Below are 288358 nucleotides of genomic sequence, written 5' to 3'. Positions count from 1 at the left end.
CCTTTGGAGGAAGCTCGACTTGAGCAAACCCTAAATGATAGAAGATAAATCAACACCTGGTTTCTTCCCTTTGTGGTCTTCTGGGAAATAAAGCAGGTTCTTTTAGAGGATGAGAGACCTTGAAAAGAAGAGGTCATGATCAGAAAGCATAAGAGCAGAATTACAACACTTGGTAGCTAACTTGCTGTCAACAGGGAAAGAATATTATCTTGTTGAGGGAATCTTTCTTTGATATAATCAATTTCTTCAGTCAGAAAGACTGAAGTATTAATTCATTTTGTTTTTCAGCACCATTTATTGCAAATAATAGCCTTTAGCTGAAAATCATCCTTTTTACCTTATGTCCTATTTGTAGTTTCATGATCTTTAAGGAAAATATAAAAGTTTTCTATTCAGTAACAACATGATTTTATATTCTTTGCTGTCTAAAAAGAAAATGTCTCCACTTTTATGCATAGCATATTGGTTTCTTAAATATTGAACAATTAATGTTGAAAATAAAGTATTATTTCATTTTGAAGTTTTACAATATACCCACATCTTGTAAACGGACTTGAGATTAGTCAATGTTTATATTTATTATTCTTGAAACTGCAATCTCTGTAAATAGTGCATTAAGGAAAATACCAGAGTTAAAAGGCAGCCATAATTTTTGCTTTAGAAATTGCCTTTTATAAGTGTATTATATTCAAATATATAATCGTGAAAGCATTAGTCACACACCATTATTTTTATTGCAGTTTTATTATAAGTAAATATAGCCCCATGGAAAATTTTCAATCATATTGACTGCAGCATTACTACAGATGAATAACTTTGATGTATATTTATCTCTAGCAACTAATTCAGTCTTTGGAAATACTGGTAGGCCTAAATGATTTCTTGTGGGCTCTAGTTGTTTTGTGAAGCTTCCCCTTCCCCTAGGCAGGCGTGAAGTTATTCAGTTGAAAATGTAAAACCTTTTATGAGACATTGGACATTGTCCTAATCTGAAGAGCTGAGCATATCCTTAAAAAAAATATTTCACCCCACACAATTTTTTACAAAAATTAATCATTGAATACTATTCAATTATGTCCTGCTAATTATATCTTTTGTTAACATCCTCCTCTAAGAAAAGAACAAAGATTCCAAAATCACATTAGAACATGGGCACCATCATCAAGAGCTGGCAGGTAACTGTGGTTCCTCTCGCTCAGCATTGGAATTTGCCGACCCAGAACCTTCCAACATGGAAATATGGCTTGTCCTCCTTTGTTGGCCAGCACCTTAATCCTCTCTATTGTTTAGAGCATACTTTGCTCTCTCATGCCTTGGAGACATGAAGACAAGATGTTCCCTGACCTCTCCACTTGGTGAATTCCCCCTCATGTTCAAGAGGCAGATCAGAGGCTAATCCCTCTGTTGAACTTTGCCTTAATCCCCCAAGTGGAGTAAACCAGGAACCCAACACTTTATCATGCTCCCTGTCATGGCTCCTATAAGACTCTATAACTTCTACTGCAAGGTCCTTGAGAGCAGCTACAAAGATTTATTATTCTCCGTATTCATGGTACCTGCACATAGTAGATTCTAAAAAATTTTTGTCAAATGAGTGAACGAATGAAATAATTGTTCATTTTACAGTTGTCACAACCCTGTGAGGTAAGCAATATAGTTATCTTCATTTTACAGAAACTAAGGTTAATAGACACTAAACGATTTGTTAAGGTTTATATGTCTGTTGACTGGCAGACAAAACTAAGATTGAAGCTTTAGTCAAATAATTTTTCTAGCACACTTAGTGTTGGTGATTATTAGTATTGAGTGTTGTCTGTTGTTTTGCTTTTGTTCTTTGATTTTTTTCCCTTGATTTGATTTTAAAGGTGGTTATTTGAAAAGACATATGGTCCACCACAGTATTGTCTAACAGATATATGATGCAAGTTACAGATGTGAACTAAATATATCATTTAAAATCTATTAGTCTCATTAAAAAGGTAAAAATAAACAGATGAAATTAATTTTAATAATATTTTATTTAGCCCATATCTCCAAAATATCATTTCAACATAAAATAAAAATAAGAATTATTAATAAGATGTTTCATTCTTTCATATTAAGTATTTAAAATCTTGGGAGTATTTCACACTTAACGGCATGTCTCGGTTCAGACTAGTCACATTTCTAATGTTCAACAGCCACATACGGCTGATGGCTACCATTTTGGGTAGCACAAATTATAACATCTTTTCATAAGTCACTCTGTGATTTGATGTTTGATATGGTCTTGTGGGGAGCAAATATTAGTGAATCAGTTCCAAGTGGTGAGAAAGGGGATATCATCATGGATAGCTAGTGAAAGTCAGTGAGCCACTGGTGTGAGTTACAGTGTCTTTACTTCCATCATTTTGATTAGAAATACTTCTAGGGATTATTGATTTCCTTAGTGGATCTATTGAAAGCACTCCTCCTTGCCTCTGTAATCCAAAGTATTATTCTTATCTTTTACATTTCTTAATGCAAAACTAAAGAACGCTGTTCTTTTTGGAGACAGAATATGTGGGCATTAGAGACAGGCCAAAGATTGAGTGTAGGCCCCTGTTACACACTAGCCTCATCATCAGAGGCAAGTTACTGAAGTAACTGAAGTTACTGCAATAAGTCTGATTTTAATAATCTGTGTACATACATTACACCATACCTATTTAGCATAATTATGAGGATTATAGGCAATACTAAATGGAAAGTTCTGAGTATGATGCCTGCATGTGGTTGATACATGGTGGCTATTACTTGCATTACTGTTAATAATAATAATTAGGTCTAGATAAAGTTCTCATAATTACCTCCGACTACAACTTACAGTTACTGACTTTCCAAATGATGAATGAATAAAGCATTTTAATGTTGAATGCAAGGCCATAAACTGAGAATATAAGTCAAGTTGTTGTAACTTTTAAGATATCAAAGCTCATTCTTTACGTGTTATCTTGGATAAGTCACATTCTGTTTTCTCAGATATAAAGTGTGAAACGTGTTTTGTTACAATAATAGAAGTGCTGTGACCACTTAATATAATAATTATTTATGAAAAAGTTTTATAACAAGTGCACTCTGCTTACTATTCTGAAAAGAAATTTATAGATAGAAGATACACATAATTTAAAAAAAACCAACACAAGTATAATAACCAGCATTAAGTGTAATAAATGAACTAAAAAGAAAAGTAACTTATAATTAAATGATTGTGTGTTTAATATATAATGTCCTGCTTGATTATAATAGAAGATATAGTGAAATAATCTGATGGTTATAATGAATAGTTTTGAATTTAAAAGAAGTAATATGAGAAGCCATTTGGTAGAAGGGTTACAGAAAAATGAAGGAGTAGAGGTAAAGGGTGGAATTAGAATAAAACCAAGGTTGAGATGAGTAATAACAGGTAGACATATAAGTATGTGATAAAAGGCAGAAAAAAAAAACCTTAATTAAACTAAAAATTAGATGCCAAGACAAATTGTCAACTCTTAATGTGGAGAAAATGAGAAAGTTGGATTTCTTGCAAATGAGCTGGGCTGTATTCATGTATGGTGTCACAATAATTAATTCTCTGTGTTGTAACACAGGACAGGAAACCAAAAACCTATCTCCTTTCTTGAAATTCCACCACACAGCAATGCATGCAGTCAGTCTCATATTTTAATTTACATTAGATATCATTTCCTTCCATGGGTAACAGAAAATGAGGATGGATTAGAAAAAGAAGCTTTACTACAAAAAGCTATAGAGAAATTGTATAATCAATGTATGAGAACGGTATTGCAAAATGTAGGTAACCAAAAATAAATAAATAAATAAATAAATAAATAAATAAATAAATAAATAAATAAATAAATGCTTTAAACATAGATGGTCACATTTAACATTTTAAAATAAGGCTAAATAAGACTAAATACTAGTCTTTTCACAGTTTATATGGTAGTTTCATTGCTGGAAAAATCAGTATGTATTAAAACCATGTAAAAACTACTTTCTTTTTGTGTGTAAAAATGAAATTAAGGTCTAGTCTCAGAGAAGCTTAAATAATAGCACAGCAGGAGATTTGGAAATCATACAGAATGCAGGGCAGTTTTTCACTGTGCATGCCTGTCCCATGGCTTTCAGGATAGTCTCTAAATTCTAACAAAAGCTCCCAATCATTGCAGTAAACAAAAACATGCTCCCTCATTTTTTTTCCCCAAGTGCATCCTTCTAGGAGGTGTAAGATCTCAGTTGAGAATCATTGGCTTAGAGAGAAAGCATCTTCTTGCATTTGAGACTTCCACACACAGGCACTAATCTAGCAGCATGACTTGAGATTGAGATACCTAGAATGGAACTGAGTATGCATTTGCAACTTGCTTCTTCAACTGCATGGTACCTACCGTGGCATGCTGGTTCTGATAGCCCCTAGACACTTCAGATGCTTGCTGGACACTGCTTGTGAATGGGCTTGAAAGAACCTCTTTCCAAGCAGTAGGTGCAGGCAAAGCTTCACACTGCTGGTCAAAAAAAACACCACTGAATAAATGAGTATACAATGCAAATCTGCTATTCCGTTTGAATAACTACAGATGTGGTTTTCCTTTTCACTGAGCTCTTGTATAAAGTGAGACTACAGTTTTTGTTCATCTTTTGAGAATTTCAATGAGATTTTAAAACTTCTATTATCTATTCTTAGCTCCAAAACTCCCATCAGAATCAATCTGTCATTTGCTAACAATCAGCAGCTCAAATTAACAAATTCTCAGTCTCGGGTAGGATTTTAATTCATCTATAAAAATCATATTTCAATTGTCGAAGCAAAGCAATTTCTCCTCTGGAAAATTCACTTAAGGCAAGCTTGTCAGACTGTGTCTATTTTGAGTAACATTGCAAGGTTTCTGAAAGGTACAATTGAGTTATATAATAACATACAAGATGAATTTAGATTTTTACATGTAAAATACTTCCACATCCCTACTGCTTATGGCCCTTTTGGATAAGCATTTCCATGTTCCCTATCACCCATCGGATGAAATCCAGGAAACCTATCTGGCCATCAAAGTTCCTAAGCAACCTGACTGCCGCTTCAGCATGCCCCCTCCCAAGCTGTCAGATAAACCTCACCTCAGTCCGTCTTCTGGCTGTCTGTATTTCCCTCCTCACAGTCAAAAGTCAGGTCAGACCCAGGACCTTCTTCTGTACCTGCAATTGAACCCCTTCTTGGTCATGTAATCACTTCACTTTCAGAGTCAATTTTCTCGTAAGTACTAAACAGGGGGCATTAAATGAGGTAATGTACATAGAATGCTTAGCAAAGACCCTGGCACACAGCAGGTCCTCCAGAACTCTGCATTCCTCTCTCCTTCTTGTTAAAGTCTTTGTCTCAGAATCTATAAAGACACTGTCTTTGAGACGAGCCCAAATTCCACCTCTGTGAAAAGTTCCCTTGAGATCTCAGCTGGAAGTACTCATTCATTTACAGATGAATAAAGTGGATACAGAGATTAAGTAGCTAGCTCAGGTCTTCATAATTGGTTGGCAGTAGGGCGTAGATTCCAGCCTAGGTCATCTGATTCTACAGTGTGTGTTTTCGTTTTTGTTTTTTTAACATGACATAGATTTTTAAAATAGCTTTATTGAGATATAATTTATGTGCCATACAATTCACCCATTTACTATCTGCCCAGAGTTGTGCAACAATCACCACATTCCATTTGAGAACATTCTCATTACTCCAGAAAGAAACCTCCTACCCAGTAGCAGTCACTTCGCATTTCCCCCTCAGTCCTACCCTCTAGTCCCCAGCCACATTAACCTACTTTCCATCTCTATAGATTTGCCTGTTTTGGACATTGCATATAAATGGAATCATATAATATGTGGTCTTCTGTGCCCAGTTCTCTCTTATCATAATGCTTTCAAGGTTCATCCACCTAGTGGCAGGTATCAGTACTTCATTTCTTTTCATTGTGGAATAACATTCCATTGTATGGATATACTTTAGTTTATTCAGCTTATGGACATTTGGATTCTTCCCACTTGTTGGTTATTACGACTAATGTTATTATAAATATTCATCTACATGTTTTGGTGTGAACATGTTTTTATTATTCTTGGGGACATACTTAGAATTGCTGGGTCATGTGCTAACTCTGTGTTAAACTTTTTGAGGAACTGCCAAACCATTTTTCAAAGGGGCTGTACCAGTTTAAAATCACACCAACAGTGTATGAGGGTTCCAATTTCTCCACATCCTCACCAAAATTTATTATTGTCTGTCTTTTGTTATACTCATCCTAGTGCATATGAAATAGTATCTCATTGTGGTTTTGATTTGCATTTCCCTAATGACAAATGATATTGAACATATTTTTAGATGCCTATTGGCCATTTTAATATGTTGTTTGAAGAAATGTCTGTTAAATCATTAAAAATTGTTTTTAAGCCCAGTTTTAAATTGAGTAATTTGTCTTTGCAAAGTGTTGAGGTGTTTTTTTTTAATATATTCTTGTAGACAAGCCTTTATCAGATATGTGATTTGTGAATATTTTCTCCCATTCTGTGGGGCTCTCTTTTCACTTTCTTGATGATGTTCCTTGAAGTACAAATTTTTAAAATTTTGATGAATTCCAACTTATCTATTTTTTCTTTTGTTACCTATATTTGTTCTGTTGCACATGTCTAAGAAAGCTTTGTCTAACTTAACCCAAGTTCATGAAAATTTATTCCTATGTTTTTTTCTAAAAATCTTATGGTGCTAGCACTTACATTTAGACTGGTGATCACTTGGAATTAATTTTTGAGTATGGTCTAAGGAAGGAGTCTGACTCCAGTCTTCTGCGTGTGGGTATCCAGTTGTTCCAGCATCACTTGTTGAGAAAACTATTTTTTCTCTCACTGAATTGACAGCCTTGTTGAAAAGAGCCTGTGTACTAAATTTCAGTACTGTGCTGTATCTGTCATTTCTCCCATCCAAGTACTAACCAGGCCTGACCTGGCTTAGCGAATATCTGTCATTTCTACTCTCTGTCCATCAGATCCCTTCATTCTCACAAACTACATTTTCATCCTCAGTCATACCATGCTCTTTCACACATCCATGCTTCCCTACATCCTTCCAGTCTGTCTTGAATATAGTTTCCCATTTTGTCTGCCTGCCAAACTCCTGCTACCCTTCAGACCAGTTCAAATGGAATCTACTTTGTCTAGTTTTTGTGGCTTTACCTCCATGCACGTTCTTTGTTGTTGGTTTTTTTTTTTTTTTGATGTTTTACTTTTCATACTGAATCACTATCTAGTTATTGATAATAAACTCTGCTTTTTTAAAAACTGTAATTCTCATTCTCCAAGTACCTGGCACAGAATCCAACACACAGTAGACACTGCAGATATAAATCTGTTGAAATGAATTAATGAAAATGGCCTTGGCTAGGAATTTTACAGCCTATAAGCAATCCAGGAAGATCCTAAAGAAGTCAAGTATTCAATAAATATAAAAGTTAATAAAATGAAAACTGCAACCCACAGTGAAAACATCATTTTCTTACGCCTCTGATAAATTTCCTGCAGACTTATCATTGCTCTATCACTGTTAAAAACAGAAAAGGCCAGTGAAAATTTTACAGGTTGATAAAATGTTTTGTGAGCTAATGCACTTTTTAAATGTATTTTATAGACTGCATTACTGAGAATATTTTAAAATCAATTTTGTTAATGTCTATCTCTTGCTTAGTTTTTATAGCATATTTTTAAAAGATTAAGAATGTTTAAGTTGCCAATCCACAGCTATTTTCCATGCATATGCTTTTAGCCCTTATTTTTTTCTTAAATTTGATTTATAAAGTTGTTTATGGAACCAACATTATACAGAACCATCTGAAACTGAGGTCTGTGGAATGCTGCAGCAAATAACAATAAATAACAATAAAATGAGAGGAAGACACTTTTCCAAGGCCAATTCTAACGTAAAACAAAACAAAACAAAAAACTAAATAGAACATTTTATTTCTTCTTGTAAAGTTTTTCTTTAATTGATATTTTTCAAAGTAGGGAATACTATATTATCCACTGATTTATACTATAGAAACATACAATACAAAAATATATAAGGTAAAAGTTAATTATCTCTCTTCTCATTCCTCCTGCCACTGCAAGCAACCAATTTTGATAGGTAAGTTTTTATTCATAATAGTCTCTTTTCTCTTTAAACATTTACATACCCATAAACATGTCTCAGGTGTCTATTGCTGTGTAACAAATTACCCTAAAAGAGACGAGGGGGCAGATTATTGGTAGCCATCTTTGCAGTCTACCCCAACATTCATACCTAGAGATTGGCTGCTTTTTTGGTTGTGGTTTGGTCTAGATGAAATGGAAGCAAATTAACATGTTGCCATAAAACCCTTCTTAATAATATATTAGAGACATATTCAAGATCATAAAAATCTAACTCCAGATATCTTCCTCTAATTTCTTTATGCATATTTCCCACATGTATATGTGTGGTTTTAGTGAATTTTTCTCTTCTCTTTTTTTTTTATTGAATTTTAATAATCCTTTTCTCCCTACCTCCCATTACTATATGTATTGGGCCTCACCTACATAAGATAACCCATGCTGAGAACTGATGTGTTTCTTTCAAGGCTTTTTAAGTTAATGATTTGTGTCATTGTCTGTTTAACAAAAATGAGCTAAAACTGTACATCTGTTTTGCACCTTTTCCCCCTTATTCAAAAAGTTGTCATTGAAACTCCAACCAAGTCAACTGGTATAGAACCTCCATACTGTTCACCATAGTGGCTGCACCAATTTACATTCCCACTAACAGTATAGGAGGGTTCCCTTTTCTCTACACCCTTTCCAGCATTTATTATTTGTAGATTTTTTTTAATGATGGCCATTCTGACCAGTGTGAGGTGGTGATATCTCACTGCAGTTTTGACTTGCATTTCTCTGATAATTAGTGATGCTGAGCATCTTTTCATGTGCCTTTTGTCCATCTGTATGTCTTCTTTAGGGGAATGTCTGTTCAGGTTTTCTTCCCATTTTTTGATTGGGTTGTTTGGTTTTTTGTTATCGAGTTTTATGAGCTGTTTGCAAATATTTCCTCCTAGTCCATAGGTTGTCTTTTTGTTTTGTATATGGTTTCCCTTGCTGTGCAAAAGCTTATAAATTTAATTAGGTCCCATTTGTTTACTTTTGCCTTTATATCTATTGCCTTAGAAGACTGACCTAAGAAAACATTGCTACAATTTATGTCCGAGAATGTTTTGCCTATATTCTCTTCTAGGAGTTTCATGATGTCCTGTCATATTTAAGTCTTTAAGCCATTTTGAGTTTAATTTTGTGTATGCTGTGAGGGAGTGTTCCAGCTTTGTTGATTTGCATTCTGCTGTCAAGATTTCCTAATACCACTTGCTGAAGAGACTACCTTTTCTCCATTATATATTCTTGCCTTAATTTTTTTTAATTAAACTTTTAATTTTGAGATAATTATAGACTTGAATGCAGTTGTAAGAAATAATATAGAGAGATCTCAAGTCCCCTTTATTCCATTTCCCCCAATGGTAACATCTTGCAAAACATGGTACAGTATCACAACCAGGATAAAGTCAAAAAATATTTCCATTTCCACAAGGATCACGCATGTTCTTTCTATAGCCATATCCATTTCATCCCACTACCACCCCTCCTTAACCCCTGGCAACCACTAATTTTTTCCTCTTTTACATAATTTTTTCATTTCAATAATGTTATGTTAATGGAGTCGTACAGTAGATAACCTTTTCACTGACTCTTTTAACTCAGCATCATCCTCTGGGGATTTATCCAGGCCATTTATCTATTAATATTTTATTTCCTTTAGTTGTACTTTATAGTGTAGGTTTACTACAGTTTGCTTAATCATTCACCCATTGAAGGTCCTCTGGGTTGTTTCCAGTGTGGATCTATTATGAATAAAGCTGCCATAAATATTCATATACAGGTTTTTATGTGAACATAGTTTTTGTTTCTCTGGATAAATACCTTGGAGGATAATTGCTGAGTTGTACAGTAGTCCCATGTTTCGATTTTTCTAAAGAAACTGCCGATCTATTTTTGAGATTAGCATACCATTTTATTGATTGCTGCTCTTACATTTATTTCCTTTTTTCTGCTTGCTTTGGGTTTATTTTGTTCCATTTTTTTCTAGATTCTGAGATTACTGCTTTGAGACTTTGCCTCTTTTCTCATACACCTTTAATGCTAAAAATTTCTCTATCAGCTCTAGCTGACTTATAAATTTTGATATGGTATATTTCCATTTTCATTCAGTTCATTCATTCTTTGATCCATGGATTATTTAGAAGCATGTCGTTTGGTTTCCAAATGTTTGGAGATTTTTCTGTTAACTGTCTGCTATTGAATCCTAGTTTGATTTCACTGTTGTCAGAAAACACATTCTGTATTATTTCAATTTTTAATATTTTGTTGAAGTTTGTTTTATGGTGCAGAATATGATCTATTTGGTATATGTCCCATGAGCACTTGAAAAGAATGTGTTTTCTACTGTTGTTGGGTAAAATGTTCTATAAATATCTGTTATATTATTAGTTGATGGCTTATTTTATATCCCTAAATATAAAGTAAGTTATTGGGTTATTCTATATCTTTGATAATTTTCTGTCCAGTTGCTCTTTTAATTTTTAAGAAAGAGGTGTTTAAGTCTCCAGCTCTAATTGTGGATTTATTTCTCCTTTCAGTTTTATCAGTTTGGTACAAGTATTTTGAAGCTTATTTGTTGGTACATACTCACTTAGAATTATTATTATCTTATGAATTGCCTTTTCATATACATATAACATCCCTCTATGTCTCTGGTAGTTTTCTTTGCACTATATCTTACTTTATTTGACATTAATGTAGCTACTCCTGCTTTCTTTTGATTATTGTTTATATGGTATATCTTTTTCATTCTTTTTTCAACCTGTCTATATCATTATATTTGAAATGAGTTTCTGTCACTTCAGTCTGCAGATATTGATCTTTTAACTGATATACTTAGGTCATTTACATTTAATGTAATTACTGATGTGTTAGGCCTTAATTCTGCCATTTTATTTTTTATTTTCTGTTTGTTCTGTTTTTCATTTCTGTTTTCTTTTTCCTACCTTCTTGTGTGTTACTTGAACATTTTTTAGAATTCCATTTTTATTCATCTACAGTGTTTTTGAGTGTATCTTTTTGAATAGATTTAGTGGTTGCTCTAGGGATGTATCATCTATATATAACTTGTTACAGTTTGCTGGTGTTATTTTGCCAGTTAAAATAAAGCATAGAACACTTATCTCCTAGTGCATCCCTTTACTCTCCTCCATTTATAATTGTCTTAAATATTTTCCCAGTATACATTCAGAACCACATCAGATAGTGATATAAGTTTTGCTTCAACCATCAACATACTTTAGGAGTCTCAAGAGGAGTTGTTACCCATATTTTTGCTTACCGTATTCTTCCTTCCTTCTTTTGTTTCCATTCTATTTAGAGAATTTCTTTAGCTGTTATTTTAGAATAGGTCTGCTGGAAACAAATTTTCTTTTTCTTCATCTGAGAATATCTTGATTTCTCTTCATTTCTGAGGGATGCTTTTGCTAGATTTAGGATTCAGAGTTGACAGTTATTTTCTTGCTACACTTGAAAAATGTGGTTCCATTTCCTTCAGGACTCCATGATTTCTGATGAGAAATGTGTGATCATTCAAATTGCTTTTCCCCTATAAGAAGTCATTTCTTGCTTTGTAATTGTTTTCAAGATTTCTGTTTTGTCTTTCATGTTTAGACTTTTCTTTTTGTTTGTTAGTTTTCAGTCTTGGTGTGTTATTTCTTTGATCGTATCCTATGTGAGATTCACTAAGCTTGAGTCTGTAGATTTTTTTCCCCCAAATCTGGGGATTTTTCAGCCTTTATTTTTTTGAGTATTTTTCAACTCTCCTTCTGGAGATCTGTAGATTTGTGTATAGAGAGCTCTTCATAGTTAAGAGGGACCAGATGCACCTTCTTTATTGGCTGTCTAATCTATTAAGAAAGAATGTAAGATAGTGTTTTTTTAAATATTAGATATTATGACTCCAATTTGTATTGCAATACTCCAGTATTATTTCTATAAGATTCCAAATAAATGGATAACACTGGAAGAAAAATCACAAACTTATTTTTGTTTCTCAAACTTGTAGGCTTGTTTGTTTTATTTTACACAGTGCCATATAATTTCTTTTACCCAATAAACTAGTGATTTTGGTTTCACATTGGCACATTCTTAGTGTAATGTTTGCCTATGGATTTTATGATGTACTGGAAATTCTAATTATAGTAAATAAAATTACTAATTTTTTTAGAGAGGATACCAAAGCATTTGTAGGAAATTAAGAAAATAATGTCAAAAAACAAGAGCTGCTAATATGCCTTTCTCTATTTCCCTCTTAGACATCCAAATACATGACTGACAGAAAGCCTCAGGAAAATAATTTCATTGGTCATCATTATCATTTAGATTGAGAGAATACTAGAGCAGGAAAAAAGTTTACAGATAATTAGTCCAACCCTTTCACTCTATAAGTGAGGAAACTGAAATCTTGACAGGGTGACTTGCTCAGAGTTATCATCATGAGTGAGTGGTTAGTGGTAGAGCCAGGCAAGAAGCCGGTTTCCCTGCCTCTTGCATCCTAGTCAAGCACTCCTGCTCAGTTTCTCCTCCCTACTTTTAGAGCACGTACTTACATACTGGGCTTAGTGCAGATTCCGCCAGACTTCTACTTACAGTCAGAGTGAATCAGTGCATGCCACAAGAGATGATCCTGCAGGAAAGAGGGTGTGCACGTGGAGATTCAGAATTAAGCTTTGGGATGAAGTTATTTATTCAGGATCCATTAGTAAAGCCCACTCACCCAGTAGAAGGCCAACAGAAGTTAAAGAAAGATCTATTGATCCTTGGCCTCCTTGATTATCCTCACTGCACCTTGCCCACTGGAGACTTTTTCTGCAGATCCTCAGAGTCCTCAGATGACCTCCAAGGAGACTGTGTACTTACAAACAGGATGCAGATTATTACCAATTGGCTGACAAAATTTTTCTGAGAATCAAATGATTGATGGAGTCATCTGTTGTCCAGTGACGCCTAAAGAGAGCCTGAAGTGAAGCTGACCATACAGGTGGTGTCCTTGGTAATCCAAGACCCATGGAATGGCCTTAACTATTTGCCAACTGCTTTGTAGGTCACTGAAAACAATGCAAAATGTAAAATTGAAACAAGGAATTTCAAAGCACCAATGAGGCTGCAGCTGCCTCCTGGTTTAAAGAGTATAGAGAATGATCAAAATGGTGGTTCTTCATCTGACACTCGTAAAGATAGTCCTTCTTTATCTTTTTTAATTTTCTTTCCAAGGAAACCCATCACTTTCTATGCCTGCTGAAGTCAAGAGCTCTCTTAGCTCATCTCTGAGTGGGACATCTCTTCCCACCTCCCCTGTGTTTCTTCAGAACATCGGCCTCACCACTGCTGAATTGTGTGCCAGTGGAGCAGCTTTCCAGGATGCCTGGGCCTTATAAGGATCGAGCAGAATGTCATAGCAGAAATGCATTCCCCGGGGAGGCGAAGGGCTGTCTATGGAGAGTGAACAATCAGGTGAAATCTCGAAAGCGTGGAGTCTGAAGTGAATCAGTCCAGTTCTGACAAGTAAGAGAGGAGATGGAAAAGGCATAAGAGCTGGAGTGGATCAGTCTCAGCCTGCTAGCTGTCTTCTTTATGCCTTCTGTTCTGGAGAATGAGAGGAGCTTACTCTGAGAATTTTCTAAGTTTAAATTAAAAGCTGCAGTTGTTTATTCATGTAAATTATTTCTAATCAGATGAATGATATAATAAATGTCTATGTCCCAACATTTTGAACAGTTCATATATTTCGAGTCAGAGGTATTTCCATGAAATAGCTGAAGTCACAGATGTTGTAGTGTAGCAAATTAAAGAGCTTCTCCTTTTAAAAACCTCCCCAAACACTAAAAATTTGCCAGGCAATTTTGGTATTCAGAGCAGCTGGAGTTGGGGAGGCCTGGCTAGGAAGAAATGTCAGATTTCTGGAAGTTGTAAAGAAGATGAACCATGTTCTTCCTTCAGCATAACAGAATATCCTGCTGATATGCGAGTCAGGGCTGGGAGATACCACCTCCTGCACAGTCCCATGCTGTGCACAGGCTGCAGAGTCTCTCTGCTGGAGGACTGAGGTGTTCTGTGTGGATCTAGAAAACAATGAGGTCCGAGCAGTTTGTAACTCCATTCACCCACACTGTTTGTGAGGACAGTTGAAAATAGAAAGTTGAATTATTTTATCGAAAGGGTCTAGTTCTTTCTTAGTGCAGACAGAGAGTTTTATCCATCTTGCACAGAGATCTTCTTTTGTAGAGCAAGGCTCTCCTCCAACACAGAGGGGCAGGAGGTCAAGCGTTCTGGGTGGTGCTGCAGATGGTGAGGTCAATGACCAGTCCCCCTTTGTTGTCAGAAACGAGTGAGTTTTCTTCCGGTAGGAGGTAAAGCCCGATGTGTAAGTTTACAACCTTGGCCTTTTGGTTGGAAATGCATTTAGCCTCCTAACTCTAATTCTCCGGGGTGTTATTCAGTTCAAGCAAGATGTCCTTATTCTTCATTATTAGCCTCTTTGCTCATAAAGCACCTTTTGAAGAAGAGGGTGTATAGTTTCTGCTCTTCTCCATCTGCTCCCTGCTTCTACTTCCACTTATACAGCCGTTAACATCATCCATGACACCAATAAAATGGAGATGGTAGATTATCTTAGATGATTTTTCAGTAAATCACCTGACAACTGCCTAACGTAATCATACATCACAAGCATATTCCTACAATGGAAAGGCACACACAGCTATTGATTTTTATTAAGCTTGCATTAAGCACTTAGCAGAAGACAGCAATAAATTAGTAATCACCTCAGAGTTTTCCAAGTTCAACTGAAGTGACACATTAGGGGAATTCCAAGACCCTATATCAAATATACACTACATCATGAAGGACACAGAGCAGGGATGAGAGAAGAAAGAGAACACTGAATGAGAAAAATGAGAGCAATTACACTGTAAGAATATGCTGGAAAAAACATGGCTCTAAATGTTGATATCTGTATATAGCATAAAAGGAAGCTGAAATTCTAGAGTGTCTTCCTTTCTCAGTAAGGTATTTGTACTTCCAGTTAAGACTGGTGAATATAAGTGACTAAATCTTTTTCCCAGAAGGATGTTAGTATGTCCTGACCTGCCAGGTTCTGAAAAGAATTAGACTGTTGTTTAGTCAGGCGGGCACTATGCTAACTTCAACTGCCCATAATGAAGCCCTGAACACAGTTCCCAGGATGGAGAGAAATACAGCTTCATGTGCCAGGGCTTTTTTCTGCCAGCAGAAAGGAAAAGGCAGTTGAGCAAGTTATTCGTTCCATCCTCTGCCCTGTAGAATCTATAATTCACAGTACAATTTGTCACCCAGCAAGAACATGATGGAATGAAAAGGTGAAAATCTGCAACCTCTTACCTCTTGTTTTGTAATTTAAAGGTCCCTTTATTTATTCCTTCACTCATAGAATTGTGGTTAAAAGCCACGCTGTTAGAATTTGTAATGTGGCTCCATCGTATACCAGCTGGGTGACCTTGAATAAGTTACTTGATATCTCAGTTTCTTTGTCTGTAAAATATGGACAATTATAATACCTGCCTCTTAGGATGGTTGTAAGGATGAAATGAGCTAACAGTTGTAAAGTGCTTGGAACAATGCCTGATACTTATTAAGAAATACATAAATAATACCAAATGAATAAGTAAAGTGTTTTTGAGGACCTCTTATTTGCCAGACACAGGTCTAAGTACTGGGGATACAATGGTGAATAAAACAAAGCTCTAACCTCATAGAACTTTCTAGTGGGAAAAATAGGTGATAAAAACAAGACAATATATGAGTTAGGGTGATGGCTATTATGGAAACATCAAGCAAAAGAGAGACAGGGAGTGTGGGACTGGTTGTTACTGGTAGAGGATGGTCAGAGAAAGTCTCCTGGATAAGCTGACATTTGAACAGAGATTTGAAGGAAAGGAGAGAGCTATCCAGAAATTGGAGAAGAGGAAACATTCCAAGCGGAGGGAACAACACTGGAAAAGTTCTGGAGGTGAGAGTAAGATTGGCCTGTGAGACAAAGAGCAAAAACAGCCACAGAGGAGTGAGTGAGGTAGGGGATGAGGAGAGAGATAAAATAGACTGGGATCACATAAGCCATGGTCAGATTATCTAGCTCCAGGAAATGGGCTTAATTCCTAAATTTAAAGAGAGCATAATAATCAACTTCGTTCCAAGGGTATGTGTTATCACCTTTGTTTCACTAGATTTTAGCTGCTTTAAAATAAAGGAGTAGGTGGAAGTAACCCAAGTGTCCATCATAGATGAACAGAAAAACAAAATGTACTGGTATATACATTCAGCCTTAAAAACGATGGAAATTGTGGCACATGCTACAACATGGATGAACCTTGAGAACATTAAGTGAAATAAGCCAGACACAAAAAGACAAATACTGAATGATTTCACTCATATGAGGTAGTCATATTCATAGAAATGAATAGTCAAATTCATTGAATCTGAGTAGTTAAATTCATAGGAACAGAAAATAGAATGTGGTGGTTTCCAGGGGCTGGTGGGGAGTGGGCAAAGGGGGAATTGTTTAAAATGGATATGGTGTTTTGAAGATGAAAACTTTCTGGAGATTGGCTGCACAGTGATAACAGTACTGGACTGTATGCTTAGAAATGGTTAAGATGATAAATTTTATGTTACTTATAATCCATCACAATTAAAAATTTTAAATAAAAATAAAAAATAATAATGCAGTTAACACAGATTTACCTCCATACCACTAACATCCGGGAACTAGGTACCAGGCAATGCATACAGAATCTCTGCTCTCCAAGTGTGTACCTGGGAGACAACAGAAAGGGACATGTAGTGAGAATTCCCATTGTTAAGGTTGGATTTCGTTTCACTTTGGGAATAGTAAATATAAATTAATGGGTTACAGTACATTATAGAGATTACTCTTAAACCCTGATTCTGTGAGAATGGGGTAAGATTAAGGGGCATTTACATTATTGTCACTTTGACAATTTCCTAATAGTAGATTTTCTCCTGTGACTTTGCTGTGCAAGAACTTCCACCTGCCATCAGGCAATTGAGGTGACATTCCAGGCTCCAGGCCCAAGCTCTCCTAAGTAGCAACTGGCTGTGAGTTGAGCCCTAATGGGGAAAATAACAAGGCTCATTTAACTTCAGACATAAAGATGCTAAAGACCCTCCAGGGGTACGTGTTGTCTGTATGCTTTTAACAGTACCTGCCACGACAAAAAGCATCATCTCCATCTAAAATGGCACTTCTAAATCTCATTTTTCACAGTTATGATTAAGTTGCTTCTGCCCATTATTGCTCAGAAAAATGCTCTCACAATAGGAAGAAAGGACAAAATAAAAACAAAGCAAAGGTGCAAGAAACCTAGGCTTGTATTCCATTTCTGTTAGGGTCCTATTTTCACAGTTGCATTTAGCCACTGACTGCAGGATGGAACTCTTGGATTTTCCTGTCATGGGGACATAAAGAACATGAACGTGTCCTAGATAGGAAAGGAGTGCAGTAACAGGCCTTCCCAGCTGACTTGAAGGAGGCCTGCACAGTGGAAATACCCTACTATGCATCTGAGTTAGCAAAACACGGATTCAAAGATTGAGTGCTTTTAGCCTCTGTAACCAGAGGTAAGAAGTTTTTTCATGTGCATATGGTTGGAAAATGATTTAAATTGGCTAAAACTACAGTGGGAACCTATATTCTGAATATAATCACTTGATCCTCAATATTCACAGATTCGACATTAGTGAATTCACTTACTCCTCACAATTTATTTGTAACCCCGAAGTCAATACCCAGGCGCTTTCTCAATCATTCATAGGCATGTACTGAGCAGTGGTATGTGTCCCCAGCTGAGGTTGAGTAAGTCCATTTTCTACTTCCTGTTTCAGCTCATAGTGTAAGTAAAGGTTGTTCTCTGTATTTAGTGTCAGATTTTTCACATTTTTGTGTTTTAATCTCTGATTTTGCTGCTTAGAGTGGCCCCCAGGTATAGTGCTGAAGAGTTGTCTAGTGTTCCTAAGTATAAGAATGCTGCATCATGCCTTACAGAGAAAATAGGTGTGTCAGATCAAGACGTTCCGGCATGAGCTGTAGTGCTGTTGGCCATGAGTTTGAGTTATTAATCTTCAATGTAGCCTAAATATAGTCTATTATCTTTGAACAGAAAAACACACCAAAAAAGATTATATATGGATTGATTGACAGACATATTGTGACCAGAGACTCGCAGGAACCTAACCCTGTATTTCCCTTTGGAGCAATGGCTCCGTGTGCACCGAGTCAATGTTCAGAGCTACTTGAGAGGACATATCTACCAGAAATAATGAGAACTGACTATATTTTGAAAACTCTTCCTGGATTTATACTGCCTAATTAGAAAAGTATGCATAATATCTAAAACAATAGTGGTTTTAAGCAAAATACTTTTCTTAATACTTCTCAATGTGTGTACGTATGTATTAAATCACAGCCACAGAAAGTCTTTGTTAGCCTTAAATCACATTTGTAATCTGTTCATGTATGTATTGGTAAACAAAGCAATATAGAGTTGTAGGGAGGAATGTGGATTTTGTCATTAGATCAATTTGGGTTCTCCCCACTACCAGTTCTGTGATCTTCATGCCACATACCAGATGGGAAAGTGATCCAACCTGCCTGAAGCTCAGTTGTCTCATTGGTATAAAAGGAGATAATAGTAATTCTCATTTTGTAGGACTTTTAGGAGCCTTAAACAAGGTGCACAAATATTAATAAGCACACTCCCCTGCATATAGCAGTGCTCAATATATGTTAGCTATTATTATTATTTTCTGAGTCAGATAACATGTAAGATTTGGAAGAAAATTTGTCTCTGAATCCTTCCATATAGAGTTTGTGATCAGGATATTTGAGGTAGTAAGAGGAGGCACAACCACAATGAGATAGAAATTAGAAGTTATTTTGAATCTTTGTCTGCTGTTTTCAGCCGAGCTGAGGTGAGCTATGCCCACATCTTTGTGTTTATCATTCATTCAAAAACTGTTTGTAATGCACATAAAACTATGGGACTGGAAGGCTGTCACATCACTTAATAATACTTATATTAATTTTCTAAATCCACTGAGTTAGATTCAGGTTATTCTGCTAGCAAAAGCATTATAAGGAGGGTCCTATTTAGATAAGTGCCAGATTGTGGAATTATAGAGCCCTCTGCAGTTCTCAGAGCAGAGATCATGTCTTCCCTGCCCTGTGCGTCTCTCTTGGAGTTCTCAGGGTGTGTTCTGAGCAGTATGACCACAATGAACATTTGCCTTTTTCTTCAGGCAGACCCTTGGTGTGCATGAGCACCTGTGTATGTGGAAGTGTGGGAAGTATTGGTGAGAAAGTGGGGTCATCTTCTGCACACTCACAGTCCACTCTCCTCCCCGCAGAGCTGGGAGCCCTTCTGGCAACATGGATGGTCCCATGAAGCATGGAGGGAAATAAGGTCCCTGAGGCGGTGGGTCGTAGCCTACTTTCTGCCCCACCCCACCCAACGGATATGATAACCCACTGATCAGTAACAGTGAAGGAGGTAGGATTGTGTGCAGTGTGTGTGTGTGTGTGTGTGTGTGTGTGTGTGTGTGTGTGTGTGTGTGATGGGGGTTGTCAGAATTCCTTTGAGGCAAAAGTAGCTTGAAAAAGCCCCAGAAGTGATTCCAGCACCCCCCTCCCCCACCTCTCGGGAGGATGCGATATTTCCTTCTAACAGTTCTGTGTGATGAGAGGGAAACACATACCTTGTCATTTCACAAAATGTTCAGTTCTAGCTCAGTGCCCACATTCAGTGTTTTCTTAGCCCTGGATCTTACTTTATTGTTTAGAGTGACTTGTTCTTAGTCATGCCTTTAGGTAGCTGGAGGGACATATCTGAGATTCTCTCTCTGGATCACTACCTAGTCCAAGTCACCACCCCTGTATTCTAAACCTCAGAAATACTCATTCCTGTGTAAGAACATTGTACCATGCTGCTTCGGGCTCTTGATTTCTTCCATTAGTCAGCCAGTCAGCTTCTCTCTCTCTCTCTCTCTCTCTCTCTCTTTTTCTCTCTCTCTCTCTCAATTGAATAACAGAGAGCATTTTACTTTGATCATCCTTTTTTGCAGGAAAACACATCTTCTTTGGACTTCTGCCTTAAAAAAGAAGAATTTAAAAGAAAATAATACAGTTGAGAAAAGAGTTATGTCAGCCATGTCCAGTTCCTTTTTTGTCCTCTTTGAATCTGCTGCTTATCAAGATGTCTTTTGTAGTGCTTTTGTATAGTTTCTTCATCTGTGTTCCAGGAGCTATTGAGACATTTCCCCCTCTATCCAGGAATAATGTATCTCATTATTATCTGTTTCATCTATGAAAAATCAGCGGTTATCAGTCTCTCCTGCGTTCTACTGCTCATCAGTAGCACCAACTATTACACTAATTAAAGATGAAAGTTTGCCTATGACTCAAGAGATCTGAAGAGAAACATGTAATAGAATGTTCTTATTAATCACACTCACAGTAATAGAAGAATCCAAGGGAGAGAGGTTTTAACCAGAATTTACATAGAATATTGAACCACTGAGCTGATATGATTTTCTTATCCATATAGCAAATGGAAATTAATGGGTGCTTTGTTTCCCCTTATGAAATGTTCATGAATTCTGGAAGTGTAGAGGAGGAAATAACAGGCTGCATCCTATAATTTGATACCCAATTGGATCACAGCTATGTTGAGGAACAGTGACCTCCAGCAAGATGACTATTACACAATGATAGTGCTCTATATTGGTGTCATGTTGGGGCGCACACCTGAAATCATGTCTAGGGTCAGCCTCTTATTAATGACAAAATTTATCACAAAATGTTTGTTTCTGGCATATTGCATTTCTTTTCAAAAAAATGCCATGAGGAATTTGAAAATCGAATCTCTTGGGGAGTGATGGAAATATTAGCTGTCTTGATTGTGGTAGTGGTTTCATTGGTGTATACACCTATCAAAATTAATCAAATTGTACATTTGAAATATGTATAGTTTACAGGAATCATATCACAATAAAGTTGTTTAAAAAAATCCTATGAAATCTATAAGCTAATGAAAGAGGAATCGTCTTAAATATGTAGTATAAAAATTATTTCTAATGTGAATGTCTATGATAAAAAAGGAATTTTCAGAATAGTTTATTCTCTTGCCTACTTGTCAGGCATTTCCTTGGCTTTTGACCAAGGTATCCTTAATTAGTTTAGAAAACCCATAACTCTCACACAATTATTCCTGTCTAAACCAAACAAAATTTGCCATTATTACAAAAGAATTAAGACTAAGTGGTTTTTATTTTGTCTTTTTGTTTTGTTTTGTTTTGTTTTTAATGGAGGTCCTGGGGATTGAACTCAGAACCTCTTGCATGCTAAGCACTCACTCTACCACCAAGCTATACCCACCTTTGCCCTAAGTGGTTTTTTTTTTTTTTTTTGGAACTATCACAATACACAGTGAAGCAAACCACCAAATCCTTATTTAAGAGAATTCAATTGTATTGATTTTAAGTTATTTTATTTAGTAGGTAGCTATTGGTTTTTAAGAACTGAAATTTTCATGGTATGCCCCCTCCCTAATATTTAGAAACAGCTTGTTTCTAAAGCAAACTACAAAAGATCATTTGTTTCAAATATTATTTTCTACACTTTTCTGGTGTCATTGCTGTCTTGGTAGCAGTGATTATAAACACCTTCTGTGTGCCAAATGTTGTAGGAGGAGATGAGCAATTCAATTATAAGAATACTATCCACCTTCTAGCTACATATAATTTACTATTCTTATAATTCTCTAATTAATATTGTTTCAGTTTGTGAAAAGATGGATTTCTTTCTTGTACTGTCAGGCCTGTTACAGGTTTTGATTGCATGACCAAAATGTTCTGTCATTTGGCTGTTCCAGTCTAGTATTTTTATTCACAACTCAAAGGAGACATGTAACTACTCACCAATTTTTGGATGTCACAATAGTGGAAAAGATAATAGATATAAAAGATGTTGGAATTGTGATTCACAAATATCCTGATGTGTTGGAACAATGCACTAGGAACCAATAAAACGAAATTTAATAGTGATAAATATAAGCACATAAGAGCCATCAGTGGACCTTGATTGCTGTAAAAGATGATCAAATATTGGACTTTGTATATGCTAAGTTTCTCCAAGACATTGACATCAAGGTGAAATTAAACTTTCAAGGATTTTATGGAAGAAAATGCCTACATGAAAAAATGGGGAGGAGGCTGGGAAAGGCTGAGGTCAAGTGCCATTCAACTATGATGCAAATCTGACTCCTAGTGAAGGAGGAAAAAGAAGAGAGGTTGAGTGAAAGTGTCTATGACCTTTCTAAAGTGGAATGAAAGTTCATCAAAGCCATTATGGTGTCCTTTAGCCAAAGTTGGCCTTCTGGAAGAGTTCTGTGGTCCTCAGGAACAGGCTGCCTTAGCAAGACTGCTGCAATCAGTCATTGGCTAGGAGCAGCCCATGGGAAGCCTGGCCTTAGCACAACAGAAGCAGTGAATTTAAGGTGTAATAACTTGGGCCCAAGGTCAGTTAAGCTCCCTGTAGTTGGAAGTCTGCAAGGCACATTCTCAAGGCATTCTCCAGGCAAGTGCCTATGTAGTTTGGTTTTTCAAAATTCCATCAAGCTTTTGCTTAGAAAATATAACATTTTTTAAATAAGTAATTGAAAACCAAACAAATCTGAGATCCAAAAAATGTAATCCTGTTTTAGGATCTCTAGTTCCCGAACAGTTACTGCTCATGGAAAAGATTTTCAAGAAAAAAATTAAATTCTGTTCTTTGATGTGTATGTTATGTGTATGTTTGTGTGTGTGTATTGTGTATGTGTACACACTCATGTAATTATAGAATAATGTCTCATATTCCTTGTAGTTCAAGTATCCCCAGCCATTATTCTCTTTTTGATGCTTTAACTGTCAGCTTTGGCCAGAGAGAACTCTTTTAAGATTGGTTCTGGGTCATTTTGACATACCATGTTAATTTTTTTTTTCATTTGTGGATTTTTTTAAAAATCAACTTTACTGAAGTATTGTTTGCATATACTGAAAAGCACCCATTTTAGTGTACGGCTTGATGAGCTTTACCCTGTATATGTCCCGTGTAACCACCATCACAATCAAGAATAACTATCCAAAAAGTTGCCTTGTGCCACTTTGCAGACGTTGTCCCCCACAACTGCAGCCCCAGGTGATCAGTGATCTGCTTTCTTCCACTGTAAATTACACCTTCTTCCACTTTCATTACACCTATTCTAGAACTTTATATAAGTTAAATCACATTGAATGTTCTCTTCTGTTGATTCTGGCTTTCTCACATTAGGTTCTGAAGATCAGTTGTGTTTTTTTCCATCAGTTTGTTCCTTTTCATTTCTTGAGACTTTCCTTCCATATATATACTACAACTTGTGTATCCACTCACCTGTCAGTGGACTTTTGAGTTCCCAGCTTGGGCCTATTATGAATAAATCTGCTCTGAACAGTCACTTAAATGTCTTTGCAAAGATACATGTTTTCATTTCTCTTGGGTAAATAGCAAGGAGTGAGTGCTGAGTTACATGTTAAGTGTAGAAGAAAACTATCAGAGCACTTTCTAGAGTGCTTGTGCTCTTTGACATCCTCCCAGCAATGTATGAGAGTTTCACCTGCTGCATACCTTAACGCTTGTGTGCAGTGGTATCTCACTGTGATTTTAATTTGTATTTTCCTGATACTGATGATATTGAACATCTTCTAATGTGCTAAGTGATTATTTGCATATCTTCTTTTGTGAAGTGCTTGTTCAAATCTTTCATTCATTTTAAATTGGATTCTTGTCTTTTTAAATTACTGAGTTGAGTAGTTCTTTATAGCTGGATATAAATCTTCAGATATATGTACTTTGAATATTTGTCTACTCGGTGGCTTTTTTTTTAAACACTGTCTTTCAGAGAAGAATTTAATTTTGATGGTGAAATTCAGTTAATCAGTTTTCATATAGTTCATGATTTTGTATCCTAAGAATCCTTTCCCTATCCTAAAAATCTTGATTTTATCATCAAGGTTAATTTTTTCCCCAAATGGATATCCAGTTGTTTCAGGGTGAATATTAGTACTAATTGTTACAAGAGGACAGACCTGAGGCTGACTGCAAGATTGGTAGGAAACATCCTTCCTTCTCCTCAGAGGAGAGTTGGTCATAATCAGACCTTTGAGTCTACTTTCTGGTACTTAGCCTGTAACTACTACTCAACTCCTCCTCAGTAACAGGCAATAAAGGGGAGAACCATGTATTGCCCAGTCAGCCGTATGATTTGGTCTACATTTTATGTTTGTTACTAATTCCCAGACTTCTCTCAAATCCCATTATTTGGCCTCATCCTTCATTTTCCAGAAAACTACATCTCTATTAGCATCCTATCCTCATCACCATAACCCTCCAAATATTGAAGGATCTGAGCTCAACCCTACTTGCAGGCTAACAAGTTAGTCTTCTCTAGTTTCAAGGATGTCGACAGAAGACAAGACTCCTGAGTCAGGCTAAGAACTTTATTACTGATGGCAGGAGCAGAAGCCAGGGTGTCAGTCTTTGTACTACCTTCCCCAGCCACAGGGGCTATCTGCGTATGCAGTGCAGTGTGGTAGAGGATAGGAAGCCTGAGTTTGGGGAACCTGAATCTTTTAGAATGGGAAGTAAGTATGTCTGCCCTCTGCTCCTGAGGGAGACACTACCTCTGTCTACCAAGGCTGTTTGCTCTACAAACATCTGTGACTACACAGTCAAGAATAAATGTCCCTGAAGTCAGTGCCTCTGGCCCCTGGGTGTTCTTTCCTGGCCTCATGGAATTTCTGCCTGTGCATGCCAGGCTAGTGTTCAGCAGCAGACTCAGAGACCCCGTGCCGGCTTCCGCAGCTTTTTCCTAAATAGCTCCCTTCTCTCTGATTCTCTGTTCTGTCAATTCCAGTCATTTTTTCTCTCCTGAATTCTTATTTCTGTCCTCCCCATTTAGCATGACCCTTGTGCTTTGCTGGAGATCCCCCTCCCTGCCCTGCACTTCGGAAAGTCCTTCCAGACAGAAAGCTGGGGTGAGTGTAGGGCTCTCCTTGTCTGTTTCCCTTCTCTCAGGGAACACAGTCATATGCTATTTCCGTTATAACGTCTGGAACAGTGATTTGTCAATTTTGTCCAGTTTTTTTTGTTTACAATAAGGTTACAAATCCAATACCAATTTCCTCAGCATGATAGAAGCAGATGTCCTCTTCTTTTTGTTTATTTTTCAACAGTTTCTGGGACAATCATCAAAAATAATTAGGCTTTAAGTTGCATATACATAAAGCTAAATTAATTGCATACATAAATTGGGACAGAATAACAGAACACTTACTCTGTACTTTTCTGAAGCAGAGATTGTGGTCTAAGGGTGCCTTTCAGGGAGGCTAACAGGGTCAGGCTGTCTGCACTGAGGCCAGTCAAGTGAATGCAGAGTCATGAGGGAGGCATTAGAAGGGCCTTGGTAGCTGCACACTCCACCTTGTTGGAAAAGGCGATTCATCTAAACCTTTGGGTAAATGTCAGATTGATTTCTCTGATGCTCCCATGTACTTCATAGTAAATGCTTTAGGCCTGAATAGAAGTGTCTCTTTCTTCCACATTAAGTCAAAACTTTGAACCTCATAGTGATTACAAAGATTGGTGGCTTCCTCCTTCTAGTTATAGGACTGGACCCGTATCCTGGGACTAGACACAGTGGTTTACAACTGTAAAGCAAGGGGTTCAGGCTAAGGTTTGATCAGGGGAGAAGCGGTTTCCAACATACCTTCACTTGTTTTGACAACTCAGGACTGAATTAGTAGAATAGGAAAAATTGAGGGGAGAGTGTGTTACTCATTTTACCAAATCATTTCCAAAAATGAACCAAACACCAGCACAGTGACAGTGCCCAGGCTCATTTCTCATCTTTTCTCATCTTCCATATTTCATCTGTCTTCCTATTTTATTTCCAGCCTGATAGTTGTCCATTATTTCAACTCTTTCATTTTATAATTTTAGAAAACCAATTAAGAACATTATAAATATTATAAATACATTGATGAAGAATGGATTAAAGCTGCTTTTCAAATCTTTCTCATTTATTCAGAAGAAGACTGAATTTTTCAAGCCACACTAATAATCCATCTTACTGGTACATATTTAACAAAGCATTATTTTGTCCTTTTAGTGTTTAATATAAAAAAGTTAGTAACTATATTTGAAGTCATTTCTTTTTTGAACCACGAGATATTATAATTGGTGATTAGGGCACAATAACACTACTAAGGGCAAATCCAGAAACTGTTTCTCAACTTCTAACCTAAGATACCCTCCTCACCTCTGCATTAATAACTTTCCTAAAACATGAAGTTGTGCCAAACGTGTCGGTCACAGCTTGAAGACTTATTATAGACCCCTGTGGCCTAATGGATAGCGTTAAAACATTTGAGGGAATACAAGGCCCATTACAATCTGGACCTAGTTTTAACCTCAACTCCGTTTTCTGGTATTGTCTCACTTTGGGATTCTATCACTCTGAAAGTGTGCATGGGCCATCTCACCTGTCCACAGAGCCCTCTCTGAACAACGCTTGACTGTTCGGGACAGGATTACTTGCCCACCCTTCTCACCTCTTCCTCCCGCTGCCCAGGTGACGTACACCAGTAAACATGTCACTGGCAAGTCCTGTGCTTCACCCATTAAGGAACACATAAAAGTCAGGCTAAGATAATTCTCCAGCCTTGATGCCTCAATCCTTTATGCTGTTGGCCAAGAGTAAGTCCCACCTCTTTCCAAGAGCTTCCACATTAAATATACTGGCAGATCCTCTGGTGTCATTACATATATAACTTGAAAGTCCCCAAATCTCCACCAGACCAAGGCAGAGAGAGGGAATTCTTACTTATTTTACGTTCTTGAGCAGTGATGCCCAGTACAACTTTCTGTGATGATGGAAACTCATCCATGCTATCCAGTATGATAGTCAGTAGCCACATATGGCTATTGAGTATTTGACATGTCGTTGGTGTGGTGGAGGGAGTGAAAATTTTAAGTTGTATTTTAATTAATTTAAATAGTTGCCTGCAGCTAGTGGCTACTATAATGGATAGTGTGGTTCTAAAATCCTCGTAGGCCTGGTAACCGACACATAGGACTGTTATTCCAGAAAATAGGCTTTTAATAATATAAGAAAAGAATTTTTTAAAATGGATAACTGGTCATAAAAATTAAGGCCATACTAAGGTTGTATGATTGCAAGAATAATTTTCTTTCTCTGTTCTTCAGGATTTAATTATATACAATCGATCCTACATAATTTTGCACTGATTTTCACATTGCTTTTAAAATTTCTACAACTTTCCCTCTGTATGCAAGTTCTGTCACTCTAGAATAATAATCCCAACTTTCTATTCTGTTAATTAGTTCCTTCCACCTTTATGAGTGTGCTGCCTATAGAAAACATGTATTAAATGCTGCTGATAATTCAGTCTGGAAGTTAAAGCACAAATGTGGATGCCAAATATACCTTGGTTAAGTTATTCAACCTGTCCAACCTTCGATTTCCTTTCTGTAAAATGATGAGGATAAGAATAGCATGTAACCCAAGGAGATAATTCATGTAAAGCAGTGTCTGCTACAGAATAAATATTTAAATGTTAGCTGATATTATTATGCTGATAATGATTATCTCATCAAATATTATTATTATTTTATTAATAGTCTCATTTGTGTAGATCTTTACAGTTGACAGAGCACTTTCAGAACATAATCTCATTTGACTGTCTACCCAAGAGGCAGGTAGATATTCAAAGCAGGTAGATAGACCCACTTTATAAAAGAAAACAGGTTTAGAGACTTCAGGCAACTTGGCCAAGTGCCAAAAGGCAGAGCCGTCTACAGATTCCAAAGCTTATGCACAACATATTAAACCATGCTGCCTTCGTTATTGGTAATCACCTACCTGCTTTTTTTAGAGATGCTAATTAATTCATTTCTTCATCTCCAAATGCTTAATCCAATCTAGATTTTAGCAAATCTTCCTGCTTCCCAGAAATATGTTCTCCCCAGGGTTGCCTTTCTTTCCAGCCATATACTGCTATTGTGTTTTAAATTTGTTTCTCATGTATTAGGCAAGCAAATATTTCATAATATGTAGCAGTGCCTTGCATAAGCATAGGCAAATCAATTTTTTACAAAAAAACTCTTATCCATATCCAAGAGCAAACACTTAGGGTTTACCTCTGAAAAGCCAGACCACCATCTGAAGCTGGAACTCAACAAATGTGTCTTTGTTTCAGCTGATCTCAACATCAGTTATAAAAGCTCTTAGGCATCTGCCAAGAGCCTTTGCCATTTTGTACCTTACAAGTAAGAGACAAAGGGCTTTGGAATAATTAAACAAAGCCTAATTTCTACATTTTGTTTACTCGACTCTATTATTGTGTTTTTCATGCCAGCAAAATTTAAATGGAAGTCAGTGAAAAGGTGGCCCATGTGAAACTTACAGAATTAGATGCCCAATCCATACTCAGAAGTGTTCCTGCCAGTGCATATCAGGTGATTTTAAGGCTTGATTTGTCTTCTTAATTAGGCAGAATATAATAATATGGTTAAATAAATGAAAAACTCAATGACTGCATTCATTCCCCAACAGCAGACCAAACATGATAGGCTGAATGAGCGTGGCATCCTTCACATCCAAAGGCAACATGAGTCCTTCACTCTGTATAGTAACTTCCTGTCCACACTTCCAGCCTGCTTGCCTGTGGTCACTGGGATGAACACTAAGCAAAGAATATGCTCTGTCAAACACAACCATTTTAGAGGAAAAACAACAGGGTGGGGAAGCAAAGTATAGCACAGGATGCTTAGGGGCCCTGTGAACATTTTAATTTTCTGACTAATAAATGTAAATTAGACTATTGATCTATAGGGATGTCCATAGGATCGTGAGCAACTCAATTTCTCTGTCTTTTTCTCCTGCAAAACAAAGAGTTGAAAAAAGAATTCTCACAACAGAATCAAGTTCATACTGTGCTCGGTGACTTTATGTCAGAACTGGCCCGTCCTGAAAAACTGTCTAGTGGAACAGTATGCAAAGGCCCCTTACAGCAATAACAGTCTAGGTTATTACAGTTGGAAGATTTTTTCAGAAGTCATTTTACAGTTGGCTGGATTCTTTACAGAAAATCATATGAGTATTGAGATTTTTCTTTAGTGTCCTGCCAAGAAGTCCCTCTCACACAGTTGGTAGATGGTGCTCTAAAAGGCCGTTGGCAGTCCCGCTGAGTGGTTCCGACAGCCCAATTCATTATAGGGATGTTGGTGATGGGTAACAAGTAAATACTGACCCCAAATTGACAACATAGGGTCTCTGCTGCCTTCTGATTCCCTGAGCTGTCCTGGGCACCTTTACCAAAACTCTCCCTGTTTCATCATTTGTAAAGCCTAGCTAAGAGTCATTTATAACTAATTCCATCACATCCATAATAACCTTCCTAGATGTGTTGAGGTTTTTTAGGAAATATTTCCAACTTCTATGTCAAAGAATGTGGGGTGTGCTCGGCCTATATATCAATCCTGTATGTCCTCTGCAGGCTTATCTTGCTAAAGAGACACCGTTCTTGCGACATTGATTTAAAGTAATATTTCGACTTGCAAAACAAAACCTTGAGTCTCATTTAAAAATAAGTTGCACAAACCTTGATCAGTCAAGATTTTGGTAAACGCAGTAAATATTGAAAGGCAAAACTGGTGACACTTGACCTGCTTATTTTGAAGAATTTATAGATGTGGTGTTTGTTTGGCCAATTGTGAATATTGTTTGCTGACTTTCCTTATCCAGGGCAAGCAATAACAATGTTAAAAATTTATCTCAATTGTTTTCCAATTCTTAAAATAGAGTCATTTAGTTTAACATAAAATGAAGTAGAATTTTCTTAATGATCATTAATGAAGTTTTTGATAATTAATGAAGTTTTCTAGTTATATTTTTATTATAACCCAGACCCCGATATTTTCTCATCACTGGGAGGGATTAAAATCTATTTTTCTGTGACACATACACAAACACACACACAAACTTAAAAAGTAACCTGCTGAGTGCTTAAAAGAATTCAAAGGATATGTCATTTGAAACTGATACATCATGGAAAAGAAATATGTAAGTAGGGACTAGTTTCTGACACCATACCTGAAAATATTCTGTATATACTCGTTTAGAGGTAGAAAAGGGACACAGATTGCCCATGATGCACTTAGAGCTGTTTTCTTCCTGGTCCAGCGTGCAAAATGAAAAGAACTCTTGTATCTTGGTGACAGATAGGATTTCCTGGCCACCAGCATAATTTTCACCAGAGCTAAAGCTATATGATTTAATCTGGATTATTCTCTAAAGGGGCTGGAACAGAAACTCCCTCTCTTCTTGGGCCAGAAATAACAACGCTTTCCTCATATTTGAGCATAGCATTCTTGGCACAAGCAAAGTGTGTGCCTCGATTTATATTTTCAGTAATGCTGATAGATTTACATTGATCCACCTTGACCTCTTGTCTCTGTTTTGTGACAGATGATATAAATTTGTGAGGAGGTTGGATATGCAAGTGCCATCTGTCACTGTAAAATAGAACAAGGCTCATGCTGCAAAAAGGGATAAAACCAGTGCCCTTGGAATCCTCAACTTTTTCTAACCAACTAAGTCAAGTGGACAGGGCACTGGATAGTAAAATGCAAGTTCTTTTGAAATACAGGGTCGGTGGTAAAACAAACCCTGCAGTGACTGGTCCCTGTCAGTCACTCTGGAGGTAATACTGGACAGAGCAATGGCACAACCGAGGCCAGGGCATGCTTTTCGGTTCCAATTTTGGAAATGAATTTGAACTCAGCAATTCTAGCTTTTATAAATTTATCAAACAGAGATTGTATCTTCTCTTTCTTTTGTATTTGTTAATAGTTTATAAAGTGCTATTCATCGAGTAAACACTTCAGACATGCTTTTTATTGATTCTTCCGAGCGTTTTACGTTTTCTGGCCTCCAGCGTTTTCCCCTCTAGCTAGGGTTCGTAGGCTCCGCTCACGGTATGAAATACTGCTGCTGTAAGTGGCCGCCATACCCTTATTTATCCCGTGCAAAGACAGGGGAGATCGCTCTTGTGTCTGTTTCTTCAGCTAATCTTTTTAAATAAAACTAGGAAATAAGTCAAATATTTAATAATGTGACTTAAAACATTCTTCTGAATTCTTCCAGACTTCTGAAGATATTGAAGTCAAAATTATAGGACATTCCTGCTTCCTAACCATGAATGTCAGTTTATTTTATACTTGAACAATATAAGAGAAGATAAAATGAAATTAATATAGGAAATGGATTTTAATTACAATTGACATGATTATTAGACTCTATGGCCATGTAGCATAAATTTAATGGAGATAAATTTTTAATTTTTATTTATAACTCTGTAAGTAATTAAATGTCAGCATATGATTTGAATATCAGAGAATGATTAATTTCTCAGAGGAGTGAATGAAGTGTTTTTTTTGTTGTTGTTCTCTGTAGTTTATGATGAGTAGAAGGTTTGCATACCCATTTTATTACAGTATAACAAGAACATAAAGAGCTAAAGATGGTAGATGATGGAGAGGATGTGGTGAGAAGCAATTTGTGTCCACCCTGTCTCAGCTCACCTCCGGCCTCCTTTCACCAGAAGGCTCCTCAGCCTTCCTCCGTCAGAGTTCCTTCTACTATAGCTCTCTGGGGGGAGGGGTGCTTTCCCCCCAGAACTGTTTAATCAGTGGGATCATTTTTCCTTATATGCCAGTTTATGCACCTCACGTAGCAGGGATTATTTTAGCGGAATATCTGCCCTCTGAAGGACTGCTGTACAAGCAAAAATGTAGAGTCAGCAAGGTACTGGGAGTTGGGGACACCCTCGTCACCAGCAGCAAGACCAACACAGTGCCAACATCTGCCGTAAGGCTATCAGTACGAGGATTGATCTCCGAGGCTGTGGCAGATCTCAGCCTGCCAATGCGCGTAATGTTGGTACAGCTGCCAGGCTGCAGGGCAGAGAACCAAGGAGGTTATTTCAGGTCCTTGTGTTTCAGCAAGTCAAATGATAGGGTGTGTTTACAAAGGGGAATTGACAATGCAGGGCAGCATGTTACTGATTTCCAGACTCCTGTAAAATTTGAGAGGAAACAGACATCACAGTGAGGTTCTAGAAAAGATGTGGCTAGCTGAGGTCTGAAGAAAGGGTGGATTTTAAATAAACCAACTCAGGAGGGAAGCAGGAATCTCACCAGTAGGATTCAAGCTTTTGAATCTTCTTAAGCACCTTCTCCCATTGCAGGGCTCAGCCTGTGCCCCATCTCTGAAGGCTTCAAGCAACAAGCACATGGGCTAAGAGCTCCCCACAACCTACAGAGTTCCTCCTGAAGGACCCAGCCCTGTGGTTACACTTGCCCCGTAACTCTACAACCCACTCCGATATTATGCCCCTACTGGCAAGTTAGGGCAGACCACCAACAGTGGCCTTTTCTGGGCCATTGCTCTCGATCTCTGCCCATTTACTCTAAACTCAGCTATTGTTGCTCAATTTTCCTTTAGCTCTGAGAACCTTAGCCTTGATATTTATTTCCAGTTCCTACTGTTCTGAACCCAGTAGATATCCTTTGAAGCTTCTTGGACCCTGGCTTCTACCTCCTGTTGGCTCGGCTCACTTCTTGATTGTGGCATCTCTCTTGGTCAGGGGTGAGACACTCCATGTCACGGTCCCATTTAGTAAAGGCAAACGCACCATTTAGTAAACGCTGACCCCTCAGACTCCTCACACTTGTGCTTTTCCCTTTTCCAGCCCAGGACACACTCATGAGCTTAGAGAACAAGGACCACTTGAACACAGTGTGCAGGAGAGGGCAATGTTCCCTCCGCTGCCAGCTCCTCAAGACAGGTGACTATGTCTTTTCACCTCGAATCTCCAGCAGCTAGAACACAGCCCAGCGTAACATGGGCACTGACTAGATGTTTCTCTTAATTGTAACCCCATGATAACACAGAACCGTTGTAATCAGTTTCAGCTAAGGTTCCTGTTGTAGAAATCAAAACATTATGTGTCAAGTCCCTCCACTCCTCTCCCCAATTCCAGAGCAAGATACTGGAAGGCCTATGCAGGATTTGCAAAGGGGGTAGTAAAAATCCCATCCTGTTCTTAGCCCATCACCCACTTCAGAATTTTTAAAAGGTTGAAAAATTTTTTAAATTTTATTTTAATTGGAGGTACTAGGGATTGAACCTAGGACCTCATGCATGCTAAGCATGCACTCTACCACTGAGCTATACCCACACCCCCAAAGTGTTGAAATTGAAGAGTAAGGAAGGCAGCTCTTATTAGTAGAGTGGTCAATGTGCTGTGCTTCCTTCTCATTTCAGGTCAGTAGGGGGGGTCCTAGGACCCCAGTGCATGAAGGGACCAAAAAAGCTGACTTATATTCCCTGGAGTTCGGAGGGCCCAGAAATGGTGCCTAATTCCTTTCTGGGAAAGATGAAGGCAAAAGGCTGTGCCTTGAATGGCTTGCCACAATTATAGAACAAAAAGAGGGAGACACTGGAGGGAACTACTCTCCCACCAATGGCAGAGGGTGCTGGTCCCTTAGTCCTGAGCTGGATGTGGGCCTTATAGAAAAAGCTACCATGAGAACTGCCTGTAGGAACAACTGATCGTGACAGATGGGATGGGCCACCAAATGCCCAGGGCTGCAAAGAAATCTGGCAATGTGATCTCATGAGAAAAGACTCAGCCTTGGGAGCCTGCCATGTCCAGAGTGCACCACCTAGCCCAGCATCCAAGACCTTTTCTCTTCCTGACCTCAGGCCCCTTTCCCACTCAGTGCAACCTCTGAGAATGCCAGGGGTATCTAACAAGAGCTGGGGTGGTGGGGAGAGGGGTGACAGTAAGGCTGAAGAGCAAGGCTGGGAAACAGGAAAGCTTTCATCTTGGATAAAATTTGAAGCTTTTTATAATTACAGTGGACTGGATATTCCAATGGCTAAAATGAGATCATTCTTAAGAGCAAAGGTGACTAGATTACTTTTAATCAGCTATGTGAGCTGAAGAACCATGGCACTTCAGATTTCATCCAAAGAATGAGGAAGAAATGGTTAATACAGAGGTTTTGAAGCAAGGAAATTATTGAAAATTCAGTCTTATTACTCGATTTGACTTAAAACACATTTACCAAAAATTAGGCTTTTAAAATTATCTCCAGTTCCCCCTTCTAGTTCACTCTTATCTCTGTTCTTGACCAGAGCAAAACTCTGTTCATTATTTTTTTTTACCATTCCAGGTAAATACTCTTTTCCTTGATGGTTACCAGTATCCTCTGGCTTCTGCAATTTTTTCTGAGAATTTTGCTCTTGAATTCACAGCTCAGTGCAACTGTACCAAATAATTACTTTGCCTTTTTTTCTTCCAGTTTTATTGAGCTAAAATTGACATACAGCACTATGTAAGTTTAAGGTGTACAGCATGATGATTTAATTTACATACATCATGAAATGGTTATCACAATAAGGTTAGTGAACATCCATCTCATATGGATACAAAATCAAAGAAAAAGAAAAAAATTTTCCTTGTAATGAGAACTCCTAGGACCTACTCTCCTACCAATTTTAATATATAACATACAACAGTGTTAATTATATTTATCATGTTGCACATTACATCGCTAGTACTTATTTATCTTATAACTGGAAGTTTGTGCCTTTTGACCGCCTTCATTCAGTTCCTCCTCCCCCACCCATCGCCTCTGATAACTAGCAATCTGATCTCTTTTTCTATGATTTTGTTTGTTTTAAAGTATAGTTGACCTACAACACTATGTTCCTGGTGCAAAATACGGTGATTTGATCTTTCTATACATTACAAAATAGTCACCACGATAAGTCTAGTTACCATCTGTCACCATACAACAATATTACATTATTTTATTGACTATATTCCCCATACTGTACATTTCATACCCATGACTCATTTATTTCATTTGTATCTCTTAATCTTCCTTATCTATTTCTCTCATTCCCTCTGGCAACCACTCGTTTGTTCTCTGTATCTATGACTCTGTTTCTGTTTTGTTATGTTGGTTCATCTGTCTTGTTTTTCAGATTTCACATATAAGTGAAATCATACAGTTTTTCTCTCTCTGTCCAACTTATTTCAGTTAGCATAATACCCTCTAGGTCCATCTATGTTATCAAAATGGCAAGATTTTATTCTTTTTGGGGGGGTGCTGAGTAATATCCATTATATATACATACCACATCTTTATCTATTCAATATCTTTATCTATTCATCTGTCAGTGGGCACTTAGGTTGCTTCCATATCTTGGCTATTATAAGTAACACTGCAATGAACATAGGGGTGCATATATTTTTTAGAATTAATGTTTTCATTTTCTTTGTATAAATACTCAGGAGTGGAATTGCTGGATCGTATGGTAGTTCTGTTTTAAATTTTTTGCAGAATCTCCGTACTGTTTTCCGTAGTAGCTGTACCAATTAATATTCCCTACAACAGTACTCGAGGGTTCCCTTTTCTCCACATTCTCACCAACATTTGTTACTCGTTGCTTTTTTGTTAAGAACCATTCTGACAGGTTCTGACAGGTGAGGTGATATCTTGTGGTTTTGATTTGATCTGCATAGTATATTATCCTTTTAATGTATTGTTGGATTTGGTTTGCTAATATTTTGTTGAAGATTTTTTGCATCTATGTTCATCAGTGATATTGGCCTGATAAACATAGATGCAAAGATCCTCAACAAAATATTAGAAAATTACTGAGAAAGTAATTTTTTCATGTGGTGTCTTTGGTTTTGGTATCAAGGTGATGCTGGCCTTGTAGAATGAGTTTGGAAGCATTCCTTCATCTGCAATTTTTTTGGAACAATTTGAGAAGGATGGGTGTTAAACTCTTCTTTAAATGTTTGGTAGGATTCACCTGTGAAGCTGTCAGGTCCTGGACTTTTGTTGGTTGGAAGTTTTTTAAATTCAGTTTCATTACTAGTAATTGATTTGTTCATAATTTCTATTTCTTCCTGATTCAGTCTTGAGAGATTGTACATTTCTAGGAATTTGTCCATTTCTTCTAGGCTGTCCATTTTATTGGCATATGATTGTGCTTAGTAATCTCTTATGATTCTTTACAGTTCTGTGATGCTGGTTGTAACTTCCCCTTTTTCATTTTCAGTTTTATTTATTTGGGCCCTCTCTTTTTTTCTCTTAATAAGTCTGGCTAAAGGTTTATCAATTTTGCCTATCTTTTCAAAGAACCAGCTCTTAATTTAATTGATATTTTTCTATTAACTTTTCATTCTCAATTTCATTGATTTCTACTCTAACCTTTATTATTTCTTCTACTAACTTTGGGTTTTGTTTGATCTTCTTTTTCTAGTTCCTTTAGGTGTAAGGTTATGTTTTTCTTCTCTAATACTTCCCTGATTTGCTACTCTATGGATGTATCCAAGACTTTCCTGTTTTATATATTCCTTTTTCCCAACATAAAGCTCCAGGATATCCAGGCATATTAGACACTTGGGTGCCAGAGAAACTGGAACGATCCTAAAGCCAGAAATGATTTGGGATGAGTCTCTTCCTCTTCTCTGGCATCATTTTGATTCTATGTGTAGGTCACCTGCCCTCTGCTACAGTTCACAATCTTAGATCTGCCCATGGAGTCATGGGCAGATTTAGCTAACTTCCTCTTCCCTCAGCCCTGAGGAGTCTTTGTGGGTAGAGGTAGCTGTAGTAGCGATTAAGGAGAGGGTAGGATATGGGTGCCACAGAGGATGAAAGGATTAAAGAAGTTGAGGACTGCATCCGGTAGAAAACAGTGTAATTGAATAACCGTCAGGATAGCGCTAATATTTTGTGTTTTGAGTTCTTATTTTACAATTCAGATTAGGATGTTAGAATCTATTTTTGTGCTAAGTCAGTATTGTACCATTGTACTTGCACATTTATTTACTTTTGTGCTACTTACTGGTAGATTTTTAAAGTTGTTTGCAACTTATTAATATTAATTTTTTTTATTCAAAAGCATTTGCTTTCTCGGTCTGTTGGACTCAGCATACTCTTAAGGAGCATTAAAGTATTGATTGGTCAGTGTTTAACAAGCCATGCTAAGTGGTTTTATGTGATTTAATTTAACATTCTGCCTCCCTGATTCTTCGCTTGGCTGACAACACTACAGTGCTTTAACCATTGGTTTAGAAAACTGAAGAGTATTTCCCTTCAATCATCACAAAGTGGTAAACAGTAAGGACTAAAGCTGGAGGAAGAGCCATCTAGTTGTGATTATTGGTTGTCAGATTCAAGGTGTTTTTGTGTGAAGTCAGTCTCACTGTTTCTTTCATCTTAACATGATCTGTGATTGGACTGCATCACGAAAGGCTATGTTCTTAAGACCTTCATCATCTCTGCTTTAGAGCTGGGCTCACCAGCTAAGTTGCTCTCCCAGGGCTAATTTATCTTGCAGGTGACGCATTGAATAGAACCACACAGTCAAAGTTTGAATTCTAGCCTCTGTGCTGTCTTGGCCCATCAGGTCATATTAATCATCTAAGGATGTGCCCTTGAACAAGCTGCTTGCTGCGTGCATTTAGCTGTCCAAACTGCATCCCTCTCCACCCCCATTCGAAGAAGTCTTCTGGTAGGAAAAAAAAAAAACTCATAAAAGACAAAGAGATCAAGTGAGTTGGACAGGGCGTTGACCAGATAGAGAGTATGCAGTTTTGTTTTTCAAATAAAACACTAACTGCATGTCATTTCCACTGGTCTTTGCCAGATTCCTCTCCATGTAAGGTACTATTCCATGGGAACTCAACCTCAAAGGAAGCATTCGCTATGCGTGTGGCATTTCTGTGGGACAACCAAAGGGAAATGGTGGGAGAAATATTATGTGTCTTCTGAATGAATCTAAACGTATTTTGAAAGTTTGATTTCCTGTGTGTGTGTGTGTGTGTGTGTGTGTGTGTGTGTGTGTTTCACCCTTATTATGGAAGTTCCAACTAGATCTCACCCACCAGCTTAACCCAGACCCCTGGATTCTAAACACACAGAATACTGTCTTTGGTTTAATGCTCCAGAGCCACAGAGGGAGTGATAAATGGAAGAAGTTTGGAAAGATCCACAGGAATAATAAAAAGAGTAAGGGGAAGTGATTTATGGAGCAGATTAATGGAACAAACCATGTGTAGTGTGATTAAGTGACAGTGAATAGAAGACACAAGGCTAGAAGTATCTGAAGTGCATAAATGCCAGTGTGATGAATTACAGTGCTCATACAGAGAGAGTATTACCTAGAAGCTAGGAATCATGGAATAAGATTAAAGGCAGATAAGTTTAGGTTTTCACCAATTATAATAGTAATATTAATAGTATTAGGAAAATGCAGATATTATATCAATAAACTGTTATCAATGTAATAACATTTCTCTAAAATCTGAAGTCTAAACTAGCCTAAATTCTAAAACTGAGGTCTAGGCGGCAGCCAGTTTATGAAGAGTCTCACTGTTGTCCCTCTCACATTATGAGTTTTAGGTCCTTTAATCCACGTTTGTTTGACATCTGTGTGCTAGATGTTGCAGTGTAACACTGGACAGAAACAGAGCTGTGGCCTCATGGGCTCATGGTCTACTGAAGGGACCAACGGTAAACAACTAGCCACACAGATGAACTTAAAATTATAGCTGGTGTCAATGCAAAGTATGAAAAGATGAATGGCATTACAAGAGTTAACTTGCCCAGTCTGAGGAGGCAGGAAAAGTGACTTCAGCTGAGGCCTGAGTAGGACCTGCCTGTGGGGAGAGAGTGGGTGAAAGAAGTTGTTGGGAGGGGGCAGGAGCAGCCCTGCGAAAGCCTTGGGAGCACGGGCCCAACTTTTATATCAAGGTGAGTTTAACTTGAGACATGATTTTCTGAGAAGAAATAAAAAATAAATGCAGGGTAAATGACTGCAGTTACCCAAGAGAACCCAGAACTCCAGATAATTCCACCAAGGACATTCTGTTCCACCTGCCCGTAAGGTCTGACATGCGACACTTATGATCCTGCAGCACAGCCTGGTCTGTGGTCTGTGTGTTTGCTCTGGGAGCTGGGAAGGTCTGCTGGCCTACAGGGCTTGAGGTGAAACTGCCATCCTCTGTGGCCGTCGACAAGTCAGATCTCTCTCAGAAAGGGTAAGCCCTAGAAGGTAACAGCTGTGAGAAATTATTGGATGGTACTTTGAACTTTGTTGTACCATTCTGTAAAACCATATCAAGAAATAAATTACTTTATATTCCACAGAAATAGTGCTGAAAATATTTGAGAGAATTTTTAGGGGAGATCCTTAATATCATATAACTGAGAATCTGGGTCAGGGTAAAGATTGAAAGAGGATAAGAGCTTCAGGTGGGCGTTGGAAGGTAAGATTTACTAAGAGTGAGAAAGGAGAAAGGGCGGAGGTTGGAATGCATTTGGTGCATCTAGGGTGATGGGCTCACCATGCGGCCGCAGTGGAGATGCAGGCTGCTCCTGGGAGCCAAGCCTGGTCGTCTGAGCCAGAGTGGAGAGGGGTTGGGATGCCATGCCAACCCATGCATGCTTGTTTCCTGAGTTTTAAATGTAGCCGTCCTCTTCCCTGCGGACACCACCAGCTAACCTGCTCCCTGAGTTACGAGTATGATAGCCAAGAAAGCTCAGACATCCCCAGGGACTTACACCCAGACACTACTTTGCTTCACTAGATAAACTATAACCAACACTGGCATTGTTCCAGGTCTGTAAAAGTAGTCATTCAGCCCCTGAAAAGTTACCATTCACTACCAGAATTGTATTGGCTATTGGGAATGGTTTTAATAACAGTACTTTGTTCATTTGTTTTTTAGATATGTTGTTACTGATTTACACATTCAGTCAATTTCTATTTCTCTCTGCTGCATAAAAAACTGCTCCCAGTTCAACCCCTGGGTGTAGGACAAGGAAAAAACTAAAAAGAACTACATCATAACCACAGAAGGTAATCATATACCTTTCTGCTCTAAGTGTAGGTTTTTCAGTTCTGATATAGATTATCCAAGAATATTGTAGAGCCATCCCTAAAAGTATCACAAATAGTATATATTCTCACCCTCTGCAAGTAGTGTGTTTGTGGCTGTGTGTGCGTGTGTGTGTGTGTGTGTCGGGGGCAGGGGCAGGAGTGTAGCATATGGGGTCCAATGGGAGAGATTTAAATGCTCTGTTAAGATTTCATTTAGTCCCACAAAGCTAACATTTTTCTGTTGTCATGCAAAACTATTGGAATTGTTAGGTATGATAGCAGTCTTAATACTGACAATTCTGGATAGATAAATTAGTTTTCACCTTTCAGAGAAAGTCCATTATTTTTCACTCAGTATCCTTAGCTTCACTTACATACCTCTTACCGGTTTTCTCCCCAAATGTCCCTTCATATAAGAAAAAGAGACATAAAGTAAAATTGAATTTTTTACTAGAGCATGGCTTTTCTTTGCTACTTTATATTTTTAAAGCACACAAATGCCATTTAATACCCATTCTCAGGGTAATCATGTGAGAAAAAATATACACTAGTTATTGATGAAAAATGAGATACTTAGAGCTTTTGCTTTATTTTGTTCCAAACCTTCAGAAACAACTAGAAAAAGTTTTTATTAACAATAAAAAATGGCAATGAGAAATGCATAAATTACATCAGCAAATTATTATCTAAGAATGAGTTGGACACCTTAAGAATCTCATAAGGTGTCACTCTTTCTCATATGCTGAATACCGTGTAGCATCTCACTGGCCAACCCCACAGGACATAGTGCACTGTTTCCCAAAGCTGACCCTCTCCTTCCCCACAGGGGCCACCTGTCCCAGACCTTGTCTCCTTGACCTCTCAGCTACTTTTGATATTGTTACCTGGAGGGCCCTTGATCTCCCTGCTTCCCTGACTTGTATACCTGGGAACTTCTTTTCCTCTCTGACTGCTTCTCCATGGGCTCATTGCCTCTTCTGTCTGCCCCCTAAGTGTGGGGACTCTCCATGGTCTCTACCTTCTCTTTAAGTCTGCTCTCAGGGAGGCATCTCACCCACTCTCCAAGCTTCATCACTCCATAAAGATCCATATCTGTATCTAAACCTGCGTCTACCTCCCTTTCAAATTCTAACCCCCCATTCTAGATTCTGTCCTTGATGCTGCCCTGGCTGTAAGTCTCACTGGCACCTTTAACTTGCCCCCTTTCCATCTCCTCCTCCTTCCCCACTTCCGGAATGTGTAAGTCTCCACCACAAACTCCATGAGGACAAACCTTGTGGTTGTTGTCATGTTTATTTAAACTCAGGTATCCTCAGCACTTAAAACAATGCCTGGCACATAGTTGATGTTTGGTAAATAGTGAATAACTGAATGAATGGATGAATATCACCCGATTTCTACCCACTACAAACCAGCCTAACTCTCCTCTACATCCTGTTAGGCACCTGTGCATAAAGCTAGGGTGACTACATTATTTACCACCTAAACCAGCATATTTTTAGAGTGGAAGGGGCCACTATTAATAATTATGCTGGGATGACAGGCATAAATTTGGAATGTCTTAGGAAAAACCTGATTGCTATCTTACTGTAATCACTGGCATTTTAAAACTTTTCCTCCTCATATATTCATTCCTCTGCATGTCAGCCACCAAGACACACAACTTCCTTTGCACTATCCACTCATCTGGTCTTCCCCTTGGCACCTTCACTCCCATTGGCCTGTTTTCAGGCCTCACCACATCCAGTCTGGTTATTACTAATAGACTCTTAGTAGCCTATTACTACTAATAGGTCTCACTGACCCCTAACCTGTCTCCCCAGTATCTGTCTTTGCCCATTCTGTTCCCACTACACATTGCCAGAGTAATATTCCTAAGGAACAGCTCCCAATAATAGAATTTCCTTACCCAGAAGACTTCCTTTGGTTCTCCGTTAGCTCTGAAGTAAGTACAGACTTCTGGTTTTCAAAGTCCTGAACTTTGAACTAATCTGCATTTGTAGGCCTGTATACTCAAGACCCGAGCCTTTCAAAGGCATCACCTGGAGCGTATTAGAAATGAAGAATTTTGGACCCTACCATTAGACCTATAAAATCAGAATCTACATTTTAGCAAGATTCCTGATCTGTATACACATTAAAGTTTGAGAAGCACTGTTCTGCATTTTAACCTTACTGGGAGGAATCACAGTTCCAAAATCACACCCCAAAATTTTCACTTCCATGCTTAGTTTGTACTGGTCCCTTTTGTAGGCTACCTGTCCCCACCTTCTCTACTCAGTGAAATTGTATTAATCTTCTAAAGGTAAACCCCAACCACTGTATACTCCATAAAACTTTTCCTGAAACAACTATTATCTTTGCATTCTCTGAACACCGTAGTATTTAACTTCTACTATCTTATTACTATTTTACTTATAGTAATTTATAGTTACTCAGGTACTAATTTTATATACACACTCATTTCCTCACTATATTATAAGCTCTATGTGGAAAGCAACCATTTCTTTTTTGTGTGTGTGGTAAAACATTCATAACATAAAATTTGCAATTTTAACTATTTTCAGGTGTACAGTTCTGTGGCATTTAAGTACATTCACATTGTTGTGCAGCCACCACCACCATCTGTTTCTAGAACATTTTTTATTGTCCCAAACGGAAACTCATGCCTATTAAACATTAACGTCTCATTCCCCTCTCCCCCAGAACTCTGGCAATCACCATTCTACTTTCTATTTCTGAATTTAACTAAGTACCTCTTACAAGTGGGATCATACAATATTTGTCCCTTTATGTCTGGCTTATTTTACTCACATAATTTTGCCAAGGTTTATCTGTGTTGTAGCATGTGCCAGGATTTCTTTTATAGTAAAGGTCGGATGATACTGCATTGTATGTGTTGACCACGTTTTGTTTACTGATCCATTGGATGATGGACACTTGAGTTACTTCCACTTTGATTACTGTACACAGTGCTGCCATGAACATGGGTGTATGGACGTCAGTTGAGTCTCTGCTTTCAGTTCTTTCACCTGGAAGTGAAATTGCTATGGTAATTCTTTTCTTAATTTTAGTTTTTTGAGGAATTTTTATACTCTTTTACATAGCAGCCATATCATTGCATATTCCTACCAGCACTGTGCAAGAATTCCAGTTTCTCCATATCCTTGCCAACAAGTTATTTTCTTGTTTTTGTTTTTAATAATAGCCATTCTAAGGAGATAATATGAAATTGTTGGTTTAATGTGCATTTTCCTAATGATTAGTGGGTTGAGCATCTTTTCATGTGTTTATTGACCATTTGTGTATGTTTTTTGAAGAAATGTTTATTTAAGTCCTTTGCCCTTTTCTTAATTGAGTTGTTTAATTTTTTGCTGTTGAGTTGTAAGAGTTCTTTACATATTGTGGATATTAACCCCTTATCAGGTATGATTTGCAGATGTTTTTCCCATTCCATAGATTGCCTCTTCATGCTATTAGTAGCATCCTTTGATACAGGAACTATTTTTATATCCCTAATACAGTGTCTGCAAAGGGTGTCTGATCAAAATATTTTTGATTTAATTTAATTCATAAATGATGATTAATTAATGATTATTCACTGTGGCTAAATTTATTATAAAATCTAACTAAATATAAATTAACTTTGCTTTAAAATTACTTAGAATAAATCCAATGAGATTGACAAACTTCAAATATAATTATGAAGATTTTCAGGCTTGAACTCTACTAGAGAGTAAAAGGAAGCTTCACAACATGTACTGAAAATTCCCCATCATTGTCCTTAGGTTTAGAATTTTGATGCTTCCACAGGGAGGCTTTGAAAATTAATTGTTATTGTATGATGAGAAAAAGATGAGAAATTATTTTCGGGACAGTCAGATGAAAGTTTAAATTCCTGTATTTGGCTAGGGGCTATCCCATGATCAAACACAGATGGGAAATAGAAAGTAACTCTGAAAGAATGAATTTTCAGGAAAGTAAGGATGTTCATAAAAATTCAGAATGTACCGTGAAGCATGACTCCTGTTGGTCCTGCCTCATCAGATGTGTCGTCGTTCTGGCAGGAGTGAGCGAGACAAGCTGGTGAATGTTTGTAGGTAAGAAAGGGTGGTAAGTTCTTCATTATTTCCCAGCTGCATTTCTTGGCTAATTTAGAAGCCAAGGACGCTACTAACAATAACTCTATTAACAATTCCGAGTCTTTTACCTTCTCACACTCTGGCCTTTCTGCTTTGTGATTTATATTAGTTCAAGAACTTTCTACCACAAGTTATTTAGAGTCACTTTTGGCTGTGTGCTGCTGTTATCGGGTGCCCTCTGTGGAACAGCTTAATGGAAATTCTGATTGTTCCGGTTGGTTTGAATTTGAGAGGCTTACATAAAACTCCTTTGAGTGATTAGCATAGCATCTCAACAAAGGGTTACTTGATTTTTTACAATAAAAGGTCAGGGAAGAGAAAGTCATTTAGAAGGCATTAGTGATTGCCTTCCTGGAGTCACTTTTATTCTGAATTATGAAACAACTTCAAAGGCATAAGTCAGGCACTTAGTGTTCCTGGTGCAAAACATTAAGACCAAGTAACTATAACATAAATGTAAATTAACATAAATGAGAACTAATAATGGTCCATTCATGCACATCTGTAGGTGTCTTTAAAGGGTATGTGTGCGCAGTTAACAAGGGTTGTACTTAGCCTTTCACTGTAACTATTTACTAAATCCCTGACTTTATGATAAACGATACATTTGGAAGGAACTTTTCCTGCCCTTTCAGATACATAAAGGTTACATAATTTCCCCTAACTGCTTACATTTAGCGCTTTAGCTGCCCCCTGGCCCCACCATTGTTGACTTGTCCACTAACCTGCATTTGGAAGTGATTTATCTGATTGTTTATATTGAAAGAGATGAACAGGAATAGCGGGTTAGAGCAGGGAATCTGTGGACCTTCTTTATTCTGACTGGTTATATATCTTAAGTCTCAAATGTGGCAGGTATTTCTGAGACAAGATCTATTGTTGTAAGTCTCTTTCTGACCCACTTCATTGGAATTGAAGCAGAAGTAAACTTTATTGACTACTTTTCCCAGTTTCACTTCTGGAATAAACGCAATATAGTATCATATAAAAAGCTGAAATTGCAAAGGAGGAGTTCACGTGTTGGGTATCAGACATGTACCTGAAATGATAAAGTTTTAGAAGAGGGATCTCAGAGGGGATCTGTCCTGTTTCTCTCACTTTACAAATGAGAAGTGGTGAGTTTAAGTGACTGACCTATCATTACATCGCTCCTAATGGCTGCGCCAGGATGAGACGCGGGGCCTAGGCAGCATCTCAGTTCAGTGTCCTTCTCGCTATTGCATATGGCCTTCCTGCAGTTAATCCTTTTGATAAGCACTATATCTGTCAGTTCTTGCATTTTTAATTAGAGCAAACCATGTGTAGTGATGGATCTGTATGTGTTCCTTTATTAAACATTGAAATTTGGGGGGTGGGTAGAGCTCAGTGGTAAAGCACATGTCTAGCATGCGCGAGGTCCTGGGTTCAATCCCCAGTACCTCCATTCAAATACATGTATATTGAAGTTTTCCTTATCTTAACTTTCCTATTGAAAGAAGAATGCTAAAAACAGCAAATATTTTGGAAAAGATAACACAATGCTCTCTAGTGTGATATCCTCAACGACATCTGTCTGGAATACGAATACATAACAGTTGCTCACCCTCAGGAGGGTATACTTTCTTAACAGTTTTTTGGAGAGAATGTAGTGTTTTACAGATGTTTCATTAAAATATATATGGAAAGAAAAAAAAAACAGAGCTGACCTTTATTATAATATGATTTCAGACGTCAGTGAAGGTGAAGATAGACAAGACTCAGCTTTTCAAAATTTGTCTTTGCTCAGATGGTAGAAGCGTTGACGTTAAAGAAGGCAGGAACTGATAATGAAATTCTTTCTCCTACTGAGGAAGAGACACCATATGAGTTCTGTTAGCACATTTTATACTAGTTCATTTAGACCTGGAGTGAATTGATCCTAAACTTTGTGACACATTTTTAAATGAAATTAATTATTTCTTAATATTCATAATAATTTCTTAATGTTCTGTAATAATTTTGTTGTGCATGCAACTGCTACATGAAAACCCAGGAAATCTATTAAATTATAACTGAGCACTAAAATAAATCCTAGGACATTAAAAAAATGGTAGTAGCAGATTTTCACTGTATATTAATTTCTTGTTGCTAAAATGAATTATAGTGTGAAAAAATTGTTTCTTACTGCCCAAATCCAGCTAAGAATGAGAAAGTAGGAAACTCAGCAGAACTGGCCCACAAATACCAAAATTAATTTCCTCTTCTAGGAGGGGTAAAAATTTTTTATAATCAATTATTTTTAAAAAGCTGATTGTAATTGACAGTTATATGTGCCAGGCCCTATTCTAAATGCTTTATAAATATGACCTTATTAAATCTTCACAACATCCTATGAGGTAGAGAACATTATGATCCCCATTTTACAAATGAGAAAGCAGCAACACACAGAAGCTATAACTTGTTCTAACAAGTGACTGAGCAAGACTGGAAAAGATAAAGACCATTATCTTCAATCCATGTCATGAACAATATGATTATGCACTTTATCCTGTAACTTATATCCATTTCTAGTAATCTGAGTTGTCATGACAATTTATCTTTTGAATATAAAATCAGAAGTATCAGGAGTAATTAAAAGCTTATGAAATAGCAATATTTCTTAAATTACTGAAGAAATATTTACTATGTTTATATTTTATATATTATGTATATCATGTGTATATTATTTTATATTGTATCAATCTTATATTACTATTATAAAATATTATTTTTTATTACCAAACATATAGGAAAATATTTACCAAGCCCAATGATTCTCTAGTTCATTAATAAGTGGTTCCCAAAATAAGGGAGCTTTTTCTTCCCACTGCCTTCAAAAGGAACTTTGCCTAAAACATAAATTATGCATGTCTATGTGTATGAACATAGACACACATTCTTTAAACAAAGAGAAAGTGCGCTTTCAGATACTTCTTTGTTTACAAGCCTAAACCAAGTGGCAGTTGATTTGAAGACAAATATGTACCCAGTAAAGACGGTCCTCGAGCTGATTTTTTTGGCCTTAAACAGCTAGACTTGTTTCCAGACGATTAAATTTGTTCAGGGCAGATAAGTAAGTATCCATTAGAAAAGTTTCTTGATTTACATACAAGCCTTTTTGAGGTGGACACTATATATGTTTTATTTGGTAGCTAACATCAAGTGCACTGAAATGGAACAAAGGCAGCTACTTTTCAGGGCATTTGAAAAGTCTGCTCAAGAGGTAGTCAGGATTTCATCTGTGTCAGCACAAAAAAACCACAGAGACACCTGCTAAATGTCTCAATGCTTTGAGAAGCTGAGAATCACAAGTAGGAGAAGGACTTCTAAATTGGTGTCTGGATTGCCTGCAGAAGCTAAACAGAAATAAGAGTATCATCCTATTTCTCAGATTGCCAGATAAAATACAAACATAGATATTGCATGGGACATACTTTACTAAAAATTATTTGTTATTTAGCTGAAATTCAGATTTAACTGGACACCTTGCACTTCTATTTGCTAAATCTGGCAGCCTTACTCACTTCCTGGCCTGTACCTGGTGGTCCCAAGGTCTTGGTCAGAGTCCAGCAGGGAATGTTTGTGGTGATGGGAGGGGACAGATTCTAACAAGGAATACTGGGAGGGCTCCCAGAAGGCTCTCTAGTTGGAGGCTGGAAACTCCTGCCTATTGAAGCCCCTGGAAGACACTCCGAATGTTGGGCTGGCTCTTCACGACGCCTCTCCTGGCTTTGGTTTGGACTGCCTTCATGTTCAGCCACCACCTTACCTCTGCCCAGGACATAAGATCTTTCTCACCCTCAGAGCTCTCCTAGTCCCCACTCTTGTTTAAGACCCTTCATGGCACAGGGTCTTTTGTAGTTAACATTGCTTTCTCCAGAGCCAAGCACATAGGCCAGGACATAGTAGAGGGCCAATAAATGTTATTGAACCTGAGGCTTTCAAAGGTTTTTGTTGTTGTTTTCCTGCTAATAATAGTAAGGAGGAAACAGGGATAAAATTGTTCCCTCCTAAACTCTCATCATTTCTCTTTATTTTCAAAGCCTACAGGGAAAGACAGTTGTACCATGTGCTCAGGCTGGGGTCTGGTATACACGATGTACTCAGCAAGTTTTTGTTGAGCAACTGAATGAATGCTAATTATAATACTGGAATACAAAGCGGGTGGGCATAAGATTTATCTTCACTTTTTTAAAATGCCACTTAATTGAGAAAGCTTTTCTATGTTATAGGAGCTAGGCTAGATTGGGGGATGGGGACTGGTTAGATGTTACTTGGCTCAGGACCCACTGAGGGGAAGAGTTGGTGGAGGGGTGCTTTGAGGAAGTGGGGAAAGGGATTACTCAGAGGGTTTACTCCCCTAAGATAAGAAGTGTTTGAAGTTAAGAGAGACATGGGGACATAAGCAGGACCAAACAGCAGTGATGGAAGGAGGAAGGGGAAGGAAATCACAAGCCCTGTTATCAGAAAGGGGAGGAGAGTTCTTACAGCTACTGGGCCCATTGGGCACTTTTCCCAAATGATCATATATCTGAAAATGACAGGCCTATATTATATACATTAGTTAGAAACTACCCACAGTGTGAGGGATGACCAAATTCTGAAATTCACAGAACACAACAAAGCTTCTTAAATGTAGTCCAGGTTGAAATACTTATCACATTCCACTAAAATGTTTAATATTGACTGGAAAAAAAAATACTGTGAGTTAGTTACAATTGAGTTTTTCTTCAAATTATCCCTAATTGGTTTCCACTGTAAAATGAGACGAACATGGTAGATAAATGGCTGGCTGCCATTTTTCTTTGGGATACTTCTCCCAATGAGATGAAAGCAGAAACAGAACAGGTCACAGTAAACTTAACAATACAACACTCAAGATTCAAGCAAATGGATATTAAGCCATAAAGAACGGTTTTTAATATTTGAAGCCAGTTTTTTGTTGTTTCTACTAGTTTAAAAAAAATTTATCCTCCCTTTTTTTTTTTTTTCCTTAAGGGTTATTCACCATTGGGGAGTAATAATTGTAACTTTTTTTTTTTTTTTAGCTATTGCAGTTAACCAGATCACAGCTATCTTACACTGAATTTAATTGAAGCCAGCTTGTATGTGGCATTGATTAACTGTTAGAGGCAGAGAACTGTCTTCAGGTTTCAAAATTCAGCTTGAAGTTGTTACCCATATATATGCTTTATTAGAAATAAATTAAAAGAAGATCCAGAAACAGCTGTAAACCTTCTTTTTTATGTCTAACAATAAAGAAAAATGATAAAAGATCAAGTCATTTGGACTGTGGTATAGTGTATCTCTGACCTGATGAAAATTCTACATTTCCCTTTTTCTTGATATATTTCTCTGCATAGTGACAAAAAGGGTGATGAAGTTTCATGCTGCTCATGCTGTCATTAATCATTTAGCTATATATTTATTTTAATGGATTTTTAAAGCAAACTTGGACTACTAGATACTTATACAGTATTTTTTTACAGGACATGGATAACTCCTGTCATAACCTCTAGAGATCCCTTTTAACAAATAAATGTTTAGCTTGAATCCAAAAGGTTCACTTTCATAATTGTTCATCTTTGAAACCATAGCAATAAGCTCCTTTCACTAAATGTTGGTATAGTACCCAGCCTATCAAATGAAATCAGTGTTTAATGCTTATGAAGGGCATGGAACTGTGCAAATGTGCTGTTTTATAAGGCATTAATCCAGAGAGCCAATAACAGGTACAATGAAGTTTATCTTGACAGGTAAATCAATTCATTGCTAAGTGAAATAGCCAGACAATACTATCCTTGTTGTGGAACTGCAGGTGTTTAAAAAGCTAAGTGAACTGAGGAAAAACCTAACAGTGTCTTGTGGCAAGAATGAATGGTGGTGGAGGAAGAGAAGCTTGGTTAGCTGGTTAGGCAGGTGCTTAGGAAATTTAAAGGAGAAAATAGAAATCTAAAATCAAAAGCAGATGCCTGGGTAGGTTTTTATGGCCCCTTATTGAAATAACAAGAGAGCTAAGGCTAGGAACAGAAACGTTAAAATAGTTATTTCTAAGAAATCTTATTTTGGAAGAATGAAATACATATTTTGGAGATAACCCTGCTCTCACAAGAAGTCATTGTGTCCAGATTAATTATGTGGAAATCCTGTAAACCTAAGAACAAACATATTTATCAGCTTCAGAAGGATTTATTAAATCCTTCCCGTATCTGTGCCAGTTCTATCCTTTATCCTGTCTTTAAGATAACTATGATATAACCTTAGGAATAGTAGCCAAGGGGTGTATACATATAAATTGTATGTTCATTTGCTTACTGAACGAGTTTAAGCTGTTCTGTATCTATGATGCTGCACATGGGAGAAAGCCATAGAGCCCTATGATAGAAGTCTCCAACTAATAGTATTAAGAAAACACTTGCTTTAAATAAAACAATCGATGAGTGGATTTAATGGTATGCCATTAACATCTTAATGAAGATGTTATTTAAAAACATGAAAGTGGCAAAAATAAAATAAAGTGACTAAAAAGAAATTAGAAAAATAGCAGAAAGAATTCATGAGCAGGGGTAATTTATGTCTCAAGTGAGAATTATTATGTTTAATAATTATACCAAGAAAAGTACAGTGAGTAGAAAGAAGATAGAGCAAAATGTTTTCCTGGTCAGACACCTGACCTACCTGCAGTGAATTTATAGTTCATAAGTGAGGCTTCCAGAGAACATAATTTATTCTTAAAGGTATTGAAAGCCAAAGGATTGCATTTCGTATTTAGCTCTCCCATGATTCATCTACAAAACTCCTTTGATGAAATATATGGTATTTCATCTGCTAGAAAACTTTGTGTTTACTTTTGGCTGCCACCACCTAACGGGCAAGCTGGGCAGACGCTCCATCCTTACTACCCTGCCTTAGCTTCCCTGGTGGACCCCGTCTCAGCCCCAAATGCTGTCGTCCAGCATACAGAGCTGTTCTAATGCAGTTTAACCCTGTCACGGTGGAGTGAAATGCCGGACAGCAGAAGTGTAGTTGTACATTGCTTAGTGCCGCTTGTCCGAGTTAAAGGCCCTGAGCAATCCTTTCCAGCGCTCTCACTTCCCAGTTCCTGTTACTCTCTAGATTTCTCTGTTAGACTCCTTTGAGCCTGTGGACTTTTGTTCCTTGCAGTTCCCCTTCTCACTCCGGAGAACCAGGGTCCTTTCCTGCTTGCGGCTCAGTTGAGCCTGTAGCGGTATGTTTTGTGATCACCTCATTCTCTCATGGAAGGTGACCACCTGGTTCTTGCTCTAAAGTTTTCCCTCCTGCAATTGCCTCTCTCTAGAATAAATTCCAGTAGCTTCTCTTCCTGCCTCCACCCACCCCCCCAATTTGGTGAGTTGTATTGGAGCTCCTTTCTGTTCCTTCTAGTTTCATGTAACTTTGGTCCTTCTGCTCTTATCCACACTCTCTCGTTTTTTTCTTTTTCTTTTTCTTAACCATTATTCCATTCTCCTTTAAAACCACACACACTTAACCCACCAGAAAGTTGTATTTTACCCTTAGACTTTATTTTTTGTTTTTTCAATACTGTATTCCCCTTCAGAGTCACATGTTTATCTTGCATGTTAACTTCACAGAACACTTTTGAATATTAAAGATAACCCAATTCATTTCTATTCTATATTAATGATACTGATGACTCTGCATTTAACTTTCAACACAGAAATCTTTAGACTCCAATCCTAGTTTGGGTAGAAGGAGGGAGATAAATTATGACAGAATTGGTTTTCTCAAGTGTAAAATGCAGATTTGGGGGTGTTAAAACAACCTGAGTTATTAATCAGTAATTAATTTTCAAAACTAGTTAATAACATCCACCCATAATTTATTAGTATTATTAAGATTCCTGTCACTCTTGATTCTTTTATCAATTGTGACTTAGTGCCTATGTGTTTGTGTGCATACTTACCAATTTCGGTCTTTTTAATGGATTAATGCTAAATATTTCAACATTGGTGTGAATAGCACATGTGCACACCCAGCTTCCCTACCCTACGTTATAGCCCCAATTTCCACTTCATATGCATTCAATAAATAAATATTGAGCGCTTACAGTGTATTGGGTGCTGTATTCTGCACTAGGGATACAGATATTAAAAACCCACTTCCTACCCTCAAGGGGATCACAGTCCACTGGGGCATGAAACTATCCCTCCATGGAGCTTAGGTATGTCCGTAAAGAGGAAGAGCCAATGCGTCCAAGCAGAGGAACAAGTTCAAAGGCTCTGAGGCCAGGGAGTGTGGTGCATTCAAGAAGCTGCCAGTTTCTCTGTTTTCTCCGTGAAGCATCAGGCACGTACTTACGTGAGGGTGAGAGGGAAGCAAGTGTCCATGGCTTATGTGGGGTACCTAGAAGAGGCAAATTCATGGAGACAAAAAGGAGAATAGAGGTTACCAGGGGCTGGGGGCAGGAGGCAAAAGAGGGTTATTCTTTGAGAGTGCAGCATTTTTACTGGGGATGAAGAAAAAGTGTTAGATAGATAGTTGTGATGCTTATACAACATTGTGAATGTATTTAATGCCACTGAATTTTATATGAGTTAAATAATAAACACTTATATTATGTAGATTTTACCACAGTAAAATGAAAAAAAATGTTCTAAGTGAGCGTGGGCCTGGAGATGAGTGGTGAAGTTTTGAGACAGCCACCTTGAGAACAGGAACAAAACCCAGTGAAGACAAGGTAAAAATTTTGCTGGTGACTCACTCCATCAGCATCACATGCCCCATTGGGAAGTTCTGGGATTTCGTTGACAGCCCGTGGTAGGCTGGATGTAAGAGTGGATATAGGGGTCTTGCCAGACAGCTGTGGGATAACTAGGAACTGAAATAACTGTGTGTTTGTGTAATGAGAAAGCAGTTGAAAGCTGGCTCATGGCACTTCACCCAGGGCTTAGAAGGAACTGAAGCCAAGGAGAGGGACTGATTAAGTAAAGAAAAGCAAAAGTAAAGATTATGAGACCAGATGAGGAATGCTGGGAGGACACAACATGGTGATAGAAGCTGAGATAAATGTTCAAGAATTTGGAAGCACAACAGTATGGATAGTTACTCAGTCCAGGGTGTGTTCATGGGGTGGGTGAAGTGAAGTTGGAAACAGAAGTCCCTGCAGTTGTAAGTCGAAGGAACTAAGCTCTCCAGAAGAGACAGGATAGCATCAGGTATCATTTAGAATTTCCAGTGATGGAATGAACTTCCTTGGCAAATGATGTATTGTTTATCCATTCATCATTTGTGTCATCCTACTTTGTACAAGGCATTGTTCTAAGTGCTGGGAAACAGAGTTCAAAAAAAAAGACAATTCTCTGCTCTCCTGGAACTTCCAATCTAGGGGAGGGGTAAGTTGGGCAATAAACAAAAACAAACAAACACAAAATATCATGTTGGGGAGGATGTAGCTCAGTGATAGAGTGCGTGCTTAGCAAGCATGAGGTCCTAAGTTCAATCCCCAATACCGCCATTAAAATAAACAAACAAATAAATAAATAAACAAACCTAATTACCCCCCAAAAAAGAAAAAAATCACATGGGCATGTGTTATAATGGTCCCCAAAAGTCTATGTGAAAAATATAGAAAGAATTATAATACTTGTAAAGTCAGTGAGATATTATGATATGACATTAAGCCTGAAGATTCCAGGCAGTCAGTAATCTATATCAGGAAAATACTAAACATACCCCAAAATACTGATCTGTAATACAGAACTTACAGTTAACACTATATTTTGCTTCCACAAATGCATGGAGCCTGACAATATTTTAATTAAAAGACAAAACCCAAAAAGCCATGAAAACTGTTAGTGTTAAAAGCTTGGCAGATTCAGAGCCTGGCAGTGGGGCACTAAGACACACCCAACGGGACAGGCACAGATCAGTGACTGAGCTCAGGACCCACCATGGAAAGTCAGCTTCTCCAGAACTTCAGCAACATTTTTTATGAGGAAATAAATAATACGAGATTTCATATCGGAATCTCCAACAAGAAGACCCTGAAATGTAGCCTGAAGCCTGAAGGGAGCACAGAAGGATGGTCGCTGTATCACATCTCTCTTGGGGAGGGAACATGCAGGAAAAGGAGTCCCAGTGAGCTCTTCAGACTTCTGTCGTGCAGTGAGGGGCAGTGGATGGGTCACAGCAAGGAAGGCAGTTTCCTCCAGCAAATCTGAAAAACATGAAATGATGGACTATGACTGTAGCTCCTGGCAATGGATTGCTGGCTTGGGACAGTTAGAAATTGGACTTTTTTCTAAAGCAAAGGCTTTTGACAACAAAATACTCAACAAGTCGACAGCAGAATGTCCTCCATTCTTAGGCATAAGGGGTGATGGCACATGGGAGGGGGAATAAAAGAGATAAGAGAATTCAGTATGTTGGCTACATATGTATAGGTAGATGGGTGGCAGGTTCTGCTTATTGCTTGTGGTTGAGGGTGACAGTGGTGATGGGGCTTAATCATACGACATTAAGAGAAGGAGAAAGAAAAAAATTTTTTTTTCCATTTGCCAAAGTTGATCACTGTAGTATTTGTAATTTCAGAAATTTGCAATGAAATGTCCAAAATTATGAAAGTTTTAAAATAAATTATGGTATGTCTATCCAACAGAATTTTATATATTCATTAAAAACTATATTTGAAAAGATAACTTAATAAATTGAAACAAAGCTCACAACCTAATGCTAAGTGAGAAAAATTTCAGAATGTGGTATAGAAGTTATTCTAAATTTTTTAAATATGCAAAAAAAAACTAAAAAGGAAAAACTTCAAAGGTCATCAGCTCCTCGTAATATTACAGGTAATTTTAATGTTTCTATTTATACTTCTCTATGTTTAAAAATCTATAGTCAACAATATATATTACTTCTATATTTAAAATCAGTAAACTTTAAACAGAGAGTGATTGTTAATCATGTCACAAGCACAATTAAAATTTACACTTATACTGAGGAGCAGACTTTAGTAATAACCAGCCATCCAAAACTCTAATGGAACATTCACTTAGTAAATGGTCCTTTATGTGCTGTTTACTGAAAAAAACACAAGGGATTCAGAAATAAAAGTACTAGTCCTGCTGGAGAAACTCAGGACTAGTGGGGAGACTGAGAGGAAAGCAGACTAGTGCCCACAGTGCTCTGTGAGAAGTGCTCCTCCGGAGATGGGCCCAAGGCGCTGTAAGAACACAGGATAGGAAGAACAATCCAGCCATAGGGATTTGTGGAAGACTTCCAGGAGGAGGTGACATCTGAATTGAATCTTGAAGGATGAATCAAGAAAAAAAATCAAGAGGAAACATGTTCCAGCTAGAAGGAATGTATAAAGATGTAGAATTGAGTAAGAGCAGTAGCTTTCTGTGTGACTCTCATGACACTGAAATCAGGGGAGGAAAGAAGAAAACCTGAACTAAGCCAGTTACTATGGGGATGGAGAGTCAGAGAAAGCTTGGAGCAATATAAGAAGTTTTGGAGTAAGGCGGTCTTCTAGATTCTCTCTTGGACACTAGATTGTGGCGGGGGTGAGTTGGTAGCATCACTTGGCTAATACAGAAAACAGAAATGGAAGAGCAGGTTTAGAGGGAAAATTTGAGAAATAGCCATTAGTAAAGGAAGTGATATAGGGCATCAGAGAAAAATTATTCATTTATTCTGCATGTTTTTACTGAACACAATTGTCAGGGACTGTCTAGGTACTGAGGTCGCAATGGCGAATCAAACAGACCAGGCCTCCATCTCACATTGCTGGCGGTTTGCCTTGGAGACAGGCCACAAACAAACAAACCAGAAAATGTCTGGAAGTGATAAGTGCTATGAAGAAAATTAAGCTGCATGCCACGAGAGGGAGTAATGGGTTATTTAGATTGGGTGTGAGCAAAGGCGCCTTAGAGGGGCTCAGGAAAGGTTTGGGTTGGGAGAGCAATGTGGCAGTGATAATGATTGGACAGCAACATGCTAACTCTGGTTGAATCTTTTTTTTGTGATTATACCATTTATTCACATGAAGATCCCAGAGGTAGACAGTGCTGAGGGGCCAAAACTTAACCCAGAGTCAAACTCAATTCTGCCTCCAGCCTCAATCTCACAAACCGTGTACCTTCTGTCTCTATCATGGTGGGCCGTGGGAGGTCAGGGCTGAAACCATGGGAAGGAATATAATCACCCAGAGACACTGAAGCCTAAGGAGAGAGTGGGGGTGGGGCTGAGAGCTGAAATCCAGGGAATGCCGACATGGATCTGGTGGAAGGGGAGCTCTGAAGTCAAACACCTCAGGCACCTGGGGCACAGTGTGAGAAGGAGGCCCAGCGGGGCGTGTAGCCCGACATTCACAAGACAAAGCAGTGTCAAGAGGAAGGGGTGGTCAACAGCGTCCTATCATCCACATGCCCCAGAAGGAACAAGAACAACTGGAAACATCCAACAGATGTAGCACCCAGGCAGTTATTGGTGACCATGCCAAGACTGGTTTCAGTGAGTTAGTGAGGGAGCCCAGATTGCAGTGTTGATAAGGGAATAGGTCTTTCTAAGAGAGACAGGGTGGAGGCTGTGTGCTTTGTTATGGTTGTTGTTGTTTTGGTTTGCGTTTGATTTAAAGAAGTGTGAGACTTGAAGGTTGAGCCCATGGAGAGGGAAGGGTTGAGGGTGTAGGAGACAGAGGAAATAACTGATGTAGCAGAGTCCTTGTAGGGACTAGAAAGGATGATAAGCAGAGCACAGGTTGAGGACTAGCTCTTGGGTCGGAAGAGAGATACGTCTCTCATGTGTTGGGAGGGAAGGGAGTAAGAAGGAAGGTAGTGGGGATAAGGAGTTGCCTGATTTCTCTTCTGTGAAGTAGGTGGTATTATCATCTGCTCAAGTGAAGAGGGAAGGGTTATCTTTAAAGGGTCCTACTTAAGGTTCACCGTTGAAACAGGGCTCCTGGAAAATGGGAGTGGATGCTAAGGACTGTATAAAAGACCCCAAGTAGCCCGGCTGAGTTTAGAACCCGTGCCTATGCAGCGGCTGCATGTGCACAGCTGTGATTTCCTCCAGCAGGGCCAGCAGCTGGGCGGGCAGGGAGCTGAGCTGTGCTGTGTGGCACCTGTTCGGGGCAGATCTCTCCACTCTTTCATCTGGCTTCTCTTGGACAGTCCTGAATTCATGGACTCTTCAACAGCCAGAGCTAAACAAATTTGCAAAGCCAGAATTTATCTTCAAATTAGTTATTTAAAGAAAACCCCTAATCCATGACATCTGAATATAAACTATGTATTAAAATAGAAAGTAGTAGGGGCCCAGGATCTTTAGAGCTAAATGATGGGTGAAATAGCTGTAATGTTTCTTGTCCTATTCTGCTCCTGTGCGTATAATGTTACAACTACTGCCTCTGTTTGATTCAGTTAGAGATCCTTTTTCTGAAGTTAAATACACAACTTCCCTGGGAATGTGATTGTGAAACATTTTGTCGTTATACTGTACAGCAGTCACTTTAAGATAACACAAATCTTGCTCCTTGTAGAGCATTTCCTTACCACTACAAGCATACAAAACAGAGGATGTAATCAAAAGGGTATTTGGCATGGGTCCAGAAAGCAATCTGGATTAGTCTATAACTGGATGCCATAGTTTCAAGTCCATTTCTGATCCATGATTTATTGCTTAATAACTGACAATTTCAAAGGTTTACCAGGATGGCCAAAAAAAGCTCAAACATTACTTTCTAACTCATTGTGAAGTGTGCTTCACTAGCAAACATTTTTGAATATTTAAAATAACAAGATAATAAAGATGATTTTTTTAATCATCATTTCTCCCCTTATCTTCTACCAACAATATAAACTAGTGGAGGGAATGTTTATTAAAAGTGTAGAATTGTAGCACACATAGTTCAGGTGACTATTAGTTTCCACTTTTTAAGCCAATAGCAATTTATGTAATAGAGAGGATTGAATAATTTTCTTTAATTTTCAACTTTCACGTGGAGCACCTGAAATTAAAAAAAAAAAAAATGAGCTAAATTTGGTTCTTATTTGACAGCCTGGTACAGAGACAATCTAAAAAGAAAATAGGTCCAAGCAATTTTACAGTTTAAATAATTCAGAAATTCTCTTTTGAAATATTTCAGTTTCTCTAGCCAAACTTGACATTAATCACATCTCACATGGTTGAATTACATCAAATGTTGTCATAATCTAAGGTCCTAAAAGCACTGTAGAAGCAAAATCTTGAGAACAGCAGGACACCCTGAGGCCTGAGCTAGTCTCCTCTTCATCTTCTGAGTGAGGCTTTGGAGCCCAGGGAAATGACTTGGACACCACCTCCTCAGGTATTCCTTAAAGATCCAGTACATTTCCTCCCTCTCCCCTGCAGGAATCAGAGTTAATTTCTAATGATAAGCCTACTACATGTTATTGGCTAAAATACCTTAAAATTATTTTATTTTCACATCTCATTTCCTGATAATACCTACTTTAAAACTGCATACAGATTTTAATGTTTCCCCAGAGTATGTAAATCTATTTTATGTAGGTTCCTCAGGGTCTGACCTTAATATTTACAAGTTATTTTTCTCCTACTCAATGGCTATGCAATGGATAAATCATTTTAATTTGATTATAGATTGCAGCCGGATAATTGTTTCATTGATGAAACCCGAAAAGACTGACATATAGTACAAGAGCACCAGTATCTAACTGCAAAAGAACGTCAGCCAAGCTGAGGAGCCCATTTCAAGTGGCTTAAATTCGGAAAAAGTATGATAAGTTATTTCGGCAGAGTTTTAAATTTTTGTTATGGTGTGATGGTGGCGGTTTCTCAGAGTGAAGAAAGGAAAGTATCAAGAAATGGGAGGAATATAGTACAGCCGCTGGTCTCTGAGTGAAAATGAAAAGGTGGGTGGAAACTCTTAATTGGGGGCCATCGGAACCCGGCTGTCGGGTTCAGGCGAGGGAGGACGAGAGAGCTCCTGGGGGAAGGAGTGGGGCGCTAGACCGTCCCGGAGAGAGGCGGGAGGGAGGGAGGGAGGGAGGGGAGCGGAGGAGCGCGGAGCGGAGAGGAGGGAGGGGAGGGAAAGAGGGAAAGGAGTAGAGGAGTTGACGGAGCGCAGAGGTTGCCCTTGCACCGCGCGCGCAGTGGCAACGCATCCCGGCGCCAGCGCGGGACAGCAGCGGACCCATGTCGCGTCCGCAGCGGGTCCCCTGGGAGTCCGGCGACTGGCGTCTCGATTCGCCGGGAGTCTGAGTGGCGGACCACTCGGGGGTGGCGGTGGCCAGCCCGCTGGTCTTTATGAGGACGGATCTAAAATGACTGGCAAACGGAAACCTTTCCAAACGCCGCTCAGGAGGTCAATCAGTGAACAGTTGCGGGACTCCACGGCCAGAGCGTGGGATCGGCTGTGGAAAAACGTCCGGGAGAGACGGCTGGCAGGTCGGTGCCCACGAGACTTGGGACCGCGGGGGCGGGAGGAGGCGAGGGCCGCGTCGCCCACCCGGGCCCACCGCCCCGCCGCCGCCGCCGCTTTGGGCTCCCAGCACAGGTTTCCTTAGGCGCCAGAGGTTGGGCGGAGGAGGCTGCTCGCACCACCCTTGCTGGGCCGGGCTGGAGCGCCCGCGCTCCCCGCGCTCCCGCTTTCCCTGCGCGGGGACCTGGTGGGTGTGGGCTCCGCCCGGCGCGCTGACAGCCCAGCGGGGCGGGGAGAGGCGCGGGGCTTACCTGGCCCGCTCGTCCTTTGCGTGGCCACTACCCCTGGGTTGGCCCCTGCTCCGCCGCCATCCACCCCACCCTAGCCCAATGAATGAATGAGTGCCCAGCTCAAGTGGCCCTCCAGAAGGGCGGCCCCTCTCGCAACTTTGCCTTTCCCACGCAGGACACGTCCGCTGCCTGTGTGGGATGGAGAGTCAAGGCGAGGCAAGGGAGCATATCTAAAGCTGTGGGAGACCAAATGGGGTAGGGGTGCGAGTGGGGAAGGGTTTGGGGAGAGACAGGTGGACAGCTGTTGGGGCACGTAGATAATTGCCCACAGTGGCATCAGGCCTTCCTCACTTTGGGGTTGCAAAAGAGGGGCCTCCCTTTTGGAATCAATTGCCCATGAATCAGAGGAATAGACAAGGTGATTATTCGGAGCCATGAGGTCCTTAAGAATCGTTGCTTAGATCAAAAGGACAGCTTCCTGGCTGTGGTCTTATGTGCCGGCTCCGTGGAACTACTTCCTGGTAGGGCCACAGAGGCAGTAAGCGGTCTGAGCCTTCTCATAGCCCACGCTCGGAGCATTAGGTCTGATTGGTCAACCCGCCATACCTGCCGCAGTAAGGGAAGGTGGCCCTACTCCACAACACTGTTCCCAGGCAGTGTAGGATTTACTGCTTTCCCCAAGTGTTAGCTGCTGGAAGATGTTTGTGGAATGGGAGGATGTGTGGATGGAAGGGCCCTTGAGCTGACCATGAGTCGAGTCTCTGGATCTTCTTGCCTCCTGTCTCTCCAGCAGTATCTCCTGAGTTGGCCAGTGACCACAGGGGTGGAAGAGAGGTCTAGAGAAGAAGGTATGAAGCCTGGACAGAGGGCAGGGATGCCAAGGGTGAGATGGAAGATTTAACCTTCTTTGGGCTCCTCCCCTTTTTCCTTATTGAGACTGTAGATGTGCTTTGCCAGGTGTTCTGTCCTTACACCCATGCAGTCACATGTCTTCATCAGGCTGGGAGCATTCTGGAGTAGAAGCCCAGGCTCTGTATCTCCTTGAGCTAGGTCCTTATCAACCTAACCAGTCAAATCAGAGGTAGGGATTACAGATGATTCCAACACTTGATATTGTCAGCATAAAATGTTAATCCTGTATTTTCTCTCCAATACAGTGGCCCCTTTTAGTAAGCACCCAAGAAATAAACAAACTTTTTAGTCAGGACCCAGAAATAAGTTGCGGTAACCTAGTAGTTTTGACTGTTGATTTTTAAAGACCTGTATGTGCATTGCAGACTTCAATAACAATTAATAACTTTCCTTGTTATCATGCTGAATGGTATAATCTACATGATGGATGGTGTTAGAGAAATTTTTGTGGTCTAGTAAACTTTTGTTGCTTCATAGCTTCAGAAAGCTTACTGCAAATGTCTCTTTCATAGCTTCTGTTATTTAAGTTTGTTAAGTTTGTTAAATCAATGGATCCTCAGGAAACAAGAAGTCTTTCCAGGAGGGCTGCCAAGGCTGTACTGGGTTTTTATAGAAGCTGAGGCCAAAGATGACTGCCGCCCTGTCTTTTTCAAAAGGAGATCTGGGAAGGAGGAGAGTGTTAATGTAAAGACCTAAAACCGTTAAGATTTTCCGGGGAAGTCATGTATTCATATGAATTTTAGACATTGCAGTTTAGTTAGGGCAGTGGAGAGAAAAAGTTTTGATTCTGGGAAATAAACCATGGGTAGAGATTTTAAGATCATAAATATATAGAAATTAAAGCTAAAAGTGGCTGTAAAGTGGTAAGTATGAGTTCTCCCAGGGTAGTGTAATTATTTTTTAAAATAGCGGTATGAGGTTTTTAAAATGTTTAATCAGAATATTAATATCTGCTTACCCATAATCTGCTTACCACTCTGCTAACAGTGGATGCCAGCAGGTTATTCAACTGGGACCAAACAATCCTCTGTGAAGCAGACTTCAACCTCTGCTTCTCTAAGCAAGCTGGGATGCTTGCCACAAAACCAAGCCAACTCCATGAGGGAGCTTTTAGATGCAAATTGATTTTCTTGGGTTTTCTTGTGAAGGCAGCTAAAATATGGAACTTTGGCCATATGACACTGAAATACTTAAGTTATTAATATTGGCATCAATTCCAGGTGAAAGTGTTCTTCATTTGTAAAAGTCTTCTTTATATGGTTAATTCACAACATCAGAATAACCAACTATATGAATGTACCCCTAGAGAGAATCTGCCCCCCAAGAGATGATACGGGGCTATTGCCTTTTTCTTTTTCAGCCTTTTTCTATCAGAGAAAAGCCTTGTGCTGGGACTGCTTTAATTTCCCTAAAATTTTCTTCTTATTACACTTAGTCAATAGAACAGTGTTCAGAGTGCTTTATAACAAACTTGTGTTTATTGTCGAGAGCACTCTGAAGGTATTTGATGCTGCTTTCTGCTTTTCAACATCTTGAGGCAGGAAAATTCTTATTCTAAGTCACTCTTACTTCTTTTCATAGAAGTCTGTCTTGTCAATTTAACAGAAAGACAAGAAGAAGTAGAACTATTTAGCCCCAGTGAAGCCTATGGATTTCTGTGCTGTGGGACAATATTTAGGAAGGACGGGATTGTGTATAACTGGAAAAAAGCATTCCTTAACACACATCATGGTGACACAAATAATGAAACCAATAGAAGGATAACGTGTGAATGATGTTCAAATAGGTTCATTACAAAATTATAAAAGGGAGTTATTGGTAAAGAAGAACTGATACTGGGAACTCTTCTTGGGCTTTCCAATTTTGTAGTAGCTACCAAATTTTCATGGGGATTATGGAGTTTTTGGTAACATGCACTTCTTAATTACCTAAGACCCTAATCCTCATGAAGGTCAACAAGACTTTTTCTCACCTGTCATCTCAATATCGATTATTGTAATAATGGTGGTAATTGTTGTTTATTCCCAAGATGACAAAGTTAGTTAGTGTTCAAAGAAGTATTCTAATTCGGGTTGTCAGAAGTCAAAGGTCCTCTGTGCCCATTTTGTGTTCTACCACACTGCCTGCTCCATGGGCCTTATGGAGACACATGGACCTCAAATCCTTTTTCTAAGGCACTCTGTCATTTGCAATTAGTTTTTAAAAGAATAGCAAGATTAATTGGAAAAATTGCTCTTTGCTCCTTCCTCCTGGAGTGACAAGGATAACCCTATGCACCAAAAATATTTTGTCTCCCAGTCCTCCTGTTGGGCTGGGTAGTGTATGGGCCCATAGAGAGCTGAAACAAACAAACAGCCATACGTCCACCTTGTTGGGGCTCCTGTGTGGTGTGCCCTGCCCATCCATCACTATAGGAAGCCAAGGGCTGCAGGAGTGAGATGCTGTCATGAAGTCTAAATGCAGGTTTCTTCAGGGTGAGTGACAGGTTCTTTTGCCCTCTCTAGTTCCCTCATCAGCCACTGCTGCTGACAATTCTTAACTTTTATAGCATCGGTAAATTCTCTAGGCAGAAGCATACCCCTTAGATTTTGGTGTTTGTGAGCAGCTTGAGCTACTTCTCAAATGTTAAGATCTGAGAATTGAAATGAGTTTTCTAAAGCTATCTGCTCTTTTATTTTAAAACCTTACTCTATTTTAATGGAAATGTAATCCATATGTTTGATTCCTTTATACTCACATAACAATATTTAGGTGGCCTGTGAACTAATTGAAGTCCAAGTCTTTTGATCTCTTTCATGGTATCATTTTAAATCATTTCTTTTAGACACAGGAAGTTACATTGCTGCCAAGAGTAAACTAACCTAAAACACTGAAAAGTTCAAGTTTTGTTAGAAATGCTAATTCCACCAAATTTTCAGTGAGTTCTTGTCATGTTAAAACAGGCTTATTCATCCTGAGAGTCAACAGTAGCATCCTGTGATGCGATGTAAACACAAGATTGGGACTTTAATGCAGAGTGGGATCCAGAATAGAACATGGGCCATAAAAAAGTTCCTTATTAAAATCTAAATGTGTTCCACGATGGCAGAAAGTACAGGATGAAAATAACTGATCCTTTTCATGTATTGTATATCAGTGTCCTTCCTTTTTATTATCACTTTACTGTACAGAACAGGCCATATTACTCTATCGGGTTTTTTTTTCTTTTTAAACATCTCTTGAAAAGGGAGTACATTTAGATGTGATTTATATTAACAATAACAAAAAAGAAATCTAAATCAAGTATACAGAAAATCAGAGAAAGAGAACACATCACTTGTATCAGTCTTCTTCTCAACCTTAGCTATACATGGGGTCACCTGGAGCCTTTCAGAAATAGGAGTGCCCTTGCTGGCTCCCAGAGACTCTGATTCAGTTCATATGGGGCTTGGGGACCAGTATTTCTAAAGCTCCACAGATGATTCCAGTGTACAATCCAGGTTCAGAATCGCTGACTTACATTAACTACCATATGATAACTCACAGAAGTCTGTGTCTAGTACAAGATCATTGTCTAAGCCCCTAAGAAAAGTTTTGCTTAAGTAAGTTGGAATGAGCTTGTCATTTTACAGAGACAAAAAAAAAAAAAAAAAAGGCCAATGTGCTTGGAGCATCATGAAAAAAGGTGGCACAAATAGGTGGGAGGAGATTGTGTCAGAGGTGTCTTTAGAGTCAGGTTATAAGGTCAGGTTGGGCCTTGTCTCCAGGGCAAGAAGTTTGGATTTGGTTCTACATGTGATAAGAAGCAAAGGATTTTAAGCAGAGATGGGACAGGACCTGAATAGGTTACTACCGGAGTGGTCTAGATGAGAGAGAAATAGTAACACGGACTAGGGTGACAGTGATGGAAATGGAGAGAAAGGGACAGATTTAGAATACATCTTGGAAATAGAGACAACAATGCTGACTTTTTGTTGGAGATGAAGGAGAGGGATCAGGGACTCCTAGGTTTGTAGAGCTGTGGGCTGAGATGGGACATGTGTCATATTTGCATATTGCAGTTCCAAAAGGAACTTTTGTGTGTGTGTGTGTGTGTGTGTGTGTGAAAGAGGGATGAAGAATGAGTTCTCCTCCAAATTAGGCCAAAGATGCCTATTAGACATCCATAGTAAAAGTCAAAGAGTTGAATATACAAGTAAAGTTTTGCAGAAAAAATCAAAGCAAGAGACAGAAATCTGAAAGTTATTGGCACATGAAGACTATAGAGTAAAGCCTTGGGACTGGATGGGGTTACTTAGGAAGAGGATACAGATAAGAGGAGGGGCCAAAGACCAAGTCTTAGGACGTCCTTTATTTAGAGCACAGTATTTGGACATGAACTGTGTATATGTATATGTGTGCTAAATTTCTGGGGAATAAGAAAAATAGCAGCACCATTCCCAAATTCTGCATTCGTGTTCTTGTAGCAGAATAATGGTAGTGATATATCAAATAATCTTTTGTGAAAGATTTATTTGGTCCCAGAACTGTTATTGAATAAAAATACATCTCACTAATAAAATATACCTTTAAAATTGAGAAATCATTTTGCAAAGTAAAAGTAAATTTTAGATAGCATTTGAAGGAAAGACTTCTCAAGGTTGTCTTCCATACATAAAAAATTAAAATATAGTTAATTAAATAAAAATGGTCTTAGCAGGAATACATCGATGGTTACTATAACTCGTTGGCCCTACATATAATGAGCTAAGAACGTTCTATTGGAAAGGTGACTTCTCTAGTGTCATGGTATCTGGGAATAGTCTAATCAAAGTTCAGTTTATAGGAAAGGTTCTGTACTATATTGAATTTTCTAATTTTGCATCTATTTTTTGATCTTTAATAATTGTGGTTTGTTCATAATAAAGTTGACTGAAGGGAAATTTCTCAGAGAAAAATAGACAACGATGTCTTGAATTTTTGTGTTTGTAAGGAGGGTAACTTAAACATGGCTTAACCCTTCTGCAATATGCTGCCTAACCCGTAGGAATAACAGTTTCCTTCTGGAATTGGACCAAAGAAAGGACCTTGTTCATTATTTGTGGGTGGTTGCTCTGAATAGGAAACAGGAACCCTGCCTGTTAGCTGGAATTCCTTAAGAAGACCATTTGATACAATTTTTGTCAGTCACCAACCCGATCGTTTAGACATGTGGCACTTCTAATGAAATTAGTATTCTTTTTGCTTTTAAAATCTTATGTTGAACAAAACAACTGATAAAGAAAAATTTGCTTAGAAACACTGTAGTTTTCTGGGGGTTTATCCAACAGTATATTTCTGTTCTGCCCTTTTGCAAGTTTAGGGATATTGCAAAATGAGAACAAACATGGTTTGAAAAGTGTCGCAATGTTCTGGAGCTTTTTTTCAGAATCCTTGAATGTTTAGTCCTAAAACAGTTGAAGGACAAACATTTTTGTCATGTTTGTAGTTAGTCAATAAGTATTTATTGAGCCATGAAATAGCATCCTTGTCAAAGCATGCTGGGACTGTAGTGCAGGATATTAATTCAGGACTGTGGTTTTATCCTGGCAAAGCACACAAATTTTATTATGCTGTTCAAATCACTTAACTCTTCTATTTAACCAGAAATTGAGCAGGCTTCCAGAAAGAGCTAAAAGACAGTATAGAATGCACCATGACTACACAAATTGTATTTGCAGATCTGCTGTGTCGAGCCATCTGATGTTCTTGGGCAGACTATTTCCTTAGTAACATTTTTATCTAAAAATAAAATTTTCAGAATCTTATGATTCTTTTATTTTGTGTAGTAGGGCGTATTTTAATATATATTTCATCATGGCATATGGTGTTTGTTAGATAGTTCTTCTTTCTCCTTCCTATATAGGAAATTAAATGAACCCCAGAGATAATTGTTGTATAACATCATGAAAATGAATACATTTGCTAATAATGACATTAAACTGTAACGTCTTATCCTATGCTTTTTAATCCTCTCTATATCTAGTTAAAGGGGAAACATATCCAGGTTTCTTGAAAGTGTTTTCCATTGAAACTTATATTTATTCTATTTACTGTTAGAATGATGTCCTGAAAGTACAAATACTTGAATATCTGGAAGGTGTAACAGTATAAGCTAAACTAATCTACCACTACATGAGAATGTCTGGGTTGTCACAGTGACATTGCAAAGATGGCAAGGTAGTGCTTCCCTTCTTTGCCTGACTTTGAGTTGCATTCATTGTAGAACTCTTGAAAAAGTGATGGATTGCTCCTTTCCTGGCCATGAGAAGTTTTCCTCATGATCTTGGAAAGAAATTACATCTTTATTTTAGTCCCAAGAAAAAACTTCATAAGCAGTAGACGTAAAAGAGGAGCAATTGTCAGAATAAAAATAAGTTTAAAAAAAAGATTTTACTTATTTTAACTATTGTGTTATAGGCTGTTTTATTCTTTTTGGAAAGAAAGAAGAGAGGCTTTGTGGTAGTTCTTAAATCTAAATCAAAGCAGTAATGACAGATGAAGAAATGTATGTTTAACCCCTTAGAGAAGCACTATGGTGGTGGAAAAGGGATTGAAGTTATTTGAAATATCATTATCTGGAGAAAAATCACAGCTGTGTAATGGTAGTTAACATCTGTGAAATCAGCATCAGTTCAGCCATAATGTTGATATAAATATTTGCCACAGCTATGGCTACAGCGCTGGGAGCATAGATCTCCCAGTGCCTTAAATGCATGTTGTTTTACTTTTGATGCATCCAGAGTAGTGGAGGGCAGGGTCAGTGGTATTTTTGCATGATGGAAGATTACCGGCATGCATCATAATCTAGTGGTTAGGAGCAGCTACTGGAGCCAAGACTACATGGGTTTACATCATGTCTCCACCACTTACACAGTGGGTCCTTGGGCAAAAAAATTAATTTTGATGTTCTTAAATTTCCCCATCTTTAAGAAGGAGGATAAGCATAGTACTTACCTCATAAGGTTGTCGTAAGGATTAAGTGAGTTAATGTTTTCAAAGCATTTAGCACACTGTCTGACCTCTAGTTAACACTGTTTAAGAGTTTATTTAAAATGCACACACATACGTATATTTATTCTCTGTGGAGAATAGAGCAGCACAGACGTATTTTCCGATAAAGGAGATGCTTTTAGCTTCAGCCTTAAACCACCCACCAACTTCACACTTGGATTCATCTGCCTTGTTCCCATATCTTACGGACCCATTCTAGGTCCCGTGTTCAGGGATTTCCTAGTGCTAAGGCATTAGCCTCACTCTCTTTGCTTTGAATAGAATATAAAAAATCAAATACTACATATGTTGTTAGCATGGTTGGCAGCATCTTGTGCAGATCCATTAGTGTTATAACATGGATCATTCATTATACTAACACTTTATTTTTCTAAATGATCATCAATTATGGTTTGTTCATCAGAATTACTATTAGCTTTAGAACTATCCAACCAAGAATTCATTCCCATGCCCTTGTCTACATGGAATTTGATGAAGACCTAATTAAAATGAGAGAAGTTGGACTAGATGATCTCTAAGGCCCTATTTAAATTTAAGATCAATGAGTCTATAAAACTGTACTGTGTATCTAAAGGAAACTTAATGCCCTAAGTCTTGTAGTTTCTTTTCTGTCTGGAGTTCTTGGGATGTTTTGATAGACGAGGAAAGGGCAGAAGCTCAGAAGGTACCCCAGGATGCCTGCCTGACATTCCCCATGCTGCTTTGGTTACCTAGCCTCCATCAGCAGCAGCAACTTAATAACTGGTACATTCTGTTATTGGAACTACATCTGCCAGAAGTGGAGAAGGAACAAGTTGGACATTCTAGGAGTCCAAGGCCTGCAAACACCAGTAGAATCTCAACAGTCCCTGCACCACACTCAGGCAGGGCTCCATGCTGAGAGGGGTCCTGCACTTGGCTTAATGCTCTATTGTTCCTGTCTTGAAATTATTCTTAATTGTTGAATGGAAGGCCCACGTTTTTATTTTATACTGGGCCTGGCAAATGATGTAGCTGATCCTGCATTCAAGGAAAGCCAGTCTCTTGTATAATCATGCCTTGATTTCTGAATTCACTCTCATTGATGACTTCGTGTTACTTAAGTAAGATAAAAGCGACTTGTGAAATCACAGGATGTTAGATCTGGAAGGAGCCTGAAAGCCTTCCCTGGAGCAGCTACAATCTGCTGCTCTGTGCCCCTCGCTCTTGGGCAAGGTGATTGCCCAAGAGGAAAGTGTGTTTGTTTTCTGTTGTTGTTTATTGATTCTGGCATCATCATTATGAAATAAGGCAGTGACATTACTTCTAGTGTTTACAGAGTTATATATTTTATGTATTACATGTATTGAATCAAATAATTTAATTAGTGTTTTTAAGGTATCGTGGTGCTTAGGTATAATAGGAGATTGGGACAGATTACACACCTTGGCATGCTAGATTTTCAAGATCCAAGGCTTGTTTTTGAAAACTTCTTAATTAATCTGTTTCTGAATTAAAAATTCATTTACAATATCCATATTAGATTCATTCATTAAACCACTGCTATTAAAATTATTTAGACTATTTCCTGTGCAGATTTCACCTAGGGCTGCTTACTAAGAAAAGGAAATTAGGAAAGGAAACAATGAAGCCTCTCATTTATCACCAGGGGTTTCCAGCACATATCTGTGAGCATTTTATTTTGTCATTATGTCCATCTGTCTCTGTGGAGGACACTGAACCTGACTGAATCTAGTCCCATATTGTTGCATAGGTTAAATACTCCTTTGCTGTCAGAAGCTAGACATAGAACTCCCCATTTAATGATGTCCAAAAAAAAAAGACGTTTTCCTTTGTTTGAAAGTTAGGTTCATTATTTAATACAAAGTATCTGGGAAACTGAATGAAAAGAAGAGTGCGTGCATTTTCATTTTCTCTTAAGCTACTACAAACAAGAATGTGTTTGCGTAGTTCTGAATAGTAAAAAGTAGGCAGATTCAGCTATCCTGAACCAGACCCTATTGTATGCCAGGCATTGTGCTAAGGACTTCATGTGTTTTCTCATTTGATGCCAGGCCTCAGGGCCAGGACTGCCGGGGTCACTGTTAGCACACACACCAGCTTGCTGTGATTTAGAAAAAGGCTTCCACTCTGGGCTCGTGAATTAGAAAACAATTAGAAAACAGTGCCTCCTCCGAGAAAATGCAGCCTCAGGAATATGTGGCTTGGTGAGTGTACCCTGGGCTGGATTTCCACCTCCATGGACCCCCTTGGCTGCTGGCTCTGCAGGGCACAGCCTACACAATCGCACAGGGTGGCCCTGGGTATGGCTACTGTCCCCACTTTATGCATGAGGACACCAAAGCTTGGCGAGGTTAAGGAACTTGTTTCAGGCACATAACTGCTACTTGTGGTAATATAGATTTGTGAAAGTGGCAGAATTCACATGACCTGTAAGATTTTGAGATCCTGATGACACCAGGACCCACACCCATGTCACAGTCTAGCACTTAGGAAGCAGTAACTGTTCCAGGGTGTCATAGTGACAATATGAGCCATTTCACAGCCCCGCCCCAATGTTGCCTCAAGGTCACTCCAGGGTATAATAGATGGGAGTTGACCATGGCATTCTGGCATTCCAGGGTCCCTGTGATGATGATGATGACTAATGATGATCCTGAATATCTGTGTAACACTTTCCAGTTAAGTGTTTTTCCACTGAGATTTGTAACAGTGGCTTAAAACCAATAGGTTCTCACAAAAGTCCTTTAAGATAGGCAGGGTGGGTTCTCTGATCTCCACTACATTAATGAGACAAATGAGGATAAGAAAAATGATGTGACTATCCACCCACAGCCAGTGAGGGCCACAAGGGCATTTGAACCCAGGCTCCTACCCCAGGGCTCGCCCCTCTACTTTCCTGCTGCCCAGTGTGAGCTCTTCTCTATAAGGTCAATCAGTTGCTCAATGGCTCCCAAACCTGACTGAGCATCAGAACCACCGGAAAAGCTTTTTAAAATACTTAAACTGCCAAAAGTTTGACAGTTCCTAATGATATTAAACATATGTCAACTTTATGACACTTTCAAGTTTTAACTTAAGTTTTACCCAAGAAGTGAAAATGTATTTACATGAAATGACTTGAACAAGAATATTTATAGCAGAGTTCCTCACGATAGCTCAAGACGGTACAAACCTTATAGCCGTCAAGAAATAAATGATAAACACAAAGTTGCATGCACAATTATATATACATATACAATGAATACAACTCAACAACAAATTGCTGATACATGGAACAGCAGAGGTGAATATGTATATGATCATGTTGCATAACAGAATCAGAACATGAAAGAATACATACTGTATGACCCCATTTCTGTAAAGTTTTTAGAAAAGGCAAAACTAATTTATAGTAACAGATATCTTAAGAGGAGTTGCTTAAAGGGGGTTGGGAAGTGTACAAGAGAGCAAGAATAGATTTTCTGATAGAACTTAAAAAAATAAATAAATAAAATAAAATCAGTAAAATAAAATAAAATAAAATACTTCTCCCCAAATCCAAGGGACTAAAATCATCCCTAGGGGGCAGTGTATGTGATTGTGTATGTATGTGAGTGTGTATGGTGAGGGGGAGGTCTACAGTGTGCGTTTTTTAACAAGACTCCTTGGTGGTTTTTGTTATTGTTGTTTGTTTACAGCCTGCTTTGCACTGTCCTCTCACCAGTGACTGGAATTGGCTCTAAATTCTCAGGGTTATTTCAGACTCCACACCTTAAGCCACATAATGTCTTCCAGTCCTAATCCTATCTCTCTTCTGCCTTTCTAGATCCTACCCATTTTCCAGGATTGGCTCAATTCCTTCCCTCCTGGCTACGCCCTCCCCCTTCCATATCTGAGTACCCTTGGTGGGTGAGAGGACGGGAGGACAGGGAGGGTCTGCTGTGGGTCAGGCCCCTGATTCAGTGCTTCTCCCCATGTCACCCTGTGACCCATCACAGCAACATGCTGAGGTCATGATTATCATCCCCATTTTAAAGGTGGGGTAAGTGAAGAAACTTGGCGGAGGCCAGCACAGCTCGTAAAGTGCAGAGTCTCATTCACCTTTAAGTTCCTGCCTTTCTGTTCACCCTGCTGAGTGTTTCAGTCTTGTTCTTGTCTCACCAGCAAGAGTTCTTTTGTGCTATAATAGAGGAACTTTGTCTTACACTAAAGAACATCTTTTACCTCCTACTGTATAATCCACTTGGTAAAATAACCTAGTTGTTGAAGAAATAAAAGGATGAAAGCCTTTTCTTACTTCTTTTGTGAATCATTTCCTAGCCAGCTTCAAAAAGATGAACTATATTGCTAGAGATATGATATTTATTTATTCAAACTCCTTAATATTATGAGGAAATTTCAGACAAAATTCTCTTTCTTTTAGCTCAGAAAAAAACATGAAATATTAGAGAACATGGAAGCCCTCTAGCTTGTCTTGTTCAAGTGATTCATTGTATAAGAGCTGCTTGAACCTCAGAGAGATTCAGTTAACCTGCTGTTCCAGGTCATGTATCTCACTTGTCATAAATTTGAGGTTAGATTCTAACTCCAAGTCACACCAAGTGACTTTTGCGATTGCAGGTGAATTCGTACATGACCACCCGTCATAAGCAAAATGCCCATTTCTGAAATTAGTCTAAAGTACAAACTTCTTGAGGGAAACGAAGGTGCCTTAATTACCTTCAAGAGCAAAGCCTTTCCCATGAGATATGTTTGATAAGTGTTTGTTGGCAGCCTAACTGACTACCTCAGTAGCTGAAGGACATTAAAGGGATTTGATCGCTCCCTCCTAAGTGCTGAGTTCACCTCTGATGGCCTCAAAACCTGCCTGTCCTACTTTGATACCACCCCTCTGTGTTAGGCACACCTGTCAGCTTTGCAGGTTTGAGCAAAATAACCTTTCCCTGTCCGCAAGCCTCCTTCCCTGGTATAATTGAGAATCTTCATTTTACAGCTAAAGGAAACCAACACTGCTATTGTTATCACATGTTAAGTTGGGGAAAATGAAAAAAGCATAGTTGAAATTTAAATATTAATTTTTCATCTACTTAAGATGGAAATTTTCCCTTTGGCCATTTAAAAAAAATCATAGCACTGGGGAAAATGGATTTAGGGAAAAAAATCCCCCAAATCATAGGACTTTTTCTTTTTTTTCTACAGAGACTCCAAGTTCTTATTCACTTAACTTATTCATCAAATATTTATTAAGTACCTACTATGCCAAATACTGTCCCAGCTATTGGAGATTCATTCAGTGGTGAGAAAAACAGACAAAATCAGTGCCGTCATTGAGCTTCCATTTGAATGGGGGAGACATTATAATGAACAAATGCATAATATATAAGTGTTATAGATAGCACATAAGGAAGAAAAAGAAACAACATGAAGGAGCTGGAGAATGAAAGGGAGTCTATTTTGGATCCAGTGGTGGAGAAGTTCTCTCTGGGGAGGAGGAATTGGAGCCGAGACTTGGGGGAGAGAGCGATCAGGCAGAAGGACTAGGATGTGGACAAGTCCTGAAGCAGGAGCACGTGGATGTTTTTGAGGAAAGTCAGGGAGGGTGTGGGGCTTGGGATCCAGTGATTGAGGAGAAGAGTGGTAAGCAAGGGATCGGATCAACAGATAGCCAGGGCCTCTGCAGCCTTCTGGCCTGAGGAGTCCTGATATGATCTTGGGTATGATTTGCTGTGAACAGTTACCTTGTTTACTATGTAAAAGTTGGAAAGAAAAGACAGTGGAGGCCAACAGTAGAGGCAGAAAGACTTTTTAGAGGCCTCCCTGGAGTATCAGATTTAGTTCACATCTCAGTTATAAAACAAAAACTTAGTTGCTAGTCACATAAGGGCCCATTGTTTAATTAAAAGGAGGGAGAGAATAACCTCTGGTTCTCAGATTTTTTACACAAATAGAGAGGAATTAGCTAGATTCATTGAAAACATTTATTTATTGAATATCATATTCCAGATACTCTGCTAAGCTATGCACTCAGAATAAAAAGATGAACAAGACACTGAGTTTTACCCTCAGGGACTTAGGGACAAGTGCAGTGGTAGAAGAATCCACAGATGTAGAAGGAGATCAGAGGATGGAGTGATGGGCTTGGCCTGGCTTGGCAGAGAAGATGATCCCTGAGTGGGGCCTTAAAGGAGAGAGAATCACCCTGGGGCGGTGGCGGGGGGGAGCAAGCACGTGCAGAGAAACAGAGAAATGAAGCATCATGGGCCGTTACGAGATGATATTGCTAGGACTTGAGTCAGGCGGGAGAGCCAGCGAAGGAAAGACGGAAGAGGTGGGCAGAGGCCAGATGACAAGCTTGTGGGTCTCATCCACGACTTCCGGTGCTATATCAGGTAGCCTCTAAATTCTTTTCTAATTCTAGGGCTTTACTATTATATGAAGCCATTTTTTCCTTTCTCCGTCAGCGTTTGGCATAAGCATCACAAGCCCTTGTTTATTTTTATATCCATCTTTTCTAATGACCTTGCTCTACAACTTTAAAGAATAGCTGTCATGCCTCTGTTCTTGCATGGGTGTTGCCAAGAGCCTTAAGGCTTCTGCGGCTTTTAAAGACAATTTCTGTTAAAACAGCAGAACCTACAGGAGCTCCTGTGAATTCCTAGTTTCCAGCCTTACTCCTTGGGGCTACTTCACTTTAAGTCTTGGTATGGTTGCTTAGATTTGCAAATTTAAAGTGAGTGTCTGATGTACATGTTTATATTACAGAGACTTGGTAGTCTATAATTTCCACAATAAAACTGTGAGTTCCTGATCTATTTTTTCATAGGACTTTGGGCAAAGGTTACTTAAAATGGGGCCTCTTGAAAAGAGATCTGAAATCAATCTCGTCATCTGTATTACTCATTCATTGATGACCTATGTTATACAAAATTGGGGTACCGGGTACTGGGGACACAAAAATGAATAAGATAAAATCTTTTCTTTCAAGGAACTTCCAATTATAAGTGATTTCTTATAATTCTTATAAGAAGTCGTATAATTCTCTGACTTTGGTATATGTGTAGAAGAATGATTTTAGGTCAATGATTGAAAAGGCTTTATAAAACTTCATGAAAAACAGTTGAGTCTTTTGATTATGCGTAAGTTCCTATCTCATGGAAAGCTGGATTTATTTATCTAACATACTGACTAGAGACAAAGAGGGAAAAGCCAGAAGAAAAGTACTAATTCATGATGCACAACTTGAGAATCTCCATTGAACAGCTGCATTAGAACACTCACCCTTTTTGTTCACATAGAGTTGCTCTCTGGAATCTTCAGATATCCGTGGTTGCCCGAGGGCTCCTCAAATGTCACCAGGGCAACAACAAAGTAACACACATGAAGCAGCCCCTCTGTGGCATTCTTTATGAAAAGCATTGAATTAAATTATTGCATAACAAATCATCCACATATGAAAGGCAGTGAACTTTTGGAGAACCCAACTAAAACAATGCTGAATTTGATTCCTACCTCCACTGATAACTTACTGGAACCCTTTGAAATCTTGTTGTGACCCAAGTTGCCTGTTTAGGATGTGGGAGATAGCAGTACTGTACTTATGACCTCAAGGGAATTGTGAGCTAAATTTAGGGAGATCGTTGAGGTGGCTAGAACTCCCATCTATCACTTAACCCCGTTCCTCACACCCTGTCCTGGTCACCCTTTCAAAATGCTTAAGAAATTTCCCACTCTGGCTGGAACCACGGCCCCACACCATGGAGTTCCGAGCAAAGCAGACAACAGCTACTTGATTGAGCCCTTACCATGTGCCAGGAACTGTAGGTATTAGCAACATCCTCATTTTATAATGAAGACACTCAAACTCCCAAATGCATGTGATTCTTGGCCTGGGTTCACAAAACTAAGGAATACTCTGAAACAAAGATAAGAACCAGGTGGTCTATCTCGGAAGCCCTGAGACTTCTATACATATTGGTTTAGAGGGAACTGCACATCACATCACATCCTCTGTCACCACTATACCTGGCTTCTGCTTAATCTTGAAGCCATAGATAGAATTCTGTATAGTAGGAAAAACAACTTCTACAGACTAAGCTAAGTATATAATTAAAGAAAGCCTATGGAGAGATAATATATGAAAAATAAACAGCATGTGATGCTTTAAGCGTGATTAAATGAAACTAAGACATTTTGAAAAATATACTGAAGTATTTACATCAAATGATATTGTCATTAGGGGCCTACCCCCTTATCCCAACAGTGCTTGAAGCTCTTCTCGGGATCTGCTACTTATGAACCACACAAGACAATGAGTCTCACCCCTTTTTTCAGTCTGATTTCAATTTTCAGTCCCCATAGAATACCAATCACTCTGTTTTTCACCAGATTTGACCATGAAAGACTTAATGATTTTTAGGGAGAAAGTCCATTTTCAAAGGGCAAAAAATTGGCACCACTAATCTGTATTTAAAAGGACAAATTTCCCCCCTTATTTATTTATTTATTTATTTATAATTATAATTATTTATTTATTTACTTATAATTATAAAACTAATATGTTGATGATAAAGATAACATGTTAACTATACAAAGCACCCAAAGATAATCACTACATTTTTCTAAAGTAACTCAAAAGAGCACTTTGAAAATATTTCAGTCAGGTCAGCCAGCATTTTTTAAAATAAATGTGGTCTCACAGGAGAATTCCTTTCATGGAGAGAGAAGATGCATGGCTATTATAGGTATTTTTAAACAATAACATTGCTTTGTAATCAATATTTTATGTGGTGTTCTAAGATGGAAGCACTGTTTGTAGATAAATACATGCTTGTTTCTTAGATTCATCATTTTGCTCAAGGAAAATTATAATAGCTGCAAGTTTTTGAGTGCTAACAATGTACCAGGCACACAAGTTATTGTATTTAATACTTAACACAGGCCTAGCAAGTCAGTATTACACTCATGTTTCATGTGCTACAACTACAGCTCGTAGAGGTTTAGGAATTAAGCAGAGTCTCGTGGTTGGTGCCTGTGCTCAGCCGTGAAGCATTCGTGGTGGAACAGAAGCACAGCTATTTCTGCTTAGATGGAGAATAAACATACAAATTAAATTATTAGCATCACCACTTGAGTATTAACAGACTGCTAGAACTGAGGTGAGATACATTCTTAAATTACTAAATAAGATAACCTATGAGAAAGCATTTAGACAAAGTCGTTTAATTAACTCTCAAGTTTTAGTGCAGAAGAATCACCAGAGGTGCTTTCTCAGTAAAGATAACCTGCGATCCACTGGCTAGAAAGTCTGGTTAAACAGATGAACATCCAGGAACCTGCACTTTTAAGATGCTTTCCAGAGAATTCTGAAGCTCTTTCTCTGTAGGACACACTTCAAAAACACCATTTTATCACAGACTGGATGCCGTAAATATGGTTTCCTTTTTTTTCTCTTAAAGCCTGAATTCAGGAAGAAAACCAAAGACAATAGTTTTAACAAGAGCTCAGTTCATAGGGTACTGTATCTGGTTTATATTACTTGACTGAAATACATCAAAATGAAATTTCATTTCAAATTTAGCCCATTACCTTGATGGCCTCTGTAAAACTTGAGTGTACAAAAGTGATGTTGGAGTGGATGAAGAGAGTTCCTGCACAAGTTCTGATCTGATAAGTTGCTTAAGACTATTCCAGCATAAGGAGCAGCTAAAGCCATGCCAGGTGGGGGTGCGGGGGTTTCCTGTTTATTCTTCTTTCCTACTAAAATGATTTTATACATCCTGTGATTTTTACTGTTGTTCTGAGAGGAAGCTCTTATATTTAACTCCATTGAAATGTAGCTCTTCTATTTTTGGAGTAGGGGAAGATGGGGATAATAAATCTTCTTTGCACTTTTCACAAGTTAATGAATTATGTATTCTTCCAGCTTTACTTCTCTGCAGTCAACAACAGAGACACTGTTAGACTTCAGAGGACTGATGATGAATTTCTAAGGATCATGAGTTATATGTCAGACAATTGAGGAGGCCTTGTATGCAAGTGTTTTGGCTCTTTCCCCCCCTTTTTTTCCTGTCCTCCTGATGTGTAATGTTTGGATAGCTCGATCCAGTTCCTAATGGGATGGGCAAGGGCAAGGGATTAAAATTAAAATTCTTTTAAGTACCTCGCATAAAAAGGTTTTGTGAAGAAAGGATTCAACATCCTGGGTTATATCAAGATTTTATACTAATTTTGAATTTTCTTTATTCATTTTCTTTCCTCTAGTGTAGCATAATCAGGAGGTGTCTGTGGGCAGAGCTGTTTGTTGGTTGATGACAGCAGGCAGAGTGTCTGGGGAAGGCTCTCATCCTAGTCTCTTCTAGAGAAGCTACTGAGGCCTGACATGGGTTGGATGCCTTTTTAGGATTGGATGCAGGCTCAAGAGAAGAGTTAAGTTGAGCCTTCATGCTTCAGCATCTGTAGAAAGTACTGCTGGTTGCCCTAAAAGCACAGTTGTGCCCATGGTGTTTTCAGAGAGAATGACAGGTAGCCTATGATACTCAAGCAAACTCATGACGAATCTCTTTGTTGTGTAGTTTCAGAATCCTTTCAGTTTGCTTATTAAAAAAAGAAGAAAAATGTATGACATATATTTTTATATACAGGGAAGAGAAAAATTAGTAGTAGTGAAACAGACCCATCCAGAACCAGTAGAAATGACATTTATTGCAGAGCCTGGAAAAGCCATGCTCCTTTTCAGAAGGGAAGGTTTTAGGGATAAACTTGACATGGATATAGATGATCAATATATGTTGATCAATCTGCAAGTATTGATTACTACCTTCAGCGTACTCAGAAGACACATATAACCTTTAACTTTTTTGAATGATGGAAATGGAGTTAGTTTGGTTTTTGTTGTTGTTGTTGTTGTTTGTTTGTTTGTTTTTTTGGAGCTTAGAAGAAAAGAGGCAATTTTATTGCTTTGCTGGGCAAAGGGACTCACAGCAGGCTGGTGCCTTCAAAACTGTGAACCGACCTTGGGGATGGGGTGGGGTGGTTATATAGCCATAGCTCAAACAATAAAGCATTGATAACAGTCAACAGAATCATTTTCTCATCAGAAGACAGAATGGCATCATGATGCCTCCAGGCGACCAGTTAGCAGTTAGATTTCTTTTTTTTTTTTTTTAACATTTTTTTTTATTGAGTTATAGTCATTTTACAGTGTTGTGTCAAATTCCAGTGTACAGCACAACTTTTCAGTTATATGTGAACATACATATAATCATTGTCACACTTTTTTTGCTGTGAGCTACCACAATATCTTGTATATATTTCCCTGTGCTGTACGGTATAATCTTGTTCATCTATTCCACATTTTGAAATCCCAGTCTGTCCCTTCCCACCCCCAACCCCCTTGGCAACCACAAGTGTGTATTCTATGTCTATTAGTCTGTTTCTGTTTTGTATTTATGTTCTTTTTTTTTTTTAGATTCCACATACGAGCGATCTCATATGGTATTTTTCTTTCTCTTTCTGGCTTACTTCACTTAGAATGACATTCTCCAGGAACACCCATGTTGCTGCAAATGGCGTTATGTTGTTGGTTGTTATGGCTGAATAGTATTCCATTGTATAAATATACCACCTCTTCTTTATCCAGTCATCTGTCGATGGACATTTAGGATGTTTCCATGTCTTGGCTATTGTAAATAGTGCTGCTATGAACATTGGGGTGCAGGTGTCTTTTTGAAGTAGGGTTCCTTCTGGTAGTTTGTTTTTTAATTTAAGTAATCCAAATATCTTAATCCTTTGAAAAACGCAAATTTGAAAAAAATCACATATAATATCTCTTCATTAACACTGAGGGAAAGATAGAAAGCAGTGAAGTCAGCGAAGCTACGGAGGTTATGAAATACTAGACACCCCTCCCTGAAGAATTCACGTGAGTGTTTTCCAAACATTTCTATGAACAAGTTGGCAAAGATTTTTTTTTTTTAATAGAAAAAGCAGACTTGATGAATACCTTGACTTTGAAGCTTGAACTCGAGTTCTCTATTTGACATCAACTTTTGGGTTTGTGCTTGAAATAGCTGAGTCATAAAGACACACATTGACAAAATGTATTTAGAACTTTTAATTCCAGATAAAATAAATCCAGCATCTAAGTTAGGTATCAGCCTTCACCCTTGGCATAAGGAGCTTTTGTTATGCAGGAATGCCCCAGCTGGGGAAATGCCAGTTAATAGATTCAGACAGATGGATTTTGATGAGAGTCTGCACTGTTCACACCCCTTTAGCAAATGTTTTTGAATATTCTCAAGTAACACCCTTAACTTGAAAACAAATATGGATTTGCTTACTTTATAGTCAATAGTAATTATTATCATTAATAGCGTATAAAATTATCTGTTCTGTCTTTGCATATTAAAGTGTTCAATTCATGTATCATATCTCTAGACCTTTGGCTGCCTTGTACATACAGAGAAAACACACTCAGAATTTAAAACAGACTTTGACAGAAAATTATTTCAGCTGTTGTGAAATATTGCACTTTTTCAAAAAAAATTCCCTCCCTGCTCAAAGTCCAAGTGATCATCAGCTGTGGAAATAGCCTTATGAAACTCCCGAGAGGAATGCGAGCAGACTCGTTGTTACTTTTTTCTCAGTGAGGACTGTGAAATCAGACCAAAAGGCAACACCATTCAGACAGAAATCAGACTGGTCCAAGGAGCAAGAGATGGGGGTGTTTCTTACTGGGACCACTTTGTGGAGTCCAGTGGCCTCTTCATGAGCGTGAGGTACATCTCTGGCCATATTTTTTGCCAAAGCCCATTCTTCCCTGGCATTAACTTAATTGAAGGCCAGAGAATCAAGCTGAAAGTATAGGAAAATGGGAAAGAAGGAGATCGGAGATAGTGCTTTGAGGAATAAGTGTATGTGTTAATATACTGAGTGCTCTTTCGGAGGGCAAGACACTTTGCCGAGTGTTGTGGGCACAGCTGGGGAACGATCTCCTAAAACTTGCCATCTGGGGATAGACTGACTTTGTACAACAAATAGCACATTGAATTATTGAATTACAGTTGTGGAAAGTGCCGTGTGGGAGAAGACAGGGTGCTGTGGGATGCAGCAAGGGGACTGACAGAGGCTGGAGGGGTGGAGAATGTTTCCTTGAAGAACGGTATTTGAGCCAAGTTCTAGAATGTAGTATAAATTCCTTAGCAGAAAGGTTTAAAGAAAGCATTTAAGCAATGGGAACAGCATAGGTGAAGGCTCAGAATCAGGAGAGCACTTGGGTCAGAACAGCGACAGGCAGGCACTGTGTGGTTGGAGTCTGAGAGTCAGTGGAGGACAAGGCTGGTGGGCTTCGTTAACACAGCATTACACATCCCTGAGTAACCCTCTTTACGTTTTAATCCATGTATGCACCATCGTGGTTGAGGTTGGTGCTACCGATTTTCTGGCTGAATGAAAAAATATTGGGACTTCAAATTTATTCTGTTAACAGTTCTTACCTGTCTCTATCTACATCTCTGTTTCTTAAAAAAAAAAAAAAGGTATCTTTTTTTGTGTATGTGTCTCATGAGAACGTATTACTGCTTGTTCATAATGGCGTGGCAAGTTTAACTTAATATCTACAGTAGCCGTTTATATCTTTCAAAACTGGAATATTAGTTCAAATTAGTACAAATGTGAACTATCTAACATTACCATGGCATGTATTGATTTAGGTTTTAAATATGGCAGTCTCTTCTTTCTAACTTCTGGAAGGCCTGGTTTAGAAAGAGGAAAATATATCAACTCTTGTGTATTAAAATAGAAGGCTTTCCAGATCCTATTTCTGAATAGCTGAATAGCTGTATCTGCAGCTTTTGCGTCACATCTGCATGTGCAACAGCTGTTAGGTCATTCCTAAAACTCTAGCATTTGTTCATATTTTAGGATGCTCTACATTTTTATGAGCAGATGTAAGTGTTCAAGTTTTATTTGAAGAAAACACGCCTTTCCAAGTTGCAAAATATAATTTCTGGTTCACTTATTAGGAAATGAAAATATGAGATACATTTTCTAATGTACTGCTGGTGATTTAAGTTCTCAGCCAACTATGCAGAGAACAGCATAAACCACAAATGTTGGGCTTCTTCCACCTATCGGACAAGATTTTACTGATTGCATTATTTTGAAGATTTGCGTTACTAAAGACTTGAGGCTGTTTATTTGTACATTGTGTATGTTATGAAGAAATAAAAACCATTCTTGTTATTATCATCATCAAATTTGAAAAGGTATACTAGTGAAGATATTAGGTACAATGGTGAGTAGTGGTAATGGAACTAGTAAATGCAGTCTATTTTGAAATGAGATAGAATACTTGTTAGGCAGTTGCACACATGCTCATCACAACGCTGTGTGAATTGATAGGATCTGCTGAACATCTACTTTAATGAGAACATTCTTTTGCTCACAGGTCATAGCAGAATAAAAAAGAGAAGAGGAGGGGAGAGAAAGAGAATATAGTCTCTTCTTTGTAAATAAAAAAAAGTTTAACCTGATGCATAAAATATGTATCTTTGATGATACTTGAAAAAAATCACAAAGATTACAAATTAATGCTCTACTAACTGAGTTTATAAATACTGAAAGAATAAAGACGAAAGCAAATTCTGATCAGCAAGGATCCTTTGTAGGAGGCCTCTGAAAGAGAAGATTTTGGCTTGGCTGGAGAGGAAACTATGTAGCATGGTCTGGTGCTCGTGATGAAGTGCAGAGAGGTGGGGAGCCCAGTTCCATGTCTGTTGCTACCATGTCCCAGTGCGGCTGTAGGCAAGATACTTCACCATTTAAACTCTGTCTTATCATCTGTAAAATAGGGCTGATAATCACTTTAAGACAATATATGTGAGGAACGGTGATAGGGCAGAATAAGTGCTTGAAGTGTCAGCTTTTATGATTTACTATCATTATTCATGAATACAAATAGTAGAAAGCAGGGTTGTTAGGTGCAGACAATGCTGTATACAAAAGCACAGAGGAACAAGCCTGCCTAGAAATAATTCAGTCAGTTTTAAACAATAGAAATATTATTTCTAGCAAATTAAATATTATTTTAAACAAACAATATTTAATGACTTCCATAACTTTTAAATGTCCTTAAAAATCTAGAAATTATTCTCTGCATCCAGAATTAAAAATGCTACTAGTCCGTGGCTGGCCTTTAACAACATGTTTCTAGTGGAAGAGTGATTATGGTTCACTCCCCTAAACAATGGAGGGTATGACAACTTTGACTGAAAATTTGCTAGTACAGTTTTCCATTTAGAACAGGATACACAGAAAGTCAATCTTTTGATCATTTAAAAAAAAACTGTGGGTAGAAATGTGATCTGAGAAACATACATAAGATACGTAGTATAAGTATACTTTGGGAATTTCCAGGTTCTGAAAACATCGTCTGAGGAGAGCTGGGAGGAGGACCTGACACATTCGGGGCGTATTCAGAAGGTCACTGTCTCCTGCTAGTTTGCTAATCCCTGCACACACTACACCTAGAAAGCCGCAGTGCCCCCGATACCGGCGCAGGCGGGACCCTGGAGTCCTAGAGTGTGGCATCTGCTGGGGAAAAGGAGCCCTAGGGTAAGCGCGCCTGGCCTACGCCACTCAACAGAGCTGACTGTTTTCTCAGGTGAAGTCAGTGCCTCTACTCTTTGTGGAAAGACTGAAATAAATAAAATATGGGGGAAAAAATCACAATCTGGATATTCAACAACTGCTCTTTAATTCTAGAAGTAACCAAAAGCTGTCATCACCTTGTTTTGTTTTAAACATCTATTAGTAGGCTCCATGATTTGTGCTCTCTTAGTACAAGCTCATTTAATACTTGCAGTAGTAGGCACCACTGCTGCCCAGTTTTACAGAGGAGGAAACTGAGGTGGAGTCAGGTGAAATGGCTTGTCTAAGGTCAGGCGCTCAGCCAGCAGCCGGGAAGAGCTTTCAGCTTGGACCGTCCGGTTCCTCCAAAGGTGTGTCCTCACCCCTCAGGCTAGGGGCTCGTCTATATTGGAAGTGTAACGAGGAGCATACAAGTATGCATCTCATCTCTGCTGTGGTTTTGTACAAATACTAAGTTTTTGCCTAGACTAATAAACAGTGAGCTATGGAATTGAAGGAGATTTTAGAGATCATCTACGATTCCAACTCTTTATTTCACTAGTTCTTACTAAAAGACCAGAGAAGTTGAGTGACTGACTTACCATCACAGAGACCTAGGAAGCAGAGATGTGGTAGGTACCCAGGTCCCTGATTCAGTGCTCTTTCCACTGTGCTGCCTTTCTCTCTTCACAGGAGATAATTTAATTGTTGTTAAAATCACATTCTTTTTTTAAAATTTTTAATTGAGATATAATTCATGTAAAATTCACCCTGGTAGAGTATATATACTTCAGTGGTTTTTACTGTATTCACAAAATTGTGCAGCCACCATCACTATCCAATTCTGGAACATTTTCATTACCCCAAAATGCCCATTTGCAGCCACACTTATTTCTCCCTTCTCCTAGCCCTTGGCAACAGCTAAGCTACTTTCTGTCTCTATGAATTTGCCTGTTCTAGATATTTCGTATGAATGGAATCATATAATAGATGCCTTTGTGTCTGGCTTCTTTTACTTAACATAATGTTTTCAAGGTTCATCCATGTTGTAGCATTAGTGCTTTTTTCCTTTGTATGACTGACTGTTTATCTGTTCATCAGCTGATGGACATTTGTGTTGTCTCCACTTTTCAGCTATTATAAATAATGCTTCTGTGAACATTCATGTACATATATTTGTGTGAACATATGTTTTCAATTTTCTTGGACATATATCTATGAGAAGAATTGCTAGGTGATGTGGTTACACTATGTCTAACTTTTTGAGTAACTGTCAAACTGTTTTCCAAAGTGGCTGCATCATTTTACATTCTCACCAGCAATGGGTTCAAATTTCTCTACATCCTAGTCAACACCTTTTGGTCTCTTTTATTATAGCCATTCTAGTGGATATGAAATGGTGTTTTACTGTGGTTTTGATTTGCATATCCTTAATGACTGATGATGTTGAGAATATTTTCATATGCATTTGTATATAGTCTTTGGATAAATGTATATTCAAATCCTCTGCCCAGTTTTAAATTGAGGTTTTTTTCATTGTTGAGTTGTAAGATTTCTTTATATTTCTGGATAGTAGACTCTTACCAGATACATGATTTGCAAATATTTTCTCCCATTCTTTGGGTTATTTTTTCACTTTCTCAAGGGTGTCCTTTAAAGCACATATACTTATGTTTTTCTGTAACATTTAATAGTTTTAATTCTTACCTTTAGGTCTTTGATCCACTTTGAGTTAATTTGTGTATATGATGTGATGTAAGAGTCCAACTTAATTCTTTCATATATGATTGTTCCAGCATCATTTGTTGAAAAGACTGTTCTTTCCCCATTGAATTGTCATGCCATCTTGTTGACACCTTCATTCTTATATTAAAATAAATATCTATTCTCTGTAAGTCAGGATAAGGCAATTGTTAGTTTGTTTTGTTGCTTTTAAAACTGATTGGACCTTAATAATATCTCTGCAATTCTGTTGTTTCATCCATAACATGAGTGATAATACTTTTTGTAGCACCATTTAAAATATATAATACTTTCCTCAAGGTGGAGGCCTCAATCATATGACCTCTCAATGTATTGCCCAGTTTTAAAGATCTAATTTTGATTTTGACATTGAAAGTCCTATGAGTATCATTGGCCTGGGTTCAAATCTTGGCTCCATTACTTACTAGTTGTGTGACCTTGGGCAAGTTAATTCTTCATTTGGGAATTGGGTTATTGTGAGGATTGAATAAGATAATGTATAAAAATGTTTAGCAAAATTACTGGTACTTATTTATTCATTTAATTATCCACCAATCCATCCATTTATTCACTCAGGAAAAACTTATCATGTACCTACAGTGTATTAAAATAAGTGAATTAAATAGAAAAGCCCCTGCTCTCATGGAACTTACTTTGTACTGGAGAACACAAATAATACACTAATAGATCAATACATAATAGTGTCAAGTAGAGATACATGTATAAAAAGGAAAATCGAACAAATTTTAGAGAATAAAGAGTGAGTGTGGAGTTCTTGTAGACAGAGCGGTCAGGAAGACTTCTCAAGGAAAATGACATTTGAGAAGCAATCTAGATGAAAGGAGGAATGAGCCTCTGATTAGAGGGCAGAGAGAATGTGGGGGATTGAGAGTAGGGGCAACAGTGGCATCAGGGCTGTGGCAGCTGTTAGTAGGTGAGAGGGTGGTGACTTGAACCAGGGTGATATGACACGTTCTCATTGGAGTGCATTTGAAAGGCAGACCATCAAGTGTTTGCTGATGGATTGGTTGTAGGATGACTCCTCAGGATTTGGTTCAAGAATCTGGGTGAATAAACATGCCACTTAACGTGATGGAAAAGCCTGGGAGGAACATGTGCAGTTAGATGGGTATAGAGTTCTGCTTGGACATATTAGAGGTCTAGGTAGAAACAGCATGCCACTAAGGTAGCATCTGGAGTTCAGATGGCAGAGTAGGGCTAGAGACGTAATTTTGGGAATCATCAGGATGTATTTAGTGTTTAAAGTCAGGATGACATTGGGTCACCTAGTAAATGATTATGTAGAGAGAAAGGAGGGCAAGGAGTGAGCCCTGAGGCTCAGAGGTCAGCAAGGGAAGAACCCCATGATAAATGACGTGACAGAACCAGGAGAGCATGATATCTCAGAAGCCAAGGGAGGAAAAGATTTCAGGAAAGGGGATGTAATCAAAAGTGTCAAAAACTTTTGAACGGTTGGGAAAGATAAGGGCCGAGAAATTATCATTGAACTGGCAAGATGGAGGTCATTGGTGACCTCGAGAATTGAGGTTGCACTGCGGTGGTGGGTACCAAAGCCTGAAGGAGTAGGTTGTTCTGGACAGAGAGGGAGGTGAAGTGAAGGCAGTACATAAGTCCCTTGTAGGTGCTGTAGGTGCTGTAGGATGTGCTCAGTAACATCACTGATGCCTGTAATTTGAGAGCCAGTCCAGAGGCATCACAGTAGATTGGAAGGAGCATTCGCTTTGGAGTCAGACACACTTGAGTTCAGCTCCCAGCAGTATCACCTACTTGCTGTGTGACCATAGGCCAGTGACTACCTGAGTCTCTGGACCTTAATTTTCCCTTGTCTAAAATAGAGATTATAACACCAGTCATATAACTGTGCCGTGAAGACTGGAGATAATGAAAAAGCCACCCTGGGGCAGCTCTGGCACACAACGGTCACACTGTAAAGTGTCAACTTTATATGACTAGTTTTACTATTTTAAAATTTCACCAACTAAAACCAAGATTGCTGGCATTCTATATTGCTTATTGTAGAAAAGTCCAATGCTTTGAAACCAGATGACTTGGAAGACTTCACAAAAGAGGACTCACTTCTGTTTTGATGGATTATTGGAAGCTTTCTTGGCAAAGAAAGTCAAAAGGCATATTTCTGATGGGGGATCCACATACGAGAGATAGCATGTATGTCAGGAGGATGCCTGTAGTAAAGACAAAGTTGGAGATAAGAGCTGAAGGTAGAGGGTGATGATCCTTATAAACCATGCGAAAAGAAATGTAATCTTTATACAATCTTTAAAAGATTAATTATACATCATGATGATTATTTCCATTTTATAACCAGAGCTCAATGCCTCCATGAACCTGAGTTTTAAAACGGCTGCTCTAACTGACATGAAGAACCATATGGTAAATAGGATTCAGGATACCACAAAAGACCCTGGCAGTCACTTTAAAGATAAATTTACAACCATCTAGGCTCATCAGCCATTGCTCCCAAAATGCTGGTGCTTGGCTGGCAGTCTAATGAAACTTTCATGATTCCATGGGAAAAGTGCTATATGGGACTTCTAAATGTTTCCCTTTACTATGAGGTTTTGACCTTTCTTCTTTTTGATGCTTAAAGTGCCATTTTTTAAATGAAATGATAGTGGTGGTGTTGAATGCCTTGACCTAGCAAAATTAGAAAGTAGATGACTTCAGTTTTACTCCTAAAGTTTCTTGTGAAATTTTTCCTTTGAGATTGAATCTCAAAGTCTGGGGTTATCCATCTTAAAGTACACTATTCCTGAAATCTGTACACATTGTTTCACTTAATTGTGAAGGTAGCACAAAGAGTCTCTAAATGTCATTGCTGTCAGTAGATAATCACTGAGCCACTCGGGAGTCTTCAAGGGTGTTCTTTTCATGCCACCGGCAGCCATTCCAAAGTCCTGAAGGAAGTTTCTATATACATAGAAAATATAAAGTCTGGTATATGCAAATAAATACCAGTTGTTGACTCCCAACCTCTATTGAATGAGGTTGACCAGATGCTTAGATCATACTAACTATTCTTGCAAGATCTTGGTTCAGTGGTTGATGAATTGGATGAAATGGAGAAGTGAAGTTTTACCAGAAGCTTTCATGTGCTTAATCAGGTTTCTGTAGATTTTGTTTCACATTTGCATTACTAAGACAGGCATCCAAGGGGAACTATGTTCTAGCTTGATAAAATATTTTAGAAAGTATTTTATGCTGTTTCTTCCCAAGGATGTTATAGATGATACATATCATTCAGATTTTACATAAGCCTTTATAATTTCAGTGTAAAGGTGGGCACCCCTAAACTTAAAAAAAAATGTTATTTGTGTGTCATGTGTTTTAGCTTTGTGTCATTCTGTAAGCTAAATGTACTTAATGGTTACATGCATTCTAAACAGACTGTGCTACCAGGTGCAGTGATTGTAAAAAGACAACTTCTCATCTTAACTTGATTACTAGGTATTAGATAGATGGCAATGAAGCACCAGTGCAAGCTAGCATTAGAGACGGACACCAGCTTTGGCACTGTGACAGACCTGGGTTTGAATTCAGCTACCTGACAGCTGAAAATTTTGCTTGGCGTTCTGTGGAGTATCACGGAGAGCCAATAAATTAGTGAAAGGCAGGAGTTTGGACAAGTAGGTTGTGAAATGCTCTTCAGAATAGGTGACTCCCAAGATGAATTTTTAAGAATAAGTAGAAATTCACCAAAGGAGGGGAGGATGCTCTGGCAAGGGTCAGCAGCATGCAAAGACATTTAGGCATGAAGCCATAGCAAGTTGGAAGCAAAAGGTCTAGATTACTGACCCCAAATCAGTTTGTCTGAAGGACATACAGATGGAAATATTCAGTGGGGTTGTTGGCTTCTGCTTGCTGGATTCATATGAACTTTAATTAACAAAGTAAGCATTTATTTATGTTACATAGTAATGAAATTTCCCATTGAGGTAGCAGATTCTTCGTTCTAAATGCCCTGTTAATCTAAAAAAACAGATATCTAGGGCAATGAACTTATAATAATTTTTAAAAATCTGCCCAATAATAGCACTTTAAATTATACTTTTTACTAGGTGCTTGTACAATTCTTACTTATTCATGTTCCCAAATAATCTACAGTGTTTTGAAAATATTCAACAGCAGACAGCTATTTTACTAGGCAATTAAAAGGACGTTATGGGTTGGATTCAGAACTTCAGTTTTAACAAGGATCCAAATATCTTGGAACTCACTACTATTGGCTAAGGAAGACTGAGAATGTTATTTTCCTAAGAAAAGATTTCTAGTGGAAGTCTAATAAATCTGCTTCCACAAATGCATCACTCCTCACAGAATCTTTGTTGTTTATTATTGCAAATTTTGTTGTTCCTGTGATCTGAACATGAGATGTTCCAAAATAAAATCTAAAAAGCATGGTATAAACAATGTCTCTTACTTACCTATTAAGTCTCTACATCCAGTTACAGGTACTTACATATTTATCCAGCAGAGTTTTTGTTTGTTTTGATTTGTAAGAGAAAGCTACACATGTCTACTCAAATACATTAACACTGCTGTCTAAACTGACTCATCTGGAAGGAACAAGTTTACATAGCAAGAAGTATAACATATGCACATGCCAGAACATTGAAATGAACAGAGTTCTTATTTTCTTACTGTTTTAATAATGCCAGCTCTTGACCTTTACCTGCACCCAGAGTCAAACACAGATATGCCAAAGTGTAAAATCATGGAAAACAAGAGGATAGGGTGGGCTGGAGGGAAGGGACCAAAAAGGAGAGAAGGAATAGGAAAGGCCTTAGAACTTTCTCAGGATAGGACTTTAAGGAAAAATGCCCCTGACAAGGGAATTCCAACTTGAAAGACTATCTTCCCCAGCTAGGTGGCATCTAGAACCTATGATTGCCATCCGGAGAAAAGGAAAAAGGGAAAAAGGAATGTAGCATTTTCTCCTTAGGGCAAAATGAGTCATTTCTCTTTAATAAATGCATGGACTTAAGTTATGGAACCTCAGATTTTATAGCCAAAGCAAAGGAAACCATAAGATAAACAGTAAAAATGTTTTGTTGATTAGATGTTATTGTAGCTTTTATGTATTTTTGTAAAGCAAAACATATTTCTTGAGCTGCTTCAAGCACAACTTTCTAAAGAAAAATAATAACCATTTGTTCTGATAGGAACTGCATATTCAACAGTGGACACATCATGTAGCATTATTCTTTTTTCTCATGGTAATGGCATTAAGTGTTTTTCAATTATCGTAAAAAAAATCACAGCATCTTCCTTCATTTTGCATAGAGCGTAATAAAGTGATCCACATGGAACAAAAGCATAGTATAAACAATGTCTCTTACCTATTAAGTTACTTTCCGCCTATGTTGAGACTGTGGCTTGGCCTCATTTCCCCTTGTGGCTGCCTACTCTCTCTGAGCCTATCAGTCTCTTGAACCTCTGACCCTTTCTAATTTCTTATTTGTGTTCCCAGAGCCTAACAGAAGTGCTCTAATTTTTTTTTCACTTAATAAAGAGGTGAATAATTTTAGGCTAGAAGTGCTGAAACATGTAACTAATATTACAATTTAAATTTACAGTTTATAAAACACTTTATCTGATTTAATATTCAAAATCATGGTGTAAGGTAGATATTTCCTATCTTTTACAGATAAGGAAACAAGAGCTCAGAGAGGTTAAGTTGGCTTCCCAGGAGCACAGCTAATGTAGTCATTTAGTTGAGATTTGAACCGTGACCTTTGCTAAATTCCATATGCTTTCTGCTACATCCTGCTGCCTCTAGAAGTAGTATATGCAATGAGTAGAAGCTGAAAGATTATATCAACTATATTGAATTTTATTCAGAGTGAAATAAGAAAGCATTCTATTTTTGAGAAGTTCAGAATATTAATAACATTTTACAAATGCTCACATTCATTTGGTTTATTATTCTTTATAAATATGAAAGAAGAAGAACCAGCAATGCAACTTTAATATCACAAGAGAGTTGGAAGTATTTTATTAACCTGGCCTCCTTGGTTGTCTGCAGTGATGTAATTACTGCTATTTATCAGTCCGTGCAGATGTACTGAATTACAGCCTAGAGATGTATAACTCACTTACAGAGGAGAGGGCTGGAGGGTGCAAAGCATTCTATTGTAATCCTAGGAAGATACTTTTTAAAATAGATTTCCCTTTTGCAATCCCATAATGGTTTCCTTCATGTAATCTTCTCTTTAACTGATTTAAACCTGAAAGAACCACCGGCATCAGGGAGGGTGTCAGCAACATGGGCTCCCAAGAACTGAGTGACAGCTGCCTGCTGCCACCTAGACTTGCAGTTGAAAAGAGCAGAAATGGCTCCACGAGGTGTGTTCCTGTATTCCTAAATGTCCACAGACTAGGAAGTCAAAGGCCTTTACAAGTCTATATTATTTCTCCATGGACATCCCCTTCCTTCCCCCAGTACAGTATAATGTCAGTGGACCCAACGTGAAGGTTCTAAAAAATGAATCTGAGCTAGATCGTTGATAATATTTGTCAATTGCTAGAAGTGTGATGCTGTATGGAAGGAAAATACAAAAATTAGGAGTAGGCTGGGCAGGCTTAAGAGCATGTTTTGTCACCATCCTCCCCCACCCCTCTTGGAGGGACAGCTTTTACTCAAAAGAGACTTTTCTTGTCTCCTCCATTCCCACTTCAGAATTTTGATACCTCCTTATGGCTATCCGTTCTGCTGTTATTGCACACTATGAAAAAATTGCAAATTTAAAGGGAACTGTAACAAATGTCCTGAGTAGGAATAGGAAATTCTAAACCCAGGACAGTTGTTTCAGATTAATATAGCTACCTGCCAGTACTTTTTAGTTCAGTGTTTTTGAATGAAATGATGGTTGAACATGACTCTTCTCTACAGATCTCTCCTCTGTGCCCCGTCTGCCTCACTGTGTCTGCACTTTGTGAATGCAGGCATTGCACCAGCTTCTCTCCCTGCCTTCCTTCTGTTTGGTCAGACATCTCCCTGCAGACAGCTGACCCACAGCTCCAGTTCTCACGATTGCCTCTATCCTGATTCCTCCAACTTCCCTTCCTCTAGCTCTGCAGCTTCCTCTAGGCCCCTGATCCACCTGAACCCACAGCTCTCTCATCTCACTTCTAACTCATTAAGAGTTCAGAGAAGGAAGGAGTGTGTGACTCCAGGTGTCGTGGTGGAAGTGGGGCCCGAACTCAGTGTAATCCAAACTGCCTGGAGAGAACTTTTATATTAAGAAAATGTGTTGAATTCTTGGAATTTAGCACTATGCCTATTACACAACCAGTGGTTCCCATTAAATCTAAATTGCTGTCTAAGATCAGTAGTAAATCTGCAGAAAGCAGTACTCGTTAGAGAATCACACAGTTAAGTACTTGGTAAAAGAGCCTGGTGAAGTGACCAACGTCAGATCCTTGGTGGTCTTGCTGACCTCAGAGCACCAAGGAGGCTCACAACACACTGGGCAACCATTAGGCACCATATGGAAGGAAATTGGTAATCCTACAAGACAAATCATGTTTTTACAGGATATTTGATTGAAAATTTGAAAAAAAATAAGTGAACAGATAAGTGATAGGGTCCAAGTTTAATTCCTTTAAGAAATGCAGATATGCGTATTGGCAGATGATTTTCCAACTTTTTTTTTTTTAAGTACTTTAAACTCTGTTTTTGCATCCATTCCAGGCATGTCCTCTCCTGCTCTATTTTCTCCATGCTCTGTCTTTGTTTCACTTATATATTCAGGAACATTTTTAGTTAGAATAATCAAAGGAAGACATAAACAACAGTTAATTGGGAAATGGACTAATTCTAGAGCCACAGTGACGATCATTGTAGGAGGAGATGGCTGTGATTTAATTGTTCCGCCTCCAGAGACTATCAGTAGAGTGGGTTTTGCCAGATCTCCTGAAGCAATTGCTACTATAAAGCTCCATGTGGAGCAGGACTGTTGTCCCCACAAATACAGTCCCTTTGTGTTGAAAGCCAGGAAATCCAATGTCGGAGTGAAACAGTGGAATTCTGCCCAGAAACTTCTGTAGAGAATGATCCCCTTGATAAAACTGACTAATAAAGAAGCACCACACTTGCTCTTTTACCAGTAATTGTTTTAAATCTTTGACTATAAGAGAAAAATGTGTGATAGCTTGTGACCCAGAAGGCTTACATTTTTATGTGTGCTTTCCAAAGGGAGAGATAATAAAATCTGGTGTAAACACAGAAGGATTAACACAAAATCTGAAACCCTGATGCCTGTCTCAGGCTTTAGTAGATACAGGATCTTCTACTAAGATACAGGTGGAGAGAATGTACACCAACCTTTAAAGGGTATCCGATGCCCTCCCCAAATTGCTGGTGGGTAACAAGGCCTGCCTGCATGTTTCCATAGAATCCTGTGCTTTAATATATCGTGATACTTAGCAGAGGGTACCGTAATTGTTGCTTGTTGTCTCCCCTGTGTAGGTGAGGTCTGTATCTTCTTTCTTTTTGTCTGGTGCTTAGCATCATGCATGGCACGTATAGGTACTCACTAACAGTAAATAAATAGTTGTTGAATTAATGAATATTTATAACATTTATAATCAACATGCATTTATAATCAACATGCATATGTTTTACTGATGAGGACATTTGCTACTGATTTGCTGTCTACTCCATGAGGTGAATTTTAAGTTCCTGGTGAAAAAGTTATATGTTTACTCTGTGTAAGGTGTTCTGCTAATCACTGTGGAGGACACAGAGAGTAAAAGATGGAAAACTCCACCTACTCCTAGTTTTATCTCCAAGCTTATGTGAAATACTCCTCTTTATCTCAACTTGAATCATCATCTGTCAATTTTTTGAGGCTTAGGGACTAAGAGACGTTAGTTATTCATTAATTGTCTGGTAAAGGAATGGATAAATGAACCTCCCTGGTGCTTGTGGTCAGTTTGACATCAAAAGCTTGGGGCTATCAGCTATCAGTGTATTGATGAAATATGTTAAGCACTCATGAGCTTTTTTTTGGTCAGCTGATTGTGGTCAGCATTCTTAATAAGTAACTGCAGTATAAGCTCCTTGAAAACAAGTATTAACTATATCAGTCTTGTTCATCATTGTATTCTCAGTCTCAGACACATGGTAGATGATCAGTAAATATTTGCTGAATTAATGAAGTTTTAAATGTTTTCTTTTAAGTCTTTGTAGAGGAAATTTGAAAAGTTAACAAATAGCTGTAATAGAAAACACAGAGTCAAAGAGAAATAAAACAAAATGTTTTGGGAGGGCTCACTTGTGGTCAAAATCATGTCCTGTTGTGGGTGTGCAATAGTTTTATAAATAAGTTTATTCATTTTAATAATATTTTGGGTAGATCTTGAAGAGACAGGTAGAATTTCAACAGGTGTAGATGTCCAGGAGAGCATTGACTTCTTTTTTTTCCTCTTTTTTAAACTCTTACTTCAAAGGTATAAAATTCCTTGATTCAGAGAAGTCGAGTTTAAAAATTATACAGACTTCTTATCTTTATGTCTTCAGGGAAAATCTGTTATTTTTAAGGTGATTTTTTTTAATCACATGGATGTTGATAAATGTATTTTTAAGATTTAAAAGGGAGGAGTTTCAGAATTTAATTATATGAAATTAATGTTAAGTACTAAAACACATTCCTTTACGTCTTTAAACTATTTTGGTACCAAAAAAAAGTTTAGCTCTTTTTTTAGAACTAAAGGCCATTTACATCAATAAGATCTCTAAGAAAAATTTATTTTTAGTGATAAATCATATTAAAATATGACATCTAAAATATTCACCTAACCGTGTAAGACATCTGTGGCTCTGCAGCAAGATCAAAACCCTCAAAATTAAGGGCCCTCAGCTTGTGCCTGTGTCTGCAGTTAGCAGATTTCACAACCTGGGAAAGTCCATGAACTCATCTTCCTTGTTGATGCAAAGAAGGGGTTATGTGACAATGGTGCCTCTCAAGCTTTAATGTGCCCCTGACCACCTGCAAATCACGTAAAAATGTAGATTCTGATTTAGTACATCTTAGGCAGGGCCTGAGATTCTGCATGTCCAACAAGATCCCAGGTGATTCCCAGGCTGCTGGGTTTTGACCCCACTTTGAATATCAAAGGATTAGAAATCTTTTGCAGCTTCCTGCTGCCACGGGATCGTAGGTAAGGTTTCCAGCATGAAAATTTTGTTATCAGACATAACCTGAATGGTGGTTTACCTACAAAAGCTTCTGTCAGTCCTTCTTACTGAACGTACCCATTGCTCTTCATTCCTTTACCACCTTGACTCATAGGAGTAATTTTCCCTGGATGTCTTTGGCATGTAATATACTCTTCTCCCTGTATTTCTCCCTGACAAGCGCCAGGTCATAGTGGTACTTAAATACCAGTGCTTGATAAAATATGCCTTGTGTGACTTTAGGGCCTTTGGGAATCTGGCCAGCAGTTAGTATATCATCTGTCAATCAGAAATTCTGTTAATAATTTCTTGAGCTCTATCATGCGTAATGACACAGTATAGACTGTATAGTGCAAGGCATGTGTTATGCTGCTTTATTTTGCCAGTGAGGACGTGGAGGCTGTAGGAGGTATAAGTGAAGCCTAGGACCATCTAACCAGTAAGAGTAGTCAAGATTTGGATCTGAGCCTTGCTGGCTCCTGAGCTTTGCTCTTTCTACTACACCACACTGCCTCTCTGAGGGAGGCACAGGACTGGATCAGGAGGAAGGTTCAAAGATGTGCATGGCATATTGTGGGCTTCGAGAAGTTTTTAATATAAGAGCAATAAGAGATAATACAGTGTATCTCAGAATGAAGTACTCAGTGACTCTTACAGAAATAAGTTTCATGGTCGTGCAGAGGCGAGAGGAGGCCATGTGTACAAGAATGGCCCAGAAAGGCCTCCCAGAGAAGGAGGCCAATGAGTTAGGTCTTGAAAAATGCATAGGAATTGAAGGAGCAAGGAAGAGAGCATCACAGGCAGCGGGGACAGAGGTGGAATCTCGTTCCTTCCAAACATGAAAAATTTCAAGGCTTCTTCAGGTAGCAAGAAGGGAGTCCATTATGACAGGCCTTTAATACCAGACTGTAGAATTTAGATTTCATCCTTTTGTCAGTGGGGGACTTCTTGATGTTTATAAATAATGTATCAGAACTATACTTTAGAAGATTATTCTGGCAACTATGTATGTGAAAAACTGGAGCTAGAAGAGTCAGGAGGCAGGAAGATAGATGGTTAGTTTTTTTCATCTGTAAAGTTAGGGAAAAACAGTAACCACCTCACAGGGTTGTTTTGAGAATTAGATGAGATATGGTATGTAAAGCACTTAGAATGGTGCCTGGCACCTAGTGTTAAAAAGTGTGAGCTATCATATCAACTAGGTGTGAAGGCGAATGAGCCCAAATTCTGCATCTGGTTACACTTAGCAAACATTAAATTCAGGTCTTACTGACTCTAGACAGAGAGAGCCTTTTAGTGCAGTGTCAGGCATTGGAAGGTCGACACTGTTAGGTAGCGTGGCTGGTGTCATTATTTTCCTTTTCCACTCTTCCTCCAGGGAGGTGTGCATTTGTGTCATCTTTTCTCTAACCTTACTGTTGTTGGGGCAGCATGATGACTTTCCTTTGGCTTAATGTTGCCCTGTGGCTTGTGTCAATTTTTCCTCCCCCATTTCTACCCCAGTTACTGGACAAGAAGTCTTCCTGAGCAAAAAATGAAAGGAGAAAATAATTCGAGAACAATTTAAAAATAAATGGGTGAGTCTAAAAAACAAAGAAAACTCAGGGTGGAAATTCCCTGCAGAAGAACTTGATTGGGAGTGACATTTGGTATGTACCAGTAGCTTTGAGTTTTTCATAGGTTAGTCCTGACTATAAACTGAGACTCCACATACTAAGGTAAAAGGTATATTGACACGTTGAATTAGAACAGAGTCCAATCTGAAAGAGAGGAGAGAGAAGAGAAGACACGGTGTTGGGCGAGGAGGGATAAAGCACCAGTCAAGGCACGAGGTCCCCATGCTCCGTCCTCACTGGGTAGTCAGATCCCCTTCTGCATGTCACTTCATTTTCTCACGTGCAGAGTGAAAAATGCCATCTGTGCTATTGGCCTTTCATCTAACATTCCGTTCTACCAAAATATATTATCTACTCCCATGTGCCAGGCACTGGGCTAAATGCTATGATACAATACTGAGCAGAAATACATGTGATTCCTGCCTTCATATAATGTGCAGACTAGGGACATAGACAGATAGTAATCACATAATCTCCTCCTCCCGCAGATATCACAGTGCACCTCTGACAGAAGCTACAAGGGAGAAGTTCAGGGTGCTACATTGGCAGACAGGAGAAGTATCCCTGAGGGGAGGAGTGCTGAGCAGTAGTTGTTATGCCACTCTAGGGGCAGTTGGTGTTACAGCCCAGGAAGAGGGAACTGCATCTTCAAAGGCCTTGGAAAGAAGGCCAGTGTCCTGGGAACACAGAGCAAGAAGGAAGATGTAATTATTAAGGCTGTGAGAGCAAATAGGGGAAAATCTAAGCCCGGCCTAGCAGACCCTTTCAAAGGATTGCTTTAAAGGGTTGTTTCCATCATTGAGTGAAACCAAGAGCCTAAATTTATAATTTTTAAATCTTTAAAAAGTATAAAATTCTGAACAAGTGTAAGATGACTTAAATATCACCTGGAGTATTCTCTCTCTGATTTATACTAAGAGAATTGCACCAATTATCATCATATAGCTTAAAATGAGCATTTATTCCACTTGAAGAATCAAAGAACAAAGTTTGGCCATATTACTGGGTCTTAAAATGCTCTCCAAAGAAAAGTCTAGACATCCTCCTGTTTCGTACATATAATGATGGTGATTTCATACAATCATAAACTCTTACTTTGGACCTTTCTCGCTGACCTATGGTATTTCCGGTATGGCTGACCACGTTGAAATTAAGGACAAGGTTCCATATCTTTGTATCATCTTCAGTGTCCTTCATCAATGTTTTACAGTTTTCAGAGTACAGGTAACCTCCTTGTTTAAGTTTATTTCTAGGTATTTTGTTGTTTTTGATGCAATGGAAATGTTTATGCCAGTTATAAAATTCTGGTTTTTGAAGTGAAAAAAAAAAGTGAATGGAGGGCCACAAATGGCAAAATACCCTTCTTTTTTATGGATGAGTTGTACTCCATTACCTATATATGCTTCATCTTCTTTATCCATTCATCTATTGATGTGCACTTAGTATCTTTCCATGTCTTGGCAGTTATAAATAATGTTGCTATTAATAGCGAGGTGTATGTTTCTTTTTGAATTAATTCTTATTTTGTGGTTGGCTTTAGTCCTTTGATAACCATGCAAGTTTAAAAAGCTAAAGTTCTAAACATTCTTAGAAACAATGAGCAGTACATATATGTAAATTTTAAAAATGTGTGCAGTATATTATTGTGTATATGTATTTACATGCAATATATTGTCTATGTGTAGTCAAATTGTAACCATTCTACCTAATAAATCTGAAAAAAGGAGAAAAAAAAAGAAAAAAATTAAGGACAAGGACCTCCCAGCTGCCAAAGGCAACTATTCTGTCTTTGTGCCTTGAACTTGCCTCAAATTTCTCACTCATATTTTGGGTCAGAAGCTGTATGATGAGAGCAGGGGAGGAAGGCACTAATCTCACAGCACTTCATATCCATAATCTAATTTAACACTCACAAGAGCCTTATGAGGCCTAACATCAATTTTATAGATAAGAAAACTAAGATGCAGAAAAGTAAGCTAATTTTTGTTTGTCCAAGCCCATGTAGTTAATAACAGAGCCTGACTTTGAATATAAGTCGACTTGACTCCAAAAGCCATGGTTCTAAGTGTTCTAGAACTATACTTTAGAGCTACTTAAAAAATGTTTTGATAGTTGTAGCATTTTTTGAATTGCTGACAAAATTCAAAGACCTATGCTCTAAAAACTGGAAAACATGCACAAAATTTGGCAAACATCTCGAGTTGTGGTGGTTCATAGATCATAAGTAAATATATTCATGCTATTATATTCGTTGGTTACAGCACATTGCTTCATTAGGACAGAGATCTTTGTCTGTCTTAGTCACTGATGCATTCCCAGCATGAAGAACATTGCTTGGCACAGAGTGGGAGTTCAAAAACTAGTTGTTGAATAAAATTGATTCCAAATGCTTGGGCCCATTCATCTAATTACTTAGAGCAGGATGATAAAAGTACAGTTTGGAGGGGTTGCCTCTGTGCACATTTCAAGAGAACCACAGAATGACTTGCCAGCCCTGACCACAGAACCCCAAGGGACCTTCTGAGTCCAGATCTGAGAAATTATGGGCCAAGTTTGTTTTGTTTTGTTTTGCTTTTTTAATTTAAAATCACTTTCTCTTCCTCTATTCTCCAAAAAAAGATAATGTCTTTAACAGTTTCTTTTTAAATCAGAATTTTGAGTACATTAGTAAAAATAGCACTTCTGAGTAAATTTGCAGGAAGTATTTGGTGTATAGACTGCTTTATCTGAGTGCTTCCTAATGTCGCCACTATATTATTTAAATGAATTTTACTTGTTGTTGAGAGGTGAGAACTATAATGTGCTTACATGTATTTCTAAAGCTGAAGTAAATATCAGCTCTTAGAAAATAATTATAAGGATGTTTTATGTTATCAATCCCAAGTTTTAAAACTAAGAATACCTGAAAAGATAGTTTTCTATATCTAGAGATTGAGTCTGTGCAGTTGATAGTTCTTAACACTCCTTTTGAATCTTTCCCAAAAGGGAAAGGGCAACATTCAAGAAGTGTGATACAAAATTCTTTTTCAACTAATTTATTTTTCCTTGGTTTAAATGAACTGATAATCATGTATACTTGGTCCACTTATATGTATACGAGATATGAAATATGTATACATATAAACCCACGTCAATGAGCAAGGGGAGACCTTAAGAGATAGCGGTAGAGCTGGGATGTTATTTGGTACTTTGCAGCAGGAGACAAGTATGATGGAAGTGGTATCCTGAGAAGCCAAATGTTCTGTGGTGTTCAGGGCAGACATGGTGGAGGCAGGAGTAGACAGGGACACAAGTTGGACTGTCAGAATCATTTAGGCAAGAGGGCTGGTCCCTGCCTGTTGGAGGCAGTAACACAAGAAGGAATGGATGTGAGAGGCATTTTGAAAAGAGAATCAAAACCTTTTTTTGTTCTCTCTCTTTTCCCTTTCTCTTATTTTGATCACTGGGGTTTTGTCTAATGCTGTGTGAGGCACTAAGGAAGTTCAAAGTGTAGACCATATCTTTTCTGTGCAGATTTTTCTTGTCTCTGTCTTCCATCTGCAAGACACAGAGGCAGGTGGAAATAAGCTGAATCTGAGGCTTCTTCTCCATACCTCCTGACCTGAATCACTGGTTAGACTGGATCCCCTCATTATAAAAGCAATATCTTTAGTCATACAATGCAATATTTGGAAAATGAAAATTTAAAAGACATCACCCATAATTCTGTTATCCTAAAAATGGTCATAATTATCTTTTTGGTGTGTTTTCTTCTAATCTTTTTTTTTTTTTACTGTGCATTAAAAATTTTAATTGAAATCATAGTATATACCACACCATTTTGTGCCCTACATTTTTGATTTGCAACAATACACTGGTTGATAAACTGAATGTCATGGGACTAGATTCTCTAAGGTAATCCATATTGAGAAACAAGCCAAGGCCAAGGACAGCCCTTAAGACCCCCTCAGTCAGGGAATGAAAGAGTGTATTTTAAGTTCATCAAAGATTGAGAGTAGCTTTTGATAATGTTCTGTTCTTCTGTGCAGCAAACACATTTTTGGTGCTTAGTTAAGTATTTTCCTGTGATTGATTGGTGTTGAGTCATCTTGGTGGGGCAACATAAGGAGAAGGTAACCACGCCTAGCTATCTCTGTTGTACTGGGTCTGTTTAAACAGGTCTGTGTCACAAGACACAGTGTGATTATGATGTACTCTCAGAGGTTGGCCAGAGGCCACCATGTGCTTTGATAAACATCAAGCTCTGGAAAAATAATAATATGAGAAGTTTCAGACAGCCTCTGTGTATTTGTACACACACATATAGTCTCTAACAGAAAACAACTTCCCTAGAAAAGCTGTACGAAACAGCCATAACAGCCAAGCAATACCCTTTTCTTCTCTTAGTTCAAAGGAGCGTAAGGAACCTTCAAGGGAAGCTACTATTGGTATAGGTTTAGAAACCCGCTTTGCCTTTAAAAGTAGAATTATACCAATTTTGAAAGATGATTAGACAAAGGATAGTATGTTTCCCAAAGCCAAAGTACAATTTGATGGCTAGATTCAGGACTTTGAACACATGCTGTCACCGTAAACCTTCTCCAGCAGACCCCTCTTCCTTCTGCCCAAGCCTGTAACTCCTGAATTCAGTTTTCCCCTTAATTCTTTACCATTATCTGCCATAGTCCTTCTTCTAAAAGGACTATTGCCTCCAGGAAATAGCCACAGCTGTGAGGTATCTCCTGACCTTAGAGTTTTGGTGGGTTTAAAGAGGGAAGAGTCAAGAGGAGCATTGAGGGAAAGGTGAGCCCTTCCAACTTGAACCTTAGAATCCAGGAGGTCTCTATGACATGGCAATTTGAATACTAATTCTCAGTAATTGAAGAAGAGGGTCTAGCATAGGGAATTATTCACTGGGTGGGGGCAGTGTCTTACTCATCTTTGTACCTTTGGTGTCTGGCACTGTGTCTGGCATGAAATATACATGAGAAATATTTGACTAAGAAAGGGTGAAAGAAAGAAGCTGTAATATGAATTAATTAGTGGCTTTGTCTGTATTCATGACAAACAAGATAAAAATTATATTTTAATTATGAAGCACCTTTAGTTAAATCATTCTTCCCAGCTCAAAAGAGGAATTTCCTCTTTTTGCCCAGCCGTAAGCCCTGAGGTTTGTCTTCCCAGTCACCTACAAATTCCATTGATACCAATATCTAGGGCTCTAGAGAGCTATGTTGCTACCTTCTCAAATTCTTAGTGCTTCTCACTGTATGGAATGTGTTCTAACGCCATTCCTTCTTCCTGCATCACTTTCCATTCTTTAAAGTATGGACTGATGGTTTTATATTAGGAATAAGGAGGGAAAACATTCTAACATATTCTTAGTGTACTGAGCTAAACTTATTCAATAAGGTATATGTGGTGTAAATATATAAGAAGTGCAATTACATTATTAATTCCACACCCTTATTCTGCTTCAATTTGTGGCTGTGGTTATTTCCAAACTTTACTCAATACCCAACTGATGCCAGATGGGAAGCAATTATATATGGAGACTGGATCCAGGGCTACATGTTAGCATACAGTTTGTGTGTGTGTGTGTGTGTGTGTGTGTGTGTGTTTGTGGTAAAGGAAGGTACAGCATTTATTGCAAGGTACCAACCAAGGAGAATGGGCTGCTCATGCTCAAATGACCTGAACTCCTTAATGGCTTTCAGGGAAGAATTTTTAAAGGCAACAGTAGAAGTGAGGGCTGCATGGTGCCTGATCAGCTCATGGACCTTCTTCTGATTGGTTGGTGGTGAGATAATAGAGTGATATTTCCAGAATCTCAATCATCAACCTTCTGGTTCCAGCATACCATCTTAATAATGGTGTGCTTTTCGTTGAGCAATCTCAAACATTTACAAAACAGGTAATGTGGAGAATTTACCAAAGGATGTATCATAGGATTTCTTTACTGAGCAAGCTTCCCTTTCATATTCAAATTATAATTTGAATGAACATAAAGAAAATATATTCATGGTTGTTCAAGATGGAGAAGGAAGTTATAGAATCTAACCCAATGCAGTTGAGTATATCTCTAAACAAAGACATTCCACCTAAGGGACTGAAAGATCTGTTCTAATTATCTAAGCAATTCTTTAAAAAAAAAAAAAAAGAAACACTCAAAATTAGCAATTACATTTGTTTTCAATCAGGGCAAAAATATATAAGTTCTAGAAATACCAAACAATAAATAAATTACAATCTCCAGGAAAATTTTTGAAGAAATTATTAAAAGATATTTTTGAGCATGAGGAAACAGAGACGGTTTTGATAACCCAGATGAAGTATGGGTCCACGATGGACAACTGGTCCAATGCTGTTCCACTTTTTAATTGAAGGCACAGCAGGTGTGCTTAATAGAATTTGAGGCTGGTTCAAAGCTAAGAAAGATAGATAATTTTTTATGCCCTTCAGCCTCTCTCTGTGGAGAAAGTATTGCTCATTCCTTCCAGGCTCCCTAATTTTCACAAGGGACCTTAAACTGTCCTCTGTTTGTTGCTCAAAGCATATACTGCTGCCCCTAACCAACAAAGAGAAATGTGCATTTAAGGCTGTTTGGGAAGAAAAAACCTTTGAATTATCTGCCACTCAGTTCTTATCCAACCCAAGTTGTTTAGCAACAACATTATTTATAATGAGTGCCTAAAAAAAATATGCATTCACTCCTCTAGACATTCTAAATTTTATCCTTGGAAAAATTCAGATCATCATTTATTCAATTTTTTTCCTCCATCATTTATTCAGCCTGTCACTATAGATTTCCTACTCTGTGTCAGGCCTTGTGGTGGGTACATACAATGTGCATGAAATAACCATGGTCCAGATACAACAGTCTACTGGGGGAGAAAAAGGCAACACATAGATCAAAGAGCAAATAAATATTAATTACAAATATAGAAAGTGCTATGGAGCCAACACATGAGATGCTGTTTCCGCTTAGGTGAAGTGAACAGGATGGCCCGCCTGAGACTGTTCAGCTAGCCGATACTTGAAAGCTGAGAAGGAGCCAGCGGTGGGAAGGGCTCTGTGAAGAGCATTCCAGGCTGAGGAGTAGCACGAGTGGAAAGAAGGCTCTAGGGCAGCCAAGTCTCCGAGTGGAGAAAGCTAGTGAGGAGATGGACAAGGTGGGACGCTAAGGAATAGATCATGCAGGACCTCCTGGGCCAAAGAAGAAGTCCAGATTTTTTTCCAGGTGCAATGGAAAACTTTTGAAGTATTTTAAACAAGGAAACGATGCAGTTTAATACACAGTTTAAAAGATCACGGAGAATAGCACACTCAAACCACGTTTTCTAGGGGCCCTCATAAAATTCCTTTTCTTAAAGAGAGCTTTGTTATCATACTATTACTGACATTGAGGTTTCAGTGAAGAAACCGTGGACTGAGGTTTGTTACCATATCCAATATTATTAAGGTTGCTGATTCTTTGTGAGGACTCAGGAAAATTTTTCCTGGGGGTTAGGGGGTCTCAGTACCAGGTGATCTGTGTTTATCTTGAGTCATTGTTTTGTTTTTATCTTACAGATGTGTTAAGTCTTGTAATTGATCTTGTCTCCCTTTTGCTTTGTCTGTTAGGAATCATAAGCCACATTTTCAGCATCTCCTGCAGAAGTACAGGGTTGTGTGGCTTGTATTTCTGTGAACTTGGCTTTCTTATATTTCCACCCTTACTTTACCTTTTGCCAAATACACTTACCTGTTTATTTTATACTTTCACAGTATAGGTATTTTTGTTAGCTACTTCAAAGAACAGGGCAGAATTAAGTAGGAGAAAGAAAGGAGGAGAAAAACCAGGAATTGAAAATATGTCAATAATTCCAGTAAATGTAAAGATCTGTTCTTAAGTTTGAAAGGTCATTTGTTAAGTACAGGATAGAGAACGCTCATTTAACAGCAGATTTTATGAAGATACAGAAGCACCACTTAGAGTGACTGTAACACAGTCTACTGATAGAGTTAGCCTCCCACGCAGTACTTAACATTGCTGTAATGGTGAGTTGCTTTTCCTGTCTTCTCTGGCAGACTGTCCCCTGAGGCAAGGACCACATTGTATTCACCATTGTATCTTTCATACGTACTGCCATGCTGTGCAGGCATTCAGTTAATTCAAATTAATACAATGTTGAATTAATGATTGAATAACTATAGATTTAAAAAATAAAACCTCTCATAATCTCAGGACGGATCAGCAAGAATGCAATCCCCTGAATGCAGGAGGTACCCACATATTGTACCCTATACTGCCATGCTTGGCCATGTTTAAGTCTCTAAATTTAGGACAGGAACCATATTTTTAAAGAGATATTGATAAACTGGAGCAGATCCAAAAGACAGCATTCAGCTTGCTGAGTAGTTAGAAGTCATGTAGTTTGTTGAAAAGGAACGTTTAACCTACAAAAGAATGTCCTTATAAGGGACAGGTTGGCTTTCTAAACGCACCTAAAGAATAAGCATATGGAAGAAGGAATACATTTGTCCTAATTCCAAATGACAGAATTAGAGCCAGTGAATAGAAATTATAAGGAAAAACTTTTTTAAACAGCTTTTGGTCCTCGGTGAGTTAATATGCTTCATATATATAGGTAGAGCTTTGGTTAAATGATCTGACAGTGACTTGTATAGCAGTTGAGTAGTTGGATTAGAAGTTGTTTAATCTCCTTTCCAAATCCAAGATATAAAAACTTTATACCCATAGTAGTTGCAGTGAACAAATGGATTCCATATTGACATGTAACAAGCTAATATGTTAATGTGCCACATAACCACTATTTACAGGTATTAACATGACTGTTAATAGTAAAGGTTTTTGCATGAGTCATGAAAATGTTTCTGAAGGCAATAGGTTTTGACAGGGTGAAAGAGTAGGAAATCACACAATTCCAGATCTTTGAAACAACTTACAAAAGTGAACGAATTTTGGTTTGGCTAGAATGCATGGGTGCAGGCAATGAGCCCAGGACAAGTCAGACCAGATTGCTGGCCATATTAACTGGAGCTGATGGTTGGGTCCCCAGGGGATAGAATGAGGGCAGAGAACATGCTCTCAGAAGCCTGAAGAGGTGAAGTTTACTAAAGAGTGTAGGGAGGGCTGAGAGACAAAATTAAGGAAATCTATTACCACCTACAAGTCTTTTGCTGTAGGATCTGGACTCCAAGTAGGAGACGTGGCCTAGAGATGGGGACACTGAATCAGAAGAGAATCCATGCTGAAACCTTTCATGGAGGGTCCCGGTCATGGCTGAGAATGTTAATATCTCTGACTTGGCTGCTGTGGTCCTTGGGCATGTGGTGTGTGCATATTGGGAAGGCTTACTGACAAAGAATTGGGCATATACATCGAAAATCAACTGGTGGAAATCCTCAAAATGAGCTTCAAAGCCCACAGGGAGGCTTTGACATTAACCCACGACCTTTGGATTCAAGTAATTTCTAAAGCAGCCCTCCAGATCAGATTTGCCTTTTTTCCACCTACTACTTGTATCTCAAACATTTTCCTACTTGGCAGAACTGCCTTGGCTCCCTCTGAACCGGCTGCTGAGGAGGCTGGAATGTGGGTGAAGGAGTGGAAGGAGCAGCAGACAGATGAAAGCACAGTGAGCCATTCTGGCTCCGGTAGAAGCGCTTCTTGCTTTCTGCCACGAGTACACAAAATTCCACTGAGCGCTAATCTGGGATCATCTATCAAAAGACTTGAAATTTTTAAATACCAAAAGTTTTGTTTGGAGGTCAAATTTCAGAGTTTTGACTGTATTTGGAGTGTTTGTATTGGGAAGAAATGCCATGGAAAAGGCCAGCCGATATACAGTTAGCCTTGAGAATGAGCAGAAAGCGGAGGACACGCAGCCTATCCTCCAAAAGAGGCAATCAGGCTGCCTCTTCGCTTTAGGACAGGGGTAGGGATGGGTGGGGCTCCAGTTCACAGTCTTGGGTTATTCTTAAGGGGTCCATGGTTAATTAAAGGCTCTGGGCTGTGTATCTTGGACACCTTGAACTCAACGACCACAAGAATCTAGCCATCCTATACCTATATTTCCATTTAGACATCTCAGTATCACATACAGTTAAATCAATTAAGATGATTTTCTGTGTCTTCTCCCTAAAATTTTCTCCCTTATCCAATTTCTCTAGCACCCGTTTAGTGCCCTCATATATAATAGTGGAAAGAGTTAAAATATCATCAGTTTGGAGGTAAACAGAGGCTCTATATTTGGTCATTATTTCACCTCTGGGAGTCTTGATTTCCTTTTCCACAAAATAGGATGGCACGTGGGGTTGCCATGGAGATTAATTAAAGTTACGTGACAATGTAAATAGCATGAGGCTTAGCCTACAGTGGGTTACAGCACTGTTAGCTACTCTCCCTTTTCCATTCCCCTGTTTATTGTTCTTGTTGGTTCCTAATATTCATCTGTTTGTCCCATCCCTGAAATAGCCTGAGTGAAGATTGCTGCTGCTGATCAAATTAGGAAAGAGAAAAAGTAGGTGAAAAGTTAAAACTCGTACCATCCATCTTCCTCATTTTTGAAATAATTGGAAAGGAAGAAATCCAGCATCAGTCCTGGGTTTTCCGCAGTCTCTCTTTCTCTGATTCCTTCGGCCTCACTCACCAGTGAAGAGGAAGAATTCTCTGCACGAGATGCATGGAGGACATTATCAGCCCAGGGAAGATTACCAAGAGTTTCTCGGTTTTACATTTACAACAAGCAGAACAGAACTGCCCCGCCGCCCCCAGTGGTAATTCTTCTAACACTGGGAACAAGTGATGAAAAAAAATTCATTAAAAGGGCTCAGGTTTCACAGCAACACAGTAGTATAAAGCAAGGCATCAATGACGCTAATGAGAAAATAATGTTACCTGTCTGCTTTAAACCTGCTTATTTTGGACCCCAAGTGACAAAAACATGGTAACTGTTTCATGGATTTATAGATACAAGTTGAACCATAAAATAAAAATTGGACATGACCAAGGAAAGACAGAGATGTTGGTACATGATCCTTCATAGTTCCCTTTATTAAAAAGCAGACTGATTTTTAGAAAAATCAGGCTTCATTCTAAGTTGTCTTTCTTAATCAGGGAACACAAATTCTTTTCCTCCCTAATTTACATTGAATTCTTGTTGTTCATTGATTATCTCCTATGAAATACTATGTTTCACATTGTTTTATCTATTTATATATGTCAAAGAATACAAATTTCTGATCTTGATGTTTTCACAACAAAATGTCTCAAGACTTTCAACATGTTCATGTGTTCATTATTGTGCAAAAAGGAGGCATTGTGAATTTTTTTCTAATAGTAACCTGGCCATAATATACTGCAGTGCTTCTCAGGAAGAATCATTCCATTTATTTTTAAAATGCAGCCAAGTCAGTGTTGAACTACAAGGTTAGCATAGAAAATGGCCAGTCTTTGTTATTCACAGCTGGAAAGCAACTGTGTATCATTCCTTGCCTTTTCCTTCCCTTTGCTTGGCTTCCCAGAATGTATCCAAAATTCCCAAGTTCCATGTTCTACTCTTCTCTCTCTACTCTTCTATACTCTCCCATTGAAAAAGTGGTAACTGCCAGGTGTTTCCTGCGGGGACATCCCTAACTTCGGACTATCAAACCGGAAGTATGTGCACCAGGTGGCTGACATTAGCATCTCCGTCAGATGGCAGCCAGTGCTGAATCTGAGTTTGCGGAGCAGACCTCGCTGGTAGCCAGTGCTGCCATGGACTGCTAGCCCTGTCTGCCATTAATGCCCATGCTTCTGGCATACCGGAGTCGCTAGGTCTTAGAGCCCTTTCACCCTCCACAAAAGATGCCCTGGAATAGAAAAACTCTGATCAAATCCTAAATAAGAATGGAAGAGGAACAACGTGACCCTATGAGAGCTTCCTTTCCTCTTCAGCATGAGTGCTGACTTGAAAACCTGACTGACCCTTACTTACTCTTCCATAGTTGTCGGAAGAGACTCACAAATGCCACGAGAGAGAGTGTATTCCAATGTAGGCCCCAGGGACCTTTATTAATGTGTTCAATTACCTCGTAAGGAATTTACACGACATGAGCTGCATCTCATAATTGCAAAAATTCCCACAGGGAAAGATGTTAGGGCTAACCGCCCTCAGCCGCAGCAACAAGATTCGAGGTCCTAACTTAAGTCCTGTTGAACTTGCAGTTGCGAGTTTTTCATTAGTAGGACTCTAAATCCTAGGCCAGGCTATGTTTCAGTCTGAGTCTGCCAAATATAAGAACAGCTTGGCCTGATGCCTCTTTTTCAAAGAACTTTATTCCTTCAGCCCCCAGGCTCAGAATTTGATAACATGTTTTCCTATGGACTCTTTTCTCTTCACATCAAGCAACATTAAAAAGGGAAAATAGGGGGAAAATGCTAATTACCCCCATATGTATACTCAGATATGGCCAAGTGGAATTCTCTGTTTCCTTAAATATCCTCTGGTTCCTGATCGCTGCGCATGTGGGTACAGACCCTCCTGCAAAGCCCTCCCCAGCCTCTGCCAGTCAGAATCCCACCCATTTTTTAAAAACCCACCAAAATGTCTCTTTTTCTGTGTGGGCTGCTCTTGCTCTCCCAGTCAAAAACAATACAGCTTCCTCTGATACTGCCCTTGTGACTTCCTTGAGGCACCTTTCACATAAGGCTTGTTATTCACTTTTGCATAACTTCCCTATTGATCCTAAGCAGCTTGGCAACAGCTGCTATGCATGAATCTGCATCTTTACAATGAGTCCTGGCAGTGTCTTAAGAGTGATAGGGACTTTGTAGGTATTTTGCCTCTGGGTGATTAAAAGTTGGGGAAGTCGAAAATTTAAAGGAGAATAGACACTTAACAAATGCACGTCTGCCCTGCCTCTGCCAGTCTCATCTGTAAGGGCTCTCAACCTCCCATGCAGAGTCAGGGGCCTCGAGTGTATTTACTAAGGGCGTTAAAGCATTCGAAGTTTACTTTTCACTGGAAAAGCTTTATTTGTTCATTTCTTTGTAATGAAAGTTGGTAACTTATAGTCAGCTATTTATGCTGATTTGAAGTAGCTCTTGGCTTCAGATAGTTATCACAGCCATCTTTTACCTGGCTGCAGCTGCCTTGGAGGAAGCAAATGTGCTTTCTCCAACGTTTACAGCCAGAAAGATTTCCTGTGCCCAGGGCTTATTTTTCTGCTGCTGCGTTTCTCTTCCCTCTCTCTTTTCCTTTGAACTCTTTTAGTGAGTGCTGCTTCTTGGTGCTTTGTCGGCCCGGAGGCAGGGCAACGCTGGCTTCTGCTTCCCGCTGGAACTGCCTCTCTTCGGGGCTTGGGGCCGGCTGTGCACAGTCCCATGTCCTGTCTTCCTCTGATTGGCTCCAGGAGGTCACGTGAGGGACCGGGGGTGGAATTCTGAGTTGTGGCTTTTGGCACTCCTTTTTCTTTTTAAAAATCGCTGGGTCTGTTGAGCTCTGCTGGGCTGGGTGTCTCGCTCTGTGACTGAGACTGGAGGCAGACGGAAACAGCCACAGGGCAGACTGAGGTGGCAAAAGAAAATCTGCCGGGATGTTCAGTCAGGGACCCAGGACCCCAGCTTCAGGCTGCTACTATCTAAATGCCATGACACCTGAGGGCCAGGAGATGTATTTGCGATTTGATCAGACTACGAGACGCTCTCCTTACAGGATGAGCCGGATTCTAGCACGCCATCAGCTAGTGACTAAAATTCAACAAGGTGAGTCGCTGGTAGTGGAAGGCTGTTGCTAATTCTGATTTCTGTTGGCTCTCTTTCATGCTAACCCAGTTGTTAAAAGTATTGTTTCCACTTTGATGTATGGATTTCTTTGCCACATTGCACGTAACTTTCAGAAATAACTTCAGGCTGCAGTTTTAAGCAAACAGTGACAGCACTTAGCTGCCACATAACTCAACATTAAGTCCACAAAAATCTTCATGGTGGGATGGTGAATCATAAATTTCCAAAACTTACGTCTGTCTACAGAACAAATGAGACAGGTTTCCTCAGTGTGTATTTTAGGAGCTTTTTCTGCAGGTTCCTCACACTCTGTCACATTTAAAGCTTGGACATTTGTTTATTTAATTAGGTGGGGAGGGTGGAGACTAACTTCCACCCTGCCCAGATTCTTTTGAACACTCTCAAGTGACAGGGAAAAGTTAAAATTCTGTTCTTAAGGCCCTTGGGCTGACAACCAGAATCGCATTCTCTGCCTGTTTGTATGTTTATGTCAATAGTTGCCACTGATGTGAAATATGAAATTGTTTTTCTGGTAAAGGATAACAAATCTTGTGACAGAAGCACCAGCTTTGTAAGGGAGGAGGATATTGATTGCAAGTTGCTAGATGTTCCTTTTTATTCTTGGGGCGAGGAAACCATCACTAAACCTCATCATTATTCAAGAAAAGTTTAAAACATGCTCCTTAGGATAGATCTGTAAGAACTAGAAAGATGAACAGTCCTAAGAAATCACTAACTGATGCCCATTTAAGAGACATACACACATACCTACGTGTACACAATAAATTTAGGGAGTTTATAACCACCCCCTCCCAGACTAACTAAATAACTAAATTATCATATTGGTGATACATAAGCTGACCAGGATTTTTCTAGAGCCATTATAAAAATACAATTTCCACTTAAATAAGTTTAAGATTATATTGAATTTTGGAGGGGAAGTTGGAGTTTGTAATCGTGAAAATTTTATTGTACTGTTTCCAAAATGAACAATATGTATTCTAGTGAGCGGCATTTGATGAGATTGTTTCCTTGGAAATTAGGATTTGTTTTTAAAGGTTCAGGAACTGGTTATGTGTGAAGGATACTGGTCCTACATACCGGTCTGATTTCAGGAAGGATATTATGTCATTCCATAAACTCTGTGTGCAGGTCTTGATTGAATAGAAACAAAAGTAATTATTTCCCTGTGCCTTGATTTAAAAATACTTCAGGCTTAGAATAAAAATCGGCTCCATTTTTGTTTTAGAGATTTCTGACAATGGTGTTTTACTGGATGCCATCATCATTATGGACAGAGGGGCTTGATAAATGTTTGATGATGATGTATAATCTGCGCTCTGTAAATGTTCCTCAGCACGCATATAAAGTGTATTATGTTAGAAATATTGCGTATAAATACTATGAAATATCTTTGTAAATCTTCTTTAATGAATTTATAGTAGTTGATTTCATTAAAAATTATGTTCTTTTTTGGAACGAAGGTTATTTTTCCATTGAAGACTTGAAGTTATGAACACATGCATGACCGCTGAAAATGAACTCTGTGTCTATGTTTCATTCTGCTTAATTAGAAAATTTGAGCATTCTCTCTTTTTATATTGGGCAACAGAATATTTGAAGCCAGTGAATGCCTAAAACTTAAGTGACAATTAGGATCACAGGGGAGCATGAAAGAATTCCCATAGTCCAGTGATTAGGAACTCAGTATTTGTTAACATCAGACAATTGTATTATAAGACATTGAGAAGGCAGAAGCAAAATGATTTTACTGGGTTTACTGTACGAGTAGATCAGTTTACTGTAAAAGTGGAAAAGATTGATTGAGCATTTACAATGTATCTTGCACTGCTCTGAGCTTTATATATATTTCAATTTATTTTGCCCTCAAAAAATAAATTCTTGTAGGTAAGTACTATTATAATACCCATTTTAAAGGTGAGGAAACAGAAGTACGTAGAGTTCATGTAACTTCTCTGAGGTGACGTAGTGGGAGCTGGTATTTGACTAGAGCTCTGGAGACGATGCTCAGTAGTGCTCTCAACTGTTTTTCACATGAGCATTAACCTGCTGAACCTGTGGCTGCCTTTTGGATTGTATAATGTGCCAAGGACATTTCAGTCTTTTCTACTTAGGATACAGCAATGAACCATATTACAGAATCAGAATCAGTCACTCACTGTGAGATTTCTGGTTAGGTTCTTGGTTGTCTAGTGGAAGCAAAATGCTATGTGTCTTACCTTCTTTGAACAGTTAGTACCCAGTACTGCACGATGGCAGGTTATTTTACTAATGCCCTATAATCATTCAATTAAAGCTTATCAAGTGCATATTAAATTAATAACACCATTATTTTTTGTAGTTCACATATGGGTATCTTGAAATGACAGCCACATCAGTAAAATTGTTTGCATTACTCTGCTATAGATCTTTCAGGGAAGACTTAGTGTTATATTAATATAATTTGGGGGCATCATTATTATTTAAAATCTTTCATGGCTGTTGGGAACAGTGCAAACAAGAGTCAGTTGCTCCCCACTGACCTCATTACAGTGAGATAATCATTGAATGACATGGACATGATTAAACAGCAGATCCACTCATGGGCAGGAAAAACAAGGAGGAGAAATAAAGGAATCTTTGATGATGCATAGGATCAGAATTAGTTGCTCAAACCCTGGATGAATCTAAACTTGCTCATCTTAGGGTACACTCCAAAATATACATGCCTTCTTTTTAGTTCTGGAGTTGAAGTCGGGTTAAAAAGAAAAGCGATCTTTAAAACAGAGTATTGTTTTGCAGAGTGAAAGTTTATCACATAAGTCATACTGCCTGTAATCCTTACCCCACAATCTTGCTGAATCAATGGGGAAATTGTTATAGGGAGAGAGAATGGAAATAATAACGGTCCTTATTTCCCTCATAGGCGGACACTTGGAATGGACAAGAGGGAGGATGCTGAGGAGGTGGAGGAAGAGCATGTCAGGCCATGGGAGGGGAGAATTGGGGTCTTGTGTCATTATTAGATGGCTGTAGTTTATTGGCTACATGTGCACTATGTTTAATGTCTTTATACACACACATATGCTGTTTGGAAAATCTAAATCTAAGCAGATACATAAATGTGATTGCTTGCTTTGTGAAAGAGTTCATCATGCTATTAAACTTTTTTTTTAAATTATTTTAAATGCTTTAAACAGCATGATATGGACCAGATTGCAATAAAGTCCACTGAACTATAGGGGGAAAAAAGGGAGACAGGGACGCAGGCTCTATTTAGACACTCTCTCATCCTTCTACTGTGGCAAGTTTCGGAACTTCACTGGGCATTCATTTGTTGATGGGAAAATGAGATGGTCGGGCAATGATTGCTCACTCTGGTTCTTAAGGTCTCTCTGTAGTTAAGTCAATATCTCCTTGAACAAGAGTGAAAAGCAGGGAAATTTAAACCTAAAGTAACAGAAGCTGAAAAAGAAACAGAGGAGCTATCTAATGTGGAATAAATCAGTTGCTTATACTTTTTTCTACATCTTGTCAAGGGAATGGTAAAGTGGAAATCAGTTAAGTTCTACTTCTGATGCTAACTAATTGTGTGACCTGGGGTAAGTCACAGCTTCTCTGGGCATCCTTTTATTCTTCCATAAAATGAAAAGTTTGGATTAAGTAAATGTGAAGTTTCCATTATTCAAATTCTAGTATTCTGTGATCACACGTATTACTTTAAGAGAGAGATGATTCTTATTTACATTTTCCTTAACATATCATTCAACATCTAACGAGACATGCTTCTTTGATACCTGTTTAATGCTCTCATTATCAATTTAATAGGAACGTTAGGATGTCCAGTCTTGTGCACTATTTAAATGTCAGTATGACCTATAATTATAAAGTAACTTATAAAAACCTGTCTTTCTCAGGAGTCCTGGACTGTAAAATGGAGCTATCGCGACACCTGGGCTATTGTGAGGACCGTAGGGGTCAGAGAGTGTCCACGTAGGTGTATCCACATTCTCACAAAAGACCGTTTTTCTTGATAGAAAATGCCGAATGCAGAAAATTTCACTGCTAAGGGGATTAATGAAAGTTAGACTTGCGCTTTCATTGACTTTTTATCTGAGACTATTTTTCAATATAGTTGAACTCAAGTAGACTGGAATAAACTCCCTTTTTTTTTTTTTTTAATGCCCCCAGGGAATGAAAATGGGCGTGAGTGATGTATTCTCTCTCATTCCTCCATCAAGTCAAATGGCATCTTGGGGATTTGCCCAGCCTAAGAAGTGGCATCAGTCATCTCTGGTGGTGGAGATCCCCACCAACTGGGCAGCATCAGCTGAAATTAAACAATCATTTGTTCTTTTGGAATTACCCTTTCTCTATACTTAGCATTCTCCTACTCGACTACTTTCAGAAATGGAGGGGAATACACTGGCAGAAAGACAGATGGAACACAGAACATTGAGTGGGAATGCATCAGTCATGGATTGCTCAAGTTTCTTTAATAAAAAGTGACAACTGTCAGAAATTCACATTTCATGAATCAGAGCCCCTTTCTATTCAGTGCTCGTCACTGAAGGGCCTGTACACAAAGGATACTGTTTAACCAGAAGTTACAGGAAAATCTGTTAAGGGAATTAAGTCAACTAACTTTGAATAACATTTTTGAAATTATCACATAGTAAAAATATGAGCAGTCAAGAAATAAGTACTAGAAGGAAATAAGCAAAGAACAATGTTTGTCCACATATAAAACTTGAGAGTTTAACTTTTAACCAAATTTTGACTTTCGTAGCTGCACTTCACTGATTTTATTACCTCTGATTTTATAAACGCACATCCCAGATGCAGAAAATTGCCAAATTTGGATTCTGTGGCATTAGGTTAAATTAATATAGATTCTTTTTTTTCATATCTTTCCCCAACTATAATCAGTGCTGTAATTCTTAGTATATTCTAGACACTGGTCAACTCTTATAAAACAAGATTTTTCATTTCCTTAGCAGCCTAATCATGGCAGATTTGGAAGCATGAGTTAGGGGAAAAAAAGTCACTGCTAGTGGTCTGAGCAATATCAGTTGGTGGCCTGAGCAAATTTAAAAAGAGAGAAAATGACAAGTGGGTTTTAGTAAACTTCTTATATAAAGAGAAATAAGTGGGTGGAAATTTAATGAAAACAGGTCATTACTGGGGATGTGCTCTGTCTTGGCATTTCATTAGTTGTGAGAACGCAGTGCTCAGACTAGGGAAGAAGATACAAGAAGATAACCATGCATTACACACCAGATATTTGAATGAAATAAGGATCATGTAAAAGTCATTTTCTGTCTCCTCAGGGGTAATCTGAATATAATTTTAGTGTGGGTAAAGACATTATATATTAATTTACATTTTACTTCACTATCTAAAGACTTTGAGAGAGTTTAGAGAAGATACAACTGAGTTTAAAAAGATAAATCTGGTGAGAAGAAAACTGTAGGTCAGTTAATAAGATGAAACTAGGGGGAGATGTTATATAAAAATTTACAACATAAGGCCCTGATTAATTATTAAAAGTGGGCTGCAGATATAGCTTGAGCCTTCCTAATCTAAGCAAAGAGGAAAACGTAATCAGGGAAGATTTGCCGTGCCCATAAGGTGAAAATACACCAGCACATGGTATGTTTCCCTGTAACTTGCTCTTTGAGAGAATTTTCCCTGGTACTTGTTATAGGAAGAATTTTCTCCTAAGGACTTGATATACAAGAGCAGTTTCTCATACAGATACCATGAAGAGACTACAAGCCATAGTGGATGGTGTTTTAAGCATTCCTACAGTGAATTCAACAGCAAATCTCTTATAGCATCCTACAGTGGAAGCAGGGGCATAACAACAAATAATAATTTGGTAAGAATATTTGGGAATGGGGCTGGTAAGTCAAAACAAGAGGTTTCAGTATGTAATCCTCTGATCCTCTGGCTTAATATAGAAATAGCATGGAGACTATTTCAAGACAATTTCTCCTAGTCTGCTTCTCAGAACTCTAGTTACATAGATGGATGGATGGGTGGATGGATGGATAGATAGATATGCAAGAGGAAAATGTTTCTGTGGTTAATTATGTTTGGGAAATACTGCATCCTCTTTCCCTTCTTGGAAATTCACGCTTATGAAAGGCTCAGTGAAATCAGGCAGAAAGTAATTTAACTTTGTTTAACTGGCATATTTCATCATGAAATCATTTTTAACAGTGTACAAGGAAGTGACATCTTGCAAAACCAATATTCCCTGGGGAACACAGTTTGGAAAGTCTGATTTAGAAAGTGCAGGGCTTGTGGTTCATTCAGATAATTCTCTTTGAACATATTTCTTGCATGAAGTAGGCAGTAGATAGCTTGAGATTGTATTTTATAGAGTGACATTCCAAGTATTCCGCTTTCAAACAAGGCCAGCTTTATATACTTTAAAAATCAACTGGAGAAAGGCAGGATGGACATCTTTTATGTGAATTAACAGCTAAAGGAAAATTCTAACTTGATTAAGTAGCCCCTGTGCATTTGTCAGTCAGAAAACTGAAGGAGCAGGTGTATGGACTGAGTTAATCATTATAATAAGACAAAAACAACCAATCTTCAAAAAACTCTGCAAGATAGGTACTGCTGGGCTGGAAGAAAGAAATGCTTGCTTTTTAGCTCTAGATCTGACCTACAGTAAAGCTGAATTCCTAGGTGAGTTCCAGAGGGGTCTGATATTACAGCAGCTAATTCGTGATATTCCATTACTGCTGGAAAGTGGAGTCACCGTCCCATAAGAAAAAAAATTCTTCAGGAGTCTCAAAATCTCCCTCACTATAGGTGACATGGGAAGTGGACTCCCGGAAGCTGGGGCACTGATAGGTGACTCAGTCAATTTCTGACTTTAAGTGCCAAACGTGTCCTTGGTTACATAAAGTCTCTCTCAGTATGACAGAATAAAGTGAAAATTTTCACTAATAAAATCTATTTGGTTTAGTTGTATAAGCAACTTACCAAATTTCACAGGAAGACTACAAATATTTTTAAGGTATTTTTCTCATAACACAAACACAAGTTCGTGTTTGTGTTATGAATGATGCTTTTTGAGAGAAAGCCACAGAGTATCAAAAAGCTACAACAGAATGCATGGAGAATTAGCCACACTGTGCCGCCCAAATCCCCACATTGTAAAGTCACACAGGACCAGAGCAATCACTGTTGCGTAGTGCAGTCTCCGGCAGGGCAGACATGCAGATTACTATGAAAATGTATACACTATTGTTTGAAAAGACACAAATTCTCTTTTTCTGAGAAGCTTAGGATCAAAAGGAATTTAAATGGAGTGGTTGGAAAATAACATAAAATTACAGAATGTACTAATGCTGTTACAAAAAGGAAATCAATAGAAAGGAGTCCAAAATGTCTGGCTGGACTGTCAAATGACTTCCCTCACAAGGCATAGGAATCCTGACAATTTTAAAGGTCTGACAGAGGCAGAGCTGACTAAAATGCCAATGATTTGCAGTGCCTTGTTTCTCTAACATTCTGATAAAACACTAGGGTGAAACAGTGTGGAGGGGAGCGTGGAGATTGTGAGGGAGCTCGACAGTCACCAAGTAACTAATTTACATGTCAGTATTTTGAGCTGAAGGAGGCATCTCCTCCTGCATTCCATCTCTCTTCTTCCTGGTAATTTTGAAAATCATACATATGGATGACAAAAACCTTGGATTAATCTTCAATCTCTATAAGTGAACAATAACATTTCACATACATTTTTTGTTCACCAAATGACACACTGGAAAAATATGATAGTCATAAAATCATATTTTCCTCTGAAGGTTTTACTACCCCCAAATTAGTTTTACTACTTAAACTTACTGTAAGAACTAAGAAATGTTCACAAGTCCAATGATAACGGTAGTCCAACTATTCTCATCTAAAGAAGACTTGAGTTCTTAGTAGAGGAATTCAAATCTCTCCTAAATGCTTTTAAGGACATATTTCCCGCTAAATGCATTACTCAAAACAGAGAATGAAAAACCTTTGCAAGTGTTGTGTGTAACAGTTTCTTATTAATCAAAATGCCTTTGCTTCTACATCCATCTCTTTGGGTAGGAGGTTCTGCTGACACCCTTTCCCTGCACTTTCCTGTCCTCACCATTAGTATTCCATTCTGTCTGCTGTGCTTTTAGGAGGAAGGTCTAAGGCAGATAAAGCTGCTTAAATATTTTTATTACTGGCTTCCTAGAAAAGGGGTGGGGGCAGAACTTGGCCAGAAAGAAGAGAAACCAGTCTTACAGGATATCTTGAAGAAGACTGCAAAAGAATTTCAGTGACTGAGTTTATCATCTGTGGCTCCCAACATTAAGTGTGATGTAATTCCACATTTGAATTTTTATATGTTATCACTGGCCAGGGCTGCCAATCCATTGGAATTGCTTAGAACAGTTCATGAAATGGTAGCACAAAGCATAGAGAGATGAGCTTTTGTTTCTTGCCTTCTTCTATGGTGATCTTCCGGGAGTTATTCTGTTGATAGGATGATGAAACCCGTGTTCTTAGGGGCAAATAATTGAAACACACTGATTGAATGTTAAGAAACACTCTTCTCTTGGTCATGGAGTCAAGAATGTCCTAGAGACACTGTCCATCCAACCCAAATTTCAAACTTTCTACATTTATAGTTTGGGACAATTGGAAATCTTTGGAGTCATGCAGATTGAATTTGAACTCCAGCTCTGTATCTCCTTAGCAGAGTGACCCTGGCCGAGTTATTTAACATTTCTAAGCTTCAGTTTCTCTGCAGCCAAAATGGAGCTAATAATGGCCACTATTTGAGAGTTACTGCAATAAATGAGAGAATACAATTAAATACAGAACACAGTGCCTGGCACATACTAAATGCTCAATATAAGAAAATATATTTATATTAAACATATATCTATGTACATATAGCCCTTCGAGGTACTAAATCAGCAAGTGAAGAGTAAATTATGTACTACATACCAAGTTTACTAAGGCAGGCATACCTATTGCCACATTTTTCATGTCCTCAAAAAGTGCTGTAAAATTTGAAACAGGAGGTGGTTTTCTGTTGTTTTCCTTTTTTGTTTCTTGTTTTCTATCTTAAGCTGCAATGAAAACCACTGTTGTTCCCAGCTGTGGCTTCCTATGTGTAGCAGGTACTCTCTCAGTTGCCCTGAACTGACCTGAAGCGGTGGGTTTAGGCCACGTTTCAACTCATAAAGATAAACAGCAGAGTCTGTTGATCTCCACCTTCCGCCAATAAAAGAGACAGGAAGTGTTCCTGCCCTGGGAGTGACTTGGAGGTAAACTCCAGAGCTGAGAGAGGGCAGCCGTGCTGGAGGAAAGGGGGCTGTGCTCTCATCAGGCTGGAGTGAAAGGCCAGGGAAGGCAAAGGGGGAGGTGGGGCAGGCCCTAGACAAGCCTCATTAACCAGTAATGGATGGTTGTATCTGTATGTCTGATGGTTTTATCCATAAAATCTGAGTTCCCTTCTCAACATGGTGTGATTTCCCGAGCTGATAAGTCAACTTTGAGATTTTTCTTAATTTTGTAGACACTTTCTAAAATTATCATGGTCTTTGCATAGAGGAGTTCATAGAAAAGAAATGCTGTGAAATGTAAATCAACCTTCTAATGCCCAGTTGGCAGTTTAAAAACTAAGCACTCTGTTTCTCAAACTAATTCAAACAAATGACTTAAGAAGCTTTCATTGCCCATTTCCTCTAAGGATTTCATCCCTTTTAATTGAGGAATATTGTTCATAGTTGCTGAATTCCTCAGCTATGAAAGACTGCATCTGAATATGATCAGTAACATTTGTTGAAATTTGTTCTTAGAGTTGGACTAAATGGACTAAATAAACATGGATTCTTTTGCTTCCTTTATTTATGGAATATATGTAGTCTTAGGGCCTCCTCCATTTTGGTCCCCTCCCCCCCCCAAAAAAAAGAATAGAAACAGTAGTCCAGTCTTTATATATCATAACTTAAGTGCTAATCTTAAACTTTGTGAAAGCCTTGCTTTATAGGACAAAATATTTGATGTCTGCATATGGCATCCTGGAAACCCTAAAAAGCTATTATAATAGTAGTTCCTTCATTGGTAGAATGCGTGACAGTCTGTGGAGCAATTCCATATGCATTGTCTTTTTGAATACATGTGTAAGATAGCACTAATCACCTTGGATTAGGGAGCTTTGTTCCCTTGAATCTGCCTTTCAGCGCCATGACAAATGCAAGTTTTCCTACTTCGAAATGTTTGCAGTCTCATTCTCCTAGGTCGTTTCTTCAGAAGCGGTTTGCACTTGGTCTTGTGGTGTGGAAAAGCACATTTCCCTGCGTGGCCTCTGGAGACAGGAAGAGACTCGCTTGATCGAATAAGGAAGCCTGGCAGTGAGCAATATGGTTGTCAAACATTAACTACCCAGGAGAATAGAGATTTCAGAGTCCAACTTTTTCCTTTCCCCCTTCCATGTAGAGTAAAATAGCTCCGGCTTTACAATTCACTTTCTGCCGGAGCCATTCTGTTTCTGTTTCACGTGACGTTTGTCCTGTCCCTTTGTCCCCCTCTCCCATCTTCGGTAACTGTAGCAGAAAAGGCCCTGGACACTACACCTTCTACTCTGTGACGCCTGTTACTTGGTCCCGTAAGGCAGGAACAACGTAGAATTGAGACAGATTCTTTTCAGCTCATTAACTGTCAGTCACGCTTCCTCCTGGCCGCTGGAGTCTGTGCAGCCCTGTCCCGAGGCGCAGGCAGGCCCTGCCACCCAAGCCAGGACAGAATTTTCCACCGGATCACCCAAGTGAAAAGGAAAGTGAAAGCTGGGGTTTGTCATGGAAAGGCAACATAGCTAACATTTCTGTGCATTTAGATCAAATAGCTAGGCCTGAGGATCGACGATTTGACTTTTTATAAATTTCACGCCACAAATTTTAGCACTTGAAACATTTACAAAAATTTTAAAACACTGACGGTATACTTCTACCTGCGCTTACTGAGGGCTCGCTGTTATGTCCCGGGGACTGCTTACAGGACGGCATATAGTGCCGTTTTGTTTCATTTTCATGAAGACCCGAGAGTTAAGTTTACTAATCTGGAAAATATACATAGTGAGGCCTAATACTCAAGGCCTTACAATATTCATTTTTCAGGTGAGTAAACAAAGACACAGAGAGTTAAGTAACTTTCCCAAGGAACCCCAGCAAACAGGTGGCAGAGCTGGGCTTCGAACTCAAGTCTGTGTGATTTGGAAGCCCACGTGTTTCACCACTGACAACCCCATCACCCTCATAACTGTGTAAGCTTGTCTGCCTGGAACCAAAACATGTTTGTTTTCTTCATGCCTTTGGACATGATTGGTCCTCTCCCCTCCTCAACCATCCTTCACGTTGTTGGAGGACTTCATTCTGCCTCCAAAACAAGCAGCAACTCCTCTTCATCATCCTCTGTACTAACTACCCTCCCACTGCCCTCTTGAGGGCTGGCTGCTCTTCATAGAGGATGCTCTGTCCAAAGTCAACATCAAGGCAGCAGCATTTGACCTTGGGCACCAATCTTGCCAGGTTAGGTAGGAACAAACATAACAGAGGGAAAAGTCAATTCCTCCACCCCCAACCTCCTTTCCCTACTTCCGACCCTGCAAAATGCCTCCGTTCTTCCTAGAAAGTGCTGGGGGGAGGAGGGGAATGTCCACATGCCCCCAGGTTTTCCCAGGACTCATCGGGCCCCGGAGCTCAGCGGCTCACGTGGTCTCCATGGCAGGCCTTTGCAGGTGAGAATCCAGGTGGGAATTAGGTCGGACCTGTGGTGTGCTCTGGACCCTGCATCTCCAACTCATCAGTTCTGTAGTGGAAGGAAAGCATGTATTAAACCATGGTCTCTGTTTCTGGAGAGAAGCTCTGGGTGATTTTTCTTTCCCGATTTTGCAATTTTGACCTCAGTCATGGCTGAGGCCTACAGACCAGAATAGTCATAGTTGTGCTCTGCACTTGTAGCTGGAGAACAGTAGCCTGTCAGAAGAAAATATCAATGTTCTGCCAACTTCTGCTGTTTGTGAAATTTTGCCAGAAGCCAAAACAGGATCAAAAATAATAAACAGACCTCCTCCCTTGCTGCATGACTGCTATTTACATAAAGAGATTGATGAACTGACTGCCTGTGTGAGTGCTCAGGGAAGGGAGTTTTTAAGGGGAGAAAAAGTTAATTATTTGATGCTTGGTTGCATGTGATTTGACATTTTCTCAAATAATTGGGTTTTTAAAGAGCCAGCCATAGTATAGATAAACTACTTCTTCAATACAAGCACCTGAAATCGTGGATAAAACAACTGGGCACATGAATTACATGCAGCTGTAAAACTTCTGCAGGGAAAATGAATCTTGGAAACAAAGAAACAATGTGAGTCTTGAGTAGAATAGATGTTTCCACTGGAAAGAGAAACCTGACCTGTAGGGTGATTTCAGGGTACTGGAAGGCAGGAGTCCTGGCTCTGGGACACCTTAGTCCTAACCTGGTGACCATGGATGTTTTTCTTTAACCCCTCAGTGCTTCAGTTTCTTTATCTATCGAACGGGAATAATACCAGCTCCTGCTATTAATGATATTATTATGAGAAAAAAGAACTGATGTGGAATCAAGTGAAATGCAGGGTGTCATCCTCAGTTCTGACATGGCTCAGTGAGGTCAGGGCGCCTGTTAGGGAATCTCTGGGCCTGAACACAGGAGCCGTACAACGCCAGCCCCGGCTCCTCCAAGTCCCCAGTTGGACACAAAACATCACACTTACTCCTCTTCTTTGAATAAATTAATAATTATGTCACCTCTGGAGGATATGGGAATAATATGCCCCTCTTTGGTCTTGTTTTTAATTGTTTTTAATTGGTTCCCAAATCGACAAAGTATAGTAACTCTTAGCTTTAGTTTATATTTTCTTTTTATATATTTGATACACTCTGAGGGAATCTATGTAATTAATTAGGGTCGTTTTAAACTCCAGAGTTCCCTCTTATTTTTCTGCCATTCTAAGGTGTCAAGAATTTTACTTTGTATTTTTTTACTCAGCTAATGAATATTGTTTCACCCGTAAGAATACTTTCCCATAATCAGGAGCAGAATACAACTTTTTCAAGTGAAAGATATTGTGTGATAGACTCTGGGACTTTAACAAGTCAAAGTGATGGATCATATACTTTCCAAGGTAAGAATGGCCGCTGTAAATTGGGCTTCCTACCAAGGCCGATAGGTAGCGGGACCGGTCCTCCTTTAAGCGAGTGTGACTGTTGCACTGGAGGCCCGCAAGCACTTACTGTGGTCGCGGCGGACACCTGAGTCTGAGAGGCCTGCAGGAACCTGATGTCACCCGCCCAGATTATCTGATGGAGGAAGGTTATCCCCGCTGCTTCCCTGGGTCCTTACCTGGCACAGCCTGGCCTGCAAAGTCTCAGGAAAGTGAGGTGAAAGTGCACACACTTTGTAAACATGTCCCTTTAAGATGCTGCTGTTTTGTTCAACAGTTTTGATATCAGTTTTTGTTTGTTTTTTCCTCGATGTTGGAGTATACTGATGATGGTAGATTACGGGAGGAAGGGCAATTACTAAGCCGAGACTGGTGTGAAAAATCTTTGCAAACTGTTGAACACTCTATATATGTAGGTATTATTTGGAAAGGCTGGATGTCTTGAGTGCAGTAGCATTTGAGGGGGAACTTTATGAATAAAGTGGAAAGAGTTTGTTTGATGGAGAAGAATCTAAGCACATGATGGCTTCTCAAAGTCTTTACTCCAGTAAAAACCGACCCCTAAGAATGTATGGTCTTCTTTCTTCCTTATGAGGATGAGACTAGCCTCTCTCCACCCGACACAGGTTCATGATGCTCTGAATTTCTCTGCAGCCTTTGGCTTAGCAGAACACACTACTTATTTATAGCTGGCTCTGCTCAATGATCAGTCATTTAAATAAATTATAATGTTTTGTGATTGATGTTCCTAATTTGACATGGGAGTTAGGAAGTCTTCAGATCCTTGATTTATCAGAGGAAGACTCAGACATCTTTACTTTGACTCTGGGACGCTGTGCACTTTCTGAGACTTGTAGTTTGCAGATGCAAATATGCATTGAATGAAAGCATGGGTTTCCGTGTGCTCTGGACCTGGGTTCAAATCCTAGTTCCAGCACAAATTGGCTGTGTGATCTTGAGCAAGTTCTATGACCTTTGAAAGCTTGTTTCCTCATCTAAAGTGGGGATGAAAATAATAATGTCCACAGCCTGGAATTGTTGTGGAATGAAGTACTGTCACACACGCAAAGTGCCTAGCATGGAGCCAAACATTTACTCAGGGCTCAATGTACATTCATCTAAGAAGGAAACAGAAAGGACACTGAAACACAGCAAAGTGGTCCGTCATGCTGTGGATTAACTCCTTGTGGAGAAGATAAAAAATACCCAAGTTTGGATAATTACATAAAGTGGAGGCTAAGAAAGGGTAAGAATGGTAGTGGATCTGAAATTAGAATGTCTCAAGTTTCCTCAGAGGTGAAAACATATGACTAGGGCAGCTTGGAAACTATGCAATTTTAAACAAGGATTTTCCTAATAAAATGAAATTTGCCTCTGAAAGCAGATAGCTGTCAAACTCTGGGTATCATAGAAAGTATTTTTAGTCCTTAAACTAATGAAACCAACTCCCATAAGTCCAGAGTATGAACTTCAACGCTGGCATGAAGTTGATGGAAACATATCTGACTCTTAATCTTTCAAGTCTAACTTCCCCAAATGAAGCACCGAATCATTAAACATAATCTGCCTCAGCAGGGCAGTCAGTTGAGAACTAATCACACATCCTCCACACTACTCTCATAGACATGAGATAAGCCCAGAGGAAGCCCGTTATCCCCCCTTCACCCCACCCTTGAGTACACAGCCTGCTCTAAAGCCTAGAAGAAAAGAGAGAGCACAGGTAGCAGGAAAAGAGATCTTCAAAGCCTAGGATCCCCTTGGCTTCTTTTCAAAGACAGCCTGTTAAGTCTAGTGTTTTTACTAAGTTTTGCTAAACTCAAAACGTTGAATCTCAAGTTTGTTGTAACCCACTCAGCTGGCTAACAGAAAATGAAGTCCATTTATTCGTTGTCTTTCCATGTTTGATGCATAGAGAGACATAGTCATTCATTCTCTTGCTCACTCACAAAGTCACTTCTTCAGTACGTACTCTGCGCCAGTGCTGTAAGGTCTTGGGGTATAAACACACATCGAAACACAGTTCAGTGGGGACTTCAAACGCATGCTGCAGAGAGTTGACAGTGTGGTGACGACACCCGTGCAGGGAGAGTGGAGGCAGGATGGCAGGGGTCTGGTTCTGGCTTTAGCTATTAGTTTTTTGCTGTTTTGGTGTTTCGGTGTTTTATTGCTTCAGCTTCCATCCCTTCAGCAGAAAGCATCCATGCCTGGTATTACTTAGGGCTGATTCTTACTAACTGTCTGGGGAATCACAGAGTTAAGTCTTCGTTCATTTTTGCCCCATCAGTTTGCCGTGTGTCTTCCTTAGATTCTCCATTAACTCGTGTCCCATCATCCAAGAACGTGGAACTCCCCATGTCTGGTGAAGAGTGCATCGCTGCTCTTCTATGTTCTGGAGAAGGCAGGGCCCATCATTCACAGAGAGCTTCCCTCTGCACTAACACTGCTGTGCTGGCCTTAGTGCTCCCCCTGGAAGGACTAGGACGGTGGTGAATTTCTCATGAAATCAACTTTAGAAATAGCAATAACTAACACAGATATTTAAGAGAGGCTACATTTTAGAAGTGAATAATACCATTCTTCTGCTTCAGTTATACTAGTGGAGAACCTAACCTAGTCAATATTTCAATGAATAATTGTTCAAAGTCGATTGTAAGATCTTGGCTGGTATTGAGTATGATCCAGAATTATGTAAAACATGATCACTGCCCTCAAGGAGATTACAATTAAGTGAGATAAGACATATAAACTATCATCAGTATCAACAATTCAGGAGAGTGCATGGTTCGGTGACTAACAGGTTATCAAAACACAGGCATTCATAAGAAGAGTGCGTTGTCAGCAGGACAGTAAGGTAAGGAAGAAAGGTTATTGGGCCTGAGCTATGGAAAGTGGTGATGCTTCCACTGGGCAAAGTTCAGAACAACCTATTCTAGTCAGGGCAACAGAAAGAATGAAAAGTATGATTTAGGTAATTAAGAATGTAGTCCAAATTTGGTGAAACTTGTGGTTATAGGAAGTGAGATGATAAGGTTGAAAAAGAAGTTTGAGGCCAGACTGCAGGAATTTGAAATTTCTTTGATAGGTAATGGGGAGCTACTGAGGGTCTTTGAGAAGTAATAGGATGAAAACAGTAGTTTAGAAAGATAAAGAGGTGAACATGGGCTTGAAGTAGTCAGACTGAAGGTAAAGCGAGAGTAACAAGCTTTGAGCATGTGTTTTGTCCAGGCCCTGTCTAAACATGATAAATGATTGTCTCTTTCAGTCCTTATAATAGTAGATACCATTGGTATTCCCATTTTAAAGGCTAAGAAATTGAGGCCCAGAAAGGTTAAAGTTACTTGTTCAAGTGAAACCCAAATAACTAGCAGGACTTGAACCCAGGGCTATCTGACTCCAAGTCTGTCTTCTTCCACAGCTCAAGCCTTCCCCTTATAGTTGTAGTTTCTGCTGCTATAATGACTATGCAAAAAAAAAAAAAAAAAAAAAAAAAAAAAAAAACTCAGGGGATGAGAATTTTAACTGTGGCAATAAAGAAATGATAAACATAGAATGGCAAAATATTTATATGCTTTGAAAACTTTAATGTTTCCAATTACTAATTTATCTCCTCATACCTTTTCCCTACTCACTGTGGTAAGAATTCATTAATTTGAATTTCTTACTGTACCCTCTACTAGAGATTTTCATTCTACTTAGAGACACTCATCTGGTGATTTGTGTTATCAGTAATTCTCACTCGGTAAATTCTGGGTCACCTTACTGCAGGTTTCCCTGGATTGTAATTAAATTACCTGATGGAACTATACACATTTTCCTTCTGCTTTGGGCATGATCCCTTTAAAAATTTATTGGTAAGGAATAAATAAAATTAAATACTAATATTAAATGAATTTAATACGTGTTAAGGAGATTTAAATTTTAAGCCCCTAGACATTACAAATTGGCTCAAATGATTTCATATTTCAAAGTCTTTTCTAAAAGTATTATGTACCTAAATACAAATATAATTTAGCACCTGATTTTAGAAATGTGAATAAACCAAACCACTAGTTACATTGAGCCAACTGGCTGAAATAGTTTGAAACCAGAAGATTTGTAGAGAAATACAATAAACACATGTCCCTATAGGACACGTGTCCTTGTTGTTTTATACCAGATTCTTAAGCAGCTAGTCATTATTTTATCAAAAAAGAGAATTTCAAATGTGAACTGTTCCAGAAGTAATTTAAAGATGTTTAAATATTTTATGAAGTATGAAATCGCACATATTTGCCTCAGGCAGGCGCCCCACTGGTACTGAATAAAAAATACTCATAAACTTTTTTATGAGGGCTATTAACATAAACTTTTACTTCTTTTCCTGAATTGTAGTTCATATTCTGAATCTAGCCGCAGGTTAAATTCCAATTAAATGAGATGCCTAAAGGGCCTCCAGAGGACAGAGTTTGTGTGTGCTTTCCCGGATAATGTGCAAATGATACTGAATTTTCCACTGTGCTCCAAAGCACCTTGCACACATTCTGCTATTTTCTCAACATACTCTAGTCTCTTGACTCCTGTTTAGAAAACAGTTTTTCACCATCTCCCTCAAGTCCAGTCTACTTTTATATTTCTTTATCAAGATGGCTATCTCTAGACATCAAAATGGGCAAAAGGTCATGGTGAGTCAGACAAAGTCTATCTTCTTGGCAGGTCATGGTCACATTTATTCCTATGATCTCCCTCAAGAAGCAAAAAACAGAGGTCACTGCCCACAGTCGAAGTCACTGCCCACAGTCAAGGTCACTGCCCACAGTCTTGGTCAGTGCCAGCCTGCTCTAAGGCAGGCTGCTCCTGACCCAGTAACCAGTTCTTAAAGGTTCATGGCTTCCCAAGGGAGAGTCCTTCTTTTACGGACCACATTTAATGCTCTTGTCTGATACTTACACATAAATCTAATTGTCCCTTTCCTGCCGATCTAGCTGCTCTGTACATGGGAGGGGATGAGAGAAATCATAAGCTCTGCAACTCCTGAGTATCACGACAGACTTCTAGATAGCACTGGCGATGAGTGTGACCTTCAACTCCTCACTTTGCCCAAGGCAGACCCATTCTCTGACTGTTTCTAATGCAGCCTCCCTTTGGCTGGGCTAATTCTACAAAACCCAATTTCCCCAGGGAATACATTCGGTGAGCAGTGGTGACTGAACTCCTGGAGGTATGTTCAGTTACTGCTGCTGTGTAACAAACCACCCCAAACTTAGTGGCATTAAACACCATTATCATGCTCATGGGTTCTGCAGGTCAGGGATTCAGAAAAGATACAGTAGAAATGGCTTGTGTCTGCTCCATGATAACTATGACTTTAGCTGGAAAAAACTTGAAGGCTGGGGATGGGTCAATGACTGCGCCCTGGAATCATCCAAAATCTCATTCACTCCTGGGACTGGCAGTTCGTGCTGCCTGCCACATGGGGCCTCAGCAGTAGCTGCAGCTGGAACACCCACCTGTGTCCTCTCTGCTTGGGCTTCCTCCCAGCATGGAGGCTGCCTTCCAAGGATGGGCCAGGCGATACCCCTGGAGGTTGTAGAGGGTCTCTTTTGCTCTATTCTATTGGCCAACATAGTCATAAAGTTCTGCCCAGGTTCAAGGGAAGGCAACATTGGCCCCTTCCTCAGTGGGAGAAGGGCCAAATAATTCACAGATGTAACTCCAGTAAGATGTGTTTGACACATTTGATAATCCCGGGTTTCTGCCATTCTTGCCGGCACGTGGCTGGCCTTTGATTCATTCCTCTGAATTGTGCAGCTGGAACCCTCGTGCAGTGTGGTTTTGCCACCAGGTGTGCAGAGGGTGCCTCCATGATATTCCTGTGTGCATTGCGCTCATTCTTTGGTTGTGATTGTACCAGTAGTTACAGGCATTGTTCTGAACATACATTAACTTGTTTAAGTCCCATAACCCTGTGCAAAGGAGAATATGCTTCCACGCCTACTCCTTGCCCAGGATTAGAACAAAATCCAGAGTCTCCAAGGTTTAAGGCTGGAGAAGAATCTCCAAATGAAGTCAGATGGTTCTCAGTTTTATCCCAAACCCAGTTTTCCAGAGATAAGAACTCCAAGTTCTCTCATTTTACTCACAGCTACTTTTTAAAATTGCTACCCTGAATCCTTAGGGATAGAAGTTAAGTATCTGGGTGCTGTTTTATTAAAAAAGTAAAGAAGATGGGCTTTTTAAAAAATATATATATAAAACAATGGTTCTCAAGCCAGGGCAGTTTCACCCTCCAGGGACAACTGGAAATCTCTGGAGATATTTTTGATTATCACAACTGGTGGGGCAGGCAGGTGGATGCTAGCAGCTTCCAATAGATAGAAGCCGGGGATGCTGCTAAACATTCTGCAATGCACGGGATAGCCTCTCACACGTAGAATTAGCTGCCCAAAATGTCTATACTGCCACTTCTGGGAGGCCCTGGTTTACAGAGAGTTTTTATAATCCCCCTTCTAACAATGAGGAAACTGGGCCCAGAGGAGCTAAGGACTTGCTCAAGATTCCACAACTAGTAAGTGATGGAGCCAGAATTCAGACACTCATCTTGAGATCCTCAAATTCATGTTGTTACTTCTTGGTGCCTCTGCTGGCCTGGCACCTGCCTAGAGAGAGAGAACTTGGAGGGGGAAGTGGTTGTACTCCATTTTCTCATGTCTCGGGCAGCGTGAGGTGCACCACACCTCCTGCCATAATGAGCACAAATTGCCGTGAGGGGCATCGTGCCCCCTGTCCCTTTGCCCTTTGGGAGGTGGGTGCAGTGTTCCATGGGGTGAGGACTATGGGTTAAGGCGTGGGTGGGAACTGGGCTCTAGAGAGAGACTTATAAATAACAACTGAAAAACTGGAGCACAGCATGCCTCTGTGTGTGTGTAAGTGTCTGAGTGTGTGTGTGTGAGTGTGTGTGTGGTCTGGGTGTGTTGTGGGAGGGCAATAAGATCTTATCTTACTATGACAAGCAAACAGCTAAATTACTTGTAATTTTGGAGATAATTGTTTTCTCATCCTGCTAACATGCCGAACAGGAAATTAATCTAAACCTTAGAAAGTTTGGATCATCTGCAGATTGTCAGAAAAGAAACACTCATTACTCCCGCACACCACCCCCTCAAGAGCCCCCATCACATCTAAGAGGCAAGCTGGAAACTGCAGCTATGGCCCAGTGCCACCAGCATCCTGCTCCTGCCCTGTGCTCACTGGTGACCAGAGAGAAAACAGCACAGGGTGTCTGGCAAAGGCAGGCCCCAGGCAGACGGGACACCTGATTAATGCCACCCAATGTAGAGTGGCTGGGAGCTACCCTCTCTGGTGGTCCCATTCATCACTTGGCGTTCCATGTCAGAGCAGGAGCTGGCTTCACCCTGCCTTGGACAAATGAGTCTTCAGGTAAGAAGTGATGGTTAAAATGTCAGCAAATGGGATCCATCAGTGGTGAGAGACTCAGCCATCTCTGCTCAGTCTCTGGCTTCCCAGCTTGAGGCAGTCTCCTCAATTCAAAAGAGAGGATGAATTCAACCCATATTACTCCCTTAGATGTAGCTTCTCGCTCGCCTATCTTGTCACTGCTCATGGGCCCACGTTCACCAGGGAAAGCCTTTGAGGGGCGAGCAGCAGAACAAAGGACAAGCGGCCTGCCTTCCGAACTCAGGAGGCCCAGCCCGCACATACAGTGTTCTAACTGTTCTGGGAAGAATGAAGCATTCATAAAGCCATTCCATTTTCAAGAAAAAAATTGCCTGTGACATTTTAATCCCCTTTTGTGCTGGAGCATTTTTAGAGTTTTCTCCTGCCAATCATCTCAAATGGTTCGTATCTTTCCCTTTTAGCTGAATTGAGTATTATGAGCCATGCCTCACAGTAAAAAATAATGCCACTGTTATTAAATGAAAGTCTCATTCTTTGGGTTATTCTGGGCTATGGGTCAGCATACAAATGCTGACTTCTGAGAGTCCAAAGACGTTATTGGGTTGAGGCTTATGTTGGGAGAACAAAAATGAGCTAGGAGATGAAACTGACCATCTGTGAACTCCAATTTGGTTTGTGTTTCTGGGGAATATTTTCTGTAAATGATATGACTGGATGCCACAGCATTTTTCCTACCAGGGGGTCTGGCTTATTTCTCAGATCTCTGCTTCTGGAATTTTTGTAGATATTCTGTGTCTAAATCAGAGTTTCTCAGACTCAGCACTATTGGCATTTTGGGGCCAGAAGAGTCTTTTTGTGGGGCTATCCTGTGCACTGTAGGATGTTAAGAGGCATCTGTGGTTTCTACCTTCTAGATACCAGAAGAGTCCTCCCCCCAAAGTTGAGAAACAAAACTTGAAATGTCTGAAGAGTCTTCTAGTGTTCCTAGGTGAGCAAAGTCACCATCGATTGAGAACCAGGGATCTAAACAAAGAAATACTTAGGTACAAGTGGATCTATCCCTGTATTCATTCCCTTTACAAAAAAGTACCTCTTGAGTGCTGTGGGCCAGAATTTTCTTTGGAGACTGTAAATTGAAAGATGGCAAGATCATAATTATTGCCCTACAGGGATTTGCAGAGCAGACAAATGTGAATTTCAATAATTATATCATGGACATACCCTAATAAAAAATATACAGGATTCTGCTTGGGAGTTCAGAGGAGGAAGTCTTAACTTGCTTTGAGGTACCAGATTTCCTGGAAATTCCTGATTCTCCATTCAGGAAGTATCTATATTTTCAAGGAAAAAAAATCTTGTTTACCAAGATACTGTGCTATGGAGAGTCTCAAAACCAAATGCATGAACTATTTTATAAATGTATTGGTAAGGTAAATTTAGGTTATCAACTGTAGATAGAAATATGCCCTAATATCTGGATATGTACCGACATGCAAAATTCACACATGAGAGCATGTGAATGATTCCGCTGGCTGTTGGCGGTTCGGGGGGCTAAGTGAGCCCTGGGCCTCGACGGTGTCCAGGCTTGCTCTTAGGAAGGGGTCTGCCGTGCTTTGAAGTCAGTTTTCACCCTTTGTTCAGTAGTAACAGACCAAAGTGGACGTTTGTGCTGCTCTGGGCCTCGGATTTGATGAAGTCCCTATAAAACATGGAGGGCAGCAAAGTGGAACCAAAGTAAATGAATCCCAGCAACTGGAGGCATCGACAGTGGTCGCCCACGTGAGCTGCAGCAAGGAGGGCAGTTCCTAGCACCACAGCTGGAAATCTGCCCTTTCTCTTTCCTTGCAAACAAGTGCGAAAGATGCTATTAAAAGGGGTGGTTTTGAGTTTAGGCAAATTTATATTCAAAACCTGGTGTATATTTTAACTAGGTAAGAAGTAGTGTGACTTAATCCTTAAGAATTAAATGAGTTGGGAGGTTACCTAAGATAAACTCGAGGCTCCACCAGGACTAGTGGTTTGACCTCGGACAATTTATCTGACTCCACTGTGCCTCAGGCTCTTTGTAGAAACTGGAGTAACAGCAACCATCTCAGAGGATTGTGATAAGAACCACAGATGTTCAAAAGATGCCTGATGTCAAGCGCTTGGCAAATAGGGTGGTGGCAGTCTTGTAACTAACACCTTACTTGCCGTGTACGTCGCCCTGGTGTGCCTGTGTGTCTTTACAACTGCTATTTTAAAGATAGAAAGAAACAAAACCAGGAAGCTATTACTGGTCTGCGGAGCAGCTGTGTTACTTAAAACCAAAGAACAAAAATAGTTGACTTCGCTCCCAAGGCTGAGGAGCCACTGGAGGTTCTTCAGCAGAGTAAGACTAGTATTGAAGAGGCTGGGCGACATCTATCCTTGATTAAAGAAGTGGGGATCAGGAAGGCCGTCGGAGCTTCAGAAGGGCCCACATAGGTAGAGACAGGTCAACCCTTTCAGTTTGTTTTCTGTCGGAATATAAGTAATGATTTTTAAACAGAAGTGGTATCACTTTTGGAGGATTTCTTGGACCTGATTCAACCGTATACAGAGAAGCTCTTGCCCTTGACCCCCAAGACTTAATTAAAATGTGCCCACTTTCCACACTCTCTCTGCCTGACAGCTGTGCAGATGTGAGTGAGGATAGTAACGTAAGGACAAAGGGGATCTCCTCCACCAGGGCTGGGATGACATCAGATCATAGGGACATGGCGACTGACACCAAGGCGAGTGTGAAGTTTGAGAAGGGAGACACTGATGAGAGGCTTGTTTTGATGAGGTCTTTTCCTTTTCTGTGAGTATTCTTGCCTGGATATCCTCCAGATCAATAGGTTTCTCTATTAATTTTTCATTTCTACCAAAATCTCAGGAAGAAGATATTGTCCATCCCTATGAGAATGAGGACAATATCAGTTTTACCAGTTTCTTCCTCAAAAGATAGTTTCTCTTATCCATTCCCTCATTTATTCATTCAGGGCTTATTTGGCACCTGTTATAAACTGGGCCAGACAAGGGCACTGCCCTCCAGGACCTTCCACTGTGGCTGGGGTGAGGAGGGCGGGCTGTCCACAGGTAGTTATAAACAGGGCAAAAGTACAACGTAGGTGCAAGTGCAGGGTGCAGTGGGAGCCACGGAGTCTACGCTGCGTACTCAGGGAAGGCTTCCAAGACAAGGAGTTGCTCCAGCTGACGTACGAAGGAGACACCCAAGCGGAGGAGGAAAGAAAGAAGTTTATAGGAGGAAAGTCTCACGTGCCGTAGCCCTGCAGGGTGAGAAAGCCCAGCTCACTCTTGGAATAGCAGATTAAAGAGAAGCCTTGTTTTCTTTGTGGAAGCGGAAGGGGAGGTCACTGTGGCTCTATAATGACCGTGTACATGTAACTCCCAGTCACTGGAGCCCTTCTCTAAATCAGTCTGGCTGTGAAAGTGCACACGCCTCTATTTGTTCCTTGTGTAGAGAAACTGCACATAAAATTAAGTTGAAAATCTCTTATTGAAAACTGCAAGAATAGTTCTCAGAATACTCTGCTACTCTGCACTTAGAAATGGTCTGAGATGCTTTATAATCTATCTCTGTGCCTTTTAGGTAGAGAGTGTAAACAATGCATACTAAAAAGACTGTCCTTTACTGCCTTCCTCCATGCTCCTTTTTTTCCCCTTCTCAATCTCTAGGATGGAAGACTGCATGGTCCCCTGCGATAATGTGTTCCTGTACTATTGGTCTGCATGCAGTCATTAAACTGTTTCTAAGTTTAATTGAAATCTAATTGAAACTTTCTCTCTTTGGTTTTTCCTCAGTTGAAAACACAGAACAACCACTCTTTAGCACATCTATGTTTAAGGAAGACGGTTATGAAAGCATTTACTCCAGTGACAGAATACGAGTGGGCTATTTCTTGCTTTAACTATGCCAGATAAAGGATGAACCCAATTCTCCTTGGTAATGAGGACCATTGATGCTCGAGCCAGAGGAAGATGCTTTGAGTAAATTTTGTAGCTGCAAGGAGATTTGGAGATGAGGGACCGTCACTCACCAGCTTAGCCCAAGAAGCTAATAAAGGGGGGCTGTCCGTTTCAAATGACTCAGAGCCTTATCACATGCATATAAAATAAAATGACTAAATGGAGCAGCTGGAAGATTATAGTGAGTTTTAATTATCTTTTAATAGCCAAAGGGCTCTTGCCAGCACATGCTGATAATCTGTCAGCTGTTATATGCCATACCATCTCCATTTATGAGTCTCAGCTGTTACAAATTGGAAAATATATTTACATTTATAATCTTTTCTTGTTAAATGCAAACTCCCGGAGATGTTCAAGCTGAAATTTGGCCTCACTGCTTTGTTTCTGTAGCCTTCCTGTGTGGAACTAAAAAGACTGGCAAAATCTGATAACAATAACCAACCTCTTTCTTAGTAATAATTTATGACTCTCATGATGGTATAATCATTGCAATCCATAAAAAAGTAAGAGTAAAATCATTTGGGGGGTTCATAGTTTATATTTCTATAAATTGCCTACAAATTATTTTTTAATAATAATCTATGCTTTATCAAATCAGTCTTTCCCCTCCTCCGCCCCTTCTTAGATTCAACCATCTCCAGTGTTATTTGAGCTCCGAGGCTCTGAGGTGGCTGCTCTGGTGTCAGTCGCATTCACTCTCCAGCCTCAGTGCTTCGTGTGATGCTCAGCATTCAGTCCATGGCAGAGTGAGTGAGAAAAAGCTTTTGAAGTTACTGACCTTTGCTTACTTACTAAAGTTCTTTGCCTTGATTTCATTGGCTCTTTATTTCCCTGCATCAGTTGTTACTGATGTCTTTGCTAGCAAGTCTTATTCCTCCCCGGCTCTGTGTTCCCCAAGATTTCATTCCCATTCATGGCTTTTATTACCAGTTTCGAAGAGATGATTCCCAAATCTACATCTGCAGCTCAGACTTTACACTCTTTTCCAGATCCATGTTTCAGACTGCTTTAATGAACGTCTCTAATTGTATAATCATTGTCACTTCTACTCAATAAGTTTAATAACTGACTATATTAATTTTCTGTCTGGAACCTAATTTGGTTAGAGCTTCATCTGTTCTTCCCATCTTCTTGACAAGAAACTTAGAGTCATTTAAAAAATTTCTCTGACCTTCAGCTCCATAGTCAGTCTCTTCAAAATATCTTTGGAATTGGCGTAAGGATTGAGTACTTTATTTTCACTGCAAACATTGTGGCTCAAAAGCAGAAACTTCTGTATTTACATTCAACTTAAAAATTTTAACATATAAACAAATTATACCTTATTGAAATCTATCGGTCCTGCTCACCCCAGACAGGTGGGTTAGCTGCAATAGTCATCATTTTGTTTCTGCCATCACATTTGTTAATCTGCCTGTCATGTTTAAGCTTGATTAGGAAGGCTTTTTGCAGTCATTTTGAACTAATTCTGGTCTGATAAATGCTAAAGCAGTAACAGTTCAAAGTTGAAAAGTGGTTCAAAGTTCCAGGAAGAAGTACGACTAACCATGGAAACAAAAGTAAAAGTTTTCAAAAAATTGAAGATGAGAGAATGTGTTACCTCTGGACTTAAAATGAACAGGTTGATAGTTTTTAAATGATTTAAGTGCTAACGGGTTTGAAGGAATGTAAGTAAACTGTGTTAATAAGTGACGATGTGGTGCACACACAACTGGTGATAATCTGCAAGGCTGACAAAACGGAAACACGACTGTATGTAGCCTCTGAGCGCCCACCAGCAGGCGCGTCCCCAGGACGGTGAGCAAGCAGAGGCGCAGCTGATGAAACACACGTCGTCCAACCAGGACGGTTTTGTCAGGTCCCCCGCCTGCTCAGACCCGCACATCAGAGTGGCTACCGCTCAGGGCTGGCCACGGGCCCGAGACACAGTCAGACCTCGGCACTCCATGAAATCAAGTTTGAAAATTAATTTTGAAAATGAATCCTTTTGCTGTTGTTAAGTGTGTGCTCAGCTGCGTCAGCGTTTCCGTAGGCCTAGTTAACTAACACAGTTGGAAAGTGATCAGGTGCAGTCAATCAAACTTACATGTCTGTATTCATATTTTTATTTATATTTAATATAAAAATCGACCTGAATGCATGTACTCTTTCTTTGGTGATTATGAAGGGTCTTACGTGACCTGCAGACCATCATTATGAATGTCACTTAGGGGGAGCATAAGCAGAAGGCCTACTAATTGGCGCTTCCTCAGCAACCCAGGATGGGTGGAACCGAGAACCTGGTCCCTTCCCTCCATCATTACAAGTAAGTGCTTATTGATGCAGCATGAAGCCTCCCCTCCCTCCCCTGGAAGAATATGGTAGAGAGGACGGACAAACACGGAGATCTTTTTGTCTGGGACTCTTGCTTGCTGGTGATGAGGAAGCATCTTTGGGATCTCTCTGGCTCCGTCTGATTTTTTCTGTCTCTAGCGACTTCAGAAGGTGTGGCCTATATGACAAGAAGAGAGAATTTGTCTCCATGAAATAAACTGTCAGCAAGGCTCTCTATAACGTGGACACCTTCCCTCCCATTCACTCCTCATATAGACTTGGGGGAAGGAATTTGGCTTCAGTCGTGAGCAGTTCTCCTTAGAGATAGGGACTCTTGATCAGTCTTCATCCTTAGGATAATGATAGTGAAAGTCCCGCTCACCATCCTGTTCGTGAGGACATATCTATCTATCCCTTATCGCAAGCCGAGAACAGAGTTTTAATACTTTCGTCTTTTTGGATATGAATCAATTTATACATCTGTATGATGTTTTCAGCTTTGTTGTATTCACAGCACACTTTCAAACAATCGAACCTAGTGACACCAGAGAAGGGATCTAAGATGACTATAATACAGCACAGTGATATCTTATAGTGCCAAAAAGTTACCCGCAGCGTCCATCCACTTCTCCTTTAGTGCTGTCGGAACCTATTGTCCTGACATCACCTTCTCCTAGCCACTTCACTTGGGTGTCCAGCGTGTCTACAACTTACCCTCTTTGCAGCTGGCTTGGTCTTGTGCTGTGCCTCTGACCTCAGCCTGCTTTGTGGCCCACTACCTTCTCAGCCCAATGTTCCACTCACTAGGACCAACCAGCCCACTTTGCCTAGGACCCAGGGGTTTCCTGGGACATTGGATTTTTAGTGCTAAAATGGAGACAGTCCCAGGCAAACAGGGCCGGCTGGTCACCCTGTGTGCAACATTCATCGTACCATAGTACCTAAGTTTGATTATTACACTAATACATTTTACAAATTGATCACCAGTTGGCAGCACACCTGGAGTTCCCTTGGGGACTATGGCAGATCTGTTGAAAATGACCCTTTAAGTTTTGTTCATTGCTCAGCAAACTTGTTTCCACTGGAGAGAGGACTTTATTTCTATTCCCTTCAGTCTAGTTGAAATCCAAACATCATCTTTAGATTGTTACTGTTTTGAAAGTTTCATTCCAGATTTTGATGATATGCTTACAAAACAGAGACACACTTGACATAAATCAGTAGAACTTACCTGCTCTGTTGGTGGGATCGTAGGTGAAGCCTATGTATGATCTAGGTGATCTGAGAAGGCCACCTAGACCTCATCTCTGGACGGACAGCCTCACCCTGCACAAGAGCATCTCCCGTGCCCACCAGCACTACAATTACGTCCAAAAGTCGTTCTCAAGGTCACAATAAGTTCTGTGGCCCGTGTTGTGGGCATAGCACTTACTTAGAGCTGAACCTGAGTTCTGTCTGTTTATTGGAATAATTCTGTTTTTCCTGGACGAAACATTCTAACACAGCTGGAAAGTGACCAGCCAAGTTTATGCTTAAAATGTTTTTAAAAATGATTTTTGTGCAAAGATCTAGCCTTAATTGTGGGAAGCTGAAAAGAGGGGTAAGAATAGTGAGCATAAAACCATGACTAAAAGAGGAATATAGCACCTATATTTCTACAGGGTCTCAGACGTCTGTTAGGAGGCACAGGTTGTCCACAGTCATCTTCTTAAGCCCACAAAAGCCATGCTTTCTGCATGTGGAGTTGTCCTGCGCAAAGCGCAAACACAGTGCTCTCAGGGTATAAAGTTAGGACTTTTTTTCATTCTTGGAGATACCATATGACATTGTGACCTAAGTGTCATGGAAAAATTGTTTTATGGTAACCTTTTTATGTGTCTCTAAAGTTACCTGAAAATGTGAAAGAGACGGGCCAGATCACCTATTCACGGAGTGGAGTGGGCTCAGGTGGGTGCGCACGGACGTTCTTCTCTAACCCGCCAGTCTCCCTGGTGCTCTCCTGCAAAGGAAACACATTTCTGTCCTTTATAATCCTAATCGTATCGCATCCTGGCAGGACTATAAACTCCTGTGATTGTATGAATCCAATTGAGTTGGAAAATTACTTTCAGATGAAAATATTGCAAAATTATTTGATGTGGGAAAAGTTATAAAGATGTCTAAGCAAATGTTCTCTTTCTGGATGAGATCTTCCATTGTTTGATTTCCAACAATTCACCTGTAATTCAGGTGAGACACATACACACCTGCTGGGTCAAGACTGTTTGTGGTGACCAAATTGGTTCCTCTGGCAGCTTCAACAGTGTGTTAGAAACATTGAACGTTGGGATTTACAAAGTGCGAACTATTCAAAGCTGAAACTGGCTGTTTAGTACACGTAAAAATATGTGGAAGGGGGAGATCTAAATACAGCCTGTAGAGTGAAAAACTTCTTAGTCACTCAGTGTGGTTGAAACAAATGACAGGGGACTGTGCTGCAGCTATTTCAGTGTTCCAAGTGGAATTCTCAGGACTCCTCTGTTGCTGCTGCCTAGGCCATCCCAGCCAGCCTCACCCAAGTTCTCATCGCCTCCTGGTCAAAAATAGGCTGTGCCCGGGGGTGCGGCAACCCAGAAGGGCGTAAAGGCAGGGAATTCCAAATAAAGGGCAGCTCCTAAGACATAAAATCTACTCAAAGTCTTGGATAAATCATACATTTAACCAGAATAAATTGAATTAGAAGATGATGGTGTTCTCTTTTTTAGGTACGGGAGGGTGGTGTATCATATGGGAGATATTGAATATAGTAGTGATCTGAATATCTTACTTAATATGTGATTATTTCTTTATCTGTAGCCGTTCAGGATGAATAAAACCTCCTGTTTAGATTTTTAGGCTTTATCAGAAATCTGCAGAGGTAGGGTTTTACTAGTTTGTCTATCTTGAGAAAGAAGGGAATTAACTTTTGGAGTTGAGTCCAGGCTTAGATGTTATTTAAAGTAGCTGCATTACTTGACAAGCTAAATAGGATACCAAATCTGAAGCTTGCAGAAATAGGCTTTCAAAATTCCCATCTACATTAGAAATGTATTTCATTAAAGCTTACCATCGAGGCGGGAGGTAATCCAACAAATAGATATGCCTTTGCTTGCTGCCGACAGCTGGTTAGGCCTTTTGGCAAAAAGAGAAACTTTCGGAAGTGTAAACACATGTGTCCACTTACTAAGAGTCTACCAGCCTGTTACGTGTTGCTGACATAGTTATGTCTCGTGCACTTCCTCTTTGAAAATACAAAAATAAATGACACTGAAACCAAAAGGTCTGCAAATAGTGACTATTCAGTCTTTGTACTGAAGGCACAGGGTTTTCGGTTTTCTTTGACGACCACAGCTGGGCTGGATGAATCATCCTAGGCTGGCATACTGTGTTCATAGACCTTCCATTTTAATGAAGTGATTCATTTAGAAAGAGAGGCAATGCAGTGAGGACAAGGCCCAGAGACTCCAGAGGCCTGAGAGGCCTCAGAGTCACACAGTCTTGTGTGATCACACTGGCAGCCCTGATAGTGGAGCCGGGGAAACCTGGTCAGCCTGCCATCCTGCAGCGGGTCCCACATCAATGTCTGGACACTAGATGTTTACCCATACTTCACCTCCTTTATTCTCAGATCAGTCCTGTGAGGTCATTATCATGATATTTTACAATTAAGCATAGGAGGCTCAGAGACGTTATGTAACTTGTAACCAAAGCATCTTAGATTCCAGACTTTGCATCTTGCGTTCCCTGAGCCCATCCTGTTCTCTCTCCTTCCTCTATGATGTCTTCTTTTTTCTTTCCTGTTCTGTCTCCATTTTACCCTTTCTTTTATTCACTCATGTATTCAAGCATATTGAGCTTCTGCCATGCCAGGCCCTGTGCCAGGATTCAGCAATGAACAAGGCAGACAAGAGCCTCATCCTCATGTAGCTGACAGTCTACTGAGCAAGAACAGAAGTATGTCCAAATAGAGGCTAAGGAGCCCCAGGGGGTGGGACCAGGGGGTGGGACCAGGGTGTGGGACCAGGGAGGCGGCACATATAGAAGGGGTACTGGCTTCCTGGGGAGGATGGCTGGTACATTCATTGGCCAACTAGGGATTTTAAAAAGATTTCAACAGGATGGAACAAGAGACAGGTTAAAATTAAACAGGGATAAATGTAAAGCTTTTATTTAGGTTAATCGTAAAGTGAATACAAAATTGGGAAGACAGGACTTCATAGGGTTTCAGGTAAGGTTTGAAACCCCAGCAATATGAAGCAGTGGTTTAAAAAGGATGCAGTCTTAGGCTGTCTCTGTACCAGCATGGATTCTAAAACAAATGTGTTGTTAATTCCATGTCATATCTTAACTCTCTACTGAACTTTTCTGTCTTAAGGGCAACACTGATTACAAGACAGTGCATAGCAAACTTTCAGTGTGGTATATATAAACTAGTGGGAGGTAACTGGTATCCCAGAGTAGCTGGTTTTCCTTAACAACGCCTAGGAATGTCTGCTGCTCACAATGTTTAGGATACAATTTTCTAGAAATTTTTTTTTAAATTTCATTCTAACTCAGGAAATACAACTGACTTACGCAATGTTACTATAAAATAACAATAAAATAACAGGTAATTAGTATATGATGGCATTGGGAAGAAACAGAGGAGGGAAACAGTACAAGAAGAAGAGAGAACACTGGTGTCAGAATGGAATGTATGAGTCTGAATAGCAGCTCTGCTTATGTTCATTGTGATATAGACAGTTTGCTGCACATCTTTGAGCCTTCATTTCCTGATCTGTAAATTGATGCTACCAATACCTGCATCACAAGTTTGTTGAAGCAACTAGAAATAAAGTTGGGAAACTGCCTGGCATATTGTAGGCAGCTAAGGAGACCTGAGAAGAGAAATAATTGAAAGGAAATTCCAGGGAGTGTGGATCAAGGAAGGAATCTTGAAGAAATGTTTTTTGAGATTCATCCTTAAGAAATCATGGGCATGGACTGACTTTGTTTTAAGAAACCCATTATAGGCAGAAAAAAAATGACAAAATGAAAATGTAAGGTCAAGAATTTGTATGGAATGATATTGTGTATTCTCTTTGGTCAAGCAGGCTGTCATTTGATAATGTGTTTTGCTGAGATTGAAATTCATCGACAGCTGTCTGTGGCTAGCGGTAATCTCTGGGTGTGTGTTGATTTCCCTGCCCCTGAATCCTCTCAACATTTGGGGAATGGTGTCATATTGTTATTAACTTGTTTTTCTCATTTTAATTTATAAAACTAGCAATCATTTTAATGCCGTGTAGAATGTGAAATCTTTTTCAGGGGAATTTGCATGAAACACATTTCCTATGAATAGCTTCCTGTGAAATGAAGCATTCATTTCTCCTCCTTTATCAGAAATATCTAGCAAGGGGACAAGGAGTTTTGTTTTCTGTTTTCTTCTTTATCAGAAACTACTTCCCCATTTATTAGTGAGGAGGAGCTAATTTAAATTTATTTTAAAGAGAACTGGATAATATGTTCAACTTGTCACCCTAAAATTTAAGACTAAGAACTGCCAAGCTTGTTCAATAAATACAACTAATAGTTTAAATATTGTATAATTCAGGTGTTTGGAGTTAATAAGGGAGTAGGTATTGGTGAGAAAGAAATGAAGTGATTGGAAAGATGGAGGAAGGGAAGGAAGAAGAGAAAACAAAATATGGGGCAAAGATGAGGCAGAAACAGAGAGGAATGCAAAAAAGAAGAAGAAGAAACAAGAGAGACAGAAAAAATAAGGAAGAGAAAGAAAGGAATGGGTGGGGTTAGTGTGGAAATGGAGGTCATTCTACTTCCTGCCAAAGGCCCTGCTTCACCACCTGCCATTCAAATCTTGACCCCATCAGGAGGTCTGAAGGCCAGTCAGAGGGTTTTGCTGTGTGAAGATGGGTACACAAATCTCTAACATTCTCACATGCCCAGGGTCATCACAGATGGCAGTTTCAGTATCACCTAAAAATTCCTTTGCCATTAAAAACCTATTGTTACATTCCCTTCTTTCTTTTTTATCTTCCTCTTCTTCCTGACGATAGCTCTGACTCTTTCAAAACTGAAGTAGAAATCTAAGTTTAAAATGTTACATGTCCCTTTACTCAAAATTATTTTTTTTAGCCTGGTTGGGTCCTGAAGTGCTGTGATATAAGGACCCCCCCCCCCCAGGAGATCATGTCAATCGCCTGAATGAAAAGTCCTTTGCGTCAGTGGGTCCTCAACTTTGTCGGCACATTAGAATCACTCGGAGAGCTATTAACACGTAGGGTGTCTGGGCCCACCAGTTGGGGTGATCAGATGTGGGGTTGACTATCATTTTTTAAGTACTTCAGGTATGTGATAATGCAGCCAGTGTTGAGAAACATACCTCTGGGGAGATGGCAACAAAGTGTGTGGATCACGGCTCCAGTGCTTACTGGTAAGGGATTATATAGCATGTATATATGTGTATGTATATACATATATATACTGAGATCATGTGGTTTTGCAACTTGCTTTTATATACATGATAGAATGTTTGGATCCCTTGAAAAAAATATTATAAAAAGACTAGCTCCAAAAAATGAGAGCGATGCTGGTCATGTGGAGTAATTGTCTTGGAAATGATGTTGGAGAAGCTTCATGTTGAATTTGTACTCGCGGATCCACCGTCTGAGCACAGGCCTCATGTCGCCCCAGCGCCTGCTCACTCAAGCGCCAACTCCTCACTTGGAACTTCTTTCCGTTCTAATTCTCTGCCTCCTGCCATCTCAGCTTCAGCCAAACTCAGCCACCATGCACCTTCTCTTCTGGGACTTTTTCCAGCCATTTCTTTAAATTGAACCAATCTATAACTCCACTTAATCTCACCCACCTCATGCCATCATTGTCTGTTGAATTGTTATCTATCCTTCGAGGTCCTTCTTCCATGAAGCAATCTTAATCCTCTTATCAGTAGATACAGTCTTTCTTGTCTTTGAAATCCCACTGCATGTTCTGTTCTCTTTCTCTCTCTCTCTCTTTATCTGTATTTGTTTTATGGTTATGAGTATTTTTGTCTTATTTGTCTAATAATGAGTGAAGTTTGAGAATACATCTCTTTGGATCCTCTGTTGTGCCTGCCTAGCCCAGTATTCTGCATAGAAAGTGCTCAACATATAGATATTCAATAGAATTTAATAAAAACCAAAAAAGGTATGGATTGAGGTATAAAACTGGTAGAGATATGAAACTGAAATTTAGACAGGTGTGTTTGTTAAAATAAATCAGCAGTTTTCAGAGATGCTTCCCTGCTCCTGGACATATAGACTTAGACAAAGACACAGACATAAGATGCTCATGACCACTAATACATTCCAGCCAGTGTTGACTAGAGATCCGTATGTGTATTTCTGGGTGCATACAAAGAGAATGAACAGGTCATGTTTTATCCAACCCTAATTTAATGACTGTGGCCTATCTGTCTTTTGTGAAATAAGATGGTCACGTATTCATTTTAGGTCACTTCCCTTTGATTCACTTTGACACTCGTGTCTTAAATTGTAACCCTGGGATTTATTATCTTTTGTTCCAGAAGAAAGACAAAGCACTTATGTCTATGAATACAGTACGGTTGCCCTTCTACCAACACACACACACATGAAAGGAATTATCATTTTTAAGAACTTGCCAAGCTGGAGTTTATTCTTTGTGATGTTCCTCTGGATGGCAGGCCTACCCCTCCTTCTTCCTGAACCTTCCAAATATCCCCACTTGTACAGTGAGTACAATGGAATTGTCCTTAGGCTGTCTCTCTTTTCTGCTGCAGGCAGTAACCACGAGTGTGCATTTAAAAGTAGAATCTGGCCTCTTGAGTTTAACAGTTAATTTAATCTACTCTTTAAATAACTTTAAAAAAAAAGAACGAAAGAAAAGAAATCCATTTCAGAAACAAAAATGTATCTGTGCAGCTTTCTTTTCCTGTGGAAGACAAAGAACCTTCCCAATAGGAGGACAGAATGACAGTTCCACTTATCTTGGCTGCTCGGAAATTACATCACTGACATATTTTCTGTTGAAGAAGAAACCTTATCTTAGTGGCTAAATTTTGGAATCAATCATCTGAATTTCAGTCCTGCCCCCTCTCACAAGCAGGGAGCATTATGCAATTTGTATGTTTCAATTAGGTTGCGATAAAAAATGAGTAGCTCAAGGGCATTAGTTTATTACTGGTGTCCAGCCCTGTTTTCCTTTGCTAAATGACATTCTGAAAGCCTCCTTTCTGAGTATAATCACCTTACGGTGCCCACGGAGTGTGGCCCCAAATGATTCAATTACAGCTGGAAGTCATTCTCTTCCCGGAACATAAGACACTAGACGCACATCTGCAGTCTTTTGCATTCAAGAGCTATTTTTTCTTTCATGAATGTTCCTGCAAGAATGTAAATGCAGATGAGGATAATGTTTTGTCTGACTTCTCACTGTTCTCTCTTTTCTGTCTGATCTGCTTTTATGAAGTGAAATGTTATGTCTTAGGATAAATCATCATCAGTTTACCAGCAAGTGAGTTTATAAATGAGTTGATTCAAATGAGGAACATTTCCTCATAGAACCAACGGTAAAGGAGTCTAAGTTTCCCACTAACCCCTAATAACCTATTTAACTCATAGTGAAACTCATTATGCAGTATTAACATTTCCCTGTCACTTTGGGAAAAGGAGCTGATATTTCAAATAACTTGAAATGTCTGGAACTACCTCTGACATACAGCAATTTCCTCCTCCCTGCTTGTGATAAGAAGATTCTTTTTCCCTCTTATCCCAGACAGCCATATGTGGTGTACTTGAGTGTAGGGATGTATGTATCAGTTACCTACTGCTGTGTAAGAGACCACTGCAAACTTAATAACTGAAAACAATAATTATTTATTGGTTTACAGTTCTGTATGTTGGGAGTTTGCGCTTGGCTGGTAGGTTCTCGGTTCAGCCATGTGTCAAAAGTCAGCTTGATGGAGTCGTAGCCAACATGGCCTTCCTCACATGCCTGGTGGTTGGTTTTGGTTGTCAGCTGGGCTTCTCTCTCCACGTGGCCTCTCATCCTCAAGAAGGCTAGCCTAGGCTTCTCGTCTCAGAGTTCCAAGAGGGTGAGCGTGGAAGCTGAAAGACCTCTTCGACTCCAGGCTCATAAGTTGCAGAGCTCTGTTTGCTGATCAAAGCAACTCATGAGGCCAAGCCCAGATTCAAGGTCTCTTCTTGATAAGAAGAGCAGCAAGTTCAAATTGCAAAGGGATACACGGGGATGGAGGAATTGCTGCAGCCATTTTTGTAGAGTACGAGGGTGTCGGAGTGGGGAGGTGAGAAGGTGAGGAGCAGCGAAAGTGGGTGAGACTCCCGCTTTACTGCTTCCTCGTAATGTGATCTTGGAGAAATTATTCACCTGCTCAAGTTCAAGTTTCTTCATCTCTTGAGAGTAATGCCTCCTTATCACAATGGTTGTGAGAATTAGGGTTAATGCTTATAATCCAGCTAGCAAAGTGCTGGTCACAGACAAGCTGTTAGTAAGTGATTATTTAGTATTTTCTGTCTTCCCCCCTCACCTCTCAAAGGCAAGCAACATGGCCAACTTAGGCATCTCTGCCCGGATGCTCCTCAGGTAGCTGAAAATTGGCTCATCTGCAGAGAGCTCACTAACTCTCCTCCCTCACCTCCCCATACCTACATGCATGTCTCACAGTATCCCTTGTTCCAGATAAAGGGATCCATCCAGATAACTGCCCCAGGTAGGGGCTGGAAGCCATGCCCTCCAGACCCCACATCTGCTTCTGGTTCCTGCCTTCCCCCCTTAAGCAGATGTCTGTCAGACACCTGCAATGTACCAGGCTTCATGCCAGTCCTGGGTTTGACAGATAAGTGAGGCCAATGTGGTTCCTGCCCCCAGGGAATTTGTAATCCAGTGATTATATGAAAATCTCCAAGTTCCATGAAAGAAACAAGATATTGTGTGGAAAAAGAGGGACACTGGGGAGCCTGATTCTGCCCAGCCTCCCTCTCCATTGTACCCCAGCTGAGTCCAAGCTGCCATTATCACCAGCAGCCCAGCAGCAAGGGAGCTCTTCCCCTGTATGGTTTGTTCGTCCTCCACAGTGTTGCTGGAAATATCTTTTTGGAAGAAAACTTTATCTCTAATTCCCTGCTTGAAAATCCCTATGGCCCACAGGATTAAAATCCAAACTCAAGATGGCATAAAGGGCCCTTCCCTCTATGCCTGAATCTAGCCATTTCCCTCCCCGGGGATCCTTCACCCTCACAGACTACATTCCTCACAGCTTCTTGAAGTGCTTATACTCTCGCATGGGTCTGTGACTTCACTTCAGGGAAGGTCTTTACTCTGAACTGCATCTCTTTGACGCTTACCTCTCCCCCAACCACACACACCAAGTTTCTATTTACTTTTGTCCCTTAGCTTTAGAACATAGTAAGTGTTCAGTCAATGTTTGTTGTGTGAATGTTTGTGAGGATGGTCAGAGGTAGGGGGTAGTGTGATTCAAGTAAGGGTTAGTTGCATATGGTTAGTGTCTGAGGAAGAGTACCATGAGGAAGAAGGATAGACACTTGGCACTGTAGGGTGGGGTCTAGGGGTGGGGTGAGGGGCATCATCCCATCTCATCTGTGTTGGCAAAACAGCAGTAGAGAGGAAACAGGGATTCTTGTACCCAGTCAGTCAGAAAGGAGTGTTACAATGGAGAGGTGTTCTCTGAGGCTGGATCCATGCCTCCAGAAACCAGCAGTTAGGAGGATATTGGTGTGATTTCTGTCGTGCAGGGAGCAGTAATATATAGCTTCTAATTGAGAGAGATTAATAGGTCTTGCAAGCTCCAAAAACAGGAAAACAAGCAGACACACCAGTTAAACCTCCAAATATGTCAGACCTAATGCATAATAAAGAAAAGGTGTTTTTAAAATAGTTTTAGCCATAAAACTATTAATAATTTCATGCTATTTAACTTTTTCCCCATGCTTACATATATTTAGACTGAAATCATATAGAAAATGTCTGAGGCAAAACCCAAATTGCTTTATCACAAACCAAAGCTTTTGTTTTAGTTTAACATGAGTACAAAGTTTAGTCTGCAGTTTTGTTCTACTGTAGAATAATTCTGAAAGTCCAGGCTATTTCTCAGCTAGATTTTAAACCCTCAATAGGTTCATTTTACTCATTCTATTGATTTTGTCTTTGTCAGCCTCTATTAGTGCTAAGAAATATCTTAGAGTCTATTTACCATGAATGAATGAATGTTTTGACATTTAACTAATTGCAGAAATCAATGGTCCTAAAATAGGTTGTAGAATAATTTCATACCTGTAAGCTCATAGAATACTCACAACTTCATAAATATGACAGGACACAGTTTCATTATTTGTAATATGATGTTGATAATAGCAGCCAACAAGGCATCCAAATTGGAAAGGAAGAAGTAAAAGTATCTTGTGTTCACAGATGACATGATCTTATATGTATAAAACCCTAAAGACACCACAAAAAAAAACTGTTAGAAATTTGATAAGTGAATTCAGCAAAGTAAGAGGATACAAAGGCAATACACAAAACTCACTTGCATTTTTATGCACTAATAATGAACAGTCCAAACAGGACATTAAGAAAATAATTCCATTTACAATAGCCTCAAAGGAATAAAATGCTTAGGAGTAAATTTAACCAAAGAAGCAAAAGACTTTATGCACTGAAAACTACAAAATATTGCTGGAAGAAATTAAGGAAAATACAAACAAGTGAAAAGACATCCCATGTTCATGGATTACAAGATGTAATATTGTTAAAATGTTCATACTAACCAAGGCCATTTACAGATTCTGTGCAATACCATCAAAATCCCAATGGCATTCTTTTCAGAAATAGAAAAACCATCCTAAAATTCACATGGAATGTCAAAGCACTCCAGATAGCCAAAACACTCTCTAGAAAGGAACAAATCTGGTGACCTTACACGTCCTGATTTCAAAACATAATACAAAGCTACAGTAATCAAACAGTATGGTGCTGGTGTAAGAGACATAGACCAGTGGAACAGAATAGAGAACCCAGAAATAAACTTTTATGTATGTAGTCACAAATGGTATTCAATGAGAGTGCCAAGACTACATAATGGGGAAAAGATAGTCTCTTCAAAAAATGGTGCTGGGAAAACTGTATATCTACATACAGAAGAATGAGTTTGGACCCTTACCTTACACCATATACAGAAATTAATTCAAAATGAATTAAAGACCTAAGAATAATACCTGAAACTGTAAAACTCCTAGAAGAAAACATAGGGGAAAGCTTCATGACATTGGCATTAGCAATGATTTCTTGGATACAACACCAAAAGTGCAGGCAGCAAAGACAAAAATAGAAAAATGGGACTACCTCAAACATTAAAACTTCTGCACAGCAAAGAGGCAAGAGAGTGAAAAAGCAACCTATGGAATGGGAGAAAGTGTTTTCAAACTATATATCTGATAAGGGATTAATATCCAAAATATACAAAGAACTCCTACTACTCAAAAACAAATAACCCACTCAGTTAAAAAAAAATGGTAAAGGACTTGAATAGCCATTTCTCCAAAGATCTGCAAATGGCCAATCAGCATGTGAAAAAATGCTCAACATTACAATCTTCGGGAAAATGTGTATTAAAACCACAATGAGGTAGTATAACTTTGAATCCATTAAGATGACCATTATCAAAAAAATAAAAAATAACAAGTGTTGGTGAGGATTTAGAGAAACTGGAACCCTTGTGCACTGTTGATGGGAATATAAAAATAGTGCGGCTGCCATGGAAGATAGTATGATGCTTCCTCAAAAAATTAAAAATATAATTACCATTTGATCCAGCAATCCCACTTCTTGGTATATAGGCAAAAGAACTGAAAAGGAATCTCCACAAGATATTTGCACAGACAAGTTCATTGCAGCATTATTTACAGTAACCAACAGGTGGAAGCAACAACCTAAATTTCTATCATAGATGATAAGTTACAGAAAATGTGACATATACACACAATGGAATATTATTCAGCCTTGAAAAAGAAGGAAATCCTGTAATATGGTACAACATAGAGGAACCCTGAGGACATTATACCAAGTGAAATGAGCCAATCATAAAAAAAACAAATACTGTATGCTTCCACTTATGTGAGGTACCTAGAGTCAAACTTATAGAAACAGAAAGTAGAATGGTGATTGCCAGGGCCTAGGGGAGGGAGAAATGGGGAGTTGTTTAATAAGTAAAGGGTTTCAGTTCTGCAAGGTGAAAATCTATACACAACAATGTTCATATAAGTAACACTAAAATACTGTACATTTTAAAATGGTTAAGACAGTGAATTTTATGTTATGTGTTTTTTTACAACATTAAAAAAAAAATCATCCTACCTCACCAGCCTTTCACAGGCTTAAAGAGATAATTAATGTATGTAAAGCAATTAGAATAGCACTTGACTCGTAATAGGGACTTATGTGTTAGTTATTATTATTGCCACAGATTAATCAACTCAAGCCCAAGGATGACAAGTGACTTTCTTAGTGTCCCACAACTACTAAATGACACAACTGGACCTTCAGGTCAGGTTTTCTGAGAACCCCAGAGGTCATGGATTTTCCACTATTTTTTTGCTTCCTAAAACTGAACTTTTCCCTTAATGGCAAAAATTTAGGTCCTGGGATTCCAAACCAAAATTTCAAAGTCACTAGTCTGTTCCTTAATAAATAAACAAATCAAAAAAGGTAGATTTTTTAAGGGCATGCTGTTCTTCCAATGCAAAATTTTTTATCACTTAGTTTACCTTGGGGGGCAGTGTATTCCTTCCCCCCAAATCTTTCATCTCATTTGACCATATCTTCATTCTAATCTCTTGGAAAGCCAATCCTAGTCCATTACAGTGCCTCAGGACAAATGAGTCTTTAGTCTTTAGCTAAATCTTTAGTCTAACCATCTGGCTTTGCCTTTGAAACTAGCCAGTGGTTGGACCGAAAAAGGAAAATTCCAAGGAAGTGGGGATTGCGTCTGTTGCATGTACTGTTGAATTCCTAGGGCTTTATGTGGTGCTGTTTTTGTATATAAATGAATAAAAGAAAGGTGAGTGCTGTTTTAAACAGGAACTCAGAGTATCCAAGCTGGAAGTAATCCAAGGTCACCCACAACTACTCAGGAGAAGAACTAGTTTCAAAACATTTTTCTACTTTCTACTGCTATGTTCATAAATAATAGTGATCAGTTACTCTGTATGTAAGATACATTCCTGAAAGACATACTTTGGTCTCTTTTTGTGAAAATGCTGTCAATGCTACTGAGGCAGTTCTCTGAATTTGGCAGAGTCTGATCTTTATTATCAGACAGGATGTTTCATTTTATTTTGGGCCGCAAAAGACTAGTTTTCAACCCACTTAGTTTGTTTTAAAGGCAAAAACTGTTTTGGAGAAGAGACAGTGTCTTCCAGAGTGTCAGGAGAGACAGTAGCAGGCTTTTCCTTAGAAAATTTTGACAAGGGTGGTCAAGTGGGCCTTGCAGGGGTAGAGAGGATAAGGAGAGATTGGAAGTTTTTGATGAAGCATTACACTGATGAGTGCTGTGACCCAGGAACATTTATCTAGCACCATGATACAGGATTACCTGAAGAAGCAAGATGCTGGAAACAGGAAAATCAGAGGAGAGTCAGTTGCAATAGTTCAGGTGGGAAGTGAGGCTACTCCAAAACTTGTCAGTGGTGGAAACAGAAAGGAGGCATATGACATTAGGAAATGAGACTTGTTTACCTTTTAGAAGGGAAGAACCAAGTCTTCAGTTTCCAGCACTGACAGGTACTCAACATACAGATGTTTCATGAATTAATGGATTCATTGAAAGTGAGGGCCAAGGGAAAACAAGGATTACAGGATGCCTTCAAATAATTTTCTCTCTTTTCTTTTTTTTCAATCTAGTTAGCTATGAATGGCAGTTCTGTTAAGAATCCTGAGTATGTCAAGAGAACAAATCTCGTTCCTGGGAAAGATAATGAGTTCAGTTTGGGTCCCGGTGAATCTGATAGTCAGGTAGTAGTTGGAAATCTGGGACTTGGAAAAAGGACAAAGGTGGAGTTTCAGGAGAGGTCCAGAGTGCAGAGAGGACATCATCACCCAGTGAAGAAAGTTGAATTCCTTGGTATGGATGAGATTGGAAAGCCTGGTGTGGGAGGAAAAGAGAAGCGGTTATACGTACAGGAGAAGCACGTGCATGAGAAGAGGGAGAAGAAAGAAAACTAAGCAGGAAAATAGAAAGGTGATTTAATTAGAGTATATCCAAGGGAAGAAAGACTTTCAGTTAGAAGATAGTGGTCAAAAAAATTAAATTTTGAATAGGAGGCTGAAATGTTCACGAGAAGTGAATAAATTTGTGCTGACCTTGGAAGATGACCATGAATTAGTTCCTAAAAATTAATGCGTTGGTAAGAACAGTGAAGAAATCTGCTGGGAAGCTACTGTGAGCCCGAGAGTTAACACAGCTCCGGCCTCGCTGGCCTCGAGGATTGAGGCCCAGTTGCTCGTTGATGGGGACGCGCTCTATCTGCTCAGAATCAAGCACTGAAGCCACTGAGAGGTTTCCTGAGAGGAATCGCGTTAACAGGGATTCCCTTCTGTGCTCTCCTGACTGGCTTGCTTGTCATGCTTGGCATTCCGCGGGCGTCGTGCTAAGGAAATAAGGGGGCTCCCAAGGAAGACTGTTGCAGAGAGCTTCTGCCTTAGTACTCAGAAATTGGGAAATCTCTGCATATGTACAAGGGCTTAATGGGATTAACTGGGATGAAATACTGAGATCTGCTCCTCAGCAAAGGAGATTTTACTCAAAATCTCTGACACTCAAACAGCCATGCGCCTTCCACGCCAGCCCTTCCCTACTCTTCACGGAAATGCCAACACCATGTGTGAGGGGTGTCCTGCTGGGTATTCAGGTAGAGGAGAATGAAAATCAAATTCCCATTAAGAGCTTTGGGTTATGAGTTTCAGGCCAGCCGTTAAGTTTTGTCTTCTGAGGAAGGTGATGCGATTCGTTCTCAACAATCAGAAACACTCAGTGATAGAATGATTCGGTTTTTCAGAAGTCAAAAGGCATTGTGTGCCCTCCAGAATGCCACAGGGAAAAGATAAAGCATAGATTTTTTGAAATTCAGTAAGTTTTCATCATTTTAAAGTTATAAAATGACTGGAAGCTAGACAGATATATAGATATATGTATGTGTGTGTTTGTGCAAATACATTGGTTTGGGTTGGTTTTTGTTTTGTTTGCCCCACTTGGGCCATTTCTGTACTTTTTCATTCAAACTGAGATTGGCCTCTTGTGACTTTACAAGCTGAACATCCACATGTCCAAACACAGAGCTTCGCCTTCAGGGTATGTATACACTACTGCGGTGGTCCTCATACTTGAATGTGCGTTAGAGTCACCTGGAGGCCTGGTTAAACCACAGATGGTTCCCCCACTCCCAGAGTTTCCGGGTCAGTAAGTCCAGGCTGAGACCTAAGAATCTGCATTGATAGCAAGTTCTCACATTAGAGATTCCCAAATCTTCTTGGTTTGTGGTTCTCTCAAAGTCGCAGTAATGTTTTTGCTGTGCTCATAGGTTGGACTGCCAGACTTAGGCAATCCTATTCCTAGGTGGAAAGAAATACCTCACAGTTCCGTTTATTAAGTATTTAGATTCAAACAACTTAAAAAACACTTATGTCCTAACAACTTAGTAGATATTTTAAAATACCCTTAAATTGAAAGAAAATAATTTTTAAATTTCGTTATTAACCACAATTACTTAATAATGGGATGTGTGCACTGGTAGACACGGCAGTTTCTCAAACTTAGAATGAGATTGGATGTCACCACCACATTTTCTATTCCACACTGATTTTCAGCAAGGAACTTGCTTTTTATCATAGCAGCTGTCAAAGACCCAGCTTCACAAAGCTATGGCATCGTGAAAGAGAACGCTGTTGAGAAGAGCTCATGTCACAGTTGTCAGCTACCTTGAACCAGTAGTTTGCTCAGTGTCTGACAGATGCCCAGTGTTGCTGTGAGTCCCTTGAAATTTTAAAATATTTCAGGGTGTCCTTGTGAGTTTACTGCTGTACCCCAGGGCAGCTCTGGGCACATTTTGGGAAGTGGGTCTCAAGTGTTGCCCATGCTGCTGATTTGAGGATTCTGCTTTGGGAACTGTTGTGCTGATGACTCAGAGAGATCACAAGGCAGGTGCTTTCTGAGCTTTTTCTCACTTTCTTTGACAATCCTTACTATCCTTAAAAATTTGGGAAGCAAGCAATGCAGAAAAATACGTACATGTTTACCATTAATGATTTTTTTTTAATTTTTGTAGCAGAAGAATTGGATAGGGAAGGAATCAGAGAATGAATAAAGGTACCACAAACAGAGTTGTAGGTTGTGAGGTGAAAAGCACTTAAAATTGTGTGCAATTGTTTTTATGGTACATTTACAAAGCAATTATTTTGTCATGCCATTTTCAGTCATAATTAATTAAACTGGGCAATCCCAGTGAGCTAGGTAAGGATTACTGTCTTCGCGTTACACACAGGAACTGATAAATCAGATTAAGTGACTTGCTTTAGGCCAAAGAGAGCTTAATTTCTTGGAGACAGAAGGCTAGTATCACAGTATTTTAGTTTTCCTTAAAAAACAAGTTATAAGAAACTGGCCTTATTATTTCACTTCCAATTCCCTCAAGCTTCATAGTTAATTTTCTCCAAGATCTTGTAAGGTGGGTGAATAGCAAGCAGTCCCATTTGACTGATGAGAGCCCCGCAGCCAGTGGTGAAAGTGCCAAGAGCCTGAGTTTCTGGAGCATTTGGGGGAACCAGTGAACGGAAGAGGGAAGATAGTTGTGAAGCCGGAGCTGTAGAGAGAGGAAGGCTGGCGGGTACCTTTGAAAATAACTGAGGCTGGTTCCTGTATCCTCAACAGCATCTTCTCGGAAAAAAACAAAACTCAAAGCCCCTTGAAGACAAAAGGACAGAAAAAATCATTTTAAACCAAAAAAAGCAGGTAACAATCAAAGTGCTCCATCTTGAGGGTAGACGTTCAGCTTCTGCTTGATGGAATTACTACTTCAGCAGGGGCCCAAGCCAAGAGGTTAAGGGGGATCTATTCAGAGACAAACAGCTCAGCAAATACTTCTATGCAGACATAATTTAAAGAAACCTGTGTGTATAACTGTGGTCCTACATGTCTTTGGCTCATCTGCAATGCCTTAAACAATGCCTTGCAGGTTAAGCAGTGCTTGATATACATTGCTGAGGTTTCCAGAGTATGACTGCAAGATTCTGGAGGAAAAGAGAGGAGACCACTGGTTATAAACTGAGTGATTGCCTTTTTATCTGTCCTGGAATCTATGAGATTTGATATATGAACCAGCAATCTAGATGATTGAACAGAGTATACTCACTAAGGTGACACTGAATCATTAGGTTGTTAAACTCCTCGAAGTTTCAGATAAAACTCAATCATCTCAAAAAGAGAAATGCCACTGTTCTGGAGTCACAAGGAGCGACCTGCAGTTGGAATCGCAGCTTGGCTACTTCTCGCCGTGCGACCAAGGCCATTCTCTAAACTTTCAGTTTCCCACCTCGTGGGTCTGTATAGAGCTCAAAAATGAGTTAATAAATGTGAGAGCAGACTGTAAGTTTTTAACTAGATACCTTCAACTCAAGGTGATGCTCAGAGCCCAGAACACCACTTCTCCTCTCCCAGAATCTGCTCCTCCTCCAGTCCCTTACTCATCATGCAAGGCTTCCAAAACGCGTATGCCGACAGGGCAGCGACGCTGGCCTGGGTAAGTCAGCACGTGTACGTCCTGGGAGTCCTCTGACTGTACCGCTGAGGGGCACGCGCCTAGTTTAGACAGAGCCACTCAGCCACCACTGTGTGCCAGGCCCCTAGCCTTGTCTCTGCAGTGCCTTGTGCAACGTGTCACACACAGGAGATGCACAGCACAAGGCTAGAGCCTGCTGACCTGCCTGATGGGACCTCGCCCCCTTCCCCAGGGCCTTATGCATGAGTGGTTGCTGAGCCAGCAGCTCCAGCGTCCAGCCAGCCCACTCACTACTGCTCGCAGCCTACGGCCCCTCACCGCGTCTCACCCTTGAGATGAATTCTAAGTTCTCATTGTCCTTTACCATTCGGGTGTTCAACTAAAGAATTTCATGGGTCTCAAGACTTCCAGTTTTAAAATCAGAATGATAGATCACCCTGTACATGGCCATCATAAATTTTATCTCCTTTGAAACTAATGTTCCAATCTCTACAGTAGGAATTCAGAATTATTTTCTCTCTTCTATGTATGCCCACAGCATTCTGTTTACACCTCTGTCTTAGTTTTTCTCAGGTATTAGAATTCTCTCCCAAGTGTTTGTTTCCTTCTTCAGATTTTTAGCATCCTACAGTTGTGGTCCTTGTCTCCTCCACAGTGTCTAGCTGGTATTTTGCATATTGGAGTTAAAATTAAGAGTTCTTGGCTTGAACTGAAGAAAGAAATCATTAAAAACTGACCTTGGGCGTCATAATGGACTAAATAAACAACGTTTTAGAAGAGACAATGTGATTCTCAGATGAATCAACATGAGGATAACAGGAAATAGGCTGAGATTTCAGCAAAAGGGAATACCACGTATCCAAAAGCAGCCTTTGGCCGGAAGGATGATGGGGGGAAAAAGTGGGTATAGCTTGCGAAAGATCATGAAATCTCTCTCAGAATCATTCAGCACTGTCCCACCATCCAAGTATCTCGGTTTAAGATGAAGATTTTCAGGATTAAGCGCTGGGCATAGTGCTGGAGGCAGGGTCCAGGCAGGCACCTTCCGAAACCCCGTGGACTAGGATGAGTAGTTACTGTATTTCTAAGAGAAGTGACACCCCTATCTTTCTTTTTCACGAAGGTAAGATGCGCTGGCTTATTCCTGTCCAGGTCGTGCTTGCTGAGGTTTAGAAGTCAGGACTGTGAACAACGTTGTAGTTAATACAACGCTAACTAGCAGCAGATGATGATATTACATTATAGTTGAATATTTTTCCCACCAAGGATTTATTTGGGAACGTGAAGACTCCCTGAATTGCCATTTGCCATGGTCTTCACTGAAGAACCATTGCTCCGAAGTCCTTCCTCCACCATGGGGACTGACCATCTGCTCACAGTAATTGCAGATTTCACCTCCATGATTCATAGTCTCCCTGTGTTCTTTTGCACATCTTTGAAATGCCCCAGGCAACTGCTCTTCCCTCCAACGGGCAGGGCAGCCGGAGCAACCACAACAGCTGTGGGATTCACCAAGCCTTGTCTCTGCTCTGTTTCTGGCAGCCGGTGACAACCGCCAGGCTGCTCTCCAGAAAAGCCTGCAGATTGTAAAGCCATTAGGGCTTAACTCCTCGGGGACAACAAAGAGCGCTGCCTTTGAATGTGAGCTCTGTGTGGGATCAGAGAGGCCTCTGGCACCTGGGCCTGTCCGCGGGGCCAGGGCGATCTGCAGGGAAAGTTACAAGCTGCCGAGGTAGTATTTTCACAGGTTTTTCCGAACAAAGGCTTCTTTCTTCAAACCCTGTACAACTCTTTTCTGATTGCTAATTAACCAAACCTAGTGAAAAACAGGCCATTTCTGTAAATAGAAGTTGTGTGTGTGTGTGTGCTCATGTGTGTGTGGTGTGGTTGACGTGCATTGTGAAGGGTTTTTGTTTGTGTCTTTTGACGTGTGACGTGAAGCCCAGTTTTGAGTTTGAGGAGAGAGTGAATGGAGGCATCTCGGCTCGCCCAGTCACTGGCCGCACGGGCTCAGCCCTGCTGCCGGCTTCTCCTACTGCACGTGCTTCGTGTTTCGCTTGAAGTCACCCTCTCACCCCTGAAACCGAGGCTCTCTTTCACTCTGTGTCTCCCAGAGTTCTCACCATTGCTCATCTGTCTTGCCCTGTTTGCTGCGTAGGAAGCCCCTGCCTGGCCCAGCTGTCTTCAATTATGACTTTGTTTACTTCCCCAGACGCTTTCCTGCTTTCCCACCCAGGAACCTCCCCTCTGCCTCTCGCATGCCTTGCCTCTGTGATGTGCACTTGAAGATCTGGAAGCCCCCTTTCCCCTGAGGCCCCTACAGGACACTGGCGGTTGTTCTAACTACTGCTTTGCCACTCGGTGCCTGCTGTCACCTTGTCAAAGCCGACCAGAGCCTGGTGGCCTTCTGGAACGGTGGCCAGAGCCTTCCAAACCCTACCTCTTTTAACTTAGTGTTTCCAGTTATGAATGAGGAGTTTCGTAAGCTTCATAATTCAGGATCCTGGAGTTTTGAAAGAGGGTTACATTTTGTTTATTTTATCCACAATTAAGGTGCTTATTGTGAGGTTATCTATCAACTCGATCTTTGCAATCAATTTGATATTTGATCAGTAAATGTGTCCATTTTGGCCTTTTTTGGTTATGAGACTGGTGGGGGAAAGAAGCTCTTCACAGGCCTCTAGTGGACATGTAGTGGAACTGCAGAAGTCATGTATTCAAATGTATAAAACTTGTGTGACCTACAGGCATGAGGCAATCCCCAAAACATGTTCTTCGTCGGATGTTTAATTTCATAGTGTAATAGTGTGTTTGAAGGTGTGGAAAATAAGAACAATGGTGAAATCAAACTCTTGGTTGATTTAACCACAGGGAATTATCAAGTTGTCCATTGTTGCCTGCTGTCAACTGGAACGAGTTTCTTTGTCCATTTAGTCTCTCTTTTATAAAAGCAGCTGAATTTTAGCGTCAAATAATAACTGTAAATTAACTATACTCTTAGTCCCTTTTTAAGCAATAATTTATATCAAGAATTTGAAATCTCTGGTATTTTAGTAGTTTCATTGTTTAGGTGTTTCATTTCAAGAGAGTTGGAAATATATGTCTCTATAAAGACCTGGGAAGTAATGTTGTCCAGAGGCAACCACAGCCTTCTCCAAAGACCAAAATCCCCCAGGGTTCTCTCCAGCCTTCAGTGATTTTCCGTGGGTGCTCCGCATTCGCTTCACGCCGGGCGGCCTCGCTCTGACGTTCCCTTCACCTGAGATAACTCTTCCCTTCTACCACGTCCCCACCTGGCGAAATTCTTCATATCCTTACAAACCCAAGTCAAATCTATCTTCTATTTATAACTCCCCTCCCCACCCACACCTAACAGAATTAAAAAAAAAAAAACTCCTCTGTGGTGTTCAGTTTTATTACCTGAGGTGTGTTCCATCACACATTCAATTTGTTATCTTAAGTTAACTTGTAAAGGATCCATTTCTGCTCCTGGGCAGTTAATAGTGTATTTTGCAGGTTTCTCATCATCACTTTAGCTGTAGTCCCAGCACAGCTTGTGGCACTTAGTAAAGATTCTTGAATCGTTAGCTGTTCCTTGTGGTGCTTGTCCTGGGTAAAACTGGGGGTTTGGGAAGTATGCCGCATTTTGTCCTTTGTATCTCTGTTTGCAGCCTGCACCTGACCTCCCTTCTTGCTGCCTCTCCACAGTCATCTCCAAAGTAAAGCGATTTTAAGGCCCTGAATAATGTAAACCTTATCTTGAATTTAAATGAAATGCTTTGCCCTACATCAAGCAACTAAGCTGGTGAGAGAGTTGACTTGGGGAATGGAATCACCAGCTCCTAATATACAGTCATGACTGTCTCGTCTCCCTAAGAATTAGGCTAGCTTCATTGCATCCCAAAGGGGCTTCCATTCTGCCTTCTGGATTAAACTTGCAAAATATTTTTAAGATACTGACATGGAATGTAGTTCTGGAACAAATTAGCCCTATGTTTAAGTCTGTATAGAGTTGAAACCCCTAGGATCATATTCTGAGCTATGTATGAGGACAATGAGATTATGAGTCCATCACTGCAAGACAGACCTTGAACTAGGGCAGAAAGGGCTGGGGATGAAACTTTAAAGAGGATGACTTTACGGGTAGCTATCTGCTGAGGGGCAACTTGGGACTTCACATCAGAGGCTTGAGCAAAGCTTACAGGTTGTGGGTGACATTGACTAAAAGCAAGTGGTCACCAAGGCATTTTGTGGGACTATTAAAGTGAAATGGAGTTTTCTTTGCTGAAAAAGCCAACTTTGTTTTTGTTTAATATTCTTTGGGTCTGGGTTTCTTAATCTAGTGACCTCTTATCTCTTTAAAACTTAAATTATAAGAAAAAATATATATATACATGCCATGTATTTAAGTGGGGAGAGCTTTGGAAAGATTCTTGAAAGCCTAAAAATGGTTAGGAATTACTATTTTTAATTGGCTGAAAGGTAGTATGTTTTATAGTATGAGTCACATTAAACGATTTTTTCTCTAAACATTGCCTGAATTGGACTGAATATTACATTTACACATATTGCCCGATTGTTTACTAAATTCTTTTAATTGGATGATGGAATTAAATTTGAAAACTACTGTCCAGATATCCTAACACTTTTGGCAACAGCCTAGCAGTGGCCTTTTACTAAAGACTTTCTGTACTTTTATGAGGCAAAAGTGAAGGAATTGGAGTGATTAGTTAGGTTGAAAGAACAATTTATTTTTAAAAGAACGAAAGAACACAAGTAAAATTTATCTCTAAGAGTAAGTTGTTTGGAACTTGGACAGGTGATGGGGAGCAAGTGTTTCTTTAGTTATGTCGTTTTCTAAATTTGTAATCAAACATTACCATTAGTCATAGAAAGATAAAAGGAAGAAATAAGACTAAACTGCAGATCTAAATATTTGCAAATATAAATTATCTTGACAAAATGAGTCCAGAAGGAAGACACATACTGATATGAAGGGATTTTATTTTAATTAAGGAAGAGATTTAAGAGAAGAACACAAGGCAGTATCTTATAAAACAGTAAAAATAAATCAAAGATACTTACGCTTGAGGAAATGAAAATGCTAGGTGTTTAATATCTCTAAATTCATAATACAATGATACTTCACTTATCCAAAATTCAGTTATGTGACAGCATCAATAATATGGGAAAGGCCCATAAGCAAAGCAACAAAAAAAAAAACCACTGTCCTTGAAGAACCAAGGTTAAGTCTGTGTATCAGCCCCGCAGTGCACTGTCTGCACTGTCCTCAGATAACTCTTTTAACATCTTTCTCCAGACTCTCAGAACTGCCAATAAAAGCCGGGTAATCTGGGACAAGTTGGATGACTTTCACCAAAGTTTTTCTAGTTGCCTATCAGATCTTAACTAAATTAACCTGTGGTCTGTTTTCCAAAATGAAATTCTGTAATAATCCCAAAATAGAAAATTGATTCCTAACCCTTCTTTCTCTTTAAAAGTCATTGTATTTACCAATCATTTATCAGTGCTTTACACAGACCAGTGATCAACATAAAATTAATTCAATCTTAAGAGTCAACCTGGGAACAAATAAGAATTATAGAAGTTAGACTTGGGCCCCATTTCTTCAGGTTACTGATGCCTTCTCTCTGTGACATTATTCATTACCAAAGAGGAATCTTGGAACATTTTGCTGGTTGCTAAAATCTCAAATGGCTGAGAATTTTTAAGGCTTTACCATATATATGATATATAGCTGGCACATTTATCTTATTCCCTCTTCATCCCTACCATAGAGAACTAGGAAGAAAAAGAAAGTGAAACCCAATAGAAATGGACATTAAATATGCTCTGGGGAAAGGCAGCAGAAAGTACTTCTGGAAATGTTCTATATCTGCTAATTATATAATAGCCTCATTTATAAATGCTTGTAAGTTTTTTAAATTAAGCATAATTTGTCATTTATGTAATTTATAATAGGAATTAATTCAAGTGAACCTAATGAATGCCTTCTAGCATCAAACACATTTGAGATGATGCAAGAAAATAAAAAATGAATAAATCTGCTCTCAAGGAGTTCACAGTTTGGTGGGAGGACATCCCACATGCAGATAAGAGTGATGAGTGCTCACAGAAATGCTGTTTCTGTTGGAATCAGAACATGGGTAGCTTTCAGTCATCTGTTTTCTAGAGATATTGTATATTAAATACATTAATTTTTATAAGAGATCATCTTCACCCTTGTGACTAATACTCATTTTCTAGAACCAACTAATACTCACAGTCTGGAACTTAAAATAATAAAAAAAATTACAGATTTTTTTCCCCCTGAATATCAGATGGATATGTTTCATGACCCTGAGAAAACTCATTCTTTTATTATTTTAAAAAGTTTGCTATCCATTAAATTAACTTCGTCATCCAGTTTTCATGTGTGTTCGTCAATATGTGGCTCATTCATTCATTTGGTTTACATCTGAGAGCCTATGTACTAGGCACTGCTTTAGCTACTGAAGATGTGTCAGTGTACAAAACAGAAGAAAATCCCTGGCCCAGAAAGCTTTTATTCAGAGGAGAGGTGGACTTGAGGCCAAGAAAATGAGCAAACGTCATGGAGGAAATTGAAGATGCTCTGGAGGAAAAAAATTAAAGCAGGGATCAGGTCTGATTGTGACTTTTTGCTAAGGTGCTGTAGGAACGTATTTTAAAATGGTCCCTCTGCCCATCGGTATTTCAACCTGGAACCTTGCAGCTGTTCATTTTCATCCTAGCCTCTTACCCGCTTCCCTACTCTGCAGTCACCCCCATGAACCATGATGTACCCATGGTGATTATCTCCCTCACTCCGTGGAAAGTTATTTTGAAGTTTCTTTTAATTATTTTTATATCCAGCCCCTCATTGTACATAGTACTCTGTATACAATAAGTCTGATAAATATATGTATGTTATATTTTCAAAATTAAGAAAGGAATCTACTCTCTGTATTTCCAATACTCTTATTTTTAGAGTCATTCAAGCTCTATGTTTACCTTAAGGTTTTCTCTTTAAAGAACTCATCTCACAGGTATTCTCAGTTTTCTCACTGCCGTATTGTTCAGCACAACCAAGCTTAGAATGATGTGCCCTACTATGTATTTATCACCAAGTGTCCTTCTCTGTCTTTTTAATATCAAAATCTCAAAGCTGAGATTGGTCAGATATATGGTCAGATAGAAGAAATTGCTGTCTGCTCTTCACAGGCAACTGAATGAAAGATAAGTAGATATGTTACCATAATGCCAACTTGAGTTTATATAGTACCCCTGCTGTGATAAGGCGTTGGCAGCATTTCTTATAGTGTTTAACTTAGCAGCGAGGATAAGCAGGTTGCTGTGAGTCAGACAAGCAGAGTGAAACAGGCATCACAGTGTAGGAATAGCACGAGTTTTGGAATTACATGTTTTGGAGAGAGAACTAGATTTGAATAGAGTTGGTGATTTCTGTGTAACCTTTGACATCACTTAAATCTGAGCTTGTTTCCTCATCTGTAAAATGAGGATACAATGAAGTTGTGTGTGTATAATATAGCCTGCTCCAAGATTTGCCTTTAAGTAGTCACCCGGGAAATGTTAGTATCCTTTGTCTTTCTTTTTAGACATAATCACTTCTTTGATTTACCTGCCTTGCTAGCCTGAGAGCTTCCAAATGGAAAGAACTGTGTCTTGTTGATCTTTGGCCCCAGTATAGTTCCTGGGCTAGTAATTTTTCAATAAAGCTGCATTTAAAAAATTAATGTTAAGCTTAATTTTGAGATTTTTTAATTGAAATACAGGTGATTTACAATATTGTGCTAGTTTCAGGTGTACAGCAAAGTGTTTTATTTATACATATATGTGTATATATATTCTTTTTCAGATTCTTTCCCATTATAGGTTATTACAAGATATTGAATATAGTTCCCTGTGCTGTACAGTAAATCCTTGTTGTTTATCTGTTTTTTTATCTGTAGTAGTGTTTATCTGTTAATCCTGTTCTCCTCATTTATCCCTCCCCCATTCCCCTTTTGGTAACCATAAGATTGTTTTCTATGTCTGTGAGTCTGTTTCTGTTTTGTAAATGAGTTCATTTGTAATATCTTTTTGATTCCACATATAAGTGATATCATATGATATTTATCTTTCTCTGTCTGACTTACCTCACTTAGTTGCTGCAAATGTCATTGTTTTATTCTTGTTTACAGCTAAGTAGTATTCCATTGTGTATATATACCACATCTTCTTTATCCGCTCATCTTCAGTGGACATTTAGATTGCTTCTATGTCTTGGCTATTGTAAAAAGTGCTGCTATGAACACTGGGGTGCATGTATCTTTTCAAGTTAGAGCTTCCTCCAGATATATGCCCAGGAGTGGGATTGCTGGATCATATGGAAAGTCTATTTTTAGTTTTTAAAGGAACCTCCACACTATTCTCCATAGTGGCTGCACCAATTTATATTCCACCAACAGTGTAGGAGGGTTCCCTTTTCTCCACACCCTCTCCAGCATTTATTATTTGTAAACATTTTAATGTTGGCCATTCTGACTAGTGTGAGGTGATACCTCATTGTGGTTTTGATTTTGAGCATCTTTTCATGTGCCTGTTGGCCATCTGGATGTATTCTTTGGAGAAATGTCTGTTTAGGTCTTCCGTCCATTTTTTTTTATTGGGTTATTTGTTTTTTGTTTGTTTGTTTTATTGAGTTGTATAAGCTGATTGTATATTTTGGAAATTAAACCCTTATTGATAACATCATTTGCAAATATTTTCTCCCAATTTGTATGCTGTCTTTTCATTTTGTTTATGGTTTCCTTTGCTGTGCAAAAGCTTATAAATTTGTGAAAACATTTTTAATGAAAGTGTTTCTTATTTTGGGCTCAGCAGCATTCTTCCCAGCAGGGGCTGCACTGCCCTCTCTCTCACTCTCTCTCTCTCTGAGGTTTCCTCTTGAATCTGCTTGTTTTGGAAGAGCCATTCAATGACCATGCAGTCACCCAGCACAATGGCAAGTGGAGAAACCCTGAGGGACAGGTTTCTCTGTGACTTGGATGGCTCTGTGGCCCACCACCCCTCACAAGTATCACCATACTCTCTCAGCAGCCACACTAGCTTCCTGGCCAGAGAATAAGTGGTCTTGCCCCCACCCCACCCCCATAGCCCAGTCTGACAAGTGGCACATGTGGCAGGAGCAGGCTGGCTGGAGAGGGCATGTGAGGGGGCCATGTCGATAGGAAGGAGGAGGCTCTGAAGTCCTGAGAGTGGGGAGTCTCCAGTTGGCCCTCCCCTCCCCTGATGCTCTGTCAGTACTTTGCACATGTCACCAAAAACAGTGAGCTGGGGAGATGGGGTTTTGTCTTTTCAAACCTCACATCCTGTGGGCAATGATGGATAGAATATAGTCAAATACAACCAACCATGTCCTTCATCCCAAGAAGCTGTCTCGTTCCATCTCTGTTTTTAGATTAGCCTGCATTAATAAAGACTTTAGGAAAATGATACTCTACATGCCTTTGAAGATCCCTAGAAAGTGAGATTTCTCCATTTCGTGTAGCCTTCCATTCCTATAGTTTTCCAGTTGTATCTAACCCATGAAGTAGCCGCATCTCCAAGTGATGAAACTCACCTCAAATACGATGATTATTATGTCCAAGTATAATGGCTCCCAACTCTGACTTTTCCATGGTCAGAACAGAGTGTCACCAGGTTTGGTATATTTAAAAAAAAAAAATCCTGATATAGTACAAAGTGAATGGTCAGAAGTTAACTAGAGGTTACTGTGTAGAGAGTTGGCTGAGGATTGAAATAGGAGATGAACCTTTACTGGTTTGGTTTGGTTTCGTAGAAGTTAAGCTGATATTAACCTTCTGGCATGAAGATGGGCTAGGAAGGACAAAGGCCATCCTTCCAGCTTGAGCACTTGAGCACAAATATGCTGGCTGATGAAGCACGCGGTCTTTGAAGGAAGCGTCCTTAAGTGACAGCAGGATTCCACCAATCAGAGACTAGCTGGCTCAGCTCTAGGTGCCCAGGTTTTCCCCCATACCATGCTAGTCCTGCGTTCTCTGATGCACTCACTTCTGAGTTGAGTGAAGCATTTTCTTATTCTCTAAATAAACAATCTTTTGTGTGTCTTAGGAGAAAAACTATAGTTAGAATATAATGCTTCCAAAGGATTGAAACAAGGTTTAGTTTCCCTGGAAACCATCCTCTTTCCTGATTGCTGTACACATTTTTTCATAGATCAGTAGCACCTGAATCTCGTAACAGTGAAAGCCACCTTAAAACTCACAATATGTGTGGTATTTTAAAACGTATCCTATTTTTAAAAAAAAATCAGTATACAGCACTGAGAATGTTTGGTCTTAGCTACCATTAGAAGCGAAGGGAAGATGTGTGTGTGTGTGTGTGTGTGTGTGTGTGTGTGTGTGTGTGTGTAAGATGATAGAAAAGAAAATCTGGGGATTTATTAAAAGCTAAGGGTTTTAATAAGTTCTGAAGTCACTGAAGGTCAGAGCTGGCTGAGGCAGCTATCACTCAGTGCTGGCGCTCCCGTGTTGGGATTATTGGGAGCATTAGAGTAGAGTAGCTAATCTTTTGTGGCCAGTACCGCTTGCCTGTGTTGATAAGTATGATTAACAACTTTAAAAGCCAAATACATTAGCAAATGCCTTATAGCTGCCAGGAATGCTCATGGCCACCCACGCGTCACAGCAAAATGAGAAACCAGTTCGGGATCTTAGGATGCCTGAGCCTTTTAGATAAGTATGCCTGTAAGTTTGGTTTTGAAGTTGGTTTCGATTAAATCGTGTCAAACTCTTGTTAGAAAGCAGTCAGATATGAGCAAAAAAGTGAGGAATGTGTTTTTGGTTTGCAAGGTTGTGAAATGATGATGGTCATGATAATCTCAGAATTACTTTAGGTCTGCTTTTGTTCTGAAATTTCTAAGTGAACTTTAAAAGAGATCAGATTTTTTTAGAAAGTTCATTGCATTAAAATGCATATGCATCAAAAAAAAATTGCATAGTCCAATTTTGATAATAACCCTGAATAAAAGTCAAAACTCTAGGCTATATCCAAATTGAGCGAGGCAACGGCAGGTGACATAATCTTCAAAACAGCGGAAGAAATCCAGTTTAGAAAGGGCTCAGCCAGACCAGCCATGGGACCAGGGGCTTTGTTCCTCCAAAATGCAGCTTCATTGTTGTTGCCATTAGCATCATAATTAAAGAGGGCCTTTGTGCTAAGGGTTATACACAGGAGTCCAGGATTTCTCTGCCCAGAATTAAAGATAACACCATTGAAAATGTAAACCAGTATAATAAGGTCAAGGGTTCGTAATGGGTAGGAGTGAAAGGAAAAGATAAGCACAGACTTAGGGTAGACAGTCTTGAAGCCTACTGGTGTCAGTTTCCAAGAGGCAAATCCCTTCTTGCAGAATTGTCTTCAATTGGCATGAAATTGGCATCTGCCCCCCTGTTGACTTTCTCCAGTCTCAGCTTCTGAATGCCAGAACTTCACATACCTTCCCTAGTATGAGAGTGCCAAAGAAGGTTCCATTCCTTGGCAACAGAAACCACAAGCCAGCTCTGGAGAGCCTCAGACTTGCAGGAAAGATGTTGATGTAATGGAGATTCCTTTGTTTTTTTTTGTTGTTGTTGTTGTTGTTTTCTCTCTGTTGCTTGTATCCTTCTGAGCCCGCAGTCGTGAACAGTTATTTTTGCACCACATGATTTTTTCTCCATTTTCAATATGACTTCCCAATGCACGGTCGACTTTCTGCTGACAAGATTTGTTCCCCCTACTTCTCTCTTTTTTTCCTAGATAATGTAAACCAGAAGCTTATAACTTTTGGAAGTTTATAAGTATTGGAATAGAAATCCTATGTGTACAGTGGAGCATCACCTAGATGAGGCAGTGTTGACATTTTTAAACTGTACCTGATGTGGAATTAAGTTCTTATCGTTTGAATTCCATGTTCAGCTGTCATTGCTCCTCGGGTTTTCAGAGCCCTCCTGCTGCAGATGTGCTGGCAGGCTTTTCTTATGTAATCTTTTTAGATAAAGAAAGTTTAAAACATTGGGGTCAGTAATCCAAGTAGCAGAGCCAATTACCCTGATTTGCTTCAAAATAAGAATGTATCAGAGATGGGGGTGGTAGATTGCCTTCATGTGAAAACATAATGGCTTCACGAAACTTCCCATTTTCAACAATACTAACATCAAAGTGAAAATTTATAATTTTATAATGAAAAGTAGCATTTTTTCCCCAGAAAAAGAAAAGGGATTAAATACATGAATTACCTGACATTATATGATAGAAGTTATGTGATAATTTTACCTGTTTAGGAATATTAAATGCAAGAAAAGGGGTCTGTGGAGAGTTTGTTTTTAAAGCACAACATAAACTTGGGTTTGTTTGGTTTTCAACATTACCTGGAAGGTCTGCTACTGAAATTGTGTTGGAGGCACATATAGCATCCTGAGAACCTGAGAACCACAAGTTGCAACTTGAAAATGGGTTCTGTGACCTCAGAGACTCTGGGAAGTCACAGAGCCCTCGTTGCGCACATCTGCTCCTGCCTGGCCTGTCTGCAGGACCCCTGCAGACTCCTACAGGTGGCTGCTTGCTTATGCTCCGCGTGCACGTGCACCGAAGCAACTCAGTAGCCGACACTGAAAGTATGACATTTCCATCGCCACAAGTCAGAGAAACTCAACGGTAGAAGGTGGTATTTATTTTCTGCTTAAAATGGGGTTTAAAAAAAAAAAAAAGGCAGGCATACTTCAGATAGCTGTGTGCATGCTAGAGGGGTAGTCTGGCACCTGCAGCCAGTCAAGGAATTGAATTCTGCTTGATTAATCTTTTCTTTTCTGAGTTTGTGTCGTTACCCTTTCATCCACCTGTTCTACCATACTCCCCAGGGTGTAAAACTATTGGAGAGGAACGTTAGGGACAGATCTGGCAAGGGACCCACCCAGAAAAGCACAGGCATGCTTCTGACTGCATTCTTTGGTCTGGCTGGCCTCCCTGGTACCATACTTTTGACCAAATAATCCCCTAGATTCCATTGGGTTAAGCTAGTAGCTTTCTTGTTTGTTCATTTGAAGATCTCCAAGACTTACTGTTAAGTGAGCAAAATAAGCTTTTGAATGATGCATATAATATGATTCTATTTCTGTGAAAATAATTATCTAATGGATGTACAATATGCATGTATATGTACATATGTGTAGAAACGTGTAATTTTACACATACAAATATATGCACATATATATTATATATCTACACGTAAAAAGTTATAAATTATATTATATATTATATATATGAAGATATAAAATTTGGGAAATAGATGCTAAACTGTTAATAGTGATTACCTCTAGGGAGGGAAGTAGAATTAGGAGTTGGAGATAAAAACAGACTTCTGTTTGAATTTTTACAATGTGTGTTATTTGGTGTAATTAAAATATTTTAAAGAAAAATACTTAAAGGTTATTTTTATTATTTTTTAAAATGTGTTAGTCTTTGATTTCACTTTATGAAGATAACAAAAATGTATTTAAAGTGAATGAACCTACACTACAGGATGAGAACTGTATTTTCATATTTTTAATTATACTCATAGCATAAAGAAAACAATGTGTAGTAGATTTCTGGTGTGTTTTTTCTATTTTTTTTTTTTTGGCCAAGAAACTGGTGAATTACTTAGAATCGAATATCTATACCAGATATGAGCAAAAGAAACATCTTTGTCGTGGGCTCTTTGGTCAAGCAAACTTTCAACTTTTGCTGATCTTCTTAAATGTCCTGTGGGTTCCATGCCTCATGCTGTCTTAATTAGTGAACAAACGTGGTCAAATTGGTCCTGCACAACTCTTAGTTTCTTTTTGCCGGGTAATGGTAGCCAAAGAAGAACTCTCGAGGCAAAAGAAGGTCAACCACTCACCCTAAAACCTCGCAATCAAGTCATACTGATAACCCACTGTAGGACCAAATTCTGTCATATACGTAGACATTTATTAACAATCAACACACCCACACCGACACACACACACACATACACATTAATGGGATCATGTAACTTGTGTACAAGCTTCAAGAAGTCCCAGGTCTTCACTTTCCTTAATATATGCTTCAACCACAGCCTTACATAAAAGATTCAAAAGAGGCTTGAGGCAAACATCCAGATCCCAAAAACAGATTCTTTCATCCTTATAGCCTGTATCAGGTAAGCAGAACCTTCTAAAAATCATGGCTGTCAAAGTGAACTAAAATTATCAAGCTGGTTGTATACAACTCTTAGCTTCTTTTTGGTAAATAACGGTGGCCAAAGAAGCAAGTTTTGAGTCAAAAGAGGATGGACTACCACCCTCCCCCAAAACCACAACCAAACCATGCTGATCACGTGTCTAGGACAACTTAGGGACTTAGCCTAGGGCATTATCACCAGAGGTGCAGGTAGAGGTCTTAGCTGGATCTTTACATTGGAATACTTTGAGCCAATCCATATTTCTTATACACCTTAATTCCACCAAGCATGCTAGTCAACAGTAATAATTTTCACCAATTGAAACCCATTCTTGACACAGGCTGCTAACTGTAGATTGTTGATGGAGTGATGGTACTAGCAGGGTTTGTAACAGCCGATTCTGGAGTACAGGATACCTCTTTAGAAAGCCAGCTAGACTGCCTCAGACCTTGCATGCTTCATCAGATGCTAGTAGCACCTGGGTTATAGCTTAACCTAAATAACACACATGTAACATCAGCCATATATGCTCAAGTGTTTTAAAGTAAATTGCAGATGAGTACTGCAATTAGCTTTTCTTGCAGAGAATTCTGTTTCTTGAATGGCAATTAATCAGATTCAACCCTTTAAGTGTAGTCATAATCAGCTATATTTTTAGATTCTCGCTATGGAATGATAGATAACACGCACTGAACGTGCCATGCTCTGTCCCCAGCATTTTACGTGTATCAACCCACTTAATCTTCACAACGCCCCTAAAAGGTGTACTATCGTTACCCAATTAACACGGGGGAATCTCAAGCAATGTGTCCACGCTCACACAGCTTCGTACCTGGCAGAGTCAAGATTAGAACCCTGGCATCTGGGACATGAAGTGTAGTTTTTTCATTGCATGAAAAAAAGAACATGCTGTAATCCATGAAACCGTACTGCCCTCACCAGATGCGAAGTCCTCCTCTTCATTTGCTCTCACACAGATTCTGCGCACAAGGCAAATTGTCTGTATGTTAAGTTGGAGAGGCTCTTCCCTTGATGTGCTGCATTCCTCTGTAGAGTTCCCATTTCCTCGGTGTGTCTTCCTCTCTGCAGAGCTGAGGAGAAATGTTTAATAGTTGGGCCTGGCTCTGTGCAAAAAAGAAAACAAAATCCCCAAGGAGCCAAATCCGTTGCCTCTGAGATCCTTCCTGCGTTGCCCTTTCAAACAAAGCACGGCTGACACAGACCCCCAGGGTGTGCTGTTGAAGCTTCCCACCCCTTCTGTGAGGCTGGACTTCACTTCTTGTATATGGTCATTAAAGATGTCCTACCATTGAACAGGAGGGGATTGATGACTGAAATATCCGTCCCTAGCTTAAGGGTTACAAGACCGAGGACCAGCACATCAGTCCAATTATTATTGCTGTGCTAGGTGTATGAACTTGCGCTGCACTTGGACCTGAGCGTGGATATTGCTTGTGATGCTTAACTGACTTCTTGTGCCTGGAGTTTGATAAAATGGGACGCTTCAAGTGTCGTGCCATTTGCTTTGCCATCTGGTATAATCCTCAAAAACATTTTTGTCCCACACGTGGATGGTCTTCCTTTTCAAGTACTGATTTTCCCAGGCACATGGGTGTCAGGCCTTTTGACCATGAACATGGGCAGGGCTAGATTAGGCAGATTTCTGGCATCTTCAGCTTGATGATTGTGGGCAAAGCCGACACATACAGTTGGGTAGGTTATACACTGCACAAATCTAGGTTGACCTGGTTCTGGGGAAGACAGGTGCCAATCTGAGAGTAAAATCCAAACCCTGAGGTCCCCACCCAGTGCTCATTCCACTCCCCAATATTTTCCTTCCTTTGCCATAAATTCACTCCCTGCCTTCAACTTCTCTTCTGCACATACTCCTTAACCACGGGCTATCTGGTGCCTATCACCAATATTCTATGTCAGCTTTCTTATAGCTGCATATGTATTTTAAATGGTTGCATATAGTATTTCGTTATATGAATGTACCTTAATTTATTTGTAAGTTCCCTATTGGTGGGTATTAAGGTAGTTTGCAATCTTTGTCAATTACAAATATGCCGAAATGAAAACTTGTATATGTTTGTATATCTGTCTGCAAATATCTCCAGGAAAAATTCCTCAAGGTAGGGCTTTCTTTGACTCATCTCCTTTGACTCACTTATCTCTGCAGCTGCCTCTAGCACCTTTCCTCTTATTACCCTCATCCTCCAAGGTCGAGTCTTTATGGCCTTTTGCTGAAATTTTTACAGTAGACCCTTAAGTGGATCAACTGCCTACTCTCACCTTTATAATCTATCCTAAACATCTCACTGCTTAGATTATATTACCCTTATGCTCAAAAAATCTCCAAAGGTTCATGATTGCTGATGGAACGTAGTATTAACTCCCCACACTCTTCCCAGCACTCAAGACCGTTCTGCAGTATGGCTCCTCCTTGTCTTTGGCGTCTCCTACCCGTGATTCCCCTGCATGCCCCCTAGGCTCCAGCAGAACCAGATGGTTCACTATTTCCGGAGCTTGCCTTGCTCTGTCTCTTTCTGTGCCTTAGCGCTCATTCTTCACTGTGGGTGTGTCCTTCTTTTCCAAGTGTCCTCACTCATCTCTGCCTGTGCAAATCCGTCCGGAACCTTAATGCTACCACCCTAGTCATGTTTTCTGGATTCTCCCACCCCCATCCCCCAGACTAGATGTGACCTTTTCCCCTTGAGCCCCAGCTGTGCTCTTCCTCTCCCCGGCTGTTCTCATATCCTGTTTTAGATTGTAATCCTTTGTGCCATTGTAAACCTGCTGCTGGAAGCATGTGTCCTCTGAGGTGCCTGGTACAATGCCTTGCACATTATAGGAGTAAAGAAGTATTCATTAGAAAGGTCTTCACAGTTGGTAAATTTCCTTTCCCCAAATTGGTATGATCCTTCAGCTTGTGGGAAAGAGATCTTACACCCAAAGCCATTATCAAAGTGGATTAACTTTCCAGTGTATTCAGTCAAGAGCACAGAAACGCACTGGCAGTGAGGACGCAGGCAGGGTGGGAGCACAGCCCGTCTCATCTGCCTTTCCTTACCCCCGGCCAGGTCCACAGCTGCCCTTGACACAGCCCACAGGGAGTAGGGTCCCTCTGGATTTGGAAAGCTTACTTCTTGACAGCCACAGCAAACAAGGACTTGCATCCCCTTTCAGGAAGAATTCACCCTAACAATCCATGTACTTTTATTAAAGGGATGTTTACAAACATCCTGGTTCTTGACTCAGGATCCTTGTTGGCGGCTCTGGATGACACTCTCACGGGAGGAAGTGCTGAGGGGAGGTGGTGAGGGGCGAGTGTAGGAAGCTGGGTCAGATCTGGGGTCTGAGAACAAAGCCTGTCTCTTTCCAGTGACCCAGAAAGCCTCTCACTGCATGTCTGAGGGCACTGGAAGGACACACAGGTTGTCTCAGCCTGGAAGTTTCTGATTTTCCAACTCCAAGCCTGGGCTTCTCACAGTTACTACAGTCCCTCCTTCAGAGTGAGTAGCTCTTCTGAGGCTCCGCATCTCACTCATTCACTTACTCAACAGACACCAACTGTATACATTCCTGCTCTTAAGGGGCCCACAGACTAATGACAGATGACAGTTCCAGGATTCTTTTGTGAAACGTGGAAGGAGAACAAAGATTTTAGACTTACTACTCAACCCTACTCTGACGCATGCTTGCCACGTATTTCCTCACTGTCGAGTTCAATGTTCATAATCTGAGTTCCTGTGATCCTCAGCGTGCCCTCCAGACCCTGCGCATTATTCCCAGGATCTTCTCATCTTAGCTTTTCTTATCACAGGCAGTGGTATTTTGTTTGGTACCATCCTTTGCCAGATTAAATATTTATACTTACTTCATATTCTCTCTGTTGTTGAAAAGAACAATACAAAAGTTGTATAATAATGATGAAGTATTTTATCATCTTCATTTAATTTTGCAATCACCTGTCAGGCCCCCAGAGCTTACTCTGTGCCGTTCGTGTTCAAGGACGCTGTCTGAGAAACAAAGCTGAGACTTGAATCCAGGTCTTCTGACTCTGGATGCGCGTGCAGTCTTTGCCTTATTTTAGTAACACAGGCACTATTGGCTATCAACGTGCAGCCCTTCTGCCTAAGGTTTGATTATTGTTGACTGTGCAGAACATGTAAGCCTAAAAATGCACCCTGTGTTGAACTGATTTACAGAGCAGACAGGTGTCACAGGTTCACCTCTGCTTGGGAGAGCAGGCTTCTCTCATGTAGAACCTGAACTGCATCTCATGCCTTCTCTTGATTCACAAGCTCATGGGTAGTAGAAATGCCAGCAGATCCCGTCGCTTGGGGGTGTAATGTCATCTGAATGTGAGTGATGACCTCTATTTTAGGATAGAAAGCTACAGGTACACCCATTTTATAACATCCTCTTCTGGCATTTTTTCCTTTTCCATTTTCTCCTTGAAATCAGTTTTCACAATGCTTAACGGGTCAAAAATTATTCCATCATGGGTGCACATTTGCTTGAGTGTGTGTGTTTCAGTCATGGGCATCTTCTTTTGGGTCTCATTAGGCATGGGAAAACCTAAGCCTGGTTAAAACGCTTCCTCCTGTGCTGTGAAGTTTCAGGCGAACTTAACATGGGACTTGTTACATAACCCACACGCTTGGCACTGGCACAGGGGGACCCTCGGTGAGGATCACCCCTCTTGGTGTGTGCCAGACGACTGGTAGCTTTTTCCTCCAGTATGTGTCAGCTGCAGAGCCAGATTTAAAGGAGAGGATTTATAGGAAATCCAGCTGTGAGTTCTCATTTTTTTCTCTTAGAGCTGGAGGCGGGGCCAAAACTAACCTCAGACCAGGCACACCATTGATCAGGCTAGAATGATGTGGAACAGTCTCACAGACAGCAGCTAAGCACAGGGGAAATATTAGCTGGCAGAGATAACGAAAAGGAAACACTCAGTGACAGATGCACCATCTGTCAGTTTCGGAAGAGCAATTTTCAAGAAAGCAGAAAATGAAACGAAGAAGAGAGTGATTTTGTTTCAAAGGTACAGCACAGCCTAAGGACATTTTAAAACAAAGTAAGTTTGTGTTCCATAGAAGAGGTCCTGGCGGTGGGTAAGACAACAGTTACTTCCTATTTGTACTGGGAGTTTTGTTATTTATACATAAAGTTTTTTTTGTGGTGTATTTGACATTTAGAAGGACATTCTTTTAACAGGAACTTGATTTAAAATTGAAAGCAGTACCTCTCATTTTGATTATTCACTTTAGAAATATTTGAAAGCTACAGTAAGATTTATTTTACTTTTAGTTAACCTCAGAGAACTGTTTTTTTTTTTTTTTTTATGTCAGACTATAGATGTTAATACCAGGCTGTCTTTCTTTCTTTCTTTCTTTTGAACTATGGGCAAAATTACTTGTATCCTTCCTCAAAGGCAATTTAGTGAGAAAGTGCCCATCTCTCAGATTTAAAAGGCTGGCAGAAAATGCTGTCAATTGGATGTTTCATTCCCTGGGATCAGTTGCATAAATAGCCATCAACATGACCTAGACTTCTATGTGCCTTTCTGAATAATGTTATTGTGTTAATATAGTTTTTAAAGGAAGCTGCTTCTGGATCTTCTTTATAAGCTACAGTGTAAAACAATCCTGCCCTGTATGTTTAATACATTTTTCAACTGTACTAATTTTAAAACAAAGTGGGACTTGTGCTGTTTGTTGTTATATGTTACATCTAAGAGGTCTGCGCTTCATGTCACATCATATGCTTTATTAGGCTGGGATTTGTCTAATTCCAAAGAGATAGAAAGCAGTGATTTGGCAGGAGAAGCTTGTGTGAGCAATAGCTGAAAGTTTTGAGGGGGGTCACAAAAGCCCCTGAATTAGAAAAAGGTGATTCTCTTACAATTTATACGGGCAAAAAAGGATTTATTTTGCATCGGCGTTAGCAGGCTGTCCAATCCAAACCAGAAGTGGAAGCCCTGGCTGTAAACTCGCAAAAGCAGAAACCACTCAGTGTTATGGCCCAATATGGATGTCAGAACTTTGTAGCATGTGTGGGAAAATGGCTGCAGTCCAACGTCTGGAATCATTTATCTTCTAGTGGAGTCCAGAAGACAACTGCTTTATGCCTTTTACAGAAATCCTTGCTGATTGATTTCATTTACATAGAGCAAGCCCAGTGACTGATGGTGGGGCGGCTACAAGTGGGGAGAAATATTGATCTATTTCTGCTTTTCCTGACATCCTGGTCTCATTAGTGTTCCTGGCACCTTTGAATGAGATTGTGCCTTGACCAGTAACCATATGGTTTCTACAGGGCCCTTTCCACATGTTTCATAATAAATGCCACACTGATGTCTTTTCTTACTGGGAGAGTCAGAAACTGAAAGTTGAACATTTAATCTTACTGTCTTTTTGGAAGCTTAGCCTCTTTGCTGTAGCCTAGATTTGAAGATTGAGAGGAAGAAAGTTAACAGGAGCGAGAGCTCTCTGTAGACTCACTGCAACTTACACAGTCATTTAGAGATGTGTGTGAGATAGTTTTTCTGAAATTCTGGAACATACTCTTCGTGGTATATAGTCTCGGATCTGTATCTGAATGTACCCCTAGAGGGTATCAGATACGCCAGCGAGTATATTCTGCGTGAACTAAACTCACGTGTGCTGATATATGCTGACATGTGACAGGGTAGCCTCAGGACCTGTTTTTTCTAATGTGTGAAAGAATATTTGCCAATTTCCAACAGGACCGGTGTCAGACCTGATGAAGACATTTAGAATTTATTGAAAGGACCAAGGTAACAATCAGAAGTCTTGGATTTCAGCCACTACCCTTGTGCTGCCTAACTTGGTCACCTTGAGGAAGATAGCTAACCTTTTAATAAATCTGTTTCACTGCTTAAAGATACTGTGAATAATCCTAGTCATCTCTGACTCCCAGAGACATTTCAAATGTCAGCAAGATATTTATAATGTGTCTTGTGCTTTTGGTTTTTTATTATATATGCCATTTAGGAAGTTGCCTCTGTTGCCTTAGACTGAAAAAGCAGAAAAACTTTGGGTCACTAAAAACAAAATTCTGTAATTTCATACAGTAGTACTTTTGTTTGCAGTAGCTTACTCTTGAAGGTACTTGCAGCAATCTTTTCTTCTTTATGTGGAATCTCCCTTTGATTTTTCTCATCACAATTCCTGGCATTGTGAAATACCAGGTATTTCTTCAAACAAGTTAAAGTTGTAGAAGTTGGGTTAAAATTAGTGCAATACTTTTTTGATCCACTATTCTTAAATATATATATAATTTTTTAAATTCCTTATGTAAGGAAATGGATGATAGTGTAAAATAAATTACCCGATATTTTCTAACATTTTATATATACATATATAACATATTTAAATAAATACATGCTCATCTTCATATAAGAGATATACATGTGAATACACACATACATATAGAGAGAGAGGGAGAGAGGAGAGAATCTTTCCAAAATATTCCAATAAAAGCAATAGTATATAAAATACGGAAAGTGAAAGATAGGAGCCGTTAGTGGGTTTTCATTAAACCGGTTTCATTTTAAGTGATAAACGTGATAGCAGCTTAGAATAGTGCAAATGACATAGTCAGAGGTCAGACCTGCCAATCCCAGCTGTTAATATCACCACGCGCTAAACAAAACCATCCTCGTGGGCGCCGTTCACTGAGGTGTTGAAGCACAGCTGCCCTGTACGCCACCCACTCAACTGTGTGACCCTGACCAAGTCACTTAAGCCCTCTGACTTCTGCAATATGAGAATGAGAATGTACACACCATCACCTAAGGTGGTTGTCGGGGTCAAATGACATATTATACATGAAAATGCTGTGACTTTAAAGTCACTTGGTTGCTTCCTGGAATATACCTTTCCTCCCTTTCTTAACAAATCCTGCTCATCATTCAGAGGCTTCTCTTGACCCTCTTCTGATCTCTTCCCTCTTTTGAACCCCTAGAGCCCTTCATGGGAAGAACTAACCAGTTTCCACCAAACTTCCTCTACTACTTTCTATCATTCTCTTCATCCTCCAAGGCTGCCTCAACATTACCAACCTTGCAGCCTTCCCTAATACGCTCCCTCCTTCATCCATGGCTCCCAGAGTATAAACTTCTCCTGAAGTTCTTATCTTCTTCTACTTTATTCTTTTTTTACACACAGCTCTCCTTTTGTAGGCTCCTCAGAGACAGGGAAGGCACCAAGTTTCTTTGATTTTTCTGGTGCTTTCCATAGTTTTTCATAACGGGCTGGTATTCAAGGGGTGTCTGTGGATGAATGAACATCAGTCTTTCCCCGTCTTTCTGAAAATGTTACCTAGTTTGTGATACACTATCATCACACACCTTTTGGGACATTATCTGGGTACCCATTTGTGTGTCTGGAATAATTTGACCATCATAGTGTAATAGCATATAGATTGTTTTAGGCTGGAAAATCCTTACATGTAATCACCAGTAGACAAATCATTCACCTACTAGTACTATTTGAGTCCTACTAATCACACATAGCTAACTAAAAATTAGAAATATCAATTAGCTGTCTCTATTTGGAGAGAGCCTTGATACCTGTGGCTAGATAAGTTTTTTTAAATGTATATACAACCATCTTTTTGAAAAGCAGCTTGACTGCATTTATCAAGACCCTCTCATCCAGTAAATCCCCCTTCTAGGAAATTATCCTAAGGAAGTGGTTTAAAAAAAAAAGTAGACAAAAGCTTTCTGAACAAAGATGATTAACATGATGTTATTCATAAATAATACTAAAAATGGAAAATAAGTTGACACTAGCATTATTTTAATAATCAGAATGAAGCTATAATAATCCAAAGTTTGCCTGATCAATTATATGTAATAGTACTGACCTCAGTGCCGCCTTTTCTAGCTGTTTTGCATAGAACCAAGGATATACTTGAAGCAATCAAGTTTAGCAGCTTCTTACCAGGCTGCTAATTTTACTACTCCTTCTTCTTTAAATTTAGAAAATGTCAAAAATACAGTAATCTTTGAGGGCAAAGTTTTAAACTCTCTGAGGGAACAATAAACTTAGCATCAGGAGAGGCCTAAAAGGCCTGTCTTACCCATTTTTATTAAAAACTAGACTGTCACTGAGAGAAATGGAAATTCTAACTAGTTTAACTTTTCTCTTGAACTAAGGTTAAAAACAGTTAAAAAGGGAAAACTTGAGTCTACGTGTTAAATGACTATGAAGAAAACTATGTAAATTGTGGAACCTTTTCCTAATCCCTCATCTAATCTCCTTTTACACGGAATAACTGGCAGACATCTCAGCATAATAGTTTTCTGCAAGTTATATCAGGATGAACCACGGGAAAACTGGAAATGAGCTCCTATCAAGTGAGCTGAGTCAGAAGCGTCGCTCTCTGTTCTGCAACCCCGCTGATAAATTGGTCGGGGGCCTCGCTGCTGAGATCTGCTGTCCTGCACCTACCTCTTTGCTCAGGAGGGAAGGTTTTCTTTTTGCAGTTCTTGGGATAATCCTTGAAATGCATCCCCACTAACAGCGCCCCTCCCTGAAGCTCTCGGCAGAGAGGCCGAGCAGAGGACTGCTGAGGGGCAGAGCACTTCCTCAGGGGGCCTGTCAGTAAAGGGCGGATGAGCTTGTGCCTTCTTTAAAGATGTTTCTAAATGATCCTGTTCCGTGGGCTGCCCAATAAGTAATGCAAGTCCCTGCTTCAAGGAGTTCACTGTGTAAATGGTGAAGGAATGCCAGCTTCAAAAATGAATACAAACGCAATAATACACAGACAGATCCCCACATGGGTTGCAACCAAGCCCAGGAGTAAAGTCAGTGTGTCACTTTGGGGGTGGAGGGAACAGGGGAAGTGGGGTCCTGGGGGTTTATCCTACAGGAAATCTAAGTCTTCATAATCAGGAAAGCTTCTTGAAATAGTCTCCTTCTTAGTCAAGTAGTGAAAGGGTGAGGAGAAAGGCCTTCGTGGGGCCAGCAGGTGGTTAATGCCTTGCCAGTGGCTTCCATGCACAGGAGTGAAGGTGGTGGGTTTGTAGCCTGAGCTGCGCCAAGCTGGTTGTCTGAGCCAGAAGTGAGTGAGAGGGCGAGGTGCTGGAATCCTCTGGCCCAGTGAGCCCTTGCAGGATTCCAAGGAAGGGCGTGAGTGCAGCCAGCAGACCAGAGGGGAAGGAGGTCAAGGCGGGCGTGCTCTTCCCCCAAACCTCTATGGAGGGGCCTCCCAGAGACCACAGACCGTTTACTCCGCAGTCTGCAAAGAGCCAGAAGACACCGTCTGAATTTGTTGCCCATGGGTCTAGAATTTAAACTCACTCTACTGCCTCAGCCAAAATTATGCTCTAAAAGCTTCTTGGAATTATTGATTCTCTACATTCCGCAAGAGAACAGTGATTTAGAACAATCTCCTGAGAACTAGCGTTCTTTCCACACATGCTTATTATCCTGAACGCTGGACCGTTTGTACTGGGGCTGGCCAGTGAGCCACTGTGTCCTCTGTGGGACAGGCCAGGGGAGCAGAAACCCAGCAAGCAGATGAGATATGCTTTCTTGAATTTACCATAAATTACTCCATGAAAAGAACGCTTATGTAACACAGAGAGAGGCATTCTGACTGGTGTTCCTTGGGCCTTGAAAGTACTTGAATAAAACTACAAAATGATTAAACAACAATAGGGGCGCTCAGTTTAAATGAGAGCAGTTTATTTTCAGCTGAGGATCAAACTCCAAATTAAATGATCTCTCTGTGCCAAGCATTACAGCAGAGGGAAAAAAGATATCCATAGCTTTAGAGTTTACTGTTAGAGGTTCTACTTCATGCTGGTTTAAGCTATAATTTTATTTTTCTTTTCAGTCCCCCTGACATTCACTGATTTGGTGTTGGTATATTACTTCTATAAAGGATCTAAATGCTTATCTTACTACCATTCCCTTGTCTCAAAATCCACAGCTAGTGGCATTGTGTATTTCATTTCAGCAAACCTTTACTGATCATCTACTATGTGTGAGGAACTATGAAAAGAAGACAGGCCTATAATGCCTGCTCGAGGACGTTATCGTCCCATCTTGGAGGCAGATACAGACATAATTCAAGGGATAAAGACTTTTATACTAATTAGAGGCACAGGGCAGTACACTATGGAGCACATGTTTAAATCTCATTGGACGAATGGGAAAGCTTCACAGACAGTATGACACTTGAGCATGGCCTGGAAACACCAATAGATGTTAGTTGAGGGCAAAGTAGGAAACAGACACTCAGACACAAAAGGATGTATGCCAAAAAACACAAAGTCTATAAAGTGCCATATGTGTTCAAGAATAAATGCGTTATGCCCAGCGTGAAGAGACTTTAGGTTGTATGGGGAGATAGCTGCGTGGAGAAAAGAAGCTGAAAAGCGAGAGGAAAATTGGAGAGGAAGCAGTGACACCATGCAAAGGTCCACTGCGATAATCCATCCATCCACATCCACACATTCTTCCACTCAGTCATCAGATGTTAACTGGGTACCCATTGTGCATTAGGCCCAATTTTAGGCTATGGCAATACATCAGTAAGCAAAACAGGAAAACAAAGTTTCCTGCCCTCGTGGAGCTTCCAGTCTAGTGGGGAAGACAGACAACGAGCAACATAAATAAACGATGTTTATTTTAGTGACAGTTGATGAAAAAGAATAAAACAGGACAAGGAGGTATAAATGTGAGCAAGAGGGATTAAATTTTGTGGAAAAGTGACTTGAGTGAAGATGTGAAGGAAGAAGAGTGAAAGAGAGTGTCTGTGGATTCTGAGGCAAAAACACGTCAAATGGAGGAAACAGTAAAGGCAGAGGGTCTGGTGCTCAAGAGTCAGCTGTCTAGTTGAGCCAGTGTTGGGCAGAAGGGGGAGGGAAGAGGGGAGCTGTTTCAACAGAAGCATCCCTCTGGGACTGGTGGGTTTGGTTAATAAGAAAGTAATCAAAGACAACTGGGGAGTAGGGTTTACACTAAATGACTCAGGTCCATGTACTTGGCGTTAAGACAGCTGTGCAGGAATGTCCCGATGACCTCATCAAAGGAAGAAATGAAATCAGCCAAGAGTGAGTAAATTGCATGTGATGAGGGCTGGGAATTGGTAATCAGTGGCAAAGTTTTAGACTAGCTGCTGAGAGGAATAGGGAAGGAACCTTCCTGGGTGTGAATGAGGAGCAGTGCTTTCAGCCTAACCGTGGCTTGTTGAGAAGACCTGTGTTAGCACTTACTGCGCGTGTAGCACTGCGCTGAGTGCTGAACAGCGCTGAATACTGAGTAACGTGTGTTCCCTGACAGAGGAAAGGGAGCATCTGCAAATATAAACAATTTTTTCCTTTATCCGATTGTAGAGAACGAGATAGTATAACGTGAAACACCTCACAACAAGCCCACTTGGGATACAAACAAATTTTATTGGGCTGAATTTTAAGAGGTCCGTATATATTTTTTTAATTTTCTCTCCCCTTCTCTATAGAGTTTATTCAATTAGAATCAAATAGCTGTATTCTTCAATAATTTTGGCCCTGCCTAAATCTGTCTATAGGACTGAATTTGCAACCAATGTGCTCTGAGATGTGTCTCTTGGGATATGGGTGTGCTCTGAATGGGTTATAGGTCTGCTGCAGGGACTAATCCCCTCAGCCCTTGGACTGGCTGAGCAGGGCCTGGCATAGCCAGAGGCCCTTTGGATAACCCTGGGCCTCCAGCAGCCTTGCAGTTTATCCCATTGTGCAGGGCAAATACAGTGTGGGCCATGGTTGGGAAGCGTACAATCCGAGACGGCCCTATAGTATGCCCGCTCTGTTCTCCTGTTCCCCAGCACAGTGGCTCCACACTCTTTTGAAGGTACATGCCTATCAATAACAAGATTTTGAGCAGCGGTTCCAATATATCTATCTACCTATCTGTATTTTATAAGTTATATACATGTTCCACTGTCACTGTCTCAAGTCATCAAGGCCAAGGTTCATCAGCAACTCCATACTTCTTTATTTCAAATAATCTTCCAGACGATGTTAGTTACTCCAGCTGACTTCTTGTCTGGTCTGAGTATGTTTCCATTGCGCTTACCTTGTAGGTGTGATTGTTACAGTGCCGGTATTGCAGGTAGGGAAATTTCAGCTTTGTCACTTTCTTGTTGACTGCTTATGCTGGTAATTAATTTTATCTTCTCTCCCTGATTTCTCTGCAGGAATCTTTTTAAGTTGCTTCTCCATTTTGTGAGGGTTGGTTTGGTTCAAAGTAAGCAATGTATTCCTTATACTTTCTCAGTCGGGTACATGTGTATTGCAGTACATCAGGATACATGGTGCTACTGACAGTGAGCACGTGCATATGACTGTTACCATGCCAGCCCCCTACACCATCCAAGTCCCACCCACCCTCTAGAAGCCACCAGCAGGCTTGCAGCTTAAGTAAGGGTACCTTGTATCAAATCCCGATACTGAATCCTGGCATAGCAATTTATTTCTTAAAATATCTAAAAATACTTAAATGAAACTGTGTTAAAATAAGCACAAACAGAAATTTCTAATATATTCATCTGTGTGCTATTTTGGAGACCATTTCCCTTGTGTCCTGTAAATATTCATTGCCTCTCTCCTTAACCTAATGATACAAGCTATGAGTTATGATGTGCTTCTCATCTGCCAACCACAGTGTAGATATCATCTCATTTCATCCGCACAGCCATCCTTTGAGGCAGGATTGTTATCTGCATTTTATAGATGAGAAAACTGAGGTTCAAAGAGATTCATTCATGTGTCTAAGGTGGCATTGCTTGTAAGAAAGGGACAGATGTGAAACGTAAGATCGTTCCAATCTTAATTACTGTCTTCCTTCTCTTAGGGTCTAGGGTATTAATTTCCAGTCTTGTGTCTAAAGAACTTAGTTCTAAAAAATAATGAATTTTGAGTTCTCAAGACACTCTTTGGGATAATATTGTCATAGGTGCTATATGTCAGTTTCCCACCTTAAATTGTAGCACCATCTTGCCTGCTTTGTATCCATGCCACAAATCTAGTTGCTATGGCATCCTTCCTATTAGGAAAATATTTGTCAGCTCCAGGTGGCTGAGACATAGGCAGGCTTACTGAGTAAGAACAATGATTCGGCGAATTAAGGGGTAGCAGCTGAGAGAAACACAAAGTCTGCAGGGCCTGGAGTGGCGGAGGCCAGGGGTTTCACGTTGTGTTTCCGCCGCTGCAGAGCTTCAGGTTCCGGCAGCTGGGGTTAGGGGAGGAGGGGGGGAGGAGGCTAAGGCTGCAGGGACGGAACTGGAGGCTGCAGAAACAGCATCCTTCCCGGGGGTTCATATGTTGCATTGGAGTAAATGGATGTGTTGTCCCAGGAAAATTCAGTTGCTACATCCAAAGTCGGGGCAGGATTAGGCGTTTTCACTGTCGGCCATTGATTTAAATCATCTCCTTGGTCTCCTTGAACATGATTACATCCAGATAATGCTCTCTTCCAGTAAGAAGGGAAGAACAAAGGGAAATAAATAAAACACAGTTTGCTCAAATCCCATGAAAGTTCTTGCACAAGAAGTGAAGCATGGGAAAATACGAGTTCTTTTATAAAAACAAGGTTTTCCTTGAAGTCACTACAAGACTGCAGTTCACATAACATATTGGTATGTGCATATGTTTATACAGGAGGGGGCTGTGTCACCAGAGAAATGTGAGTCAAAGTCTGTACGGTAGCTGTGGTCATTTTTTTAATGACTAACAGCATATATCGTCTCCTTTTAAAAAAGCAGTTTATCGTTTATTTCTCATTTTAAAAAATCCATTTTTACTTTCTCCAAAGAAGCCCATATCTGGGTATTTTTCTTTCTATCTTAATTATTCATTATTTTGAATTTGTGCTATATTCTGCCTCAAACTAACAAAGCATTATAGGTTTGAAAAGTTTTCTATTAACAAACATACAAGTTATGTCTAATTTGTATTAAAGCAATTTCATCCTATGTTAAATACTTTAATTTTAATACTTTAAAGTGATGTTTAAGCACTTTCAAACATAAAACAAATGCTGATTAACCTATTTTATATTCTCTTACCATAAAAGAATCTACATTTCCAAAATACATAAATCAGGATTGGCTTTTTTTGTGTCAAGATTCAGTCAAAACACTTCTTTACGGTGAAAAGGTTAACGTCCTTAGTAAACTGGATTTCATAGCAGAATATTTCCAAATGAAATATTAGCTAGCTCTCCATATTTAAATTAAGATTTATTTACAAAAACTCATTTAACACACAATTTTAAAGTAATGCTTAACATTTTTAACAATCTTAACTGTTTTTAAAAGTAAAGTATATTTATAGTTCAAAAATCATCAAATTTTTATTTATTTATTTATTTATTTATTTATTATCAGGTTATTAGGCATGGGCTGTGTTTATTGCCCATTCCTGTGGCTTTTCTGCTGAGTTGAATCAACTGAATATAAGTCCAGATTGAGGGATAAGGGGCCAGGAGAAGCATGTTTCTGTGTTCTTGCTTCTACCTAGGAAGAATTCTTTCTTTCTTCTTCCCTATATAAGTAAAAATAAGCTCTAACAGTCCTTGAGATCTCAGGGATAATTCTGGACTAGTTACTAATTGGAAAGAACAACAACATGAAACCTCGGCTTTAAAGGAACATTTTTGCTTCAGTCCTGAGAGGGAGAAAGCATAACCCTATCTCACTTAGTTATCAGCGCCATTAAAAACTCTGACTGGCTTGATAATCACCATGGAGCCGCAGAGTACTTAGCTGGTAGGTAGCTAAATTTAATTAATAGTACAGATTGTCAGATAAACCTCATTTGTTTTAGGGCTCTGTGTACTTTCTCTCCCCTGCCTCCCTAGTTAGGGTCCTCTTTTTTCTTTCCTTGTTTGCCCTCTGCAAGCTCTTGCACCGCAAGAACTCTGCAGCAGGACCGCTTTGAGCAGCATGGCGTCGCAGAAAGGAGGCAGGATTCTGGCTCAGAGGGATCTGAGTTCGAATCCCGACACCGTCATTGGCGCTATGCACACTTTCCTACTGCTCATCCCAAAAGTGGTTATGGTTTTTTCTATCTTAGAGAGTCAGCAGGTTCAGAGCATACCTGAGAAACTGCTTCTCTGCTTTCTCTGGGCTTATGTCCTATAACTACACCATTATGATGCCCTCATTGTTTCTGCTCCTCTGACAGGAACCCTAGTATGTCCACCTAGAAGTTTCTGCAGGGAGTCAAGACCTTTAGAAAAATACTGTGTGATAATTCAGCTTTTCTCCTCCTTGTAATCACTGACAACCCTCATTTTTATCAATATAAGTGCTGCCATGTAGGTGCCCTTTGTTTCTGTTCCTTGGATTCTCAGTGCAGTGGTGACATATGTGTTTAATGGCTGATTAAAGTATGAATAAATATATGTGAGCAAATTTTTTCTTTCCTTTGGTTGCTTAATTATTTATAATTTATATTCTATCTTCTTTTTTTTCAAAAGGATTTAGAAGAGCTCTGCTGTCTGTATTACTTACTCCCATTTAGTTGTGAATAAGGACTAGAATTGGAGTGGAAGCCATTGGTTTGCCTGGTAGCATCCCCATGGTGTGGCCTTGGCACCTTATTTAGCCTCTTGAAGCATTAGTTTCTTCCTGTATTAGATGGGGATGATCCTACCATTTTAGAGGTTATTGTGAGGATTAAATGAGCCATCGCATATGAGAGCATAAAGCATTCAGCATCAGTGCCCGGCACACAATATCAACAGTAACAATGCAGACACCTTCTAGCAGAATATTTGAGCGGCATGAGAGAGAATTTAAACAAGAATCGGATGCTGTGGGCCCTATAAACCTTCCTCATACAATTTATATCAGGGAGAACATTCGTGAATATGCATTTTAAAAACTGCAATATTCTAGGGACAGTATTTATTTCAAAGAAAACAAATTCCAGTAACAAGTGTGCATGATCATGATAAACAAATTAAGGAATAATAGAAGCAAAGTTACTAATATACAGTTAGCCTCTAAGTAGCTTATTCCCCATTTAGCAAATAACTCCAATTATAGCAAATGTTTATCTCCAGTCAAACTAAAAGATGCCGAAAGTCTTCACGGGCTCGAGATTTTTTTTTCTCTTTGGCCTTTCCAATAATAACTATTTAGTAAGTTGCCAAAACAAGTTTTACCACTGTGTGCCTGACATGGTGTCAGATGCTGTGTGAACTGCTGAAAAATGGAGCGACTCCAATTCACAGATTCCTGTAACTCCATTTCAGAGAAAGCAGTTCAAGGCATAGGCACCAAGGGCCAGATGGCCTGGCTGATTTGCAGGCTGAGTGCAGTATGAGGTCATTTACCCAGACACTTTAATGACTATCTTATAATAACTGAGTGCCTTAAAAAAATGCACTTTTATTCATCTCCCTACAGTCAGTATCCTGTCTATCTTCTTGTCTTTATTAGAATTGGATAACAAAACAAAGAAAGAGCAGAAATGCTACATTTAAGAATAAAATTGAAAAAGAGGAACCAGTTGGGGTTGATGTCCGGGACAAAGACCCAGAGCTGAGGCTGTGGTTTCCCAGGGTGCTTTGCTTGCTGGGTCAGAGACCACAGTATGAAATCACATAAACAGTCTGGATTCAAGCACGTCAGCAGTGCTTTCCTAGCAACAAAGTGTTAGACCAACCTTACCTCTCCTACGACGGTGCTACAGGTTTCCTTGGATTGTTAGCCTGGGTGTGGCTATGGTCTGCAATCATGTAGCCAGAACATAGGTCCAGTCTATCTTCTCTGGAGTCCTCTCACATTGTTCTGAAGAGGCACTGGCCTCACTGATGTCTGATATTGTCAGCATAACATTTCACCTTACAAATCAGCATTTTAGAGCACTCAAAGAGACCTCATCTTACTGGCGATAAGACTGGATCGGAGAGATTAGTGTTGTGCCCACAGTCACACAGCCAGCTGTCTCCTTGATCATTTTATTTGGCATCTCTTACCTCTCCTTTGGGGCAAAAACTTGTTCCATAAAAGTCTTTGATTCCTACAGGCTCTCTTTTTTTCCCCTAATTTCCTGAATATATATATTTCCCTCCCCCCTAAAAAAAATTAAAAGGACAATTTTATAAACCTCTTGGTAACAACAATAGCTAAACTATGACTAAGCAAATTAAAACAAGTAAATAAATTCAAGGCCTTCTGAAATTACTTAGCTTCACAGCTAGTAATCCATGGTAGGCCAATCGTCAATGCTTCCCAAAGAAAAATACACTTAAAAAGTTAAAAATCATGTATATAGTTTTTTCTTTAACATGGCTTCAGTCTAGTAACTATTTTTATGTCATAACTTATTAAAATAAATATACTTTGTAAATTGTTTACAAAATTCCAAAGCCTTTTTTGGAAACTTGAGTATAATAATGCATTGGAATAACAGTGGGTTTTGTTTGTTTCTTTCTTTCTTTGTTCTGAATGCTTGGATTTTTTAAAAGAATATGTTACTTATATTGGCACATTGAGAGATGTCTGCAGTATTCCAACTGTATCCTCTATTTTTGGTCTATCACGGGGGTGGTGCTAAGAGCCACAGGCTTAAAAATATTTGGGGTTTTGTTTTTGGGCCTATCTCAGTACTTCTTTAAAATATTTGTTAAATAAAACGAGTTCAGGGCAAAATGAAGCCCAAACAGGCATTCATTAGCTACAGTGAACTTTAGCCAAATATTTACTCGTGGGTGATCACGGGGTACCTAGCACAGTGAGAAGCTTGTTTTATCCCGGAGAGGGGTGGAAAGCTAAATTTTAAAATAACATAAATTTAGAGTTAGATTTGGCATCATCATTTTTGCAGTAGTGTTTAAAGTGATTTACAGTGGGCGGAAGTTGAAAGAAAGGTGAGCCTTAAAGTGGTCATTTTAGTCAATGACTGTCACTGAACTGCTAGAAATCCAGAATACCCTGGACAGGACAAAGGGTGCAGAGAACCATTTTGTAGATGGGAGAGGAATGGAGCCAAGCAAAAAAACTGTACTCAGATAAAATTGAGAAATTGTCAAAATTTCTGACTTGAGCAATTGCTAAGAACTGGACACCATCCATAATAAGGGCACCAATATATATAAACAGGAAAGACGAACAATAGGTTCTTTCTTTGTCAGAAGGTCACTCGTACACAGTAGCCAGGTAATCAAATACCAGCGTCCTGGATACCAGTGCTAGACTGACCGTCCGCGTGCCAGCCAGAGGACTGCATTTGTTTAGGTAATTAGGAAAGATAGCTTATTGCTGGAGTTCCTTCCTTTTTTCCTTCTTCTCTCCTTTCCTTCCTCCCTCCCTCTCTTGCCTCTTTTTTGATAACTAAAAATCTGTTATATCTAACCATTAAATACTAGTGTTAAAAGATAAAGCCACTTTGGAGATTCCAACCACATTTTAAATGTACCTGCTATCACCTCTTGCAAATAAACTAAAAGTGTTCTTAAAATCTTGATTTGTAAGACTTTCTTATGATTTTATGAGGCACCAAGTTATTCCTGGTGTTAATTTTTAAACAATAAAAAGAAAGGAAACGAAGCATTATTGAATGACTGAAGAGAAACATAAAAACAAGGCGTGGAATCATTGGCATACCCCTGGCAGTCCCTAAGCATCAGTCCCAGTATCTGGTCACCATTATTTAAAAAGGAAACACCAAGTGTTGTCTTAGTATTTCATAGTCAAACCTAGAAAGCAAGCTTAGCCTGAAAAGAAATATAAATATACAAGGGATCTGTGGGGTCTGTTACTAAGTCAAAGTATCTTACCATGTGTCACTTTCATGGACTCAAGAGCTAGTCTGATGGGGGCAAGAAGTTTCTTTATGGAGAGAACATGGAGCCAGGAAACCTGCCCACAGGCAGTGTCCCCTCATTAAAGTCTGGATAACCCTGAACTGTTTTTTAAATGCATTTGATTCTGTAAAACTGATGAGCAGTGAAATAAACCTGTTCAATCAACTGAGATCTAATTTACGTTCAGGGATGGAGGGGTAGGTTGGGCAGAAGGGACTCAATGGAAACCTTTTTGAAAGAAACTATTTCACAATCTTTCTTAGTGTGTGGTGCATATTGAAAGTTGGATGCTTTCCATGAAAACAAAAATAGACATAAAAGACAAAAGAGTTTTTGAGTAATATTTAGAGTGACATTGATTATGTGTGTGTAGGAGCAAAGCATCCCCAGAAATTTTTCCTCAGAATTAACTTTCTGTGTGCATTTTGATTCTTTATGTACATATGCATATGTCTCATTTAGCGTCCATTGTTCCATAAACACTGGCCAGATACCTACTCTTTTTCAGGCATAAAGGGATACTCTTTTCCAATCATGGGGGATTCAATGTCAAATAAGACAGAGGTCCCTGTCCTCAAAGTGTCACAATCTCAACCAGCTAAAAGTTTCTTCCCTGCCCACGTTGAGGATAAGACATTTCTCCAGACATAGATCAATGGAGGCTCTCCGGACTCAACATGAAGCTCTTGGGCACTGGCACATCTCCTGGTGGGTGGAGAAGGGCGGCGTGGTAGATCACACGGCAGATTTACCCACAGGCCTCTGCACAGAACTCCTTCACAGGCCTCCCTACAAGGGAGGCTGGCAGTCATAGTCCACCCATGTGTTTGTTTTCCTCTCTGCCACAGTATTATTTTTAAATTCTTAATTTAAAAATATTTACCATAGTAGAACTTTCCCTTGGTGAAAAACTGACCTAGAAAGCTAAGACTCATGTCCAACTTATTAATATTAATGACAAATAAGATGCCCATCCCACCACTTATTTTTAAGTAGGTCTCAGATTTTCCCCATCAGACTTTTCATGTATGTAAGATTGATGGATTTGCTTTTTATGTCTTTTTATCCTCCATCCTTTCTGAAGTTGCAAATAGGCAGTGGAAAGGTGAAGAGGTGAATCAGGATCCTGGAGGGAAATCTAGTGGTAAATAATGCTCACCTCAGCTCATTACCGTGATGGCGATAATTATCTGCTAAAAACTCAAGAATCGGCAGTGCTCGGCAGCTCACTCTCTAATACAGACGGAGGCGGGAGAGGGACTCCTCTGCCCTCTGCCTGCCTTCCAGGCATCCCTCCCTCTCCCAGTCCTCCTCATGACCCCCCCCCCCCCAGTCTGAGGCCGTCACAGGAGGGGAAGTTCAGCCCCAAGTTTAAAGGACAGGAAGTGACTCACGCTGCCCCCAGGGGTCAGGTGAGTGGGTAGTGAGGGAAGGCTGGGAAAGAGAGTTCCAGATTCAAAAAGCAGCACAGATGGGAGAGTGGCCAGGGCTGGAATTTCAGAAATGACAGTGACATCAGCATTAGGGACACTCCCCCGCTTTCCCAGACCAGCATCTCAAAGCACGGCTGTGAACTGTTTCCCATCTATTTTCACAGCATGGTTGACAACAAGGAGGTATCTATGAAACCTAAAAAGAATGGTTGTAAATCCTTGGAGCAGAATTTCACAGGAGGTTTCTGGCAGAATTTATTGGCAATTTAGTGCTGTCTAGGTTTTTGCTAACAGACACCATTATGCCAAAGGGAATTTTAAAACCTAGAATTCGGTAGACCTAAGAGGTGTGGATTTGCTTTTGTTTTTTCCTGACTTGGGGTTATTAACTTCCAGTACTCTAAATTTGCTGCTACCATTATTGTGTTATGAAGTAAGTGGCACTACGGAATATGTAACTAACAACATACTGTTTAGACTCTAAATAGAAACCACAGTTGATGGAGAAGAGAGGTGTAAAATTTTAAGTGGTTATGAACATGGTCCATTAGTACCAACATGATGCACGAGGGCACTTTTTGTACCAAGGGGAGGGTTAGGACCTCATCTGAGTGGAACGTGCTCCACTTTATGTTTTGTTCTATTTAGGGGTTTGATTCATGAGAAAGCGTGTGGTTCTTTCTGTCCCAAACGAAACCCTTTCTCCCTGTGACTGTGTTTCCAGGCTGTGATGCAAATCCATGGTGTTCCTGTTTCAGTGTGAGTGAAAACAACAAGGAAAGGAAGTGTGGAGGTTTGGAATCTTTGCTGATGCTTCAAAGGTCACTGGGGAGCAGTGAGGTTCTTCCCCACCGTCAGTGGCTGGAAGCATGAGAGAGGACTATCATTTACTTCTTGCTCTAAGTTTCTTTGAGCTTGTGTGCTAGAAGCTTCCTCAGTTCACCGCACAGACATTAATCAAGCCCCTTTGAGGTGCTGGGCATTGTGCTGGCACAGGATATGCAAAGACCATGCCTGTGAAGGGAAACAGCAAAGCAGAATAAACCGAACATCCCAGTGCCAGTGCCGGGGTAAGTGCTGGGCCAGGGGTACACAGAGTGTGCCCAGGAGAGACGGGGAGAACCCTCCTCAGGAGAACCCTGAGAGGCAGGGAGCAGTGGTCAGGACAGACTTCACAGGGAAGGTTACACTAGAGCTGAGAAAGAAATAGAGGGGGAAGGAAGAGTAAGAATGAGCTGGTCAGATCAAGAGGGAGCAAGTCATTCTAGACTTAGGAAAAGTACTGAAAGGGAGCAGAGGATGGGGGTGGCTGGAGGGGGCAGTTTTCGGGAGCTGTGAGTTATTCAGTACCTCCCGGGCCAGGCCATGTGCCCAGCTGAGGTTTGGGACACGCCGGGGACCCACGCTGAGCTGGAGAGTTGTACGCTGTCCTCTGAAGTTCGCATTTTACTTTGGAAGGATCTGAGAGCCCTGAAGGATTTTAAGCAGCAGAGTGAGTGATCAAATTTGGGTTCTCTGTCTGAAGTTATCTTTGAAGGGGGCTGGTTACATTCCCGAATAAAATGCCCAAATTGCCTTCAGAATGTCACAGCTCCTGCTATTTTGTAGAAATGTATTTAAGAAGGTCTGTGTTTTCAAGCCAGCATTCTGTGTTGCTGAGCAGATTCTGCCTCTGTCTTGTGGTCTTAAGCTTAACCAGTAGTCAGCTGTCCATTGCCTTCTGTGTCTCAGTTTATTCTAGTCGAACTTCCGGGTCCAGCAATGTCATCCTGTCTCGAGTGGAGTTGGAATTTTCTTGAGCCTCACATTTTCTAGTGTTTAGGGAAGCTGCTATTAAAATATAATGATAAATCACCTCTCTGAAAGTGAAAATTCTTTTTAAAATTTACATCTGAGCCCCTTCAGCCCCGCAGAATGTCCCGGAGTATAAAAGCTACAGGACGGTGCGTCTTGGAGCATTGGTTTTCTTAAAATTTGAGGGAAAGCTTTGTGTAGTAAAATAAGTGTGGGCATGTTCTACTTGTCCTCTATAAAGGTGGAAATGTCAAATAAATTCATAGAGGACACCTGTTTATTTTCTTCTGCCATTTGAGTATGTCAATGGGAAATATAAAAGGTACTCATTTCAGTCGATAATAATAGCTCCAGTTTTTAAGTGCCTGCTTTTTGTCAATGTACGTAATTTATTTTGTTCAACAAATGTAAACACAGAGTCAAGTCCAAAGCCCTGTGCCAGGAACCAGGATTACAGCAGTAAACAAAATGCCCTTCCTTGGCCTGGAGTTTCTCTCACATTCTTACAGCTGCTCTGAAGAGTATATGTAACATGGCGCACATTTTCTGGATGAGGATACTGAGACTTTGAGGTTTGATACTTGAGTTTTGCTCAGGGACCCCTCCAGTCAGCCCATCCTCCACTCTGCCCTCCACTGCTACACTCAGGGGGGCTCAGATCTCAGCTTGCTGTCTTCTTTCCCTTATCTGTTCCTGCCTTTACTTTATCCACTGGAGATATTCATTCCTTTCCCCCAGGCTGCTTTCTGGTCTTTAGAAATGAACAAGGGCCATCAATCATCATCATCATCAATCATCAACTGGCCCATATACAAGCTACTTTTATATTAGTTACTAACAGTGGCCGTAACAGCCACAACCACCACAAACCTATACTGAGCCCCTACTGTTTACAAATTCTCTGTGCTCAGACTTTAAGTTAACAGAGAGATGGAATTCATGATTACATATAACAGGTCAAATCATTCAAGATGGCCAGAGATCATGGAGTGGTAGAGACCGTAAGTAGAAAGTTTAGGGAAGGCTTCTTGGAGGAGGTGTCCAACAATCTACATCTTCAAGGAAGGAGATGCTTTAACTAAGCAGAGTAATTTACTCACAGGAAGGTCTTCTCGGCAGACTTAACTAAATCTAGCGTCCAAATAAGGTCACTCCAGTACATCACACATTTTCCCTCTGCTCCTAAGAACCAAAATAGTCATAGCTGCGTGTAGTTATGTTTCAAGAGGAGGGATTTCTCTACTCAAGTGTGGTTACATTTCAGGAGAGGCATTACTCTACTCTAATTGAAGGCATAACCTCTTCCCCCGGGTGCCGTCGTGGACTGACTGGATGATTCCTTTGGAGGTACAAGTGGGGCAGCCTCAGGGAGCTGGGTTTCCACCAGGGCATATCCAGGGAGATTTGGGTGGTCCAGACTGAATGAGGCCCCAGTCTGCTCCTGAGGGGACATAAGCCTTTTTGCTCATCACCAGAAACACCCTCCTTCTCCCAGAGTAGTCCAGATTGGGAATGACTCTGGACCAAATCTGACTTCGCAACCCTATTCCAAATCCATCTGGAAAGCCTCTAAGTTGCATGAGATTTCATGTCTTTGATTTGTTATTGATTAAGACTGGGGCTGGCACTCAGTTCATCCTCAGGCCCAGCAGCAGTACCGGCAGAGTTCTCAATGGAGTGGAACAGAAAGCTATGACAACCCAGCAGGTGCCTCTCAGCCTCTTTCAATCAAATAATAAAGGAGAAAAAAGCAAGAGAGGTTTTCCAGGGGCCAGAGTTACCTTCGCCAAAGACCTTTGACCAGCAGTATCTGGAGGTCCTTTGCTGGGAAGAAACACAAGGGATAGCAGTCCATTCTGGTCTGGGATGGACACAGAGCAATGCTGGTGAAAGCGGGGTGCCCGGGGACACTTGGAACAAAAGCAGAGCATCTCAGCTCCTCCACATTCAGCATATTTATTTAAGAATGCTTGCACTGAACACACACTGGGTTCCAAATGCTCTGCCAGGCACTAGAGGTGCAAAAAGTGAATCAGGCAACCTCTGCCCTTGGAAAGCTGTGGTTTAATGGGGAGACAGACTTGTAGCAAGAACACTTCAGTCTAACGTTGTAAGGACTGCACTAGATGTAGGAAAGTCCAGAGAAGGGCAAACCGACCCGGGATCCAGGAGATGATGTCCTAGCTGAATCTTGATAGAAGACAAATGAGAGTAAGTCACGAGAAAAAGAAGTAGGAGGGATGTGACAGACGAAGAAGAAACAGCACAAGCGCAAGCGTGGGATGTGAAATGGCACCCGGGGGCTGGCGACCTCCTTGCAGTTCCAGCAAGGCCCAAAGTGGAAGCAGGCGGCAGCCAGCGGAGGGAGGGCACTGCGGGCTGTGATAATGGGCTGGTACTTTGTTCTGTGGGTGACAGGGAGGCGTGAAGGAGTTTTAGGGAGAATGCATCTTAAGAGAGGTGAGGAAGGCAAGAACGAAAGCAGGGGCACCTGTTAGGAGTCTGTTGCAGAGACAGTGGAGGTGGGCAGATGGGAGATTGAGAAATACATTTCGGAGAGAAACTCAGCAGGATGGCGTTCGTTTGTGAGAACAGGGAATTCAGGAGAGGGAAGGAGTCTAGGAAGACCCCCAGCTGTCAGACTCTTAGAACTAGATTCAGTCTATTCATTGATTTAACCAGATGTTTCTCATAAAACAGTGTCATCTCAGGCCGTGTTCGTTAAATTGAGGGTCATGAAGTCACCTAGGACATACAGCTAACGGGTATATCCAGCAGTTTTCAATAGAAGAGAAGAGAAGAGAACAGAAAATTCTGTTCTGTCAGGTGGCATTGCATGTGTATAAAGTGTAATTACTGTTTTGTAAAACTTTGTTTCAGTTTCTGTGTGTGTGTGTGTACGTGCTCACATCTACAGGTAGTGTATTTCTTACTAAAGATTGTAGTCAAAACATTTGAAAGGCTTATGATACTCTTTTTCTATGGTTGTGTCTGGTTATTCTCAAGTATGAATGACTGTGTCCCAATCAGTTTGTTGATCTTGAAAAGGGAGAGTGATTCCTTTGTGAGAAAACAGGAAAATCTTTTCTGGCTGTTATTCCTCCAAGACTAAATCTTGCCGTAATCTCTGGCCTTGGAATTCCCAAGGATTCCATGCAGAGGGGAGGGGAAGGGATTGGAGCCAGCAGAAATGACTCTCCCAGTCAGTGCTGGGAGCGTGTCAGATGGCCTGCCCTTCAGAAAACACAGGCAACACCAAGATCTACAAAGACACTGCTGCCCAGGGATGTCTGGGAGCATGTCTCCTAGAGGCAGAATCGCAGCTCGAAAAATAGTGTTATATAAACCTACTTTCATACAGGGTTTTACAAGTTTGCAAAGTATGTTCGCAGTACATGTTCCCATATTTATAGCAGCCCTGTGAGTTCAGAGGGACCTGAATATCTGAAAAATGTTTTAGGTGTTTATTGGCCTGTGAATATTTAAAGCTATAAATATGTTCCTCTTAATATAGTTATTCACTCTTTCAGTCAACATTCATTTGCAAAGCTCTGGGCTAACAACTGGACATGCAAAGATGCAATCTGTTTTCCAGTCTGGTAAACAGATGTGTACCTGCAATGTGATAATTTAAGAGGATATAAAAATTCACATACTTATTTAAGGATGCTTGCGGTTTTGCCTATGACAGGGTTACAGAACCCTATACTATATACATTTGTGTGGGGAGGGTGTAGGAGTGTGTGTGTGTGTGTGTGTGTGTGTGACAGAGAGAGAGAAATTCTCTCTCCAAATTCCAAAAGTAAAACCTGATTGCCCGCAGGGAACAAAGCAGGAAAAAGCTGGCCCTCTTTTAAGCCTCAAAGGTGCATAAACTTTTCTTTCTTGGGCTAAACGTGAGTACCTGAGGGGCAGAATAAGTGAATCAGAGAACTTGATGAAACTAGGTCACCTTAGCAAGTAAAGCACCTGTGTAGTAACATTTGCATGCAGAGACACTCTCGGGCCTGAGCTCCTTCTAAACACTCTGGGTTCAAAGGCTTTAGTTCATACATTGGCCTAAGCAAGACAGAAGACAGACTTCATCTTAATTTAAAATATATATATATTTATATAAATATATGTTTGTGTGTATGTTAGTGTGTTAATATGTACTTACTGTTCCTTATTTTGGAAAAACAAAAGGTTCAAAGAGGACTGTTTTCTGAATTTTTTGTTCACCATTGGGTGTAACTTGAGCAGTCATGAAACATTAATTATAATCATTTTAAGATTAAGAGCAAAGTATTTCTCCACTTTTAAATGTAAATGCGTGAAGTATCTGAATGGTATCTGAACTACTTTCCCAATTGCCTCCTCACAAAGCAGATCCCTGAATACACAGCTAAGATGCTTTTAATAGTGGGAATGACCTTGACAGGAAGCTATCTGGGAGACCCGTAACCTCTTGAGGTCAGTGGCCTTGGGCTCCTCATGAACCCTCAACTTCTCCCTGTCATTAATCCACAGCAAGCCCATGTCCCATGCTCAAGATTTACTTATTAGTTCAGGGTTTTTTTCTCATAACATGGACAAATAATCTTCTGACGGCAGTTCTCTTAGTGAAGGCTGCGTGTCTGCTACAGATGTCTTTCCCAGGGCTCTGATGTGTTTGGTATGTTTAAACTTATCTTTGCCCTTGAGATCCTCATATGTCAAGCACGTGATTGTTAATATTTTACCTATTAACTGGTAGGCACCTCGTAAACTATAATCACAAGACTGTCTTCCCCAACCTGATGTTCGTATCCTGAAAGCAGCAGCCGGTGAAAAGCCTTTACTACCACTTTCAAATGTCACATTTCATTTATGATCCTCATTACGTCTTGTTGAACAGCATTGAGTTGTACTTCCAGTGATACAGCGTTATTGAACAGAAAGAGGATATCAAAATTGTCCGTAGAATGAAAAAATGAATTGGCTGTTAGATTCTCATTGTAAGAAGAATCTGTATGTAGGGGACAGGTGGCACTTGGCCTGAGGCCCTCCCACAGGTGCAGATGAGGAGCATTAGAACCTACACCAGGAAGGCACTGATTTCAAGGGAATCCCAGCTTCAGAATGAGTCCATGGGTGAGCAGGGATTGCTGCCAGCAGACCCAGTTAGCCAACCATCTTCTGGCTCAAATCTCATCTCACCTGCTAAGCTGGTCCTGATTACCTGATCCAAAATGTCCGCTCTTGCTCTGAGCCCTGGAGGACTTTGTCCTGCCCTGGAAGGCTTTTGCTCCCTTAGGTTATGGCCATGTCTGAACACGACTTTGTCTTCCCTGCTGGGGTTAGAGACCTGCAGGGCAGGACCCTGCTGCCCACAGCCCTGCATCCTCCCACTGTGCTTAACAGCAGGCTTTTCACATTGTGGGTACCCAACAGGTATCTGTTGACTAAATCATTAAGGTGAATGCCTTGTGCAACTGAAGGCCAAATGAAGAAGAGCTGAATGGAGAGAATCCAAGACCATCAGAACCACAATCTTCTACTATGGGAAAGTAACAGTAGACACCTCCACTGTAGTAATAAAACAAACACAGGCAATAACTCATTTCAGCCTTACGACAATGCTCTGAGGTAGGCATTGTTGTTTATTCCCATTTTATAGATAAGGAAACTGAGGCACACTGAAGTTAACCTACCCAAGGACGTGAAGGTAATAAGAGTTAGTGCTTCTCACCACTTTAAGTCATGTTACCTCTGATTACCGGTTAATCTGCGTATGCCCTCAAATAAAGGAACAAATTGACAGGTTCTTTTTTAAAAAGTTAATTCATAAAACTAACTATGGGTATTCAACTAGAGCAGAAACTTGTTATCTTTAAGTTATACGTATGCCGTTAGGTAAGAGCAAAATGAAATTAGAAAGTATTTTTGAACTCCCCTTTAAAACAATAATATTAACCCTGTACAAAAATAGAACTGTTTTGTTCTAAACAGATACACTCTTGGCAAATTTGCTAGTTTTAGAAATTTGGGTCATGTTTTGCTTCTGATTATTTAAAAAAATTTAGGAGTCATGTAGAATCCAAATATTCATCTAGTTGTTAAAATAAGATGGGAGTTTTTCTTTATTTGGTCTAGTTTGTTTGTTTTGTTTTGTTTTTTAAATGTAACCCTGAAACTGCAGCAACACTCTTTAGAAAATACCAGTTTATTACGTAAAGCTTTGAAATGTGTCTTGGAAATTATCTAAATACGTATGCAGGAGGTCAAAGACAAGCGGAACAGCTGTTACATAAAATCTCCACTTTCCAAATACCAAGGAGGAAGAGGTGGGAACATGGTCCAGGATCTAACCTCAACTTTGAACTTCCTGACTTGTGTTAGTTTAAGACATCCCCGCAGCATCATTTAAACATAGTTCTGGTGTATGAATAAACTTCCACTTGGAACTTCCTTTTTGAAGTCTGCTGAGAATATAAATCAAAACCATATGAAGTGTGTCTTAATCCAGAATGTAAAATAAGATGAGAAATATCAACCCAGTAGTACTCCCTGAAATACATTTACCAGGATGCATGTTCCGGCAAAACTCTTTATTTAGAATGAAAGCCTCCAGAGAACTGGGTTTATTATTTTTAACCTGTAATTATGGAAGCCTAAACTGATAAAGGAAGATGCTTTTTAAAGTCATGGCGATAGGAATGTTATTCAGCCAAGCAGAATGTTTGAGAAGAACATCTGTTGGCATGGAAAGAGGTTCAAAGTGAATGTCAAGTGAAAAAGAAGACTACAATTTCGTTTAAAGATTATGTAAAATAGTATACTTAGCCTCGATACATGTACACATCTTCATAATAAAAGAATGACAGATTACATATATGCCAGCAAAATGTTAATAGATCTCTAGATGGCAGAATTATGGCAACCTTTCTTTCTTTCTTCCTTCTTTCTTTCGAGTATTCTACATCTTAGGTTTAGACTTTGCTACTCTTCTGTTAGATTTAAGAGGGAATTTTAAGTTCCTTTCATCTCTTTTTCAACTCTGTTCTTAGGGGAAATAATTCCTTAATGCCTGAGTTCAGTGAGTAATTGAGTAAGCATATTAGTCAAGACCATCATGGTGACTGCGTTAATGAAAATTGTTACACGCTCACAACTGGTTAGGTAATTAAATTACGTTTATGTTTTGCAAGGTAGAGTTGCCTGGACCCCCATTTAGAGGTAGTTGTGTGTTTACAAACACAAACTTCTGCCATTTCCTACTGTGTTCTTAAAACTTGAAGAGATCCAGTTAAGATTTTGTGACAATAATGATTAAGACCCAAAGAACTCTTTAAAATAAGAAGTTATCTGCTGTACAAATCAAACTATAAACTTGCATCATGTTTTGAACTTTTTTATAGTGTATATAATTTTGTAAACCTATGTGATTGCATTCACGGTGTATTTATGGGATGCTTCGGTTGACTGTAATACCAGTAGGGCATGTAGTAAGACCATAGTATGACCCAAATCTGTGATGCAGTACTGTGTCTGATGAGAAGGGGGGGAGTGTTCCAGCATACAAGCTGTTTCTCACTTCTTCAGTTAGGAGCTTAATCTCCCCCCACCCTGAATCAGTTAAAGCTATTCCAAGTACCTGTGTGCTTTTAAATTGGTTTCTGTAGGGGATATATAATCTCAGTGTCTATTAATGATTTGCAAAATGAAAATCCCTGTATTTAGAGAGTGAACCTCTAAACTCAACAGTCTCTTTGGCCTTGAAGGACATGGAGAAAAATGAATCCATTGCTCAAAACCGAATAAAAACTTAATTTCTTGAATCTGATTCTAATTTTCCGGGATAAGTAATATATGTTTAGAATATCCTTCACAGCACCAGTGCCACTGCAGACAAGTAGAAAGCATTCCAGAAAAATGGCAGCCACGTTGAAAAATTCTCAGTAAATATCTTATCCCAATAAATATTTCTCAGTAAATATTTTAAAATAAAACACATACATACATCATCAAGTTTCTATACAGAGTCAGATGATAAAATTACACTTGAGTTGTGCACATATTTTCTTGGGATTAAATTAAACAAACACTAGTTTTGATTGATCCTGGTATTATAGTTGCTAAGAAGTTAAATGCATAAAGCCTTGAATTGGGAGTCAGAAGCTCTGGTGATGTCGCAGCTTGCCACGCCAGCCCCATGAGGAGTGAAAGAGTTGAAAAGAGTCTGTAGGATTCTTACAGTTATTTCATCCAGGCACATCTGTGCTCCTTCTGATGCCTGCATGGTACAGTCTTCCCCGATATCATGAAAGCTTCTGGTGCGATTGGAGTACCCACAGTTCTAACAGAGTTGGGCTAAGCATCTGAAATAGCAGACAAGCCTTTATAAGTATTGACATTCACATATGCCTGAGAATAGATACAGAAAGGGCTGTATTCCCTAAAGACGTGAATAATTTTAACATTTAAAGAATAAGTCTTAAAGCAGTGTAGGATAGAAGGATACCTGTCCAAAGCCAAGAAAACGGACTTCCTAGTGGTGGTGGCACTTGTCCGAAGCAGTTGCTTGTCCCGGGACAAGCAGTCATGAGCATGACAATGAATACATGGGGGCCCTTCTGACACTGGCAGTGTGGCCAACCCTGTGGAAGTTAGAGCTTCTGCTCCGGGGAGCCAACAGCATGTCAGCCACTGTAGACTTTTACTCTCCACCTTTCTAAGAGAAGCCAAAGTAGCCAAGTAAGAGAGAGAGAAAGAGAGAGAGAGAGACAGAGAGAGGCCATCTCCAGAATCTCACTCCCTTTTCCCAAGAGAGGTTACTCAAGATTCTGTTCTCTTGGTGCATCAACATGGAGGTACTTTGGCCAAGGCCTGCAAATGACGACCCTCTTTCTGATTGTGTGAATCAACTCTCGGTTCCCCTACCTTGCATTTCAGTTGCATAACTGACTCCATCTCGAAGAACCTCTTGGGATTCAGTGGTAGGCAGTGGCTCCACAGCCTCGCAGAGCTGAGGATGTTCATCTGCTTGTGTATGCACGCAGCCTCCCCAAGAAATACCACAAGCCCCTGACGGGAACAGTCTGTACCCAATGAAAGAAGAGAATAGAGAGCTACCCTGCCTCATGGAAAACCTGAGTCAAAACAATCTGGTCAGAAACTATTTGGCTAGTGGAGCGTAGATTTTCTGCTTTTCCTTTGAGATTGGTGGGGAAATTGTCTTTTTTCTTCTTTTTTTCATACTCCTGGGAATATGGGCATGGAGAGTAGTATTTATATTCCTGAAGATGTTCCTTGTTCAGTGGCAACTGAACTTTTGATTTTTTGTGGCGCAAGTTTGTATGTATATGTGAGAAAAAGTGTGTGTGTGTTTGCGGTGGGTGTGCACACACATGCATGGATGCATGTGACAGAGGAGCATGAAAGAATCATCTACATTTTTAAATTGCATCCAAGCCAGGCTGGGTAGGCAGGGAAGCAGAATTCCAAGTAGACATGATTATTGAGACTGAGTGTATTCACTTCTGATAGGGGACAGCGTCAAGTTGAAGTAAAAGTCCATAGCGCGTCCGTGTGCTTCATCTGTAAAAGGAACAGCTGGCAGCTATGTTAAATGAGCTCATGCTAGACTATGCCACTGTAACAAGCCGCCCCCCAAGTTGTAGTGGCATAAAGCAATAGAAGTTTATTTCTTGCTAACATTACATGTAGGCAGCTGCTCTGCTGTGGCTTTGTTCCTTGTTGTCATCCAGGACCCAGGCTGAAGGGATAGCCTATCGGAGACATCCTGGTCTCATAGTAAAGGGAAGGGTAGGAGAGCTGGCAGAACAAGTGATGGCTCTTGAAGAGTTTTGCTTCAAACTCACATACTTCTGCCCACATTTCATTGGCCAGTGTGGGTCACATGGCCAAGCCAGACATCAGTGGGATGGGAAGTACATGCTTTCCAGTTGGAGGAGAACTGCAAGTTACATGGCAGCGGGAAAGAGTAGGGACTCATCGGGAACATATAAGATTGTGTGTGTGTGTGTGTGTGTTTTCATTATAAATTTATAATTATACGAAATATATCATTTTCACTTAGAATTTTAAATTTATAATTATATAAAATTTATGTATAATTCATATTAAATACATAAAATATATTTTTAATTTATAATTATATAAAACAAATAAATAATAATTAATAAATGATATAGACATATATAATATGATTTCCTGAAAAAGAGTGTTAAAAACAATCCTTGAGTAATGAAGACTAGACCTACTGCTTAGGTATGGAATTTGCTTGATTCTTTTTCACTCTAACAGAAATTACTTTTAAGTGGCTAGATTTGCTGTGAAACCAGCTCGCAGAAGATACCTCACAGCCCCTGAGAATAAGGCTGGTGTTAAGGACTGGTGATGAAATAGTGTATCTCGGTATGCCTGAAACTCCCGCTTTCAGGAAGAAGGTACACATGAGCACAGCCATGAATCTCCATCTTGACTGAGTACAGCTAGGTGTCCTGGGGCTGTACACATCTTCCTGGTTTCTTTCTTTTATAGGTACGTGTTAGCTGACTGCAAGGTATTTTTCTACACATCAAAGAAACAGTTGCCTTAAGTAATGGAGAGATAAAATGTGTGTTTATCACTTGGTTCACTGATACGAATATTTAGAGATTAATCATCTTAAATTTATTCTGAATAACCTGTACTTTGACTCTGTTAGTAACTTAGAATATCATGGAGAGAAAATATTATGCAGATTAGAAAAGAATTATATTTGGTATACATTTAAGACTTATTTAGGCCTTTTACACATTACAATAAATATATTATATAACTCAAAGAAGCAAAAAGATGTATCCTGCTGCCATGACACGGGATCTAAATCAAAGCCTGTTGTTACTGCAAAACTTGACGTTCCCTCCTGAACCTGTGATTAGGGTTACAAAGTCCTCCTGGGGGAGGGGTGCATGGTCCTGTATACTATTAATGCTTACATCATTCGTGTCCATGTATGGATGCGATGGATACTCTGGCATTGGTTTTAACAAATCTGGCCTAGTGTATGGCCAAATAAACACAGCTTCGGTAAACGGGCTTCACTTGAGAAATTCCATCTGAAGACAAAGGAATCGTTTGTCTGAAGAAGTTCATTAATAGTGAAGCTAACTCAGCCGTATAAACCATCCTAAGCCAACAACCATGTGCCTTTCGAAACGTTAATACCTTGGATCTACTTTAATAGTGATAATTGCATCCATTGCAGACATCCTGAGGTGGCTGAGTCACCCATAATCTTCCAGAAGCAGGGTACCCACCATGTCAGCCAGTTTAAATGCAAAAACAAAACACTGTTCTCAAGCCTACATTTCTGAGTCACATGGAGAGCCATGATGTCTTTTTCTCTTACTTCTCTTGAGTACTTTTAATGAACATTTAAGAAAGAAGACCTACTTAAATTGGAGCCAGTTTGTCCATCAAAATTCTAGGAGATTTGTAAGAACAACATAAATACATATGCCTTAAACTTCCCACGGTAAACCTGGTTTCTTCTAGCCAGCTAATTTTCTGATGATAATGACATTTAATTTGGCCCTAATTTGAATTTTTGGTCATTTAGAAAGGATAGTATCCCCTTGGGTTAACTGTGGGAAAAAGTGTTTGCTGTGCCAAAAATAAGGTAAACCAAAATGTACTGGAAATGCTTAGCTAGGAGAACACACTGTTCCAAGCACTCTAGAAACACCAGTTCAAAAATTCAATGAATTTGTAACGTGAAGGCAGGCCTGCAGACCTGGGCAGCAAATGTGCTGCGCTCACCCTGCCTCCTTACTTGACTGAGGCACTCAGAGCCTTGTCCATCTGACTGTACAAACATCACTACATGGTACATCCTTGAAGAAACAGCTTGTAAATCTCTTTTAACTCACATATACTTCCAGCCTTGCCCACAAGCAGACTGTGGTGACCGAGTCCACCTAAACTGTTTCCTCTCGGCTACCTTGATGTTGTCACCCCAGTATGGCAGTATTCAAAAATCAGGTAATTTTTTTTAAAAAGCATTATTCTCAAAATAAAGGAAATTTCCTATTTTTACCGTCAATACCTTGATATGGGAAAATACTCACAGTGTATTTTATTAGATGCAAAAAGTAATCAACCAAAGGGATTACCATGATTCTCATTTTGACAAATAACATGTATTGAATTATGTGTTAGTAATGGGACAAGGGTTGGTTTTTTTCTTTCATTATGCCTTTCTGAATTTTTATAACTTTTTAATACTGAGTATGTATAATTAAGAAACATTATAATACTTTTTAAAGCCAGTGTCACCGACGACGGTCAGTTTCCACAGTGGCTCTGTTCTCGTGCCCACTGATGTACAGCAACTCAGTTACCCAGTGAGGCAGCCTCCCTCTGCTGGGTCTGTCTCTGGACAGAGGTCCTACCACATTCTAAACATGGAGGAAAGGTAATTGAGGCAAAGTGAGTGACTGTCCCTCAAGTAGAATCACAAATATGTGATGAGAGCATATCGAACACCAAACCATTTTCTGGATTTATTGAGTGAAAAGATTTGCTTGGTTTCATGCAGGTCAAGCTGCCAGTTGAAAAACTGGATAGTTCCCTTTTCATCCAGTTGATTTCAGCTCCCAGACAACTGTTGACTTAAGACCCCAAAGTTCTTTGGTCTCCTTGAACTTAGGGGAGTGGAGTGCTCTTAAAGATCAGATTACAAAAGTTCTACTGAAAACCTATCATGTTCTGGAGCCAAACAGATTGAGTTTTCTCCAGTAACATAATGCAATAACCACGGTAGAAATCAGTAGGCCAGTATGTCAAGGGCATTGTCTGGTCCCTCCCCACACTCAGATTTGCTGGAGAAGGTTGCTGCTTTGCCCTGTAGCCCTGGAGCTGCCACAAGGCCAGGCATAGGCTGCAAATGGAGAATAAACAGAAGTGTTGACATGTGATTTGAATGTCCCTTAAAGCTTTTATGTCACTTTGTGCTGGCTAGCAAAAAGGTCAGTGAAAAAGAAATTTTCACTCTCTCCTCAGATGTCACTTAAATCTCATTAGGTAGATCTTTGTGAAATGATGATACTGGCAATAATGATTCCTTCTAAATTCTCTAGTCATTTGGCCATCGCATGGGTAATATGTCTTGAGGAAAATGTTAGCATTTGACTGATAGGTGTTAGTAGGGGCTGTGGAAAAAATCAGGAGAAATTGTAAGGTTCATTTTTTCTCCAACTTAATTTGATGGGCAAAGTCAAATTTGATAGTAGTTAATTACACTAAGTGGTTAAAAAAAAAAAAAGCTTGTTTTGCCCTTAAATTGAGGTATGACGAGGAGGGGGAATGTGTTTGGGAGACATTTCAGAAACAGAAAGCAAGTTGGGTGTGGGGAGTGATGGCAGGAAACTGTCCACCGTGACTGTGATGTGGCTTCTTCTCACTTATTATTGACTAATTGCAGTTCTTGTTGTCTTTTGCCTCAGAGACTTAAAATGCCTACACATTTTTAAAAAATCAGCTTATTTGAAGGTTGAGTTAGCAGGGTTCTACTTAAGATTTGATTATTTATGTTTATGTACAGGTAGAGTTTCAGTTCATTATCTGTGTTGCTCTTATGAAAAAACAAAACGAAGTTATCTAGAGAGCTTTTTAAATAAAATCTCCCTATTCCACTGAGCAACCAGAGTCTTACTTCCAAAAGGAGTCTTTCTGTAACGACCCCTGTGCCCACCTGTCCTTCTTAGCCCAGTATCTGGTGGAGCGGACGCCCTTTCACAAGCTCGCGTCCTGCTCTCCTTTGAGCTTCCTGTGTGGCAGAGCGCCTGCCTTCCAGGTCTCCCCGCTGTGTTCTTCATGCTGTCTCTCTCGGGCTCTCCTGCTTGATGCCATATTTCAGTAACAGTCAAAGTAATAAGAAAAGGAAAGATGCATACTATTCATGTCGTTCGTGTGACAGAATTCTGTGCTGCTCTCTAAGACTTGCTGACTCTTAACTGTTTAGAACATGTCTAGAAATTACATATTTTCTCATCACTAGCCACTGTATTATATTGAAGTAGAAAGAAAATCTGAAGCTTGAAAGTTTAGAAGGCAACAGCCTGTCTCTGACTCGGGAGTAACACACCAAGTTTCCTCCACGTGACAGTCAGCATGTGCATTTCCTACTTCCCTAAAATAATTGCACAGTTATCAAAATGGAAGCCTTCACATCAGGACTCTCAAACGAGTGCTAAGTACAACTTTTGAGACATTACAATAATTTCCCTTTGTACCTTCCAAAGGGAAAGCCCAAGTTGGTCAGTTCAGTACAATCCAGCCAATTCATTTTGAAACTGCACTTCACTCACCCCTTCTCACAGAAATGCTTTCCAAGGCTTTTATTTCCAGCTCGGTGCCCCAGATCTTTCTGAATGATGCGTACAAGGCAGGAATGTGTACCTATCAGGTCTGTGCTGATAGCAATTATGTAAAAAACCCTCACGTTAGAGAAAAAAACTCAAGATTTAGAAATTGTCCGTCTCTGGAGTGACAGTGGATGAGAAGATGCCAGAAGAAGCAGGGACTCTGGGACAGGGGCCCCCACAGGCTCTGGGTGCCTGGATCTCAACCCGTATCCAACCACATCAGTGGGACGAGCTGTAGGCTTTTGCTCTTCCCTTTGGAGCCTGTGTGATGGTCTGGCCTTTGGTCTGTTTTCCTACCGTAGACCAGGTGGCTCGGTCACATTGAACATTATGTTGCACAGACATTGAGCTTTCCACGTAGATTGCAGTCTTTGGCCCACAGCTGATGTTAGCGTGGATCGTTTTTGTGCAGTGATTCCAAGAACACCCTGTACTCTCTGATGTTGGCTACAGAGAAAAATGAACGTCAGAATAAATGGAAATACAGTGACCTGACCGGGCTCCCTCCCACCAGCAGAAGAAGGGGCCTGGGTAGAGACCTGTTATAATCGGCTATTTCACTCTGTTTGGAGAAACTGAACTTTTGACAGATGAACTTCTTTTCCCTTGCATGTGTATTTATCTAACAGAATTGTGGTTGGGAAGTGATCCAGGATTCACAAGGTCAAAAACTGACCTGGTTCACATACTGTAGACTGCCCCCGTCTTCCTCCATGGCTTCTCCAAGCAGGTGGTCCCATGCACTCTTGGTATGTCCACACCAAAAATGGTCACCTGAAGGACACATCAACCTCTTGGGTCTGGCCCTCTGAGATTCTAGCAGCCACATCAAACACTTATCTCAGTTTCAGATAATCACCTTTACTCTTCCATGCTGCACACTGCATCCTGAAATCATTCCAGTGTGCTTGGCGAATGAACATCTTATTAGAAGGCCTTTGGAATTAAAGCCATTAGTAAAATTAAAGAAAAAATAAAACATTGGATTTTTGTAATAATGGAAGAGTTTTCTTTCTTTATGAGAAAGTAGGATTTTCACAGTCTGCCCAGATATTCGTTCTTTCATTATCCCAAGAGTGAAAGAATAAAGGAATGTAGAATACATAGTCTTAGCTTTATCTTTGAAGGTTTAAAAAATTTTATTTAAAAAATCACAAGTATTTCCTCCTTCTCCCTAGTCCCCTGGTTCCCTGGTGTATAAATAAGACAGTTTTCCCTGCCTGAAACTCTGCCTTTGTGTTCTGTAATCTGTGGTTTTGTTATTATCCAAATACTCATGGATCGACGTAGAAGATTATCTTAGCAGACACGTAACTAGTAGCTTTGTGATACCTGCTCATTTTACACCCGTTTCTGGGCAGGCCTACTTACATGGACTTAGGGGAGGACGATTTTGCTTTGTAATAACCTGTACAGTGCGCACCAGCTTCTCATTGATTGAGGAGGTAGAGGCCCGGTGGGTGGCCATTGGACTCATGCATTTCCCTTTCTTGTCTGTTTCAGAAATCGAGGCGAAGGAGGCATGCGACTGGCTGCGTGCCGCCGGGTTCCCGCAGTACGCTCAGTTATACGAGGGTAGGTGGGGCTTCTCTTCACTCTTCACAAAGAGAATAAACTCAAAATATATCTTGTGCTGTGTTTTGACTTCCACGTCTTTCCTCAACCATTATTTCTTAGCTTTCTCCTTCCTTCCACCTTTGCAATGCCCAGGGCTTCTACTGATGCCAGTTTAGAAAGAAAGGAGGATTGCGTCCCAAGTCTGCTTCCTTTTCTCCCTTCTCTTCTTTTTGCTCTGCACTTCCTGCTTCTGATCTGTTTACCGCTGACCCCAACTCCCGGTTCCTCCCAGTGTTCTGCCATCAGCCGCTTTTCTGCACTTCCTTCCTTATTCCTTTTCTTGTTTTTTCTTCACTGCTCTCAGTTTTCTGAAAGATACAGCAAACTAATTGCTGATAAATTTCCTAGAAATCACAAAACGAATTGCCTTGAGACTTTTCTTTAGTTCTGTTTACTTTACATGAAAATGTTTAAGATGTGACATGGATCAGATGTTACTTTTCAGGGCTTTGAGTAAGTGCTTTCATTGCCAGCATCACACTTCTTTTCGCTGATGTTTTATTTGACAGTTAATGAACTTACTCACCTATATTTTACTTATACCTAAAATGATAACCAAAGCATCCACTCTTGGATAGTCCTAATATGTAGTGAATAAGTTGGGATCCCAACAGTAAGCAGATGGCACACTCAGAACAACCCGAGGAGGATTTATTTTTAAAGGTGTTCATTACAAAGATGTGGGCAGGGCGTAGGAAACCACGAGGAACAAACAGTACAGGAGCCCAGAGCTTGTAGCAGCAGAGCTGTCACCACCCTAGGCCCAAAGCCATAAAAGGAGGGAGAAGATGCCAGAACCCGGAAGGAGAGAGATCTTGCAGCAGATCCTAGGAGTAGAGGACACAGCTGGTGATGGGCAGCCTCTCAGGAGGGTAAATTCCCTGACCTTACACTCCTTCCTCCCTCTGTCTCCAGCCAGGGCTCCGCACTGGCCAAACACAAAAGAAAGCAGAGGACATGGGTTCATCCCCTTGAATGCCGTCCACAAAAGTGATCCTGGGGCACAAAGCAGGATACAGAAAAGTGGAGAGTGGGTCTGTAGGGCCAAACAGAGGGTATCTGGTACCCTAGACAGTGTAGACTTCTCTTCCTGGTGGCATACAGTTCGTGTAGGATGGAGAGAATCAGCACAATTAACCTTTACTCGCTGGTGAATCTCCTCCACTCACCCAGAAGCTCAGTTTTATATTTTAAAAACAAGCAAACAAACAAAAACCCTTCTATTCTCTCACTTAAATTCTGTGGGAATAGAGAAGAGCTTATCTTGCAATGTGCTTTGAAGTCTGAAATTTCTGATAAAACCATTCATAGACTCATAGCCTTTTAGACAAGGAGGACAGTCTTATAGTTTGGATTTAAGCAACCCTTATTTCCACCCCCACCACCAATTTACTGATTATGAGAGAGAGGCCCAAAAAGGTTGACTTTTCCAGGATTATAAGATGGAAGACTCAGAATTTTAATTTCAGTTTCTTGAGCCTTCATGTAATAGATTTTCTACCTTAATATGCACTCTCTTTGTAAACACAAAATACTATGCAATTTAAGTGTGGAGTCCATAAATGACTAAGAGGTGGATTCCTCATAAGCAAAATGGGCCTGTCGGATTGTGTTTCAGCCGTATGTATTTAATAAATATAATGAGAGCAAATACTTATATAGAGCTCACTATGTGCCAGATAATGTTCAAAGTACTGTATATATACTGTTCACTCAATATTCACAGCACCTTAGGGTAGGTATTATAATTACCTTCATCCCCACTTTACAGATGAGGAAACAGAGGTCCACAGCCTACAGATAGTGAGTAGCAGAGCCAGGACAGAAAGCCAGAGCAGCTGGGCTTCCGTGTCTGTGTTCCTCACGGCTGCACACAGCTCCCTCTCTAGCAGAGCGAGACAGTCCTCATTCTGGCACCATCTGGAATTCACTCACACTACTTTTTTTCACCATAAGAGGAATTGTTTCTTTCCAACTCACAATAAGAAATCCGATACCCTTAGATTTATTATGATTAGCAAGTGCCAAATAAAAGATGAGAAAGAGAGAAAACGGCAGGATAATGATGAGACCAGCGCTGTCTGTTGGATTTGACTGTGGCCTCTGTTCCAATGGTCTCGAGTTTTACCTCCACAAATGAGGTACCAAAAATTAACACTGGGACCTGTGCCCATGACCTCCGAAGCTGGCCTGAATAGTCTGTGGGAGAAAAGGCATGGTGTTGGAATTTCTCCCCTTTTTCGGATAGAATCAACTGAGTATTTTGCTGATACTCAGAACGACTCAGGACTTTGCTACAAAATGAAATACCTGAGGCCACTGAACTTTGGGTATTTCTGGAAACTTTTTTTCCTGAGGGAAAAAAAAAAAGAATCTGCCAAACCAAGTATTGACGTCAGCAACCTGCACCTTAGGTGGACAGTGGGAGTTTAAAGGCTCTTCATTCAGGAAATGTCTGTGACAGTGATGAGCTATCAAAATGCAGGCACTGAGCATTCAGTCTTATCCAAGGTCAAGCTCTTGGTTATTTTCATATTTCACACTTCTTTCATACCCTTAAAAGCCTTTTTTGGGGATAAAAATAAAACTGTCTGCTATCTAAACATGACTAACACACCCATCAATGGACAGTAACCTCTTAAAATCCATCTTACGTAAGGGGGAGGGTACAGCTCAAGTCGTAGAGCACATGCTTAGCGTACACAAGGTCCTGGGTTCAATCCCCAGTACCGCCTCAGAGATTGAATAAACCTAATTACCTCCCCCCACCAAAAAATAAAATAAAATAAAATAAAATCAGTCGTATGTGCAGAAATGCAGTGGCCTGAAGTTCCTGGTGCCCCCATTCAGATAAAACAAGGCCCGTAAACTCCTTCGTCTCTCTTTCTCTCTTTCAGATTCACAATTTCCCATCAACATTGTGGCTGTCAAGAACGATCATGATTTTCTTGAAAAGGATCTTGTAGAACCCCTTTACAGGTGAATCGTCTGAAGTATTTTTGCTCCTTTCAGTTGTTCAATGTCTCACAGGTATCACTCTATTGAGAGGCGAGGTCAACAACTCAGTGATTACTCACTGAGCACCTACTGTGTGCCAGGCACAGGCCAGGCTCTAAGTATCCCACAGTGAGCACGGGTTTTGTGGAGCTTAAATCCTAGTAGATTTGTGGAAGCTTCAGACAATAGAAAGAGAGAAGGAAAAGGAAAGAGAGTGAGAGAGAGAAGGCGAGATTATCTCAGTGGTAAGTGCTGTTTTTAAAAATGTAAAACAAGACGAGGCTATGGCGGTGATGGGGGGTGGTTAGCAGGAGGAGGCAGCATGGGGGCCCTGCGTGAGTGGTCAGAGAAGGCTGTGAAGAACTCCGTGAGTGTGTCAAACTCGGCTGTATTTCTTGCAAAGACAGATGATTATATCGGCCAACTGGAACATATGGGCTCACGTAATGGTATTGGCAACCTGGAATGTTTCAGCCTTCATTATGTGATAGATGCTATAGGGAGACAAAGAGATATATGTGAATAATTCTCTCCCCTCAAAGAATGTATAATCTGGTTGGAGAAATCTAACTGAAGAAATGCAGCATACATGAACAAATAAAACACTTATAACTTGAGTAATAATAAAAGATGCCAATGTAACCGATATTCCTGAACAATTAAATGTGCACAGGAGATTGTACGTGTCTGTAGGAGTTTGAAGTTTCTCCTAACTAAAGCCCTGGAGAGAGATCAGAGCTGGAGATAAATATTAGTTACAGGAGGTGAGTCATTTTTCCATGGGCCAAACTGACCTTAAAATACAGTCCTCATAACTTGCAGTCCAGCGTTCTTTCTTGGACGTTCTGCATTTGACATAGAAAAGATGGTGGTTTAAGAGGAAAAGTAATACTGAGGAAAACTTTTCTCAAGATGGAAGAGACCAATGTATGTTAAAATTGTGTGCAAATAATCTAAGGCTTACTGAATCTTCAGACATTTATACTTTTGTGTTCATAAGCTGGTCACTCTGTGGTTCCTGCATGAAGAGAAAATAGATTTGCATTAAGAAATGATCTCTGAAAGTTCCAGGAAAACAGTACTGTGGGTTTGCGTAAGCAGTAGAAGAGCAGAGAACTCTTCAAATCACAAATTGCAGGGACCGGCTATTTGGACTCAAACAAGCACAAAATGGCGTTTGTGAGCATTTATGAGAGGAATGGATGGTTTGGTTGTGATTCTTTAAAGGCAGTGAATTGGAAAAGCAGTGTTTTCTCCTCAGCGTGTCTGATGCAAACCCCAGCGTGTCAGAGCTATTCAACCAGCACCTCATTCTGAGTTTTCCCTCTTAGTTTTAACCAATAGTATTTTTACTAGTATGTTGCCATTTTTTAAAAGAAACATTTTTTATTTTTAATTGTATTATATTACATTATATTTTTCCCAGTTTAATTTTCTTGCATACTCATGCATCTTTATTTAATTATCTAATTATGCCTTTTGTTGTTTTCTCCCCAGTTTTAATGAGATATAATTGAGATTCAGCACTGAATACGTTTAAGGTGTAAGCCTGATGATTTGACTTATGTAATCGTGAAATGTTTACCACGACTGGTTTAGTGAACATTCATCATCTCATGTATATACAGCCTTAAAGAAATAGGAAAACAAATTTTTTCCCTTGTGATGCAAATTCTTAGGATAAACTCTCTTCACAACTTTCATATATGACATACAGCAGTGTTAATTATCTTTATCATATGTACATGACATCTCCAGTACTTATAACTGGGAGTTTGTGCCTTTTGACCACCTTCTTCTAGCTCCCCCTCCCCTCACCACTAGTAGCCACAAAGCTGATCTCTTTTTCTGTAAGTTCGTTTGTTTCAAAGTATAATTGACCTCAACACCATGTTAGTTCCTGGTGTACAACATAGTGATTCTATGTTTCTATGCATTTCAAAATGATCACCCTAATAATAATAAGCCTAGCTGTCATCTATCACTGCACAAAGATATTACATAATTATTTACTATGTTCACCATACGGTACAGCTCATGCCTGTGACTCACTTATTTTGTAGCTCTTCATCTCCCTCACCTATTTCTCTCCTCCCCCCAACCCCTCCCCTCTGGAAACCACCTGTTGGTTTTTTGTATCTATGACTCTGTTTCTATTTAGATATGTTTGTTTATTTGTTTTGTTTTTTAGATTCCACATATAAGTGAAATCATCCCAATTGAATTTTTAAATCTATATTTTCTTTAAACCGAGGTGTCCTGTGTATTTAAAGTAAAATTCACTATTTTCAGTGTACAGTTCTTTGAGTTTTGACAAATGCCTCCAATCATGTAACTATCACCACAACCAAGACGTAGGACTGCTCCCTCACCTAAAAAAAAACCCTCCTGTTCACCTTTGTCATCAACCTCTCCCCCTACTTCCAACCCCTGGCAGCCACTGATCTGGGTTTTGTACCTGTAGTTTTGCCTTTCCCAGAATGCTATATGAGTGAACTCGAACAGTATGCAGCCTTTGGAGTCTGGCTTCATTTCACTTAATGCACCTAAGACTCATCCATGTTGTGTGTATTAATCAATATGATTGATGAACAGTGTTTCATTGTGTGGATATACTACTGTTTGTCTATCCATTCACTGACTGAAGGACATTTGAGTTGTCACCACTTTGGGTGGCTATAAAGCCACTATAAATATTCATATTCAAGCTTTTGTGTGAGCATAAGTGTTCATTTCTTTTAAGTAAATTCCTAGGCATGGGATTGTGGGGTGCATATGATAAGCTTATTGTAACTTTATAAAGAACTACCAAACTTTTCCAAAGTGGCCATACCATTTTGTGTTCCCACCAACAGTGTATGAGAGTACAGCTGCTCTACATCTTTGTCAGTACTTGTTATTGTCAGTTTTTGTTTTGTTTAGTTTTTAACCATTCTAACAGGTGTCTAGTGTTACCGCATTGTGATTTAAATTTGCATGTCCTTAATGAGTAATGATGTTGAATGTCTTTTCCGGTGCTCATTTGCCATTCATTTATCTTCTTCGGTAGAGTGTCTGTTCAAGCCTTTTGCCTATTTTAAAAACTTAATTGTTTGTTTTCTTATGGAGTTTTGAGAGTTCTTTATATGTTCTAGATGTAAGTTCTTTGTTAGATATGTGTTTTGTAAATATTTTCTGCCAGACTGTTTTTTCAACCTCTTAACAGTGTCTTTCACACAACAAAAGTTTTTCATTTTATTGAAGTCCAATTTATCAATTCGTTCATGTTTTTAATGTCATACCCAAGAAAATTTTCCTAACATAAGGTCACAACCATTTTCTTCTTTGTTTTTCTTCTAGAAGTTTTAGTTTTATGTTTTACATGTAGCTTGATGATCTATTTCAAGTTAATTTTTTATAAGGTACAAAGTATGGGTCAAGATTCATTTTTTTGCATATCAATATCCCATTGGTTGAGCCTCATACTGAAAATAATACTTTCTTCACTGAGTTGCCTTTGCACTTATATTGTAAATCAACTGACCACATAACACGTAAGTCTATTTCTAGAGTCTCTATTCTGTTCCATTTATCCATGTATCTATTCTTTAATCAATATGGTGCTTGATTACTTAGCTTTGTGGATGCCTTGGAATCCAATAGTTGAGTCCTCCAACTTTGTTCCTTTTTGCCAGTATTGTTTGGGCTAGTCTAGTTCCTCTGCTTTTTCATATAAATTTAGAAACAACTTGTCAACATCTGTTTTAAAAATCCTGTGGGAGTATTGATTTGTATTATGTTGACTCTATAGATCAGTTTGGGAAGAACTGATATCTTAACAGTTTTGAGTCTTCTGATTCATAAAGATAGTAGCTGTCTCTTTTTATTTAGGTCTCTTTTGATTTTTTTTAACCCTGACTTGTAGTTTTCAGCATGTGGATAATCCACATCTTGAAAGTAATTAAGAATTTCATGTTTTGAGGTGCTATTGTAAATAGTACTGTTTTTTATTGTTTCAATTTCCAGTTGTTCATTGCTAGCGTATGATTTTTTGTACATTGTTCATTTGCATTCTGCAATCTTTCTAAACTCACTCATTTGTTCTAGTAGCTCACTCACAGATTCTTAAAATTTTATTTTAAAGTATAAATCAGGGATTACTTTATAAACCAAAAATAAAATTCCATTACATATTTTTAAATCAGGGTTGCAAGAGCAAACATTGTCTCTCTGCAGTTCTGTGCATTGGATGAATACGTGGCTGAGTGGGCCAAGCTTTGACTCTCAAACGTGTGGGTGGTAAATCCTTATCTCCTCACTGCTGCCTGTGAGATCTGACGTGCCTCGACTAAGTTTTGAACTTTTCCATCAGGGTCTACTTTTTTAAAATAGCCTCTCAGACATGTTACAGAGACGAGCCAGCACAGAAATCATTTTGAGATATAAGATTCTAAATGATAATACTAGTGTTAGCCAGAAAAATCAGGACGCCTTCTCTTGTGAAGCCCATGACCCATCTCTGACAGCCCCTAGCAGGGTCGGTACAGACATGCCTCGAAGGGCCTTACTGCAGAAGCACGTGGGAACACACCACCACCAGACACCGCAGTGCTCCTGACAAAGGCCCAACTAGCATAAAAATGGTTAGAGTGGCAGGAGGCTGTTATAACTGGAATAATTCTTAGGATGGCTATGTCTCCAAAAATATTATGAAATAAGAAAAGCATTTGGCTGGAGGTGTGCAAGCTGAGATTCTCCAGCTGGAGGAGCAGTGGGTAGAACAGAAGCCAAAAGACTAGTCCCAGCGGGTGGATCAAAGGAAGCAGGCAGGATAGACAGGCAGAGATGGAGGTGGCTGGGCTAAAGGGAACCTGCACGGAGTTTCTTTGCCTTCCCTACGAGTTCCCTGAAGATACAGATTTCCCAAAAGCAGGCAGAAGGAAGACCTCTAGCCTGAGGAGAATGACAGCACTTTTAAAACTTTGACATTGATGAGCGGTTAATTAGACCCTCACCCACTCACATGGCATGTGATGATTGATGCCTGGAGAGCAGTAAGCAGTTGTGAAGACTTATTCATTTTCTTCCTCGTGCACTGCAGACACCGTGATAGAGCTGGGTCTCGTGTTTTATTTTTAAAGCTTTGTGGGCTCTACATTTCCCCTGCATATTGAAATGCAAAGCTAATGCAGGATCCTAAAGGGAACCATATAGAGCCAGAGGGCAGGTAGCTTCTGCCAGGTAGACAAATGAAGACAAGAGAGCTGAAGGTGTCCTACAAATGTTACCCACAAGAATTTTACTCACCTTTGGTTTCTCTGCTGTGTAGACAGACAATTCATGTCCTTGGTCCCAATTTACCCTTAGGGAGTTGCTGAATAATGTCAACTTTTTATTGGCCTGAAGAAATAGATTGTATTAAGGTGGCAGGGAGGACCCACACCTGGCTGGGAATATATGGATGTGTAGTTTTCACTTTCAGGTCTTGGAAATCGGGCAGGTTTGCTGTCTTTGGTGAAGGTATAAACCTCCGAATGGTGACCACGCCTCACTGTTTCTTCTGCAACTCTGGCCGCGCCCACGAGCAGTGGGCATCTGTAAATATCTGTTTCTGCAAGTCAGAATAGCGCAGTCTCTGTTTTAGTAACCACAGTTATAATTCTGGGTTGATGTTTTTGATTCAATTATTGATTGAAAAATATCTTCCTCTGTGAGTAATGAAAAGCTAATTGCAAAGCTAAGTACCTGGATGAACTAACTGAAACTGTAACTACACCAGAAAATGCAGGTGTAGCCAAGGTGTCACAATACCTTGCAAAGCCTGTCACCTTTAAGGCAAATTGCAGTAAATCAAAGCTCTCGAATGAGGTTCTTAAGAAGTAACATCGACTAGCGTTTTGGTTTGAGATATTTGCTCAGACTGCTAACATAGGGCCTCGAGGCCTGAAATGATCTCTGAATTTCTAATTTAATGTTAGACCTGCCTAACTTGTGTCGCTAGTAAATACTGATTAACTACAACACGTATAAAACAAGGGCATTCACCTTGTTAAGTACTGTTTCATGGGGATATAGAATTGATTTTGATTATAGTTCATCTGTCACTGCCCTTTTTATTTAAAAGGATAACTAATGACAGTGGTTACTGGGAGGGGTGGGGAAAAGGGGAAGAGAGAGTGCTGATGAAATGATTTTTACAACTTACCTCTACACACAAAGACACAGATTTGATTTGAGTATGTTAAATAACAGTAACAATATTAAATGATGGTAGTCTATGAAAATTGAAAATATACTTTATTTTCCCTCTAACAATATCACAGAAAATATTCAATATTATATGTTGTATTATGTTATATAATAATATGTGACAACTGACTGGACAACTGTGGACAGTCATTGGGAGAAGGATGTAAGGGTTTGCATGATAATCACGGTTGCTTCCACCTTAGAAATTCTGAGTCTATAAATAAATACAAATTCCAATAGGCAGTGATTTCATTTCTTTAGAACACAAAGTGCTCACCAAGCACTACTCTAAGCATTTTATAAATACTCATTTAATTCTCGTAACAAGCCTAGAAGATAGGCCGTAACATCTTTCCCACTTTACAGACGAGGAAACGGAGACACAGAGGTAAGAAATAACAACGCTAGGATTCAGAGCCACACGGGCTGCTGCTGCAGTTTCCAGAGAGAGCTTCAGTCTTTTTGTGAAACACAATTTGGAGGGGTTTTCATGTCTTCCTTTGAAGGTAATTCTTCCCAAGATGTTTGTGTTGCCTTGTGATTTTATGAATTTAACTTCTAAGTCCCAAGGTTAGAAATTCCGGTTGCATTGGTGCCTTCATAGGCCTCCACATTAAAAAATAATAATAATTGAAGTAAGGGTTTAAAGCACACTTTGTTCTTTTGCAAAGAAATTAGAACTGATGTACTGTCGGGAGCAGTGCTTTGTCACCTGTCCTTTCAGCTCAAGCCACCCAGGCTGCCCCTCGAGGGCGTCTCTGTGCTGTGGAGACAGAGAAGGCGGAGTCCTCCCTCAAGATCTCAGGCTAGTGCTGCGGTTCGCATTCTGCCCCGTCTCAAGGTCTGGGAACATTTTTGCTTGTCACAGCTGGGGCGATGCTGCTGGCATCTAACGAGTAGAGGCTGCTAAACCTCCCACGACGCATAAAGTAACTCCTCACAGCAAGGAATTATCTGGCCCCAAATGCCCATGGTGCCTAGGCTAAGAAATTAGTAAATTATGATTTACTTGGACAAATGGTATGATTGCTTAAAGTACAGATGCAGGACAGCTAAGGGGGAAAGGGCTTCAGGAGAGCTTCCTGGAAAAATGACTCTGAAAAGCCAGTAAGAATGACCAAGACGAGAACACATGAGATTTTGATGTGGTTATTTTGAACTTTCACTTTTCTCTTAAACTAATTTAAAGTGCAGGAAAGGCATCTTCATCCCCACCCCCACCCTCGCCCACCAACCTCACCCCAAGGTAGCCTGTATAGAATGGGGGCAGCCCTGGGGTACAGACACATGCAGACATATTAGGGTCAAAGATAGAGGATTTCTCACATATATATAAATTTGTATGAAAAACATCCATCTTTGTATTTTTAAATGGCCTCTTATGTAACCTTTTCCAACCAGCTACTCAAAATGACTTCAGGAAGAATACACAAGAAACTACAAAATAAGACAGTGGGAAGTAAGAGAAGGCGTGACTGTTATTCACTTCTCTCTGTATATGTTTTTAGATATTTGTATTGCATTATGAAAAACATTAGCAATTTTTTTAAGATGGCTTGCCTTGCCACGTAAATAATAGATGGCAAGGGTTACCAGTTAACGAGTCTTTACTATGTGTTAACTAGCGTACTAAGCTCTTGACAGTGATCTCATTTAATTTTTATGAGAACCTATGAATAACAGGTGTTATTATTATTGTTATTGTTTGTTCAAAATTCAGGGTGACCAGACTCCTGCTGGTTTGAGCAGCTGGGTGGTGGTGACGCCTTTCCTTGAGTCGGAGGGGAGGCGAGGGGAGTCCGGCCAGGGTCTGAGGAGGATAAGGTGTGAGGGGCTTAGGCGCCAGGGGGCCAGTGCCAGGTGGAATTGTCCAGTGTGCAGTTGGGGGTGAGGATCTGGAGCTGGACGGGGACCTCAGCTGGAGACAGAGATGTAAAGTCATCATCATCTGAAGGTATAAAGGTCCTGAGAGTGAGCCAGGTCACCCGGAGACAGTAAAGAGAGTGCGAGAGAAGAGGTCCAGGACTGACCGCGGGGACCGAGTCTGCGAGTCTGCGAGTCTGCGGGGCAGGCAGGGGAGGAGCGGAGAGACGCCCCTCAGTGCCAGGGAGTGAGTGTTCCCTCCTATTATCCAGTCGCCCCGCCGCCCTGGGGCTGTTTGTGCTTTCTTTGCATTTTTGAACCTTTCTCAGAAATCTCTGGTGTGACCCTTGCTTCCACTTGGACTAATTCTCAGTAGAGGAATTATCTCGATTAGATGCAGTTGTGGTGAACAGTTAAAAAGCTAAGGGTGCCCCATCTGACTTCTCCAGTATAGGCATGTGTGAGTTTAAACTCTGTCTGAAATTCCACAAACTAAAGAAGCCCAAGAAAACGTGGGCTTTCTGTTTTTAGCCCTTTACTTTGGGGTCACTGTGGCAGCTGTCCTTTATTGATTTGCCGAGGGAGCTTACACCCTTCCCCCAAGCCCTCATCATTAGGGCCTATCACTTATCTAAGATTATTTTCTGTGGGTGTAATGTACCACACGGTGACTGTAGCTAACAACACTCTATTGTATATTTGAAAGTTGCCAAGTAGATCTTAAAAGTTCTCATCATAAGAAAAAAATGAGTAACTATGTATGGCGATGAATGCTAACTAACTTACTGTGATCATTTTGCAATATATACAGATATCAAATCTTCACGTTGTACACCTTAAACTTACACAATGTCAGTTTTTATCTCAATTAAAAATATATAGTATACAAGTCCCACAGTGCCACACGTACGTCCTCTCCCCCTGTGACATATCCATGTTCTACTTCATTTTCTTTGCATAGCGAGATCAGTCCACACTTAACCGTTTCTCTCGCACGCCTCGGCTGATTTCTAGGGCCAGTTTGTGGGGTTATGGGCTGGAAGAGGGACCGGCGTTCCTGCGGCAGCAGGACCACCGGTGGGCGACCAGCCAGAGTGAGAGGCTCAGCAGCGGGCGGCGTGGCCTCCATTGGCTCGGCTGCGGCGCGGTGACAGCCACTTGTGGACCTCTAAATACATTTTTTTTCCTTCCAGACACCGTAAAACCATCCTCGTGAATGACCCGTGATTTTTGAAAGGTCCCACCGGGCTGATACATCCCGGACTTGTCCGTGCGGCACAGCTCTCCACCCTGCTCCGCAGGGGCTGTTTCGTAAACTCCCGGGCAGCCGGCGAGGCCTTTCCCATGCCCCGCGGAGGGGGGGCCGCTGCTCCCCGGGGCGCTGGCCTCGGACCCCTGGAACAGGTGACTTGTTTCTGACCGTCTTGGAGGGCCACGCCCGGAACACTCCTAGCTAACTGGACTACAGACCTTTCGCCTCTGACGCTTGAGTGGAGGGTGAGAAGTTCAGGCTGCGGGCTTTCTTCAGAATGCCGTGGCAGCGATGAACCCTGCTTGTTTTCCTCTCAAACCTTTGGCAGGAATATTAGAAAACTATCGCGGGAAACTGGCCATTACATTAAGGCAGCGTGGGCGACCTCGTGACCAGCCTAGTCCGGCAGTTTAAATGTGGAATGTGAATCTTAGACACAGAGAAGGAAAGGGCTTCCTGGCTTTCATGTAGGTCAAGTGCAGAGGGGTCTGTATCTGCCCAGGCTCTGGCACAGGGGATGAGGGGGGCTCCTCCGAGTCGGGGCCCGACACCCCCCCCCCCCCGCCTCCCTCTGGTCCCCGCACACAGCGTGCTCCCCTGCCCCCAGCCCCCGAGCACGCGCCTGCCCTTCCCTTGCTCCTCCGCCGCCCGAGCTCTGCCGTCCCGCGCGTCCCCGCTGTGCTCTGGGCGGCCTGGGCGCGGCCCGTGCGCACCGACCGCCTCGCTCACTCTGGGTGTGGTTAGCTGGGGGCCAGAGAAACTTTCTAGCAGCTCCAGAGTGCTCACTGGTAGGGACTATGTCTCGTTCGGTGGTACGTCATGGGTGCCTGGTGCTCCCTGTGCCAGCAGGAATTTAATACATGTTTGTTAAATTGATCTGTAACCTGGAAGAAAATAACCTGTCAGTTCATGAATTATTTTATTGCTTCTACAGGAGAGAGAATATTGTGTGGTGATAAATTATTCATTTTCTCCTCAAAATACCCTAAATCTCTGTCCTTCTGAGCTAGACCTCTCAGGGATCACTCACAGCCCCACCTTCTACTCAGGCTTCTGCAAAACTGGCCTCGACAACTGCTACATGCAAAAGGCATATTTTAGGTTTTGTATCACTTACTTTTTCTTAACTATTTGATCCAGCTACCCAACCGCCCTCTCCTCTCCGCAATGCTCCGTGGCCTCCAGGTCGCTGTCTGCCGCTGGTTCTGTCGGCCTCCCACACCTCTGACCACACCTTCCCCAGCCTGGCTCCTCCTGCTCCTCCACCCGTGCCCTGCGCGCCACAGTTCCCAGGGCTCTGAATTCTCCCTGGATGACTGGTTTGTGTGTCTTCTGTGTATGTCATCCACATGATGACTATTCTCAAGTGGGCTTGTGTCACAAGGGCCCTTAAAATGTAACGCAGCCCCACATGAGCTCAGCATCTTCCGCGTGTCCAGCTCCCGGTCGCTCCCTCTTTCACTGTTTTCTGTGTTTAATGGCACATTGACAAAAGCCTGAAATCTGGAAGTCATCCTCCACTTCTCCCCCTCCCTCAAGCGTCCACATCAATCAGTGGCCGAGCCTTCATCTGCTCTCGCTTCCTTTCTGCTCCTCTTTGCCATCTCTCAGCTAAACGACTGTAACCATCTCCTCCCTGTTCTTCAGTTCATTCTCCACTCTGCTCCCAGTTATGGTTCTCATATGCAGTGGAATTACGTTACTCTCCCAGTATCCAACAGTAGCCCCCCTCCGATTGCCACAGATTGCTCCTAATGTCTTCATTTGGATCCTTCATATCTAGCCCCTGCCTATCTCACCAGTGATTTCCAAGACTAACGCATGCCATTTAGTGATGTTGGCTTTGCCTGTAATTCTTTTAACCTCGGCAGCAAATTTCTCTTAGTCCTTCATAGCCTTGCTCAAATATTGCCTCCTCTGGTAGATTTTGTCCTTACGCATTCAGGGAGTGAACTGCTTATTCTCTTATTCATCATACTTACATCCCACACTGGGCTGTGACATCCGCAAGGGCAGGGACCACATCTTGTTCACCTCTGCGTGCCTAGTCCCTCAACTTGTTCCAGGTACTTTGCACCCACTATTGGATGAACAGATCTCTACCTCTTCTCTTCTTGTTGACTTTCCCACCAGAGCCTCAAGTTTCCCTCTTAAAATGAGACTTCTGACTGCCTCCCCTTCACTAACATGTTAGCCCTTTGAAAGGCTTCTGAGGACAACAGAAGAAACTGACAGGCTCTAGTAGCAGTGGGCCTTGTGGCTGGCCCTTCTGAAAGGGTCAGATTGTTGTGCTTATATTAGCACGTAAATCCAGTTTGTCCAGAGCACAAAGTGGACAGTCTTCATCGTGTGTCATGGGTTTCCTCTTTCCATGGAAAAAAAAAATGGAGAGGGGAAGGAAACTGCCATTTATCGACCAGCCTGTGGGAGGTACGTGACATAGGCCGTCATTTTCCAGGCCCTCCTTTGACTCTCCCTAATTAGGCAGGCGCAGAGAAATCACTGGGCAGGGCAGAGTCCTAGCTCTGCTAACTAATGTCTTGTTCCCTTGAGCAAGTGTTTCCCCAGGAGCCTTATTCTCCTCATTTGAAAATAAAAGGGTCAGGCCCCATGGTCCCCAGAGCCTGCCAAGTTCTCATGTTTCCTTAGCAAATATTTACTGTGTGGATTCTCTCTGAGCCAGTGCCTATGCTGGTCATTTGCAATGCAAATAAGATGCAGCTCTCAGCCTGTCATATTCAGCAAGGAAGAGTAATTCTGTTATTCCGACTACAAGGTCTACTGTGACTATTTGAAGTCAATCACGGATTGGACCTAAGTAGACAAAGTATGTTTAGTTAAAAAAGAAAAGCCTGCTGAGACTATCGTGTATAAAATTTCCTGCTAGGCCTTATGCAGATTAGGAGAATAAATTACGGTTCCTGCCTCAAAAGAGGCTCTAATCCAGCGGAAGGCAGACCATTCATGCAGCAAAGAAAATATGTTTTATAATCAAAATTGTTATTCAGGCAGGAATGGTTTTCCAGGCCACCAGTGTCTGACTGGCTCAGATTATCTGAAGGGTTTTGTATTACTCACTAAATTAGAGGGAAACAAATGCTGATGCTAAATATTTGTTCTAAATGCAGACTGGCTGCAATCAGAGCAGAATTTCTCAGTGGTTTTGATAAAGTGATGTGAGTACTTCTGTTATATGTCATATTCTTTTACCTGAGGCAGCCAGTCCTTAAAGAGGCATTTCCATCTCTCTAGGGTGCGTGTTTCACCCATTTTATATTCTTGGAGAGTCTGGCCATTGTTTACTTTACCTTGTGCAAGGTAAATACGGGCTGACGCTGCACCGTGCTGGGCTTGTCTGCCTGGTTTCAGACCACCTTAAAGAGTGTTTTCTCTGTCTTATTTTCCCCATCTTAACAAATCAGCTATTTCTTTCTGTTTTTCAGCTTTATTGAGGCATAATTGACAAATAAAATTATTGTAAGATATTTAAAATATACAACATGATGATTTGATACATGTATACATTGTGGAAGGAAGAGTTGAATGATTGTGTGCGTGATATTTGAAATTATATCCAGAATTGATAAGATATCTTTAATGATGATAATTTTGTAGGTAGAATTGGGAATTAATAAGCAAGTAGATTCAGAGCAAAAGAAATGCAGATCATGTTATATCAGTAATTTTAAGGTCCAAGAAATACAATGATTTTTAAATGAATAAAACAAAGACTACATTTTTAAAGAATAGACTTTATTTTAAGCACAGAGAGTTCTCGTATACCACCTGTACCCACACACGCACAGCCTCTCCCACCATTAACATCTCACCCCAGAGTGGTACGTTACAACTGGTAAACCTACACTGACACATCATTATCACCCAAAGTCCCTGGCTTACATCAGGCTTCACTCTTGGATTTGTACATTCTGTGGGTTTGACAAATCTGTAATGTGAATCCACCATTATAGTATCAGACAGAATATCTCACTGCCCTAAAAATCCTCTGTACTCTGTCTATTTACCCCTATCATCCCTCCCTCCCGGCCCCTGACAACCACTGACCTTTTGCTGTTCCTGTAGTTTTGCCTTTTCCAGATGTCTTAAAGTTGGAATCATTCAGTGTATCATCTTTCAGATTGTCATCTTCCACTTAGTAATGTGCATTTAAGGCTCCTCCATGTCTTTTTATGTCTTGATGGCTCATTTGTTTTTAGCACTGAATAATGTTCCATTGTCTGGATGTACCACAGTTTATTCATTCACCTACTGAGGAACATCCTGGTCACGTCCAAGTTCTGGCCATTATGGATAAAGCTTCTATAAACATTCCTGTGCAGGTTTTTGTGTGAACATAAGTTTTCAGCTCTTTGAATAAATACCTAGGAGTGTGACTGCTGGTATGTATGATAAGAGTATGTTTAACTTGATAAGAAACCACCAAACTGTCTTCCAAAGAGGCTGTACCATTTTGCATTCCCACCAGCAATGAATGTTTCTGTTGCTCCTTATCCTAGCCAACATTTGATATCAGTGTTTCAAAATTTTGTCATTCTAATGGGTGTGTAATGTTATGATTATTTTAATTTGCAATTCTCTAATGATATATGATTGTGGAGTGTATTTTCATATGCTTATTTGCCATCTGTGTATCTTCTTTGATAGGGTATCTGTTCAGATCTTTCGTCTATTTATTAAGTAGATTTTTTTTCCTGTTGAGTTTTAAGAATTCTTTGTATATTCCAGATAACAGGCCTCTGTCAGCTATGTTTTTCACAAGTATTTTCTCCAAGCCTATGGCATATCTTTTCATACAGTTGACAGTCTTTTGCAGAGCAGTTTTTACTTTTAATGAAGTCTAGCCCAATTATTTATTTCATAGATCATGCCTTTGATATTGTATCTAGAAAGTCATCACCAAGCCTGAAGTCACTGAGATATTCTCCTATGTTATCTTCTAGGAGTGTTATGGTTTTGTGGTTACATTTAGATCTGATCCGTTTCAAGTTAATTTTTGTGAAAGGTATAAAATCAGTGTCTAGAAAGACTTTTTTTTTTTTTTCATATATACAGTTGTTTTGGTATCATTTGTTAAAAGCCTGTCTCTTCTCCTTTGTCATTGCCTTTGCTCCTTTGTCTAGGGTCAGTTGTCTATATTTGTATGGGGCTGTTTCTGGGCTCCCTGTTAGGTTCCATTATTCTATTTGTCTGTTCTTTCACCAATATCATACTGTCTTAATTACTACAGCTTTATGGTAAGTCTTAAAGTTGGATAGTGTCAATTGTCCAACTTTGTTCTTCTGCCTTAATATCTTGTTGGCTATTCTGGGTCTTTTGCCTCTGCATATAAGTTTTAGAATCAGTTTGTTGTCTTATAAATTTTGTTTAAAACTGGGCATTTTAAACATTCTAATGAGGCAACTCTCAGAATCAGAGTTCTTCCTCTGCAAGATTTGTTGTTATTGTTTCTGTTTGCTTAATGACTTTCTTCAAGTAATTATCTAAAGTCTGAATCCTTTCTCATGTATGATCACTGAAATCTGTACTCGGTTAGCTTTGTGGTCAGCAAATGATTAGACAGAGATTTCCTTAAATGTCTTGAACCAGTACGTCTCCTGGCCTTTGCCAAGGGACAATTTGTGCATGTTGGGCTATGGTTTCAGTGCTCCAGCCGAAAGTTGGTAACTCTGTCTCAGGTATTACTTCCTGCTTGTGCAGATCATCAAGGTCAGTCAGAGGTGAGAAATTAGACCTTCTCAGGTTTTTCCTAGATATGCAGCTCTGCCCATGTGCTTGGCCTTCTAGATTCCTACGCCTATGTCAGAACTTTTCTTGGTCCCTTATGGGCATCTCATTCCCCCAACTATTCCTTTTATTCATTTTGGCTCACTTCTTGTTTGGCTCAACTGTTATCACCATTTCAGGCAGCTGTGATGTTAAATAATTGCCACTGATTGTTTTTGACAGACACCCTGGGAAAAAACCATTCTCAGTGATGAACTCAGAGTCAGGTTAAATAAAGATAAGCCCTATGAATGGGGGCATTGAGAGAACTGCCAGACAGCTCAGATAATGATAATTCTTTTAAAATGGGGCTTTGGGGGAGGTCAAACCCATTCTGTCCTCTCCGGTGGCTGCTAGGCTGCCAGTTTTCACAGCTACCCTGATTGTGATGCCTGCTGGCTTTCAAAGCTCTTGCAGAGCTGAGAAGAAGGGCGTGGAAATAGGGCAAAGCTCACTGTTCTCAGTTTTCTTAACTAGACACTACTTGGATTGTTGCAAGCCTTTATTAATGTCCAGATTTTCCTAAAAAGTTGATTTTGACCATTTTTGCTAGTATTCTTGTTGCTTTTATGCAAGAGCAGAATTTTAGAGATCTTTACTCCAGCATTCCCACTGCTGTTACTCATTTGCATTATTTTTAATTCGGCTTTACTGAAGTATACTTTACATTTTTTAAAATTCACCAACTTAAAGTATACAATTGGATGAGTTTTGTCAAATATATATGGTTGTGTTATGTAACTATCACCATAATCATGAGATAGAACATTTCCATTACCACATTTGGCAACTACTGAACTGTTTTCTGTCACCACAGTTTTACCTTTTCTAAAATTTTGTAGAGAGGCGATCATACAGTGCCCGCTTTGTGTTTGGCCTCTTTCGCTCTGCATAGTGCCTCTGAGATTGATCCACGTTGCTACACATATTGGAAATTAGTGCCTTTGTGTTGTTGAATACTTCATTGTATGGATATACAGTAATTTTTTATCCACTTGCCAGTTAATGGATGTTTGGGTTATTTCCACTTTTTTGCCCATTTTGTGAATAAAGCTTCTATGAACATTCAAGTACACGTGTTTGTATAGATGTATAATGTATTTTATCTTGGATAAATAACTAAGAGTGCAATTGTTGGGTCGGTGGTAAGAATATATTTAATTTTATGAGAAATTGCCAAGCTGTTTCCTACAGAGGCCATACCCCTTTGGAAGTTTCAGAGGTTCTGCATTCTTTTAAAACTTAGTATTGTTGGTGTTTTTAATTTAGACAATCTAAATTATATAGAATTGTGTGTGTGTAGCATGTGTATAGTGGTGTCTCATTATGATTTTAATTTGTATTTCTCCCATGACAAATGATGTTGAGCGTCTTTTCTTGCATTTATTTGCCATTGTATATCTTCTTTTAGAAGTGTCTGTTCAAATATAGTGTCCATTTTTAAAATTAGGTTGTATTACTGATAGAATTTAAGAGTTCTTTTATGTATTCTGAATATAGTCTTTAATGAGATATATGTTTTGCAAACATTTTCTCCTAGTAGAGGAGCAATTCTTAAGACACAAGCAAGCATCTGAGTTTAGAGGAGATAAAAGGATCCAAATCATGTAGTTAAATGTAGTTAGAGTCTCTAGCTTTAAAAAATAATAAACTTCCTGTATGTATCAGAAAGTATAAAGCACATCAAGTATGTGGTATATAAAGTATGAATTCTTTGATATCTTTTGTATATGTGGCAGATCAAAAACTTTTTCATAGAATAAAATGGTTTGAGTTTCCAAACCATAATGGAAGAACGGTTTTGTTAGATAAGTAAATTTTATAAATAACAGACAGTGCTTCCTAAACGAACCTGTTACAGAGCTGCCAAATGAGAAACATCAACTTATTTAGGTATATATCAGAGCTTCCAAATGAGTATATATTTATGGATATGTATGTACAGTTGGCCCTTGAACGATGCACAGGTTAGGGATGCTGACCACCCGCCCCCCATGAATTCAAGATTCACACATAACTCTTGGATCCCTAAAAACTTAACTACTTAGTCTACTGTAGATCAGAAGCCTTATCAATAACTTGAGTAGTCAATTAACACATCTTTTGTATATGTGTTATATATTGTATTCTTACAATAAACTAAGCTACAGAAAAGAAAATGTTATTAAGAAAATCATAAGAAAGAGAAAATACATTTACAGTGCTGCACTGCATTTTCCAAAACCATAAGTGTATGTCATCTGACACAAGATGAGTCCTCTGTCAGTACCTACCTACATCGGTATTGTGATAATATTGATACAAAACACTGCAGATGCTACACATGTTGCTAACAATGGACATCAAAAGTGAAAAGATCATGTGGAAAGGAAATTGTTTATTTATAGGCACCATGATTCATGCATTGATATGGAGGAAGTAGCAGTATGGCTGCTTCATGGAAGCCTGCTGTAACTGGTAGGACCGCTTCGTGGTAGCTTAGCCTGTACACGAAGGAATGGATCATTACAAAATTCTTATGGCATACAGTATTACAGCTATGTGCACAGTACAGTACAGAATTGGAAACACCATTATTTTTTTAAAAGCCATACCTGTGATAATAAACTGATATGCAGCTTCTCCAATTACAAGAAAGAGGAATATTGTATAATAATGTGATTTTTTTCAAAGCAAAGTTATGAACAGTAATAAAACTAACACATCATTAATTTTATATTACATATCACCTTTTACCTATGTAAGAATAGACTAGTGTCTACATGGTTTTTATGCATTCATGACATACCTTTTTCTTAATTTTTTCGATATTTCTAGGCTAAGCAATTCATCTGTGAGTTTTTTCAAGTTGTTGCAAATCTCAAAAAATTGTCCAATATATTTATTGAAAAAAATGTGCACGTAAGTGGACCTACATAGTTCAAAGGTATGTTGTTCAAAGGTCAACTGTATATAATTTATTTCATATACCACTCTTAGCTCTGAGGTAGAGGCATTAACACATGTGGAACTGGCCAAAGAAACAGGCTGTCAGTTATAGGAGCAAAGACCAAGAACCCGCAGAAGACAGCTTCAGACTAGATGACCAGCTTCTAATCCATAACTGCCTCACATTTGACACTAATGGATGTCTAGCAAGGGAGTAAACTGGAGATGGCTGAAAATGAGGACACTCATCAAATATTTTGAAGTAAATGAATGACACGATAAAAAATTGAGAACTAGAACTGGTTTCAATGTGAAGCATTGGAAACCAATTTGAGAGGCTGTTGCCTGACTCTCAGTAAAAGATGAGACGGGACTGAGTAGGACCAAGGAGAGGCAAGACCTCAAAGACACCATGGAGGTATAATTGACAGGACTTGGTGATCAGATGAGTGTAGATCTTGAAGAAGAAGAGTCTCAAGATGACTCCGTTTTCTAGTTTGTGTGGCCTAGTGGTGATGCTTTTAATCAAGACAAGGCTCTAAATTGGAAAACTAGGTTTTAAAGAGACTATAATGAGTTCAGGTTTGACAGGTGAGTTTGAAGGGTCAGCAGGACCCCACACATGGATGAGACTAGTGGGTCATTAGAAATGTAGCCCTGGAGCTCAGATGAGGTGTCCGGGCTAGAAAATGAGGATGGGCATCATCAGAGTGTAGTTTATTTTGAGATGAGATCTCTCATTATGCACATGCAGTAAAACAAGCAAGAAGTGCAGTCTGAATCCTAAAAAACATTAATAGTTAAGGTGCAAGTATGATAGGAAGGAGACAGTGTTTAGAGAGATGAGAGAATTCATAATATTAGATGCCAAAGACTAGAAGAGTTTCAAGGAGTGGTGAGTGCAAATTACTGTCCTTTGCTCTGAATAGGTCTTTGCTAGAAGAAAACTACAGGATTCGGTGATTTAAAAGGTCATTGGTCAAAACTGCAAAGAGCCCAATGTCTAGCTGGTAAACCAATTATATGTCTTCATTAGGGATATTGAATACTACTCGGCAATTAAAAGGAATGATTCCTGCCATACTCAACAACACAAATTAATCTCAAAAACATTGTGGTGAGTGAAAAAAAGCCAGACACACAAAAATACTGTATGATCCCATATATGATGACCAAGAATTGACAAAACCAATCTATGAATAATGGAAATCAGAAAGAGGCTGTTCTTGGGAGTGGTGAGGGGATGAGGAATTGACAGTAAAGGAGCGCAAAAGAACTTTCTGATGTCAAGAAATCTTATTTACCTTGTTCGAGGGTAATTTCAGTTGCCAAAACTGAACTGAAAACTTAAGATCTATGTATAACTAGAATAGAAAAGAAGAAAGGAAGAAAGGAAGAAAGGAAGAAAGGAAGAAAGGAAGAAAGGAAGAAAGAAAGAAAGAAAGAAAGAAAGAAAGAAAGAAAGAGAAAGAAAGAAAGAAAAGGAAGAAAGAAAGAAAGAAAAAAAGAAAGAAAGGAAGGAAGGAAGGAAGGAAGGAAGGAAGGAAGGAAGGAAGGAAGAAAAGAAGGAAGAAAGAAAGGAAAGAAGGAAGAAAGGAAGAAAAGGAAAACAAAGGTCATCGGTCAAAGATGGGAGATTTTACATCTGAATTTTCTGCTTCTAAATTCCCACTAATTTACAGAGAGATGTTTCTTTACAAAGGCAAATGTCCACACAGAGAGAGAGATCACAATTACAAAACTTTCAAAGCAGAAAAACAGAAATATGTAGTAGAGGACGTGGCAAGCCCAAAAAACAAAATCTAAGTGGTCAGTGGAAGAAGTCATGAAATAACTCAATTTTCACTACAGAAATCCTAAAAGTCAAAAACGTGAAGTGAGATTGAAGGTGAGCAAAAAGAAGAGGGTTGATTGGAATTCTATTTCAAGTAGGTAGAGCCCTTGATCCACTCCCCTGTCTGTATCTAGCTGGCTTCGCTCCCTAACCATCAGAGAGTTTGCTGAGGTGAGAGGAAATAAATGAGGTATCCAAGTCTCAGGTGAAGTGGTGGATGTTGAAATAAAAAACATGATAAAGGGTTAGCTTTGAAAAAGAATAAGAACATCTCTCTCTCTCTCTCTTTTTTTTTTTTTTTTTTTTTTTTTTGATGATGAAGGAAAGAATTGTTAAAAGAATTAGTGACTGAAGCTGTATTTTCTCATTGGCACTGGTGGCTAAGTCATCTGCTGATGGACTGGGATCTTTTTCATGATCTGAGAATGGATGCTGACCAGAGAGGGGAAAAATGAAATAAATGCTGTGCAGCAATTTGAGGAGCCCAGCTGAGGGAGAATTTCAAAATTTATGTATTAGTCAGCACAGGCAGCCATAACAAAATACCACAGACTGGGGTGTCTTAAACAACAGAGGTTTATTTTCTCACAGTTCTAGAGGCTGGAAAGTCCGAGATCAAGGTGCCAACAGGGCTTGGTTCCTGGTAGGGACTCTTCTTGGCTTGCAGACAACCACCTTCTTGCTGTGTCCACCCACAGAGGACTGAGAAAGGGAGAGCTCTGGTGTCTCTTCCTTCACAGACATTAATCCTATTGGATCAGAGCTCCGCCTTATGACTTCATTTCATCTTAATTACTTCTTACTCCAGATACTGTCATATTGGGGTTTGGGGCTTCAATGTATGAGATTTGGGAGGGCAATTCAGTCCATGGCATCTATAATTCAACACTGTAATGTGAGTAATTTTCCCACTTGTACAGCAGGAGAGGAGGTGGTGGAGTTGATCCAAGTTTGGGGATTAGCAGGAGAGACTGGGTAGAAGGTCACGGTGGCAGATGAATTGAGGGGCTGGGGAAAGTATGGCTAAAATGACGGCCCATGGGTTCCAAAAGCAGGGGAAAGGGAAGCCAGGAAATGGCTGGAAAGGGGCAGGGGTTTCTAGGCCTCACAGAACGTTGCCTGAGGTCTGGAGCCTGGAGAACCGATGGGAACCCTTTACCCATATGCCTTCTGTGAGTGCAGTCTTCTCTCGGGACGTGACTGGTTGTTTCTGCACTTTCAACTTGGCAATGTATGAGAATTATCAAACTGGAAAGAAGATTAAGATTCATTAGTGGTAGCAATCATCACATTTTTCTTTCTTTTTAGACGACTCAATACGTTGAACAAGTGTGCCTCAATGAAACTTGATGTGAACTTCCAAAGGAAAAAGGTAGGTGTCTACACCTTACTAAGGCCGTGGCTACACCAATAAAAGAAGCTTGCATTCACAGATGAAAAACAAAGCAAAGTTCTGAAATGCCTGACCATCTATGTTTGTTCTCCAAATGCCCCATCTTGTCAGAACCATCGTAAGTAAGCCCGTTATAAACCTAGGCTGACGTCTGCTTGTCTCACTGTTTCATTTTGCTTTAGTTTTTATCAGAGCGTTCACATGAAGATAAAAAAGTGCCTTAGCTGTTTGTGGTAATCCTTCAGGGGGTTCTCAGTTGTCAGTATCCACTCCATGTCAGACTCAAATTCTCCACCGTGATTCGCAGAGTAAGAGAACACAGCAAAGAATCCTCGGGGCCAGGCCAGGTGTCTTCTGCTTCGTTTTTTCCTGTGTGTTTTATCTCAAGGGCAGCTCAGGATGCGTTCATGCTCAGGCAGGGTCCTTTCATCGTGGTGGAGGGGCGGAGGGTGAGGGTAAGGACAGATTCGCAAGCTGTCCCTTCTCCCACCATCCTCCCCCCAGAACTGTCCTCTAGTCATGGGGCATGTTCTTCAGTTTTATGAGCCACCTGCTCCCTCCCTCTCCTAGCATGTGCTCTTCTCTCCGTGGAGACTGGAGACTTCAGGTTTGAAATAAAGCCGTACTTCACCGAGCACTTACTGTTTCCCGGGAGCTGGGTTATGGCATTTAATCCCTTGCGGCAGGGCTCCTCTGTTTTCTAGAGAAGGAAAGTAAAACCTGGACAGGTTAAGTCCCCGCTCATGATCTTCCAGCCAGTGGAGGCGCGTGCTTTCAACCTCAGGTGTGTCTGACTCCAAAGCCGAGGCCCCTGACCACTGCGCTGAGGACCTCTCTTTCTCGCTGAACTGATCCTTTTAGGAAACTCAGAATTAAGAGCGTTTACTGCTTTTTTCATTTCACATCTCCAATAGGTAACAAGTCAAGCTTCAATATATTTTGAAAAGCAGAGAAAACATCTCTCAGTCAAAAGAAAGTGTTCCTTATTCTGGTCTACACAGAGAAGTCATTACAGCCCATGGATTTTAAGTCTCTCCTGGGTAACCTAATCTTTAAAAATAACTTTAACCTGAATTTCTGCTCTGAAATAGCACTCAAAAAAAGTGCAAATGAATTTTGGTTGACCTCACCTTCAAAACAATTTGGGGTTTGAGCTAGGAACCAAAGATTTAAGCTAGGGAAGTAAAGCGGTGAAAAACAATACCCAGAGACATATTAAAACATGAGCAATTTGTCCAGGCTGAAGATAAATTAAAAATGTGGGAATAAACGTCCCAACAGCTGTCTGGCTGAACAGCCCCCTGGAGAGGCATACATACTATTTGAAGCAGGAGGGTCAGCTGTTGTTTTGGTTGTAACACATGGTTCTTATTAAACCCAGCACAGCCACGCCAGTGTGGCTGGTCTACACAGCACAGTTTTCAACCAAGTGGTATTGTTGGATTCTTGCCTCATGACCAGCTTTTCAGAACCCATGCGTGAGATGGGCTTGAGTAACACTTGTTAGGCTCTCTGCGTTACCTTCCCAGAAGCACCTCTGTGAACTGCTCACTTCGGTATTCTCATGTTCTTAATTTACTCTGTATGCTGGAGAGAGGCACACACCCTCACAGCCCCCTGCTAGCTCTAGGCCCTACAGATGTGTGCCCTTGAATAAAATGTGGCTTTTCACATTGTAATCCGGGGACCCGTGGCCTGAATTTTGAAATTAATAAATCCAGTGGGTGATCTCCACCCACTTGTGACCCAGCCCCTCTGGGGCTGTGGTCTAAGCCCTTATGCGGGAGACCCTGGTAGTGGCATGTGTTCCCTGCCCCTTCCACAAGTCATAGGCTCGTCTTTTTTTTTACTGCAGAAAAATACAAAAAATAAATACAGGCTGGAACTAAGCCAAATGATCACAAATAGAAAGTGAAACTTGAGAACCAAGCACCACAGGAAGCTTCAAGCAACTTTGGAATTCGTTTGTTTGGAAAGGGGAAAAAAAAAAAAGACAGTAGCATTTCCTCTGGGTATGTCCCCATTTTAATCAACCCAAGAGATAGAAATATAATGCTCATCTCTAATCCTCAGGGGCCCAGACATGTTTAATTCTGCAGAATGTCATCCCCAGATGGCTTAACCTTCCACGGCCACAGTCATTCTTCTCCCTTCAGGGCCACTGGGCCTCTGAAGGGCTGTGTGTGCCCACTTAGCACTCTGTGGTATGGCTGGCACACTCTCCCAGTTCCTGCTCTCTGCCAGGCACTCTTCCTTCTCCAACACTAACCCCGTCACAGATGCAGAAATCACAGGGAAGCTCAGTAACTTGCCCAAAGCCAAGCAGAAACAGCAGAGGCGGGATCTGAACCCAGCTATTCTGTCCACAAACTGCCCCCCCCAACCCCCCGCCGACCTTTCAGAGGTATTCAGACATATATTGGCGTGAGCTTCTGGCCCTTGGCCTAAGACCTGGAAGGGTTTCCTCACCAATACATACAATTACGTAGTTTATTGTTGTTTTTAGGAAAGGGATGTTTCTTGCCAGCCCTACTCAAGTCCACAATTTATTTAATGTCATCATGGAAATTTATCTCTGGATCTCTTGTAGTGAATGAGTCATGAATCTCATTGCTTGGCTTTGAATTTGGTTCTCCTTTGATTTTTTTTTTTTTTAACTCTGTAGGGTTTGGTGGGTTGACCTAAGCCAGAAAAGAAAAAGTCCACAAATAGATGAGGATGGTGAATTTGGCCTCATTCATACTTAGTTAGGTGTGCATTTTTGTTGTCCATCAAATGCCACTTATAAAGCACCAGGAGAAACAAAATCACACCTGCCTCCCACAAGGTAGTGCCTTACCATTGTGCAGAAGAGAAAAGTGGTCCTTTAAAGATTTGAGATTATGTTCCCTGTGAGAGTCGGGTGGACAGGAGTGTCCTCAGTCATGGCCCCCAGCTCACTGGAAGACTTACTAAACCCCCGCCAGGAGGCATTTCTAGGAAGCCTGAGATCAGCAGGTGCGCCTCTGGCTTCCGCCTCCCCCCCTGCAGCGCTGCAAGTGGCATGTCCCTTCCAAGCCTGTGAACCGGAGGGCTCGGCCACTCCGTCCAGGTCACGTTAATGGAAGATACGCTAAATTTCCATCCAACTATGGGTTAGCCTCCTCTTACAGCTGGAAGAAAGAGCGGCTTCAAAAAGAAAGTTCTGGTTAAAGTTATAGTTTTAATAAAGCTCTCTGAAATCATGACCAAAGGTGGAAAACAACACAGAAACCATGACTAATCACCGGCTTGCAGCCGGCACCTCCTGGCCCAGATGCCAGATGCCCAGGGCATGTCAAAGGAGCTGCAGCTGTCGTCCAGGGGCCGGGCTCCACCTCCCCCTCCCCCTCCCCCTCCCCCTCCACTGCACAGCATTTCCCAACCCCAGTGTCCCACCAAACAAGACACGTCCTGGCAGCCCCAAATAGCAGAGTCAAGGGAGAGAAGTTACATTTTGTTCTGTCATTCACTTGGCTGGAGAGTATTAAAACTGTCTTAAATTGAAGACTGATGCACATGAATGTCCTAGAACAACAGGATCTTTGAGTTAGACGAGACCTTCAGTCATCTTTTCCAGCCTCTCGTCCACTTCAGGATGTACTTTTACAGCAACTCTCACAATTCACTCAGCCTCTGTCTATAAACATCTAGACATGATGAGTTCACTGTGTTGCAAGGCAATATACTTTTTCCTAATTACTAGAAGTCTTCCACATGATAAACTAAATGCTGACTTGATGTAAACTTGCCCATCTTTTCTCCAAAGAAGCAAAGAATATGGATTTCTCCTTTCTTTAGACTGGGGGTCAGCAAATTACTGTTCCTGTTTTTGTAAAAAAAAAAAAAAAAAAAGTTGTATTAGAACAAAGCCACACTTATTCTTTTGGCTACAAAGGCAGGGTTGAGAAGTTGTAACAGACTGTATGGTCTGTAACTCTAAAAGATTTACCATCTGACCCTTTACAAAATGCTTCCTGACTTCTGCTCAACCTCAAACAAAGTTTCTCAAACTATGATGAATGACTGATTTTTTTTTAATTTCCAGTCTGCCACTGATCAAGATATTTTTGTAAAATTCACTACAATGATTAGAAATATGAAATGATAAAAGGTTATAGAAAATACAAACCTAAATGTTTTATTAAACTCTACAGATACAAAATTGCATTCCAATAAATATAATTGGAACAAATATAACAGGAAATAGAAAAGTATTACAAAAAATGTTCTTTTTTTATAAAAAGTGTACATTTAGGCAATTAATACGAAGAATCACAATTGCACTTTAAACTCTTTTGTTGTTCAGCTGTCAGAACTAAACCAAAAGTTTAGTTTGAAATAGCAATTCCTCATATTAAATGTCTTTATGAACGCTTCAAACACTATGACTGAGTATTCATGACGGAGTTTTTTTGTTTGTTATCTAATTTAGGTTAGATTGACAACACTACTCACAGGGGAAAATGTGCATCTGAAATGTTTCTTTGTTTTAATACTAGTCATAAAGAAACTAGTCTCACGGAATTTGTTGACTGGAATCAAAGAAGAATTTTTTAAAGTAATTTTTTAAAATTTTGGCTAATCTTTTTTACCTTTTATTCAAAATGAAGTCATGCTTTAGTTTCAAAATTCATCTTCAATCCTTCATCACTAGCCGATTCCTACAATTTTCTTTCTGTAAAACACTTTCTGTAAAATTCCTACAATTTTCTTTCCTGTACATTGTACACTTTGGATTATGTTGGGTAAACTAATCTCGAAATGTCATACTTTGTAACTTGGACCTACTACACCCAACTCCTAAGCTGGTCTCAACCCTATTCAGTAAGACAAGTCCACTGATCAGGAACTTGATAGCGCAGCCTTGCCAAATGATGACAGTTTTAATGCTTCCTCTCAATGTCTGAACTTATCTCACTGAAGACTGGTAAGTTTGGGGACTGGCAGCCCCTTGACCGCACTTCTAGTAGCACTGCTTAGAGTTTCTTATTTCTATACGAAATTATTAGTTCTTTCATTTATCCTTCATAGGGGGTTGTGGTGTTTAGATCCTTGGCCATCTTGATTATTTTTCTCTAGAAATACATCCCGTTCAATGTGCTCCTTAAAATGCAGCCCGTTACTCTTGATATACGTGACCCATGCAGAACATGGTGGGGCTGAGATCCAGGCTTCTGGTCAGGCATCCCAAGGTGGCTGTCTTAGTTTGGCAGCCACATTACCCAGTTAAGTCATATTAATCTTAAATCTGCTACCACTCTTAAAGGCTATTAATAGAGATGAAGTCTGTTCCATCCTGCATGTCCTATGATACACTTGTGAAGTTCGGGTCCTTATATGTTACTTCATGAAATTTCATCGTATTAACAGGTCATCCTTCAATTTTGTTAGGATCTTCATGCATCTCAATATCACTATTGTCTAACAACAATAATTAGTTTTGTCTTGCACTTTTTAAGATTTATCTGGCATTTTCACATGTAATTTCATCTGCTTGTGATACACACCGTGCCAGATGTTTGTTGTTATCACTTCCATTTTACAGCTGAGAGAATAAAATCTCAAAATCTCAAATGTTAAAATCTTGCTCAAGATCCCTTCGTGAATAACCTCATGCCATCTTCACATTTGAATTCTTCACATATGAATTCTTCTGACTCATTCAGGTTGTTCCTAAAACAGACATCACCTGAAGGCATCTCCCAGAGACCTCTCCCTCAGTTGCCTTCAGTCTTTTGATCACACTCTGATGGAGTTACTCAACTAGCTACTAACAAAATGCCCCATAGCCTCCAGCGTTGCCGTCTTGACCACAGCAGTATCGTGAGAGCCTTTTGTCAGTTCCTGGCTAAAATCCAGACACTCCCTGTCCAGAGTATTTCCATGGGTTACCAAGCCATGGAGATAGGAGAATAATATTAGTTTGGTGTGTCCTTTTCTCATAAACACATATGACTCCTACAGATTTCCATTTTGCGTTTCTAAATACTCAAAAACTAATTTATTAGCCTCAAAAAAATATCAAACAGATGAAATCTGATAATCTCTTAAACAATCAGTACACCTTCACAATCATGACTGGGGCGTCTGCCATGTGCCCGCTCGTCCCCTGGGTGCTGAGTGTGTACAAACAGTAAAACTCCAGCACAGCCTGCTTTTCGTGCTGTGGATCATGGCCCGTTGGTGGGTTGTCAGATGAATTTGGTGGGTTGCAAACAACATTTTTTTTTAAATGAAATAGATTAAACTAGAATATAAAACATCAGAGGACAAAGGTAATTCTGATAACATGAATTTATTTGTTTGCTTATTTATTTAGCTTTAGTGTAATTTGTATGTGTGCTTTGAGTTGTGACAAAACGTATTTTCTCATCAGTAGCTAGTATGTTCCATATACTATTCTAAGTGCTGTATATGGATCACTTTCTTCTTTCCCTCCTAGTCTTATTGAGATATAATTGACAGATAGCACTGTATAAGTTTAAAGTGTACAGCATGATTTGACTTACATACATCATGATTACCCCAATAAGGTTATTGAAAATCCATCATCCCATATAGATACAATGAAGAAATAGGAAAAAAAGTGTTTTTTCTTGTGATGAGAACTCTTAGGATTTACGCGTCTAACATCATTCATACATAACGTATAGCAGTGTTAATTATATTTACCATGTTGTACGTTGCATCCCTAGTACTTATTCATCGTGTAACTGAAAAATGTGTTTCTTATTGTGTGTCACTATCAGTAGTTTCAAAAATCCTGCAGTAGCGGGAAGAACAGACACAGAAGCATGTCAGTACCCTTCGGGACCCTGCGATAACTGTGTGCACAGAGTGCTAAAGGAGATGGGTGTTTTTTTCTTTTGTCTCTGTTTTATTTTTGTTTTTTATTCCTTTGGTTTTTGTTTGTTTGTTTTGGTTCAATCAACCTAAATATTGCAAAATTTCCCTGAACTGTTTGCCTTTTTTTCCAAGAGTTTACCACATTTTCATATGCCTTGGTTGGGTTGTAAATATCTTTTTGCCCAGAGCTAGTATAATAAACTCTTAGAGCCTAGCAGACAGGGGCGGGCTTTCCATCCCCAGACCGCAGTGCCCAGGTTGGCATCTTTTCTAAACCAACATAAAGAAGTCCTTATCCCCCTAGTATGTGGTTTGCTAGGATCAGTAACCAAGTTTGGGCTCGCTTTAGAGAGCTCATTGGAGCCAACACTAAATATTGTAGTTTCTATTTTAAAATATCTATATTTTCTTTAAAAACATATCCTTTTGCCTTCTCAGAAACTATTTGCTAAAAGGCTTTTTCAGAATGCTTACTTAATATCAACTTCTCCTCACCAGCTTCCTGAAATGCGACGTGTCACCGTACCTGATATTTAAATGGCACAGATGTCAGGGTTTATTGTCTCAATCACAGGGGAAGAACAAGTAGCAGATGCTACAAAGAAAGTATATTTTTGAATTGTCATCCTAGAGTCTTGCTTTTTTCCATTTGCTCAACTTTTAAACTCTTTCACTAAAGTTTTCTACCACTCTTTAAAAACTTGAAGCCGATTTCCCACTGTGCTCCCAGAGCTGTGGAAGTCTCCGTGAGTGCAATGGTTTTCTACTTTCTTCCACCTGCTACTTGAAAGTTCGAATTTATCACTTATAAGGTCCAACTCACGTGAATCTAGATTTTCAAGGAAGAAGCAAGAATGGGAAGATCCCACATTTATTGACTGAGCATCTGTTTGTTTTTTTTTTTTTCCCTTAAAAACAATATTTTGCAAAGTTCAGAGAAGTTAAGGTGGATGCCAGATGTGTAAAAGGATAGATCAGCAGTACAGGCGGTGCACGAGCAACTGAACGAACACTGGAACATTACAAACAAACAGATGCTCCTCAGTGAGCGATGAGGAAATGCATTACTTCATTTAATCCCCTCAGCAAACCTAAGTGGCAGGGCCTATTTTTGGTCCCTTTTTATAAATGATAGAAACTTACTTTGGACAGATAAGCAACTTGCATTCAGTCACCTAAGTCTAACTGGTACCACTAGCACTTGGAACCAGGTCTTAAAACCAGATGCCAAAGTAAAATAAAATCAAGTTAAATTAATTGAATTAACAACAACAAAATATTGAGCGTTACTGTGTGCTTGGCATTGGGGAGAATATAAATATGAATAAAATGCAGAGACACAGGCCCTGTTCTTGATGAGCTTACTTACAACAGTTGAGAGTGGGTGCTTGTGAATGAGTTTAAGTTAGCATTATAATAAGTGCTACAATAAAGAGCTAAACCAGATGTTGTAGGAGCTCAGGGGGAAGTACAGTCTTCGTCTGGGGGCCGTCAGGAAAGGCTTCCAAAGAGGCACATGAGCTGAGTACCCCAGAATGGTCAGGGACCAGGGAAGGACGGTCTCAGCAGTGGGGACCATGAATACCCTTTAGGCTCTTAATCCTGTGACAGAGCTTGATGTTGGGGCACAGTTGACAGGGAACAGAATGCAGGCAAATTAGGAGGAACAGCTGAAATAAGAAAAGTACATTGCAATCGGGTTGAAGGAGCTTTGAACGCCATACTAAAGACTTAGGGAGGCTAAGAGAAACTGAAGGCTTCTAAGCTGGGAAATTCTATGACCGTATTTGGATTACACCGTGGAAAGCTGTTTAGATGGGGAAGGTGCCGGAGACAAGATTCTGGCCAGGGTTTTACTGTAATAGACCCAGAGAGGTGCCAAGGGCCTGCACTAGGGAATGGGAATGAAGATATGAATGAGCAGATCAGAGAATCATTTCAGAGTTGGGTCTTGGTAATGTGCATGGTGAGGAGGAGGAAGGAGTCGATGATTCAGTTCATCCCAGAAGGAAATTATTTATATGTCAAGGTCTATGCTGGGCTGGAGGGATTTGCAAAGATAAACAAGGCCATCTCTGGCCTCAGGGAACCCAGACTCTCCTCTCTCAGGGGCTACAAATTCAGGCAGAACCCAGACAAGCAAGATAAATGTGTGAGGTGCAGTGTATATGGCAGGGCAAAGCCATGGGGCCACAGCACCCAGACGCGTGTGTCCTGCCGAAGGCACTCCAGAATTGATTAAAAACAAGACGGCTGGCCCCGCAGCTCAGGCTGGACTGGACTCTCCTCCACTAGAACAGCTCCCAAGTTTCTACTTCCAGGAATTCAGAGATAATTTTGCTGTTAATGTATACAGGGAACATATGATAAGCATCAAGTTTGGGAGACCAAGAAGTGTGAGCTTCGAGGTATACTGACTCCGAGGTTCCGAAGAGAGGAGCTGGAGTATATGGTCCCTGGGCTCCGTGAAAAGGTTTCAGGAAAGAAGTGCCTTTTATGGCAGGATTAAGTTTCTGTGTGAAAAGGGAAACTGCAGGTGTCTTATATTTAGCCTGATAGTCAGATGGTAATTACATCCTCTTTGTAATCAGTCAGGGAAGCTTCTTAGAGAGGAAGGAAGGAAAACTAAAGGGAGAGAGCTTGGCAGGTTGAGAAGGGATCCTCCAGCCAGTAGGAAGGAAGAGGGTGCGCAGGACAGTCAGAGGGTGGAGGGACCCTGCAAAGGTGCCCAGGGAGGAGAAAGGAAAAAGGGAGGAGAGAGGAAAAGGAGGCGAGGGTCCCGTGCCCATGCTGACCTCGATCGCAGTCGCCATCCCAGCCACCTCTAAGCGCGCCTTCTCCCTGATGTCTTACAGGGTGACGACTCCGATGAGGAAGACCTCTGCCTCAGCAACAAATGGACTTTCCAAAGAACCAGCCGCCGGTGGTCTCGCGTGGACGACCTCCACGCGCTCTTTCCCGGAGGGGACAGAAACGGGTCGTCGGGAGACATTAGGATGAGAAACACGACCAGCAGTGAAAGCGTCCTCACCGACCTGAGCGAGCCCGAGGTCTGCTCCATTCACAGCGAAAGCAGCGGAGGCAGCGACGGCCGTGGCCAGCCGGGCGGCCAGGGCGCCGGCCGGGAGGGGTTCGACTGCCCCGGGCGGCCCTGCGCCGACGGCCCGGCCATGCTGGATGCGGCGCTGGGCGGCGGCAGCCTCCTGCAGTCCCCCAGAGACCTTCTCCACTACCCTCTCCACCCAAAGAATGAGAAGCCCGCCAGGACCAGAGCCAAATCATTTCTGAAGCGCATGGAAACGCTGCGAGGGAAAGGAGCGCAGGGAAGGCATAAGGGGTCGGGGCGGACCGGGGGCCTGGTGATCAGCGGGCCGGTGCTGCAGCAGGAGCCCGAGTCCTTCAAGGCCATGCAGTGCGTCCAAATCCCAAATGGCCATCTCCAGAGCTCGTCCCCCGACGCCAGCAAAAAAGGGCTCTCGGGCTCCAGCAAATGGAGTGGGGAGAGCAGCCCGTCGGAAAACAGCAGTAGTGGGGTGAGCACGCCTGGCCTGAAGGAACGGAGGTGCCAGGAGGCCCACAAGCGCGGGGGCATGTACTTAGAAGACCTGGACGTGCTGGCGGGGACAGCACTGCGGGACGCAGGTGACCAAAACCACCACGCACAGGAGTTTCATTCCCAAGAGAACTTGGTGGTGCATATTCCCAAGGATCACAAGCCAGGAACGTTCCCCAAGGCGCTCTCTATCGAAAGCCTCTCGCCAATGGACAATAGCAGTGAGGTTAACTGGAGGACTGGGAGCATCTCCCTGGGCAGACAGCCGGGCCCAGGGGCCAGGGAGCCCAGGCTCATGGCGTCCTGCCACAGAGCCAGTCGAGTTAGCATCTACGACAACGTCCCTGGCTCCCACCTGTACGCCAGCACCGGAGACCTTTTGGACTTGGAGAAGGACGATCTCTTCCCTCACTTGGATGACATTCTGCATCATGTCAACGGGCTCCAGGAGGTAGTGGATGACTGGTCAAAAAACGTGTTGCCTGAGCTGCAGACACAAAATGCACTGGCTGGAGAAGCTGGCTTCTGCCCATTCACGTCTCCCAATCAGATCACCTTAGAGTTCGAAGGCAACTCTGTCTCCGAAGGTCGGACGACTCCGAGTGATATGGAAAGAGATGGAGCGTCTCTTAATGAGTCCGAGGCCACCGGGGTCAGAGAAAGGAGGGACTCTGGAGTAGGGGCCTCTCTGACCAGGCCAAACAGGTTGGTGGCATGACTTTGTGAAATGATGTTTAATCCATTTAGTAATAATTATGGTCTGTTTACTTAGCAAACATTTATAGAGCACCTTCTAAATACTTGACACCGTTCTAAGTGATGTACATGGTGGGGAATTATTTGAACACTAGTGTGTCTTTTATACAGATATTGTGGTGATTGAATCCATGTTAACTCACATTCATTAATTCAATCTTGGCTTTATTCAAAAAAACTTTTCGAATTTCTTACGTGCAGAGCACTGTGCTGGGTGCCGTCAGGCATCACTGACAACCAGGCCTAGTGCCTGTTCACAGATGCTTCCCATGACCTTGCAAAACGTCTCTACCCCAACTTTTAAACTTTATAAAAATTCTATGAGAAACTTCTGAGATCTAAGGTGTATACTTCATAAGTTTACATTGGCTTTAAAATGCCGATTAGAAATACGTAAAAGCAGTTTTACAAAGACCCTTTCAGAAGCACCTGAGACAAACGGCCCTGGAAGGGCCTAACCAGTAGGAACAGTCCCGTCTGCACCGCTGGGTTGTCGCTGAGGCGGTGATGGGGCTCACGGATGTGTCATCACTTCACCAGTGCTTCCTCCATGCCTGCCACCTGCAGGTTCCATCTCAACACCAAGTGAGAGTCGGAGCGTGGAGACAGGATGGCAGTGTGACAGTATTTTACAGTTCCCAAATGTCTGAGGTCTCGCTCACTTTCTCTCTCTCTCTCTCTCTCTCTCTCTCTCTCTCTCTCTCTCTCTCTCTCTCTCTCTCTCTCTCTGTCTCTGCCACACACACACACAGTCTCAGCTGCTTTCAACACTTTGGGAACAAATTTCAGAATAAATCAACAAATAAAACTTATTATTTTCACTTTCTTAAGCCTCCTAGTGAAACAGATAATGACTTTTCCCAAATTTATCAGACTTGGGAAAAATAGCTTCTTATGTTGATTCTGTGCATTTGTGTCTTCTGTTCCATGGGCTTTGTGATTTTCTTGGCTCAGAAACTATTTTGATTAGCTCCTTAAAAGTTAGTAACATCCAGTGTTTTCCGATAACGCATCCCCTTTGTGACTGGCTTCTCTGACGGTCTTTCCGGCAAAGGCGACTCCGGTGGAACAGCTTCCAGCTCTCACACCAGCCTCAGGCGTCCACGGCGTCGCCCCACATCAGCAGCCAGACGGCCGGCCAGCTGAACCTGCTCCAGCGCTTCTCGCTGCTCCGCCTCACGGCCATCATGGAGAAGCACTCGCTGCCCAACAAGCACGGCTGGGCCTGGTGCGTAGCCCCGCCCCCGGGAGGGGGCGTCGGTCCCGGGGCTCGGTGCGCGTTGCCAATGCCTCCGTGTTTACTTCCCCATTTCTGAAGAATTCGTTCTTTGCCTTCACTGCCCAATCTCCTGAGACGAATGTCCAGAGTGCTGCCTTACTGCCCGCCCTGGGTGTGCTGGAGCCTGCAGGAAACTCGCCTTATTTGTAGCTCTCTGTCGGCTTCCAGGGAAAGCAGTCAGGCTCCAAGAAGGGAAAAAGACAAGTAAAGGGTCATTAGCTGTGAACAGAGACCTTAAAAATAAACTTGCCAGTAAGTAATTCTGGCAGTTTGCAAAGAAACCTCTGTTCCTCGTACCTTCTGGCCCAATGCAGAGCTCAACACTGAGAGCATTGCTTCATTCAGAGAGCACTGAATTCCTCACGTACATTTCTGCTTTTATTTCATTGGCAAATAAAAACAAGAATATGCACTAAACCTTTGGAATAGGAATTGACAAAAGCATATCTTGCTTGCAACTTGAATGTGAACCTATTTTAGATGATTTGGTGGATTTGGAAAAATATAAAATGTGTCATTAATTACCCTGTGTTATACGTTATGCATACGGAAGAATCAGCAATGCTTTCATAAAAATATTTTAGCAAGTTATAAACTGCATGGTTAAATCAACATGTGCTTGTGTATTAAAATTTCCTTTAAAGGGTAGAGCCAGTTCTAGAAAAGTCAGGACATAGTCAAGGAATGTGTTTTATCTTCTCTCCCCTCCCTTCTCTCCCAACTCCAACCACATTTCTTCTTCTTGATGTATTTTTTCAATTTGTCTTGTTTTTTTCTTGTTGGGGATTTTTAATTGTTCATCACTTGAGAAGTGTGTCCATCACAATTCAATTGGAAAGTCGAACACTTGACTTGAAAACAGGGCCATAAATCCATTCTGCTAACGTGAATCATGCCTTTTAATAGTCAGAGGCCCCGCAGAGGCCCGGGGCGCACGCAGAGGCCCAGGGCACACGCAGCACTTCCGTGTAACAGGATTAATCGAGGGAGAAATGTTGGATTCCCCCGTGCCTGTGGGATATTCCAACAAAAACTCGGCTTCCCTCTTGCTTTCACAGCCTCTCCCCACAGTGTGCTCCACGAGGCGTGCATGACCTGGTTTCTGTGAATTCTAGGGCAGTTCCAAAGTTCATGAAGAGGATGAAAGTTCCCGATTACAGAGACAAGGCTGTCTTTGGCGTTCCTCTCATCGTTCACGTCCAGAGAACGGGGCAGCCCCTGCCGCAGAGTATCCAGCAGGCACTGAGGTACCTCCGCAGCAACTGCCTGGATCAGGTAGGGGCGTAACTCCCAGGCACAGGCGGGGGTGTGTGCAGTGCCAGGCAGAGCCAGATCTGTCGGGGACCAGATAAGACGTGCCTCTCCAAAAATAAAGGGCACTGTGATCTTTGTAGGTCAATATTTAGTTTGTCGAGCTCTGTCAGGATGTTTCCTCATTGGCGACTTGAAGGGTACCCTGGAGTGACTGCAGAAAGTGAATGTTAAAACTTTCTACCTGTGATGGCTAATTTGTGTTCCCCAGAAACTGGGAGTTAAGCTATATACTGTGTTTCCTTTCTAATTATTGTCTCAATGCCACCACTGATTTCACAGCATTCTTTTACCCCTGTTTTATTTATTTTTTAAACTATCTAGGTCTTTATATCTCCCTTTATTAATTTTTTTTTGAAATAGCACCATGACCGGGAAAACATTCAGCAAAAAGAAATTTATTTAGATCTTTTTTAAGTACGTAAGTATGAAAATAATATCAGCTGAATTAAATTTTCCCTCATCTTGTGGAGTTGATTAAAAAGCTCAAGCTAAACAAAATACTTGGAGATCTTTTTCTGTCTCCAGGACTGTTTGGGGGACCAGCACAATGGTGGGCTGTGACTGGCCCAGAGTACAGCCCATCCTGTAATTAACCAGGCCAAGCCTTTGCTCCCCTGAATTAACACTCATTAGTTTCTCTATTAGACATTCTGTCCCAAATAAAAGCCGTGTTTCCGCTTGATAAATTGCAACCTTGAGTAGCGGGGGTATTTTTAGGCAACTATTCTATAATGGCTTTTGTTCCTCATACTCTTTAAAACCATGTGAAGAATCAATGCCCATCTATGATTATTTGCACTTTTCATTGATTTACCCTTGGCCTTGGGCTCAGTGGACGGGAATGAGCTAAGCTACGTGAACTCATGAGCTGATGCTCGTCTCTACCCTGTGCTAAGATCACACTTAGAATCAGGATGGTCTCCTGATGAATCAGATACCAGTTTTCAGTGGAGAAGAATAAAAGTAATTTCATTTGATGCTATCGTTGATTGAACTAAATATATTGTTCCCTTTTCCCTTCCCACTCCTGGTTTAGATAATACCCCTACATATATGTTTTCATATTTAGATGTGATGCTGAGGGTAAGAGTGGTTGCTCTTCTGACAGCTTCTTTGCTTGAGAACTGGCCTTGGTGGCCTGCCTATTATATCTCAGAAAGAAGGGCAACAGACCACTTGTCAAAAACTAACAGTGCTCATCTTTGGCAGACGCCCCAACATTAACTGACTTGTGAAAAACATCAGTAGAGCAATCCAATGAATCTGGTTACTTAAGCGTTAGTTTTTTATTTATTTATGTTTTTAATTTTAAAACTTATATCAAAAGCACACATTAATCAAAGGTAGATGATCTATAGGTATTTTACTGAGAAAACTTTTTGGAGAGGTGAGCTCAGTGACTCTTTGGAAATACCCACTCCAGTTAATCTCTTTTGCAAGCCTAAAAGTACTACAACCGTGCCCTTTGACATGGGACCTTGTGGCTCTAATTGTACTTCTCTTGGTTTGTTAGTAGACCCAAGATTGTGTTTTGTGGAGGGTAGCCTTTTATTCAGACGTTTGTCCAAGCTTCTCCGTCTTCGTAAGTGTATATGCGACTCATCTCCCCTCTCAGCTGATTCTCTTAGAGTCTTTGTCTTTGCCTTTTACCAAGCATGGAAAATATTCTGTTCCAAACATTCTAATGAATGGCCAGTTAATGCTTATCAGCACAAGCTCTTGAGAGAAAACAGTGTTTGCTCAGGAATGCCTAGTCAGTGCTGTCCTCCTATGCCATTACTTCCATAATAATTACCTTCCTTGAGTGCCCAGCGTGTTTCAGGGATCATGTAAGTGTTCTGCGTCCATTGCCTCATTTAATCCCATATCCACCCTGGGCAGGGTGAGCCCCCAGGTGGCAGTGGTGGAATGAACACCTGCTGGAAAATCTGTCTCCAGAGTCCAAGTTTTTAATCACCGCCCTCCACTGCCACCCGTTGGAATTGCTTGTCCCAGGTGTATGGGGTGGGTCAGGCCATCTCCAGCACTGAGGGACACTCTGATAAGTGGCCCTAAACAAGTCGCTGATGGGCCCCCTGTCAGGATTTTGTTGATGATGTCCATCATTTTATCATGTAGTGTCTTTTCTGTAAGAATGAAAGGATTTTTTCTCTGGCCCCAGCACCTGAAAGCACTGTTGTTTTTGGATAACTGCTCTGTATCTTATATTCGGTACACCAGACTCATTCAGCTGGATATGTTTTCCTCTCTATTGGCTGCTAGAATTATTGAAGCCAAATGCATGTTCTGTCCGTAGTAAATATATATGATTTTTTGACATGACTTTTATGTAGGAACCTCATTCCTAGTTGCCACTATCCTTTTCTATCTTTATTTTCCTTTTTCTCTGATTTCTCATCTATTAGCTTTAATTTAATTGCATCTTACTGTATTTTATAGATCACTGTAAGTCACCTTGAATTCTTTCTTGAACAAGGTTGGGTATAAATGGGTAGTAATACACTGCTCCACTCACCACGTAGTCTTTATGTGGAAAGGAAACCAATCATGCCCCCTGTGGATTCTGAATAATGTGTATCACCAGCATTACCACTGTTATTGGGTCCAGGCTCCTGTCTGAAGCAAAAGCCATATGAACAGAGAGAAGGCTAGTGGGCACCAAAGCCTCCTCCAGCCCTACTCGCTGGCTTATTCTCAGTCTCCACTTCAGGTCTAGAACTATGTTTTAAATCTGGAAGAACGCCACACTGAAAAACAGTGTGCTGGCTAAGCTTTACAGGAAAGACTCATTTCATGGACATGAATATGGACTTGGGGTTAACAGACACATTCTACTATATATAAGGTAGTAAACAGCAAGGCCCTACTGTACAGCACAGGGAACTATATTCACTATCTTGTAATAACTAACCTATAATGGAAAAGAATGTGAAAAATAATATATATATGTATGTATATGAAACTGAATCACTTTACTGTACACCTGAAACTAACACAACATTGTAAATCAACTGTACTTCAATTTTTAAAAAAAATACTGATTCTAAATGTAACCACAGTGGACAAGGCAACCCTTCTCTTGCCTCTGTCAAAAGAAAGACTCTGTAAGATGTCCAAGGGGCTTGAGGCACTGCACACCCGCAGGGCCTCCACCTTGTAGCCCCACCCCTTCATCAGCACAGAGTGTGGGGAGCATGCAGGGGCCCCCTCTCTGGTCTCTGCAAAGAAGGAAGGCAGTAACAGAAAGGAACAAGGGAAAACTAGAAAAACGTACTAAGAATTGAAGAAAGTCAGGCTCACGAGGAAGACTGTCCTAGAGATTTAAGAGTGAACTTCAGCAAATAAAAGCTAATGAATCAGAAAAGAAAGAGGGACATGAATAACACAGAAGGAGCGGACACACACCAGACGAGTGTTCTTCCTTTGCCAACAGCACCACCTTTGAACTGAGGACTCAGGTCTGCACAGGATCTTGAGCTCTCAGCCCCAGGGTCACGTAAGACCAGGGGTCTCAGAATACCCCACGTCTAAACCACTTTGACTGGCTTCTCTGCTGCCTCCCTTCACGTGGTGCCCTCGAACCCCCACCCAAGACTGTCCCAAGGCTCAGCCCCCATCCCAGGGAGGGAGGCTTCCTGCGATGAGTCCAGCCCCTTTCCCCCGTGCTGAGTGTTCTTCTCAAACGCCAGCATTGAGCACAGACAGCTGAAGACAGCCCTACCTTGCCCTGAAACAGGGCCACCGTTTCACCTCCTACACCCCCAAGTGCAGAACGGCTTGTACACGATGAAACACAGTGTGTCCGTTTTCGCCCTGGCAGCCGGCTGTGGCTGAAATAAAGGCATTCAGCCTTCAATTATGAACGTTTGCATTCAGACACAGCAGTGTGTGAGAGGAGCCGGGCTTTGCTGGCTGCGCTTTTATTTCTGCCCTAAATCAGCTGCACGGAAGGATAGGTTATTCCCAGCTCCTGGTGAATATGAAGTCACTGCCGTGCGAGGCTAAACCTGCAAGGCTCCAAATAAGAACCTGCCACATACTGTTCTAGGGACCTTCCTCCGGAAGAAAACCAACCTTTCTTCATTAGCAGAGCGCATTTATTTCTAAAGAGGAAATGCAAGCCCTGATACACGTCATTAAGTGCTGAAAGGATTCGCATCGACAGGATGCCGAGGAGATTTAATATTATTTAGATGAAATTTGAATTCTAATGCAGCTCTCATGCCCAGCCTCTCCTTCTAATGCTGCAGTAAGTTTTAAAAGCCCAATTATGCTGGGAAGACACTTCATACTCAATACAAGTGTCCTCAAGCCACTGCCTGTTCCATCTCTTTCCCCGCTGCCGACCTGGGATAAGATGAGTGATGCTCCGGGGCCCATCTTTTTAAATTATACCTAAGTCCTTGCTTTTTGAAAGCTGGGTTTTTGGGTGGAAGACAAAGAAGAAAGGAAAGCTAGTCCAAAGGGACACTCATCCCTCATCCTTTTACCTTTCTAATGAGAGATTCTGTGCCAGAGGGTGTTGGCGCCACTGTCACAAGTACCCGAGCAGGCCCTGCTGGGTCATTTGTGGGGCCTCGTGCAAAATGAGATCTCGTGTATATAGATTATTGAGGCTTTCCAAACGTTACGCGCAGAGCATTAAGCCAAGTGTGGGGCCCCGTGTGGCAGCCCAGGTCACCCGCCCACCACTGACAGACGCGGAAGCAGATGAAAGCCGTTTCTCACATCCTTTGACTTCCTCACAATGAAACTGAAGGTTCTGGGGCTGCCTCCCACCGGCTGCAATGACAACAGTGCCCTTAAAAGAAATGGACTTTAAAATGGTTTCTTCAGTCCTCCACCTTTTACTTAGGGGAAAAAAAATTAGCTAAAAATGCAGATTTTATCACTGCTTTGAAAGCTTTTTGAAGCAAACATGCTGAATGGCAATCACGTGTGCCCCCACTTGGTTGTTCTGGGGGGGTGGGTAGGATCAGCTCTTCTCTCTGGACCCAGGACCTCTCCTTCATTAGAAGAAGCGTCTACTTACTATGTCCAAGGAGCTTTCCCCTGCAAGGAACAGAGGCCCCTTCCCCAAACGGCTTAAGCACTCAGAAATTCCTGTGCTCACATAACAAGAAGGCAGGAAGTAGCGTGGTTCCAGGGTTAGTCCTTATATCAGTTCGGTGACATTTTTGAAGACTGGGGTTCTCACCACCTCTCCCTTCTGCCATCCTCAGCTCCTGGATCTGGAATCTGATTTCAGACCACCTTTTATTAGTCTGAGGGAAAAATTTCCTTTGGCTCTGCCAACAAAAATCCACAGAACCCACAGATATTTCCCACGTCCCTTGGAAGATAAGGGTGGGATGGGAAGGTTATTGTCAGAATCCGAGGCAGAACAAATAAATACCTGACAACCCTCTGGACGTCCTGTGAGATCTAAGTTAGAACAAGCAGCTCGGAGCCTGCAGCTGGAGAGCTCCAGACATGTGTAAAATAATTAAAATAACAATATTTGCTGAAACTAGAAAGAAACTTGGAAAGAGAACAGTGCAAAGAAAACGTCGCTGGGATGTGTGTGCCTGCACATCACTGTGAGTCCAGAATTAAAGCCAGTAAGACACAGCTGACAAGAGAGGGATCTGGTTCTGCGATGTGCACAAAAGCACCGTCTGCTTTGTTCTTACAGAACCCGATCAATAGTTCTCCGCCGGTAACAAAAGTAATTGCAGGGATTCTCAAATGGAATAATACCAGCTCACACGAGGGTAACTGTGTGTGAGTCACACTGAGGAGCTCACCTCTGGGGCACTTGGCTCCTGAGAACGCCCGTGCAGCCCAGCGCTGTGTCAGGGTCCACCCAGCCTCAGTCGCACTGCGATAATCGCTCATTGGACATCTTGGATTTTCCCTTTGACAGCACATGCTTCCTCCTCATGCCTTTTGATGAAATTTAGAGTAGTTGCCAGGAGAGAAATGTTCTTTAGATTCTTCTTGGCAACGTTCTGCATTTTCTAGACATTCCAAACTTTAAGAATAAAAAAGCAGTTAATGTTTTAAGTGACACTGCGCGCAAATACCCTGCTCTGTGGAATTAGGGTGGTAAGCCTTGGAATGCAAAGAAGTATTGTTAAGGATCCTGTCTGTACTGCCACAGAAAGTAGCAGTGCGTGATTGCCCCTGCGATCCACAGCTGACGCATACAAAACCCTAGCATTCTCTAATTGCTTGGAATTCTTCCCTTGCTGTTACTGCAATTTAAAAGAATTCAGGCTGCTCTCTGTTTATAGCAACAACCGAGAGAGCTCTCCTCGGGCACCTGAACTTGGGCCGGGAACAGCTGGGCACACGGGGCAGGCAGGGGGCGTGTGTCCAGGTGTCAGGAGGAGGAGCGGCGCCGGCTCCAGAGGGCGCTGCCCCCCTCTGACCACTGCGGCTGCGCCACCGTGCTGCGTGGAAGGGGGCCAAGCAGTGCGCCCCCTCGGAATGGAAGAGTGGAGGCTGAGCGCTGAAGGACCGAGTTTTGAGCAACTCGACGTCCCGCAGGCATTTAAAAATAGCAGACGTACTAATTCACTCTAAGCCTGGGCTCCCAGAGAAGCTCGGTTCGTTTCGGATGGTGGCAGGTCCACAGTGGGGCGAGCCCACAGCAGGACCCGGAAACCACTGCGGGAACCTCCCTCCTCTAGGGCGCTGCTCCCCCTTGATTGTGCCTTCCCGGGGGCAATTCCCACGGCGCCTCGTTGCTGCATTTATCTGTCAAGTAGAGGCAGAGCCTAAGCCTAAGGATGGAAAAGGCACAGGACGATGTCTTGAAGTCTGCAGAAAAGGCACTCGGGATTCCCTCTCACCAGGGCCCTAGCTTATACGCATGATAACTAACCCCGCGGAGTAGCAAGTGCCCGGCATCTCCGAGGCACATACCGGGCGAGTGCCACAGGGAATCCAAGAAGCACAAGCGTGTGAGACTTTCAGGCAAAATACCTGCTTATGATATTACTCTGTTCATGAGCATAGTCCCTATAAAGCTGTCCCTCAGAGGGGCACTGGATGTGGTTACTCGTCTGGGATCCACCAAACCTTCCATTGACCGAACCTTCTCAAAACCCCCATTCAAGTGTGAGCACGAGAGGGCGGGAATTTTGTCCCATCTGCTCACTAATGACTCCTAGCAAGTCTAAGTCTGCTTGATTATAGGGGGTACTTAATCACTTCTTGTTAAATAAATGAATAAAATAATAACGTCTACCGTGTTACAAGGCTTGACAGGTTACAAAGCACGATCACATGTATTTTCTCAAGAGCCCTGTAAGGGGCAGGGATGTTACTTTTATTTTCATTTTGTGGGAGAGGAAGTCCGTGTTCACCTGCTGCCCAAAGCAGCTAGATTAGTCATTTACAATTTACTAGCTCGGATACAGCTCCAACCCATGGAGTCCTGTCCCCTTGCCTTCTCATCACCCCCAAGGTGCTTGCCGCAGGAAGAAAACGTCTGGGGCAAAGGCGGCCTCACTGACATGTCCCTGTGGCTTGTTTCAGGTGGGTCTTTTTCGAAAATCAGGCGTGAAGTCGCGAATCCATGCCTTACGTCAGATGAATGAGAGCTTCCCCGAGAACGTCAGCTACGAGGACCAGTCCGCTTACGACGTGGCCGATATGGTGAAACAGTTCTTCCGGGACCTCCCCGAGCCGCTCTTCACCAACAAGCTCAGCGAGACCTTCCTCCACATCTATCAGTGTAAGTGCGGGCCACGCAGGTCAGTGTTCTCAAGCACATCTGTCAGCCTGAGAAACAGCTGTCGATGGAATTTTAGTTATACGAGTACTACACGAATCCGTAAAGAGATACATGAAAGTTACACTTCTAGCTCCTCTCCAGAAGTAAGCTCTGCTCGCGGTTTGCTGTGGAGATCTCCAAGCTATGTTTTGTGCACTTGAAAATAACCTCTTGACTCCAAAACCGTCCTTCTCAATAGGGTTCTGTGTAAGTTGTAAAACTAACTTTCACCGGGCTTTTAATAAATTTAAAATGAAAAGGAAAAACAATAGAATATATTTTCCATCTAGATTTATTTAAAAGAAAGCATTTCCTTGGGATATATGAAATCCAAAAGTGTTAAAATGACTAGAAATAAAAGGCAAATGTATTTTAATAAAATGTATTTTAATTGGTGAAAAGTAAGCAAAACAAAACAAGTCTTAAGTTTAATTCAACTAATTTATGTTTTCACTTGGAACGTTATAAGTGATGTGAAGTTGATAATTCTCAGCAAAGGCCCTGTAATTAATCTTTGAAAATAGCCCTTATTGATTAAAGTGGGTATCCTGCTAAAGACAGTTGCAAAGAGGGGTATCAGAAGTTAACTCGTGACTCTTCTGGCTACACGGGTATGTTTATGACGTTGTCCCTCAGCACCGCGTGGGATTGGTTCTAGGACCTGCCCAGGATGCTCGGGTCCCATGGTTGGTTCTCCGTGTTCCGAGTTCTGCATCTGAGGATTCAGCCAAGCTCGAATTACAAACAAAACACAGGATTCACGGTTTGTTGAATCCACAAATTCAAGACCCAAGTATAGGGAGGGCCGACTGTGTATTTATTGAAAAAAAATCCGCCTGTTAAGCAAACCCGTGCAGTTCAAACCCATGTTGTTTGAGGGTCAGCTGTAAATATTTAATGGTCCAAGCCTCAGTTCTTTAGAAGAAAGCAATTGGCCTGAGGACTTCTGAGATTTTCCACAACATATGCATGAAGTGGACCTTGACATGGAATTGATCCAACTCGAAGAAGACTCCTGCTATAGAGAATTCTGCAATAAATGTGTTTCAAGAGTCTACAATATTGCAGATTCAAAGAGGATTATAACAAGTACCACTTGTTAAAACAGGATAAAGTGGTGACCCACTAAATAAATATTTTGTCAAAGTGAATAGGTTAAGTTAAATTAACGATACATGTTGCTGGAGCCAGGGAATTCCTGCTGTTTCTGCTGCAGGAGGCTGAGCTGCATTTTTCAATTAAATCTCCCTTTTGGTTTGGAAGTAGCATATGTGAGTCTTGACATTTAATCAGTTCTCAGGTTAAGGTTGACACTAGTCTGAGGTTAAAGCCAGATTATTTCCATGAGATAAATGCTTTTAGCCCTTTGTGAGACTCAAAAGCAAAAAAAAAAAAAACAAAAAAACAAAAAACCCAAAACAAAACACCAGATCAAATCAGGGTTTATTTTAGCTGAGCAAACATTTACTGAGTTCCTCTTGTGTCTGGGCACTGTGCTGCGTGCACCGCAGAGCATGTGGGTGGGTAAGACTTCCTCTGTGCTCTTGAGGATCTTACAGTTGAGGGAGACGAGGCATGCACGTTAGTGACTGCAGTACAGCAAGTTGGGAGAAATTCCAGGAGAAGGTTACAAAGAAAACGCAAGGGGGTTGAGATGAGGCATGAGGACGCGGTCGAGAACTGACAGCTGAAGGCTGAGCGTGTGAGGAACACGTGCTGAGTGAAGCTGTGAGCACGCATGTGTGTCAGGAGATGGCAGTGTGTCTGTCTGGCTTGCAAGAAGGGTAACTGTCCAGTGCAGCACCAGGTGACTCCAGAAAATTAGACTCGGGCCGTACGAATCAAGTGGCAATGAACGTTAGGGCAAAGAGTTTATATTTGATTCATTAATCATTGGGGAGCTCTTGCATGTTGTTGAGGGGGTTACCAGTTACAATGCTCTCGGTTGTAAAGACAGAACCAAAAATCCAACAAACAGTTGTTGAAATAATAAAGACATTATACAATTGTACATGACAAGAAATCTGGAGTTAAATAATTGCAGAGTCAGTTAATTCAGTGAGCCTGGCTGAAGTCAGCCTCCCTCGGTTATCGCCTTAAGGTCACAATATGATCGCCACACGTATCATTATCATGTCTTCCCAAAATCACATTCAAAGGCAAGAGGTGGGCAGAAGGGTTCTCCTCGAGCATATACCTTTTATTATCAGGGAGATAAATTTACAGAAGGGCCTAGCGTATGTCTTGGTCCCATACACCAGAAATTTTACATTTCTCCCCTAAATCAATCACTGGAAAGAGCAACGGGATTACCCTTTTTGGTTTAGGCTGACATGGTTATCCCTTGGGCTCGAGGGAAGGGCTCAACTTCCCTGAGCACACTACAGCCCAAACTGACCCGCACGTGGGTTTTCTTACAGAGGAAGCAGCAGAGAGTAGGTCTTCCCTAGGCAGGCAAGCTGGTCCCCCAGGATGAACGTCCACCAGAAGTCCTTATTTGACGTGAATCTGGACGTGGTGTCTGAGGTGCTGGCCTGGATGAGAGTGGAAGGTTAGGGAGCCAGCACTCTGGGTCACCGGCTGTGACTTCCAGCAGCAAGGCTGGAGATACTCATTCCATGGATAGACCCAGAGTCAGTTTCCAAATGACTGTGGGGACAAGATGGACAGTTCTCCCGAGCAGGTCTGCTGTAGCTGTGTTGCTTCTGGGACTTTCATCAGAGTGTTGGATGACAATGAGCATATATGAAACCCACTGGTCTACCAGGAAGAGAAGGTTGGAATGATCAAAGATGTAGTTTTAAGGCCTGACGGCTGGGAGAATTCAGAAAGGAAGAGGGAAGGAAGCTGATTTGGAGGCAGGGAGGAGACTGGACGTGCTGCTAGCCACCCTCATGGTGGAAAATCATCCACACTTAGATATGCAGCTCTAGAACAGTCTCCTGCGAGCCAAGGAAGAGGCTGGAACCACAGGAGTGCCATGTGTCACAGAAAGGTCCCAGAGGATAGGATCCAATAGGCATGCTGGATTTGGGGATGAACTACTGGACCTTCACAAGCATGTTCAGTAGAAAATAATGGACAGAAGGTATTTCCTGAGGGATAAAGAAAAGAGTGAGTAGGAGGAAGCTGAGACAACATGCAGTCATGAGAAAATGTTGGCACGGAAGAGAAGGTCGGCAGTCTAAAGCTAAACAATGCATGCACTGGACATCTTACCTGAAGTAGCTTATTTAAAAGCAGTTCCAGGGCTCAAGCTGAATTTATGACATTTCAATGACAAGCTCGAAGTCATTAATAGTATCTGCTTCTGCTTCAGCACAAGCAAGAAAAAAGAAAAAGGTTTCTTGATCATTTGAACAAAATGGCTCTTCTCTGCCAACCCCAGGTCTGTCTTGTGCCAGTACACAGTGGATGCAGTGGGGGCGGGGATGGGTTCCAGAGCACTCTATCAACCACAGAAAGAAAAATGAGAAAAAAACCACTGCATGGAAACTAAACAACATGCTGCTAAAAAACCAATGGGTCAACGATGAAATCAAAGAAGAAATTTAAAAATACCTTAAGACAAATGGCAATGAAAACACAACCACACAAAATCTACAGGATGCAGCAAAAGCAGTCCTAAGAGGGAAGCTCATAGTGATACAGGCCTTCTTCAAAAAATAAGAGCAATTGCAAATAAACAACCTAACCCACCATCTAAGAGAACTAGAAAAAGAACAAACAAAACCTAAAGTCAGCAGGAGGAAAGAAAGAATAAAGATCAGGGAGGAAACAAGTAAAATAAAGGGTTTTTTTAAAAATAGGGGAAAAAATCAATCAAACCAAGAGCTATTTTTTTGAAAGAGTAAACAAAATTGACAAACCTCTGGCCAGAACACTCAGCTCATGGTCAGGCTTTTCCAGAATTAGGATTTGCTGGCTGACTGGGGCCAGGAGTGCTCCCGGCCCCGGGACGTATGGTGGCGAGAGGGACGGGGCTTGGGCAGGGGCCACGCCACAGCCCTAGAGCAGCAGGTGCCACAGCTTTTTATCAGGCACACCTACCAGCAGGGGGGATCTGAGCGTGCGTACTCACTCACTTTTAATAATATAAATACATTGTGATACACTGTGCCCATCATAAAACACATCCAATCAGTATTTTTAAAGCAGGAGAGAAAACATAAACACCATTAGACACTCTAAGAGCTGCTTCCCACACCCTTCGGAGCACAGATCCCTGCTACAGAGGCCTGCGCTGGAACCTGGTGTTTGAAGAAAGACAACGGGGATCACCTGAGTGAGCTTCTGACTGTCTTTCAGGGTGAGAGGAATCAGGGTAGTGAGTCAGGCCTAAAAGATCACGAACAAACACAACCAGGAGGCAGCAAAATGCAACACGGAGCACCCATTTTTCTATGGTGTTTCCATTTCATTCACCTCGTTGTTGGGGCCAATTCCCTCTCAAGCCTGCACGGCCAGCGCCCAGCACCACCGCAGGGACACCCCCAAGGGGAACGGGTCTGCGAAGGGAGCCTGGCTCCTCTCCTCCAAGCCCGGCGCATCCTGGGGAGGGGCAAGAGGTTTGAAAGCAGGTGAGGAGGTGGATTGCTCTCCGGGAGTAAGAAAGGCCAGGACAGGGTGCTCCTTGCCAAGTCCTGCCTCGTCGTCAGGACTCGGGGTTCTGGAGTTAGACCCTGGGGTTCCCGCCCCGCAGAGAAGCAGGGACGTCTCTGCACCGTTAGCTGTCGTCGTCCTCACTGGCGACGATGACGATGCCCGTGAGTGTGTCCCCGGGAAGGGGCGCTGGCTCACTCCCTCCTGCTGGCTCCTCTCATGGCCGGGCCCCCACTGTTCCGCAGATGTCCCCAGAGAGCAGCGGCTGCAGGCAGCGCAGGCGGCCGTCCTGCTGCTGGCGGACGAGAGCCGGGAGGTGCTGCAGACGCTGCTGTGCTTCCTCCACGACGTGGCCGGCGCGGTGGAGGAGAACCAGATGACGTCCATGAACCTGGCTGTGTGTCTGGCCCCCTCCCTCTTCCATCTGAATTTACTGAAGAAAGAAAGCTCCCCCAGGTGGGTTTTTCTGAGCAGGCGCACTAATCCTAAACCAGGTGTTCCCCGCAGTGACTGAGCAAAAACTTCTCCTGTCGGATTTCAACTTGAGGATGTATCAGCACGTGCTTTATAGTCAGAAAATGTTTGGAGGCCACCTGATTGTTGTGGCTCAGAGTCATGGAACTATCACAGTAACACTGAGGAATGGCCTTGGTGATCCAGAACACCTGGAGTTTTGTTTTGTTTTGTGTATGTTCACGGGAAGGAGGGAGAGAGTACACGAAGTAGTATTTTACAATCTTTAATTTTTTTGTTAAAGGCTAGATTTAAGGCCCAAGCACAGCAGCTTGCAGTGAAGTGGTTTCAAACTTGGGAAAAATAGGTTAATTTCTCCCCCAGCAGTTATGCCTGCCCTTGTATTTTTCCAAGGTTTTTCATCATGGGCTGTCAGACTCTCAGCCTGATTCAGGATATCTAAGACGTGTGGTCACTGTTTTTATTTGGAAATGAGAAAGTCTGGGATCGGGGGGGCATCTGGGCATAAAGACATAGCAAAGGGATGCACTCTGTACTGTGAAAAGCTCTTGGATTTAGGCTCCACTGAGGACTCTCCCCTTCAATTCCAGAGTCATCCAGAAGAAATACGCCACCGGGAAGCCGGATCAAAAGGACCTCAGTGAGAATCTGGCCGCAGCTCAGGGGCTGGCCCACATGATCATGGAATGCGACAGACTTTTTGAGGTGAGCGAAAGGCTCCGACTGCCTTCTTCACAGCTCTTGGAACTTGGTGAGATGCTTGGAATGGTTGCTACGCTTAGGGCTTATTTCTGTTTGTTCTCGATTTTATATTGACACTGGTACCCGCCACAGATCTGGTCTTTGCCGCCCAGAAACACGGGGAGCTAGCTGCATAACTGAGGCTTTGACAGTTAAAGGCTCTTGGGTTTACCATGTTGATGGTGTTTATGAAAACAGGTACCTCAACCTCAGGTGCCAGGTCCCAGGCTAGCCGGACACCTATGTAATATTTGATGTGACCTCGGGACTTGATTAAAGTCAACATCTGTGTGTGTGTGTGTGTGTGTGTTTGTATGTGTGTGATACTGGGCATCACTGTTAGCTCAGAATCAATGACAGCTTATGAACACAGCCACAGATATGCTAAAGAAACAAGTGAACTAGACTGCTGGCAAACTTTTTGTAGCAAAATTAGCATTTGCAAATGGGAGAAGTGTGCTAAAAAGGTAAAGCTATTTCTAAGTCATATTTGATGTTTCCCTTAAGTCTGTGCGCTCTAATTTTCCTGAGCCCAGGTTTTACCAAACTGAATAAAAGTACCTTACAAGTAAAATCAAAGGAAAATGGAAAGAATGAATGGGCAGTCCTGGCAATGTTTTGAATAATAAATATAGCCTCAAACAGATTTGCGTTTCCTGACTTTAGGAAGGCCTCCCCAACCCCCTTGTCACTGATCTTAGATAAACATCTCTTGCCCCGCGGCACTCGGCCCATTGCCCATACAGTGGTTTCCCACAAGGCTACTTTGCTTTCTCTGTTAGTCTCGGCATTTCTTAGCTCAGTGCGTCGCTCTTCCATGCATCCATTGGTTCAGGTCCCGCTTGAGATGGTGGCCCAGTCTCATAACTCGTATGTGGAGGCTGAGATCCATCCTCCAACTCTGGAAGACCTGGGGGCCCAGCTGGAGGAGAGTGGGGCCACTTTCCACACATACCTGGAACAGCTCGTCCAGGGCCTCCAGAAGGAAGCCAAGGAGAAGTTCAAAGGCTGGGTCACGTGTTCCAGTGCAGACAACACAGATCTTGCTTTCAAAAAGGTAATCTAAGGGCTTGGGATTCAACCTTCAAAGAGCCAAGTCTCACAATCAGGGATTTGTTTTGCTTTGAAGAAGGCTGCTCTGTCCTCAAGGCTTGGCTCAGACAAGAATCAGTCCAAGACCACTCTGGAGTCTGACTGCAGACTGGGGAACCAGACTGCTGGGTCCCAGGCCTGGCCCTGTCCCTTAGCTGTGTGACGTTGGGTCAGTCACACGCCTCTCTGTGCCTCTGTTTGCTCATTTGCATGATGGACATAACCATAGCACCACTGTCAGAGGAGGGCTATTTAAAAATCAGGTGGGTAGGAACAGTGCCTGCCACACAGGAAGCCCTGTGTGTGTTGGTTATCATTTTTATTATCATCCTTCTTTTAAGCTTAAGGATGAATGTTTTAAAACTGAGGCATGCAGAGCCATGACTTCAAGCTACATAATCGGCGGTGTTTTTTGAATGCCCAGTGGAGAACGGTTGGTTTTTGTTAGAACCAGTGACCGACCCCTTCAGCCTTTGCTGCTGTCTTTCCCGAGGTGGGAGACGGGCCCCCGCTGAAGCTGTGGAAGGCGGCTGTGGAGGTGGAGGCGCCCCCCTCGGTGGTTTTGAATCGCGTGCTGAGAGAGCGCCACCTGTGGGATGAGGATTTTGTGCAGTGGAAGGTGGTGGAGACTCTGGACCAGCAGACAGAAATCTATCAGTACGTGGTGAACAGCATGGCGCCCCATCCCTCCAGAGACTTCGTGGTCCTCAGGTAAGCCTGGCTCCGGGGTTTAAGACGTTCTGTTCCGAAAGCAGGAGAAGAGCGGCCGGCTGAAGCATTTCAGAGTTCTCCCACCCAGGCCCAGCCGCCGGGGAACACGCAGCCGGCCCTCACTTCCCAGCGTGAAAACTTACGCTGCCGTGTCCGCGCCCGACTCCCGGCTTCTCTCACCAGCGCACAGCTCTGCCGGCTCGCTCGTGGCCTCTTTCATCACGGAGCGCCGGTTTATCAGGCCCCGAATACCGTTCATTTCCTCCGAACAGAGTCCCGACAGTAGCTGCGGTTTGTCCAGTTGTACTTTCTGCCAAATTATGCACATTGAATCTGACTGGCTTTTCTCCTGATTTTGCCTTTCTCCCCCTTGGAAAGCAAGGCCTCAGTTGTGTCACTCTCAGTCTGGAGTGTGTGTAACTTCAAAATCCATCTGTGTGACTTCAAGTGTTCATAACTCATTTCCACGCACAGAAACCTCAGCACAGCCCTGGAGGGCCCGCTATGCTGGCACGCTTGGATGTCCAGAAAGAGTTCAGGGCCTGACAGGGCTTGCGAGTCCTGTGTCTACTGTTGAAATGTTGCTTCTCATAGATTTCTGGGCTGCGTTTGGGACCCCTGCTCTCGGGGTTCGGAATTAGATGCTCCAACCAGCAGCAGGAAGCTTGCGCAGTAGAGCGCTGGGCATGGGCTGGTGCGTCGGTGTTGAATTAGAAGGACAGGGGTTGAGGAAACTAACAAACCCCAAGAAATATAATTAACTCAATAATCCTTTGTTATTGATAATTGATGGTGAATACTGTCTCTTCTCATAGATTAGCAGTATAGAAGGAATCACTCGTGAAATTCCCAAATGTATATTTAAAATAGTTCCTTTATTAAACTAGTCTTGATGGGAAACTAAAGGTTACTTTTCACATGGGCTATTTATGCCTTTGGAATTGGTCCTTAGGACCTTGAATTTTAAGTGTCATTTTTTCCCTAAATATATGTGTTTATCTTAGCAACCTTGGGATCCTGGTGGGGAATGTGGGTGGCTGTAAGGGTGGCTTATTACCACAGTTACTGAGACATTAGTCATATCCTGGAAGTTAAACTTTCCACCTTCACCCCTGCAAGAAAATTGAATAGTTCTAGCATGGTCACCGTGGGGGTGGGGCCGCGCCATAGCCCGCCTCTTCCCTCACCTTAGGGGAGGCTGAGGGCCAGAGTCCAAGCACGGACCCGCCCTCCTTCCATTCATCCTGCAGTGCCGCCCGCCTGCTGTTTCTCATGGATCTTCCCATCACTGCCAGGAGCCAGGCACCGTCGGAGGCTCCAGGGATACCCAGGGAACAGCGCAGACCGCAAGCCTGCTCTCTCCAGGCTCCTCCTTTATCAGGGAGAGAGAGTCAATAAATAATAAGTAAGGCGGATAGGATTACTTATCTTGGCGTGATTTAAGTAAGATAGAGGGATAGTAAGGGGAGGAATTTTAAATACAGTAGTCAGAGCAGAGTCTCACTGCGTTGATATTTGAGCCAAGACTTGAAGGAGAAGGTGGGTGGACCATGAGGTGCTGACGGAGAAGAACTCAGCACTTAGGAGGATTAATAATGAACCAGTCATGTTTCCTGCAAAAGGAATTCCTTGTGATTATGATATAAAAGGCAGAAAGTGACAGGTACGGAGAGGAAGTCACAGGCTGAGGTACTTCCCGTCTTCAGGGCGTCTCCCCGTCTAGGCCAGCGCACACATGGCTGGTCTCCTCTTAGGAGTACCGTGTTTACGTCTCACTTTATCCCTTTGTCTAGTTCCTCAGGAGCTTCCAGTGACAGTCACTGAAGTCTTTTCCCTTTTATCCCCACAAATCTGTACAGTCTTCAGTCTTCATTATTAGTCACAGCACCACGCATGGAAAGAGAATGGTCTCATTCACGGAGAGGTTGCTTCGCATTTGTGTAGGGCTTGCTTATTCCCAAATTCCAGGTAATAGTTTCTCCTTCTGGTGTGCAAGGACAGGACGAAGTGCTAGATGAGGTTACGAAGCACGGGGATGGGACCCGTGACACAAACAGCTGAGGTTATAATAATCCAACCTATTCTATGGTAGAAGTCACTGTTACAGAGATGCTCACGTGGTTCCTAACTCCCATCTACAACCTCTTCGCAGGTGGTAGCCCCCTATGCTTGAATAGCTCCAGTAACAGTGAACTCCCTAGCCCCATAGCCCACTCCATTTTTGAAGAATGCACATCGTGAGACAGCTGTTTTCTGCACTGAGTTGAAACATGCCTTTGTATCTCTGCTTTTGAGCGTCAAATCAACTGTATTTATTTCTTCTCCCACTCCAGAGCCACTCAGGGACTTGAAGGCAATTAACTGTGTCTAGTTTTCTTCAAGCTAGAGCTTGAAGCTTCACCAGTTCATTTATCCTTTCAGACTTGGGTTGAGCGTCACCTCCTCCAGGAAGCCTTCCCCTGTATGCCTCCCTTTCCATTCCACATGCTCTCAGAGCGGGAGTGCTCCGTACACAGCCATATCACTGCACTTGCCACGGTGTTTTAGGGTTCTCTCTGTGGGTCTGTTCTCATCCTGGGCTGGAGGTCTTTGTGTCCTTAGTGTCGTCTCAGAGCTTGCACATCTGATAGATGTTTGCTGAATGAACTAAATGAACGGGTTCTAATCCCAAAGGGTAAGGCCAGCCCTTCGATGGTGGGCAGGAGCATCTGCAGACTCCCTTGGGGATTCCAAAGGCAGATCTGAAAGCTGCAAGACCACTTCTGACCTCTGGGTCGGAGGGCTGAGGCCCTTGCTTTGAACTGCGCTGTATAAACGTTACACGCACTTATGGAAACCATTAGCTTAATCCAAGTAACTGGGCCTGAAATTTGAGCAGGAAAATGCAAATGTAAACCTCAGTGCTGCACTCAAGGTCTTCTTTCTCAGCCGTAATTCTGAGGTGCGGGATTGTTTTGCTGCAGGACCTGGAAGACTGATTTGCCCAAAGGAACGTGCACCCTGGTGTCCCTCTCCGTGGAGCACGAGGACGCCCAGCTCATGGGCGGTGTGCGGGCTGTGGTGATGGACTCTCAGTACTTAATAGAGCCGTGTGGCTCCGGCAAGTCGCGGCTGACCCACATCTGCAGGGTGGACCTGAGGTGGGTGTGCACACCCGGGTGACAGGCGCGGCTCCGAGGCTCAGCTCCTGTTCATCATCCGATTCCTTCCTTCACGGCCCTTCCCCTCATTGCCATTATCACACTTCCAGAGGCCACTGTGTGCCTCCTGCTTTTCCTCCTTCCACCCTTGCTAAAATTCTGGTGCTCTCCTGCAGCCCTTTGCTCGTCTTGAAGCATCTTCAGTTTGTCCCCACTTGTATTTCTGTGCTTCCAGGACAGAGCAAACTCCAGCACGTAGTAGATACTCAGTGAATCCGAGTCCCCCTGCTTGTGTTTCTCTTCAGCCTGTCCCCCTTGGCTGCTCCCTCCAGTGGCCCTCCTTTGAGAAGAAACTAACCTAAATCCAGCTCCCTCGGGGCATTCGTGATGCTGAGCAGAGTTCTTGCTCTGGGTGGATGTGGACTGAGTTTTCTCGGTAATTCCTAGAATTTAGTCTGACTGGCCCGAGAGGCTGTCATCCTAAAGCACCCGTGAGTGCTGGGAGGAGAGACTGAGCACTTGGCTGAAAAGGCATTTTAAGGCCCCTGACGACAGAATGAGGGTCTCAGATCCTCAGAGCAGCAGCCCCGAGGGGAACGCAGGGCACGAGCACAGCACTGTCGAACATGACAAGTCGTGATTTGGAAAAAGATTTTCCCACTTCCTTTCTGATTTTTGTCCCCACAGAGGTCACTCCCCAGAATGGTACAATAGAGGCTTTGGACACCTGTGTGCAGCGGAAGTTGCCAGGATTAGAAACTCTTTTCAGCCCCTCATTGCTGAGGGTCCAGAAACAAAAATCTGAGTTTTCCCCAGTGTGACATCAAACTCAGGGAAGAGAAAGCGAAAGCAAACACTCGTGGGAGAGCGTGTGCTCCTGAGAAGGCAAGAGGGAGAGAGAAACTGATTGACGAGGTTTATGCTTAAACATGGAAGCACTGAGAAGTCGGAATGTTGAAGATGCAGGAATTTCCAAGAACTTTTCTAGCCTTCCTGGAGATGGCTATAGCCCTACTAATATATTTTTAAAAATCAGAACATTTATCTATGTTACTTAAAATTAAATGGATTATTCCTTGTGCATTGCCTAATTTGCTATTTAAAGGCTTCTAAGAAGCATATTCTTAACTGTAAATACATGTATGTATAGCATATGTACATATGTGTGTATATCGCCATCTTTACTGTATATATGTAAAATACCATTTTATATATAATTGCGTATTTTGAAGAGGAACACATCTGATTCGGCGAGTCCCTTCCCCCCATTGTCTTTCCAAGCTGCTCTGGGCCCCATCTCCCCGCTGTCCTGTAAGCTGAGCAGGATCTGCTGCCAACACCAAAGTGTGAAAATATGTAGGCTGCCCTGATGTTTAACCAAAGATTAGCCAACCAAAGGACAACAGCATTAAATGGGTCTTGCCTGTTGTCAGTTTGTGTTATTCAAAAACTGAGCATGGAGTGTTGATAAAGCAAGGAAAAGAATATTTAGTCCTCTTTAAAGCAAAGACACGGGTGAGAAGTCATTACCAAATTCAAGGCTGGATGACCAGTTGCCACGGGGCCAGCAGGGGCCGTTTCAGTGAAATGTCGGGCGCTGGTGGACCACTGGAGTCAGCGCGAGCGACTGAAACAGAACCTGTGCTTCCCCTGCTGATTAGAGCTGAAAATAATCTCCGTTGCATAGTCACCACCAAAGGGAGCCTCTGTGTCTTACCGCATTCTCATAGATACATTTTGTAATGTTCTTGAATGTCCTTCTATTTGACCAGTGGCCTATTTGGTCACAGTTAGTTGGCATTTTCTTACCAATGCATTGCACTGACTTTAACTCTGGACACCAGACAAAGGGAGATGATGGTCATGCAAGAGTCCTGGACCATTACAGCTTCAGGGAATTCTAATATCGCTACGTAGGACGCTCTCAAGATAGACTTCATTAAAGTTTTGCAATCTGAAAGACAGGGTTTTAAACTAATATTAAGACCAAAACTGTGTTCTTCAATTAGTTTTAGACAACAGAAACAAGTTTGTTAAGTCCACGTTTCTTCATTAGCCAGTCAATCTACCTATGCATTTGCCCCAACCTTATTTATTATTGTAGAGACTAAGCAAACTGACTTCCTTAACCAATTGCCAATGAATTTAAGTTGGTTTTTTTTTTTATTGTAATTCAACAACTGTAGAGAGGAAGATAATTTATTGTGTTTGGTTTCAGGGAGAGATTGGTATCATAATTTAGCAATCGGTGTTGGAGGAAAAAGAAACTTAAATGAGTGTTTTCCTTTTTTTTTGTATTGTATGCATTTATGTAATATTTTCTCTTATCAGCAATGTGCAATTCTTTACTGAGAGGAATAAAAATGCTATATGTGAGTTCTGTATGGTACAAGTAAAATCATACTGTTCGAATTGTGACCTGGGAATTTTTGTTTCCTTGCCTACCTAAGAAGGTGGCGGCAAACCCCTAATTTTCCATTTGGGCAGTGCCCTGTGAGCAAAACAGATTCACCCCGCCATGCATCTTAAATTTAACTATAAATGCCGGATTACTTTAACAGGCATAGACAAGATCATTAAGTGAATTTTAATCTAGCTTAATGCTGGTCCTACTCCAGAGATGGGACCCTATGTTTTTGGAAAATATGACAGGCACACAAGGACGAATGGTGGTATGTCACCTAGAGCAGGGCTTCTCCAGCCTTAGCGGCACATGGATCACCTGGAGATCTTGTTACAATGCAGACTCTGATCCAGGCAGTTGGGGGTGGGCCTGAGAGTCTGCATTTTCAACCAGCTTCAGGGATGCCCAGACTGCAGGCCCAAAGATCACACCCTGAGAAGCCAGAGCCTAGAGGATATTTAAAACAGAATGAAAACAAATGTGATTGTATTTCTGACTCCCCTTCTCTTCAGATTACCTGACGTTTTAATTTTATGCACATATTAATCACATCACTGCTGCATAACAACACAGAACATCCTTAAAAAAAGAAAAAGAAAAAAGAGGAAAAAGAGCTTGTTTGTCAAATACCATAGTATTTTATTCATTGTTATCTTGCCAATGGAAATAAAATATAATATTGCCTTAATATTATATTTATACCTCATGTATATTTTTACCTCAATTGTTGGTATCAATCATCAATTGTAAATAAATAATTGCCAAGGCAAATAAATTTATATACATTAAATATATCCTTTTTTTCTATAAAATTTGATTTTCATACTTCACCCTGTAGGTGGAAAGCCTGCTTCCTAAGGAAGATTTCTCTCTAAGACAGCTTCGCCATGAGTTTGACTCCTTGGTACCACAGTGAACATCTCCCTTAAATATAAAGAGTTACATGAAAGTGAAGATTGTTGTCTACAGACGTTCAGTAACAGTCTTGGTGCCTTAACCTGTGGGTAGGGATTTCGTTTACATTTCATTGTTCTTAAATCTAGAAGCTAGAGAACATAGGTATCGTATTTTTATGAAAGATTCAAGGAACTCTAGCTACATTTCATTTTCATTGAGTGAACTAGAAACTGAGACTTATGGCTGCCCCACTAGACCGTGAAGAACAGCCGAATCTGACTCTGAGCCCCCTGCCTTCCTTCCCTGCACAGTCAGCCCTCCATATCCACAGGTTCTGCATCCAAGGATTCAACCTACCATCAATCAAAAATATTCAAAACAAATACAAGAAAGTTTCCAAAAGCAAAACTTGAATTTGCTGTGCACTGGCAACTATTTACATAGTATTTACATTGTATTTACAACTATTTACATATCATTTGCATTGTATTAGGTATTATGAGTAATGTAGAGATGATTTAAAGTATACAGGAGGACGTGTAGGTTATATGCAAATACTACACTGCTTTATATAAATTAAAGGACTTGAGCAATCCCTGGATTTTGGTAACTGAGCCAATCCCCTGCAGATACCCAGGGATGACTGTATGTTTTCCTTCTCAGAAATGACAGAGGTAGCCCCTAATTAAGCAAGCAGGTGCTCTCAAACATTCTCAGCTACAGGCTACAAAAGCCACAGCAGCCCTAAAGATGGTATGCCCCCATGAAAATTATCCAAACTCTGCTCTCTGCCCCTCACTCTCATGCCGCCTCCCATTACCTGAAGGTTTCGCTTTCACAGGCAAAGGAAGAATTTCAACTGCTCCCTTCCTCTTCTACGTGAAAGAAGAGAATGTGGTTGTCATTCTAGCAGCCACAGGCACCAGCGTGGTTCTGGGACCCTGAAGCAGATGAAATCCAAACTTGATTCTGAGTCTGCGTCATGAAGTTCTTAGGCATGAAACTGTTCTGCTTCTGTCTTTTGATATTTGGCCACAGAAAAACCAGTCGTATGACTTCTTCTGAGAAAGTTAATGTAAAGGGGTAAAACAGACCCCAGTCAGGGAGAGTGTCACACTGTTCGTGTAGTGCTTGCAATGACTATGAACTATCCAGGTGGAGATACTCAGCCACCAGCGGGTCACACAGGTCTGAAACATTAAGAGAGTGACCAGGGCCCAAAGCTGGAGGTATGTCCCATGTTCACTGGAGCTGTGTTGTCCCTGCCTCTCCTGGCCGTACAGGTAGTGGTCCAGTGAGACAAGCCACTCTTTCCCGTCTCTGTGACTTTGCATTGACCTCCTCCCCATCTTGTTGGTCATATGATAGCCCATTGATTCCTCAAAAGCCTACTTTGGCATTATTTGCTCATGGACTTTCCTGACCAGCTGTCTGAATTCCACTTGCATCTTCATATATTAATTTTATCGCATGAACCACATCTCATTTAGTTATTTGGCCATAAATCTAACTTCCCCTAGACTATAAGCTCTTAGGAACAAGGACCATGTCTTACTCAGCTCTGAAACTCCATCTCCTAGGACACCTTCTGCTACATTATTATATAAGTATTTAAAATGAACCGGACATAAAGATAATAGGAGCCAAAGAAATGGAAGTCATAGCCTAGTGTAGAGTATTCCAAAGTTAATGAAATAACTTACGTTTTGTGTTTTGACTACTTCAACTCTCCAATAACACAAAGAATGGAGAATTAGCTGGTCTTCCAAGAAGTTAAATGCAGTGGTTTCTGAAATTAGCAAATGCTGAACATCTGCTTGCAGAAAATAGGACAATTGGATTAGTTAATTCATTCAGCAAATATGTGTGGAGCTCACCATGTGCCACACAATGTTCTAGGTGTTCAGTAAATAAAACAATGAATAAAATCGGTGAATAAAACAGACCAAACAAATCCCTGTCCGCATGGAACTTACGGTTTGGTGAAGAAAATACCCAAGAAACAAGATAAATAAGTGACCTGGGAAGCTTTCCGGAAAAAATTAAAAACAGAGGAAGGAGATGGATTAGACAGTCAGGGAAAAGCTCACCGAGGGCCTAGGGTAGAGAACTATTCAAAACGACACGCTGAGTACTTTCCCTCCAGCTCCCCGGGAGTGGCTGAAATTACAGTGGTGGGAATGATCCATTAGTCAGTTTGCTGAGACTTACTCCTTGTGAAGGAAAAGCAACGGAGTCGAATGAAGCCTCCGAGGGCACACTTGCTGATGGGGGTGGCCGCGTCTCCCAGCCCGTCAGAAAGCAGGGCCCTCGCAAGCCCTGCAGGTGTCAGGAGCCCCCACGGCCCGGCCGCAGCGTTCGGGGTGGACGGCCCCACACCCACACCCGGCCCTGCTGACCACGCCCACGCCCCTGTCAGTTCACTGCTGGGCCCCACACGTCGGTCACACTGGCACCGGGGTCCTGGAACGGAAGACCCCGCTCTCCGGTGATACTTGCTTACGGAACTGGTCCCAGCGCCTCCCTAAATCCCCACAGGTGACACTTGTGATAAGATTCAACCTGCACACCGGGGAGAAGTACAAGATAGGTTGTAACTTAAAGCTGCAGGCACCCAAACCTGACCCCGGAGGCTCTGACCTCTCGGCCCGCCGCGCGGGGACCCGCCGCTCAGCCCCCACTCTGGGGGCCAGTGAGCACCCGCTGCAGCCCGCCTCGCCCCGGGCCCCAGCACCTAGCGTGTCGAACAGGCGCTGAGGGGCGAGAGGAGTTCGCCTCAGCCGAAGACCCGCCTTCATCCACGCACCGGCCGCGCGGCGCCACCCGAAGACCCGGAAGATAACCACACCTTGGAAGCGCGTGGGTTCGTTGCCCTAAAACTGGGCCCATCCCAGGAAAAAGTGGCGCCTGTGACGGCGCTCCTTCGCCTTCCCTTTCCGGCCCCTGTCCACGCAGCCATCTCGGTGGGTATCAGTCATCCCATCTGCTGAAAAGCTGACTGATGACATTTTAATGTGAATGAGTTTCAGCCGGAGCTGCTTCACTATGGATTTGCATAATAGAGACTTTTATCACATTATTGGGCATCTGAGGCTTTCTCTCCTGTTACAGGAATTCAGGCATCAGCAGGTAGATGGGAGCTATTTTTGGAATAAAGAAGAGCCTGAAATTACACTTCCACATAAAAAAGCCTAACGCTGAAAGTCACCTGATCTCTTTGTTCTTGGAGGGCTGGAGAGGGTGGGGTCTCTTCCCCCACTTGGCCCCTCCTTCCCTGGGGAAGCTTGGGTGCTGGGCTCCGGGGACAGAAAGGGATGGGAGCTTTACCTGAATTCAGAAGGGCTTTTCTAGGCAGCCTCCTCCCACCCGGCCCTTCCTTCCACCACTTCAACACTGTCTGAATCTCACCTTTTCTTCTCTGAGAATCCCCACCCCCATTCCTTGGGTTTCCAAGCCCATTAAGCATTTTCTGAAGAAGTCCCCAAGAAGGTATGTGGTATCCACTTTGTCTCAATCCTATAATGCACAGCTTTGCCAGGAACTCTGTGCCCAAGGGAGCCCCAAGGGAGCACCCACATCCAGCGGTGGCAGCCAGGGGAGACGGGACCCTGCCCCTCTGGGGCTGGTGGGGCAACAGGAGGTGGGCTTCCCACAGACTCCAAATGGACAAGAGTTGAAGACGTCGAGTGAGGGAGTGCCAAACTGTAGATTACCAGGCAAAAAAAATAAGACTGCTGGATTTGGGGTATTCATTGGTTTTCCTTGTGTTCCTGCAGTTTCTCTGTTGCTCCCTCATCTATCAGGAAAAATAAAAAGGAAACAGGCATAACTGTCAATTCTATTTACACCACAGAGTGGGCTGACTTCCATAGAGATGAGCAGTTCAAATTATTTTGGAGAAATAAAGCTGCCCAATCATCTGAAATGAAATATACTCTCTAACGAGCAGCCGCTGAGGAGGACACCATCCATCACTGGGGTCTACGGGGGCTGCCTGCTGAGACAAGGAACACATACTCCAGAACCGGGTTTCTCTTCTAGAACTTCATAAAACTGAACATTCAACTCAAAAGAAGCTTAGAAATGGCAACGGAAAGCAGATTTCTTCTTAGTTTTCTATCCCCCCAGCAGTGTATGTACAAAGCATAAAAAAATATCAAAGCAGCGATGCAGTGTTTCAAACAAAATGCAGCAGCAGTTGGGCCGCCTTGCTTGCTTTTCAGACAGCTGTGTGGCCAGCTCATCTTCCCCATAAATCTCAAAATTCACATTAAACTGAGCCCTGCTCCCCTGTAGTCCTGATGACTCAGTCGCTGTTCAGGGCCCAGACAATCACAAAGCAAGCATCAAGCAGGCACCTTTACATGAAATGAAGGAATTTTAAACAACTGTACACACAGCAACAGCTGTTGCTTCTTGGAACTGAGTAAGAAGGAGAAAGGGAGAGTCTTTCTCTGAGCAGACAGAAGGACACCTTGTAATTTTTGCTCAAGGACTGGGGAGTGTAAAACGAACAGCTCCTCGTGTTCCCACATTCCATTGTCAAGATGTTATGCAGAGATCAGAAATAGACTGGAGGTGACATCACGTGGGCAGTGCAACTCGGGCAGAGACTGTCTAGCAGCGGTATTTCCCAGGGCGTGGTGAAGGTCGCTGAAATGCAACAAAGGACTCAAGGCCAGGAGGGGCAGCAGGCAGGCTGGCAGTCCGCCCCGCATTCTCCAAGTGGGATCTGAAGCCTAGTGAGGGGAACAGCAGTGAAGCAGAGCTTCACACCTAGCAGCGCAAACATCCTGGGAACCTTCCGATTCCCCGATAAAGAGCTAAGGTTTCAGATCACCAGCAGCCACACGTGGAACAAACTCCCCCTTAAGGAAAACGTGCGGAGGCGACAACAGCTGCGTGCATTGAGGTCCTGCTGTTTACCCAGGACTTTTCATACACACTCACTTATACGTACGTATGTAAATGCATTTTGTGGATCAATCCTCACAACAACCCAACGAAATAGATACTATTATCTCTGTTTCTTAGAAGAGTAAGTTAAACACAGAAGGGGTAAGTGACTTTCCCGAAATCACGCAACCAGGACTGGGACGCAGGCAATCTGAGCTTGCTCTGCCGCTTCCCTTCATGCGGAAGGCGATAATGAAATCAAGGATCTGGTGCAGAAGTCAGGGAGCTATGCTGTCTGTGAGAGCACCTGGGGCAGGAGCTGGCTGTGCAGATCTTCTAAAGGTGACATTCTGAGTGTAACTGCAACAGCCTCCATCACGAAGAAGACACTAAGACAGTGGGGCTGCCCAGCAGGCCCTCTGGTGAGGCCGGGCTTGGAAACAGCGAGGCGGCACATCAGGGAGGGACCACCACGCTCTCTCTCTAGCCAGGCTACTCTGTCCAGCCCTCCACAGCACCTGCTAGGGGAGGGGAGATGCTAATGTGACTCACCGAGGTCCGTGACATTGTTTGGACGTGGTCCCAGCGTTGCCAGGTGGTACCCATCGTGCGTGCGGCTTCCTCTGCACACACAGCTGGGCGGGTCAGTACAGCCAATGTGCCGATGGATCCCCTGCCCAGGCCCGTGGCACGCGGGGCCTGCTCAGTCCTAAGATTTAGGTTCAGAGGCAGTGGGAGCCCTTTACTATAACTCTCAGACATTGGCACAGCTATCAATAAAGATGTCTTCTGATTTCCTTCTGCTATTGTTCCTGTGCATAGAGAGCCTTCCAAGCCTGGGGGAGAGGGATCATGGGTAAGAGATGACCAAGATCTCAGCCCTACGAGGTAACAGTATCTCATGCCATTAAAATTATCTCATGCCATTAAAATTATGCCCTGTTTCTAGGAAATATCGAGAACAGATTCAAGGGCAGTGTCAGGAAGTCTGAAGCCAAGAATGTACTGAGATTCTCAGAATGTATTGAGGACAGCAACAAATAAACAATAGTAATAAAAGAAAGACTTGTAAAAGGCATATTCAGTGCAAGAATAAAGACTAGGAAGGGACAGGCCTGTGCTTGCCATGGATATTACATCGATAGAAGATGAAAGGAAAGCAGAAAGAGTCCTTCCTTACAGCATCCTCAACTCTCCAACCATAAACACCTCCCTCCTGAAAAGTAGTTCCCTAAAGATGTAAACCAAGCACTGGTTCACAGTGTGGTTTAAAAATATGTCCACAAATTATGTGGCCTCTCTCTTCAAGAGATGGAGCTTAATTCCCTCTCCTTGAGCGTGGGCTGTATTTAGTGACCTGCTTCTAAGGAACAGAATGTGGTAAAATAACAGCGATTCACTTCTCATAGATAGATACCCAGGAGCGGAAGTGCTGGACCATACATTACATTTTGTTTAACATTTTAAGAAACTACCAAACTACGTTCCGAAGCGGCTGCCCCATTTTACCCTCCCGCCAACAATCCATCAGGAATCCAATTCTTCCATATCCTTGTCAACTTGTGACCATCCACTGTTTGGATTATAGCCATCTTAGTGGGAGCGAAGTCATTCAGATTTAAATTTTGTTCACTGTTTTAAACTTTAAGCAAAATCAAAGTTCCAGTGGATCACAGCAAATGACAGAATTCAATTCACTCAAGGTCTCATTCTTTTTCTTTTTCTTTTTTACAAACACTCATTGTTTATTTCAAATCTACAGTCCAATCTACAGGGTTGGAAATAGGAACTGAATTTTGCCCACAGCAGAATTCCAAACTGGTACCTGCTCTTGCTTATTTTCTTACTATTGAAACAGCGTTGCCGAATCTGACTGTGTCAGGGGCTGAGAGTTTTCGAGTTCACCTCCTTGTAGAATAAAAGGCTTATCAAAGGATATATCATCAAATACGCTCATCGGAAGCTTACATATGTTTTACCAAAACTCGGCAGTAACTGCAGCGATTGATTAGAATGTGGAGCAATAAAATATCTCACTGAAATTATTTAAAATTGCCGGCCCATGACGCTAATAAAGGGCAGATCAAATTTTAGTCGGTTTTCTTCAGGTTTTAAATGCACAGGTGATGCAATCATGAACCCCCTTCTCCTTGGGCTCCAGGCAGGCGAACCCGCCGCCCAACTCTCCGTACCCCCGCTGCAGGGGACTGTTCCCCATCGCTCTTTTTCTCACTGACTGACTGGTACATTTTTTAAGCCAAGAGTGAGTTGTAACTGTGTAAGTTATGGCCTTTATAAATTGCCAAGGGACATGGCCACTGACCACGTGCTTGTTAAGAAGCAGTGAAGAGGGTGAGATGGACAGCGTATTTCTGCTCCCTGGACTCTCATCTGAAACCCCCTTGGGCTGTGACTCGTGCTTTCTCGTGCTCGCTGTGCCTTTTCTAGGTGCCACCCTATGAGTGAGTAAGAGAACCGTGCTAACTGAACACATCTGCCCTGGGACCTCACAGTCAGTAGATTTAATTAAGAAGAACAGGAGAGCAGAAAGTCAAATGCATCCCCTCCCAGCTGGAGACACTGAGCAATACTGGGGGGGGGGGGGGGGCTCTGTGCTGGGGACCCCCTCAAACGTAGGCATGCATGGGGGAACCCTTGAGAGGCACACCCAGCTGGCCCAGCAGAGAAGTACAGACACCTTAAAACAGCAAAAAGTCTCCCAGCTCAAAGTGACTGGAAGCTGGTTCTGTAAAACCAAGAAGAATGTTCTGCCCATAGGGGCAGTTGAACCGTCTTGGGAACACAAGAATGGACACTAAGAATGCCCATCGGGTAGGCCTGCCTGGGAAAGAGAGAATCTGGGCCCGTGGGCTCCCAGTTTCCTTCTCCTGTCAGTGCCTCCCTCTGAGGAGACACAGGCCACCAGCATCCCATTCCTCTGTCTCACCAACTTCTGTTCTGTGCTCACTGAGCAGCAATATTCTGAATGTGATTTCACTCCCATGCAGGGCGCCCATGGGGAGATAATGCACCCTGTGTTGGAAGCTGTTCTTGGTCCTTAGAGCAGAGCAGCAGATCTAAATGTGCATGGAGGGATTGGGGAGAAGAAGGAAGCGTGAAAAAGCCTTAGAAAGGGCTTCCAAGTCACAGAGAGCATCACTGCACCCTACTCCACTCCACCAGGTGCCTCCCTGGGCGTCTGAGTGGCGGAGACGTCAGGCAACGCCCTAGCAGAGCACAGGGAGTTTTAAAGAATCATAATTTCCAACCCTATTGGACATTTGCATGATTGTACATCCTCAAAAATAAGAGCCCACAGTTTGTGAGGCCTCAGGAGTAGACGTCTGAGGGCCGCTGAGGACTCACAAACTGTCAGTGCCTTTATAACCGCAGCCTCAAAACCCAGCTGTCTTCAAAGAGCTGACGCTCAAAGCATCCTGATGCAAATTTAAATTGTGGCAGCCATTCTTCTTAGTGGTATTTTAATGTCTCTGAAATTCGGATCAAGGAGGGGGTCATGCAAAGTGGCAAAATTCACCGGGGAGTCTTTTGTTGTCTTTGTTTAATGTGGCCATGCTCCCAGAAATACTTTCCCATAATTGCCCCGTCTCTACAGGAACAGAACAGTTCTTAGCAGCATGTCAAATGCAGTTTCTGAGAAACCTGAAACTTCCCAAAGCCTGGTGGGTTTTTTTATTTGGTTTTTTTTTTTTTTTTTTTTTAGGACAAACTAGGAAAGTTTTTTCTCAAATATTCAGACTTGACCCTCCACCCTTCCATATTAATGGGAGCACCAAAGTAATTCCATGAATTGTTTTCTGTTTCTAACAGTCAAAAAGGGTTCATCCCAGGATACTGAGACTAGAGACAGGCAGGGTGGGAGCATGATACGCGTTTGAGATGAGAGCATTTGCAGAGGAAAACTCAGATAAAGGAGTGACCCCTCAGCCAGTGTGGGCTGGATCCATCCTATCCTTTTAGCTTTGAGAACCTGAGTCTCCCTTCAAAGAGCTCTACCAAGAGTCATTAAAAGGTATATTTACTTTAAAGGTTAGTTAATGTAACAATGGGTTTAAACTAACCATGCGATCTATCAGTAAGGACAGAGAGTGGGTCTTCGAAAATCATAAGACAAAACTCAAGGAAACCAGGCAGACAGATGACAGCCTGGGCAGAAGGAATTACCCAACAGGGAGGAGAAAGTCAGGGGCGGAGGGGTAACAGTGCAGCAGGACGGCATCTGACGGAGCCTGGAGAAGTCAGTAACAGCCACTGCGGACGCTCTTTATTCCCCCAGTGACTAGCTGGCCTTGGAGATTTGGTCTCACAGTTTTATTGGCATTCCCAGGGTCAAGAGTTATCATTGCAAAGCTTTTTACAGGCACCATCCCTGCTTCTCTTCCTAACGTGCTATAACTCCAGGGGTTAAGATAAATGTAGTTCTTCAGACGTTCCCGTGTATAGATTTCTGGTTTTCCTTTTATTAAAATATTTAATAATACAAAGCTGGTGCGACAGTCAGCAGGTTCATTAAACTGTCAAGCATGGCAGAATGGCTGTGCGAGGTTCTCTCTCTTCCTGTGGCTTGAACACAACCTGACAAATGGAACGATGAGGAAATGTGGAGCTCCCGTGTTTATTTAACAGGCTGGAAAGATGAAAAAGAACTCTCCCCAGTGTGCCGAGTGGAACACAACTGCTGGCAGAATAGGAGTTATGGGAACAATAAGGGAGAAAATTCAGGTTGCTTAAAAAGTGACTGGAAGCTTGCCTACTAGTAGGCTGGCATTCTTTTACTTTTTATTATTCCAGGAAGACAACATAAATAGGGATCACACTGGCTTTTTAAATAGTTCAGTTCCTTCCTCTCCTTCTTTCTTTCTTTTCTTCCTTCCTTCCTCCCTTTCTTTCTAAGACACACTAAGTAGCCTGTGTTAACAACCCAGCGTTACAAACAAATATACACATTCACAAACACAGACACACGACATCCTTTAATCATTGTTTATTAGTGTTATTTACAGAAATACAGTACATCTCTGTAGCTAGATGTTTCACTCCATAATACGTCATAGAAATCCTAACTATTTTGCTATACTTCATCCTTTTTAATGGCTGCATGATATTTTATGAAATTTTTAAAAATTTTATTTTGAAGGTTAATTCAACCATTCTTCCATGGGGATTCACTTGTTTCAGAATTTTAGCTGTATGAATAATGCTGTAATAATAATAAACTTATATTCTTATAAAATTACATTATTATATATTTTTATTTCTTTGGAATAGTTTTGACTGGTGGATCGAAGTGTATGTGAATATTTATTTTCAGAAGGTACTGCTATATTGCAATTAACATTTCACCACAAAGTATGACCGTACCTTTTCCTCTACTTCCTCTCCTCTGAAGAGAGTGGTTTTGTTCTATTATGTTTTTGTTAACTACACGGTTATAAAAGGATATTCCATTGTTTCTTTAATTTGCATTTCCTTAATTACTGGTAATTTTGAGTATCCATATGTTTATGGCCATTATATCCTCTTTTGGATAAGTTGTCCATTCACATCTATTTTCTATTTTTGTTGCCCATTAGTAAGAATGCTTAGTAGTTTAAAGATATTAACTTTGCTTTAATTATCTGTAATGCAAATCTGTTTTTAACTCTAATTTCTCATTGACCGTGTTTAAATTTTCTATAGCTTTTGGTTTCTTATCTTGGTTAAGAACAGTCACCATAAACCCCAAGTTTTACATATTGGCTCCTAGATTTTCTTCTGCAATTTAAGTAATTCATTCATCCATCTATTCATTGATTTATTTTTATATTTAATTCTTTGCTTTGAAGTCTTCAGTTATCTGGAATTGATTTCTATACATGCGGAGGAAAGTGTACATTTCTATTTTCTTCCAGATGGGTAGTCAGTTGAGCCAGCATCTTCCTTCTCACACTGAATCGAAATATCAGCTTCATGATAGGTTAAAATAGCATGTATTTTGCAATCTGTATTGAGATTTTCCATTCAATTCCTCTACTATGGTTATTTATTTCAAAAACCAATGCCTTATATTTGATTACAGTGGCTTTATAGTAAGTTTTAATGTCTGCACTCACTAGTCTTTTTTTAATGCATTTTATTCTTGAGCTCTTTATTTTTCCAAATAAGTTTTAAGGTCATTGTATTTTATTTTTAAATGTTATGATTCTAATTGGAATTGCAGTATGTATCATAATTAATGTTTTATATCAATGTTACCTATACATGTATGTAGTGAATTTGAGAAACTCTAACATTTTAATTATTTTCAGTCTATACACGTAAGAACTTGGTCTGATTTTCCATTTGTTTGGGTCTTGTTTTTAGGACTTTACAGTTGTCTTCACCCAGTGCTTCTTTGCATTTTATTGCAACCACAGATCAATTTTTCCCATTTTCATGTTGAGGTGATGTCTGCTGATTATTCTACATATGTTTTTAACTCTCAGTCTTACCAATTCAAGTATTTTTTCCTTGTGTCTCTTGGGTTTTCCAGGAGTATAATAATAATATCAAGAAAAAGAGTTCTACCCTTTCTTTCCCAGTGTTTATACAAATTATTTTACTGTCTTTCCTCACTGCATTTGCTAGAACCTCTAAGACAATGTCGAATAGTAATGGCAAGAGCCAGGCTTACCTGGTTCCTGATCATTTCAGTGGTTTGCTATTCAGAATAACATTTGCCAGTGCTTTGTAGTCTTAATCATACTTACAAAGGCTCCTCCAGTATATATTTTCCTAAAGTTGTTATTAAGGATAGCTGCTGAATGTTTATCAAGGTGGCATTTCAACATCTGTTGACACGTTCATTTACTTTTCTGCTTTAATACGTTGATGGAATAAACCATATTGCTTGATTTCCTGATACCTGTGCAACCGTGCATTCTTGCAGTCAACTCTGCTTGGCCACAGTTGATTAGTCTGTTAATACATTGCTAGATTATTGTAGCTAATATCACATTTTGAATTGTTTCCATCTAGGGTACTATTGATCTTATTGCAGTACTGTTTTTTATCAGGTTATAGTAATAAGACTGGCCTCATAAATACAGTGAGAACTTGTCTGTCTTCTTCTGTAGTCTTAAGTAATTTAAATTAAGTCAGAATTGCTCGCCCTTTAAGGTTAAAGAGTAGTCAGCTATGCAGTTATCAAATCCTGTTAACTTTTTCAATAATACATTTTTAATCTCTTTTCTAATCTCTCCTATGGTGCTTGGACTATTCAAAATTTCTATTTCTTAATTCAATTTTAAAAATTTATATTTTCCTGGGAAATCATCAATGTTTTCTAGATTTCCAAGTTACCTGTTTGAGATTAAGATTTTCTGTATGCTCAATAACAAGACCAATTATTTTTGTAAATATTATATGGACATTAAAAAACTACATGTTCTTTAGAAGTCATAAATAAATAAATAGAAATTTATTGAATCCATCTTGTAGTAGACACTAGCCATAGGCTTAGGGTAAACATGCTAACTTTCCATCTCTCTCCCTCTGCCTATCTTCAAACTTTTCTATAAAGGTGTTTGCCACACCTGTCCCCAGTGGCTGGGTAATTCGTATTTTATGCTTAGGTCTCAGTTTTATGTCACTTCCCCCCAGGAAGTTCTCCTTCACACCCTAGACTCAGTTGGGGAACAGAGTCACAATACAAAGAATGTTTTCTTCTTGGCACTTGTCTTATTTGTCATTCTATTGTTATTTGCACAAGTAATCAAGTAATATCTTTCCTACTCTCTAGTCGCCTCCATGAAGGTGGAATAATGTTTGCTTTATCTCATCGTCAAAACAGAGTTGGACGTGGTACAGTGCCTGGCACAGAGTAGGCGTGCAATCACTATTTCTTCTACGAATGAGCGACTGAGTGAATGAATGAATGGTCTTTTAACCAGAGGAGATATCAGTTCAGGAACCATCAGGGCAGTTTTCCACCACGGGATTGGAAACCCAGGCTGCCACAGCAGGGAACCCTGAAGCAGACATGCAAGAAGGAAGCAGAGTCTCACAGAGATGGAGGAAAAGAAAATTTCCTGGCTCACAAGAACATCTCAGTCCCTGTTTAAAGTTTGAACCAGAGGCCCTACTGCATCCCATTCCTTAGGTTCTGAGACGTCCTGTAGCCTTGAATTCCACTTTTTTTGCTGAAGCTAAAAACAAAAGCATATTTCCTTAGCTTTCACCTAATGTCCATTTTCTGCCCCAGGATCCCATCCAGGCCCCTGCGGTACATTTCGTTCTCATGTCCCTCAGGCTTCTCTTGGCTGTGAGTGTTTCTCAGACTTTCCTTATTTTTCATGACCTCATTTTTTTTTAGTGGTCTATCTTATTTCTTCTAATTTTATGTTTACTTTGTGTTCACTTTGGTTTCTTTTCTTGTCTCCTATTTTTCTTTTTTTTTTTTTTTTTTTTTTTTTTGCTGGTTTTCATAGGTTTCTTTTCACTGTTTTTTCCTTTTGTTAGTCTGTTGTTCTGTAACTTTCTCTCCTGTAAGTGTTTGCCTCCCGTCTCTAGGCAAAACACATAACAACACACATATTTCTGTGATACCTTTAAAATGCGAGATATAATTTGTTTCCTTCACCAAGACAATCTACACCAATAAGGTCAGTCTTTTAGAATATTTTCTCTCCTCTTCTCAATTCTGCCCTTATCCAGACCAAGGGAAAATCTTTGAAATGCTTTACTTCATTACTTTTCTCCTCTTCACCCCTAACTTCTAAATTTCTCTGAGATAGTTTAGTACTTTTAGTTCCAGATTATTATTAGGATCACCCTTACATAGCTCCTTTCTATTTTAAGAATTCGTCTTTGGGGTAGCTGGCATGCATCGCTGGTCTGCTACCGTCCATTTGGCTTTGACTGTATACGCACTGCCGGCCCTTCCTTCCCCTCCTCTTCACGCTCTCCTGTCTCTGGCGGCGGCGCTGGTGGCGGGCGGCGGGATGGCGGCGTATTGGTGATGGTTGCTTGTTCACAGAGTCCTCCTCCTCGTAGTTTCCTCTGGATCCAACGTGCACGAGTGATGCGCAGAGATGACAGCGCCTTCTGCTCTCCCCGCTTCTCAAGGAGGAATGACGTCTCGAGTGGCTAAGGGATCTCGGGCTGCAGACCTTCTCCCTCAGTGCTCAGACCGTCATCTTCTATCTAAGACGCTGCATATAAAACGTTTGCATGGCAGTCTGAGTCTCTAAGTAGCTGGTTATTTCTGTCTAGAAGTTAGTAATGGTTTCTCTTCATACTTGGAGTTTGAGAATTTTCCAGACTAGCTTCGGTGACTTTTTTCCCTCATCCCTTCTGCTTGGAACTTGGGGAACAGTTTCAATTTGCACATTCAGGTCTTCTTAATCTCGGGGGCATCGCCTTCTTTTACTAGTTGAATTACACTGCCTTGTCTTCCTCTGTCCCTTTTCTGCTCTCTGGATCTTCTTTTATTCACATGTAAGTTCTTCCAGATATATCCTCCAAAAGTTTTTTTATCCCCTCATGATTGTTTTCTCCTTACATTTTTGCTCTATGTTTTAAAATATTACTTCCAGTTGAGTTTCTAGGCCACTAATCCAAGTCCCAACATTGAGTTCTGAACCCTTTCAACTCATTCACCAGCATTTTCAGTTCACACATCATGCAGAAAGCCTTTAAAAAATATAACTCTTATATGTTGCTATATTTTGGTTCAAGTTTTAATCCTTTCATGTAAGGGCCTGTCCTCTGTGTCCCCTGATTCGGGGGGCTCTTCCTCTGGGGCCCTCCCCTCCTCCCACAACACTGGCTCTCAGGACAGGCTGTTGCAGTTCTTCCAGTGACACCGGGGAACAGTGGTTCTCAGAGTGTGGGCTGCACAGCTCTGGAGGTCCCTGGGACTCTTTCGGGGGAGCTAAAGTTCAAAACACTTTCATAACAATCTTAGCATGCTATGTGTCTCTTTGCCTGTGTTGACATCCACTCTGACGAGACAAAAGCAACGGTAGGTAAAACTGCTGCTTCCTTAGCGTGACTCAAAGCAGTGTCACCAAAATGTATCCGCTGTCATTGTCCCCTTCACCAGCACATATGAGAAAATGAAGGGGAGAAGCCATGGGTAGTTTGTAAAGGTCTCACTGCAATAAAAAGCAGAGCTGGGCTCACATCCAGATCTCCAGCCCAAGGTCGCAGACACCTGGCTCTTCCGTAATGCCCCCCTTCCTGAGTAAACTAGCTCTAATTCCAGAGAGGAGAAAAAGGGGATGAAAATAAAAATAAACATCCAATATACCAGTACTTTTTATAAGCGGAGTGACTAAGAGAAAAAACCCATCCATTCTCCTTGGGTTTTCTTCTTCTTTAACGTCATTCAACACCTAATGTGCTGCTTTGGCAACCAGAAGAAAAGCAGAGAATCTCCTACGCCCAGCCTTGCCCTCCAGACGCCAGAAGGTTCACTCGATCCGCTCTCACTAGCAACTCACTCTCACCCCAACCCTGAGCCAACTGTTCCCTCTGCTTTGGGCTGGATAAAAAGGAAGCTTGGACTCTTGGAAGAAAACCTTATCCCCCTTGCTTTTCTATAATATCATTTCTTTCCTCTGGGAGCAGGGCTGGATACATGAGGGACCCAGTGCACATGGTAACAAAAGCCCCTTGTTTAAAAATCATGAAAAAATGCTATTAAAGGTACTAAATCATAAAGATTTTTCCTTTAGAAATATTTTGTTACTTTCAAAAGAGTAATAAGGGTAATAGTGATACATGAGAAACAACATGAACTTAGAAATTTGCCAAGTAATATTTTGGTGTAATAATCTTACATAACGTAATAAATGCTCATACTTATTAATGTGGTATCCTGATTGAGCATCAGATATTTTTTTCTGGCTCACTTTTCTTCAAAACTTTTTTATTAGATGATCAATTTCTATACTTTTAGCAACTTTATTTTTAGTAGATATACTTGGAAGCAACATTGGTTCCTCTTGCAAATGCAAGATTACAAACACTTTTTGATAATTTTCAACTTTGAAAAGGAGCTTTCTGCATATGCAACTGTTATTGGAGCTATTAAGAGTAATTTAGAGGCTATGATAGCATTGTGGGGATTATTTAGGGATATTCTATTGGGATAAATTTCTGATAAATTATATCAAAATATCTTTTATTACATTAGAACTGATGATTGTTGAGGAATAATTTTTCTAAAAGATTTTACTCTCTGTACAAATGCATTTCACATAAGTGTGAGGTTCACTTTACATTAATGGATTTACATAAGGCCATTTTAGTTATTTCCTCTGACATTTCCCTCAACATATGGAGTTGCCCATTGCCACTTCTGCTCCTGGTGCCACCAACTAAGTGGCCCCAGGTCCTGTCCTGGCCACCCCATCAGGAACTCTGAACTGCCCGAGTCACGCACAAGGGTCCTGGGCCAGTGGCGAGGAGCCTGCACTGCCCACTGGGCGCCAACTACCACATGCGTGCGCTGCTTACTGGCGCATCTTGCTGCCCTTGTGGGCATCACACTGTGCCATCAGCATCATCACAAACCACAAGTTCAAACGTAAAATTATATTAAGAATTTCAAGACAGAGAAGAACATTAAACCAAGCACAGGGCCCTTCTCAACACAGACCTTGCCTGGGAGTCCCGACACATAGCAATGATGATTTCTGGTTTTCCACCCACTAGTGGTTTGGACTGGAGTATTTAATGCACTTTTTATTGCCAATCTAGTAAGTAATTTGTCTTATAAACCTGCCATTTACAGTCCCTCCTTCCAGAGGCTTTCTGCAGCTCTCTAAGCCGGCAATTGTCTCTCTTCTTGTAAATCAGTTGGCACCTTTTCTAGGAAACCAATGTAAACTGAACTCTAAAAAGTTACTAATGACTTAAATTAGTTACTGGCTCTTTCTGAGCCCCTAATTTTCCCAGGACTGATTAGCTTGGGCATAGGGAAGCTATGGGTTCATTCAGCCATTTAAAACAAAATGAACATAAATTCCGTCCATAGCATAACTCAGGGTGCAGGTTCTGCAATGACCCTGCCTGTTCAACCCCCTCCCCAAGTCCCTGCTGTGAGCCTTAGGCATGTTATTAACCTCTGCAGGCCTCAGTTTTCTCACTTATACAACAGGGATAATAGCATACCTGCAGAGATAGGGTTTGACAAATGTTTATTATTATTATTCAATTCTAGATAAATGAGGCTCAATGTCTAAGCTTATAGCAGTGATGTTCCTAAGAGGACAGAAATGCTAGCTCTGACTCACTAATGTTTTTGCTAAAATGTAGAGGACGTTCACTACTGCTTTCTGAAGGAGTCAACCAAGAAGCAGAAATCCAGTTCAGTGGGGCCATTTAGAAAGTACAGCTGGGTGAAGGCCGCTGTAGGATCAGCTGAGGGTGTGTGTGTGAGTGCGTGTGTGTGTGTGTGTGTGTGTGTGTGTGTGAAAGAAGGGCTCTGAGTCTGCATGTGTTCACCCCTGTGCTGACTTGAACTTGGGCTTCGAGTGTCCACGTATACAGCCCACAAACCAAACACACGTGACTACACGGCTTCCGTCTGATGACCCGGGTTGCTCCCCTGGTTCACAGGGCGGCTGTCAGCAGCGCTCCGGTGCGACAGCACTCACAAGTCATACAGATCAGAGCCCCACCTCTTCCCCGCACAAGACAAAGAACAAGCATTTTCTGAAGTTGGCTTCTTTTTTAACTGGGATGAGGCTTTTCAAACACCTGCTGTTTGGTCATGAATTTGAAGCATAAAACATCAGGGTTTGGAAAAAAGGAATTCTGAATTGAAAAAGAAATTCACATTTAGGTGTCTTCCACTTTTAGTACTGGTATGTACTAAAAAGTTAATCAGGACTGATTAACCAACCCTGTAGACAAATAGATAGGCATCAAGTAAAAAAGTTCACTTCTTCCCTGATGGACTTCATAAAAATGTGACCTATCACAAGGTAATTAAATCATCAAAATGATGAAATTAGAGCGTTTCATTAAATTCTCCCATGAGGTGTGGTGTTGAGGCCATCTGAAGGTGTCTCTGCTGCTGAGTGAGCAGCCTCTGGAAATGGCCACCCTGCCCTCCCCGCTCTCCCCCCGCCACTCGCTGGGCCCCTTCTGCCCTCCCAGCCAGGACCGGGGCTGGCAGTCCAAGGTTGCCCCATTCTGTGCATAATTCACTTTCCCTGTCTTCACTGCCAGCTGTCTTAGTCAAGGTCCCCTGAAAACCGGCACAAGGGAAAGAGGAACCACTTTGAGATTTTACTGCAGAGGGGACATCATGCAAAGTAGTTGGTTCCAGGGGCACCGGAAGAGCTGAGAAGCCAACAGAGGACAATGACGAAAGTCAGCACATAGCAACAGCAGAAGCCACTGCCTCCTCTGAGCTGCAGGATAAAGGAGGGGCTGGCAGGCCCACCCA

General features: G+C 40.8%; 1 protein-coding gene and 3 long non-coding RNA genes across 9 annotated transcripts; 1 reads left to right on the top strand and 3 right to left on the bottom strand.

Moving 5' to 3' along the window:
• Positions 1 to 54429: 54429 nt before the first annotated feature.
• LOC141579746 (uncharacterized) lies at positions 54430 to 61011 on the bottom strand. The gene is made up of 2 exons (XR_012511660.1): positions 60914 to 61011; positions 54430 to 54671 (listed from the first exon to the last, which is right to left on the bottom strand). It is a non-coding gene; the product is annotated as an uncharacterized LOC141579746 (long non-coding RNA).
• Positions 59546 to 269918, top strand: STARD13 (StAR related lipid transfer domain containing 13). Of its 6 annotated transcripts, XM_074378064.1 has the most exons (15): positions 175929 to 176155; positions 210037 to 210108; positions 213048 to 213129; positions 222432 to 222642; positions 234345 to 234408; positions 244152 to 245554; positions 246660 to 246833; positions 247943 to 248159; positions 255723 to 255921; positions 260808 to 261018; positions 261627 to 261741; positions 262613 to 262834; positions 263363 to 263580; positions 266544 to 266720; positions 267408 to 269918. In XM_074378064.1, the coding sequence occupies exons 5-15, from the start codon at positions 234376 to 234378 to the stop codon at positions 267523 to 267525; spliced, it is 3087 nt and encodes a 1028-aa protein (XP_074234165.1). In that variant the 5' UTR covers positions 175929 to 176155; positions 210037 to 210108; positions 213048 to 213129; positions 222432 to 222642; positions 234345 to 234375; the 3' UTR covers positions 267526 to 269918. The 6 variants fall into 6 exon arrangements, with proteins under 6 accessions (XP_074234163.1, XP_074234161.1, XP_074234160.1 ...); XM_074378062.1 differs by lacking the exons at positions 175929 to 176155; positions 222432 to 222642 and adding an exon at positions 59546 to 59902 and having other exon boundaries at positions 248000 to 248159; XM_074378060.1 differs by lacking the exons at positions 175929 to 176155; positions 222432 to 222642 and adding an exon at positions 59546 to 59902.
• Positions 137310 to 141906, bottom strand: LOC123615800 (uncharacterized). The gene is made up of 3 exons (XR_006723537.2): positions 141047 to 141906; positions 139852 to 139960; positions 137310 to 138139 (listed from the first exon to the last, which is right to left on the bottom strand). It is a non-coding gene; the product is annotated as an uncharacterized LOC123615800 (long non-coding RNA).
• Positions 269919 to 269949: 31 nt separating the features above from the next.
• LOC123615801 (uncharacterized) lies at positions 269950 to 288002 on the bottom strand. Its single transcript, XR_006723539.2, has 3 exons — positions 271725 to 288002; positions 270842 to 270962; positions 269950 to 270048 (listed from the first exon to the last, which is right to left on the bottom strand). It is a non-coding gene; the product is annotated as an uncharacterized LOC123615801 (long non-coding RNA).
• Between the last annotated feature and the right edge of the window lie 356 nt (positions 288003 to 288358).

Source organism: Camelus bactrianus, chromosome 14 (genome assembly GCF_048773025.1).
Source record: "Camelus bactrianus isolate YW-2024 breed Bactrian camel chromosome 14, ASM4877302v1, whole genome shotgun sequence".
Taxonomy (NCBI): Eukaryota; Metazoa; Chordata; class Mammalia; order Artiodactyla; family Camelidae; genus Camelus; species Camelus bactrianus.
Note: the sequence above shows the minus strand (reverse complement) of the source record. Positions and strands in the feature narration are given on the sequence as shown.

Bases quoted from the DNA above. Each gene is read 5' to 3' on its own strand.
- STARD13 (XM_074378059.1), top strand. From the start codon at position 110,816: ATGTTCAGTCAGGGACCCAGGACCCCAGCTTCAGGCTGCTACTATCTA. The intron at 213,130-234,344 runs GTGAATCGTCTG...CTTTCTTTTTAG, and splicing joins CTTGTAGAACCCCTTTACAG to ACGACTCAATACGTTGAACA. The intron at 261,742-262,612 runs GTGAGCGAAAGG...CCATTGGTTCAG, and splicing joins AATGCGACAGACTTTTTGAG to GTCCCGCTTGAGATGGTGGC.